Here is a 288,358-nt window from a genome sequence, read left to right as displayed (position 1 = left end):
ACTAACTATAAGAATCTGGACACTTGGAAATCTGAGTCTAAGAGCCTTGCTCAACATGACACAGTGAGTTACTGGCAGAATCTGAAAGAGCCCAGAAGTCTTGATATGCTGTCTGCTGTTCTAAGATGTGCACAACTCTTCCTTACATAAAATTTATTCTGAGGAGGAAGAAAAAAGAGTTGGAAAAATGACGGCTTTCAGCTGAGAACCAAGTTGCTCTACGGACATGGCAGCCACATGTCTGAAGTGTGAAGAGAACCGGGCTTTCCTTTATTACAGCATTTGACAAAGCCAATCAAAATAAACATCTACAAAAATATTAAGGATGAGCTAGCAGACAGCGGAGACAGCAGATGGTTATTTAAAATAACAGCATAATTCTGCATGCTGAATACACATACAAAAGCTCTTGTCATGAAACACAATTGTTAATGGCAAAAGAGGAGGAAGAAACATTCGGGTGTTTAGCAGAGCTGGACAAAAGCAGCATGCTGCAAAAAGGGAATTTTTAGCACTACATAAAATTCATTGCAAAGATCAATGACAGCCTGGCAGAAACAGGCAGAGTAGAAATACACAATGAATAGCTGGAAGGAATATTGGCATGAGTGATGCGAGGCACCGAGGGATGTTACAGACTCTACCCCAAGTGTAGGAATCAGATACTGAGCTAAAATAGAATCTTTGTCTCCCCAGGAAAAGGTTGATTTTAATTTATTTTTACTGTAATTCCAAACCAGGAGAGTAGCAAGTCCTGGCAGGGGTATTGACAAAGGCGGTTGGGAACCATATATCTCATAGACGGTCTCAGTGTTTCTGGCAAACAGGGGCTGGCTAACACTTGGGGCTGCAAATCAGTCTAAATCACTAAGCCAGAAGAAAAAGAGATGCCTGATCCTGCTTCCTGTGAAGATAAAGAAAAACTCTTTGATTTCAATGTGGGAGGCATATTCCCAATGCACGGAGAGAGATCAAGGGTTATGTCACCAGACAGGCTGAGCCTGTTTGCCAGCCAAATTTACACCTACAAAATTTGTACCTGTATATTTGCATCCACAGTCCAACTGCTGAGCCTCTGACTAAAGGCACAAAGGCCTACGGTCAGAGGTCCTACTATTCATATTTGCACTCACAATTCATTCTGCAGATGCAAAAAACAGTGGGGAAATTCCACGCATAAACAGGGAGGTTCGGCTCATATATATGTAGCTGCAAATATCATCAAAAGACACCTGGTACAAAATCCTTTATGAAATTTTTATTACCACCGATTAAAGTGCCTGTACAAAAACTAATCTCTCTGCATGAACTAAACCTCCTGACAACCGAGTGGAAGGTTGGGAGCGAGATGGAAGGGGAGGAGGGTTCAAGACACCCCACAAAATTAGCTCACATTATGAACTCACAGCCTGCAATGGTTTTGCATGAAATATGCTGATTAGCAATATCTTTCCGCATATCACAAACAAAGCCATGGGGCTGCAGTGTTATGCAAATATGATGTTGTCTTGAGACCTTAGACCACCGCTTCAAATCTTGGGAATCTGCTTCTTAGCATATGTCTACACTATGATTAAAACAAACCAGCGGCACTGAGTTTCAGAGCCTGGATCAGCTGACTTGGGCTCATGGGCCCCGGGCTTTGGGGGTAAAAATAGCAGCGCAGATGCTCAGGCTCGGGCTGCGCTCTGAATCCCAAGCCCCAGGCGGGATCTCAAAGCCCAGGCTCCAGCCCAAGCCCAAATGTCTACACTGCAATTTTATAGCCCCTCAAGCTAATCCAGACCAGCTGCCGCCGTGCCATGGGTCTTTTTTGCAGTGTGGACATATCCTTAGAGGTGCTGAAATCAATGGGTACTGCAGGTGGTATGGCCCTCTGAAAATCAGTCCCAATAATGTGTCTGAGATCCGGCACCTAGCTCACTGGGCTGGTTATCATAGGTGCTGATCACCCACAGTTCCCACTGAATGCAACTGGAGCTCTGGGCACACAATGCCTCGGAAAATCAGTCCACTTCTATTTAGGAGCTTCAATACGGATTTCATTGTTGCCAGATCTGGCAATTTTTATTGGGAGTCTTTTGATGTTTTGTCTCCAACCTCCATTCACAGAGTCAGGGGATGACATGAGAATCTTTGCTTTCATAATTTTTAAAGTAAATTCCTCGCCCCTCTGGTTGCAGAGAAAAGCTTGCAAATGTGATTTGAGTGTAACCTAAAAGTTCAAAATCCAGAAGGCAAAGAAAAGAAACCCCAGATTGGCTTAAAAATCATGAGATTTAAAAGAAATAGTCAATCTCATGATTCTGGGATGCTGACTCATTTGTTTTGAACTCCTGGAGTTGGCAATACTGGATTTATATATCCACAATGGGAGGCAGATGGGAAAAGAGGAAATGCTGGCACGAGATTATCCCCTGGACAGCTGAGGGTAATTGTAACCTCTTGTTCTTGAAGGAATTGGGAACTAAGCCTTGCACACCCTTATCATCTTACCTTATCTTAGAGTTTTATACTGCCACACATCCCCATGGTATCTGAGCACCTTCCACATTAAATCATTAGCAATAGCCAAGCCCTTAGCGTACTCCATGGAGTCTCTGACACGTCTTCCTTTTCAGAGATGAGTAGGGTTTTTGGTTTTGATTAATATCCGCCTTTTGGGGGGTTAGTTTGTGGGGGGTTATCGGTAGAAGGGCATGCCAGCATTGTGATTGTCATTCTTTTGGAGGAAAAACTTTTCTGAAGAGGAAGGTTTGGCAGTATTTCCTGAAGATGGTCACATGCTACACCCAACCTCCCTGCTCCAGCCAAAGCATCTTGCCAGATATTATTAGTCTGTTTAATTCAGTTTTGAACATATATTCTGCTTCCCTGTGCTGTATACAGTGATTCAAGAGCTCACTTGAATATGTAACTATAAACCAACTGCAAAAGCAGACAGGCCTTGCTTCACTGTTTGGAACTTTGATGGTGATTAGTGGTGTCTGTTTTGAGAAATTTTCTTCTTTTGTGATATTAAAAATCTTCTTATTTTTTATTTCCCAGAGCTTACATGTCAGTATCACTGATCATAATACTCCACTACTATCTATCTGTCCTCTAGAACAAATCCAGACTTGGGGATAAGCAGGCGAGTGCAACTCCAGCATTTACAGTGGTGGAAAGTACCCGCTTTGAAGATGACATATTACTTCTGGAATTGGGGGGAGGGGAGAAAGTGTTGATCTAAGGTTGCCCAGATAGAGGCCTTTTGGGCTTCCCAGCTAAGCACAAACCATCTAGCAGGATGCAGCAATATAATCAAATTTGCTTTTCATAAACTTCAGAGATCGAAAAGACCTTGAGTGTCTAGGCAATCTCCCTGCCAGTGACAGATTTCCCCCTCTGACACTATTAAAAGCACTTTATTCCATCTAATCTGGAAGGAGGGTTTGTGGGGCTGTGCCTTAGAAACATAGCAGTAGTATGGACAGGATTGAATTTACAGAACATGTGACCTTCACCACACAAACACATGCTCCTCAGCAGTCTGATCAGTAATCCTTCCTCTCCAGAAATCAGGCAGCAACTCGACAAGGTGGGTTGAATGGGCCCTGCTCTGCAGCCTAGAAATTTTCTGCCAGCTGGAGGGCCAGACAAAAAGATGCCTTCCACCGATTTACAGACCGACTTGCCCATTGTCTGGATTAGCTGTGGTGCTTCTTGCTTAATGCCACATCTGTGACTCTCTGGATGAGCCAATAGGATGTCTGCCTTGTTGCCTCTTAGAAGCTGTTAGTGGTGTCTCCTTCCTATGGCTCAGCAGATGTTATTCCGTGACTGCTCTCTAAAGGGTATGTAAGAATGAATAAGGACATCTGACCACTGACATCACCAGCTCTGCAGCTCCCTCTGTAGGAGCCTGATCCAAAACCCACTGAAGTCAAAAGAAAGATTCTCATGGACTTCAATGGGTTTTGAATCAGGTTGTACGTTGCTCTAAAGCTTGGCCTTCTTCCTAAGGCAGGCTGTGCTATTACCCATGACAACGAGCATCATTTAGAGACTGCCAGCTCCTCTAAAACATGTTATTGCCAACTACTCTAAAACATTTGTTTGCTGTTTATTCGCTTGGAGTGTCTCTTTAACAGGCAACATTTGCTGCCTTCTCTGCTTTAGTGCACAGCCATGATGGGAGAGTAAATGCAGATGAAAATCAGGCCAGAAAATAAACCTAACTGACATTAACTTCCCAAAAAGCTTGATGAGAGGCACTCATCTTTCTTAATTAAGGCAACAATTAACTATGTTTGGGTTTGATAGCTTGGTGTAGGTCTCCTGCCAAATGCAGTCCTTTTATGTGAGCTTAACAACTGTTACTGCTCTCAGGGCCAGTGTGCCAGGTCTGTAAGCAGCCTCCTGCTCATGTTTATTTCTGATCCCTTGGATCGGAAGCATCCCTTCCTACTGCTCCCCTCCCACCCACACACACTTGTCACCGATTTACTGCCATTGTTTCTGTCTGGCTGCATTCATTCGAACCATGCTGTGCAGAGAGGCTGGGTGGGAAGATCGGGTGAGGCACACAGAGCTGCTTATATGAATTGCTTTCAGAAGATTTATACCGAGGCAGGGGTGCTGGAGACTGTATGAGCTTGCAGCTCATCAGTCTCGCTCCTCAGTAAGATCCGTTTAGAAACATTAATCCTCAAATGATGGAAATCAAGTGCACTGAAGACAATGGATATAAAAACTGAATTACACCCGTTTAAGATCTGGCCCATGAACCCTATGGGCAATCCTGTTCAGACCCTTTGTAAAGGACTTTGATAATGGACAGATGGTTTCATGAGATAAATGAACAACTGTGACCTGTAGAGGGGATAGGAGTGCAAGTGTCACTAGTGCACTTTTATACTGTGTGCCTGGAAAACCTGAGGTCTGATTATTACATCCTTGGATCCCTAGGGATGGTGGAAGCTGCAGAATTAACGTACAGATACAGTATTTAGATAATAGAGGAGGCATGTGACATTCTGGAAGAAATGCAGTGGGATGACAGCAAGTTTCTATAGACAATGACATGCCTTTAGATTTGTCTATTAGGCTGAACCCAGTAGAAAGCATTTCTATTGAAGTCTTTTATTTTCCTGAAGCATCTTCTCTATATATGAATCATTCTATGAATATTAAACTATTGTTATTTCAGTGCTCTCCTCTGGTTTGATCTGTCTGATTCAGATTAATACCTATCCATAATCTACCATCCAATGGGATAAGACATGCAAGACTACTGTCCATTGAGGCTTTAGAGCCTATAGAGAGACCGGTTTCAGAGTAACAGCCGTGATAGTCTGTATTTGCAAAAAGAAAAGGAGGACTTGTGGCACCTTAGAGACTAACCAATTTATTTGAGCATAAGCTTTCGTGAGCTAAATTTGTTAGTCTCTAAGGTGCCACAAGTCCTCCTTTTCTTTTTATAGAGAGACCATGTTCTCAGCAGAGTAAGAGAAGATAGAAGAATTAAGGTGGGAGTAGAGAGCTCTGGCTTGTGTTCCTGGCTTTGACACTGATTTTCTGTGAGACTTTAGGGAAGTCATTTAATCCTTTTCCTCATCTGTAAAACTGGGATAATAAAATTTGCCTCAGGGACAGTTGTGAGGCTTAATATTTGTAAAATGCTTCAAGCTCCTCAGCCCAGTGCTGTTTGTTAATGGGTGGTGTTTGTTTAATATCCAGAAGTACAGAAACCTAGTGAGAAGGACTAGTTCTGTGGATATGGGATATGCTGGCCTAGCTGCATGAGAACAGGCAGCATTGAGGTTTTCTGCTGCCAGGATTATGATGTTGTCCACCCAGCCCAACAGCTCCAGTAGATAAAATCCATTATGCCTTTCCCCCCAGCGCAGGTATTTTTCAAACCAATGACTCTTCCAAATAGCATAGGAACGACCATGAATTTTGTCACCAGTTCAGGAAGCAATGCACATGAAGCCATGCATTTGGGGAAAGACTTTGCAGCCCAGAGAGACATCAGTCAGCTGACTCTATGATGTCCATCTAGGAAGCAGTGTCCTATAGTAGCAGCTCTTTTAGGAATAACACAGCAACTCTCCCTCATTCCCCTGTTCCATTCAGCATATTTCAGAGAAGGTAGGAAGACGCCTGTCAGAGATCTGAACCGTCACCTCCAAATTTCCAAGCCGTAATTAGCAATCAGCCCCTGAAAAGCAGGGCATATCTCACTAACAGCTGTGAAGAGTAATTCCTGTGGCAGGTGTGACAGAGAGAATGAAAGATCTGCTGGAATGTAAACAATGGTGCTGCCCGGTTCTGTTTTCAAATGAACACTAATGCAACAAAGGGCATTCCATATAAAACAGCAATTCAAGGCAGTGCATGTTAAGTGTTGTGAAACTGAACAATTTCAACTCATGGTTTTCAGTCCATAATTACACTTCCTAATGGCTCTCACTGGGAGTTGATGACAAAGACAAGAAGTGGGTGGGACAAGTCACAGTGGAGGCTGCCCTACGACCAGTGATTGGTATTCTGGCTTGATACAATTCTGCAAATGGTCTGTAGCAACAAGGCATCAGACTAGAGCCTCTTTTTGCTACTTTTCTTGCTCCTACAGTATTCCTTGCCAAATAGTTCAGAATAACACAAGAGTGTTTAGGCCCAGATCCTGCAAAATTTACACCTGTGCTTAACTTTAAGAAGATGGGTAGTCCCATTGGCATTATTGGGACTACTTATATATGAAGAGTTAGGCATATGCATAAGTGTTTGTAGGAACAGGGCCTGAAGGTAGAAAGAAATCCCCAGACAAGCAGGCAAATGATTATGAATCACAGTTGTCATGTTTCGTATGTATTCATTACTTTTTTCTCCTTGCATCGATTATTAGGTTACTATAACTCCAGCACCACAGCCTCTGTCTCCAGATGCTCTGTAGCGCATATTATTTGGCCTATGAACAACTTCTCATAGGTCACCCGCTACTGTATGTTAAGGTGACCATTATTGCACTTTCCAAAAAAATTGCCTCTAATTTGCCATTGTGGCTCTTTTAGTTTGAGAAGAAGAAGAATAAAAATGTTTACAAGTCAAGTCCCAGTGTGGAGGTGCCTTTAAAAATGGCTAATCTTAAACAAATTCGGATGAATAGTTTTCAGAGTATTGATTGGTACATACAGGTGTCCATATGACTTGTTCCAAATACTGTTCAGTTATACAGTATGGGCATCCCCATGCCAGACACTTTTTTTATTTTGCTAGTCATTAGAGATGAATTCAGATGGAAACACTGAAACCAAATCCCTTCAGATTTAAGAGGGGTTTGGATACAGATCCAAAAATCATAGCTGAAATCCATCCCTGTCAACCTCTGATGCAGCAAACTGGAACTGAACTGACTTGAAGTCTGGATTTGGATCTGATTCTGGATCCACATTTCCTGTCTTAGTCTTATATCTGCAAGTCAACGCACAACAACATTTAATGGCAAAGAAAGCATGCAAGGTACATAATAGAGATAAATGACTACAATGTATCAAAATATGCCAAGAACAAATCCTCACTAAGGATTAACTTTGCAGTTTATAATTAGTATAGGGGGAGGGAGAGGCAGAAGAGAGAATAAAGAAAAAGAATAAGAAACAACATTAACTCTGAACCAATTACTCCAAGTCAGTGCAGAGTGAATGAGGCGCCAAAAGAAAAATAAGTTCAGATGTACATGATCAAATTTAGAGGCGCATCCAAACCAGAACAAATTGACTGAGAGGAAAGCAAAGCATTCAAAACTATAGCAGAACCTATTGTAGGAACTTTACCGTGCACTGGGAGTTTCAGAAAGCCAGCTCCTGCATGTCCATCATCTACTAAAGTAGTCTGCCCCCATTCTATCATCACTTGACTACTTTTAGAGGGAAGCCATTCTTGTATCACTGAAATCAGCATACCTTTGATTCCTTCCAATGTTAGCTACAGCTTTGCCAGAAGAATATCCTTGCCTGAGCACATAAAGAAACAAAATAAGCTTTTAACATTAAGATCTCAATTGTACCCATCCCTGTGTGGATGCACAAAGCAGGAAGCGTAGAAGGAGCTCTGCTTCCCGCTTCTGCAGGTCCACTGGGGTCAAGAACAGGGTTCATCCAACTCCCATTGAAATCAATGGGGGTCAGTCCATGGACTTTAATGAGACTTTCCTCAAGCGCAAAGGCTGCTCAGGGCTAATGTTACTGCTTACAGAGGAAATGAAACTTCCTCTGCTCATTCCACATCATGCAGTTACCACACATGCCTTTGGATACTCATCAAGCACTCGCCATGTATATTTTAAAAAAGCACCTACAGTTGCCACTGCCCAAGACTGTAGTTCCTACTAGACACTAAATCCTTGGAACCTGGTAATGAGAAAACTCCCTGTGTCTTCAGTGGGGCCAGGATTTCACCCCAACGTCTTCACCCGCCTCCAGGAAGCCACCCAATCTTTATGCCAAGAGAATAGTAGCCGTTTTCAGGGATTGCTTTCATTTAACAACTTATAAACAGTAAAACAAAGAGTAGAGAAGAAATTAAAGGGGGGAAATGAAATGGAAAGGGGGGGTAAGAGGGGAAAATATTGATTAAAAATAAAAAATGAACTGTAACAGACATATCAGAATTTCAACTTCAAGTCCCAAATTCTCCCATCCTCTCTCACACTGGGTAATACCTTACTCCATGGGGCATCCCAGTGAAACTCCTCCGGTCGTTATGTGCTAGTCTGCAAGAGAAGGGTGCTTGGACATGGTCCCTATTGCTTTGGCTCTCAGAATGGATGTCACACATGCTGACATGCTCATTCAGTTACCCAGAGGAGTTAATGCTCTAGGTCACCTGGGCTCTAAAACCACATTTGATAGCCAGGTCAGGATGTGAGATTATTCTGAGAATGTTCATTTAGAGGCTGCATTGAAATGCACATAAGGCAAACAATCATTTGGAAGAACACATGAGTTTCCAATTGTTGATACCCACTGAGTTTAAGAAGTAGCAAAAAGACAGTTGCTTCCTCCAAACAATATCAGTTAGCAATCTGATGCTTGATCTCACTTGTCTTAATTATAACCTTTCATTAGTCATCTGCAGAAAAGCAATTATAAAATAGGTGATTCCAGCAGAAGACATGAATTCACCAGCAAATTGAAAAAAAAATCAAGGAACAAAATGCAATAATAGTCATAATGAAAAGCTTTCCCCTTCAGCTGCTATCTAATTATAACAGGCCACAAAAACTTTAAAAATCATATTCCCTTAAATAGCAATCTGTGACTTTATGCATTGTACAGCAATTGTTTTGTGCACTGAAAATTAAAATGAAAAGCTAATTTGGGGGTTTGTCACAGAAGGAGTCATTTACAATAGTATGTGTCAAACACCAGTTACAGCTGTTAATATCATATCTTTAAAAGGATTCCATATTCAAACCTTTTTATTATCTGATCTCCTTTGATTTATAAGGAGCTAAAAAACTAAGACTTCAGCCTAGTGACATGGCCTGCAGGCAGTTTCAAAGTCTCAGAGATAGCCAAGTGAGGCCTGATTATTGTGCTGATGTAAATCTCTGTTGAAATCAATGGAGTTTAACACTGGTGTCAGACTGGTACAAGTGAGAGCTTTTCATTCTGCTTTTTACAAAGATTGGGTTCCTCTGCAAAATTCATATTGGATCAGGATTTCAAACTGCCCTAAAGAACAGGAGTGCTTAGGTCTGGAGATTTGGATTAGACCCATCTCTAATTGTATACAATAAAAATACACTGAAATGTAACATAAAAAAAGTATTTACTTTTTAGGTGTTGAAGGTTGGGCTGTAGGCGCCTATGGGTATAGTAACTGATTCTGTTGCCATTTACACCAGCATAAATCAGGAGTAACCCCAGTGAAGCTAATGCAATGACACCAATGTAAAAACAGCGTGAGATCAGAAGCGATCTCACAGTATTTTATTCATAGAACTGGATCCTACCACTTAAAGACCAAAAGGAAATGGCAACATTATACTCAGTGTTCCATTAAGTTTGCAATTCTTCTTCACTAGAATTTTTTTTGTATCAATTGGCTTCATTATAATGAACTTGAAGGGCCTTTTAAAGAGAGTGAAAGAAACACCTAAAAACTGAAGAAATAATTCAGGTCTACCAGGAGCATAATATAACAATCAAGAAATTCAGTCAGTCATTGGCAGAGTTAGTTTTATAAATCCTCATTTAGAAGGTAACTACAAAGAGTGTAAGTAAGCAAGCCTGTCACTAATGAAGCTGATTAGAATATCCCTGTTTTGAATGAATCTACCTTGATCCTGGGAAGAGCAAAGGGACAATGTTCTCAATTCATTGAGCAAATTGGAACACATTCCCATTAGGGAGCAGAAGATAATGTAAAACGTAAAAGAGAATGGAGATGATAAAAAAATAAAATGAAAAATGATTAAGGATCTTTTCTGTAACAATTCAGCTAAGTTTTTATGACCCAGGAAGAGTGATATAAAAGATCCAAAGTGGCAGAAATAGAAGATAAAACCTTTCTGCTCTTGGGTTCCACTTCCATACTTAACTTGAGATGTTAAGGAGGATGTACTTGATGTTCAGAGTCCCTAAGAGCAGTGGCACCTTCATGTCTGTATTGAAGATAATGCACATTCCTATGTGAACATATGCAAAAAGCCACACATGCTTCATTTGAAACTAGTTCATAATAAAAGTGGGAAGGCCTCCCTATCATTCTGACAGACATGCCCTTGGACCAAATAGATTCTTCAGAGGATGTCAGGTAGGCTTTCTCCCAATACAACACCATGCCATAAATCCAGTAGAAAGGAGCTGTTAAAAGTGGCATGCATAAAACAGGGAGCGACTCTCACAGCTTTTGCAGGTATCCACATCGGAAAAGCCATCACAGACAACTAAGAATGAATGTCCACGAGTGGTATAAACCCAGAAAGGGAATTGCCTTTGCCTTGGATGGCACAGAGCTAGAGGTCATGAGATGATCGTTAAATCCAAACCATTTGTGGGGACGAAAATTAAGCAGGGGAGAAACTTATCTGAATGATACATTCCTTCGAGGCATCCAAATGCATCCCTTAGAGGCATCCAAATGCCCTTCCCTTAGAGGGATGTCCCTCATTTTAGTCCAATGCTACCTACATTCAACCCAAATTTGTTGCTTCATCGCTTTCATTGCTGGAAATTATTATCAAAAATAAGTAATCATGGAACTGAGGCTCACAGAGAGTTATTTACACTAAAGGAATAAATCGCATTTCATTCTACATTCCTCACATGAATAATTTTTGGTGCCCCTCATTTTGGGTCCTTTTCCCATTTGTGCCTTGGAGGCTTGAGCGGTGAGAGAGAAGCATGTTATTACACAAGGGAGAAGAAGAGCGGCAAGCACAGGAAAAACTCTCAGACAGCCACAGAGTGACCAGTTTCAGAGGGAGCAGCAGAATTTCTGAGAGAAGATGCAGCTACTTACTAGATGTGGAGGAAGGTTCTCAGGATTACTAAGGCAAGGTTAGCTGCACTATTTTGTCTTCTCTTGGTTTTCTAAAAACCTTCATGGAGCGATGTCAATTTGTCTCATGCAAATTTCTCTAAGGGTAACCAACAGGTGATAGTGAAAGGAAAGGTGGTTGTCAGCGAAACTAGGCTCATATTTCTCAGGAGCTTAGCTATAGTGCCTACTATTTACCAGTTTCATGAGGAAAGGGCCACATGACTTTTCGAAGAACATCTGACTGTTCCCTTAAAAAATGAAGTTGAATGTTATTTTCTAAACTTACTCAGATTGTAAATATTTTCTCATGGAGATTAAATCATTCAATTGGAAAATAGCAGTAATTATGTTTCACATCTCTCTCTCACACACATACACGCACACACACGAGTACAGTCAAGATAATGGCTTCCAGTTAAGGTAAATAAGAGATAAGAAATAAAGCAAAAATCTGCCATCCTTTCATGTCTTAAATATTTACCATTAGATGAGCAACTCAGAATTCTGGTGTGCAACTCTAATAAGAGCTATTATATTCTACTAGAGTCCAACATTTCCAACTGTTGAAGTAACAGAGAAATCCTTTTTTCATTTTATTTATCTAGGAATGCATTATACCTTATTAAATGGCAAGCTGCATAGGGGAAAGCTGATAAGCTTTCATCAGTGTCTGAACGTGACTGAGCAGAAAAATCTTCTGAAAGCCAGAGATATATTGTTGCAGTGTAATTCTTCTCTCTGAATAGTCGACAAACCTAGGGCCTGATTCAACACCCACTGAAGTCGAGGGAAAATTTCCATTGACTTTAATGAGCATTGGATCAAGCCCATGGTAACCATTTGAAAGAGGAGGTAAACAAGCAGAATGCAACTTATATGCTTTGCTAATATCTGGCGGCACTTTTCTGTGGTTAGATCTGGCAGCCTCGGGGACTGCTGTGGTTGTGCTATTGATTTTTTTAACTCGAGAGTCTATGTACAAAGAACTGAAAACAAAAGATCGGTTTTGCAATCCCTTGCATTGCTCCAGCACCACAGGCAGCTGGGAATAGGAATGCGTGCTGTTGAAGACTATGGAATAAGAAGATAACATAAGAATAGCCACACTGGGTCAGACCAATGGTCCATCTAGCCCAATGGTCCTCTCTTCTGACAGGTTTCAGAGTAACAGCCGTGTTAGTCTGTATTCGCAAAAAGAAAAGGAGTACTTGTGGCACCTTAGAGACTAACCAATTTATTTGAGCATGAGCTTTCGTGAGCTACAGCTCACTTCATCAGATGCATGCCGTGGAAAGTGCAGCAGACTTTATATATACACAGAGAATATGAAAAAATACCTCCTCCCACCCCATTGTCCAGCTGGTAATAGCTTATCTAAAGTGATCATCAGGTGGGCCATTTCCAGCACAAACCTGGATTTGTGCTGGAAATGGCCCACCTGATGATCACTTTAGATAAGCTATTACCAGCTGGACAATGGGGTGGGAGGAGGTATTTTTTCATATTCTCTGTGTATATATAAAGTCTGCTGCACTTTCCACGGCATGCATCTGATGAAGTGAGCTGTAGCTCACGAAAGCTCATGCTCAAATAAATTGGTTAGTCTCTAAGGTGCCACAAGTACTCCTTTTCTCTTCTGACAGTAGCCAGTGCAGATACTTCAGAAGGAATGAACCGAGCAGGGCAATTATTGAGTGATCCATCCCCTGTCATCCAGTACGAGCTTCTGGCAATCAGAGATTTAGGGACACTCAGAGTATAGGGTTGAGTCCCTGATCACCTTAGCTCAGTGGTTCCCAAACTCGTTCGGCCCCTTGTGCAGGGAAAGCCCCTGGCGGGCCGGGCCGGTTTGTTTACCTGCTGCATCCGCAGGTTCGGCCCATCATGCCTCCCAGTGGCCGCAGTTCGCTGCTCCAGGCCAATGGTTGCTGCTGGAAGCGGCCCGGGCCAAGGGAACACAAGCAGCAGAACAAGTTTGGGAACCACTGCCTTAGCTAATAGCCATTGATGGACCTATCCTCCAGGAACTTGTCTAATTCTTTTTTGAACCCAGTTATACTTTTGGCCTTCACAACATTTCCTGGCAACAAGCTCCACAGGTAGACTGTGTGTTGTGTGAAGAAGTGCTTCCTTGTGCATTTTAAACATGCTGCCTATTGATTTCCTTGGGTGACCCCTAGTTCTTGGGTTACATAAAGGGACAAATAACTCTTCCCTAGTCACTTTCTCTGTACCTTTCATGATTTCATAGACCTCCACCATATCCCCAGTTAGTTGTCTTTTTTCTAAACTAAACAGTCCCCGTCTTTTTAATCTCTCCTCATATAGAAGCTGTTTCATACCCCTAATTATTTTTGCTGCACTTCTCTGTACCTTTTCTAATTCCAATATATCTTTTTTGAGATGGGGCAACCAGAGTCAGTTCTAATAAACCGTAAATATGTGTTAAATAGATGCAATATTCTGGCCTTAGTACAGTTTTGTTTTAGAAATACAGCTGTGTGGCTCCATAACTGTCAAGGAATGTCATATAGCATCTCCCTCAGCAGAGAGACATCTTTTAGGAAGTGAAAATATCAGATAATAATATCAGCTTTGGAAGAATTCAGGGCCCAGTTATGTCCCTGAGATCAATGTGAAGAGGGAAAGTGGGTCAACAGCCACCCTGGTACCATCCCACCCCAGCTCCCAAACATGAAGGGAGGCCTCTGAAGATCTGGGGACTAGCACATGAGGAGAGATTGGATGGAAGAGGCAGGTATATCATCTCTCTCCACCCGCCCCTGCAGCCAGTAGTGGCATCCCCCTGCACTAAGGACTCCCCATTGCCAGGGGGCCATAGAGGAGAGCATAGGGATTGAGAGCCTGTGCAAGGCCTCTAATGAATCCATGCCCTTTCAGCGGGAAAAGCGTAAATTGTTCCTCCCCATTCCTACAGAACAATCTGAGGAAAATCTGTCCCCCCTCCCCTCCCAACACGGGCACACACAAAGGTCTAATCCAAAGCCCCTGGAAGTCAATAAAAAGACTCCCCGTAACATCACTGGGCTCTGGATCCCTAATGATCAGATGGGGATTCTCTTTACGCAGGATATGTAAAGCCGGTGGAGCTGGCTTTATGCCATCTGCAGCAGCACAGCGAGGATTCTGAGGGCATGTCGGGGGCCAGTGGGGGTGAGCAAAGCGTGTTGTGCTCCAGTGACCCTGGACTAGCACCATGTCCCCTCACTAGCCATTACTGCTGGCTGTTCTATATTATGTTGAGGGTTGAACCACCAGGTTTCTGGGGCTGAAAGCTGGTGAAAAGCCACCTATTCCATCAACTGCCTAAAGTACAGGTGAGGTTCTGGCCCTGTCTCTTTCATCTCTTGTACTGATCCACAGAGAGTTATCCAATGGGCTTTAAAAAACACCTGGCTACGCAATATATTCAAAAATATATACTGTATTATATATTAATATAATGTTGATACTTATACATTATATAATTATGGTAAATTATTGTTATTGTAGTATAGTAATATTAATATATATTATTATACACAATATGTTCTAAAAGTCATGGGGATACATTTTTTAAAGTTACCTTTGTAGCCAAATTATGAAAGAGATCGGGGCATTCCTACCATTTAGAAAATTGTTTGAATTTGATACTTTACCTCTGATATTGTGGCAAAGAGTCTTGCTAAGCCAACAAGCACAAAATCAGCACGAATGACTGCAGCAATTGAGAAATATTGTATGGAACAAAAAGCTCTTTCTCCTTCTATATAGCATTGATAGAGTCACAGTTTGCTGGGAAATTAAATGAAATGTGCTAAGTGGCATTGTGGCTAATGTGATTATGCAAAATGGAATAAAGTAATAGTTCTGTCCTGCCATCTCTTACAATGGCCTCTGTGTTCTTTCAATTGTGCATAATTTCCATAGGACTGAGGCACATCATACTGCCTTGCCACGTACTTCATGTGAAAATTAAATTATTTTTCTAAGTAAATGATAAATTGGGAAGTTACAGAAGGGGTTAGGGGAGGCATGCTTTCTGCAAAGAGAATGCAGATTATTGAAGAGTCGAGAGTGAGACTATCCAAAAAGAACAAGTGTGTAAGTCACAGCTGACCTTGGGACGCTATATGTTATGTGCTAAAATGGGAACTATAAGATGCACATAACTTTGTTTAGTAGCCTGATCCTGCAAAAACCTACCCCAGCACCAATCTGGGTGTGAACTTCAAAGCCCATTTATAGTTAGTTGTTTTTTTTTTAAATGGGCAACTTTTGGATAAAGGACCTTGACCAGAGTGAGATGTCCTGATAATTTTAAGATGGGCACTGGTATTAGCAAAGTAGTGGAATGTATTGGCCAAGTCCTTCTGCAGTCTGCACACATCCTGCCCAATCTGTTCCCTCACCATTATAACTGCACACTGAGGGAGTGCTTCTAGCAGGAGGCAATGCATGAGATAATTAAAATCTTCAGAGTGCAGCAAAGAGATACTGATCCACTATGCAGGTTTATGCAATTAAGTCCCTAATGAAAATAATGTGCATCATTTGCCAGGTTCTTAAGCGATTGCTTTCTTGGTTATTAGTAGCACTAGCTTTGAAAACAATTTATATCACCTTTGTAGAGTTTGTAATATGGCTGGGTCATGGAACATAAGATATTCTGTCTGTGCAAAGGCACCTTGTGCTGAATCAGAAAACAGATAATAACAAAGTTTATAGCCATTCACAATGAAGGTGTTTTTATGTGATTGTCTAATGTTATGGATGCAATTAAAGCCTATGTGTTTAGTATCCCTGCTTCTATGATCATGCAGATTCATCTTTCCCACATTGCCACCAAATCTAGCAATTCTTGATGAATGCAGAGGTATTAAGAATAAAGGACGAGATGAGAAAAGGGGCATATGAAAAATGAGTCTGTGAAGTCCTCAGTTCCAGTCTGTCTTAGATTATAAACACAATGGGTGTGGCACCTTCTCTAAATCTTTCATGGACATGCTGGTCCCTGTCATACCCCTTCTCCTGCACCCCTGTGCAATCTGCTCGTAGATGTCACCATTTCTACGGCTGATCTGTAACTCTGGCCTGCACCGCTTTTTCTACCCACAGGCCCAGGAGATCCAATATCTCCTGTCTACTCCAGGCCGGAGTGTATCTGGATTGTGTAGCCAGCATGATCAGCTAGGCAGTTATGCACAGCAATGGAGAGCTCTAGCCGTGTCCTCACCAAGATGCACCATCAGGAAAAGGCATTTCAGAAATTCATGGGGGAAGAGGTTTCAACTGTATGTGACCCCTGGACAGTGGAGTTAACAATTAAGACCAGAGCAGTCAGTGCTGGGCATTGTGGGACAGTGGCTGGAGGACCGTTAGGGTCAATACGAAGTGAGCTGTAGCTCACGAAAGCTTATGCTCAAATAAATTGGTTAGTCTCTAAGGTACCACAAGTCCTCCTGTTCATTTTATAGGTAACTCAGTATCTACACTCACACTGAGTCAATCTCAGTACGTCAACCGTGACTCAGTGCCACTTGGTGATGTGGAGTTGCTATGTCAGCGTAATGAAGAGCTTACATCTGTAGGAAACAAATTTTAATGTAGACACATGTACAACTAGGTTGACACAAGGCGGTGTACATCGGCCTACCTTTGTAGTGTACAGGGCCGCCCCGATCCATACGCAAAGTACGCAGCTGCGTAGGATCCCGTTTCCCGGTGCCCTGCGCAGCTGCATGCTGCTCCAGCCCCTGCCCTGCCTCTTCCCCATGGCCCCCGCCCCCATTCCACCCCTTCCCCAAAGCCTCCACCCCAGCCCTGCCCCCACGCCCCTGAGTACTGCAGCAGGGCCAGGCTTGCACTCACTGGTGGTGCGAAGTGCAGTGACCTAGCCCCAGCCTTGCCGCCAGTGAGTGCTGGGGGGTGGTCCCCCAAGCCAGCCCCCACCACCCCCGCAGAGGCCTGCCCCTCCCCCCCACAGGGGGGCTGCATAGGGCTCCAGAATAGCTAGGGATGGCCCTGGTAGTATAGACTAGGCCTAATTATCAGTAGATTATTCCCTAGACCCTGTCTGTTTTAGGATTGATTTAGGATTTTTTAGGAAATGGATTAAAAATTACTTGGGAGCAAATCATGTAGCCCTTAGCCGGAACTCCCAGTGAAGCCATTCCTGACTAAGGACTGTAGGATTTCACCCTTAAGGGCAAATCCTGACCCACGGCTACAGTGGCTCTCTTGACATCAGAATCAGTGTGGTTGTGCTGTTCACAGAGGGAGCATAATTCCCAGGGATACTGTAGGAGTGTCGTTGTTTGCTCCCTGTGCTGTGTGGAGCTCAGCTCAATGGGTGCCACATACCTGTCTGTTTGCCGGCAGTGAGTCATAGAGTGGGTCATAGATGGACTGAAGGTAGATATCCACTGCTATGCAGTTTTCCTTCCTCTTCCTACAGAAGCAGCACATTGGAGCTGTTGAGCTCTGAAAACTGCAGCTCTGAACTGCTCTATGGTCTGGGAGAGACAGGTGGGGGGAAAGATTCCAACATCCTGTTTCTCACCCATCCCCAATTAAGCAGAGCAATGCACATTCCACCCAGACCTTGGGCCTCAGGGACTGACTATATTTCTACATTGAAAAATGCTATTAAATAAATGTCAGTGGGACATCGCCAAATGTATTTGAAGCTGTCCTCTCCGAGCAATCAAGATTAATGGTCAACAAATGCTCCAAAAGATATTGTAGGATCCTATCATCATAAATAAATGAGTGTTAGAGAGGTTGCTAAGAAGCTGCTATTATTTACTGCTATCTTGGTCATATTTATTAGTATACTGTTCTGTATGGAGATAAATCTGAAACTGCTCAGTGACTTGACTGTTGAATGTTGATGATAAGTAACCATTTTTTTTTGTTTGTTTGTTTCTGCTTTTTGGTTTTTTACAAGGAAGTAAATTTGTACTCAGTGTGTCTGGTATGATTTCCTTGTTCTATGGTTCTAAACTACAGCAAAAACCAGAATACAGCATTGATTCTTCTCTCACTAACAATGGTGTAAATTAGGTGTAACTGCATGGAGTTATATCAGTGTAAAACCAGCCAAAGTGAGAGGTGAAGGCCCCACATGTTCAGGGCTTGTCTACACTTAAAATGCTACAGCGACACAGCTGCACTACTGTAGCCCTTCAGTGTAGATGCTACCTTCACCAAAGGGAGGAAGTCTCCACTTGGGGTTGGTAATCCCTCTCCCTGAGAGGCGCTAGCTCGGCTGACGGAAGACTTCTTCTGTCAACATAACACTGTCTACATGGGGACTTAGGTCAGCTCAATTACATCTCTCAGGGGTGTGGATTTTTTTGCACCCCTGACTTATGTAGTTAAACAGACCTAATTTTCTAGTGTAGATCAGGCCTAAGTGTTTTTGGCTCCAATCCTGTAAAAACTTATGCATGTGAGTGGGCCCACTGAACTCAGTGGAACTTCTCATGTGTATAGGTGTTTGCAGGTTCAGGGGATTAGTTTTTCATAGAAATTATGTGTTAAATTCAGCCCAGATGTAACTGCATTGAGTTCAGTGGAGATGAACCAGGGCTGACTTTGTCCATATTTAATGTTGTTAATGCTATTTCTTTTATACTTCAAACAAACAGAAAACAAAATATGTACTTTAAAGGAGATACATGAGTGAAATATGAAGAATAAGCATTCCACTACAATTAGTGTGGCACTAGCCAAAACTAGAGAAATGATCAGTTGCTGAGTCCAAGAGCATGATTCTCCTCTGTCTTACAAGGTATTTACTCCCATCTGTGACTCCACTGGCTTCAGTGGGAATGACTTTTGATTTATGCTGGTTTGGACCAGATCAGAATCAGGCCCCAGAAACCCAAGGATAGTGAAAGTGCTGGGAACGTAGTAGGGTTTTTTAAAATAATAGGGGAGACTTCCAGTGAGATTTGTGCTCCTAAATCCCTTGGGTTATTTTGAAATTCTCCTCCTGTGTTTTTCTGTTGTTCTATACCTACACTTGTGATTAACATTTTCTCTGCCTGCTAGGTACAAGTATCTTTAATGTGTCTCATCACCACTTGATTGACTTGTTTATTTCATCTCAGATCATAATCAATGTCATTTGACACCTATTACTAAAAAGCTTGTCGCAGTTTATTGGTTTTGTATTCCCTGACTTGCATAGATGAGATACTTTCAGTTAAAAATCACTGATCTCTGAGTATTTGGCTATTCTAAGGAAGGGATTGCTTTATTGCTGATCTTTTAGACTATGTGAGACAAGAAACTAATGAGGTTGTTTGTTTCAAGGCTGCAGATTCATAGATAGTCTAGCTCAGTTACTCCTAATGAGATTTTTTTCTGTCTACCAGATCTTTGACTGATAAATAGTTCTTAGGACTACTTTGTTCATTGGTTTGGATGCAAAAGGCCATTTTGTCTCGGGGGAAAAAAAAATCTGTTTTTGCTTGGAAAGGAGAGACATTTTGTTCAAAAACTGGCCCATTTCCCCCCACAAGTAAATAAGCTACTATATTCAGATCTGGGAGCCTGAAATTAATGTGGCCTGATTTTCAAAGATACTGAGCATCCACCACTCCCAGTGTAGTGAATGGGAACTGTAGGTGTTTCACAGTCCAAAATCAGGGCATCCTTATTTAGCTACGTACCTTTAGCCTCCCCGGGCCCTGATTCTGCAAAGACTTATGTACATGCTTAATGTTACACACTGTACGTCATTCCTTTCACTTCAATAGGACTACTGAAAAGGAGAAATCCTGGCCCTATTGTAGGTAAAGGGAGTTTTGCTGTTGACTTCAGTGGAGCAAGGATTTCACTCATAGTGTGTCAAGCTAAGCACGTGCATAAGTCCTTGTAGAACTGCAGTCCACATTTGCAAATCTTGCCCTAAGTGCCTTACCAAAATTCTCCACAGAAGTAGGACCAACTTCACATTCAGAGTGGCAAAGCTCAGAAGGGAGGGAGGCAGAGGCCATTCCAGCCATGCAGCAGCAGGGCCACCAGCTCACCACCAAAACCTCCTGTATGCCAGAGTGCAGCATACGTGTTCTGCAGTGCACAGAATGTATGATGATGACTCACTGAGTTCTCATTCAGTGGAATGATATCAATTCCACTTCATTCGGGGTCCTCCACAGTCACAGAAAAGGAAGGCAGTTTTCTCATCAGAGAGAACAAATACCTTACCTTTGGTGAACACCTTTTCTCTCTTTCGAAGACATCTTGTTCTTGTAGCTAACAGTACAGTATTGGATACCATTAGAGCTGGGTGAAACCTTTTTGTGGGGGGTGAAAAAAACAGATTGGGCAACACCAAAACATTTCATGGATTGGTGTCAGTTTAGCTGAATTGTTTTGGGAGGAAAAAAAAATCCCCCCCCCCCAAAAATTTCATTTCAACATTTTTGAAATGCAACATTTATAATTTTTGATGTGAAATGACTTTGTGTTTCAAAATTTTCTTTACATTTATTTTTAAATTTTTTTAAAAAATGTTTAAAAGGTCAAAATCTAAATGAAATGCTTCAATTGAGGTCAACTGAAACATTTTGTTCAACCTGAAATGAATTTTTTTTCAATTTGTTGGAATTGCCAGTGAACCAAAAAATCCATTATTCACCCAGCTCAAGATGCCATCCATCATGATGTCTTTTAAAATCAGTTTGGGTAGCCTTCTTTCTTTTTGTGTGTTTGGTTTGGTTTTTTTGTCTGGTGCATGTTATCTTAATAACACTCTCATTGAAAAGATTTGCACCAATGACTTTCCAATCCCAGCCAGGAGCTTGGTGGCACAATGGTTTACTTCTTCCCCATGTTCACCTTTAGAGACATGAGTTCTAATGTCATTATGGTTACAAATGAAAACACGTTTTGTGGTTTCATGCTTTTCCTTAGTAGATATTTCCTTTAAAAATAGCCTATAAAGTCAGCCTAACTGATAAACTGCATATGTGGGAAGCCCAGGGATGACATAGCAATGGATGCAACAAGACAGGGTTGATATTCTTTTGAAGAGCTCTGTGAGAGATTATTTACATTAAGTCTGAACTGCTGGGTTGTGATATTTTCAGCTTCTCATTTTCATGAGCATCAAAATTCACTAAGGAAACAGTGATTTGGGTTTGTTTGGGGGATTGTACTCTGCTGTGTTTTTCATCTGGTCTGGTGAACTGAACTCAACCCTGGAAATTAAAAACATAATTAAAAGAAGTAAACACATGTCTTCCTCATATTTTCCATGAGCTGCTGATTCCTATATATTCCCATCTATCCGCTTTCTTCTATAATGAATGTGGCATCCTTATCCCTGGCACATTTCAGTTAAACTGCTGATAATGCTAACTCTTAACACCCGTATTCCACACACAACTCCCAAGCAGTACAGTACTTTAGAACAGTAAAGTAATTATTTACAAAAGTTTTCAGCATTTACCCAGCAGTCACTAATTATAGTGCTGTAATAGATCATGAATGTATCGGTTCTCACAACTATTATATCTCAATACTACAATGATTAGACAAAGCTAATAACTTCTTAGGAAGCAATTTATTTGACTGGCTTGAACCTAAAAACAGCACACTTGCTTTGATAGTTTATTTTATCACTCTGCAGTGCTCCAACTACTTCACCTCTCTCATTAAACATAATAGTTCAATTATAACCCATTTGCTGATTATTTTCATTTAACGAATGCAAAATTTTCGGGGATATTTCTGCTTCCATGACTTGAGACTTATAACTGAATTGGTGTTTGGGCTTGTATAGCTTCTGCATGATAATTGGTTGTGATGATTTAGAGAATCTGCACAGCTTATGAATTCTGGATGATGTTTATGAAGTTGTTCTGAAATGTGTCTAAGTGACACAGTCTCTAGCTCATACTCACTAAAGTAGGGACAATGGAGAGTCATGAAATTTAACAACTGTGCTCTGCACTGAACAATGGGTATGCTAAGGAGGGTGTCCAAGTTGAGAAACCAGGTCGACCAAGTGTCTCTGCAAGGGGCTGGTGAAGTGGAGAGAGTGGAAAAGTCCCAAACGGACAAAGACAGAAGTGAGAAAGCAAGAGCTTTAAAAGGGACCCACAGGAGGAAGGCTTTATGAGGGACAGCAAACTTTGGGCAGGAGAGGAGAAGGGGTGAGCATGCTTTTGCAGCAGTGGGGTGAGGGTTGGTTTAGCTGTGGGACCAACCAAGGTCAAAGCAACCCAACTTGGAGGGAGGAGGCTCCATAGTTCAGAAGACAAGCCATGTGCTGCAAGACAAGGATCTTGGATAAGCCAGATGACTCTGTCCCCAATTCAAAGAATACTCCAGAGTGGTGAGTATACTGAGGCAGGGAAATGTGGGTGGAGTTTATTATTTTAGTCTAGATCTGCATATTTCTCATGCTACTAAGAGCAATGGTGTTTTAGAATCCTGTCCAAAGTATGGCTGTGCTTTATGTGTTTCACCTATCACATGTCCCTGAAGAAGTAGACTAGAAACGCAGAACATCCACACACTGGAGTTCTGGGAGAGGATGGGTTTAAGATAGGGGGTTCATCACTTGTCATGGGGGCTCAGCAGTTGGACTGCAAGGTCTCAGTTCTTAGGAGGGAGTGCTAGACAGAGGAGCTGCCTAGAGGCCCCAAACTGGGGGCAGTGTCAGGACTGTGTTCAGACTCTGAGGCTTAAAGCCCATGGGGATTGAGCATGGGGATCTCCTCACAGCACACTGAATGTCCAAGAGGGGAAGCTCAGCTAGATCTGTGACAGCCTGGTATAACTTCTTCATGATGATTGGTTCACCTGAAATATGGATACCTCAAAATATGACTGCAAGGCCAATGCGACGAGTGGCTTTACACCCAAGAACTCAGGTGATGGGATTCCATCTGTGGTTCATCAGGTCTTACTTGTGATAGGGCATTATGATAGTTATATAGTTGGGCAAGCCGATTAATGTGTGGCTCTGGCTTGGTTCTCCAAGTCAAGCACTGGCTGATGACTGAAGCCAAAATAGAAGCATATGAAAAAGAAAATGGGCATCATGACAGAAATATTCCCCATGACCACTAGGAAGTAGAGCCCAAAACATTCTCAATGCTCTTCATTGGTGTTTTCCCTTCTATAGAGTCATTCAAGCTGCAGACATGGTGCTCCATTTCAGCCTGGATCAAGCTTTTCATTGGTCTGTTAACTAGGATGATCTGACGGTTAACTGACAGATGAGTCATCATCTTCTATCTGAAAGAGACACAAGGTGGGGCAGATAATATCTTTTTTTGGACCAACTAATGTTGGTGAGAGAGACAAACTTTTGAGCCACACAGAGCTCTTCCTGAGGTCCAACTGAATGAGTCTACTGAATTATCTTCATTGCCCACTAAATGATCTTTACAATGCCAGATTCTCAGTACTGTTATTGGCATCACCACCACAACCTTCTGCAGCCACAACACTGGCCTTGCTGCTCCAGGTGTTTGTCTCTGATGCATCACCGTTTGACAAAGCAGGGCCCTACTCCATCCCAGGAAGTAACCAGCTTTGCTGTACCTATGTGGCCAGCTATTCAAAAGCAGCCATGCAAATGTGTGCATTCACTTTTAAGCACATCCGGCATAGGCTCACACCTACCCTGATCTGCACACACTCTGTATCAAGGTTTGCAAGTGCCTAAATGAGGTTCATGCATTTGTAAGAAATCTGCCCCACTTTTTACAATGAGGGTTAGTGTGTGAGGTGCTGGCTGTCATTTTGCTGTCACCTACTTCAGGTTTAGTGCCTGCTTCTTGTTCTCCTGTAGTTTGTGATTTGGTTTGGTTTTTTAGGGTGAGTAATAAAGATAATGTTCTGGGGACATCCACACCAGATTCTTGACCGGAACGTTGGAACAACCAAATATGATTGGCCTCCAGAGATTCCACTGCCAGTTTTACGTGGAGCCTGTTGGGTAGACTGGGCTATACAGATACTCATGCAGTGCAGATTTGATCAATAATGACGATCATCAATAAAGCTCAGAACCACCAAGTCTCAGGGCCTTGATTTAGGCGCTCCCACGAATTACTGTAGTGAAACAACACATTTCTCTTGTCCTCCTTTAACTAGATCAACCCAAATGCTCTGACCCTTTTTTCATTATTCTTTTTTGTGGGCGAAAGCAGTAGATTTCCAACAGAGCTCTGAATTCACTGAGACAGTCTTCTTGGCCCCAAGTTCAAAAGTATTTAGTTGCCTAACTATCCTTTATTAATAATCTTTGAGGATCTGGGCCCTCCTGCTCTTTGCTCTCCACCCAGCCAAGTGTTCCTCCCTGGCTAACAAAGCTGGCATACACTGATTATCTTGCTGCTTCCTCTATGAACCTGAACCAAATCCCATTGTAGTCAAGAGGAATTTTTCCAGCGCTTTCACTGAGCTTTGAATAATGCCCTATGAGAGCCTTTCCAACGGAGTGAGATAATGTTTCTCCTTTCTTTATGCTTTTTTGTTAATGGAGAGACAATATATGAGAAAACTGACCAGAGCTATAGTACCTGTGTGACCAACACCTGCAGAGACATAATTCCCTCTGAAGAGACCCCATGGTGAAATAATCAGGACGGCTGCAAGACATCACAATTCACAATTAAAATTCAGTAGCATTTATTTGGTTCATTCTTAGTCACACTCATCTCTGATGTACCCAGACTGTCAGGCTTCTGCTGGGGGGTTGGGAGAAATAACAGGTTTCAAGCTTTGGATACATTCATTTTCTGAAAATGCTAAAATGGTTTCCAGACATTCTCCTTTGAATGGCATCTGTTGTAGTTTTCAAGTTAGAGAGATCAGAACTTAAAAATACAGTGGCAAAATTTGAAGAATTGAAAGCTTCTCTTTGCAGTAGCCTCCATTTTTTGCACACTTAAAATGGCCTGATTCTTTAAAACACTGAGGATATGGCCTGGTCTACACTTAAAACGTACACCACCAGCATAGCTCTCTTGGTCAGGTGAGTGAAAGAAACACATATGCTAGCAACATAGCAAGGCCAGCAAAAAAGGCCTTCTGTCTGCATAGCTAATAGAAAAGGAGTACTTGTGGCACCTTAGAGACTAACCAATTTATTTGAGCATGAGCTTTCGTGAGCTCACAAAAGCTCATGCTCAAATAAATTGGTTAGTCTCTAAGGTGCCACAAGTACTCCTTTTCTTTTTGCGAATACAGACTAACACGGCTGCTACTCTGAAACCTGCATAGCTAATGTCATTCAGGGAGGTGATGTTCCGATACCGTCAGAACTCCTTCTGTCAGCATATGCTGCATCCACACAAGGGGGCGATGGAGTGTGGACATAGGGTATGTCTACACTGAGCTCAGAGGTGTGACCGAAGCATGTGTATACATACCTGAGCTACCTTTGATCTAGCTAACTCAAAGAACAATAGTAACAAAGCTACGGCAGCAGGGGCAGCAGCGCACACTGATCAAGCCCACCTGGGACCCTGGGTATGTACTCTAGTGGCCTTGCTGTAGCCACACTGCTCTGGCCAGGCCAACACTTAAAATGTAGATCAGTGTAGCTACTGTGCTCAGGGGGTGTAACAAATCCAGAACCCTGAATGCCATAGCTATGCCGATCTAACCCCCAGCGTAGACACTGCTATGTCAATGAAAGAATGCGTCTGTCAATCTAGCTACCGCATTTTGGGGAGATGGTGTTCCTCCACTGATGGAAAAAACCCTCTCGTTGCTGTAGGCTGATCTACGTTTAAAATTTAGGTTGACGTAGCTACATTGCTGAGGGGTGTGAAAACACAAACCCTGAGCACCATAGCTACATTGACCTAACCTCCTGTGTAGAGGCAACAAGGGCAATGGAAGAATGCTTCCGTCGATCTAGCTACCGTCACTTGGGGTGGTTGTGTGCCTACACTGACAGAAAAACCCCTTCTTGTTGCTGTAGGCTGCAGCTACACTACAGGGTTATGCCAGCATAGCTCTGGACCCATAGCTATCCCAATATTGTCCCCATAGCGTAGATATGGCCCAAGTGGCATGCTTTAGTTCAAAAGGATGCATGTGACATGCCTTTAATAGTCATTCGCGCAACACATACAAAATTCTTCAGTATTCAAAAACGAAGCTCTTATTTTGTTAAAAGTATGAGCACATGGTGTTCTAAACATGTGACAGAAATAGTTGTAGCCATATTGCTTACCCCAGAAAGCTGATGCTTCTAAAGAGGATGCCAAATGCTAGGCATATTTCTGAGTTTTTCAAACTGAGAACTCTTACGAAATGTCAAACTGCACTGTCCTGTTTCTCCTGAGGAATCTAACCTACTTCTGCAAAATGCGGAGTACACTCAGCTCCCACTAAAGTCAATTGGAATTTTGCTTTCGATTTGATCAGGAGAAAGATTGGGCTCTAAAAAGGTAGGGGGAAATTGTGAGAATTATGGTTGTCCTACATTGCCAATGTCTGTTTAAAAATATTAGATTCAAGACCTCATAGGGGAAGGAGGGGGGGGCACATCTGTCAATAGGGAAAAAAACTGTCCAAAATTAGAAATTCTAAATCTGGTCATAATCAATAAAATGGCTATGCACAATGTTGTTATGGCCTCATAAATGTTTCTCAGAAGCTTTGAAATAGCCCAGAAAGTGTAAATACAAATACAAAGAAATAGAATTATCTTCCATTAAAATAGAAGTAAAGACTTGAATACACAAACCCTTTCTCTCAAATTATATTTTTTTAAAAAAATTGTGTTGTTATACTTTCAGAGGTAGCCACACATTTTTCAAGTACACACAGCTCTGTGTTTCAAATGTCATCAGAACTTAATGACATAAAAATTGCTATCTAGACTGACACAATGATTCCCGCTTCATAATAGTCTTTAAGCAGAAGAACAATTTGACAGATTTAGAAAGCTGAATAGTATCTTAACTGAGCTAGGTATTTCATGAAGATTTTTAAAAATAACAAACCGACTCCTGGAAAACTTTGAAAAACATTCAGTTGCGGAACAATTCTGTTACTCTATAATTTATTTGCCTTTATTTCTTCATTTTTTTACTCCTTGGAACGTATGTATGAAAACAAGACTTTGTTGCTCAGGAACTTATTTGCTTCTGCTGTTTAGTCATCACATGAATTCATAATCCTTTTTGTAGTTCCACTCGACGATTTGGCAGCAGCAAAGATCAAATCGACAGATTAGAACAGATCTGGAGCCAAATTAGTTTAAGGCTCAAGATCAGGGGTGGAGTTTGGATCAGGACAAGAGTACTAAGTTGGGTTCAAGTACATCAAAATCTTGTGAACTGTTGATGCATGATTTTAGATCAAAATGGTGAAATCATTGTGAAATCACAGCTCTCCAGTGGTTGATGCACTATAATAACTATATTGATACAGAGAGGGTGATGGGCGGATTAGATATCTCAGGAGATTTTCACCATCTTAAAGAGTGAAAATCTCATGGGGAAAAATTGTTCTTGCAAGATTTCTGCCATTCTGGGTTGAGAGATCACAGAAATAGGTGTTCTTGAGGGATTTCAATAGCATCTGCAACTGGGAAAATAGGCCCCTTCCATCTTGAAATCCTACCCAGAATCCAAACTGAAATGAGGAACTGGATCCAGGGGTTCAAATCCAAAAACCCCTTCTACCCAATATTCAAAAGAGTGTACATTTGAGGTTCTGGTTTTGACCCACCTCTAAATGTTTTATCTAATCCTTTAATCTTTTTTAGGTTTGTATAGAGTATCAGTCGCCATTGTAACAAAGGTTAGTTGAACTGGACAGTTCTTGACAATCAGACACAGTGAGCACTCATGGAAACGGAAACTTTCTATTGTGGAATACTTTTTATGATAAACTCATAAGTTTTTTCTCCATAGTTTTTATTACTAGGGTAATTTACTAGGGCCTTTGTGCTTGTGAATATCTGCTCCTGCGGTTTATTATTCACATGAAATAGTAATCCTGTGTTTGTGACCACAGTTATTTGCTGTGGAAATTATTTTAATGTCACAAAGAGGATTAAGATTTCAAGAGAGAAATAAGCAGCAGGAAGACCTACCTGATCACCTTAGCAACAGAGAGGCTGTTTCATGCCTGTATACCTAATAATAAAAAGGAGAAAAGACAACACAGAAGGGATGATATATTATCACATTTTCCTGAATGGAATGTTTTGGGTAACAACTGTCTCACGAGGCAACAGTGGCCTCCCCTTTCAGAATTCTCGGCAGCTAAGCAGTTCCTTCATTTTAAGTGTATTTCAAAATGTATCAGCTGCAGCTGTGACACTTCAATTCTATCTGAACTATTATTCTGATACTTTATTCCTTACCTAGTGCTAACAGACCATACCCATCCCTAGTGTAACTTTGGATTTAACTAGTATCTTGTATCAAAAGACATCGGAGTGCTTTAGAAATATTAACTTGCACAATATGGGGAGCTGTGTGATCTAGTTAAAACAGCATTGACCTGTGACTCTGGAGAACTGGGATCTATTCCCACCTCTGCCACTAACCTGCATGGTGATCTTGGAGTAGTCACTTCACTTCTCTGCTTCACCTGCATCCTTTGACTGTCTTGCCTATCTAAAATGTAAGCTCTTTGGTGAAGGGGCGGTCTCTTACTATGTATATGCACAGCACCTAACACCAGCACCTTCAACTGGGGCCTCTCAGTTCTACTGGAATACAAATAATGATAATATTGTACCCCTTATAGAAACATCTGATAAAAATGAATTGGGATGAACATTGTAGGGTTCTATAGAAACTACTCTAAAAAATTGTGGAATTTAATAGAGAATGAGAACCCATCTATAGATATCTTTATACCAGCCTATTGAAGAGAGAGAATTTTGTATAGTAAAATCTTTATGCTGGTTCAAAAAACCTCTAGGAAAGTTATTTTCTATTAAATTAATTAGGACTTCCCATAAGTGGGCTCAGAGGTAGTGAAACTATTAATTATCCCCATCTTAATTTGCAAAATCAGATATAAGATTTGCAATAAAAATAAGATAAAAATAAAAAAATAATAATAAAAAATTAGATTTGCAAAGAGACAGAGAGACTGAGGCCTGGTCTAGGCTTAAAATTAGATCGACCTAGCTACATTGCTTAGGGCTGTGAAAAATTTTGCTTCCTGAGCACCTAGTTAGGTCGACCTAACCCCCACTGTAGATGCAGCTAGGTCGAGGAAGCATTCAGAGTGCAGCCATGCTACTGTATTGTAGACAGGGCGAAAGACCAAGATTCTCAGCTGTGCCCACTGGTCTGAGCTTGGTTTTGGTGCCCAACTTGACATAGCCTGGGGCTGGGTTTCAGAAATCCCAAGGCCTGTGATCAAGAGACAGGCCTGAACCAGACCCCATAGGTCTGATGTGCACCGAGGGCATCGAAGAGAGATGTCCCCCACCCCAATCTCTCCAGTGCCTCAGGAACCCCAGGGCTTGCACCCCAAGAGGGGGCTAGCTCTGAGAAGGCAGCCAGACTGGCCCCCTCACCCTCTCCTGGAGGATCTAAGCTCCCTGGCTGGGACTCAGGCCCATTTATAGACCCCAGGTGTGGAGAGCCCAAGGCAGCCACCAGAAATGAGGGGCAAGAAGAGATGCCAAGGGGAAGCAGCGCTGAGCCCCCATTGCAGGGATCAGAGTAGCCACCAGAGATGAGGGGCAAGGAGTACCTGCCAGGTGGAAGCAGCGCTGAACCCCCCTTGCAGGGATCGGGGCAGCCACCTGGGGGCACCAAGACTGAGAAGCAGGGAGCAGCCGCTGCCCCCCCCATTGCAGGGATCAAGGCGGCCGCCAGGGGGCACCAGAGCTGATGGGCAGGGAGCAGCTGCTGACCCTACCCCTGCCCCCCCATTGCAGGGATTGGGGCAGCTGCCAGGGGGCACTAGGGCTGAGGAGCAAGGAACAGCCAGTGAACTCCCCCATTGCAGGCATCGAGGTGGCCGCCAGGGGGCACCAGATCTGAGGGGCAGGGAGCAGCCGCTGACCCCCCCCCCATTGCAGGGCTCGAGGTGGCCGCCAGGGGGCACCAGGGCTGAAGGGCAGGGAGCAGCCGCTGACCCCCCCCCATTGCAGGGCTCGAGGTGGCCGCCGGGGGCACCAGGGCTGAAGGGCAGGGAGCAGCCGCTGACCCCCCCCCATTGCAGGGCTCGAGGTGGCCGCCGGGGGCACCAGGGCTGAAGGGCAGGGGCAGCCGCCGACCCCCCCCCATTGCAGGGCTCAAGGTGGCCGCCAGGGGGCACCAGGGCTGAAGGGCAGGGAGCAGCCGCCAACCCCCCCCCCATTGCAGGGCTCGAGGTGGCCGCCAGGGGGCACCAGGGCTGAAGGGCAGGGAGCAGCTGCCAACCCCCCCCATTGCAGGGCTCGAGGTGGCCGCCAGGGGGCACCAGGGCTGAAGGGCAGGGAGCAGCCGCCGACCCCCCCCATTGCAGGGCTCGAGGTGGCCGCCAGGGGGCACCAGGGCTGAAGGGCAGGGGGCAGCCGCTGACTCCCCCTCCATTGCAGGGCTCGAGGTGGCCGCCAGGGGGCACCAGGGCTGAAGGGCAGGGAGCAGCCGCCAACCACCCCCCCATTGCAGGGCTCGAGGTGGCCGCCGGGGGCACCAGGGCTGAAGGGCAGGGGCAGCCGCTGACCCCCCTCCATTGCAGGGATCGAGGTGGCCGCCAGGGGGCACAGGGCTGAAGGGCAGGGGCAACCGCTGACCCCTCCTCCATTGCAGGGCTCGAGGTGGCCGCCAGGGGGCACCAGGGCTGAAGGGCAGGGGGCAGCCGCTGACCCCCCGCCATTGCAGGGCTCGAGGTGGCCGCCAGGGGGCACCAGGGCTGAAGGGCAGGGGGCAGCCGCTGACCCCCCGCCATTGCAGGGCTCGAGGTGGCCGCCAGGGGGCACCAGGGCTGAAGGGCAGGGAGCAGCCGCTGACCCCCCCTCCATTGCAGGGATCGGGGCGGCCGCCAGGGGGCGCTGCGGCGCCGTGCAGCCGGGGCCGCGGCGGCGCTTCCGGGGCCGCGCGGGGCGATGGGCGAGGCGGAGGGCGGCTCGGCCGGCGGCGCGGAGAAGCCCCCCGTGCCCGCGGGCGGGGCGGCCCCGGAGCCCGGCGCGCCGGCCGAGGAGGCGGTGGTGTGGAGTCCCGAGGTGGAGGTCTGCCTCTTCCACGCCATGCTGGGCCACAAGCCCGTAGGTGAGAGAAGGCCCCGGCCAGACCCCGGCCTCGAGTAGCGATGCCGGCCGGGGAGGAGAACCGGGGCTGGCGGAGGCCAGGGACCGGCGTGGCTCAGGGCCCCGCGCTGCTGTGCCGCCCCTAGTGGCCTCCCGCGGGCAGCGCCGGGGGAGGAGGGTTCTGTTCATCCCCCGGCTCCCACTCCCGCGCCTGCCCCCGAGCCCCAATCCTCCCCCACGGCGCTTTTCCCCCGGCCACCGCCCCTCCTTTGGGGGGGGGGCCTGTAAGTGGGTGGGGGCCTCCCCTGCGGCTGGCCCCGTGGGGCACTGCCCCCACCTCCAGCCGTGAGCAGTCTTCATGGGGGAGGGAAATCTGCCCTTACAGCAGCAGAGGACAAGCCCCAAGCTTGTCCTTTTATAGGCGGGGCCTGAAACAAGCCCTGCCCCCAGGGGGTAGGGATTTTTACATGCAAAAATATGGGTAGGGCAGGAATTATGAACACAGGGAAAACTTAGCAAGGCAGGGGACTACTGCTGGGGTTTCCTTTCCCTCCCTATCTTTGGCTAGAAAGGAGTGCAAGGAAGTGTGGGAGAAAGGGGTCAGGTCTTCTCCCCATCCGTTGTTCCTTGTCAAGGGGACCTAGAGGCAATGAGGCATCATCTCTGTAGCCTTGGGGGGGTGGGGGTTGTTAGGTGCAAGTGAAAAATCCAGAAAAAAGTTTACTTACTGTTTATCAACCTGTCCTTTCCAAATTACTTGTTTGTAGCTTCCACTGTTCCTTGCCTCTGGCCTACCTGTGCCTGTGCCCTAAGCATGGGAGAAGACCCATACTACACAGCCTGGATTTTAACAACTAGACCTGCACAGATCTGTCGCAGTTACTTATTCTGTGGCGTGATACACGTACATCTTAGTGAATGTTGTTGATGGCGCTTTTTCCTGCCTTCTTTTAGGTGTGAATCGCCACTTTCACATGATCTGTATCCGAGATAAATTCAGTCAGAATATCGGACGTCAGATTTCCTCCAGAGTGATTTGGGATCATTTGAGCACCATGTACGACATGCAAGCACTAGTGAGTATAGAAGATTGGCATTGGGGAATCCTGATTTCCAGTAGATTTCAGCAGCTTTGATATGTCATACTCGTTGGGCCTGATTCTTACATTGGTGTAAATTAGGTGACTCCTCTGAGGTCAGTGGTGTTTCACCTGTGTAAAACTAGTATCGGAGAGAGGAAAATTAAGCCCATTATTTCTTCTATCCTAAGCTCTTGGTTTGATATAAAATTTCTAGTTCTGTAGGCCCTGATCCAGTACATACTTAGGCACATGCTTAACTTTATACATTCAAGTAGTCTTACTGACATGTATAAAGTTAAGAATGCACAAGTGTTTGCAAGATCAGGGCTGAGAAATGCATTGTCACCCTCACATCCTATATCTTGTCCTTCGATAACCCTTACGGAACTCCTGACCTCAGACTCAGATATGCTATTATGAATTATTTGATCTTTTCCTGTGTATGAAATTACTCAGGCGTTTGTTTAGAAAATCTGAGCTGATAGTTCTAACAAAATCATACAAAATAAATTTTTCTTTTCTTTTAAAGCATGAATCTGAGATTCTGCCCTTCCCTAATTCAGAGAAAAACTTCATCCTGCCTGAGGAAATTATCCAAGAAGTGAAAGAAGGTGAGATCTGATACTAGCTTTTACATTGGGATGCTCTAATCAAGTGTAGGTATGATTAGCCAACTTTAACTCCAGAAGAAGGGAAGAAGTAATGATGTACCGACCTGATGCTAGTGTTTCACATCACTGGATTGTGGTAATAATCAGGGGCATGGAAAACAGTAGAAAGTTTAACATAGATGGGATCTTTGATACACAGACATTCTATTTAAATCCAACTCTCCCTTTGATTGAGTACACAGGTCTCCCACCTACTGCAGGGGAGCGGGGGCTGCTATGTGTTGCAAGGAGGTCAAAATTTGGCCCTTTGGAATCATATACAGGTGGTTAAAGGTTTATTCATTTTGGGGGTGGGGCGAAGTTGCATGCTTTAGTAAGACTACCATTAGTAGTAAGCACTATGTCTGACTGTGTTTGCCAGGATAGATCCTTTGTGTTTAAAATGATGGTCACGGAGTTTACATTCAGTTAAACATGTTTAGCTTGTGTAAACAAAGATGTTTAGCTTGTGATCCACTCTGACCCCCAGAGCCCTTTCCGCAGTATTCCTTCCTAGGCAGTCATTTCCCATTTTGTATGTGTGCAGCTGATTGTTCCTTCCTAAGTGGAGTACTTTGCATTTGTCCTTATTGAATTTCATCCTATTTACTTCAGACCATTTCTCCAGTTTGTCCAGATCATTTTGAATTTTAATCCTATCCTTCATTTAATGTTTCTCCATAATTCTTTGACTGCCTAATTTCAAAACTTCTTTATTCTTAGAGCTCCTCTCTGTGTAATCTGATCTAGCAGAAATCTCTACTGATACGTAGCCCACCGACAAAAAAAAATCTGTTTTAAAAAAAAAAAAGACAGTCAAACTTGGAAGATCCAGTTTGTCATCAGGTACCCAGTGCTGTTATCCAAGATAGGAACTTGGAAGTTCAGATGTCTACCTCTGAAAAAGGATAGTAGTGCTTACGAGATTTTAAACTACACCAGAATGCCTCTCAACTACTAGCTGCAATAAATATTCCATTCGGTATTTATAAAAGGCAGCATCAGTCCAAGCCATTGCAACATATTTTGCCCAGTTACTATTATATTTGTTCCTATTAAGAAAAAATTAATTGGAATCTGTGTTTTGGTGACATCTGCCCTGCTAATTGTTTCCATAACTCTACCTTATATTTGATGTCAGCAGTGATTATGGCTCAATTGTTCTTTCCATCCATCTGTTTTTTGGAAACGAGTAACATTTTTACTTGAGTCAGTGTTGACTATTACAGTGACCAGTTTTGAACACTGTGCACTTACAGTTGATCCTGAGGTGCCGAACACAGGAAAAGATCAATTATACTTCTATCAAACAACAATCATTATCTGCTTAATAACTCTTTTTACAGGAAAAGTAATGATTGAAGAAGAGGTGAAAGAAGAAATAAAAGAAGAGTTGGAACCTCATGCAGGCCCCGAAGAAGGTACATCTGTAATTTTTATACTTCATAGCTACACTTATCTGGAAGGCAACAGCAGTTCTGAATGGATTTCATCAAGTGGTGTAGGCCCAAAATTTGACTTACCTTAAACTTAAAATTGGCATGATATGGTACAGAATCATTAAAGAACAAAAGAGCATCAGTCCATTGCCAAGAACTAAAATACTTTTAAAATGCACAGAAACCACTGTCTTTCTGGAAATCAGCAAATTTGAATTCCTCTACTGGTTCTGCAATTATACTGAACAGTGCCAAAGTCCGCAAACAGTTGATTTGAGCTCTGGGAGAGGATAAAGGGCCATAGCTGATTCCTATTAAAGCCAGAGGTAAAACTCCCACTGCAGTAATCCAGCCTCAAGAGGACAAAGAAATAGATCACACTTGCAAGGTCCACATTCAAAAGAAATGGTCACAATCTTCTGGCTAGGTGCAGATGGAAAATATATTCCTTGTGTCTTCTGCTATATGACCCTCTAGCAGTAGCTGTGGATATAACAGGTTTCAGAGTAACAGCCGTGTTAGTCTGTATTCACAAAAAGAAAAGGAGTACTTGTGGCACCTTAGAGACTAACCAATTTATTTGAGCATAGGCTTTCGTGAGCTACAGCTCACTTCAGCTCACGAAAGCCTATGCTCAAATAAATTGGTTAGTCTCTAAGGTGCCACAAGTCCTCCTTTTCTTTTTGTGGATATAACAGTATCCCTAGTTTGTGAAACTGAAACAGATGGCGGGCACTACATCATCAATGGGAGGAATCCTTGCAGTACCAGATTAGTTGGTTCACCTATTTTGGCATCCTGCTTGCAGCAGTTGCCAGTATCTGATATTTCAGAGGAATTACCTTTTGCTCCAACCTTAGTTGTGCAGTGCTGTACAGTGCTGAAGCAGGGGAACTCCATTCTGATCTCTGAAGGTGACCAGCTTCCTCCCAGACATCCGAGATGTGATTTCTCTCATCACTTTATATTGGACCTTGTATTACTGCAAGGATTTTGAGGATTTTTCTGTTCATGTTAATAAGAGCAAGATCAAGCCCATTGTTAGTGCTCATGAAATTATCCAGTTATATCATAATTGTTTAATTTTAAAATCCAGCTACAATATTTACCTCAATGACCTTCAATGACAATGAATTTCACAGGTTGACTAGGTGCCCTGTAAAGTAGAAGTTCATTAGAATAAACAAAAATTATTGCAATATAATCTAGGTTAGTGGATTATACTACTATTTTTATCAGTGTGTGCAGCATTTTAAGGACAAATCATGAAAGGAAGGTATTCATTTTACATAACTTTTTTCTCCGTAAAATGCAGAGAATACCTGCATACTTACAAGGATGTTGTGAGGCTTAATCAGTTTGAAAATTGCTATATAGTATAAAAAAGTTGTTCATATGAGCCCGATTTGGAGTCATTGCTTTGATCCCTTTTCAGTTTATGCACCTTCAGGAAACTTGGGAAAAGCAGCTGAAAAACCAAGCAGCAAAGACAAAGAAAGGAGTTCATCAGATTCTGGGTCCAAAGAAGGAGCTGATAAAAGGAAACGTAACAGAGTCACTGAAAAGGTGTTAAATGCAAACAGCAATCCCTCCAGTCCAAGTGCTGCAAAACGGCGTAGAACATAGAGAATACAGTGAAAGACAGGTGCTTTTAACTATAGAATCAGGGAAGGGAACAGTAGAATGAAATAGGAGAGAAAGAAAGTTGTTATAAAGATTTGTTAGGTGGAGAAAAAAGTATTTGACCCAGATATTAAAAGCTTCAGCACATTGTCATTGTGTGTGGATGTGGGTTTGCATCTCTTCTCTCATAACGAGTTGCTTGCTGGTCGGTATTGCATAGCTAATTGATGGCCACGTTCTCAGGATACTGAAGGAGAGAGTTGGCAGCTTTACAAGCAGCATGTGTGTACTTAAGTCAAGTGGTGGCATTTTAAAATATTGGTAATGTGCGCACACACACACACACAGTTTGTGAAATAAGCTCTTGGCAGAACAAGGAGCCTCAGTTCTTGAAAAGCTTAGGTCATTTATTTAAAGTTTGGATCCCTTTCCTGTCCTGTTTGTATTGCTTTCTTTGGTGACTGTTATGTCCCCTTGGTGGGTTACTGTTCTTAGGACATTTTACTGGTAGCATGTAATAGCAAGAACACCTTTTCCTATTAAATGTCTGGCTTTGTTGGTCCAGTAAAACTGAAAGCTAGCACATTAAATATCGCTCTAAAGTGAAGCATTCTTTGTTACTGTTCTGTTTGACTGAGGGGAAAAGTAAACCCCCTGTCTCTTGGAGACTTAATGTGGTATAATTTATTTTTCAGCCTTTAAGTACATACTGTAAATAAAGGAAGATGTTAAATGTTTCTAGACAGAAGTCCTCATAAGTGGCTTAAACTAACATGTCCAGTAGTGTCACACAGTATGAAAGGGATCCACTGCGCTATGCAAGAACCTGGAGATACTGCCTCATCCAGTTGCACTGTAATAGTGTACATAACAGTTGTTTTCGTATTTCACTATTTAAGTCAATTTTTTTTAAAAAGCTATTTTTACAAAGAGCTGTTAAATTGAAATAATATTGTAAAACCTTAATCTTGTGCTGTTGTTATACTTTCCTGGAGTAGTTTTAGTTCAGACTCCTACTGGGGTATTTTGAAACTTATTTTCAGTCTTATATGCTAGAGTATTGAGAATTGGTAGCAGTTACTATTTTTTGAATTGTCAGAAAATGATCAATTCCCCCATTTTCTCCTTTCCCTCTTCCTGACATACTGATTTTAACAAGTGCATGTTAAACTGCTGAAGGAAGCAGTCTGAAATGTTATTGGGTTATATCTTCACAGTATGAACTTTACTGTTAAATAAAAAAATAGCCCAACACTTTTGTCATGCAGCATTGTCATCTACTTGAAGAAGTGCGACTCTCATAGTTTGGCTTGTGTTTTATTAGTTGATCATTGTGAAAACTAGAAAAAAAAAACAGGCTTAAGACTGTTATTTAAAATATACTTAGGTGCCTAGAGGACTTTCAGAAGTGTCTTTATGTTGGAAATTGTAGATCCTCCTCCCTTTCCCGTTTTAAACAATGGAGAAATGGAAGTGGCTTGTTTTGGTTAAACAGTGGCACCAATAACTGGTATGTGGTCCTGTATCAAAACGTCTTTGCCTTTACTGAGATCCATGGATGAGCCAATTGCAGAGCTCTGGCAATCCGTGTTCATTTGGTATACTGCTGCTAAACAGGCAGCAGAGACAGCACATCACATGCTTTGCCCATCATTTGTGTTTAAGTGACTACATGGTAGATATAAAATCCAGAGCACATGCCTTATTCATGAGGCTATTTTAATCTCTTAGTTTCTAGATCTCTACTCCCAAGTTTCTGCCTTCCTGTCTCAGATTCCTATGCCCAGCCCAGGCAGCTGGACTGAAAAAAACAAATCCTGCTGCTTTTCTTGCTCCAGGTCAATGGAGTTTCCTGCTAGAGCAGTGGTTCTCAACTGTGGTCCACCGCTTGTTCAGGGAAAGCCCCTGGAGGGCCGGGCCGGTTTGTTTACCTGCCACGTCCGCAGGTTTGGTCGATTGCGGCTCCCAGTGGCCTTGGTTCGCTGCTCCAGGCCAATGGGAGCTGCTGGAAGCTGCATGGGCCGAGGGACGTACTGGCCGCTGCTTCCAGCAGCTCCCATTGGCCTGGAACAGCGAACCGCAGCCACTGGGAGCCGCGATCGGCCGAACCTGCAGACGCGGCAGGTAAACAAACCGGCCTGGCACGCCAGAGGCTTTCCCTGAACAAGCAGTGGACCACAGTTGAGAACCAATGTGCTAGAGGGTTTGCTAGAAGCCTGTCTTCTGCTGGCCTTCACTACTCCCCACACTGGCCTCCACAGACAAGAGTAGCAAGAAGAGCCTCAGCTCATCCTGAAGAGGGAGGAGAGGGATCTGGCACAGGAAAAATGGAAGAGCACTCCCACGGTAGGGAGTGACAATAGAGACGGGGGTGAAGAGTGGAAATATGGCCCAGGATGATGCCTGACAAGCCTACTGGTTGCCCCCAGTCAAACCAGATGAGGTATAGCAGGCAGCTAGCTTTCACCATGAGAAAGAAGCTGCAGGAAACTGGGACCTGTTTAAGGGAAGGTGGGGGATGAGTGGGAGAGGGCCTAGTTGGTGTACAGTAACTCCTCACTTAACGTTCTCCTGCTTAACGTTGTTTCAAAGTTACGCTGTTGCTCAGTTAGGGAACATGCTCGTTTAAAGTAGTGCAATGCTCCCTTATAACGTCGTTTGGCTGCTCTGTCCACTGCTTGTAAGATTTGTGGAAGAGCAGGAACTCTACAAGGGAGCATTGCACAAATTCCTCTTCTCCGCCTCCTCCCCCTCCTTCCCAGCACTTCCCCCACCGCCAAACAGCTGTTTGGTGGCACTTAGGACTTTCTGGGAGGGATGGGGAGGAGCAGGGAAACGCTGCATCTCCACTCCTCCCCCTCCCTCCCAGAAAGTCTTAAGTGCTGCCAAACAGCTGTTTGGCGGTGCTTAGGACTTTCTGGGCAGGGGAAGGAGCGAGGATGCAGCATGCTCCGGAGAGGAGGTGGAGTGGGGGTGGGAAGAGGTGGGCCTGAAGCATCCCCTGGCAAAGTCGGCGCCTGTTCTTCTCCAGGGAAGCTGCCGGTGCTGCAGCAAAGGTGCTTCCTAGTGTCCTTGCCTGCAGCGGGCTGGGCCTGTGTGGGGTAAGCCAGGGGCACTTCCTAACCACAGTACAGTACTGTATAGTGTATAATGCCTTTTGTCTGCCCCCAAAAAATGTCCTTGGAACCTAACCCCCTGCATTTACATTAAATCTTATGGGAAAATTGGATTTGTTTAACATCATCTCACTTAAAGTTGCATTTTTCAGTACATAACTACAATGTTAAGTGAGGAGTTACTGTATTCATAGATCAGGGAACCATCCAAACTTTGAGGGATCTCTCACTAGTGTCGTATAATAGGAATAATAATTCATACTTCTACAGTGCTTTCCATCTGAGGATCTCAAACCTCTCTATGAATATGTATTAGTGTTAGGTAGGAAAGTATAATTATTGTCACTGTTCAGGTGGGGAAACAGGAACACAATTTAAATGAAATACCTGATGTGTCTCACACAAGACCAGCTTCAGCCCTGATGCAGAACATGGCAGAGTCCTCAAGGTCAGGCTTCAACTGTGCTTAGATTGTGATGGCACAAAGAAGCAGGGTTTCCCCTCCAGCAGGCAGCATGCACAGCCCAAAGAAGTCTACATTACTTTTTAGGGGAGTGGGTGTTGTCAAGACAACCAGGGGATGCACTGAAGCGCAAAAACCCTGATGGAAGATGATGGTGGCGGCAAAATCTTGTAATCTTGTGGAGAATCCCTTTGGGGTGTTGTCCTGTGCATTAACCACAAGACTATCCTTCCAAAAAAAGGTATTTTTGCTATGTTGATCACAGGGTTTGCCAGCTCTTATGTTTTTGCAAAGCTGCGTGATTGTGACAGGACATCACCACGTGGTGATGCAACATTTCACTGCAATACCTAAGACTGGATGGAGGTGTAAGGTTTGCTGGATTTTCTGATTTTTGCTTGTTTGAGCTGGTAGAATGGATATTTACGAGTAACCTGAAAACTACCCATTTTGAGGTTAATTCAGAATGGAAATCTGCCTTAAAAATACCAAAATATTCTGCAATATTCTTCCCCCCATCTTCATGAAGCTCTGGCTTCTTTGCAACATTGTCCCTTACTTTTATTCCTCCCCCCACCCCCTTCAAACAGGACGATGAGTAGTTGATCAAATTCAAATCTGGGGTCTGGTACCTCCTTACCCCTGATCCTGCAGAGAGGTACTCACGTGTTTACACTTACGCACTATTAAACTCGAACAAACCTTTGCAGGATTGGATTTTACAGCCTCCTATTGACGCGGGCAGCGGGGCCCAGAAAGGTGGTGAGCGCTGGGGCCCTCCTGGCTGGCTGGCTGCTCTCTGCCAGGGCCCCTGCAAGGCATCTTTATGGGAGACCCCCCCCGAGCTGTCAGGCTGACCGGGCTGCGCGCTGAAAAAGGCCTCGCTCTCGCCGCGGGAAGGGTTTTGCAGCCTGCGTGTCTCTCAGTCGTTGACGTTTAACGAGCAGCCTGGCCGCCAGCCGGCGTGGCCAGCACCCCAGCTAGGGGTGGAACGCGGAGACACCGCCGACGTTCCAGCGGCGCTCCTCGGCCAATGGGGTGGGCCGGGCTGCAGAGCAGGGAGGCGGAGCCCGCTGTGCCGCACGCCTCCCGGAAGTCAATAAGGCCACTCACGTGGCTGGCTTTGTAGCCTGCCCCTCCCAGCTGCTAACGCAGCGCCTCTTTCGGTTTCCTTTCCTGTCAGCCGGGGGCCCTGATGGCGGCGTGGATGAGGTTCGGGGGGCTGGAGGATGGCGAGAAGAAAGAGTGGTGCTCCTGGGAGTACGACTCCACCTGGGAAAGCGAGGAGGAGGAGGAAGAAGAAGAAGAAGAGGGGAAGGAGCCGCAGGAGGCCCGAGCCGACAGAGAGGAAGAGGAGTCCTTGCCAGGGTTGTTGAGAGTCTCCCACCAGGCCAGCGGCGTACAGGTGACTCCTCTGACTGGGCTTTCTGTATGTGAAAGAGGTGGGGAGACCTGGTAGGGAGGCTGGGGGTTATTTCGGCAGGGCGGTGGGAGAGGTGTTATTCTTCCAGCGTGCTCGGGGGAGTTGGGGTTAGGGGAGAGCCCCTCAGTATAAGATCTGTGTACGTGGGGGAGAAATATTAATTTGCCTCTCCTTCCAAACTGCCTTTCTCCTGGCCCTGAAAGGTTAGTGGTAAATAATCTCTCCCCCTCCCCCCCACTACACACGCACACTTTTAAGCAAGCTATGGTCTGACTTCAAAATCTCCACCAACTCCCTACTGCAAGGCAAACGTTTTTCTTCAGCTAAGTAGTTTTCTTCGACTTTGCATTACTGTTTGTTAAATGTGTTACGATCTGAGGTTGCATAATTTATTCTGCTGCTTCGAAAGCTACAGCTTCCACACGGTGTAATGTCACACACAAGTTGTTACATGGGTAACTGATCCACAGTGTCTTGGAGCCTCTTCTGCCGAGTTCCTGTGTTTGCAACTAGGGACAGGAGCAGCTTGAAGTAGCTTCAGAGAGTTCCATGTCCCCCTCCTCATGGGATCACTAGCATATTATTTTGCCATGATCTTAATGAACCATATTTCCAGATGCCTCAAAGAAAGGGGACACAAGCTCACTGCTAATGCATTTTGCAATAGGTGGGTATTCGGGGCAGGGGTGTGCTGGTGGGGTTACAGCTCAATGGAAAAATTAAAATAAACATCTGTGGTTTTATGTTCCACTAAAGCTTCATGAAATTGCCACATGCTGTTTCTGAATATCTTTCCCAGCATTCCGGGTAAGCAGGATAATTTTGTTATAAATCAACTTTCCATCTTGTAGACTCAGTTGACTCCACTTTCCTGAGTCTATGATGATGAATTCTGTTTTTTAACATCATAGCTCAGAATTGTTGACACTGAGAATCTTCTGTTGATGTAAATGCTCCAGCCAGTTTCTTTTTTTGGGGGGTGACCTTTTATTGGTATCCCTAAGGGACGTTACTCTTAAGATTATCAAGTACCGTCAAGCAATGTTTCTTCTCTTTTAAGAATGAAATAAAATTTACTAGGTTTTCACAAAGCTACTTAAAGAAGCGGCGATATGGTTCTGCAGTGAACCTGAAAAAGACCACCTGTGAATGGCATACAACACTTTAAAAAATCCTTACGGGGCTGCAAAATGTGATTATTTAACTCTGATGCTGTAAAATGTTAGTGTTGGATAACTCCGTACTTTAAGTCTCTTGTAAAGTTTCTCACTGTCCTCATCAGTGAGTGTTAATAACAATCCCAGAATACTACTTAAACAGATCTTTTGTTTTGCTTTTGTCTTTCTTTTATGAAAGAGAAAATCTTTAAAGCTCATTAGTTTGTTTTTTTTTAATCTAACTCCTCCTATCTTGGGGAAAAGGAAACTAATCCTTGGGTTCAGTTTCACTTTGGTGACTCAGGACAATGCAATTTTAAGGTTAGGAGGCTGCACATCTTAGTTATTCACTTTTTTTTTAAGGGAGGTTATATTTTTAAATTATGTGTAGAAGCTCATTGGGGCTGTTCAGTAAAACAGCTTTTTGATGTTGATTTTAAAGCACAAAATAATGCTTGATTCTTCAAGGGCACAGACTTAGTAATAAGTTTGCAAACAAAACTAAGATATAGATCCTGTAAATGAATCTGCCCATGCCTACCCCAGCAGCACAATGGAGTTCTGTTGTCTTCACTGAGATTCTGCTTGTGCAGATCCATTTGCAGAATCTGGTTCCAGGACTTTAAGTCTCAAGTGCCGGTAGTATTTCATGAAATGCCATGTGCAGAGATAAGGGTGTCCTTGTGGAAGAACTTTGCCGAACTGGTGCTGTACAGTGTATATAGTTTAAATGGAAGCGGAGGCAAAGACAACCAGTTTTCAGCACCAATGAATGGATTTTTCAAGGCCTGCTTTAAAGGGACGTTGAGGCTTCTTACCCCCAAAACATCAGCACCCTGCTTCTAAAAATGTTAACTCTTCCTTTATAAATGTATTCCCATCGCTCTCAAGTAAAGTCTGCAATAGTCTTTGAGGAGAGTGGGAGAACTCTTATACAAAAAAGAAACCAGTTTTCTCACCATTCATATATTACACACATCTACAACTGCAAAGAGCTCTGATCAGTTTGCAAAACAAGTACCTATTTTTGCTCCTATTAAACTAACTTAGATTCCTTTCTCTTCAGTCTAGATGGTATTGTTTATTCAGGACGACCTATATGTTTTTGAGGAAAGTTCTTTCACATCTTAATCTTTCAGATGCCCAGGTTAGAGATTTTTTTTTTAATTTTATTTTAAATAAGTACTTTCGAACAATGGGCTGCAACCAAATCCTAAATCGCATATGTCTTTTGTACATCATTATAAAAACGCTGTTTGTTCATAACTGGAAATAGCCGTGGACATGTTTTCAGATAATTTTTATCACATTTATCTTCCCCTATAAAACAATATGCATTTTTTTTGTAATAAAAATCTTGGGTTTTGTTCTAATTTTTTAAACACCTGCTTATTTTACTGTAGAGTAGCAGGCTTCGTGTTCCGTTGCACCAACTTCCCTCTCTAACAACAAAACTGACCTTGCATTGTCCCATCCTCAAATAATTTTGTGAGGATGAAACCTCTGTTTGCTTAGGCTACTCTTCCTAGAATGCTGGCCACATTCTCTTTACACGAGTCTTGCGGTTATCTGCACCTTCCTTTCTTTCTTGCCACTGGTTGCTAGCTCTTGTTCACATCACTCTACCCTCCTCCAGCTTTGTTCTCTACTTTTCTCACACACTTCATGCAATAGTGTAATGGGTTGGGATGCTGGATGGACACACATGCCAAAAATAGCTTAATAGCAGAAGAGTCTGAAACGCAAATAAGACAGTTGGGGTGAAATCCTGGTCCCAGTGAAATCAATAGCAAAATTCCTATTGACCTCAGAGGAGTCAGGATTTCACTCCTGGATTTCGAACATCATATAGTCAAGATTGTAGATGGATTTCATAGGGCGAAATCCCGATCTCTGTTTATATCCTAAGAAACAACTGTACTGACCTCCCTAGCTAAATGCACATTTCTCTTCCTAACAGAGCCTCTTGCAATATGCAAAACCACTTATGCTTCAGATTAAAACTTCACAGGATTTAAAAACAAATGAAACCCAAATCATTGTATGTATATAAGTCAATATATCATTACATGGCTTAAGACCTTGGTATTGGCTATCCAGGATGGCCAGTTGGAGTGAGCATCAGGAATTTGAGTTCTTATCCTGGTCCTTCCATTGACTGGCCTTGGACAAGTCCCTTCACTTGTCTGTCAGTTTCATCGCCTGTAAAATGGGAATAATGCTTATCTAATTTGCAATCTGTTTATTTTAAATATTTATTTAGCCCCCTTTTCGTTGCATTATGGGGAAGTCTGTGTAAATGTTCAAGATTTTTTTTTTTAATTATTTATGTCTTTATTCTGTGGGAAACCCTTCCTCCAAAGGTGTCTAAGACAGAAGTGTGTACAACACCTGGAAGATAGATACTAAGTGTTTTTATTATTAAAAATCAATGAGACTGGACAGAGAAATCTCTTGACTACAAACCATTTGATACATAATCTTATTCCCCCTAAATAATGTAATGGACGCTGATCAATATTTAACTATTCGCAGGAAAGTCTCTGTTTCCCAGACAGAAGGAGGAAATTATAATGGTCAGATAGTTACAAAAAAAATTGGGAGTTTGTGCTTCTTGAAAGTGCTGAGCACCAGGGGCCAGATCCAGCCAAGCATAGGTTCATAGATATTAAGGTCAGAAGGGACCATTATGATCTTCTAGTCTGATCGCCTGCACAATGCAGGCCACAGAATCTCACCCACCCACTTTGAGGCCTGGTCCCAAATCTGTTGAAGCTGATGGAAAGATTCCCATTAACTTCAGAAATCTTTGGATCAGGCCCTTTCTGCACAAGTAGTCTGGTTGAAATCAGTGGGACTTTCCAGGCACTTAAGGTTAGACCATGTGCTGAAGTGTCTTGATGGATTGCGGCCAGAGTGCCCAGCACCCTGCATGAGTCCTATCTGCGTCTTTCTGCTTCTTGCATATTTTAATGGCAGTTCTGTCAATGAGGTTTGTATAAACACAATCCACGTTTAAAAAATAAAGGATAATTTGCCCCCCTTTTTTTTTAAAGTCAGTTATTTAATGTCACTCTCCTAACTCCCACTTCCATGTGATGCTGGCAAGGAGAAAGTGAAGCTTTAGCCAGTGATTTCTGTCTAAACACTATTAAATTCATAAACACGTCTTAGACTTCTAGGGTCTGATTCTCCTTTCACTTGAGCTGCTTTACCCCAGGGTATAATTTCATTGACTTTAGCAGATTTGCTCCTGATTTTGCATCAGTTTAACGGAGAAAAGAATCAGGTGGCAACTGTCAGTGGGTTTTTTAATACTGATGTGAAGTATAAACAACGTAACTTCATAACTAATAGAACTTGTCACTGAAGTGACTGACTTGAAAGAAGTAAAACGTTATTGGGGTGTCTTAGTTCTTGATGATGAGTGAACGGTATTTTTCTTTTAAAATATAACTGAAGTTTGATTTCAATAATGTCGCCCTAAGTCTCTTGTTAAAGTATTATTTTATTTTGTTTAGGAGCAAAGAAGACCAGCTGCCTCATCAATTGGTTATAGAGGTTTTGAGGTAGGATTAAAACAATGTTTGCCTGTTTGGAAAGATATAGGTGATGGTGATGGGGAATATATTTAAAAAACTCACTTCACTCCTGGCTATGTTATCTTACATAAACCAGCATTGCTGCTTGCTAGATGCACAGCTTCTTCTCTTCCACTCTAAGCTGTGGAAGAGTTCAGTTTAGTATTAATCTAAGGGAGTGACCACCTAAATATTTTGCAGTTGGGTCTAAGTATCCCTTTTGCTCCTGGAAAATGTGCAGAGATGAGTTCTGGACTTCAATTGTGGACCCTGTCTAGGCTACAATAAAAGGTGTCTTTTTTTTTTAAGTGATCTTATGCCTTTTAAAAACTTAACATTAACAAGGAAATTTGTTTTTTATTATGTAGGGCTTCCTTGACCATCTAATGTGGGAAAAATACAACATACCTTTTAAAGTCTTAGTATAGACCAGACTCTAACGTGTCTTTAAGAAACCCCGCACCTTTTATCTTAGCGAAGACTAAGATAATCGATATTTGGGCCTCGTTCCAGTTAGCATTGTCCTTCCTACTGTCCAAGGGTAAGATTTGTGGGGTTTGATCACTTCTCTCCCGAGGGCAGGTAGGAAGATTCCAGTCCCGAGGGTAAAAGACAAATACATACTCTGCAGAAGTTCATACAATCAAACCATCTGACCCTGGTTAATTAGGCCGGGAAGGAAGGAAAAGCTGAGTTAATAAAGGAGATGACGTCAAGCTGTCTTAGCCTGAAGGTACCTTCAGGGATGCAATGAAACAATCAGAATAATAGAATGGGTGCTGAAGCATAAGTGTCTCCTCAGCTGGTCTGCCAGGGGAGATGAGAATTCAGAACGTTGTGGATGATATTAATGGGGGGCAAGGGGAAATATTTGCAGGAGAGGCTGAGGTTAGCCAGACTTTCTCACGTTAGTCAGAACAGCATTTACAGCATCATTAGTCACCAACTCTTCAAGAAGGAACATGGCAAGACAGCGTTTTCTGTTGGGAAGCTTTTTTCTGGATCTCTGATTTGTCTCTTTCCTCTTCCCTTCAGTTCTCGACTGGACGCAACTGGACAGCCGCAAAAGATATGCAGAGATACAGGCATTGTTATCCGGTACAGGCTGGAGATTTATGAACTTCCTGTCTTCCATGTTTTTTTTCTCTTTTCATGCTAGACGCAAGGGGCGCTTGGTTGATGTCATTTGATCACCCTTAAGTTGGTAGATTGATGAGGAATATTAAAATAATGATAAAGTAATTCGCTTCTCCTAACCAATGTAGTGGGTACTGGTATGTACTCACTACATCCTGCTGGCTCAGAAACGAGCTGTTAGCTCCCAACTGCTGGTCTCAGACTTAGTAGCCTTACTACCAACAGTTAAGAACTATGGAGAAGATCATTATGTACGTGTTTTAATTCATTGCTGCTTGTTAATTTGCCTCTCTTCTGAAGGGTTTGAAAGAAAGGGAACCTGATCCTGAAGAGGAGGAGATGTGGAATTTAAGTTTTTACAAAAACGAAATTCACTTTTTGCCTCACGGTACGTATCTGACCTGGACCTCCTGTATGTGCAGTTGTAATGCACGTGAGCTTGCAAGGTGTCCTGGTGAGTGAGTGGAAGGAATAGAATCCAGCTCTCCTGATTCCCAGTCCTGTGTTCAGTCTGCCAGAGCTCTGCCCTGTGCTGTCTTAGCTACAGGATGCACAAATACCTGTAAATCAGGGTTTCCCGTTCAAATTGCAGAATGCGGCCGATTGCTGGCTCATTGTTCTTTCCTTTCCTTCGCTCTGTGGCATGTGTAGTAGTTCTTCACCCTAATTCACTTCAAAGTTTTCGGTTTGTAACTGCAGTTTGAAAGGCTCTTTGCTTTTTAAAAGATTAACTGATTGGGGCAGGCAGAATACCTGGTGGGGCCCCTCTGTAGTAGTTTAGTATATTTGCCGTTCTGGCAACCCAGTTAAAAATGTTTTCCGCTTGGCACTTTCCCACTGCAGCACATTAATGCCTTTAGACCCACACTCGTGCTAACTTCACAGCTTTGGATGAGAATCTGTTGCTGAGCTGTGGGTGTGAACGTTCAGCTCTCTAGATGAGTGTTTAGCCATCCAGCTCTCCCTCATGCCCATTCCCTGTGTGCTGAATTTTCACTCCAAGGGGCCTTCACTTAAGGCATATGCAAAAGTGAAATGACGAGAGCTGCTATCCGAAAGGAAAAGGTAACATTCCATCACTGATCTTAAACTAGGAAGTGAGATGAGTGTTTAAACTGACGTAAGCATCTGTAAAGTCTGGATGCTGTTTTTCTGGGGTCCTTCCAGATCCAGCTATGGTGCTCTCTGGGATATCGGTCTTCGTTCAAGACTATGAGGCTCTCTAACAGTACTAGAAGGCTTCTGTCCCCTTCATAGGGCTTGATCTTGAAAAGTGCTGAGCTTCAGTGTCTTTAGTAGAAGTTGAAGATGTTCACTATCTTGTAGGACATACTTGAGTCATTGCAAGGTCAGGCCTAAAGTAGTGGCAGACCCATTCTGGGGAGACTATCCCTCATCTGTTGTGTGATAGCAGATCACAACACTAGCCTGGCTTTTACTTTTTCTGGGTTTTACAGTGCTTGGCTTGTTAGAAAATAATCTGTCAATATGCAGGTATTTGACTGTGCAAAGAAATGCAGAATTGGACTCTTTCTCAGGAATAGCGTTTCCTTAAAGCCTGCACTCCAGTGTATGCAGAAACCTACGCTGTTCAAAACATAACTCTGTTAGGGCCCCTTGGAAAGGACATTAGGTTGTCATTTTATTGAAAGTGCTCTTTTTATGTAGGTTACCCTGACCTCTTTTGGAGACAGTGAGGCAGATCCTGTTTTCTGTAACTATATCCCATCTCCTGGACAATCGGTTAACTTTACACATGCTAATTTGCTACAGTTTCTTCTCTGACCTCCCACTCTTTTTTCACCTAGGCTTACTTATTGATGAGCTCCTTGAAGCTTGGCAAGAGGATTACGAGACTCTGGAAGAAAATCATTCTTATATACAATGGTAAATAATTATTACAAAAGGAGATGTCTCTTAGAATGATTCTCTTCTGATGTCTGTCTCAAAGAATTCGCTGATTCAGAGCTGCTGTGGCTGGCTTCTCAGAAAACCTTGAGCCCCTCTTGTGTTCTAAATTTGTGAGATTTATTTTAGTCAGTTACTTCCCTGTGAAAGTAACAAGAGGGTTGGGTATATTGAAGGCAAAGATTTCCCTTGCAGCTCTGTCAGTAGTCTTCAATCCCCAGCTGCAATATGTCTAGAAACCAGCTACTGAGCAAAGATATTGTGGTGATGGTTAAGTTAGAAATACCCAGACAGATAAACAATTAAGACTGCTAATAGTACAAGTATGTATAGTGACTTTTCGCAGTGTGATTTAGGCTGTTACAGACTAAACTCCTTCTGTGTTCCATGACGTTATGTCCTCTCGAAGAGGGCTGTATTTGGCATCTACAGCCTTGGAGACCTTTCTGTTAACATATTTTTAAGGAACATGTGTGCTGGGTTGAATGTGATCTCTATTTTATCTAATTGTCAAATCTTCTTTCCCTTCAGGTTGTTTCCTTTGCGTGAACGTGGAATGAACTGGCGTGCAAAGCCTCTCACATGTAAAGAAATTCAGGTGTGACCCTTTTTTTTTTTTATTTCAAACCTTTTATACTTGAAAGTCATTGGGGGTTCAACTAGATAAATTTTTGTCCTATACTTTGTAAGGTTGCTCCATTTCCTTCCCCACCATAATGGAGCCAGCTCCAATGACTGTTAAATGCAGCTTTTGATGATCTTTTTGCTCCTCAAATGTCCTCAGAAATAAATTATAGGTTTGTGGATATAAGCAAGAAATAACCAATGAAGATCCCAAATGTGTCTCTTTACACAATAGCCATTTATAAGCATTGGGTATAACTGAAAGACCTCTTAAATAACTGATGCAGATAGTTTAAAATCTTTTTGAGTTGCCATACGTGCAAATTTGGAGTCTTTTGTGCATTTCAGGCCTTTAAGAAATCCAAGGAAGTTATGCAAAGATTCATTAGAGCTTACAAACTCATGCTGGGTTTTTATGGAATAAACTTGATAGATCAAGGAACAGGAGAAGTGCAAAGAGCAGAAAACTGGTGTCAGAGATTTCGCAACCTTGATCGGTGAGTCCCATTTACATTTTGGCTTTTATTCCTCACTCTTGCGAAAGAAAAATCAAATGAAACCAAAGGAATTAATTGTGTACTGAGATACAAAGGTTTTCTGTGTTACAGAAGTAGAGTGATCTGACCACAGAACTAGGAGCCAACTAGCCAAGAGTTTAGGTGTCCTTATTTTGGCTTCGCCTCTGACTATAGCTTGGGAGGCCTGTCAGCATCTTTCATATTTTAAATTACTTGAACTGCTTAGGCCACAGCTGTCCCACTGTAAGCCACGTGTGTATTGTGTGTTAACTGCTTTGGCATTACTAACCAAAAGGTGGGTGTCCATCTGAGTCTCCGTAAGGCTGTAATACAGGCTTAGAGACTCTGATATTTGCGGCCTTGGAGTTTGTGCCTCACACCAAGTTTACTCTTCAGTGAAATAGGCCTCAAGCAGCTGTAGTCTCTGAAATCCACTGGAACAATTTTCACCAATAGCTCAGTATACGGCAGGGATTACTTCTTTTAAGACATGCTGAGAAGTGTCTAAAGTTCAGTTTTGAAAACAAAATGATCACAGGAATGAAGAGTGAAGATCCCTAGTTACAGCTGGGAACTTGGAGTTCGGACTCCAAGTTCTGTTGTTGGCAGTGAGCATGACTTGCTATGTGTGAGCTTGGACAAGCCACTTAACCTCTGTCATTTACATAGCTATAAAGTAAGAATAATTTCCTATGCTTCCTACAGTGTTTATAAGGCTGCCTCAATGCCTGCGAAATGCTTTCAGGTCCTTGGATAAAAGGTGTTACTTAAAAGCAAAGTAGGGTTGTAGGTATTATTGTCATACATCGATTGGCGATATCAAATCCCTTTTCCAGTACATATCTTTGTAGTTTGAACTGCACATCAGTGATGGCAGTGGGGAAGCCACCCCCTGTTCTGGAATTCGGATATCCTTTAATCTCTGCTACAGCGTTAACTGGAACATCGAGACAAGGATGGGATAACGCTATTGAAAGCCAGAACAGATAGGCTAGATATTACAGCAGTAGGTGCTTTTTAAAATAGGCTGGCTTAAACGTGATCTACCCTTAAAGATTCCAGTAAAGACTTATTTGTAGTTAACAGCATTCAGCATGTTTACTTTTAAGATACCTGTCTGGGTTCGGGTGGGACTCTGAACTGTACTGCTTTCATGTAACGATGTCCTTTTCCCGTTTCACTGTCTTCAGTTCTTTTTTTTTTTTTCCTGTCTGTGTCTCAGGTTTAGTCACAACAATTTGCGGATAACTCGTATTTTGAAGTGTCTGGGAGAGATGGGGTATGAACACTATCAAGTATGCCTGGTTAAGTTTTTCCTAACAGAGACGCTTGTTTACCAAACACTCCCAAACGTTAAGAGAAGTGCCTTGGATTACTTCATCTTCACCATCAGAAACAAGCAGAAGCGAAGGGAACTGATACACTATGCATGGATGCACTTTAAACCTCAGAATAGGTTTGCATGGGGGCCTCATAAGAAACTCCAGAAATATAAACCTCCTTTAAAGTCTCAGCACTGCCAAAAGGCTGAGGAAGAGAGGGAATCCATCCAAGATAAAGAAGCAGTGGGAAAGAATGAAACCAATCCTCCAAACAGGGAGGAGAAAGTTGGAGATGCTGCATACTCCAAAACTAACAAGATGACTGATGAATGTACCTCAGAGGAGCAAAGTAAGCGTGGTGCCATGTACGTTGCAGAACGAGGAGACAACGTAGAAGAGAAAGAACCCTCACTTCCCCAGCTAGAAGAGAAGGTTCTGAGTGAGGATCTTGTGGGCATGGGGCATGGAGCAGAGAGTGAATGCCTAAAGGAAAGCAAGAAAAGAAAGCTTGAAATGAGCAGATTAACTGGTAAGTGCACAGGGCTATTGAAAAGTCCCACTGATATTGAGAAGATCTCTTATAACCTCGGGGAATTTGCTATCAACCAAGAGACCACGGAGACTCATCCAGCATTGCCAGAAAAGGGTGACCAAGTAACAACTGAAGAAGGCGACGTCAGTAGTGAAGACTTAAAGGCGTCTGAGTCCTCTGATGCACCTGTAAAAAGAAGGAAAGTTGATGAGGTAATGCCAGAAAACAGTACCGTAAATGTGGCAATAAGCCTGGATGCTGACACCACGACCTGCAACGTCCAGGCAACAAAGCCAGGGGCCAGGGGCTGTGGGGCTGAGAAAGGAGAAGTTAGTGAGGAAGACAAGGTTGTGGAAGAAATTAGTGTTAAAACTGAGAATGGTGCTGAAGGTGCAAATGTGAATTCATTGCCTGGTTCTGAGACTAATGAGCCTGGCTTGTCTTCTCTGGCAGGCAGTGGCTCAGTGCTACGTGAAGCAAATTCAGAAATACAAAACGAGGGGCATCAATGTAATGAAGCTCTAACGGTAAGTGAAAGCCAGGTAGATAACAGAGAACAGAAAGAAAGGGCAGACGGTGTCAATGCAAGAGGGGAAACAAAAACCCCAGACAAGAACCAGAGCCAAGAGGGTCTTCAGCAGAGCGTGGTGGCATCTTGTCTTGAAAAAGTCAGTGTTAGGGACATAGCACAAAAAATGGATCACTTTGAGGATTCAGCAGAACTGAATGATCAGCAGACAATGGCAGAGCGTGGAAAAGCCATTGCGATAGCACCAGAGCCAGGGGAGGAGGAAGGACAGTGACGTCCTGAATTCAAGGAGCATGGAACAGCGATTCAGACTCCAAAGGCAGATGGAAAAAGTCTCTCTTTTAAAACAATCCAGAACTAACTCAGTCCCTCCCCTCCCCTCTGATTGTCTTAACTAGAAAAAATCTGCTTGGTCAACTACGTAGGGAAGAGCCCCTGACCTCTTCCTGTTCCCATTTGTATCTGACATGCTGTACTATGTGCAAGAATTTCCCCTCTTCACCTCTTTTTTGGTATGTGTATTAAAGAAGAAAACAAAGCTGCTTTTCTCTTTGAAAGAGTAAAGCTCTTATTTAATAAGTGATTTTAATCCATAGAATACAGATGTTTGTAGAATAAACCAACTGGTTTCTAGTTTTCTTTTTTTTTTTTTTTAACCAGGTAATTCCTCTTCGGCAGTTTGGAAACTGTCACACTAACAACGGGGAGTTTTTACATTTGCTATTTCCCTAGCAAAGGCCAGTGTGAGGCCCTGTTGCTCATCTTGGTGAGGCTCTGTTGAAATCAGTTTTGTAAGGAGACACCAATTTGATTGTGCAGTGGTTGTTCTGCTTGAAGCCTGGTGCTTTTCTGCTCCTTGAGGGCAAAGGTCCCCCATTCTGCTGATATTTGCTTGCAAAAGGGGTGAGGGTAGTGAAATTTCGTGTGTGGGGAAAATGCAAATGCCTTTCCATGGGTAAGCTTAATTTTAAGCATTTAGTTTGGAATATGAGAGTCATTGATTAAACTACGCAGTCAAAATGTTTGACAAATATTAACCTTAACGGGGCTTTTCTCCAATCTATGTGCAGGGCTGTTGAGGGTTTAATTCCATCTAGCCCTAGTCCAAGCCACTCATGCATTTCTTCCAAGGGTTGCTGGGAGACTGGAAACCCACCAGTCTCTAAAAGAAAAAGGGGGGGAAATACAACTCAGGCATTGCTTAAAGAGAATTCTGCCCTCCTGGGAGTCCCTTTTCCTTGCTCTGTGGAGCCCTGATGGTTTTCCAGATGCTACTTTTTTCATTGGTTGTGAGTCCTTTAACGGTCTGTCAATGCACTTTTCATCAGGCTACTCTTCCCTTGTCCCTAGTGTGGATTTTCATCCATGATGATTTTAATTTCCAGTTTGGGCAAGTGCTGTGCCAATAGCATTCTGCCTCCGACTGTCCCAAGTGTGTTCTGCAGCGTGTCATGTGCACTGTCGGGGATCATAGCTCTATAAGTTGTGAAAGAGTTAAACTGTTGTGGGTTTTTGTTTTATTTTTTTAACCAGAGGCATCATAATAATCTCTTGTCAGCCCCTGCCACCTACTGACCAGCACTAATGTGTTTAATATCTCTTGTTACTACTATCTAACTTGCACTTAATGTTCATAATGTGCACATCAGCCTTGTACGGAATTCAGCTGGCATAAAGGAGCATCATACAGTGTAATGCTATATGTAGGAGAAAATATTAAGGTATTTACTGCAGTGGACCTGCTTCACCAAGCAGAAGGAAGAAAGGCAGCTGCTGAAAAGAGTGGACTTGATGTTCACTTAAACTCTGGTTCTATTTTTGTTTTTTAAATACCATTTGGTTTTTGTAGAGCATTGCTGCAGGTTAGGTCAGCCATCCTATCAGAACATGTAGAGGAAAACGCTCTCCAGCTGTTAAGCAAAGAATCTTTAACACTTCTGGAATTTAATCTGTGACGTGCCTGCTCAAAACTTATATGCCCTGATCCAGCCTGGCATTTACACACATGTGTAACTCTAAGCATGCATGTAGTCTTGTTGAAGTCAGGGCTTATATGCTTATAGTAATACACAGTAAAGGCCTTAAAAACCCATTTGTTAAAGTACTTTTTCTCTAGAAGAAAAACAAATTGTGTTTAAATATTCAGTAAAACTAACTAAAGACCTTCAGTGTTTAGAGAACACAGGGAAAAAATTGCTTTTTATGAAAGTCTTTGTAAAGTTTTATAGCTGTCTTTTTATTTAAGTAACAAAGTTCTCACTAGATGTGTTCATACATGGCCCACTTTGCGTATCTTGTATGTATGTAACAAGTTTTAAATGAGATCTCAGTATAATGTATATTAAACTATGATTTTAATGCAAACCAGTTGTGGGTGTTAATTTTTCACATGTAGAGGAGGAGGAAGAAGAGTGTTTTACCAAGTTCTCACTTGTGAGGCTGTTTTGAGGAACTTGCAGGCTGTTGCACATCTGAAAAAGTCTTGATGGGGAGGGATCTGCAGCTTCTTTATGGGTAATCTACTGCATTTTAAACTTGGTTCTGGTCTCGCTGATCCAGTGAGATCTGTCCTAATTCATTCCTTTTCATGGTTCCTTTCCTTATAAACACACACAAACTTTACCCCTCTCTTTCTCATTCAGCTCTCCCAAGCATACAACTTCTGCATCAGCAGTCCTCTCTAACATAACTGTGCATAACTAGGAATCCTCCAGAAGCAACTGTCTATAGGATAGGAAGCCTGGCACCTATGCCTGTCTTCTATAAGTGTTCTTTCTAATGGACTTGAAATTAGTTTTCCTAGTTGCCATGAAGACAGGAATATTATCTCTTTACTTCTCACTTGTGGCATGGTAAATTTAACTTGCAAAATAAGTGTGTGTAATTAATGTATACAAAATTTTTATGCAGATGCTGACTGATGCTGCATAATAATCTTTACTGCTCCATGGGAAGGGAAAAGGAAGGATTGTCTTCTGGTTCAGGAAGACCTGGCTTCATTTCCCAGACTATCACAGGCTTTTGGGGCAGGTTGCTTTTCTCTGTGTGCCTCCGTTCCACACCTGTAAAATGGGGATAATGCTTTCCTCCATCCTGGGTTGTTGTGAAGATAAATGTTTGTGTTTGGAAGGTGCTCACTTATGATAGTGGAAACTGAAGCCATACCTAGATAAATGCCACTTTCTATGGCTGTCGCTCTAGATTATTATAATGTACCATTCCTGTCAATTGACTTTTAAGGTAATTAGCATCAGCTATTACAGGAATGGGCATAATAGAATATATATTTTACACACAGAAACCATTTTAAAAGCAGAAATCAGTTCTGGTTCTGTTCAATATCTTCATCAATGATTTAGATAACAGCGTAGATCAGTGGTGGGCAAGCTGCAGCCCATCAGGGTAATCCACTGGTGGGCCGTGAGACAGTTTGTTTACATTGACCATCCGCAAGCACGGCCACCCGCAGCTCCCAGTGGTCGGGAATGGCGAACTGTCACACGCTAAACACAAGTGAATAGTGTAACACTGCTGCAAAAAAGGGACATTCTGGGATATATTAGCAGGAGTATTGTAAGCAAGACATGAGAAGTAATTCTTCCGCTTTACCCCATGCCGATTGGATCTCAACTGGAGTATTGTGTCCAATTCTGGGTGCCACATTTCAGGAAAGATGTGGACAAATTGGTGGAAGTCCAGAGAAGAGCAACAAAAATTATGAAAGGTCTAGAAAACTTCCTATGAAGGAAGGATGAAAAAATGGTTTGTTTAGTCTGGAGAAGAGAAGACTGAGGGGGGACATATGTTTTCAAGCACATAAAAGGTTACAAGGAAGAGGGAGGTAAATGTTCTCTAACTTCATGGGCTGGGACACGAAGCAATGGGCTTCAGTTGCAGCAATGGCAGTTTAGGTTGGACATTAGGAAAAACTTCCTGTCAAGGTAGTGAAGCCCTGGAATAAATTGCTTATGGAGGTGGTTCAGCATCGGTGCTCGTATAGCTTGGAGGTGTATTAACTCCCTGTGGGTTCCCTCCATAGCTACAAGGTCATTCAGCCCATAGTTGTACCTTAAGCACTATCCCCCCACAAACACCATGGAGCAAGGGGAGAGGTTAGAGTCCTTGGAGCTGTGCAACAGAGGTGACCATCCAGGTGGCCTCTTGACAACTCCAGATGGGCTTATGGCAAGGTGTGTATGAACCACACCTTAAATAAATGCTGAAGCAGGTGTATAGCGTGGCAGCTTACCTAATCAGTGTATTTCACTGGGAGCACAGCCCCTTGCTGCCTATTCATTTCCCAAATGGAGATTATGGTTTGATGGAACAATGAAAACAACATTTTTGCTATAGTTTGTTGGGTTGGGGGGGATACCATCTCTATTTGTAATAATAAGCACAGATTTTTCCCCCCCACCATCCGCACTAGAGCCAAATGTCACTGTATGTTTGTATCTTTCTTTTCTGGGGTAACAGAGCAAGTAGTCATGCTAGGAGACTAGTGCATTCTTATGGGGGGCAGGCGCGGAGAGAAAAGCCATGAATCTACTTTCTGAGATCTGCACGATCGCGGCTTTTGAAGAAGTCTGCATTTCTCCTTCCCCACCTCTAGGTCCCCAGCTCCCTCCTCTGTGCTTTCTACCAACTTTCTGGTAGGCAGATGGAATAAGGAGAGGTGGGCAGGCTCTTGCATTCTGCACCAGGAATACACACACCCTTCTCATTCGAAAAGGGGAAAGAGCTAGAGTGCAGTTGCATCATAATAAGCAACTCTGACCCCTCGATCGCAATGAGTGTCTTTCCCCAGTGCATCTCTACTTCCCGACTTTCACAGACTGTCCCCTTCTTTGGATGAAATCATCTTGAATTAATACGTAAAGGGAAACATGGAGCCGATTGTAAGCCTTGCTAATGTGTTCACATCTCAGATAACCTACTTTTGGATTGTTGTCATCTTCTCAGTGTCACACGCCTGTAGTAAAAATATTTCAAAGGCAAGTTTTATTTTAATCTTTTCAGCTTTCTGTGGCTTTCTCAGGGTTTCTCCTACATTCCTCTTCTTTGCTCTTCTCGTCACTATGCCGGCTCTCTTCAATGTCACATACAGTGCACGCGCACACAAAAATAAACCAGATGCTCTGAGTATCCAAGAAAAAGCACAGGTGGTGAACACAAATCTGGAGCTGATAAAGCATTTCATGAAGCAAAGATACTAGCCCTATTCTCTGCACTGACCTCATGCCTTTATAGTGATCTCTGCATTTATTCCACAGAAATAAAAATCCACAAACATTAAGTCTTCATTTTTGTTACCTTCCATCCATCAAGTACTAAGTTGGTAGTGAATTGTGAACTACTTTTCACTGGCCTAGACGAGACCAAAGTAACGTCTGTGTCTTGGGATGGTGGATTTTAATTTTGTCTCTTTAGGGTTATCTGTCTGAGTGACAATTTAGCTAAGGCAAGTCCAGCCTTTCCTCTCTTAAAAAGGTTCCCTCCCTGTTTGCTGTTGGCTTGAGCTGTCTGTCGGTGTGGTGAATGTGTGCCTCCTTTCATAACTGAATGTGCCACTCTGCAGTTTGGCCCCCCTCCTCCTTTCCCCACCTTCCCCCCCTGAAACCTGGTCTCTCTCTGAGCTCAGCCCCTCTCGCCTGCCTGTGCTTCTGAGCTCTGCCCCCTCCAGCTGGAGACTCAGGTTTATCTGGAGACGGAGGGGCTCATTTGGGAGCTGAGATCTGAGCGGTGAAGGAGAGATCCATTGGAACCAGGAGAAGAGAAGGACTAGTTTCACTAAAGAGCTGAAGAGAGGCAGAGCGTGGAGACCATGGCTGGATTCTCAGCTCTTGGGCTGCTCTTTCTTTTTCAACTAGTAGCCACATCCTCAGCTCAGGTAAGAATGTGCCTTTACTTGTAATGGCCAAAAATCCCAGCTACTGATGGAAAAAATACATAAAGATCAGAGGGTCTCAAAGCAGCAGGATTAAATGTGCACCATATGACAGCAGGCCAGATTATTGCTGTTCATTTAAAATCGAAAGTTTAATGTCTAAAACTGAGAGAGTATATTCCTTGCTAGGTGCCTAGCGGTGAGAGCAGAAGTGTTTACTGTTAGGGGTTTAGTTCATGTCCTGTGATTATGGAAATTGCCACTCTAACTTTTGTGTAAAAGAATTCTCCTAATAGTTTGGTTTATAGCCATGTTGGAAAAGCCTCAGGAAAAGGAGAAGAAAATGGTGATTTGGGAAAAAATATTTTTGTTTTACTAGAAAGGACAAAGTTGCCCACTAAATAAAAATCCCCGATGCTCCACCTCTTCATCCCATTCAGGGTTTTTCTTCCTCCTCCTCCCCCCGCAAGTTGATCTGTTTTTGAGACATGTTTAGGAACAAACACATTTAATCCTTATTCATTCAGGTGAAGCTACATGTATTCGTGGCAAATGTCCCTGTAGTGGTGTTAACTTTCCAATGTGTATTGCTCAGGAAAATTCTCTGGGGGAGGATTTTTCATTGCATTAATGAAGGAATTTTTGCAGCTTGGCTCAGGAATTCTGAGCTGACCCTCAACTGCTGTGAGCAGAACTAGTTCCACAATGAAACCTTTGTTCCCTGAAGCTGCATTGCAGGTACTCTCTGGAGCTCTTTCCACAAAGCAGACCTTTATAGGATCCCCACTTCTCCCACACCCCTAAGAGCTAAACCTCCACACACTGTCTAGCTCAGATGGGCAATTACTCAAGTCTCAGCCCTTTAGCTGTGCCTTCCTTCATACTTTCCCCTGAAGACATTATGTACCTCCATCTCTTCTGCCGACTGCTAGTATACGGAATGTGAATGTCACTTTTAATAGCAACCGCATGCACAGATTACTCTAATTTAGCTTTTCCTTTTCTCTGTGTCTACTCTGAAAGATGAGTTGGGGGGGGGAACCAACTCCTGTTAAGATGACTCAATTCGCTCCCCCGAGGGATTGTGCCTGTTTCTAAACTAAGTGACTAGGACCAGTTTCAGAGCCACTCGTGAAGCATGGGCAGATATGATTCACTGTAAGCTTCCCATTCAATCAACCACCCCTTCTGAACAGGGATGGATTGGGTCTCACGTAAGCACCAAGGATGTGCTCAGATTCTTAGCAAATAAGCCTGGAAAGATCCTTGCTCCCTCTAAGCCTGTCGTGGACAGAGAAGTGGCAGAGCAAGGGGGAGCTGGAGTCGTGCTGTGATCTGTGACCTACTGTGTGTGTTTTTTCTTCCGTTCTCTCTCCCCATCCCTCCCAGAGAGCAGGACCACGAGGCCCTCCTGGACCACGAGGACTCCCTGGACCACCTGGCAAGGAAGGCATAGATGTGAGTGCTGAGCAGCAGGCGGCAGGCTGAGCTGGGGGAGGGAGATGGGGTGGAGCAAGGGGAGGGTACATTTCAGAGAGGAATTCTTCTAGTCCTCCTATTGTCCAGAGAGAAGCTCCAGGCATTTGCGCAGCACTTCAGAGGGACCGAACGAACAGCCCATTTGCCGTAGGCAAGGAAACTGCAGAGGCTGAGTTATGTCTGGAGGTACTGCATGCCTAGGAGTTGCTCAGTGCCTTGCAGGATCAAGCCCTCAGTGCCAAGTGGGAGTTTATGACAAAGCTGGTGTGTACAACAAGGATTTGTTAATCTTCTTGGCATTCTGCAACGCTTTCTCTCTGGTATCTGCAAAGGATGCAGGTTAAAGGGTGGAGGACAGTGGTGGGTTTAGCGCAGCAGTTACTGTACCGGGTGTTCTTATTGCACGCTCAGCGCAATACTGTGTATTTTATACTGTTAGACAATTCTGTGTTTTAAAACGTGTCAAGCACCTGGCTCTCCGGAGAGGCCCTAGAAAGCTGAATTAAATACATCATGCTGGATGGTGATCTCATTCACGCTGGCTTGACACCACTATAGCTACACTGTCTTCAATGGAATTACCCCGGATTTACACCACTCTGATGGAAATCAGAATCTGGCCTATTGATTCCACTTGGAATTTAAATGTCCCTAGTTTGTAGCAAGAGGCAAATTAAATCTATGGGAATACTTCTGTGGTGGTTAATTCCTTATTATTAACCCTTCCCCAAGACTGCAGGGTCAGCATCTCAGCTACTGCAGAATTTAGTGAAGGAAAAAATCTTGTCCTATTTCTTTTAGTTGAAATTTTAGCTGAAATTAAATGAAATTTATACCCACTGGATAAAGACAGTCTTGTCTTCCACATCTATCATAGTGGATTAAAATCATTTCAGGTGATCTCAAGGAGACTATTAATATCTCAAAAACTAAGGATCAGATTCTGATCCCTTCATTCATGTTGACTAGCATCTTACTCCTTGAGCTACTCATGGTGTAATTTTGCTACTGGAGTCAGAGTGTCAGCATGGGGCCTTAAAAGCAGCCTTTCAAAATTATATTCCCCCCCCCATGCAAGTCTGTTTATTTTGGATGAGAGAGCTAAAAAAAAAGGTTTATTCCTTCGCATCCTGTTACGGGTGAACAAGTAGACTTTATGCCTATGATTGTAATTTTTTATGACCATTTTGCAAGGCTGGCCCCAGTGAAAACCTCATTGTTTTGCAGCCATTTCCCTCCAAGTGTTCACTAGACTAAGGGAAACCATTATCCTAAATAATCTTATCCTAGTTTTTAATAATGAATGGTTTAGAGAAGGTAGGTCGGTAGAACTTCTATCTAAAGTTTTGTAATAGAAGAACAAGGGAATTTAAAATGAAAGATAGCAAAGGAAGTTCTTTTCCACACAATTAGCCTGCAGAACCAATTGCCACAAGTTATCATTGCATGCCAGAGCTTAGCAGGATTCAGAAAAGGATTGGATATTTCTATGGGTAACGACAAAATCCAGAGTGATGATAATAAGGATTAAAAGAAGACCAAGAATTTTAGGAGAGGTATAAACCTGCTGCTTCAGTTCATAGACAATCATCTAACTAATGGGGTTCAGACAGAAACTTTTCCTGGAAGCAGGCTGTTCTGTTACTGCTTTCCGCTGGGTTTCTTTCATCTTCCTCTGAAGCAGGTGTTACTGGCTGCTGTCAGAGACCTGATACTGGGCTAGATGGATGACTGGTCTGATCCAGTATGGCAATTCCTACGTTCCAAATACGGGGGGGTTCCCTCTAAACAATTTTCCACATAAACAGAAGTTAGTGTCCTTTGATTTTAATAATCCAAAGATACCATAGAATCATAGAAATATAGGTCTGGAAGGAACATCAGGAGGTCATCTATTCCGGGCCCCCAAAGCTGAGGCAGGAATTCAGTAGATCTAGTCCATCCCTGACAGATATGTTTCCAACCTGCTCTTAAAAACAACCAGCTTCCCTAGATAACCTGTTCCAGTGCTTAAGTCATTATAATTAGAAAGTTTTCTCTAATAGCTAACCTAAATCTTCCTTGCTGAAGATTAAGCCAATTATTTCTTATCCTTCCGCTGGCTGACGTGGAGAACAACTGATAGCCACCTTTAAAACAGCCTTTTACATATTTGAAGAGGGTTATCAGGTCCCCCGACCTCCGTCGTCTTTTCTCTTGACTAAACATGCCCAATTTTTTTTCAACCTTTGTTTTCTAAGTTCTTGTAATTTTTGTGGCTCTTTTCTGGATGCTCTCCAAGTTGTCCACATCATGTCACAATGCAGGCAAATCAGTGTTATCAAAGTGCGGGAGTCTGCTTAGATAGATGTTTTTGAAGATGTCAGTTGTTCTAAAACGAAAAGAAATAAAATGCTGTTCCTCACCCTACATGGACTGGGTTTCCCTTCAAGGAACCAAAGGCCATGCTTTCAAATGTGGCCTGTAATTCTAGGAAACCTCTGTTCTGGGCTCCACCCTGAGACGCCCCTGGCCCGAGTGCTCACAACTCCGACCAAAGTCAGCGGGAGCTGCAGATGGTCAGCACTTCTGAGGCATCGGGTTCAGTGTGTCTCAGGTGGGAGACCCAGAAATGGAGACATCCCCAACTAATGGCCAGTCATGAAAACTGGGCCCTCGTTATCCAACGTGGGCCTGATCCAGCAAAGCTCTGAGCACCAGTTGCACATTTTTAGGGGCTTGTCGAAGGCAATAAACTCGGAGGGCACTTGGCACCTTGCAGGATGAGGCCAGGTAATAATAATGAGTAATTAATCAGCTGAAGCTAGTCTTGATAGATCATAATATTAAACTGAGTTAAATCTAGGGGGAGCCAAACCCTGCGGTCCTAGTTCATGGCTTGCAGAGGGAGGTTGGTGAGAGTTTTGAGCATGTAAGGAATGCAGGATTTCTCTCATAGGCTGCCCTTAACTGAATGAAACAAGGATGCAGCAGGAGCAAAAAGAAGGGAAACATGCTGTCATATATTAATAAATGAGAAATGCTCATCAGTCATTCAGGGTCAGAGCCTCATACCATCCCACCCATTGAGTCTGCCAGGAATCCCATTGACTCAGAGCATCAGGGTCAAGATTTCTGTGGTTAGCATCGAGTGCACCAGCATGGTTTAAGGAGGAGTACCGCTTGCCAGGGTTCTCTTAAAAGACGTTGTGAGGTGTGTAGTCCCACATGGCTGTGCCTTTTTATAGCCCTGAATATAGAGGAACCTATTGAAGGTGTGTCCGAAATCTAGGCTGGTTTTTCTTTCATGAAAGAGTAGCTGTGTAAATGCCAGTACTGTAAAGAAATAATTTCTTATTTTTTTTATACCAGTGAGATCATTTTTAAAGGCATGCTCTGAACTTTTCTTGAGCATTTTAAGATTTCCTCATGTTGTTTTTTCCTGTTGTTTTCTAAAACCATCCTGGCCACGTTCAGTGCATAGATGGCTTTAGAGAGATGACTGTGCAGAATTACTAAAGAGCATTTGTGGCCAGATGTACACTGCAGAAGTGTGCAGCAACTGCTTAACATAGGCCTCAAACAATGAACAGTACATAACATGCAACTAAATTATTCAGGCCACCTCTGGATAAACCTCAAATGAACCCTACGCTCTTGGCACCCTTTCCAAAAGCTCCTTGCTTCACTTCTGCCTCTCACTTTCAATCCCATCGAAGTCTCCTATAATTATCTTCTTTAAAACACTGCATGTTCCATGATCTGTAACAAGGTAATTGCTTAGCTCCCAAGAATACAAAGAGTGTGTTGTGATTGAAGCAGTCACCAAAGAGTGGCTCTGAATTATTTCCAGCATGCAGTTGTTGCAAAGCCATTGTCAGTTCTCTAACAGACATTTCCCCTCTGGTGTGACTTTAATACAGAGTGGCTGAGACTAAGTAAACGGACTTCCATCTCATATAAAACCGGGGAGAACTATTCCGTTACTGACAGCAACTGATTCTAATTCACTAAGAAGGATGACCGCAATTTGCCCCCAGAGGTATAAATGCTGATCACGGTTCTGATTCTGACTGGGTCATGCTAGCACAGACCTCGGTGCTCAGGCAGAATTCCCCTGAAATCAAATAGGGACCCCCAAAGGGGTTCACGGTAGCAGATCCCAACATGTGATCAGGTCATAAGACAGGAGAACTGTTCCTGAGTGGCTTTCTCTAATGCTATGATCTATCTTGCTGCCATGTATCACTATCACAGAGGCCTGTAGGGAAGGGGGCAGGGTGATGGTGATAATCTAGGGGAGCGTATAAAACATTGCTGTTCATTCTGTTATTCAAAACCTGCCATCCCAACATAACTTCCCCCCTCATTTTCATTATAAAAGCTCTTCCCCAGATTGGCTAAGGGCCCCTATCTGTGGCATATTGCTGAGGCCATTCCATTGCAGCCCTTTGCTCAGAAAGTCAGAGCACAGTGACTCTCTCTATCTTCTGACCCTCCAAGCTGTGTGTTCTCGCAACAACCGTGCAACATGCAAATCCCTGCACTCTGACTGACACAGGGCAGCCGGTCCAAGCGTAGGGATTTGCATAGGAACTTTATGGTTGCAGACATAGTAAACATAGAGTCGTTTCTCAAATGCTTCCACCTTGGTTACTGTCTTCACAACTTCCCCTACCCAAAATGCCCACTGTAAAGATGGCCACCGCTAACCCTACTCAGTAGCAACTCCTGTGTCTCCACATCTCCTCCTAAGGAAGATTGCAGCTCTCACCTCCCCCCACAAGTGTAATTAACAAGAAAAATTAATTAAAAAGGCAACGTAAGTTTATTTATTTAATGCCTGCTCCATTCCAGCCATAGGCCCCCTCCCCAGCCATCTCTTTGCCCTGGAACTTACTTTACCCAGGATACACCTAGTACTACTTAAACCTGGAGTATCCTGAAACAATCTCTAGGTAGCCTTCTGGAGGGGAATGACCCACAGGTCTCTTTGATCATGGTCACTGAAAGGTTGTTTAAAAAACAGAAGCAGAAACTTTGTTGGGAAAGTAAATCCTGCCTTAAATTGTTTTCTGAAGAATTTTCCCCAAGTAGACATCACTGGTTTCTAGGCAAAGTTGGGGAGAAAAAGGTTAATATTCTCGCTGCTTCCGGGTGACTGGGGATTCTCTTTCCAAAAGAAAAATTCCTTGGTGGTGTCATAACTGGTTCTATGCCACCCGTTTCTGCCCCCCACTCCAGCGTGGGTGCAGGTGGGACTGTCGCGAGAAATGCTGTGCTCCCGTGACCACAAGGCTGCTCTAACTTTATGCCGGGATGGCTGGCTCCTCTAGTAGAAAAGAGGCAGGTAGCCATCCATGCCCCCTCCCCAGAGCACAGCTCAGGAGATCTGAGACACGTTGAACTCATGGGCATAACAGGCAACACGTTTTCTTAAATTATTAAGAAACATTGCAATATAGATTGTATTATCTCCTGTCACAGATACATAACACTTCCTGCACAGATTACTATAATTAGGCCATCTTCTTTGCAATTTTTTATGTTAAAATAGCTAGTGGGGTGAAGGAAATGCAATAGCAGTTTTTTAGGATAAAGAAAATCTTATTTTTCTCTTCATTTCAGCTACATTAATTAAATGCTAGGCTTGTCTGCAGCAGTTGATGGTTCTGTTTTAGGTACTGAGATGGGCCCCATTGCACCTCGCAATTTGTAATGCATTTATCCTCATAAGAGGGAGGTGCTTTTATCCCCATGTTGCAGACAGAGGCACAGCAAGACCAAGGGTCTGCTCAAGGAAGATGGTGGGAGAGCAGGGGATTGAGCCCTGGGATTCCCAAACCAATGGGTCATCGTATCCTCATGGTGTGTAGAGAAGATGAGCATTCCTCCCAAGGAAATGAAATAAAGCTCAGACAATTCCCATTCCTTCATATTGCTTGGTCCATTGCCTACGCTAATCTTTAAACAATATTTATATGCAGCATAGTGTTGGGTGTGGGGAGGCGTGGTCCAGCAACCGTAGTTGAGGTGACTCCTTTGTTGTACAGGCTATAACTCAAAGTCCAGTTTGGAGATTTTTTGTCACCTTTGTGCCTGGTTGTCAATGCCGTAATTTTAACCTGGCTCACCAGCAACACTGAAAATAGCAGCATTGCCTCATGGTGCAATGTTATCAGTAGGCAGCTACCTTACTTTTGCAATTGAATTGGGAGGGATGGAAATCAGTTGTTTTTCGCTTGTGCCTTCTTCACCCTCCCAAGATTAACCCTAGAAACAGAGCCCTTGAATATATTCCATTCAGACACATGTAGTCTGTCTCACCACTGGTTTATGGTCACATGTTCCCTTGAGAGTGTCACAAATCCTCAGGATGTCCTCTTGTGTCCGGTTTTGCATTTGGATCACCAGCTCAACAGAATGATGTGTAAAAGCTTCCGTGGCCAGACGGCTTCCTCTTTGCTTTACCTCTGAGGAAGCTCAGAGTGTAAATTGTTCCTGGAAGGGTCTGGGATAAATTATGCTGTTTGAGCAGAATTCAGAATCATAGACTCATAGGACTGGAAGGGACCTCAACAAGTCATCCAGTTCAGTCCTCTGCACTCATGGCAGGACTAAGCATTATCTAGACCATCCCTGGCAGGTGTTTGTCTAACCTGCTCTTAAAAATCTCCAATGATGGAGATTCCACAACCTCCCTAGGCAATTTATTCCAGTGCTTAACCACCCTGATAGTTAGGGAGTTTTTCCTAATGTCCAACCTAAACTGTTCTTCCTGCAATTTAAGCCCATTGCTTCTTATCCTATCCTCAGAGGTTAATGAGAACAATTTACCTCCCTCCTCTTCATAACAACCTTCTATGTACTTGAAAACTGTTCATCATGAATTAAAACTGTTAACTGAATCGCCTCTCTCTCCAGAGGTTGCTGGTGAAGAATATGTGGGTTTTGCTAGATAGAATTGCCAACCCTCCAGGATTGTCCTGGAGTCTCCAGGAATTAAAGATTAATCTTTCAGAACATAAGAACAGCCACACTGGGTCAGACCAAAGGTCCATCTAGCCCAGTATCCTGTCTTCTGACAGTGGCCAGTGCCACGTGCTTCAGTGGGAATGAACAGAACAGGTAATCATCAAGTGATCCATCCTCTGTCTCCCATACCCATCTTCTGGCAAACAGAGGCTAGGGACACCATCCCGTAATCTTTAATTAAAGATGTCATGTGATGAAACCTCCAGGATTATGTCAAACCAAAATTGGCAACCCTCAGAGACATGGAAGATTGGATCAGGGAGCTTCCCGCAGCTCGCATTGGCTGGGAATGGCGAACTGCAGCCACTGGGAGCTGCGAGCAGCCATACCTGAAGACACTCCAGGTAAACAAAGCATCTCATGGCCCGCCAGGGTCTTACCCTGAACAAGCCACGAACCAAGTTTGGGAACCACTGTTTTAGAGGATGGCAGGATCAATTGCTTAGCCTATAGAAAGTCACAGGCAGACCCTTTAACATGCAGGTCATCCCAAGTCATGGCAATTCTCCAAGTGGGCCTGGGGAGAAAAATGGACCTCTAATGAGTATGTATGTGGCTGCTGCAAAGAAACTGTGACAGGCAGAGATTTCAGTTTCATTGTCTTTTTCATTCTTGCAGGGAGAACCTGGCCCACCTGGTTTACCTGGCCCACCAGTAAGTATTTGCTGATCAACAACTAATTTACTCTCTCGCTTGTAAATCTGCTGTGAGGAATAATGTATGTGAATCACTAGTTTTTCAGCAGCAAGGGTCACAAACTGCCCTTTCTCCTCTCAGTCTGCAACAGAGCTCCTGTTTGCATGTTTGGTATGCCAAAAGAGAACAACCGGCAGCATGGAGTCAGCACTGACTTAAGAAGAAACATGCTTTCCTGTTTCATAGTTAGGAGAGCCGAGGATCTGGGATAAAGCATGAGAATAATGGCGCTAAAGGGCTTGTACTGTTGTTTGACTTTTTGCAGACATTGTTTTCACAGCTCTTTCAACATGAGGGAGAACGCTAGGTAAATGCAGCGTTTTTATACTGTTACACAGTACACTCGGCTCTGGCCTCCAGTTTGCACACTACTGTCTGGGTGTCCAAACAGTCATTTGTGCATCCTTCTGGTTGCTTGGTTTGCACACGCCAATGCAGCTTTTGCACCTTGAAAATGAGCGTAGGACACTTCTGCAACTGCTTTTAGTTTTACCTGCAAACGTGGACTGTAAAATCAAGCTTGGAAATTTGGCCGATAGTGGAAAAAATATGCAAACAAAAATGTGGAGTAAAGCAGCTTCAGTGACAAAATGAAATATTGTGACAGACTTTGCTATAGGTGGCAAAACATGCGGGACTCAATCCTCCACTCTGGCTCTGTAAAACTGAAGAGGGTGCGTGTGATAATGCTAGCATTATGTCGCCCCCATTCCTGAGATCATCCAGGGTCCTCTTTAGCTCCCTAGGCATCTTAGAGTCGTCCTAGGTCTCCTCAGAACTGTGCCAGCTGCAACCCACCCTGACCCCACTGCGCGCTCAGGGCTGCAATGAGGATCAGTACACGTACATGGAACTGCATGAGAAGAAAGATGTGCCAAACAATTACCAGGTTTATAGAAAAATGAACCAAAGCACATAAGTGTCTGGAGATTTACATACTTGTAGATTAATTATCAAATCCATTTATTTTGAAGACATTTTCCTGCATTGCAGGATATAAAATTAGCACTTTAAGAAATGAGCTGATCATGATCTAGCTTGTATTGGGTCTTAGCATGCTTCTGTAATTATATTAACAGTGACTGTCTATTAATCTGGTTTAGGGGCCGAAAGGTGCACCAGGGAAGCCTGGAAAGGCAGGTGAAGCAGGGTTACCTGGCCTCCCTGGAGTGGATGTGAGTATTTCAGCTTATTCTCTTGGATTGATAAAATATTTTACATTGGCATGAGCCCAAAGCAGCTTGTTACTTGCACTAGCTCTGCCGGAGCAGCAGACGTGGGTGCTGAACTGAGTCTGTGTCTTACGCACCAGGGGAAATCTTATGAGAGAGCAATGCAAACAGCAAATTTTAGTAGTTGTTGGGTTTTGCAGCATGTTTTGATCGGCGCGAAGTCAAAACATAGCGCATCAGTGGTCTATCCTAGGCACTGGCTGTCAGTGACCTGTTTTGATGATGTATATGATCAGCACTGTCTCTCTTCATGGTTACTCCCAGTGGCCCAGAACAGCCTCTGGCTGTTGTAGTTTCAGGAGATTTGAGGTGTAGAGAACATTTAAATCATCAGGTGTTCATTGTGCAAGCCTCAAAATCTTCCTTTTATTTGGGCTGTTTGCACCCACCTGAAGCATCAGTGGCATGAGCCAAGAGTAAACAAACCTACAAGAGTTCAGATTTTCTTCAGGTTCTGTTGCAAGTGGATTCTAGGTTCCCAGTAGGTTCAGAATAAACCTCTTCAGTCCTGTATGGGTGCTTGATGTCTTTTGGTCCTTTCCATCTTGAGATGCCAAATTACTGAAACACTGATACAGCTGCTGTATAATCAAGTATGAAAATAGACACACACATTTCTGATTCAGGAATGAGGAAGCAAAACATCAAACTGATAAAGTTTGGTCGGTTAAATCCTTTCAAAATGCATGAATGTAAACCAATTAATATTTTTGGATTCAGTGGCTCTTCAAGGCTTAATGAATGTGCTTCATTAGTCCATGTACAGCTGGCTTTTAGTGCAAATGAGGCACGGCTGTGATCTGGTGGTAAAGGTGCTACCAAAGGCCAATTACTAGTATGAGATCTAGTGGTTTGAATGCAATGGTAGAGCACTGAAACCATAACTGGCCAGTCTTCCATGGACTTCTTGCAGCCTGGCATTATTCTTTGCTGTCCTGTAGCTCATTGTGCACTGTCCTGCCCTAAAATCAGCACATATCTACCTTCCTGATGAGAGCACAGCAGCTGCATTCAGAGAATTGTGGGTCTCCGAGCCTAGCATACTACGACTGCCTGCCACCAAGCATCTAACCAGATCACGTACAGCTCTCCATCTCTTGATCCAAATGCTGTAGCTTTGTACTATGAGAACCTGGAAGTGAAACTGACTCAAAATACATCATGTCTGCTTTCATTCTGCCAGCTGAGTGAAATTCTGATGGTAAAAACTATATAAACAAGGAAAATAAAAATAGATTATCTGGACAAGTGCAATGCTATGGTGCTTGGTTGCAAACACTACGAGGAAATCTTTAAACATAAATGTAATTGATTTGTTTTTAAAGTGGCTTATAAAAACTTGTCTTGTTACTATTAGTAATTTTTTTTTTTTAAAGATAACCTAAATTTGGTTCTAAACTCCCTGGCAGTGTCCCTTTATCTATACAGTTGCTTCTGTAATTATTGTACATTCCCTTTCCTCAGCAAGGTTCTGGAGATTGTCTTCTCTCACCTCCTACACAACCTGCCGACCTCTTTCATTCTGATCTTTGACCCTTATGTACTAGTGAGGTTTGCCCTTCTGAGTGGTTAATCGCCTGCTTCTGAGCACATATCTCTCTCACTATATCTGATCTTCATAAGGCTTGTTACACTAGCCATCTTTCCACTAGACAATTTCCAATGCCTTGAGAAAAGGCAGTGGGGTAGTCCCTCAGCTGGTATAAATTGTCATAGCTCCACTGATTTTTCATTGAGCTATGACTGTTCATACCCACTGAGAATCTATCCCAATGTCTTCGTCAGTCTCCTTTTATGGTTTTCCTAACTATCCTGTATATTTGCTGGGCTAAACGTTTAACACTTGCTATCCTCCATTATGGAGCACATGCCTCTTCCTAAAAAGAAAAGGAGTACTTGTGGCACCTTAGAGACTAACCAATTTATTTGAGCATAAGCTTTCGTGAGCTACAGTTACGTGAGCTGCATGCATCCGATGAAGTGAGCTGTAGCTCACGAAAGCTTATGCTCAAATAAATGGGTTAGTCTCTAAGGTGCCACAAGTACTCCTTTTCTTTTTGCGAATACAGACTAACACGGCTGCTACTCTGAAACATGCCTCTTCCTGTTTTCCTTTTGTCTCCTTCCTCTGAGTTGTTTCGTTGCTGGCTTGAACACTGCTTCTAGGGGGATGGCAGCCCAGCTCTAGATCTGTTGACATCTGCCTGAGCCCCGTCTCTCCCATTGCTCTCTGGCTCGATCAGGTCCTCGCTACACCGTGACTTCTTAGTACCGAATCTTTCAAAGACTCAAGTTCTTCTCCTAGGTGAAAACACAAACCAACCAAAACCCTGCATTATCTCATCTCTCTGATTTCACTGCACTCTGCTTAACTTTCCTTCCAAGGCCCGAAAACCTGGACTCATCCTTAACCCAAATCGCCTTCTTCACACCACCTCTTCTGTTTCTGTATGCTGTCTGTCACCCTCTCTGGAACTCTCCCTGGATTGGTCCTTACACCAACCCTGACTTTGCTGAAATCCCTTATCCACGTGTTAATCACTTTCCTCCCTGTCCATTACGGTTCTCTTTTATGACCTTAAATTCCCATTCTTGATACTTCAGAGAGGTCAATGCTACAGCCAGGTCACTCTTGGCCTAGGAATTGTGACCAGTAGCAGCCCATCCTCCATCACTTAATCCTGGGTCTGTCTCCAAAACCCAATTCATGTTTGCCTTCCGGGTTTCCTGACATCTCTGTGGACTCATTCCACTCCATCTAACTTTGTCCCAAGCTCAGTCACTCCATGCTCTCCCTTCCCACTCCGGCCATGCTCTCCTTTCCATTCCCCATGGTGGACCCAAACTGTGACCCGATGTTGCATTTCTACTGCCTCATCTGTCTGGCAGTGACTTCCTTCCTCCCTCTAAGATGTTGAACCCCTGCCTATATTTGACTCTGACCTTAAAACTTTCCTTTTCTTTAGTAGCTTTTACAGGGACACCGTAAGCATTTTGAGTCCTACTGAGTCACATCTGCCCATTAAGAGCATTTACTCCAAGAAATAGGTCACTCAAAGCGTAGGGTACTCTTAGAGTAGAGGTGGGCAAACTACGGCCCACGGGCCACATCCAGCCCTTAGGACCATCCTGCCCAGTCCCTGAGCTCCCGGCCGGGGAGGCTAGCCCCCGGACCCTCCCCTGCAGCACAGGGGAGCACAGCTGGCTCCAGCCGGGTGGGGCGCTCCTGCTGCTCTGAGCAGCATGGTAAGGGGGCGGAGGGTCCCGGGGGCAGTCAGGGAGCAGAGGGCAGTTGGATGGGGCGGAGGTTCTGGGGGCAGTCAGGGGCCTGGAAACGGGGAGTGTTGGGAGTGGGAGTCCCTAGTCCCAGGGGGGCCTGTCAGGAGGCAGGGGTGTGGATAGGGGACAGGGAGCAGAGAGCAGTTGGATAGGGGGTGGGAGTCCTGGGGGGCAGTTAGGGGTGGGGGGTCCCGGGAGAGGGCGGTCAGGGGACGAAGAGCAGAGGGTGGTTGGCTAGGGGGTGGGAGTCCCAGTGGGGGCTGTGAGGGGGCGGGGGTGTGGATGGGAGAGGGGCAGTCAGGGGACAGGGAGAAGGAGGGGTTGGATGGGGGTGGGTCCCAGGGGGCGGTTAGGGGCAGGGGTCCCAGGAGGGGGTGGTGAGGGGACAAGGAGCGGGGGGAGTTGGATGGGTTGGGGGTTCTGAGGGGGGGCAGTCAAGGGGCAGGAAGTGGGAGGGGGCGGATAGGGGGTGGGGGCCAGGCTGTTTGGGGCGGCACAGCCTTCCCTACCTGGCCCTCCGTACAGTTTTGCAACCCCAATGCGACCCTCAGGCCAAAACGTTTGCCCACCCCTGACTTAGAGTGAGTATGGGAATCCCTTCATGGTACTGCAGCACATGGAAGACATTTGTGTATAAAGGTATGGTATTATTGCGCTGTCTCATTTATTGTGATCCTAGAAAAGGGATTTGAATTGCTTGCTGGCCCGATCCTGCCAGGACTTACACACCTGAATAACTTCATTCATGTGAGCAGTTCCACTGGAATCTTTGCAGGATCAGGCCTTATAACACTGTTCCTAAACCAAGCTAAGCATTGAAACGGAGTCCCAGAATCTGGAACCTCACAGGTTTCAAGACACAGAAACATACGGCTATCGATTCTTTTTTCTTAACATTCATGACATGTTTTTAAACAGTACACCCCAAATCACAGTTAAAATGATCAGTACTGTAACCATTTTAAAATGAATAACTGATGGAATAACACTTCCTTTTAACAGCCATATGTGTTTTGAACATTTACTTTAGAGGCAAATTAAATGAAGACATTTATTTTTAATATCCGATTAGGGATCTAACCATGAAAGTAGGACAAAACCTTCAAGAGCCAAAAATGTTCAAAAGTAGGTGCAACATATACCCACTGTATGCAAAAACTGGCATTTGCATGGGCACATCAGATAATTGCATGCACAACTCTGGGGTTCTGAGGCCACTGTAGGAGCACACCCTGGGCTGCATGAGCACCCGTTGGCCCTAGCTTTGGAAATTTGGCCCAAATTTTAGCTGTGGTTAAACAGTAACTGACTTGGATGTTTCACCAGACTTGCTGAACGAGCAGAAGAGACCCATGTACTTTCAGTTCCGTCCCTGGTTTCTCATGAAGAGGATGGTGGTCAGGATTTCATGGGATTTGGACACCCATCTCCCTTAGCTCTTCTGTAATAGGGATATTGGTTGGAGTTTCCAACAGGCTCTAGATCTGTCTTCTTCTCTGCTCTTATCTCTGCCTTTCTTTCCGTCCCAGGGTTTAACAGGACCTGATGGCCCGCCCGGCCCAAATGGGCCACCAGGAGAAAGAGTAAGTAATAGAACTTAAATCCTTAGTCTGCTTACATTTATATTCTCACGGTACTGCTCAATGGTGATTTCAAATCTCTTTGTAACTTGGTGACATTTAGGATATTATTTATTATTTGTATAGTCCGAGTACCTAGGAGCCCTAGTCATGGATCATTTCTCCATTGTGCTAGGCCCAGTACACCCCTTGTATGCTTGAAACCAACCCGCTGTTCTCATCTCCCAGAATTTTTTTTTTCCCCATGCAATTATGATCTAGGGTTGTGCACTGGGTCTAATGTTTGTATTTCAGGTGTTTGCGTGTTGACATATTTCACTGGTTTGTTTCTAATTGCCTCAGAGAGCCATGTACGCAACTGGTCTTGGATGTCCTGGATAAGGAAATACCATTAGCAGACCAGATCATGTGATGCTTTTGGTGCATAACTAGCTCCTTGACGCATTCAGAGAGCCTGTGTAAAACATAAATTTAATTAACAGGCTTTCCAGGTTTATCCAAATACCGTTCTTAGGGCTTTATTTGTGGTTTGAGTACAGGGTCCTGGGTTTTGTTTTTTTTCTACTGCTGCTTTTTTTTTTTTTTTTTTTTTATCAGTTGTGTGGACTGGTGTCTTTCATTCATTCCTGGGTCGTGGTCACACTTGACATGGTGACCTCATTAGTTGCATCAGCATGGGTGTCACAGCCTTCACAGCAAGAAGCAAGATGGATTTTCTTTTTTTCCATTTCATGTAATACCTGCTTATAGGAACGCTGCCAAGGGGCACTATGGGAAAGAGAGATGTCTGCCTTAGGTATTACATTGTGTTAGGTTCTCAAGCATGGTCAGTCATGGAGCAAACCTGTGCTCTTGGCTGCTTCCCATCTGTGTTGGCATTCTCCACTTGAGACGCCATCTCTGTTGCAGTCGTCTTCAGTAAAAACAGAAGGTGTGGAAGGGTGTTGTGTACAAAGAGGAGATAATTAGGGGGAGGTTTTCTGATGCACTCACCTTTGGCTGAACTGGGCTCCCATCGCAGTCAGTGAGTGTTTTTATCTTTGACTTCAGTGGGAGCACAGCTAGGCCAACGCTGAACATTTTTGAAAATCCCCACCCACGGGGCCCAAGGGCCTGATCCTGTGAAGTTATGGGTGCTCTCAACTTCCCTTCAAGGGGAATGTTGGGGATGCTTGGCACCTCCTAGGATCTAGCCCTGATTTTCAATACAAAGAAGGCCTGGACCACACAAACAGGAGTGAGTTTGTGCCTCATTTGCACGTTCTGTTACCCATATTTGCACGTGCCCATTTGAGCGCACACACCTGATATCCATGTGCAAACAGGGTATCTGAGTATTTGATGTATGCTCAAAGTAACTCACACTTTAAGCATTTAGCTGAAGCATGCAAATTCATGATTAGCACACACAACGACCTAACTGTATGCTCAGATGAGACATGTTCCCAGGTCTTGAAAACCGGTTTGTCAGCAGGGTGCAAATTTTAGATCTGTTGATATTTAAAGCATCTTTTTAAGGTCAGCGATCCATCTAGGAAGTCTTTTTATAGTCAGTGTAATAAAAGCATGGGAAGAAATTGTTGAATTTGAAAACAGAGCTTTAGCACTGCAGCATTGCTATCCTAACTTCGTTTCCTCTGACCCTTATTCAAGAAAGCACGTAAGAACCGTTGCAGTCAATGCAATACAAGCATGTGCGTACTGTCTTCAATGGGTGTAAGCATGTGCTTAAAGTTAAGCACATACTTAAGTACTTTTCTGAATAAGGATGTTTTCCTAAACTTGGGCCTCTATGTGTAAAAAGGCTCTTCTGGCTGTCACTATGAACAGGTGTGCTTGGCATATGGCAGTGTATTCACAAGAGATTTTTAGCTTCTGTTACCATATTATTGATAAATGTTTCTGTTCTCCCATAAAGGCTCTGCCTCTCTTGGTTTTGCAAAGAGATTCTAAAGCACCCTAATGAAATAGTTCAGTTACTCTGACACTCTAGGTCTGTTCTCCCACTGTCCACAACTCCCATTGACTTTAGTAGTGGGACTGTTCCTATACCAATGGCATTGTCATCCCTGAGAAGTTTTTAAACAAGAAAACAGTTAATTTTGGCTGTGAGATTATCACCTTATTGCTGATGCCAAAGGATTTTAAAGATTTAAAAGATCAAAAGATTTTAAAAGGGCTTGTCAAGGTTCCTTCCCCACTCTGAACTCTAGGGTACAGATGTGGGGACCTGTATGAAAACCTCCTAAGCTTACTTTTACCAGCTTAGGTTAAAACTTCCCCAAGGTACAAACTATTTTACCTTTTGCCCTTGGACTTTATCGCTGCCACCACCAAACGTCTAACAAGTATATAATTGGGAAAGAGCCCGTTTGGAAACGTCTTTCCCCCCAAAATCCTCCCAACCCTTACACCCCCTTTCCTGGGGAAGGCTTGATAAAAATCCTCACCAATTTGCATAGGTGAACACAGACCCAAACCCTTGGATCTTAAGAACAATGAAAAAGCAATCAGATTCTTAAAGGAAGAATTTTAATAGAAGAAAAAGTAAAAAGAATCACCTCCGTAAAATCAGGATGGTAAATACCTTACAGGGTAATTAGATTCAAAACATAGAGAATCCCTCTAGGCAAAACCTTAAGTTACAAAAAGACACAAAAACAGGAATCTACATTCCATTCAGCACAGCTTATTTTCTCAGCCATTTAAAAGAATCAGAATCTAATGCATAACTAGCTAGATTACTTACTAAGTTCTAAGACTCCATTCCTGTTCTGTCCACAGCAAAAGCATCACACAGAGCAAGAGAGAGACTTTGTTTCTCCCTCCCCCCAGCTTTTGAAAGTATCTTGTCTCCTTATTGGTCATTTTGGTCAGGTGCCAGCGAGGTTATCCTAGCTTCTTAACCCTTTACAGGTGAAAGGGTTTTCCTTTGGCCAGGAGGGATTTTAAAGGTGTTTACCCTTCCCTTTATATTTATGACAGGGCTGTTTGAGGTTTAGTGTTTTATACTGTACACAATGTAGAATGGTTTCAGAGTAGCAGCCATGTTAGTCTGTATTCGCAAAAAGAAAAGGAGTACTTGTGGCACCTTAGAGACTAACCAATTTATTTGAGCATCAGCTTTCGTGAGCCTCAGCTCACTTCATCGGATGCATTCAGTGGAAAATACAGTGAGGAGAATTTATTATTCAGTGGAATGCATCCGATGAAGTGAGCTGTAGCTCACGAAAGCGTATGCTCAAATAAATTTGTTCGTCTCTATGGTGCCACAAGTACTCCTTTTCTTTTTACAATGTAGAATGCATCAATAAATTAGTGGATCTCTGAGCAAATACCAAGACTCAACTACTTTCTAGAACTCATAATTCATATTTATGTCTGAATTTAGAATGCCATATTAGGCATGCATTTTATATACTGTATCCATGTATATTCAGAAATAATATTGCCCCACTATAAAAAATTACAGTAAGATCATTTTCCAATCATAAAAGAAAGCACAGTGTTATCAGGAGAATGAGTTGAGTCAGAAAATACATTAACTGATGCACCTCCACTGAACTGTGTCATACCATCTGATTCCAGGACTGCATATTGACCTATAATTGTTGAAAAGTAGAAGGAACCTTCATTGTTATGTATTAAGGACCTGAACTTGCCTTGCTGAAGTCAATGGGAGTTGTGCAATTGATTTCAGTGGGAGCAGAATCCAGGTTTAACTCAGTAGGTGTCAGGAACTTAACATTTTCTTTTTACAGGAGAGGTATCTAGCCTTGTCTTCCGTGGTTGTAAAGGTTTTAGGGTTAAAGATGAAAGCGATCAGAAGAAAACCTGAGTTATATGCAGTAGGACAATGGTGGGGTTGACATTTGCAACAGAGTTGATTTTTATCGGATTACAGCCTGTTCCTAGCAAGACTCTTCTTAATGAGGCACTTGGTGCCTCAGAAATCTGTTTGCTTAACCATCCTCTTTAAATTTAATAAGGGAAAACATTTCTAATCTGGGTTGGTATGCAGACATTTTGGGGTGGAATGGCAGTGCTTCCTGGGATCACCAAGTAGACATTCTGACCAGCAGTTACTGAGTTGTTTTCCAGCTCTATCTGTCCTGTTATCACACTCTGAATTGGATATAATTTCAGACTCTTTTCAAACTCAGAAAATGCCCCTGAAATAGTTCTGAATTAAAATAATGGCTTCCTGGCTGAGCGATTGGGTGCCAAGTTTTAACCATGAGTGAGGGTCCTTTGGCTTCCTTTTAAATCCCTCTGAAAATAAAGGTCCCTTCCATTTCCCAGGCATGTTCTGTGGAACCCAAATACATGGCCATAATATTTAAGTACTTCCACTCCTGACAGCAATCTGGACCAGGACGTGGGAAGGCATGAAAGAGAACATGCAGTGAAAGTTATCATAAATCTTCTGAACTCTAAGACTGGCATGTTTAAAGGATCCAGGAGGATTATGCACCCTTAGGCCCCTTAAAAAATCCTAGCCCATAGAAAAATAACTTCTGGTTCAGTAAGTTTTGGGTGGTGGCATGCGAGAGTTTTATCAGAACTGGTTCATCCCAGCCTAATTTGACAGGCTCTGAAAGATGCTATATTTCTTGACGGACTAGTCTCCAAACACACACAAAATTCCTCAGTAGAAGGTAATGGGGCTGTTAGGGTGCATTTGTGCCAGTGTTGTCTCAGAGACACCTGCAATTTATTGTCTATGCTTCTGCTTTCACTTCCCTCCCCCCCCACCCATTTCTAAACTGTGCATTTAAAAAAATACACCCCCCCACCCAAAAAAAAATCAAAAAAGAATAACAGCCAAGGCAAGTGGAGTGCAAAGGCACCCCTGGCAGCCTGACACACTCCCCAAGACAAGGAGAAAATCCCGCGAAGGCTGCTCTTCAAGTGGGAACCTGACCTTCACGCTCTTTCCCTGGGGAGTTGCTGGGAGGACAAGGGAGCTCTTTTGGCAATTTCACAGGGGTTCCATGCATGCCGCCCGATTCAATATCTGGGCCTACGTATGCAATTATGTGGGTGAAATTCTGAAAACCCGGGGGCTAAGTTCACCATGGCATGTGCGGTGGTTCTAGTTTGTGCTTGCAGTCCCCATGCACAATTACACATACACACTGGCAGAATCGACCGTTTGTGTATGCCCTCATGGGAACTGCATGTGCAAATTGGGCATGGATTTTGGGCAAGCGTTTTGTGACCCTGCGGCAATCGGATCCTGAGGGTCCGCGAATGTAACAGACGAGCACTCCACTCGCATGGGGCTTTCTGTGTAAATGGATGGTGATTTTTACTGGCTGAGCATTAAGTTTAAAATGTCCTATAAATAAATACGTCGCTTCTTGTGTGTCTGAGTCTGTCACCTCCCCGTTTACTGTTCTGAGTTCTGCCTTTTCCCTGGAATCGCAGCGACTGAGAACAATAGTAGCGACGCAGGTAAAGAGCTGTGGGTGCTGGAGAACAAAGCCATTCTATCTCGTGTCGTGAGCATCAACGCAGCATAGAAAAATTCAATGTGAGGCCTGTGTTGGTGCCATTGAACAAAAAATGAGCTCACTATAACTCACGTTGAATAAGAGTGGCACATCTCCTCCTCCTCCTCCTCCTCCCTCATGCTTGTTAAAATGAATAATTAAGTCAACGTGCTGTCTGGCTGTATTTTCCTCACTCCGTCACAGCTAAACCTCCTTCCTTTCTGGTTAAGAATAGGCTAAGAACTTTGAGAACATCAGTCAGCTTAAACTCAAGCAGAAACTCTTCTCAGTAGAAAAGAGGGTCAGGCGTGGGGTCTACTATTTGTGTGTTTACACATTTCATTGACTTTTTCAAGCTTCCTGGAGCCATTGATGGCACTGAAATAACATGAGCTGGTCTCCTGATGCTCTTTCATTTCCCAGGTGGTAGCAATATCGTGGGAAGGCCAGATGGTGTGTTACTTGGACCGATAAATTGTTCTCTAAGACTAACAATGGTGGTGAAAACTTTAAAAAGACTCTGCTACTGAGGTTTTGCCCAAATACCCAGAGATTCACATTGAAGCAGGTTTCTGTGGAACTCCCATGCATTTCCCATGCATGGATTTGTATAAACCTTTAGTTCCTGGGTACCTCGCAGCTTCCTAAGTTATGTTCTGTAGACATCGATCCTGTGTGCGCCAGTCATCTGAGATAAGAAGTAAACTGTTCCATTTTCCCTGGTAGATACAGGTGCATTTAGGGAGTGGAACTCGCTCCCCCAGGAGGTCTGCTTCAGCTTCTCCCCTTCCCATTTTCCCAAAGGCCCCTGAAAATACTGACCCACATCTTTGACTGAGGCTTTGAGCTCCCTTCTGTGCTGCTCAGATCCTGGTCTGGCTGTGCACAGGGCTGGTCCTTGGGTGTACCTTAGAGTGGCCATCAATGTCCCTGCGGGGCTGATACAGCAGCTGGGAATTGCTGAGATGTAGGGAAGCCCCAGCCAAGTTCTGGTTTCCCTGCACGTGCCCCCTACACTGTCTCCAAGGAGGGTCTTGTAGGAGCTGTATTGCTGTAGGATGCCGCTGTAGGGCTGTTTTGGGCAGACAGAGTGGCACAAAGCAGCCCTAAGGCAAGGGAGAAGCTGCCACTGGGGTGTTTTTCAGGTTTAATGTAAATCGGATTGTATATTGGACCCACCCCCTTTTTCATGGTGACACGTTATTTGCCTTTCAATATTATTGTTGGTTTATGATGGTTCTGAAATGGGTTGAGGTCTTCCATTGCTGTGCAGCTTCTTCAGCACGGGTGGCAGGGCTGGCGGATTATACATTCAGCTATTGCTAATACCATTTTTGTTAACTGGTCCTGATCAGCAATACCCCTTAGGCAGTTCGTTTGGGCCTGGTTGCAGGCCCTTTGCTCACATTAATAACAGTGTTGATATCAGTGGGGCTACTTGTCAGGGGGAGGGTGATCTAAAGCACGGAGAGCTTGTATTTAAACCTCATCAGACACAGTAGTAACCAGCACCTGCAATCAAGCATGTGATTCCCTGATCTGTCCCCACCTTCCATGGTGGAAGATAACCTTTGGTTCCTGTAGTTACCTCCTTCTACAACAGCAACGGCTGCTCCACACTAGGGGCTCACAATCTAGCCCTTTAGAAATTAAATTAGGATTTTAGGACCCGATCTTGCAAGGTTTACATCCGTGCCTAAGCATGGGAGAAGTCCCACTCAGGCATTAGTATGCCACGCAGAAACGTCTCTGAATTCTTCATTTGCTAGGAGCATACCATGCTATTTCCTTGGGAATTCTTCATTGTTACTGGTGTCATCAAAAGCATGTCTTGATGAAGGTCATTTTTTTGATATGACAATAGACTGGTAATAGCTAACTAGGTGTGCATTTACTGCATTGTAAGCCCGGGACTATGGGACCCAGGCTGGATGTTTCCAAGCCCTCGCTTAAGCCTCTGCACTGCATTGTGAACCTGGGTTTGCAGTTGCTGAACTTGAGTCTTACAGCCATGCTAACATCCACAGTGCACTATGCAGAACGTCTGACTTGGGTCTGTGGCTTGACCTGTGTCCACTCTGCAAAATGGCAGGGCTTGGACCTGAGTCACAGTGTGATTTGGGCTCTGACCCATCTTCCCCCGCAACCTGGGTCCTGAATACTTGCGGACTGGAGTCAGATTGGGGTGTGTGTGTGTGTGTGTGTGGATGGAAGGGGGGCTTGAGCTCAAACCTGACTTGGAGCCTCGGTTTAGTGTGCAGTGCAAATATTCCCTCAAGCTCCAGGATCTGTTACTGCATTAAGGCTTGTTGCTGACTGTTCCGGTACAGTGTAGATTTTAAGGTAGGTTAATTACACAGTCAAAAGGCTGATCCTGGGCATATTGGCACACCAAAAAATTTTGCAAAACCCGGCCTGCAGGAGTGAAGACTCCAGGGTCACTAAAGATGTCATGGAGTCTTCTCAAAGAAATACAAACCTGTTGCCAGTTTTTAGAAGGTGGGGATGACAACCCTGTTTGACGTTACAGTCCGCTAGGCGTGGCATTAGTATGAATGATCATCTATGCCGTGAGATTTATCGTATTGCTGGCTAATGTTTTATTTATAGTCAGTACTGCACTGTGCTTATAGATAAGCCCTCTGAGTCTCCAGATATTTGTAGGGAAGACATCTGGGGAATTGTATGATTCAGCACCCACCACTGAGCACAGTCCCTTACTCAGAGGGGAATGTGTTTGCCCTCAACACCAATGTGAATAAGCCCAAATCTTTCCTGTCATTTCACATGGCAACAAGGGCAGGGATTAAGTTACAGGAGGCCTGCCATTCTGTAACTCATTGTGTTCAGTGGCTGTAAACATGCAGGGAACAGTGTTTTCTTCATTCATTTTCCATTTCCATTTAGTCTGCTTTGGAGCATTAACCAATGATTAATTTCATATGTTTTTTCCAGAATTGGCACACTCAGAACACAACAAAGGGATTAAAAAAGCCCAGCTGTCTGTCTTATCTGTAATGAGGCAGGAACTTAGCAACTTCAGTGATTTGATTTTAGAGTAAAATTTAAGATTGCAAACATTCTCAGAAAACTGTAAATGAAACTTAAGGTTTGGAATGCAAAAGCAAAAGGGAAATAACACCAGAATAGCCTGCAAAAACAGACAAGTCATGAAATCTAAACATCTTTGCTTAAAGGAGAAATGTATGAATTAATAAAATGCAGTACAGTTGGGTCCCGATCCTGTAAACGATTTCAAATATAGCTCTCGTCCACAGCATGAAGTAAGTATGAAACAGGATGTTTCAAATGAGAGCCAGTGAGATTTGCTATATCTGTAGCAAACTTTAAAGATTCCCAGTGACCAATCTGGGGCCTGTTGTGTGTTGTGGTTCCCCATATTTAGTCTCACTTAGTGGAGTCTCATGTTTTAATCTCGGCTCACAGATTTTCTAAGAGAGTAGGAAAGAGGTTCCTGGGGGCTCTTCTTGAGCATCAAGAATGTTCTTGAATCATTTAACTAATCAGACATGTCAAAGGGTCTTTTACTCAGGTCTGTGAACTGAGTCTCACTTTTCCATGTGTGTGGTGTAAGATGCTATTGAACTTCCCCAGGGGAAGGTGATCCCATGATCTGGTGAGTTCTGGATGGTATGAGCCAGCAGGCTGACATCTGGATTGGAAACTCCCTTTTTACTTCTGTGAAGAGGCCTGACCCGCTAACTCATATTCTGTTGTTTCTAATTCTACAGGGTGCTTTAGGACCTGCAGGGCCACCTGGACCAGCTGTAAGTAACTCTGAGAATGTGCAGACTTGTGCAGTGTAATAAAGGTGCAGAATTCCCCATAGTAAAGTACCAGCAAAGCCCATTTTGATGACAGCTATCTCATTGTGAGGGTCGGATCACAGGGGAAGAAAAGATGTGGGTCTTGTCTTGAACCAAACATAAGGGCTCAGAAATGAAAAGGGATCATGTACTAAGTAGAGATGTTCGGGGGAGGGTGTTATATAAAATATATATATTTAAAATACATAAAACCAGTTTTAGCCTTCAAGGGCTTGATCCAAAGCCCACTGAAGTCAGTGGGAGACTTTCTATTGCTTCAGTGGGCTTTGGCCCAACATTTATAAATTACCCAGTGTGGTTCCTGTCAACAGTGGACATATGCTAACTCATCGGCATTGCACGGGGCAATATAAAGTCTTTTCCAGCTTGTAAAAAGGAGCTGTCAGAACATTCAGCCTGTTGAACCATCCAGCTGGTTAAGCATCCTCAGAGATTTTATAATAATTCTGAAATCCACACAGCTGTGTTAGAAGATCTCTTTATTTACCAGGGAGTCGCATTGAACCGTAGCTATTTGAACAAATGGTATGGAAAAATTTAGAGCTAAATCCACATTGATCAGTACTGATGACTTGGTAACAAAGCCCCGCAAAAAGCCTACCAGGAAGTTAAATGATGGACGTGTGTTTAATTCCGGATATAACCTCTCCACTGAAATACTGCATTTAAAAAACCATGGCTCCTTCATGCTGAAAAATCAAATAGCCTTTTCCAAGGTGGTGACTATTATGGTATTAAAAATCCAGCTTCTCAGCCCAGGGAGCTAACAGGCATGACTAATGCAGTGTGCAACATTATTAGCGCATGCTACAGACACTGCTGGTCCTCTCTTCTTATGACCAGGAGGCAGAATATCAAGGTGCACCAAGAGTCAAGCGTTTCGGTTGCTTGTCAGTTTCAATAGACTGTCCGCTCCCAAGGTCAGAACAGTCGAGATGGGATAACATACCTCACGCACATGTGACATGGCCTATGTTATACTGCAGGTCAGACTAGGTGATCACAGTTGTCCCTTGTGGCCTTGGAATCTATGAGGTCTCGATATCATCTTAAACTCTGTGTTTACGGGCCAGCAGCCGGCCACATAACTCGGTCACATAACATTAACTTGGTCATAGTCCTTATTTTGTCGGGGATGGTATTTTTTTTTCTTCATGTCCCCAGAGAGGTGGTTTTCTTTTAATGTAGCTTTTACCAGGTGCCAAGAGAAGTGGCTTCTCAACAGCAAAAGATTTGTAGAGAAAACTAGGTTAGAAAAAATGGTGGGGAGGCTATACTTCTCCCCTCATATGTGCACATGACCCGTTGATGGGTCCCTGGCTGAATCTTAGAGCAGAGAATAGCCCATGGGCAACAAAGAGGAAAAGTGAACGGAAAATACAGACGACAACTCTAGGATTCAGTAACTGTCTCTGGCTCCACTTTCTGACTAAATTAGAATACTAGGGGCTAGAGGAGTGTTGGGGTGGGGGAAGTGTTTTTTTGATACAATGATCCACTCTTTGTGTGGTCAGTTTCCAAATGATCTTTCTTTGTTTTAAATTTTGTTTTCAGGGCAAGGGACTGCCAGGCCCTCCGGTAAGTAGCAGCCTCTTTCCCAGGGCTGGTCTACACTAGAATGTTGGGAAAATCTAGCTATATTGCTTAGGGGTGTGAAAAATTCACACTGCAGAGCAACGTAGCTAGGTTGACCTAAGTTTTAAGAGTGAACCCCCTTTTTGAGGCCTGGTCTAAATTATTACATTGCTTGTGTTCTACTTTGGTATTTTCACCAAAACCCACCCACAGACCCAGATCCTTGAGTGCTCTGAGCTGTGCTAAGTCCAGTGGGTGTGGAGCCCTGGCTAAGGGTGGCCTGCTGCGACCTTTACACTGCTGGAGGCCGGTTTGGCCACTGATGTGAATTAGAGCAGCCACAGGGTGCAGCAGCTTTGTAACTGGTGAGAACGTTTCATTGCTTTCCCCTGAAAGGGGATCCTTCTTGGCACAGGTAGCCAGGCAGTGTCTGTGTTTGTATAGGGAGCGTCAGGCCAGCGGGGTGTTAAGATTGGACCAGTCCCTGAGTGGGAGGGGTGAGGAGTGTAAAGAGTTTGCTTTTGTACTGTGAGAGGTCTCCTGGGTAACAGCATGTGTAATGTTCTGACTCTATTTTACAGGGGCCTCCAGGAGCCAGTGGACTCCCGGGTGGAAACGGACTTCAGGGGCCACCTGTGAGTTTCCTTTGCTGTTTAATTCCCGTTGATTGACCATCCTGCAGCCACAGAAGAACAAGGTCTATTCCTGGCCTCTTGCTGCACTTGGGAAGGTTAATGAGAGTGTGATGCCACACTTGCTCTGTGAATAGGCCAGCAGGAGGTGCCATTCCCTGCACTGGCTAGTGCAGTGGGTATGTGTCAGCCACCATGCCAGAGCTACTCAAGTGTGTTCAGTCATCTTGCCCTCTAGTGATTGAAGTCTACAGAGTGTGTAAGCTGTAACTGCAAATGGAGGCTTTGTTTCTCATGCCACATGTGTGCAGGTTAGCTGGTGACAATGGTGTCCATTCTTTGTGGCAAGGGATTTCTCACACTTGGAGCTCAAGTGTGTCACTGGCATGAAGCTATTTAATATATTGGGTCAAATCTTCCTTTTGCAGTCCCCCACAAAATTTGCATTCACATTTCGAAGGGCAAGTCCTGAGGACTTATGCCTCTGACTGCAGGAATGAAGGTGCAAATACTCAGATTTGTCCTTGCAATTCCTTTGGCAGGCACAAAAGCATCTGCAGGAAGAGACACCGGGGCTCAGTCCTCTTCTAGACATGTCCCCTTATGCCGCATTAATAAACGTGATATCACTTTAATTTCTTTTCAGATTTTCATTCAAGTTGTTAATATGGTGAAATTGTCCCAAGAAAACCACCTTATCTTCATTCATCTCATATATAGTATTTGGGGCCTGCCCCACTCCCGTTGGATTGAACAGCAAAACGTCTGTTGTTTTGAGTGGGAACAGGATTGGGTCCTTCAGTGAACTCTTCTCCCCCCCCCCCCCCCCCCCCCGAGAGATTCTATAGAGGGTGTATATGGGAATTCTTATTATTTCTCACTCCTTTTAGGGACCATCAGGTCTTCCAGGATTCCCAGGACAGCCTGGACCTCCAGGACCTCCAGTAAGTTGCGATTTTTTCCGTGTAATAAGCACGAAGAAAGTTAAACTTGGTGTGGTTTTTGGAGTCATCTTCTTGTGCCCATGGAAGCAGCTGACAGGACAGTTGCTTTTTTTTTTGCTGTTTTAGGTTCAAACTCCCCCCTTAAGTTGAAGTGTTCTCTACAAGCTAAAAACAATGCATTAGAGCAGTAGTTCTCAAACTTTAGGAATCCAAGGACCCCTATTTTGATTTAAAAAATTTTGCAGACCCCCCCAAACCCGCTGCTCAGCCCCAGGCCCCGCCCCCGCCCGACCTCTTCCCGTCCCACTTCTCCCCTACCCCTCCTCTTCTCACCCCCGAGCACGCCCCATCCCCGCTTCTCCCTCTCCCTCCCAGTGCCTCCTGCAGGCCGCTGACTTGATCAGCGGGGCCAGCGGCCCTGGACATGATTCTGCCTCCCTGCCCCGAGCGCACCTGCTCCTTCCCCTCCCTCCCACACACCACTGAACAGCTGTTCCCCAGTGTGCAGGAGGCGCTGGGAGGGAGAGGTATGGGAGGGAGAGGGAGGCATTGATCAGCAGGGCCCACGGACCCCCCTGGGATACCCTCCTGGACCCTCCTTTGAGAAATGCTGCATTAGAGGGAAAGCAATGACTGTTTATTTCCTGTGTTTGAGTGTTTAATATTCCTGCTGATGCTGGGGGTACGGGGCATGATACAATGCCATGTGGCTTCAGGGCATACACTGATCACTGGCAAGATTTTTCCTCCCGGGTAACCATGGTGTGATTGGCCATATTGTTACGGGATTTTTCTTCGCATTCCTCAAAAACAGCTGGTCTTGGGGCCTGATCGGGTGAGGTGCTGAACACCCTCAGATGATCCTGTGAAGATGTCTAGCTCCCTGTCTGGAGGGATTGCTTACCCTGACAGTGACAAGAGCCTGTATTAGATGGAGCGACAGTCTGATGGACTAGATCAGACCCTGTGTTCTTGTAATGCCATGCCCTTGTATGGGTTGCTGGCTGTTGGGATTTAACTTGTGCATCTAAAAGCATGAGCCTCTACTGTGTGAGCTAAAACAGCCACCTCTGTTAGCTATGGCTGTACTTGGCTTCCCCACCACTGTGCGCACCACCAGCCACCCAAGAGCAGGACGGACGCCATGCTGTGTCAGCGTGGGTTACGTTTCTATCAGACATATCCTAAAACTAGCTTTTGTGTATAGTGGAGTAATTGTGCGGGTAGGGTGGTTGGTAATTACATATAACTGAGGAGATGGGTCTTCTTTAAAGACTTCTGCATTGGACAATGAGTGGAAAGTCCCACCCCTATAAGGGGAAATTCTCATGAAGATACCAATCTTGGGAAAATGGAATTGGGGTTCCCTCTGGAAAATTTACTCCTTGGAAAATGTGGTTCCTCCCCACATCCTGCAGATATAACCACACCTCTATGTCGGTCTGCTTAAGCCACAGCTATTGTGTTAAAAGAAAAGGAGGACTTGTGGCACCTTAGAGACTAACCAATTTATTTGAGCATGAGCTTTCGTGAGCTACAGCTCACTTCATTGGCAGCTGTATGGTCTAGTGGTTAGAGCATGTGACTAGCTGTCAGGGCTCTTGGATTCTGGAGTTCTGTTGCTAACTCTGCCACCGAGGTGAGGTGGGTGACCTTGCTTCATCCTTATCTGGAGGATGTAAGTGGCTCATAGGCCTGGCCCTGGCCATCTTGCCCCTGTGTGACTCAGGCAAGCCATTCAACCTAGTGCTGCTTCCATTTTACCTCTCTGTAAAAGGAGTGTAAATATATTGACCTAGCTAACTCATGAATGTCTGTGAAGTGCTTTGAGGGGAATACAGAAGTGGAAAATATCTGTGTCAATAAAATATGTTTTCTGAGGATAACATTTCCTTTGGTGCTTTGTGTTGATATATTTAAAAGGTCAAATGTTCTGGGTTATAGGGTCTTCCAGGGGTTCTTCCTGATGGCGGCGGGGACCTTCAGGTAGGTTTTTCTTTATATCGTAGAAACAATTTTTTAACTTAACCCCTTAAACAATTTTTTATGTATGGGTCTGGGCGAACATAGGTCTGTTTTAACATACAAGGGCTAGATGGTGCAAACATGCCTGGGAGTAGCCTTATCTATGAGAGTAATCCCATTAAATTAATGGGGCTGTTTGTGTGGATAATGTCTTCCAGGTGCATGAGTATTTGCCGTATCAGGGCCTTGGACTCTTTCAAATATGCAGATATTTTAGTGCTGTTGCAGGCTATTCCTTGTCATTTTACTTCAATTTGATCCTTGCTTCCCTAGTGTTGATTTTGCATATGTTTGATCCCATGCCAGTTTAATAAAAACAAGTTTTAGCACTTCATAAGGGAAGACCATTTTTCATGCAGCTGTTTCAAACAGAAAAGGTCAAATTTGTTTTGCTGTTTATTTCCATGGACAGCGGCACCTTGTTCCCATGGGCATAAGCCTTGTTTGTTCTTTCCTTTTTGAGCAAATGTCTTGATTTCTTTATTTCAAAGGAATGAAACAGACATTAAGGTAATGAGCAATATAAGTGACATTTCAAGATTTCACAGCTGTTGTTATGACAGCTTCTTTGCTTTCCTAATTAGAGTACACCAAAAAAGCTTCTATCTTGTTGACACTGCCTTATGGAAAAGACTTATGGAATATAATAGAAAATAAGGGTTTTTTTGGTAATTTTTTTAGGCCATGCTATAGAATTTAATAGAAAATTATCTCCCTGCTACAGAATTATATACAAAGGTTTAAAAAAAAAACCCGATAGAAAGATCTTATTCTTTATTTTCTATAGATTTTTGAAGTACTAGCTATAGAATCCCCTTAAACTTTTATACAGCTTTTGATTTAATCCCTGTGAAATTCTAGAAGACTCTCCTATGCAGGCCAGACACAGCTTGAGAATCTGATAGTTTGCTTTGTTTTTAAGTAAATTCCCATTCCTATAAACTCTTCTGTGTGAGCCTTTCCTTTGATCAGGTGAGATCAATACAACTTCAAATGGGTGTAAAGCTAAGTGTATTCCTAACTGTTTGCATGACTAAGCCCCAGGTTTTCAGCAGAGCAAGATCAGTGGACATGGTCTGCTGTAAGTAAATATCCTTGTTCTCTTTAGAATAAGGAGGTTTGGGGCCTGATTCAAAGCCCATGGAAGTGAGTATTGATGTCTATAGGCCCTATGTTTTCCAGACTCAGCCAGGGTCACAGACAATATTAGGAAGTCTAGCTAGAAGAGACCATATTACTCTGGATTCAGGTATGCAACTCCCATTGACATGTACAGTAGGTGATTGTCTTGGGTGATGCAAAAGAAGAAGGTTTTCTAATCATCAGAGGTGTGAGGTCAAATAACCTAACTAGTTTTGAGATGGAGCTTGGTAAGTTTATGAACAGGATTCTATGCTGGAGTTGCCTGTGATAGCAGGAGGCTGGACTCATGACCCAGGAGGTCCCTTCCAATCCTGAGTTCCTAGGTATATGTTCATAGGAGATGTCTAAAATTGAGTTGGGGCTTTGCAGCCTGGATTACAGAATCCATTCGTGTGCCCAGTTTTGTTTCATGTTTTGCTCCCAAGCCCCCGAGGCCACCTGCTAAGTTTAGACTTGAGAAAATACTCTCCTGTTGTTCGCAAAAAGAAAAGGAGTACTTGTGGCACCTTAGAGACTAACCAATTTATTTGAGCATGAGCTTTCGTGAGCTAAAGCTCACTTCATCTCCTGTTGTTGAAAAGAGTATGAAGTGACAGCCATTACCTCTTTCGTGTGTTAATCAGACCCGCTAATTAGGCCACAGAACAGATTCCAGCATCACAGGAAGCAAACCTGGAGGTTATTAACTAGAACTGGACTGAACATTTCTAAAATTTTGTTGAAAAATGTAGATTTTTTTTTCATGAAATGTTCAGTTTTTTTGGAGGCAGTGTAGCCTAGTGGATAGAGCACTGGACGGGGACTCAGGAGATCTGGGTTCTATTCCCAGCTCTGACGCTGGCCTGCTGGGTGACCTAGGGCAACTCCCTGTGCCTCAGTAGCCCCATCTGTAAAATGGGATAGTGATCCTGGCCTCCTCTGTAAAGTGTTTGAGTTCTATGGATGAAAAGTGCTATAAGAGCTACAAAGTGGGGGAGTTAATATCTTTTATGGGACCAACTTCTGTTGGTGAGAGAGAGATGAGCTTTGGAGCCACAGAGCTCTTCTTCCGGTCTGGGAAAGGTACTCTGGTCTGGTCTACACTACACTACAGGCCTATATCGGTATAACTACTTCACTCAGGGGTGTGAAAAATCCACACCCCTGAGCAATGTAGTCATACCAGCCTAACCCCCCACGTAGACAGCACTATGTCAGCGGGAGAGTTAATCCTCTCGGGGAGGTGGATTAACGATGCAGACCGGAGAGCTCTCTCCCCTCATCTTAGAGTGTCTTCATGAAAGCATTACAGGAGTGCCCACGCAGTGTTTTAAGTGTAGACTTGCCCTCAGTGTTACACAGCAGAACATTCAAGATGAATCGGGCAGTTAACACACTAAGTGCCTTTCCCAGACCTGAAGAAGAGCTCTGTAGCTCCAAAGCTTGTCTCTCTCGCCAACAGAAGTTGGTGCAATAACAGATATTACTTCCCCCTCCTTGTCTCTCTCATGTCCTGGAATTGACCTGGCTACAGCAATCCTGCAAACAATAAATAAGAGCTAGGTATTAGTGTTAGTATTATTGACCAGCATATTTTCCCCTTCAATAATAATGACACCCACCTTGCTCCATTGTCTGTGCTAGCTAAACCCACGAATGTTTGTTTTGTGTAGTGTCCAGCTCTCTGCCCCCCAGGCCCTCCGGGTCCTCCAGGAATGCCAGGATTCAAGGTAAGAAAAATATCCTCTGTAAACACAAAGAGTTGAGTCCCAGAATGTGTGGCAGCGGGAGGACCTGTGGCTGAGAGCAGGACTCAGGTTCATGCTGTACAAAGTACACAACAGTCCTCCTTTATCTGAGCCTGAGAGTCTTGGGTACTCCAAGTTACCCAGACACAAAATGCCACCAGCTTTTATTTTCAAGAGAGCAAGTGAAGGATACAGGCCCTGTCCCGCTCTCAGCACATGGAATTCCCATTAACATCCATGGGAGTTCCAAACGCACAGGGCATGATCCTGTAAGGTGCCCCGATCCACCAAAGCCCTTAACTCCCCGCCCCCGTCCTTGATTGCAGTGGGAGAATTTGCAGTGTTTAAAGTTAAGTGCTTTGCTAAATCGGGGCTCTGGCTCCTTGCAGGATTGAGCCCAGAGTCTCTCTTTGTTAGCTTTCAGAGTAACAGCCGTGTTAGTCTGTATTCGCAAAAAGAAAAGGAGGACATGTGGCACCTTAGAGACTAACCAATTTATTAGAGCATAAGCTTTCGTGAGCTACAGCTCACTTCTTCAGATGAAGTGAGCTGTAGCTCACGAAAGCTTATGCTCTAATAAATTGGTTAGTCTCTAAGGTGCCACAAGTCCTCCTTTTCTCTTTGTTAGCTGTAATTTTGACTGTCACCACTGCAGCTGGGAGGGTGCTCCCCAGCACACGTAGACAAAAGTACTTGCTCCGTTCCACTAGTGCGCTAAGAATAGCAGTGTGTCTGGGGTAACAAGGGCAGCGGCTCGGGGTAGCTACTTGAGAACAAGCCCACCCGGACCCCCTGGGCATGTCTCAGGCAAGTAGCCCGAGCTGCTGCCCTTGCTACCCTGCTCTTTTTAACATACTAGCTGGAGCACAGCTTGCCCATGCCTGCCTACCCGTGCCCAGCTGCACTGGAGACAGGCCCTTAGAAACACATCCTGGGTTTTTAAAGTACACTTATCACTGTGATGCAGAGATACGGATTGTATTGTGGAGGGCATAACTCACATGACCAAATACCATTTCACCCTATTTCCCACCTACCGTGGAACCCAACTGCTCCCCAGTTTACAATGTGCTGCTGGCAGTATGTAAATTGAAGGCTGCAGGGGGCGTTCAGCCATAGTGAAAGACAATACCCCTCACTTCCCATCCTGCACCTTGCACGGATTGGGTACCGAATATATAGTTCATCTGTCTGGTGGGACTAAACCTCAGCTCAGCTTCTCAGCCAGCTGCTCTGGTGCTGAGCTGGGGGAGCACAGTTTCTCTAATCCTTGCAGAAATATTTAGCAGATGTAGCGGGCCAATCCTGCAGGAGGCTGAGTGTTGCCTGGGAAAATACTGGTGTCCTTCAGCTCCCATTGAATTCAGCCCTCTGTGGGAAATGCTCAACTCCCCAGAGAACTGAGAGATCATTAGAAACCCACACAGTCAACTGTTGTTGGTAAGGGGTGAAATGCAAGGCCCGTAAAATAAGAAAGTCTCCGAATAGGGCTTAAGTAACGGATAGGTCCTGAGCTGATTCTCTGCACAGTGAGGAATTTCACCCCTGCTACCTAGTATTCGTGTGGTCTTTTGCCACAATAGCAGTGGGGATGGAAGGGAATGAAGCAAGGCAGAGTTTTATATCGAGATCATTCTAGTGTATATGGGTTCATTGCCAGCCTGATGGGGTTGCTGTAGCTGTAATAATAAGCTACAGCTTATTAATAATAAGTCCCATTTTCAAAAGTGACATAGGGTGACCTTCTCAAAAGCACTTGAGACCCTTTTTCAAACGTGACTAGGACTTTTGGTTCTCAGTCACTTCGATGCTTTTGAAAATTTTATCCTTAGGCATTTAGGAACTGTAACATGGGCAGCCCCCTCATGGCCAGAGATCACTCTGTGGTGCCCTGCCTCTGTTTCCTCTTCTTCAGAGCCCTTTAAGAATTCACAGTTCAAAGGCCGTTCCTATTTATTTAGTCCTTTGGTACATACTGGCACCAAGCAGTTCAGTGTGTCTTGCCTGACTAATCCCAAGTAACACACACTCTCACAGCCTTCATCCCAGCTGGCCTTTACAGTCTCTTCCCTTGCATGCACAAGGTCTCTCCCAGACCTCCCTGCCTTGACAGCTTTCTCCCACTCTCTCTTGCTTCTTCAGCATTTCCCCTGCTGACTCAGGGCCCTGCAGTCTCCTGGGCTTCCCAACCCCACTGCAACTTCCTGCCCATTTTTTATCCCAGGATCACCTGATTAAACCTAGGTGTGGCTAGTGCTGTAATCGGGGCTGGCTTAACCCTTAGCTCTCCAGCCCCTGGGGTATGTCACCCTGTTACAGGACCCTAACGTCTCATTGGAAGATGCCTTTGAAAATAAAACTTGGGCATTTTTGAAAATGTTACCCATCCTTCACAACTTCAGAATACATTCCAATAGACACGGAAACGTCTTGATCAACTGCTTGTCTATCCTAAATGCAACGCCCATCCAGGAAATGAGGAAGGATGCTACACAGCAGATGTGTAAATTCCTCTCCAATAACTTCAGTCAATTACCCGCCTTGCTTTAAATCCTGTGTCCCCCTTGTATAGCTTAGCCTGCCACAAGGCAATAATGAAGCTCTCAGATCATTCTTGGTTTTATTTTTAGGGGCACACAGGCCACAAAGGAGAACCTGGGGAAACAGGAAAAGATGGTGAGAAGGTAAAACTCTGTTTAAAGAAAAAAAATTAGATTTTTTTTGAAAAAGCATAAGACCAAGGGATTTCTCTCAGCATGATGCCAGGGCGGAATGAGACAATTGGTTGGACAGCAAGGGGAAGCCCATTATTTGATTGTACTTGGCATGTGGACTGAAGATCATTAGCCTCCATCATTTTGTGTGTATGAGAGAGAATATTTCAGCTAAAAAAAAAGAATCCTTGTTATGATCGCAATTTTTCCAGAGTGGACTCTAAATTGGCACCTTCAATTTTGCTGTGCCTACTTTTGCAGCTCATGCAAAAGCTGCTTTGATCACACAAGTTGGCTGGTTAGTTGTTTTAACTAATTGACAACAGACACTATCTGTGTGTGGAAGAAATTGCATAGAGGCAGAACATGAGGCCATAGTTTTGGTGAGGGAGGGTCCGGGGAGGAGAATGGGGAGAGGGCTAGCATGAAGAAGATTCTTGAGAAGAGGGTTACCAGGATCCCGGGTGAGATTTATCATCGCATCTTGTCTAACTCTGGTTTTCTATCCCCAGGGAGATGCAGGCCCTCCAGGTCCTCCGGGGATTCCAGGCAGCGTCGGCCTGCAGGTAAAATCCGCCTCTCAAACCAGAGCAGTCCCCTGATGCTCCCCCCCCCACCCCCCCAGTCATGCAGGGTTTCAGGGTGAAATGCGAACGGTTGGGGTCTGTCCATGTGGCTCTGGGATTAAGCCCCATGCCAGCCCCTCTCAGCCATTGTGGACACAGCAGTGCGCTGCTGGTAACAGCCTCTACTGAGGGCCTGATCCAAAGCCACTGACGTCCATGAAAAGACTCCCTTGGACTTGCATGGGCCTTGCTATGGGCCTGGTAGTGGGGCCATCCTGTGGATGAAACATTACAGTGAGTACCCATCTCCTGGGCCCAGGTGGAGGCTGAAGAGCCCGTGCCACGTTTGAATGGTAATGGGACTGAGCTCTGCACTAGGTCGGATGGATCTCCATGGTAAAAGTGTGGCTGCCTCAGAATGCCCTCTGGTGGCCTCAATGCAGCCCTGCACTCAGCACCTCAGCTCAGTTTCCCTCCTTGGATCCCCAAATGAACCCCACGCAGGGCTTTTCCAGTGTGATCACAGCAGCTCTCCTTAGGGTCTGATTTATTAACTTAAAGTTCAAAGCCAAACACAAAAGTTTTCCCTCCAGCCTTCAGCTCGGTACAGCCCAACAGCCCCCTCCCCGCCCCACCACGGTCTGGTCAGAGTCCTTCCTGCCTAGCAGGCTGCTCCTAGCACTTCCTAGCTGTAGCAAGTCCCCTGGTCTCAGGGTTTTCCTGGCAGGAGCCTCTCACTACAGCCTCCTGAGCATCCCCCATATTGTCGCCTCTGTCTGCTATAAATAGAAAATTGCCTGGTTCCCCTCTGTAATCAGGGTTGGCTTGGTCTCAGGCTCCCCAGCCCAAGGGCCCCCCAGCCCCCCCGTTAAAACCCCTTCTCTGAATCTATTTCCCCCTCCCCCCCAAAAAAAAACAAAACAAAAAAAAACCAGAAGAACCAGACTCTGTTGTCTCAGTCTGAGACCTCTCTGCTTTGGGAAGAGGTTCCTGGGGACAGGGTTTGTCATCTCCCCTCCCCCCTGCCAAATCCCTCTGCTCATCACTGTTTCTTAAGGCTTCTTTGCCTTGGTTTTTAGGTTTTCAGTTCCCCGTCTTTATCTCTTTCTGTTTCACTGTTTTATATTTGAACAATTGGCTTTTAGCGGGTTGTTTTTCTCATCTAGGGGCCAAGAGGGTTAAGAGGCCTCATTGGGCCAGAGGGCCCAGTCGGGGACAGGGTAAGTAACTATCATCTTCTCCAGACTTTCCCCTGGATTTTTCCCTCATTAAACCCATGCAGAATAAAATCTAATGGCGCTGTTAGAGATAACTGCCTCTAGTTAATTTCCTGTCCACGTCCTGCAAGAGCAACACTCTTGGCAGCTATTAGACACTGTGTCAGTAAAGTTACATGTGGCATTACTTCCCGTTGCCCTATTCCCTGGACAAGGGAAGCCCCATGAAGATGCAAACTGTTGGCCTAATCCTGCAAGCTCTCCATGCAGGGGACTCACCTTGAAGACAGCGGGAGTTCTGTGAAGATTTTTAGAACATGGGGGCGGGGAAATCATGAACACTGATGTCCTACAGTGTCCAATCCTGTGCCACTGACTTCAGTGACAGTAGGATCAAGCCCTTACTGAACAATGGTGACTGACCAGCATGGTCTTCTTCAGGTGTGCCTGGACATTAGCTCAGGGGTTGACGAGCTGAGCTTGAGGATGCCATGCCCTTCTGTAGGGGCCAAGTATGTTACCAAGGCTTCACAGCCGTGAGTGTTATGAGTCTGGTGAGGAGATAACAGCAAGGAGACCCAGAGTGAAAACCCTGCTGTTTTAGACCAAGATCCTCTGCTGGAGTCTATTAAGGTCCTAACAGTTATTAAAGAACATGTTGTCTTTCCATTGACATGTATGTGCTTTCTTGCTTTGTAATAATAATCCAGCTAGGGGTGTGGCTAGGCTGTGGGATCCAGAAGAGTCCTGATGGCCGCATTTTAATGCTGTCTTCTTGGTTTTTAGGGACCTTTTGGTTTCAGAGGGCCACCGGGACTCCCAGGACCTCCAGGGAAAGCAGTATGTATCCGTTCTTTCTTTTGTAGAGTTTTCTTTGAATCCTCATGGCCACGGCCTCTAACGTCACTATTGATGCCTACTGCTTGCTTTCACGTGGCTAAACTGTCCACTGCCAGTGAACAACAGAACCCACCCAGTTCCCTCACCAGAAGTAATGCACATGTTGGATCAGCACAGTACTCACTGAGTGAGACGTGCATACACAATTGTATTTCCATAAAGACTTTCCTGGTTCCCACTGGTACCTCTCCCATCTTCCTAAGCCCCTTAACCCCACAACTAAGAGCTACATCATCTCATGCTCTCCTCCCCCAACCACCTACAAGTTCTCATTCTGGCCCTCGTAGGTTCAACACCTCCCATAGTTTTTCATTGTCCACCTTTCCCACACACACACACTTCAGCAGATTTGGGCTCCCCTTTTATGTGTTTTGTTCACGCCTTCTATATGGGTAGATGTTCCGCTTGGTAAGAGGAGGTTGAGCAAGCTCCACTTCTGCTCTCCTGCGGTTCCCTCCTCTTGGACAGATCCATGGTTAGATCCCAGCCCAGAAGACCATTTTTCCCCAAGGTAAAATATTCTGTTCTGTGCCCAGGATGCAATTACACATCCTTTTGCACAAATCCTAAGTGAATGGGATTTGTGCAGGAGAACTGTGATGGGCTTGGGGGGGAGACAGAATCCACACACCCACCTGTGGGCAGATCTCCAGTCTCTCTAGACCGCCCAATGATAGGTCCCTGTTTTAAGACTTAGGGACACTTGAGCCTTGGGAGTGTGGACTCAGTAACCACACCATCCACCCTGCCACCAAGCCTCTCCTACGCTGTGGTTTATATGGAGCCCACTGCTATGTTGTATGGTGGATGCAGAGTCCCTTAGCCCATTTGCTTTGCAACGATCCACCCCCCACACCTCTAATGGTGGAACTGCAGCAGGTCCACTGGTCCACTACACTGAGGAAATTCACCCGAAGTGAACTAAATTCAGATCTTGTCACTTTCCCACACAGCAGGCATTGAACTACTGCAATCAGGATCCAAGTGGTAACAGCTGAAGTTTCCCTCCTACCTCACCACTGTATTTAACAAACAGGGTACTTCAGATGAACGTGGGAAAGAGCATCCCTACCCTGTGGGATCACAGTCTGAGCCCCAGTTGCAATCCATCCATGTGCACAGTATTAGAGATTGTAACTGTGAAAGCATAGCAGCACTCCTAAGGAAATGTGGGCATCCCTCATGCCTGGCATGGCCTATTTCTGGGAACAGCATGGAGACCATCTGAGTGTTGGTCATCAAGATGGAGATGGTTAATGGGTTTTCTTTTATCATTACAGGGAGGCCGAGGAGACAAAGGACCTCAAGGGTTCAGAGGGCCCAAAGGTGATACTGTAAGTACAATAAAACACTTGCCTACTAAAACATTGCACATGAAGTCTAGTTTACAGTTGTATTAAGGCTTGCCTCTTTCATTCTGTTTGTGTTGCTTTGCTGGCAGAAGGAAAAATTCTCAAGGTAGGTTAGAAACTGACAACCTTGATGCCTCTGGATGAGAGGCACTTCTGGGTGGGAGACACATAGATGGGTTCAAGGAGAATCCTTGGATCTGTTTAACTCAACCCTGTGCTCCAAAGGGGTCTAAGTACTGCATTTACCTTCCAGTGTGAGATGTTATGGCTCTGATTCAGGTCCCATGTCAACTTAATATTGCAAGAAATGCTTCTGAAATGTCTTTATGTAGCAACTGCTACTGATCAGGAGATGGAAGATAGTTCTGTTTCCAGTTCTTTTGTCAATTCTCTGGGTGGCCTTGGGCAAGTTACTTAATTGCTCTGTGCCTCAGTTTCCCAATATGTAAAATGGGGAGGATGATCCCTATTAATCCTTATAAATCACTTCCGGGTCTGTGAATGAAGATCACTGGATAAATGCTAAGTAGTGGGAGTTATTATTTCTGTGAATCAGAGTGTTTAAAATATTACTGCTGCTCTTAAAACAAATCTAGAAAAGATCTTTAGAAACAAACTTTTCTTCATGGAAAATAGTGCACTTGTGCATCTATTATATCCAGTCATAGGTCAGAGCTTTCGACAGGATGTTTCCTCGTACACAGTTTAATCATTTGTCGTATTTTTTTTTCTGAAGTTCGGGTTGGAAGAGGAGTAGAGTTTAGCAAGATTTCTATACTCCTCCTAATCCTTTTTCTTGCTCTGCTCCATTGGTCAAACTAGTTATTTAATCCTTGATATTTCCCATCAAGCAGGGCTCTGGTGAGTGGGAGGAAAGCAGGGATATTTTCCCAGCCATTCTGGGAAAGCTGAGCTTTAAGGCTCAGATTTGTGATGGTGTCTAGGCATTCTGCTGCCAAGTACTGCAAGGTCTAAATGACCTACTCAGCTACATTCCATTTTCAAAAGTGATTAAGGAACCCGTATCTCACTGAAAATCAATTGGACTTAGGCCCCTAAATGCCTAGCCATCTAAGAAACTTAGGCCTTAGAACACTCGGGGCATGGCTACACTTGCAGATGTAGAGCGCTTTGAGTTAAACCAGCCTTCGGAGAGTGCACTAGGGAAAGCGCTGCAGTCTGTCCACGCTGACAGCTACAAGCGCACGGCATGGCCCCATTAGCAGCTCTTGCAACAGCCACAGAGAGCAGTGAATTGTGGTAGCTATCCCAGCATGCAGGTGTCTGCAACGTGCTTTTCAAATGCGGGGGGAGGGCGTGTGACAGGGAGTATGTTGTATTGTATGTGGGGGGAGAGAGAGTGGGTTTTCGGGGGCGCTGAGAGCATGTCAGCATGCTGTCTTGTAAGTTCGGACAACAGCAGACACCCCCACCCCCTCCCGCCTCTCTCTTTCACGCACAGCATTCCAAAGTAATGGTTACTTTGTCTTGGAGCAGATAAGCAGCCGGCTGTCAGAAACGCAGCTTTCAAAAGGCATATCCGTATTCCTGCAGCGATTCCAAAACAATGAGAAGAGTGGCACATGACTTAAGGGGATTATGGGACATTTCCGGAGGCTGATCAGAGCGCAGTAATGCAATGCCTCCTTCACACTGGCACCTGGGCATTTCAGCCAAGGCACAACAAGTGTTAATCTTCTCACCGAGGTGGAGTACCCGGAGCGCTCTAGCCGCGGAGTCAGAGCACTCTGTGCCTTGTCAGTGTGGATGGGTAATGAGCTAGGGCACCCGGGGCTGCTTTAATGAGCTCTAATTCGCAAGTGTAGCCAAGCCCTAAGTGAAGTAACACATAAATACCTGTAAAAGTGTGGGCTTATGGGCTCGCAGCTTGATTCAGCAGCCATTGATGTCAATGGGAGTTGGCTCGTTTGGGTCAGGCTGCTGATGCTGAGACATGATGAGCACACACCTTCTGCTGGTCTTGTGCTCTAAATGAGCTAGCTATCCATCTGTGGATAGCTCAAGGTCAAACACAAACTGAATGAAATGAACCTATACTGTTAAAATTTGAATGTTGAATTTATTTAACGCTTTTGCCTAAAGGCTGTTTCTCTGGATATTTTCAGCACTGGATGATAAATGACTTGTGTGTTTCTAGGGTAGACCTGGACCAAAAGGATCGCCAGGGACCGGTGGACCCATAGGAGAACCTGTAAGTCAGATTTTAAAATGACAAGTCTCTCTGTTCCCTGGTTCATGACTTTACAATACAGCAAATGTCAGAAGAGCTTATGTTGTTTCTGTTTGATGTAGTCTCCACATCAAGGGCTACGTTTTCAAAGTCGTCCGAATCTGATCACTGAGGGTCAGTTTATGAAACCCATCCTCATGTTCAAGCCCAGAGGTGGTTCTGTGGAATTCAATGGCAAATTTCCCTTTGACCTCAGTAAGTTTGGCCCAATGGTTAATTTGGCCCATTGCAGTTGGTGGGACTATTTACCTGACTGCTCCCTAACAGGAGTGAAGGCTGCACAATCTGACTGTACAGTTACAGTTTAATGGCGAAGCAGCATTTCCACAGTCAGCTGTCTAAATGGGAAGGTCTGCAAACTTAAAACCTCGCAGGGCTAAATTTTAGAGGATGCATTTGAAAATGTAACCCTGAAATGTAATATAATCAAATCACTTACTGGTTCTGGCTTAAAATTTAAAATATAATGGACAGTAATGATGACATTGGGTAACTGAAGTGTACGTGTTTGTGGAATTTGTTACTGCTGCGTTATCTGGAATTAGAATCTCTGGGCTGTATTTTTATGATCTAGAATTTATATTGTGGTTAAGAATAGATGACCTGCAACATCATATCCAAAGTTAGTGAAACCTATAACCAATGGTGGAACTTATTGCTCATTAAGGCTATGTCTACATACTGTGGTAAATCAACCTAAGTTACGCAGTTGACGTAGCTTAGGTTGACTTACTGCGGTGTTTATACCGCACTGTCTCCCGTCAATTTACCTTACTCTTCTCATTCTGAGTGGAGTACTGGGGTCGACCGGAGAGCGCTCTGCCATCGATTTAGCGGGTCTTCATTAGACCTGCTAAATCCACCCCCGGTGCATCGATTGCCAGAGGGTCTATCCGGCGGTAATGTAGACATAGCCTAATACTTTTGGAGGACTTTGTAATTCAACACTAAAGGACTGACCAATTCTAATATGTTTCTGAACCTTTACATGAGACTTTGCAATCGATGGTGCCTGTGTCACAATCTTATTCTGCATTATGTGCTTATTCAGGGCATGCCTGGCAAAGATGGACGAGATGGAACACCTGGACTCGATGGTGAGAAGGTTTGTGAAATTCTATTTCAACACCACACAAAAAGATTTCAATTGCTGTCATCCACCGTGCCCGGGTATAGGCTTTCCTGGAGAAAAAGCAATGTTTGAAAGACTTTGGCTCAAGAGAGAGAATTCCTGTAGTGTCACTGAGGCAGAAGCGGAAGATAGTTCACACTGATCACCCTGGGAAAATCCCAACAAGAAATTAAACCCAAAGATTGTGTGATATAATGAACAGAATTAACTGATATTACCAGGGTTAAGTGACAGATCCTGATTACACAATGACTAATTCTAAAGCCACTTATTTGTGGCGAAACCTGCAGTATAAGGGGTCTCCTTACAATAAATGGTTAATGTCTTTTCAGAGCTGTTGGTGGAGACATCCTTTTGTTCTCATCACTTACAAGGAAAGTGCTGTTAAGTGATAGAGAGTTAGACGTGTAACTGTGAAGTTCAGATTTCTGAAGGAGACCCTGGCAGGTGATCTCATGGAACTGTACCTGTTGGTCCTGGGGAAAAGAGACAGCCTTCACATGTGAGAAATTAGCAACTGTGGGTAGGGTTTTCAAAAACACCTAAAACAGTCAATGGGGAGTTGGTGCCTACCTCCTCTAGGTGCTTTTGGAATCTCATCCTTTGTGTGCACACAGGCATTACTCTGTGCAATTACCTATTTTGCACCTTCAGATGCCAATTTGTGCCTGCATGTGGGTTTTGCAGACACAACAGGAGTACCCGTATTTTGACAGGTGCACTCCCCTTAGAATTGTTCAGGAATGAACACAAAGGTCTGGTTCTGATCTCGCTGACACTCACTTTGCATCAATGTAACCTTATTGATTTCAGGGGAGTTATTTTTCTTTATTTACACCAGTATGACTTAGACCATTCGTAGGCCCTATAAAAGTTTAAGGCCTGATTCTGATCTCGCTAACAGCCATGTAAATCAGGAGTAATTCACTGAAATCAGTGGAGATGCACTGGCTTGAAGCTGGCTAGTGAACAGAGAATCTGATCCAAAAAGTCCAACTTTGAACATTGAACTTAAATGTTGGAAGGTTTAGGCAACTCACTGTGTGGTATAATAATAAAAATGGGCACAGATTTTCCGAGGGGCTTTTCTAAAATCACCAGATTACAAGCGAGTCTTGGTTCTACAAATACTGGGTGGATGGGAAATAAACCCTACCTGTAAAATGTCTCTTTTCTGAAGAGTTGCCCCTGACTAATGTGAATAGCATCAGATCAGTCGATTGTCCATCTTAACCTACTGCTGTTTACAGGGTGATGCTGCCCGCTTCGGTCCTCCAGGAGAGAAGGGGCCAAATGGACTTCCTGTGAGTATCACAGTATCGTTGCCATAAAAGAGTCGGAACATCTTGTCCAATGTAGGAGTGATACTTCTCTGTCATTTGATGGGGGTGGAGGACACACGACCAGCTATTTCTCACCTTGGGCCAGATTTTGGAAGGCTTTGAGGCATCCAACTCACACTGGGAGGTTCCTAGATGTCTTTCAAAATCTGGCCTCTTGTCTCACCGTGTCTCTCAAACCTCTAAGCCCATGAATAAGACTTTCTCCCCATGGTGCAATGTGAGAATGCCAGGTGTGCGTGCACAGTATATTATACAGACTGGAAACAATCTGGGATATTTGCACAGTAAATCATGGCAATAAAGCTAGAAACATGGTTAAAGAGAAATTATCTGATCCAATCCAGCTGCAGCCAAAAGACCTTTGTTGGGGCTTTAGGATAAGATAAAGTGATTCTGTCCCCTGCAGTTGGTGATAATCAACTAGCAACACTCCAGATTCTAGTGTCAGTCACAGCTGTGTCAGTGTGATGTGACTCAGTTGAAAATGGAACACCTCCTGCCCCATTGCCAGCACAGTGGAGTGGCTGAACCCCTAGGCAAATCGGCAGGGTGTTAGTATGTGTCCTAATATTTCAGAAATAAAACACAGAGGAAAAATTTTAGCATCATAATGATATTTATCCCTTAGCCTAAGGGCTAAGGATTGGAAGTCAGGAGACCAGATAGCTACAGTATTCCTAACGCTGACTTACTCTAAGATGTTGTTGGCCAAATTATTTCACGTCTCTGGTCTCCAATTTCTTCATCAGTAAAATGGGGATCAAAATTCTTACCCCTCCCGTGCTTTGTAAAGCTTGTTGAGTATTGTTGAATGAAAGGTGCTAGATCAGTCTCAACTACTATTATTATTATTATTATTATTATTGTGTTTTTCATGTTTGTCTTTCTTTCCCATTATCGTCAGTGGGAAGTGCCTGGGTAGCATGCTGGATAATGAACTAGAGGGTAATTTCTCCCATTGTTTCCACGTGGAAAAATGTCTCTAATAGAAACTTATGTCCTGTGATTCTAAATGCCCATATATGTATAATCAGAGAGTAAATGTTATTTTCTACATACTGCAAAATTTCTGTTGTGATTTTTTTTTTCCAGGGGCTACCTGGAAGACCAGGTCACAAGGGTCCAAAGGGTGAACTAGTAAGTGAAGGATGAGTTTTCACTGGGAAACTATTAAGTGTGTCATTTTAGTGCACTGCAATTTTAGGCCCAATCTGGCAAACACTTACACACATGCTTAATTTTGAGCACCAGAATGGTCTCACTGAACTTAAAGGGCTGAAAACACAGGCATAAATATTTACAGGATTGAGTCCTTGGGGATCAGGGCCTGCATTTCTTTTAAAAACTGACTTGCTTGAATCACCTGTTGAGGTGACACAATGTGGATATTCTGCTCGCTGTGCACATTGTACCTTCTCAGGTGTTTCTCAAAAGGACTTTTGAAGATCTCACTTTGATAGGTATTTCAGGAAATTGAAATGCAAAAGTATAAAATACACAGTTCAGTCTCCAGTGAGTAAATATCCAGTGCTGGGAGTTTAATCATGGAAAGATCCCTCAAGTTTCTTGAGACAGTCTGCTTCAGTTCCAAAGACCGCCAACGGACTTCTGATAATCCTACCAGAGGCAGAATTTTGGAATTTGCCTCTCTGCTGCCAAACTTTCAGCCAGAAGTCACGAGACTTGACATGGCTGCCACACAATATGTGTAAAATAGCACTCAGTAAATCTGCATCAACAGTCCCCTTCAAGATAAGTTACAAGGAATCTTTACAACAATGTATTTAATTCCTATGCTTTGAGACACCAGGCTGGCTCTCAGCAATGTTTGATGAAAGAAAATCTGAAACAGATTGAGGCAACTCATCATAAAATTGCTCATTAAAGTGTATTTGTTCTGACTTTCCCTCCCTTTCAATCTTCTATCTAGCATCAGCCTCATTATTATTGACTATATACAAAGGCTACTAATTCGCATGCTTCAGGGTGTACACTAATCACTGGCTGAGGTCAGGAGGAAATTCCTCCCACTTATGGTGTTCCATAATATATTGGAAGTCCCAGCATGTGCACTTTAGCATAACTGTTCTATAGTTTTATATGCTACAAGAATTCTTCTCTTCTTGGAGTTTTATTGCTGTCTTTTAGCACGTTTTATCATCTCACCTCCCCAGCAAGACTTTAATTTCATCCTTTTCCTTCCAGCTGGTTGGTAGGGAAGTTACAGAAGTGACTGCGAAGTTCTGTCCAGTTGACTGTTTATTTTCCCACTACAGGGTAGTTCTGGAGAGATGGGAGAGGCAGGTCCATCGGGAGAGCCTGGTATCCCTGTAGGTATCTCCACATTTTACATATATCACAAACTCTATTCAGGGTCTCTTAAATTCCACCGCTAAGCTTGAGCTCATATGCTGCTTCTCTGGCACAATTGAGCTTGGCATATCGGTAATAAATGATATGAACCTCTCTCTCTCTCACACACGCATTTTTTAGACAAAGATATCTAAAAACTATGTGTACACAGTGTGGTAATGAGGACTGACAAAACAGTCCTTCACTTGAGGATGTAGAACCATTATGTGTGATTTTATCTGGGGAGTTGGATGTAAGTCAAATGTCAGTTCTTTAGAAACTCAGATACTACTTACCCTACTGCAGTGGGGTCAAAAAGGCCAGTCTAGGGAGGCAGTGTGCCCTAGTGGATAATACACTGGACTGGGACCCAGGAAACCCAGGTTCTATTCGTAGCTCTGCCACTGGCCTGCTGGGTGACCTGGGCAGTCACTTCACGGCTCTCTGTCTCAGTTTCCCATTCTGTAAAATGGGGCTAATGATACTGACCTTTTTAAAGCAGTTTGAGATCTCTGGATGATGAATGCTATATAAGAGCTAGGTATTGTTGTTATAATTTATTAACTAGCTGCTACCCATGAACGGACAGTGATGTGAGACATGAACGATATATTTGTGTAATGGCTTTACAGTGGGTTGGGAAGGGTGGAGTTCCCGCTTGAAGAACAGCACAGGTGACTTTTTGATATTGTTGATAGGGCGATGCCGGTATCCCTGGTGAGAGAGGTGAGCCCGGACCTCGAGGATCATCTGTAAGTAGAACATTGCTTCTTCAAGTATAACCTTTCTGCAGTTAAAACACAGCTCCGTTATCAATCTTCAGAGCCACCATCAAGCTAAAATAAAAGGCTCCATCCTCTACCTGGCGTAACGTCCGTGGATTTACACCGGCAGAGAATTTAGCCCAAAGTAAATGGGCCAAGGTCTCCTCTCTTTTACCCCAGTGTAAATGTGGAGTAACCAAACTGAAGCCACCGTGCTTATTCCACATTTACATTGAGGTAACAGAGAGGAGAATTCGTCCCATGTGATTCATGTGGCTGGTGCCCTTACAAGATAGCAGCTTGGACAATCAGCACCACCTTGATTTGGTAATAATATGGATTATTCTGGAATGCCCGGCCTCCAGCACTCTAAACGGGAAAGCCTTCCCTTTTAGGTGTCATTCAGAGATTCTAGGGCCAGAAGGGACCACTGTGATCATCTAGTCTGACCTCCTGCATAACACAGGCCAGAGAACTGCCCCAAAATAATTCCTGTTTGAACTAGAGCAGATCTGTTAGAAAAAACATCCAATCTTGATTTTAAAATTGCCAGTGATGGAGAATCCACCACAGCCCTTCGTAAATTTTTCCCATGGTTAATGACCCTCACTGTTAAAAATGTATGCTGTGTTTCTATTCTGAACTTGTCTACCTTCAACTTCCGGTCGTTGTCTGCTAGATTTAAAGAGCCCATTTTCAAATCTCATAGCTGTACAAAATGTTTACAACAAAATTTGAAATCCTACAACTCACCTAGGTTAGTTACAGCCTTGAAACTTGGAAGAGGTGTGTCGAAAGGTTTACAAACATGCAGGGAGCCCATTGTACGCTTTTGTGCAAAGTTTTGCCCATTTATGGTTTGCATTAAAATCGCACAAACCTCATGACCGCACAGTTTGATGCAAAAGAAGGTCACGTTTGAGGCTTTTGACAAAATTTCATTTTGGGAGTTCGTTCAGATCCCGACACTGAGACAGCACAAACCTGTGGGGATTTTGAAAAGGAAGCTAACGTTTGTATGAAATGAATCAGTGGGGTTTTGCCCAGGTCTAATCGCCTGGGTTTTTCCCCTCACCTGTAAATTGTAAAGAATTTCTGGTTTGAAGCATCTCGTCCAATCTTGGGTCCAAAACAGGATGCTTCATATCCATTCTCAGCATTGCCACAGAGCACAGGGAATAAAGAGCTATAAGTACTGTAATGAAGGAAGTCTACAAATAATTGCATTGCTGCCCATTGGGTTCCTGCAGAGAATGGTGTAAGATTAAAAAAAACTGGCTTTGTTCACAAAATTAAAAATTCCAGGACACCATTTATTTTCCTGTTACACCAACCAGTGCTGCTCTTGTGGCTGGGCCTGAACTTACAGGGGGTTTTGATCTTCTTTAAGTATTTTTGAAATCAGGAAGCCTACAGGAAGTTTAAGGTTTTTTTTTTTGTAGGTGCCACTTGGACAGAAAATGAGCAGTTTAATAAGTTATTGTTCTAAACAGCTTGCTCTTTAAACTTCTAAGAAAAGGGAAATAAACTTAGAGATACAAAAAATATTTGTTTTATGTCCTAAAATTTCAAAGTAAAATTGGGCAGGGAAAAAAATAGATATTTGGTTGGAAAAGCACCAAAAACAAGGAATGTACTGTGAAAGGGAAAGGGCCAGATTCTCATCTCAGGCCTCATCTATACAAGAAAAGCCCCCTGGTTTAACTACATCAAGTTAAACTGGTGCAAACCTCTAAGTCAGGTACACTAACATCAGCTTAACCCACGCTTATTTCTACGAACGTGTCAGTAAGTAACTTATGCAAAATCTATATGAGAAAGGGTTAAACTGGTGTAAGTGAGTCTACATTAGGAGTTTGTACTGGTTTAACTAAATTGGTTTGTTTAAACCCGTTCACTTTTCAAATATAGACAAGGATTTATTTATACCTGTGTGACTGCAGCATAACTCCACACACCATCAGTGGAGATCAGGATCTGGCTTAGACTATTTAAAAGAGTTGCCACATAATATGTCGTCCTTTTCAATACCATACCATTTTGTAAAGCATCTTACCGAAAACTCTAGTAGAGATGTAAGTAACACAGTTCTAAAGTTAAATGAGAAAATGAAAGCAGAAAGAAGAAATGAGCCATGAAAGTGTCACTGTAGTCCGTGGAGTGGCTGTATAAAAATGGCACGATTTTACTTAATTAGATCTGCTGATTGGTTTATTCTAGATCGTGTCATCTTCCTTTAAAAGATTAAGGCTGGGGAGCCATGCAGAGCCAGCACAGCTATGGGAGACGGATCTAGATTTTAATCAGACTCTCAGTAATAGAGATTCTGTTAATGACGCACAAACCAGAAAGACCCCAACCGGGCATCTAGATTCCAGAGTGAGTGTGTAGGCCTGGCAGCTAGAAAAACGGGCTTTTTCTTTTTTAATTTGTAAACTAGTAAATCTGATACAGTCACTGAGTGAAAATGGCATTGTGAGGGTCCCCACACATTATCTAACAGTCACTTTCATGGCAGAATTTCCCCTACGACATAAATTTTGCTCTCTTTGCTTCTATTGCATAATGGCAAGAGAGGGTTAACAGTGATTCAAATGCTTCTTTACGGAGAAGTTTATCTTGCGATTTGTATTTTTCTGATAAGTACACTGCACCTATCTTGGGAAATCATTACTCAGAAAGAAAAGTTAGACTGTTTAAATGAGAGAGAATTAATAGCATATGTGAAATTCTATTCTTCGGGGCCCTGATTCAGGAAGGTACTAAGCATGTGCCCAGCTTTAAGCATGCACATGAGTCCCATTGACTTCAGATCTTACTGAATAAAATGGTGCCATTTTTACATGGAACTGCTCCTATGCTTAAAGATGGGCACGCGCCCAAGTACTTCACTGAACTAAGGGTCTGATTTTTGATCTCACTGATAGTGGCTTTACTCCAGAGTGCCTGTGATGTCAATTAAGTTTTTATTGATTTAACACTAGTGTGCCATCATGACTTGTATAATATCTTATGTGCTTGGGGCAAAAAAATATGTTGGCGTCTGACAACAAACATAACGAGTTCTCTGTATATTTCCAAAGCTGCAAACAAGGGGTAGCATCTTCAGACTCGCGTAAGTCCCCTTAATTTTACAATGGGATTTTTGGCTCTGAAGTGACTTAGGTCTTGAGAAAGTTGTACCCAATGACCTTGGAGCAGAAATCCCATTTTCAAAAGTGACTTATTGCTTAGTCTTTTTAGGCTCCTAAGTCATTTAGTCACTTTCAAAATTTGACCCAATATCATTTGTGTGTGTTTTATTTTCTCAATAGAATACAGCGTCGACTCTTGTATGCAGCTGTTAATTTTCTATTAGAAATGTTTTTAGCTGGAATAACAGAAAACACAAAGGGCTGCATTTTCAAAACTCCTGATCTAGGTTGCTGGTGCAAAATGCGCCTGCACAAACATACATTTTTGCAATGGATGTGATTGCCAGTTTTGAATGGACCAAGGCATGCACTGGATCAAGCTTTTGTATTTGCATGTGTGTATTTCAAGGGGGCAGGCTGGACACCCAAGTTCCTGACTCCCAGAGGGGCTGCATGCTTTCAGCTCCTATTTGCTTCACTTGTAGTGGTGGACGCTCAACTCGTCTGGAAATCAGGCCCCAGGTTTTTAAATTGCCAACCCACGCAGTCTGTTCCTTTAATTACCAGTCTTCTTCCTAACTTCATCTGACAGTTCAGTAAGAGTTGAAACCTGGTTCAGTGAATTAATTAGCTTAACCTGTATGTAATTAAATATGTGATATATAGTTAGTGCTACAGTTGCTTGGAACTCCATCTACCATTGACCCCCCCCCCCCCCCCCGCAAAAAAAAACCCAACAAAAAAAACCAACCTCTTTCCCAGCAGGCATGCATGTCAACCTACTAAGAACAAAATGATCTGTGAATTGGAAAAGGTGCAAAGGGATTGTCTTGTGTTTTCAGTTCCTGTGACTTAGAATTATATCTCATAAAGATTCTGTTAAGGTATAAAAAGCCTTGGCCACTTATTTGAAGGTCTGCCCCCCATATTAACCCGTAAATCGCAAGGGGATTTATATCCTTCACAAAAGCACCATTTAGCATGTCACGGTCAGAAAGCACCCACTGATTTCAGTGGGATTAGTCACGTGCTTAAAATTACACACCTGCTTCCCTACCTTGCTGAATCAGGCCAATTAACTGTATCCATTTGGAACTGGAGTGGCAGGTCTGTACTGACTTATTTTCAGGGCTGTGTGTCTAGGAGAAATTTGCTCAGCACGTGTCCCACTGTGCCTATCTCTAGCCAGGGTCACTTAGGCCCTGGCATTCATAAGAACCAAATGAATCTAAGCATCAAGTAAAATAGAAATAATCGTGACTGTTAATGGTAATTCTGGGAATAAAGTTCAATAAGCAGCGAGCTGCATTATAATGGCCATCCATCGGCATGGCTGTTAGGAAGACTTCTATACCACAGGACTGGCTGCTTTTTGTTGTTACAACAAAGGCAATTTAATTGTGTTCATGACTCAATTGGTTGTGAATGATCTTTCTTAATCATGCTTATTCTTCTCTTTCTCAGGGCGCACTTGGTCTTCAAGGCCCATTGGGAGCCCCAGGTGTAAGAGGCTTTCAGGTCAGTAAGCTAGAAATTTGGGTAATTTAGTACACACCAGGTTATAGTCATTTGGTGTCCATGCAAACTTTTGGCCAAGAAAATTGGGTGATAGTGACAAATTATTGGAGGGACCTGATATCAATTAATCAGCACATACTTAATGCCTTCATTAACATAACACAGTGAAAAGGGAAGCTAGGGAAGAGTAGTAGCCAAAAGATTACTATATCCACTGCAAGAACAAACACTCTCTTTATTTCACAAATGCAGAGGAAGTCTTTTAGATCTGATCATTTTATATCCTTCTTCACGTGGATATTCCCAACCCACTTGTCTTGAGTGTCCTCTGTGCTAGTCCTGCGGACCCCTCCTCTAATCCCGTCACCCCCACTCCCAAGACACTACATTGCAGCCACTTTCCCCTCTCCAGCCACAAAGTGGCTAGAGCCAGGTCTACACTACAAACTTGTGCCAGCATAGTTACGTCAGTGATGAGCTGGGGTCCCAAACCAACAAAGCCCCAAGTGGAGACGCAGTTATACCGGTTTTGCTAGTATAACTTACTTCACTCGGGGTGGGGCTGGATAGCTATGCTGGCAAAAGTGCACTTTTGCCACTGTAAGCTGCATCCCCAGTAGGAGAGCTTTGCTGATATAGTACCGTGGTATCGTTGTGTCGGCAAAGCCTTCCAAGTGTAGACCTGTCCAAGGATTCTGCACAGAGCCTGAGCAGCAAAACACCTGAATTGTCCAGAGGACCCACTCTGGAGCATCATTAAGTGCTTCCTTATCTGCAGCCATCCAGCTTCTGTTGTCAGGGAGAGCTCAGACCCAAGCCTTTCACATGGCTATGCAATTGTCATGAAGAAGCCAACAGGCCAGCTTTACATGGGTGTTTTTATAAAGCTGCTTTGAATTCAAAGATCTGCAGGTTTTCAGAGAGTTGTCAGTGTACTGATCACACAAAGCAGTAAGGGCTCCATCATCCATGGCCCATGGAGACTCGTTGTACTGAAGCTTCATTGCTTCCTAACTCCCAAATTTGGTTCTGCTGGTGTACCCAGATGGCCTTATCGTGGCAGCTAAGCAACCTATGCTAATGCCATTGATGATCTGCAAGAGATTGGGCTGGTGTACCTCAAAATGCCTTCCCCCAGTAAGAGGGGAAGGGTAGGGCTAGCAACCAAGGACATGAGGAAGGAGAAGAGCGGTACTGGGGTCTGGAAGGACAGGGATAGTGGTTGGGACTCGGGAGAGTAAAGAAGGAAAAGGGGAATCTGGAATTAATTACTTTGTTCAGGAAATCAATATGGAGACTGGTGAACTCTTGGGACATTAAAAGGTGCAAGGACTTTTCTTTCCTTTGTTTTCCCTTCAGGGTCGCAAAGGTGCCAGTGGGGAACCTGGACTCCCTGGCCCTACGGGGATTCGTGGTGAATTTGGTGACAGGGTAAGCAGAGCTGGGCAGGAAACATTTGTACCATCCTACAAAAACTTCTGGGGTCTCAAACAATGTTCCCATACCAAATCATGGTGTAATGGAGCGGGACTCACCTGGCGGCGCCTCCTGCTGCTCGTCTACGGGAATTAGCATGTCAGCCTCTGGGGCACCCTCTGAGTCTGGTGATCCACCTTACCACTGGGCCCGGTCCCTCCTGGACCCTGGTGCCCTTATCTTGGGTGCTGCCCCCTAGCAGTACCCGCACAGTTCTGGGTCTCCCCCTCCCAAGGGAACCCCCACCCAGCCTCAGTCTTAGGCTACTGCTAGTCACCAGCTAGCCCCTGCTCCCTGGGGCAGACTGCAGTATAAGTGCCACTCATCATAGGCAAGGGGGTTTGGACCTGCTGCCTCTGCCTACCCATGGCAGTCCCTGCAACCCCCTGTACCTAATAGGCCTTCCCAGGCCTGCAGCCTGGGGTTTTCCTAGGCCAGAGTTCCCTGGCTCCCTTGGCCTTTCCCCAGCTCTGCTCCAAACTAAGTCCTTGCTTAAGTCCCTGCAGCCAGGCCTTTCTCTCTCTAGCTAGAGAGAGTCTCTGCTGGAACTTCTGGCTCAAAGCCTTTATAGAGCCAGCTGGGCCCTGATTGGGGCATGGCCCCCAGCTGCCGCTACTTCCCCCAGTCAGCTGTGATTTTGCTCCCTTCCCCGCCCCAGCCTTCTACAGGGCTTTTCCAACCCCTTGAGGGCTGGAGCTGGTGCTCACCCCGCTACACATGGTGAAAAGTCAAAATCTTGAAAATGTTCATGAACCAAAAATCTGGAAACTGTTTTGGTTCAAGTCAATTGAAAAGTTTTGTTCCGATTTTGACCTTTTTTTCTTGTTAAAAAACATTTTTTACTTTGCTCCTGAAAGGATGGCCTGAATGAGAGCAGCCCTCACTATACCCCCTCCCGGCCAGTTCCCTCCACTTTGAGTGATATATTGGCCCTTTATGGGGACCCTCTGACAGAGAGAAGATTTCCCACCACCGGGGTCTATGTCCGCAGGGTCTGCCTGTCTCTGCTCGGTTTAATGTATTAGCACTTATTAATTTTTTCCCTAATTGTCAATTAAGCAACAAAGCAATCTGTTTGCTCATCGAGATTTTCCACAGGCCTTTCAAATAGGTGTAACTATTGCCCATAAATCGGATGATGCTAGTGACAAAAAGTAAACCCAGCAGAACTGCACTAGCTTGTGCTCCCTGCCAGACCGATGGTGGAACACAACAAACAAACATCACATGTGGACTTGGCAGTGCCCCTTACAATTTTTAGAGCCTCACTTTGAACCTTCAGTTTTATACAGATAAATAACTGGGCCTGCAACAAACTGCAAGTGGTAGCAGTTAGATACCTAACTTGCTGGCTCGCAAGGGTAAATGTCATTGGATGTCTACATTTTACCATTTGCAATTGCATTCATTGCAAGTGCAAAACTTCTACTGCAAAATTAGGGACGTTGTAGCTGAAAATCAAGCACACAATACCATTCAGCTCATATAAATAAGAGAATAAGAAGGTCTAATGCTTCAGAGACCTGGGTTCAATTCCCTGCTCCACCACAGACTGTGACCTTGGGCAAGTCACTTACCCTCTCTGTGCCTCCATTCCCCTGTAAAATGGGGATAATAGCACTTTACTGCCTCATAAGGATAAATTAAAAACTGTGAGGCACACAGATACTATGGCATAAGGGGCCATATAATATCAAAGATAAAAGAGCCACCTGGATAGGCCAAGTTCTTACGTCTTGATATTTAGGTTCAACTGATTAATAAACTGAACCATTCCTTTATGCTTCCTGATGTCAGCCTCAGCAGGATGATCATGACAAATCAGGCTTTTACTAATCTATTGTTAACAAACAAACAAACTACCCGCAATCATAGGAGTTAGAGCTGGAAAAGGGAAGGAAATCATGAGCTAATCAGCATTTCCAGTGCTGCATCTCCATTCCTCGAAGTCCCATTATGTTTAGACTGAATAGTTTATTTCAACGAGATTTTCCAAATCCCAGCCAGATTGGACTATTTGTTTGCAATGGACACAGAGCCAAAGTGGGTTTACTATACCTGCTCTATATGCAGATTTCATCAAAGTGCAAACTCTCCATGCTCACAGAAGAGCTGCATTTTAGTAATTTAGAATATTTAATTAGGACTTTTAAAAAAAAAAAAACTTTTTTTTTTCTTTACAAACGGAAACATATCTGGGCCCTGCAAGGCCAGAACTTAAAAATAAATTCAGCGGTTGGATTTAAATAGAATTATCCTCACTGAAAAGAAGCCAGGAGGGCAAAGATGAATGTCAGTTGTCCATGGCCTGCAGGAGAACAATAGCTGTGTGTTCCATGGCTTCCTTCACTTCAGCTTTTAGGTAAAGTCTCTCTGTAAATAATCACCCCTGGGCACCAGGGATTTCACAATGGACCTCTGTGTTAGACCTGGAAGACTCATGTGTTGAGATTTATGCTTCTCAGTCACAAGGGGCTCGGAGTCTGGATGCTACAACAGCAGGCGTACTGTAGAAACAAGGATCGCTGCACATGTTCAGAGAATCTCCACAATAAAAAAATGTATTTTTGGAGAGGATGCATCCCTTTAAAACCATGGCCCTGTTAAAAATGAGTGAACCAAGAACAAGTAACTGTTAAAAAAGAAGCAGCCCTGTCACAGGGTTTGGGGAATAAAATTCCATTTGCCACTGGTTCATTTAAAAAGAAAGTTATAAATACCCAGATTCATTTCTGCCTTCTGGCTTGTTACCTCTGAATTATTTTAATAGGGAAATTTTTTTATAGAACTTTCCCTTTTTTAATTTATCTCCAGAGCTTGACTTTAATGAAATGACACCCACTAATTCTATCACGTTGTTCTGCTGGAAGTTTCTAGAGCCAGATATGAAAAAAAATCACATATTTCCCAATTGCCAAATTGATGAATGGGCCATAAAACCGCTGTTCTAAGACTACAATAATTGAACCCCTCCAACAGTGCATTGCAGAAAAGACCAAGGTCCTCAGAACTCGAAATAGCTCCCGGCTGTGTTAGATGGATCCAAAGTCACAGGCCAGGGCTGCAAATGTATTGCTTCGTTCTCCTTTTGAATGCTAACTAGGCATGGTTGTTCTTGGAATGTTTCTTCAGACTGGCTAAATTACCCCTAGGTTTAGTATTACAGCTGCTTGGTTCACTTTTTATTCCTATGGACATCTGACCCTGCCACTTAAAGCAGGATACCAGACGAGGTGGGTCCCTTACCTGCAAGTTCCCAAGTCATGCTTCTCTGTGGATGCTGAAATCAGGAACAGCTAACCCTAAACCCTGGTGAAAATTGACATAGTAATAGAGGTCTTGCAAAAGTGTTATGAACATTAACTAGTCTTGGAACAAAAATCCACTCTCCTAATCTATACCACAATGATAAAAAAAATCTAAGAATATTTTACATGCCCGGGGGAAGGGAGGGAAAGGAACCTTACCGTGGGGTGAGCGAGGAAGGTGAGTCTGATGTAAATGGACAGAATTAAATGCACGTCATTTTAGTTTTGTTCAGTGAATTAACAAGGACAGTATGAATAGAGCGTCCCATAAAGAAAAGCCTTACAATGACCACAATTTACTGTTAGCGGCCACATGGAATGAACAGAAGGCAGGTGGGGAGGGGCTCTCAAACACTGAGACCCGCTTCATATTTTTAATGGCTGGCAGGTTGGATGAGTTATGGGGGAGATGAGGTGGGAGAGCCAATTCAGAGAAGGAGACTGATGTGTCGTCTTGTGGCTTATGAGTACTGTAGCTGTCAAGAAAGAAATCTGGACCACAGTGACCGCAGAATCTTGCTGCAAAACAAACTGAACGCTAAAACCTCTTGTTGATTCTAAGAAATACAAATGAGTTCTGATCCCTGTCTAGCCTCTTTGTTTTAGCTGGCAATTACAGGATTAGTTTCCCACCCCTCACTGTGCAAGTGAGCATCCGACTGTGCTAGGAATGCATGGGGAAAGAACAGTTCCCTGCTCATTCTCCCTTTTTCTTGTTAACAGGGTTCTGGTGGAGTTTCTGGCCCCAAAGGTAACCAGGTGAGCCAAGGGTTGGTCTTTCCTTTTCTGGTTATTTTCCCATTTTATTCAACTAATATGATTTAACTGTAGTTTGATCACAGCTATTCAATAGCATTACCAGCTTTCCTCCCAATTAGAATTAACAGGTTATGCAGCAGACCCAGCCAATGTATTTTTCATCTGGTTCATTTTTGTGTGTGCTCAATGTACTTTATTTCAATAAAGGTATCTTGAAATGCCATGCTCAAGATCCTTTGGGTCTGTCTTCCAGTCACAGGACATGGCAAGTAAACTGCTTGGGGCCACATCTTGCTCACCTAACTCACACAAGTCGGCCTGTAGTCTTCAGGGGGGCTACCCACGTGAGTGGTCAAGCAGGGTTTGCTCCCAATGATTAACTATGTAGGGACGAGGAACATTTAGCCCTTAATAAACTTTTGCTTCTAAACGTTCATGTTTGGATTGAAGCAATTGATGACCTTCCTTGAAATATATAACTTAGACCAGTGGAGGAATGTGATTTATCTCTGCAGAAAATGGAATGCACTCCCAGCAACGGTTTATAAATTGCAATCATGCCTCCTATCCGCTTTTGTTGCTTTCTAAGGGCAGGATCAGTCTAAGTTCAACAGGGTCTGCGAAGCCTAAATCTAAAGAAGACTTTTAGTCCCAATCTGTACCATCAGCACAATGATGATGATTATCAGCTGTAACTGTGTGCAATACCCAAGCCATGTTGTCGTGCTGTTCTGAGTGGCATCTGAAACGAGTAAACCCTGCACATACCAACGGGTAGCTCTGTATGTACTGTATTGTCTCTATTCCTACCTGAATAACAAGCGCCATCTGCTGGCTTAAAGGAAAAGGGATTATATATTGCGGCTTAACATGCCCACACAGAGCTATTCACCGAAATGGCTCTTGGGAGACTTTCGTCCTTGTATGAGTCCAGCTCTGAAATAAAGCTGTAACTTAATAATTAGCCACCTGGTTTCAAACACCATTGGAAACATCCAGGCCCGATTTTGGATAGACCCCAAGTTTGACTGTTGAAGTTTAGATTTTATTTTTGTAAGGGTTTGTGACTAGTTCCCTTGCATGCACTTTATTTCAGAGGCTTGCTGTGATAATTGGACCTACAAATTTACCCAAATGGTGAGCTTAACTGTGAAAAGTAGGTGTAAGTTCATAAGATGTGACAATAACCTAATAACAGATGTTGATGGGAAAAGGTACAAAAGCACAGAGAGACTGAATTAGTCCAAACAAAAAGGCCTCAAGGACTGTGTTGAAATAATGCTTGGAAAATTGGACAGTGAGAGACCAAAAGTCAATGAACCAAAATTGGTGTGTCAGAAATTAGGCCTAATTGATGGGCAAAATAATGAGGGGGTGGACTATTCCACCCATCACTCTCTTTTGGGGTCTTTAAAGAAAGAGAATGTGGAGAGAAAAATTGGCTACTGGAGTGAGCTTCACCATCCTGGCTGCCACCCCCACCATCTCCTGGGACCCTGGACCTTCTTCATCCCAATCCTAAAAGTTGTCTTGACCAAACCAGGCCAAAAAACGGAACCCAAATAACACTGCCACTTCCACCGGCTCCAGCTAAATCCCAAATATCACATGGGACTTGAGACTTTGTCTTTCTCTCTTTTCTCCTCACCCATGTGTCCTTTTCCTTCTCCACCTTTTTCTCCTCTTTCCTATCCCTCTCCTTTTTCCTTTTGTCTAATTAAAGTCTGGTGTAGTTGGCCAGCACTGCTGTAAACCTGTGACCAGAAAGGGGCAACTAAAATCAATGCCCTAAACAGCCCATTGCTGGAATAAGTTTGCCAGCTCTCAGGTGACTAATAAAGCAGTATGCTGTGCTGTTGTTTTTCCAGCGGAGAGGTTGCAAGTGAAAGTCAAACACCAGAGATGGAAGCTGTATTTTCTGTATTTGCTGTTCTTTTCTCTCTTCGTGTTCGTCTGTCTGTCTCGTTTAGTTTTCTTAAGAAATGGGATCAGGCTTTAACAGCAGCAGCAAAGAACGCTCCATCCCATTTCAGCAAACTTCTCTTTCCCCCAAAAAGGACAGTTAATACCATCTTTAATAGCATCTAAAAAACCTGTCAAACAAGGGGTTTAAAAACTAAAAACTCTCTCCAGCTAAAATGAATAAATTAATATATATTGTTAAAATGAAAGCCTTACTTAATACTTTACATTTCAAATGCTTTAATTTTTTCCTTCTTTTCTGTATCTTTAATAAAAGGTTCAAATAACGTTTAATGGTTTGCTAAGTCTCTGTATACCAAACCTTTAATGTTAAACCGTAACAGGGTGGTCTTAACACCTTAACTCTTTAGGCCCATGTATTCCAGCTGAATTAATACAACCAGCTGCTTTGGGGTCACATCCTGGTTTTAAACAAGGAATTTTGTTTGATGAACAGACTTAACATAGAACTCTCTTCCTGGAGCGAAGAGTGTTTGTTAACTGTGGACCGCTGTTTTGGCTGCATTGGCGCTCCCCAGCACTTGCCAGGTCCCTGTCTCCTGTGGGTTCAGCCCTTGCTCAAGTCGCTCTAGAAGTACTTTTTTGCTACAGCGAGTTTGAGGCAAAGAGCTCCTAGCTCTTGCAGAGGGCTGCCTGTTACCTGGTTGCCATTCAGAGCAGCAGAACCGCTATTGTGGAATGTACCAGAATTTTGCCATATCTATTTTCCAAGTCAGAAAACTTGCCCACTGTAACAGCAAGAAGGCCCTGGATCCTCTTTGCTCCCAGTCGGAGTTGAAGTGGCTGAAGTGGGCCCTGACAGAGTAAATCCCACTTGGAGAGCGTAGCGCATGTGTGTGAATAACCATTGCAGACCCACTGGTGAGGTTCTCACGTGTTGTGTCTCATTTTCAGGGCACTCCTGGAGCAGATGGCCTGCCAGGTGACAAAGGGGAACTGGTAGGTGTCATTTAAACAAAACAAAATGAACATCTCAAACAGTGGGAGCCCAGAGATTAATGAACCAGTGACTATTAAAACCTGCCAGCGCCGAATACCCGAGGGCTCCAAAGGCTAGTTACGCTATCGATTGTGAAAAGAGAACTGTGTCCTGTGAACCAAACTGAGTATCCCGTTCTCCCTCAGCACTGTGCCCATTTTGGTTTTACTAGTAAAACTGGAGGAGGGTTTCTCACGTGTAGTCGACAGTCACTTCTGTTCTCGGGCATTTGGACTTTCCACACCTTGGTTCAATGGAGGCTGTCACTGCCAGGGAGCTAAGTTCAGCCCTGATGTATGTGAGTCTCACGATGAATCCCTGTCTATAGAGGTGAGGAATCCTCTAGTTTTACTAGTAAAACTAAACCGATCCGTTAAAGTGCTTCCACCCCTGAACCTGTTTTATCCCCTTACCTTGAGCCCTCCACCCTACCCTTGCAACCACTCTTGCTGCACCCTACCCTCCAGCAGTAAGAGGAATTGCACTGCTGAGCAGATGAACCCAGCACTGTTCTGCAGATCTTCAGGGGTCCAGTGTTTCTCAACCTTTCTGGGCTCAGGATCCGTTTGTACATGTTTATGGCTTGCCGTGACCTGGGGGTGGAGGTGCTGGAGTGGTTTCAGTCGGATCCTGCCCCCTAGTGTGTGTGGGGGTTGGGTCCTGCCTGGCACTCACCCCGCAGTGACGGCTCCTGTGCTGTGGGGCTGGCTGCGCTTGGCTCTCAGCATTGCAGTTGTACGAGTGGAGTTGTGATCTGGCTCATGGGGTGACCAATTTTGGGGCCCGACCCCCCCCCCCGAGTTGAAAGATACCAATGGGGTTATCCTACCCCCTGTCAGTGCCCTTTCGCTTCCTTGGGCTATGTCCCTGTTTGCAGTATTGTTTGCATTGATGTAGGACCCACAGACCCTGTTCAGGAATCCCGTTACGTTAGCTGTGGTACACAGCGGTGGTCCCTGCTTCCAAGGGCTTAAGGATCTGCTTTTAGATGTTTACTTTGCAACTGATTATTGTTCTTTAGAGAAGAATAAAATCAAACTTCCCCTTTTTTTTTTTGGTAGGGTCCTTTTGGCCCCCCGGGACAAAAGGGAGAGGTAAGTGTCATCCATTTCAGACTGAGAGTCACAGAAATGTTAAGGAAACAAAATGTGCTTGTCACATCCCTGTGTAGCTTCTGATCTCATTGGGTTATGCAGCATCAAGGGTGGCATTGTCTTTTATTTGGGGCTCTGGTCCATTAATATAGCCATTAGGTGACCCTTGGTGTTGACCTTTGATTTTTCATGCACACTCTGGGGCCAGTCTTCAAGGATGGGTACCGAAGTTCTGTGTGTAAATCCCACATCTGTCAGTGGGAGTACAAGCTCAGCAATGCAGAGTGGGGGAGTGTGTAATGAGCCCCGTCCAGCAATGCACTTAAGCACAGGCTTAACTTTAACCACAGGGGTAGTCCCCTTGATTATTGCTGAAAATGCCTAATGTGGAAAACCATTTATTCAGAATTCTTAGCATGTCACTTCGTGTTTCCCAACCCTTCTTGATGAGACAGAAATTTGGCCCTGGGAAGGCTAAGATAAGCAGCACCCTCGAGAAGGTATTAATTGCTCTGGCTATAATGCTGACATACCACAAGGCAGGAGCAGTTAGGTCTCCATGCTTGAAATCAAAGGCCCTGTCCACGCTACAGTAGAAAGCAAGCGAGAATCAACACTGTTGGTTCTGACATGGTTTCTCTTCTGAGAACCAGGCTGTAAATCTGCTAGTGTGTGGCCTGTTTATGTCACTAGAATGGTTTGGATACTGTTGCTGCTAGCACTGTTTGAACTACAGCATGGATATGGCCTAAAGCACGCATACGAATCATGATCCACATGTAAACCCATAAATGCAAGATGAGGAACATACATGGTCAGCATAGCTACTATGTCAGTAAGAGAGAAAACAAGGAAGCTGGAAGAAAAGCTTAACTAAGAAATACTGTGGAAGGATAACAATATGCTGAGCCTCCAGTTTTAAGCTTGTTTGTTTCTTCCTCCTTAGTCAGGAATAAGAGGCGAACTGGGTCCTAAAGGTATACAAGGACCTAACGGGACTTCTGGTGTGCAAGGGATTCCAGGTCATCCAGGACCTATGGGCTACCAGGGAGAGCAAGGTATCCCCGGCATTACTGGAAAACCTGGCCCTCCAGTAAGTATCATCTGTTCCTTGAGCACCGTCCTGCATTGGAAATGGATGAATGGGTAATAGGCAGTACCGGTTACGCTGGACTTTGGGTGCAGGGTTGACTCTGTTTAGAATAAGTTTACAAAATAAGTTTTTGCCCCTTTGTTCACTAATGGACAAGTCTTACAGTACTTGCAGCATCAGTAACTGTGATGGGTATTATGAAGCAAATCAGGCTAACGGGCTGAGAGGAAAGATCTCCTTTGCTATAAGTCAGTAAAGAAGAGGTCCTTAATGGCAGAAATAAATAAAAATGCCAGCCTCTGGGAGGCTGGATGGTCAGGGAATTTGTAATAGGATATGTAACTTTGTAACTCTAGGTTGCTGTTCAAATCTGGTGCAGGGGAGAAGTGAATGAAAGTTACCATCTCATGGACATTCAAGGTATGTCTACACTGCAATATAAGCCCAGGGTTCAAACTCAGGCTTAAGCCTAACCCCAATTCTGTCTACATACAAATCACATTAACCCTGGGCTCAGACCCAGGGTCCCAGGACCCCACAGAGATAGTGGGTCTGACTTGAGTCAAGCTGGGACCCAGGGTTCAAGCCCTATTGCTTTGCAGTGTGATGTAGCTCCGCTGGACTTGTGCTCTGGAAGTCTGCCAAAAGTATCCCACAATCCACAGGCCAATTTTCTTTGTCCTCTATATAGTCAAGTTTTGTGGACAGTCCAGTTTTCCCACACTACACTATGAACAAACGGCGAGAGTGGCCACATTCTAGGAGGGCACTAGGAAGTCTGGGATATGGGTGAAAGTGAGCCTGGATAATGCAGCGCCAATGCAGCAGACCCAAGATGAAATCCAAGGTTCAACAATTCCTACCCTAGGATTACAAATGTGTGTAGACCAGAAGTGGGCAAACTACGGCCCGGGGGCCATATCCGCCCTCCAGATGTTTTAATCCAGCCCTCAAGCTCCTGCTGGGAAGCAGGGTCTGGGGCTTGCCCCACTCCAGCTGGGGAGCAGGGTTGGGGTCTTGCCCCACTCCGCACGGCTCCCAGAAGTAATGGCATGTCCCCACTCCAGCTCCTATGCGTAGGGGCAGCCAGGTGGCTTTGCATGCTGCCCCCACCCCAAGCACCGCCCCCGCAGCTCCCATTAGCCGGGAACTGCAGCCAATGGGAGCTGTAGGGGAGGCTCCTGCGCACAGGGCAGCACACAGAGCCGCCTGGCCGTGCCTCTGCATAGGAGCCGAAGTGGGGGACATACCGCTGTTTCTGGGAGCTGCTTGAGGTAAGCGCTGCCCGGAGCCTGCCCCAACCCCCTCCCATGCCCCAACCCTGATCCTCCTCCTGCCCTCTGAACCCCTTGGTTCCAGCCCGGAGCACCCTCCTGTACCCCCAATTCCTCATCCCCAGTCCCACCCCAGAGCCCACACTCCCAGCCGGAGCCCTCCTGCACCCCAACCCTCAATTTCGTGAGTATTCATGGCCTGCCATACAATTTGCATACCCAGATGTGGCCCTTGGGCCAAAAAGTTTGCCCACCCCTGGTGTAGACCCTCAAGTCCTAGATTAACAAACCCAGAGTTTGTTAACTTGAGTTCTACTAACCCTGGGCTTACATTGCAGTGTTGACATACCCTCAGAGGCTTGTGTGAAATGTGTTTGGTGTTCTCAGTCCAGTTTCCAATGGACAAGTGTCCACACCACCAAAACTACATCACAGCTGGTATTAATGGGTTTCCTTGGGCTAGTCCCATCAGAAGGACCAAAGAAATTAATAGGGTATGGAGACTGAACTACCTGCTTGTCCCTCCAGAGTAGGGTTGAGTCACACTGAAATAGTGTTGAAGAAGAATGCACTGACACTACTTATGTTACTCCTGTTCTGTGAATAAAGATAGACTATCTCCAAGGCTGTCAATACAGCACTAAAGTAACAAAAAATGTAAATGGATAATAGGAGCTTGGCCTGCCTTCTATAATTTGTCTTAAGGGTAACACTAAACTCTGTAAGTCTCAATTGCTAAGTGTTCTCAGAGGGCAATTGGTTTCAGTGTGTTAATGTTGGCAACTGTTTGGTCAGATCAGAAAAGAAAAGGCCTAGTCCAGTGGATTTTAACATTTAAACATTATGGGCCAAGGATTAAAGGGACTTTTAACCTGGACTTCAGCTTTGCAGGTGCAAATGACTGTACCCAGAATTGCAAATGAGGGCACAAACATGAACAAATTAAAGGTCACCAGCATTAGACTGGCTTCTCATTTTGCACTTCCACCACTGGCATTTGTGCATGCAAATCAGGTAACTGCACATCTAACGAGCAGATCTGCAGAAGCAGTTTATTTGTACAAACAGGTGCACACACAAAATTTGCGAGCACAGAATTAAGACCCATTTCCAAAAATGTATACCTTTTAAAGATTAGTTTCCTCTCAATGTGATGTGGTGTTAGGAGTTACCTGCATTCATTGGGGTTAGATGTGATGTGTGAAGTCATGTTTGTTCTCCATAACTGTGATAGCACTAAGAAAGTGAATTGATAGCAGTCAATAACTTTAAAATGCAAACCTGTCTCCTGTTGGGTCATTATAGTATTACGCACATTAGGTTATGGTTTATTATTTTCTCCAAGCTTGAGTTTCACTTTTCAATAAAGGCCAAATAAACAACAAATTAAATATATGACTTGGAACATTAGGACCACAACATTCCCACTAACTTTAAAATCAACTTAATTAATATTACCACCACCCCGGGACCTTAAAGCTGAAGATAATATTTTCTGAAGAAACTACTGTTTCTTCTTAATAAAATCTCTTCTGCTTTATTTTGCAGTCCATTAGAAATAAGTGTCTTTCAGGGATCAATAGTTTGATGACAATCAATAATATGATTTTGTGTAAAGCAGGATTCTTTTGTTAATTGCAGGGCAAAGAGGCCAGTGAACAACATATAAGAGAACTCTGTGGGGGAATGATAAATGGTGAGTATAACTGGGAGATAGCTGAACTTTAATTATTGTCTGCATCAGAGTATAGCTACACTTTATAGTCAGAGAGCACTTGTTTCTATTTAGTTTAACTTTGATTGTAATAATCTGAGCCATTAGAAATTCCATTGCAATAGGACTTGTATTACTAACCAATCATTACAAAGTATAGTTTCCATTCACTGAATGGCTCATTGATATAGTTGCTGTGTTATGATGCCAAAGGTCATGGGATTTCAGTCCTGATAGAGCAATAAAGTATTGCTTCAAATAAATTATTTTATCTTTTGTATGTTTTGCATCTTGAAGATTGTGTTTCATTCATTTTTTGTGGTGGAAACTAAAACCTGCAAACCTGTTTTAATTATTTGAGTATTAATTTCCATTAACCTTTGCTTCAAAATTATTTAAAGTGTTTTCATTTAATTTAGAAATAACATGAAAGCAGAAAAAATTCATCAGTTTGCAAAGTGTTTAGAAGTTCCTGAGCAAAAACCCCCCCACAAGTCCAGAGGTTTACTATAATGAAAAACCATTTTTTGTCATCTTATCAAAATGCATTCACCTGGTTCGGCTCAAGGCACCCTCTGGTTATGGGTTACCAGGACAAATTCTAACTTCAGATGTACATGTAGCTTCCACGGAGGCCAGTCCGTGTTGTGAGCATGTGCATCTGAAATAATTCTGCCTGCACTGTGCAATCAGTTTTTTTATTGGTGGAAATCCAGAGCCTATAATCTTCTCCTTTGATTGGATACACTTGGTGGCAAGTGTCACATACCAGAAAAAGGTTTTCAAACTTCAGACACAGGCAGAGGCTAAAAGAACTTAGTTTTGGTTTTGTTATATTTTTTTTTCTCAGAACAAATTGCACAGTTAGCTGCTAATTTGAGAAGGCCCTTGGCTCCTGGACTGATGGGTCGACCTGGCCCAGCGGGTCCCCCAGGTCCACCTGGGGCAATGGGAAGTGTTGGTCATCCCGGTGCTCGTGGTCCACCTGGATATAGAGGGCCAACAGGAGAACTTGGAGACCCTGGTCCCAGAGGTGAGTGAAATGAAATCAGAGGCAACCTAAAGAACCTGTTCCTGCTCCCTTTGAAATCACAGAATATCAGGATTGGAAGGGACCCCAGAAGGTCATCTAGTCCAACCCCCTGCTCAAAGCAGGACCAATTCCCAGTTAAATCATCCCAGCCAGGGCTTTGTCAAGCCTGACCTTAAAAACCTCTAAGGAAGGAGATTCTACCACCTCCCTAGGTAACGCATTCCAGTGTTTCACCACCCTCTTAGTGAAAAAGTTTTTCCTAATATCCAATCTAAACCTCCCCCACTGCAACTTGAGACCATTACTTCTCGTTCTGTCATCTGCTACCATTGAGAACAGTCTAGAGCCATCCTCTTTGGATCCCCCTTTCAGGTAGTTGAAAGCAGCTATCAAATCCCCCCTCATTCTTCTCTTCTGCAGGCTAAACAATCCCAGCTCCCTCAGCCTCTCCTCATAAGTCATGTGTTCCAGTCCCCTAATCATTTTTGTTGCCCTTCGCTGGACTCTCTCCAATTTATCCACATCCTTCTTGTAGTGTGGGGCCCAAATCACTGAGAAAACTTCTACTAACTTCAGTGGTGCAGGAACAGGACCTTGGGAGGTTACCGTAGAGGAAGGGGTCAGGATTTTCTGTATTACAGTGCACTCCATTGATAACAATCACTGATATATGAATCAACTGCATATAGTGATCAAAACCACTGGGATAAAATCATTCCTATACTAAATACTCCACTTGTAAGAATCTACTGCTTATAAGAATCAAATCATCCAGGATGGATACGCACTGCAGCATGTGCAGCTGCTGAAGCTCCAGCCATTAATTGGATGGCCATTCTGCTCTCTCCCAGTTATACGCACCATTAACAAAGTAAATCCTCACCACTGTGATATATTGGGGTCTAATGAGGAATGAGGCTTGTCTTGGGGATTTATGACCACTGTCCCCCTGAACTCCTCCCAGTATTTCCCCCTCCTGTTCCTGTGCCATCGTCCATGCCATTGCATTTGTCTGCAATAGCTTCCTCAGTAACACAGTAGAACTTCAGAGTTACGAACTGACAGGTCAACCACCCCTGATTTGGAACCGGAAGTACGCAGTCAGGCAGCAGCAGAGACCTTTTTAAAAAAAAAAAAAAAAAAAAAAGGCAAATCCAGTACAGTGCTGTGTTAAACGTAAACTTTCCTTGTGCCTCTAGTGAGAGAATCATCCAGCCATGATGGCCAGTGCAAGGCTGCAGAGTGGTTCACTACAGCACTGAGGTCTGCCCGTGTTTCTCAAATCCATAAAAACCCAGTCACCTAGGGTTTGAGGGGAAATCCTGAATTTTACCCATAAATAGCAAACTTTTAGGACAAAAGACCTTTAGCACCAGCCTAACTTCTACTGCAAAGTGACATATACCTTTAAGACTAAGTATAACTGTGTGTTTCTTAGAAGCAAGTGTGTTTGTTGTTTTCCTTAAACAATTAATTAAGATGGCAAGTTTAGACAAAGTCGGGGGGGGGGGGGGCGGACAAAGGCAGAGTGTGCTGCATCTCAAGGCTACTTAGACCTGAGCCGACAGACCTTATTCACATGAGAAAATACTGCAAGATTGGGCCTTTGTTAGCTATTTACACCTTACAATTAATGTGCAAACATTGCAAATTGGTAACAGTTGCTGAAAGCAAATCCAGCATTTGAAGATGTTCAAACTCCTATATGTAATGTATAGATCCTCTGTGATACATGAGATAAAACACTAGGAGGCAGCACACTAAAGAACTTGGTTGTGCAGAAATTTAACTTTTGCTTTTGGGAAGTCACTAGGGTTTGGGAAGTCATTTAGGGTTGCCAGCTTTTCAATCTCACAAAACCAAACGCTCTTGTTCCACCCATTCTCAGAGGCCCCGCCCCCACTCACTCCATTCCCCCTCCTTCCATTGCTCGCTCTCCTCTACCCTCATTCACTTTCACCAGACTGGGGCAGGGGGTTGGAGTGTGGGCTCTGGGGTGGGACTGGGGATGAGGGTTTTGGGAGCGTGGGAGGGGGCTCAGAGCTGGGGCAGCGGGTTGGGGAGTGCGAGTGGGTGCAGGTTCTGGGGTGGGGCTGGGGATGAGGGGTTTGGGGTACAGCGGGGCTCAGGGCTGGAGTTGGGATGTGGGCTTTTGGAGGGAGTTTGGGTGCTGGAGGGGCCTTAGGGCTGGAGCAGGGGGTTGTGGTGCAGGAGAGGGTGAAGAGTGCAGGCTCTGGGAGGGAGTTAGTATGCAAGAGGGGGTTCTGACCTGGGGCAGGGGTTGGGGTGCAGGAGGGGATTTGCAGTGCGGGCTTACCTCAGGTGGCTCCCGGAAGTGGCTGGCATGTCCAGCTTCTTGGAGGAGGGGCCGGGGGCTTTGCGTGCTGCCTGCAAGCACTGCCTTCAGGCGCCGCCCCCACAGCTCCCATTGACCATGGTTCCCGGCCAATGGGAGCTGCGGAGCCAGTGTGCTGAGCAGGGGCAGCACACAGAGCCCCTGTGGCTGCCCCTGCACCTAACAGCCAGACAAGCCAGCCCCTTCCAGGAGCCGGGCCGAGCCAGGACAGGCAGGGAGCCTGCCAGGAGCCTGCTGCACCGTCGACCGGACTTTTAGCAGCCTGGTCAGAGGTGCCAACCAGGATCCCTTTTCGACTGGACACCTGACAACCCTAGTCTCATTATGATGTAATTTTGGAATGTACACAGATATGACCATTATAATTTAAAAGGTTTCATATACAAGCAGCTATACCAGCAATCCCCAAACTTTTTACCTCATGCCCCCGTAACCCGTCTGCCCACCCCCCCCCCCGAGCCAGGGCCGAGAGGGGGAGACGTGGACAGGGTAAGGGGGTCAAGGCTGGGGCCACAGCTGGGGTCCTGGGGGCAGGGCTGGCAGCCAGGTCACTGGGCATGGAGCCCAAGGCATGGTGCAGTGCCCCTGGCGTGGGGCAGGGAGCAGAGCTGGGTGGCACTCCCTCCCCATCAGGGCTAGCAGCAACGCCCCCCTAAATGTTCCTCCACGCCCCACAGTTTCAGCTATACTAATTAGGGTAGTTGATTATTGCTGCCAAATTTATGGATTCTGGACCAGATTTTCAAAGGTGCAGGTAAGTGCCTAATGGGATTTTCAGATGTGTCTAGGCCCTAACTCCCATTGATTTAAATTAAAGTTAGACATCTTTGGTGCTTTTGGAAATCCCATTTAGGTGCCTAAACATCTTTGAAAATCCGGCCCTTTATCCTTACTATAAAACGATGGACAATAGTAAAGAGATCTGATTGGCTAATAAAAGTTCCAATAGTGAGAGTATGTGATATTCATATGCAGTCAATTATAATAAAAATGTAACTTTTAAATAAAAAAATAAAAGTAGTAAATTCCAAGAAATGCAGAAACTGCAAAATGTGCACACCTGGGGCTCAAATCTGGCAACTGAATCCATGCAGGCAGCTTCTTGGCACTAAGTTTTGCATTACCCTTTATGCTGACAGGATTTTCCCCTCCACATATAAGGGCTAACTTGGCTGTTCTCTGTAAATTATTATTTACATTTAAATGTCTGTACATCATTACAGGTGATACAGGTGAAAAGGGAGACAAAGGAGCCACTGGCATAGGTATTGATGGGCCTGATGGAGATCAAGGACTTCAAGGTAAGCTGATGCAGTATTTAGTATGATAGGAAAGTAACCAAATGACAGCAATATGGACTATACCTGTTTGTTCAGGAATATACTTTTACTTTTATGATAAATCTCCTCCTAGATGGACCTTTTCATAGTATAATTGGGACGATGTATTTTATGGGGACATTTTTACTGCATCTACAAATTCAGTAGAGGGACACAAGGCTAGAATAAAGGCTGTTAGAGGGCCTGCATTGCATGTGGTTTGTGCTATGACTGAATTCCTTTCTCCCTACAGTTACCATGCTGATCTGGGTTATGTGGTAGTAGAGAGATGACTCTCACTGAGAAGCCAGTTTTGAAATGGGCAACCACAGCAAAGTATGGTAGTCCCAAAAACAAGCAGACATATATGTAGGAACAACTATGAATTGGCAAACTTCTGCTGTCAGCTATAACAGTGTAAATCCAAAGTAACTCCACTAAATCCAGTTCAGTTATTTCAGGGTTAGACCATTGTAACAGAGCAGATTTTAGCCTGTGGCTCAAACCATTAGCATATTTACTACAGATCTCTTATACTCCAGAGAGCCATAATACAGCACTATATATAACCCTCTTACAGCTTACAAATACCTACCTAATATTTTAAATTTTACATGCAAATAAAAGCCAGTATTTCACCCTAAACCGTTTTTCTTTTCTCTTCTTTAAGGTCCACCAGGTGTAACTGGAATTAGTAAAGATGGTCGAGATGGTGCTCATGGTGAACCTGGTCTGCCAGGTGATCCTGGTGTACCTGGTGCAATGGGGGCTCAGGGAACTCCAGGAATCTGTGATACGTCAGCCTGCATGGGTGCTGTTGGAGGAGGATCCAAAAAATCATCAGCACTGAAACTGCAGAAGTGACTGAATATTTAAGTAAACAGTGAATTGTATGAAAAGAGTCAGGATCCTCCTAGTGATAAATGGACAAATATTCCTTTTATTAAAATGAATAAAATGGAGACTTTGACACAGTAATTCAGTTCCATGACACAGGAAAGCATCTGATGAAAACCTTTACTAAAAAGATGCTTAAAATTGTTTCCCCACCCCTTATTTTCCAGAATTTTTACTGCAAATCAGTCTCACTTTCCCTTCCTCCCCACTTTGTTGAAGAGACCTACAGGAGGAAGCGCTGCTCCTTTTACTGTCATCTCCCTAACTGTACAAAAGCTTGTGGCTATTTTGCATAAAGGCTTGACTCTATGCTCACTGAATTCAGTAGTGATTCAGGCACTAATTGAACATCATTGACCATGTATATTTGTTGTCCACCATGAATTATCAGACTGTACCTCAAACATTTGCCATGGCTAGTAAATGTTAAACCCTTTGCATTCTTGCAATCTAACTCTGCAAAGGGTGTAATGTATATATTATAATTTACAGGGGAGAGTTTTTGTATATTTCCATGTTATAACAAAGAATATTCAATAACAGCATCTTCACGCCATCTACTTCAGCTATTTGCACAGAATTTGTGAAAAAAATCCCAAGTCAGAAAGGATGCTCTTCTCAACACCAGCCAAAATTACTGTATGAACTATTGTAAAAATAAAATGAGATTTTTTTAACCTTTTTTTTGTGATGTTGTAACTGTCATTATACACATCAAAGCTTGTTCTGCTAAACTCCATCTTCCCCCAATTGTTTTATTAGAATTATTTCGAAATAAACTGCTGCAAAATTGTGAATATCCGTGATTTAAAACAGTATTTATTTTGGGGTGACTTTTTTGTACTATGAAACCTGTCAGCATCATCTGTTTTAAGAAATTAATAAAGCCACTTTTTCAGTTCATAAAATATACTATTTCTGTCCTGAACACTGCATCTTATTAACAAGTAGAACCATTACTACTCTTTTAATATGAAAATATTTTGTGCACGTAAATAATTCACTGTTTACAATATACCACTTTTGGACTAAAGCAACAATACAGGAAAACTGTTGGACAGTTTGTGCAAAAGTATTTAAAATACTACTGTATTTTAAAAGCAATGCCAACAGCACTGTATGATTCTTTAGTCCTATGGGGATGTACGGTTCAATATGAACTTCAAATCTGAATTCCAATGCATATAATATTGTTTGTAAGATGTGTGCTTATTATACAAGCACTAACCAATTTAATTTTCTCACTGTTCCAATTGCGAAATGGGCACTATAATGGCATATTTATTTATTTATTTTACATTTAATAGGAATGTACATTCATGACTGACTAAATACAATAGGACAGGTTGACTGTCTATAACAATTTCTAACTATGTTATATCAAGTTAAAATGGATTTTGGTAGCTATTGGGGGGCGGGGAGATTTAGTGGCTGTCATGACATTTTCTTGTTGCCTCTGGTCCCAAAGCTCTCTAAGAGGACACTGATCAATTAATATTGTTGGTAATTCATTTATCTTTCCATTTTGAATAAAGAATGTTTTCTTTACGGTTCTATTTATGTATTTTTACAAATTATATTTTGCAAGTCACTCTCGGATCCTTCAATTTCAAAGTAGTCACAGGAGATGAAGTCCAGTATGTGGATATAAAATAATTGCTATGGAGCATCATTAGGTATCAATACTTTCCATAAAACGCTGGGTATTTAGTTCAAATTACTTGATCTCCATTGGTGTGCTATTCTGTATGTTTTCCTGCATTGGACATGTTACTAATGGGTCAGCTCTTGTTAGTTTTAGTCTCCTGCCTGTTTTACCACAGAACACAGTCTCAAATTCCTAAAATCAAAAATACAAAGTAATTATTATCATGCTTAATGCAATACATATTTAAGTAAAATATTATTAAACTACTAAGGGGTGGGCAAATCCTGCACCTAGTAAACTTTAGAGGGAATGATGGTCCAGTGATTAGGATGCTAGCCTGGGTGATGAGAGACCTGGTTTCGAAGTCCTGCTCTGCCTCAGACTGCCTGACTGACCCTGGGCAAATCACTTAGGCCCAACTCCTCAAAGGTACCTAAGCAGAGTTAAGTGCCTAAATTCTTTAAGGATCTGGGCCTTAACCCCTCTGTGCCTCAGTTCCCCATCTGTAAAATTGGGATAATAGTGTTTCATTACCTAACAGGCATGCTGGGAGGCTAAATACATTAACAATTGTGAAGTGTTTAGAAAACAATTTAACTGGGCAGGAAAAAAAAAATTGCCTGTTACTACTGACTAAATACTGTGAGCGCTTTCCAGCTAATGTGACCCTTTATAACTCCCACAACAGTTCTGATCGTGAATGTTTGCACTTGTGCCTCCAGCACAACTGCATCCCCAAAACCCATCTTCATAGTAGAACATAAGGAACCCCTGCAATGTGGCATTAAATGAACATGGATCTCTAAGTTGGCTCCCAGCATAGTGCTCCCTTCTGCTTGGAATCTTATTGATTTTGCTGCAATCAGAACCTGTCACAACTACTAGGGAAAGACAGAATTTGTTCCTCCATTTATATGAATTTTTGTGTGTCAAATCAGTTAACATTTTAGGAGAAAATTCTACTTTCAACTTGTCACATTCATCCCATTAGTCAATGGTACTGTTTGTATGTATCTGAAGGCAGAACTTTTATTTTTGACTACATTTCTGCAATTTAAGACTTAATTTTATGACCAGTTGGGCAGCTTTTTCAGCGGACAAAACTTTGGAGACACAAATGCTCCAACCCCAAAGACTTCTGCATACCAATGCTAGTTTTCATAGTGCTTGCCCTAAGATGTCATTTTGAAAAGAGACTAAGGAACAAATCAGTTCTTGAAGTGCTTTACGCTGCCACCACCTCCAGGGAAGGACCATATACTAAAAAAGACACCACTGAAGGCTACTGCTACATGGCCATTGTGCATGGGTGTCAAAATCACCTCAGTTGGAAGTCATCATTGGATAAAATAATATGCATACAGAGAGATTATGGACTGTCAAATTATTAAAAAAATGAATCTTGAAAATGAATCACACTATTCATAATAGAATACCATTTTTAAATATTTTTGGATGTTTTCTACATTTTCAAATATATTGATTTCAATTACAACACAATACAAAATGTACAGTGCTCACTTTATATTTATTTTTGATTACTGGTATTTGCCCTGTAAAAAAAAAACAAAATAAATAGTATTTTTTCAATTCACCTAATACAAGTAATGTAGTGCAATCTCTTTATTATGAAAGTTGAACTTAAAAATGTAGAATTATGTTAAAAAAACAAACCCTGTATTCAAAAATTAAACAATGTACAATTTTATACCCTGCCCAAGTCCACTCAGTCCTGCTTCTTGTTCAGCCAATTGCTCAGACAAACAAGTTTGTTTACATTTGCAGGAGATAATGCTGCCCGCTTCTGGTTTACAATGTTACCTGAAAGTGAGAACAGGTGTTCTCATGGCACGGTTGTAGCCAGTGTCACAAGATATTTATGTGCCAGATGTGCTAAAGATTGATATGTCCCTTCATGCTTCAATCACCATTCCAGGGGACATGCGTCCATGCTGATGATGGTTTCTGCTCGATAACAATCCAAAGCAGTGCAGACTGACGTATGTTCATTTTCATTATCTGAGTCAGATGCCACCAGCAGAAGGTTGATTTTCTTTTTTGGTGGTTCGGGTTCTGTAGTTTCTGCATTGGAGTATTGCTCTTTTCAGACTTCTGAAATCATGCTCCACACCTTGTCCCTCTCAGATTTTGGAAGGCACTTCAGATTCTTAAATCTTGGATAGAGTGCTGTAGCTATCTTTAGAAATCTCACATTGGTACCTTCTTTGCATTTTGTCAAATCTGCAGTGAAAGTGTTCTTAAAATGAACAACATGTGCCGGGATCATCATCCAAGACTGCTATAACATGAAATATATTGCAGAAGGCAGGTAAAACAGAGCATGGGACATACAATACTCCCCCAAGAAGTTCAATCACAAATTTAATTAACACTTTTTTTTTTAAACAGGTGTCATCAGCATGGAAGCATGTCCTCTGGAAAGGCGTCCAAAGCATGATGGGGCATACAAATGTTTAGCTTATCTGGCATGTAAATACCTTCCTATGCTGGCTACAAAGTTTCCATGCAAATACCTGTTCTCACTTTCAGGTGACATTGCAAACAAGAAGCAGGCAGCATTATCTCCTGTAAATGTAAACAAACTTGTTTGAGCAACTGGCTGAACAAGAAGTAGGACTGAGTGGACTTGTAGGCTCTGAAGTTTTACATTGTTTTGTGCTTGAGTGCAGTTATGTAACAAAAAAAATCTACATTTGTAAGTTGCACTTTCAGGATAAAGAGATTGCACTTCAGTACTTGTATGAGGTGAGCTGAAAAATACTATTTCTTTAGTTTATCATTTTTACAGTGCAAATATTTGTCATAAAAAATACTATACACTTTGATTTCAACCACAACAAAGAATACTATATATATATAAAATCCAAAATATTTAGTAAATTTCAATGGGTATTCTATTGTTTAACAATACAATTAAAACTGCAATTAATTGCGATTAATTTTTTGAGATTAATTATTTAACTGTGATTAATCAACAGCCCTAATATACATATATATTATATGTTACTGAACTCTCTAATAAAATAAAGCACAAGACAAATAAATTCACTTATAAAACCAAGGAGACTGGAATAGGAAGCAGAAGATGGAATGGGAAAAACAGCTCCGTGTGTATGAATGAGCAGGATAGGTATGGATAAAAAGTGGAATGTTTAGAGAAGGCTTCAAACCAACAGCCTGTTCTGGTTCCCCGAATTCCTGAGTGTAGCTCTAATTGATCAAATTAAACTTTACTTAGCTTGTGAGATCTGATACAACACAGACTATGAGCTCAACTGAAACCATTCTAATCAAAAATGTGGCTGAAGGATACAAAGCCAATGAACTGGATGTTCTTTTAACAGACAAAGTAAATGTTCAACACAGGTGCCTCGTGTCTGTCATGATGCAATACAGATTTAGTTCAAATGTTTAACCATTTTAAGATCATTATTAGAAAAATTTTTAAAGGTGGATTGTATGAGATTTATTAACCTTTTTCAGGGAATCCCCGTGCCTTTCCTGAATATATTTCAAGAATGCTGTTGTCCACTGTAATGTTGTTGCCTTATCAGTATCAGCAGTGCAGAACGGAACCAGAAGATTCAATTCATCACAACAAATCCGGATTCTGCGCCTATAGTCAATGCAAAATAACAATTTTTAGCAGCCAATTAACCCAGATAGCTGACCTAGATATATGGTTTTATAGCTGTTTAGATGTTGATATTTGTTTTGCATTTTGAGGGGACCAACACTGGATAGGTATGAATAGGAATAAACGCAAATATTTGGAAGATGCACCAAAGCTAGCCCAGGTCAGTGTAAATTACATTGCTGTGTGCCAGCTAATTTGCCTCCATTCAAAAGAGTTGCAGTCACCCTCAGACAATATTGCCAGTGCAACCTTCCTCCGAGTTTTTACTGAGGCCAGGAAGAGGACACCAGCTTTAGTTTTTAGCCAGGGCTTGACTACTAGTAAAGGCGTCAAGTTCTGAGGATCTGTGCTGAATCACTGCACAATGGAGAGAATCCATTGCAGCCTAATACATGGGCGCTAAACCTTAGACAGAAATTTTAATAGTTCTATTTAGTTGGTTGTATTTTTGCTTTTGTGGTCATTCTTTAACATTTACAGTGCAATAGTGTCTAAAGACCACATCAGGTTGAGCCCTATTGTGCTTGGCACTGTACGAATATATAATAATAAATGCCAATTCCTGCCCAAAGACCTTTCAGTTTATGGCTGCTCTACAGTATTAGCAATCACTCATTTCAATATTATTCATTTCTACTAGCGTAACTCTTTCTTAAAACTGCCTTTAAGACACAAAAAGCTTGTATCAAATTAGGATCTATACTCAGTCATATCCTGTGCAAAGACCTGTGAATGTAGGAGCGAAAAGCAAATGACATTTTTTTCCATGGTGTTCAATTGTGCCCTGTTAGCACTGTGAGTTGGCACAGAACCTTGGAAGTGGTGGGAAGGTGACTTAAAGCCACCTCTTTGCTTGCCTGATCCTGAAGATGGCTGAGAGCTGAAATGGCCCCCACTGTAATTTGGAGCAGCCTACAGGCTAAATTAGATCAGAGCGGTTCTCAATCAACCACTCTGCTAGCTGAGGTTCACCAGAGCACATTATGTTCTGAACCTGCCACTTCATGTCCAATGAGGTGGGAGAGTAGGTGAAGTCAAGTCAACTATGTCAGCTTTATTTATAGTATAGTATATTTATTTATAGTTGTACTAGTCTTAGAATAATTCCAACTATATTTCAATCACAATTAGAAAACATTGTATTTTCATTAATCAGCTGCAAAAGAGAAAGAGCCAGTTACAGTTACTTTGAAATCATTGTCATATGTCGGTCATGATTATTCATCTTTTGTTACCTATGTACCTAAAGTTTGCATACTTCCTCTGTTATTATAAAATAACCATGTTTTGAAAGAATCTGTTAAAGCATTTTGGTGTATCTTAGAGAGTCAATAATAATTTTAAAAAATCCTAAACACCTAAACCAGAATTGTATTTGCCTTCAGCAGACTCCCACTTCCTTTTCTACGTGAGAAGCAGGGTGGATAAAAAATCATTGATTTAAAAAAAAAATTAATATTTTTTTAATTTAAATCAGTTTTTGATAAAATGCTTTTTGAGGGGAAAAAACCTATCTAAAGATAGTTTTAATTAAGATACATTACAGCTCAAAGATATCTCATCATGGAATAGGGATTATACATTCTAATTCTATAGTATGAGACAATATATTCATGTAATGTTTACGAAAAGTTTTGTAAATGAGTTCCAATAGTTCATAGATTAGGGACCCAATTTTATGGAGTTTCAGGGGATTCTGTATAGATTATTTAGGTTAATCTTTCTATCTACCCAATGGGACTCCGTGCTAAATCTAGAAAAATACCATCAGAGATGCTTACTTTCGCAGTTCTCAAACTGTGGATTTGTGACTCCTGCAAAAATGTTTTTAAATAAAATAAAATAAAATAAAATAAAAAAATATATAGAGGCAGAGGTGAAAGTAAGCCGGTACAGTCCAGTACAGTATACCAGCAAGAGCCGGTACACTGCTGACCGTACCAGCTTCCCCAGGCCAGCGATTTAAAGATCCCTTTAAATCACCTCCAGAGCCCTGTGCTGCCGCCACTACACCAAGGCTCGAGCAGTGGGGCTCTGGAGGCAATTTAAAGGGCTTGGGGCTCCGCTGCGGTAGCAGCGGCCAGAGCCCTGGGCCCTTTAAATTGCCATCGGAGCCCTGGGGCTCCCGGCTGCCTCTGCAGCTGGTAGCTCTGGCGGCAATTTAAAGGGCCCAGGGATTTAAAGGCCCCGCCTCTTCTGGTTGAGGCCCTGCCCCACTGCTCAGGATTCCAGCGTACCGGTAAGTCCTTTAAAGTTATTTTCACCCCTGTATAGAGGTGAGAAATAACAGACCTCAACCCTATGGTCCCTCTGCTAATTTGTGTACACAGATTTAATCCCTTACCTCTCTCTAAAAGTGCAAAGTTTCAAAAAGTTTAATGAATAGAAGATTATTGGAGGCGGAATAGATCTGGACAAGGAGAAGAAGTCTGGAGATAAATGTGAGAAGGGACGGACAGGCAGTAGAAACAAAACTGAAACTGTTTGAGCAGCATATTCCAGAAGTCTTGAGGTCTTTCTAAGTGTAGCCTTCATTGATTTGAGATCTACCATACTCTTCTCTCACTGGAAGGGAAAACCTATAATGGCAGCAGGCCATAAAAGAGACCCAGTTTGGGTCTCATCTATCTCTGAGCTGTGAAAAATATGTATTAAGATTATAACAACCAACAAGAATGCACTTTTATGTAGAAATCCATGATTAAATCGAGTCTTCCTGACTAGTGATTTAAATCAAATCTATCCTGATGAGAATGCCGCTTTCTGCAGCTGACAAAGTAAGCAAAACATGTCCAATAATCTATTCTAAATTAGATAATTAGTATACTGTAGTTAATTTATGCTTTAAGAATGTTTTTTTGCTGGAACTCTTCACAGAGCAACAGAAATTACCTTCTGTCTCTTTCCATGCGGTTATGCCTCTCCCTGCGCTGAGAGATTCCTCCCTGAGTTCCACTCTGTGCCTGCATACTTGAATTTACCTGTGTTGACTGCCAAGTACCTTGTGCAGATGCAGTATTTTGGCTATCACATATATTTTGAATTTCACTAAGAGGTTTGCGGTCTACATTTGTATCCAACTGGCGTATTCTGCCGCGACTTCTTTTGTTTATTGCTTGTTTACATAAAGCTTCTTCTTTGCAAAACAAGGGAAAAAAGCAGTACTTTATTTTTCATTCTCCCACTCCATCATTATTTAATAAATATTAAGCTTCACTGAAACTTTATGATTTTGTAAGTTTTCATTTTGATGGACTAATCCGTAACTAATATAAAAAAGTTAGACCTCTGTAATTGTAACTCTTCTTATTTTCAAATGAGTTCGTTCTGTCATCTGAAAATTAAGTGGTTAATTCTACTAAAACACTTCGAAAATATAAAGTGCTGTAAATATATTGCTTTTTTATTATACATATGAAATTCACATTTTCAAGATAATTACTGCTGCACTACTAAAAGTAAACTAGTATTGACGCCATCAACTTTTTCATCCTACTATTCAAAGGAAAAAATGTCAATCAATAAATGAGCAATATCAATTTAATAAATAAGGATCAGATGCTCCCATAAAGGGGAAAGTCCTGCATACGGATCATAGGTCTCAGTGAATTTCAGCTTGTGGTATTTCCTCCTAATTGTTCCCTGTTGCAGTAGCACAACTATTGTCACTATGTGGGGCATGAGGAAGAGAGAGAACCATCACATGCACCAATTTTCCAGGATGCCCTGCAGATCTGTCCAGCTGGGGAGGGCAAGGGCAGCCACACAGAGGCCCGTGCCTGACAAACTGCTACTGACAGACTGACTATAGCAACTCATTTTTATAGGAGCCCTGCTGCCATGGCCTGCCCTGTGCTCACTGCTCTGAAATCCCCCTGATGCCCCTCAGGTGGAGACTTACTACAAGGAGGGAACCTGAAGAAATAATGATAATTTAGGTTTCAAAATTCCCATGGATGCGCTGGGGTGCTGATTATTTTGGCTCCCTCATAAAGTGGATTGCCACACCAGCACTTAGGGGCAAACACTATCGTCAGAAACCAGCGTGGATGTTGATCATTTCTCAAAGTCTGTCAGATACCTACTGATTCTGTAGATTATTTGTAGAGTTCAAATTGCATATATGGAACCAGTAAAAGCACATTCATCCTTGCAAACAAACTGACTAAGTAAGTCAGAAGAAATATAATTTGAGGTTGAGTGGCACAGAAAACAAAGTGAGCAGAAGCTAAATCATTTACCTCCTACTTTAATCCAAACTTGTTCAGGTAAAGCTTTATTCCTAGTGCCTACTGTTTGTTTAGTGGATTCAATTTCCTGATGATAACAGAAAGAGAATGCTCTAGGTAATCCAAGGTCTTGATGTTTGGCAGCTTCCAGAATAGTACATGATGTGCCAGAGTTCTGAAAAGGAAATTAGGGAGTGTTAAGTGAAAAGAAGAAGATAATACTTTTGATATGTATTTTAACATTAGTCCCATCCTATAATGAGTTGTACTGCTAAATCAAATGCCAATTGTGATTTTTTTTCTGTACCACAGTCATGTGATTTCAACATCCAGACCATTTGTGTAGTTTTATTGTTGTACCTCTGGCAGTTTCTGCGTGCCAGTTTTGGTTATTATTCTTGGCTTATAGTAACTGTGAGAAAATGAAATTTCATGAGTTTTTGTCAAAAGAAAATGGAAAGAAGGAACCAAGAGAAAACACCTACTTGCAGCTAGCTATGTCTTTGTGAATGAAACTGATGTAGCGGTGAATTGAGTGACTTAAACAAAAGTACCTTTCTGGAAAGAAATCTAATAGACTGTTGGTCCTGGCCGTTGGGTACATATTCATGTAAGAGATATAAGGACTTAATCAAAATGACTGAGAACTATATTTCATCTTTAAGAATATTGAAAAGACACATAAATGATAAATCCCTCTGAACGTGCCTACGTAAGTTGCTTTTAAACAAAACCCTATAAAATAACTTCGAATGTGATCAATTAAAATTAAATTGTATTTCAGTTAAATCTTGCAGCATTTTTACAAATTTAGACTATTGTTAAAGTTTCAAAGGAGAAGGCTACAACTAATAATAGAAAACAAAAAATCTACCTGTGCTTGTGAAGGGTTAGGACTTCCAGAAGTAGAACAGGCATTCATCGTAAATAATGGATATGTGAACTGTAAAGCAGTAGCTGCAGCAGCAGTCTTATTTTTCACTAATGTAGTACATTTATTCTGCTGCTGGTGAACAGGCATACCCATTAGTTCTGCTGGTTGACGAATTAGTGTTACTAAACTACAAAAAAGATAAAATAAAACAAGACTAGTTACTTGAAAATGACAACTAGAAACCTTTTCAGCTATCTACTCTTCTAGTGACAATCACTAAAAAAAAATCACGTCCATTTACTATAAATACACATTGCCATTAAGGCCCACTATTTACCTCACTAACTTCAATAGCAAAAAGGATCTGTTTAATACATTATTTTATTCTGTACAGTGAAATTACACTGTTGGACTTCATAAAAGTAACTTCCTTCAGCTAAGTTTGTCACTAAAAAAGTATATATAATAAAAACCATAGGCTCAGTAACAAAAATATTCAGATAAATGGCAGCGTGTGTAAGTCTTAGGTTCATATCTTGCTGCAAGCGGATTTGTGTAGACAAGCTCCTGCACCATCATGGAGCTCCTTCCACATTACAACATTAACCAGAGTCCTCTGATTAGTCTGTTAATAGGGTGTGAAATCTGCATTACTTTTTGCAAAGTAAGAAGGATGTAACATCTAAATAAAGCTCTGGTTTATATATTTTGCTTACATTTGATGTTGATGTCCAAAATAAAGTTGAAAATTAATAAATTTACACAACTATATGGTGTATTGTGTTAATAACTGACCAAGTTCAGACCTAGTGTAAGTAAGCACAATTTGAAGTTAATGGTAATTGGGCCCTCACTTCCTCAAGATCTTAATTTTGTGCCAAAGCACACAGCTAGTCATTTTGAGTATTAAAAACATAGCAAAAAGAAAAGGAGTACTTGTGGCACCTTAGAGACTAACCAATTTATTTGAGCATAAGCTTTCGTGAGCTACAGCTGATAGATGCATCTGATGAAGTGAGCTGTAGCTCACGAAAGCTTATGCTCAAATAAATTGGTTAGTCTCTAAGGTGCCACAAGTACTCCTTTTCTTTTTGCGAATACAGACTATCACGGCTGTTACTCTGAAAAAAAAAACCATTACACTGTTCATAAATTTGAATCCGCCTAAATTAACACTGAACTACATGAAAATATATAATTTAACTGTAAACTTTAAACTAAAGTTAATGACAACACACTTGTTAAGAGTCACTCCAGATTCTTGGGGCTCTTGACATCGGGGATTTTCTGTCTGGATGCTGTTGAATCTGTCTTCCAAACGAACACGAACTGCAGATTTAGATCTAGGCTCAGGAGCTGGTGCTGAATTTTCAACAAGTACAGTTTCTTTATTTGTCCCACCAAAATTTTCACCATGTTTAACTCTTACTAAACTGTGCCCTGTGACTTCTACAGAGTTACTATTAGGTGTTTTATCTACTTCATTAGAAGGGAGATTAGATTCACTAAGTAGCATCATTCTGAGCTCTTGAAAGTCAATGTGACCCAGACATTGGTTTGAACCCATTAAATTGCTGTCAGAAGACAGACCTGACTGACAGATAACTGGGTAAACTGACTGGTTCCCAGAGTACGATGAATAGCCAGTTTGATTGGTGTTCACTGAGGACTGCTGCTGAGGTTGATCTGCAGGATTACTAGCTGAGAAGAAAGCAGAATTGAGCCTAGCTTCCATTTCGCTTTCGTTTGCTTGTGCCTCCATGTGTGAATAGAGTATGTGCTGAAGCTGGGTGTACTCTATTTCCGTCATTTCCACCAGGTTGAGGTCTGTGGTGGTGAAGCTAAGGTTTTGCTCACCAAAGGAGCTGTCAGTTGGGCCTTCAGGTCCAGCAGGAGCAGGGTCCGGAACACCAGCAACTGTCTGCGGGCTGGAGGTCTGTTTTGGAGTTGATCCTGACATGACTTCAAACTAGAAACTGAATCAATCACTAATAAATCCTTCAACAACTAAGTGTGCTTCCAGCAAATGCTATCATAACCACTCCCTCAAAAAAAAAAAAAAAAAAAAAGTAAACGTAGTACTCCCCTGTAACAACAGCTCCAAGAGAGCAATGAACAGCACCCTGTAAAAAAAATGAGACATCCAACCCAAGAGAGAGAGTACAACCCCTACTCCAGTCAGTAATATTTCTTCCAAAGAGAGGGCATCACATCCCCACCTGGTGAGCCCCCCACAGAGGACTGTCTCGCCCCCACCCCCAGTATGGTCCCCTCCAAAAAGAGAGGGAATAACACACCAAAAACACCACCTCCAAAACAGGGTGTAATGCCCCAACACCGGGCCCCTCAGAATGGCAGCTGGAGCCCCCAATAATGTCCCCAGAGAAGGCACTACCCACCCAATGATGCTGTCAAGTAGAGGGGGGAGGGGCCCGGCCCCGATGATAATGGATCCCACCCCCACAAAAAATGGAGAGGGGGGTCAGCACCTCCAAAAAACAGTAACACCAAGCAGGGGGAGGAATAAATTCAACCCATCCCACTAACACCCCAAAATAGGGTGGGGGAAGGGGTAAACTTGGCCCTAGCGCAGCCTGCCCCCTCCCTAGTGCTCAGTGAGGAGCAACTGTAGCCCCCACCCCTCAAAAGCCTGCCCCACAGGGATCGGCCAGGTGCGAAGTCTGCCTAGCAACAGGCAGGAGATGGGGGGTGGGGAGGGAGTCTGCGAAGTACAGTTCTGCCTAGGGGGAAGGGTGGACGGCCTACCCGTGCGCGTGCGCCGCCGCTTTTTAACCGCCGCGAGCCTTCCTCTTCCCGCCCCTCCCCCCAGCGACCGAGGGCGGCTCGCGCGGACGCCACCCGCTGTGTCCTCGCCTCGCGCCGCAACTGCAGACGCGGCAGGCCGTGATTCCCGCCGAAGGCGGCTGCACGGTCACGTGTCCGCCCCGACATGCGCGCACTAGCGCGGGGGCAAAGAGGGCCGCTGCGCACGCGTCAGCAGGCTGCGGTGTGCCGCCTTCCTTCGCCACCGGCCCAGCCGCTTCGCTTCCGCTGTACCCACAACACCGCACCCCCTCCCCCCCAGTACACACACACACACGTTTCCTCAGGAACGCACCACACACCGTTACCGTTCCCCCTCCCGCAGAACCCCTCAACCACGTCCGATCGGCTTCCCCCAGTCCGGCCAGGCACACCCACCTCACAGCGCCCCGAACCGTCTCCGCGCCCCCGTCAGGACCACCACCAGGGACCACCTCCTTTCGCAGCGCCGGATTTACACCGGACGCGCCCCTCCCCCCACCTACAGCTGCCCTTGGTGTTGTCCCTAAAACCATGAAACTTTTAACCCACTTCGAAGTTCCGCGCCCCCTGAGGACGTGCCTGATTGGAAGTCCGGCCCTGACCCCTCAGCGCCACCCACGCACCGCCAGGGTCCACCTCCCCTCCCGCCCTTTAGCGCTTTGGATAAAAACACTACCTCGCAAACAAACTTTTTTTGTTATACAAATAAAAGCACACAACTCATTTTAATATCAGTAGTTTCACCTTTGGAATGAGATGGATGTGCCCTTCCCCCCTGCAGCCCTGGGGCTGGGAAGGGGGGGGTCTCTCTCTCCCCCCCCCCCCCCGCCATAGCCCCCGCAGTGTGTGTGTGTGTGGGGGGGTCCTCTCCACCGCCACAGAGCTGAAGCTGGGAAGGAGGACCATCTCTCCTCAGCAGCCGGAGGCCTGGAACTGGGGAAGGTCACCTTTCTCTGGCCCCTGCCCCACAGCCCTGCACATCCCAAATTCCTCCCACCCCCAATTCTCGCCCCACTGCAGCCTCCCACCTACCCCCATTCCCTCCAAGGCCATCACCTCACCTTCCATGGGCGCCTTCCTCAGGGTCCAGCACCTAATTAGTGGAGCCACACCTGTGAGGTTCCACTAATTAGGTAGGTGGCCCTTCAGTCTCTTGGGTGCAGCCGGCCTGGAATGCACCTTAGCAGGAACCATCCATGGATGATCTGAATGGAGCTTGCGGACTACTGGTGGTCCATGGACCAGAGTTTGAGAACCTCTGGTCTAGATAATACTTTTCTGCCTCAGTAACATACCTATTGAGGTCGCTTCCAGTCCTACAGTTATATGATAAAAATTCAGTATTGTTTCTAGAGTTTATCTGAATCAGGCTAAATATTGTCATTCTTTCAGGCCCAGATTTTGAAATCTAGGCAACATATCTTGCAGCAGAATTCAAGTCTGGCTCACCATCAGAGTGAACAAGGCCATGCTTATGAAATGGAACCAGCACCAATTTTGTCAATGCCACTGCTGCTGTTTCCTAGCTCTTGGAAGTACAGACCTACTAGACCCTAGCTTGACCAAATCCCAGCATGAACATTTGCAGCAGCCTATTTGACATTGCTATAGAGACCACCATCCTAGCACATGGGAAGCAAACAAGTCCCTTGTAGAGTCACTGCACCTGCTTCCAAATCACAGAAGGCCTTGTTCTTCACCAATGGGATGAATTTTCCCCCTTCCACCTATGCAAAGGCTGAGAGCAGCTGAGCTGTTCATCAAAGAAATTTCTCATTTGTTCTGCTGATGTACGCTCTGCAAAAGACAACCTCATAATTCAAATAAAAAATCTGGAACATACTAGAAAATGTTTTTGAATGGCTAATTTAAAAAATCAAACAAGCCCAACAAAGATAGCACTTGCCTTTCAGAACCGTTACAGTTAATGTCAGTTGTTAAATAAATTGTTTTGTTTTGAAAGCACCATCCTTGTTCAGAATGGTAGAGAAACTGAGCAATCATATTGGCAAAACATCCACCAGTGCTCAGTAACTGTTTCTTATGCCACTCTTCTTCTCTGAAGCCTCTCAAATTGTAATACTGTTTGTCTTGTTAAAAAGTAGTAATGATAACTAAAATATGTACATGGTTTTAAGAAAAAGACAACAAATCTCTGTAGATGTTTATTCTACTTACAGTAACAAAAACCTGTGAAGTCCCACATTTTAATGTACAGTGATATATTTTGCAATATAAAATACAATTTACAGAAATTTCTATCAAGTAAACCTAAACAAACACACTTGATTTTTGCATACTTTTATGTATGTCTTTAAATTAGAAACATCCCAGTAAAAAGAAAAAGAAAAAAAAATCTTACATCATAGATGTTTGCATTTAATACCATCTCTTTCTGCGTTTTATCATTTTGACTACCGGTTTCGAATACTGCCCATCATTTAAATCAGCCGAGTCCTTGATATTTAAGGAATTCAAAGATGCACCAATATAAAGTGTAATATCTGTAGTGATGTATATGGAATAGTGCTACTTATAATGTAGACTTCAAGATGCAAATGTTAGTAGGAATCTAATTTTACATTTGCAAAACTATTTGATAAAAATATCAAAATATTTACCCAACTGTAAATTTACAGGTTCAAATAAATTAGCAGGGTTTTCTCTGTTTCACACTTCAGAATTATGTACTTGAAGAATACATGAAAAGTAGCAGTATGCTGTATTGCACAGTGAAACACTTTCCCTCAAGCTACTGCATTAAACTAATATCACCTTTTCCATTTCAAGCTTTATGCAAATGTTTATTTTCAGTGGCCAACATTTAAATACACCATCAGCATTATTATGGATTGCCAAAAAGCACTGACATTTTAGTTTGGGAGCAAAATACTTCTTGTCAATAAATTACAGAAAAAGTGGAGAAAATCCTTAAACCTCTAAATAGAAACATTCTGCAAACAAAATGCTTTGCAAGAATCAGCATAACCAAAAAAATAGCTTTAGTAGTATATTTAACCAGCTTATTTTCCATCCCTTTGGTTTACCAGTTTATTCATTTATAAATTTTAATCATTTGCCAATGTATGTTATTTTTAAAACTTCAGAGTTCCACTGGATACAGAGGTGTTATATTTTCTTTAATTATATTTTTGTAAAAATGCAACATTTAAAACCTTGCAGCCTCATGAAAAAAAAGTTATTTATGTAGAAGCCTGTGTTTCTTGGTTGAACTCTCAGCAGCTAGATTCCATAACTCAAAATACCTTTATATAAAAAGGAAGATAGTGCACTTTTAAACTTGTCATTTCATATTCAAATACTCTGTCAGTTACAAATAAGGAATAACACTGTTCTTTTGCAGCCATTTCTTAAATACACACAACCCATCCATTGTAAGATCACAAGACAACAATATCAGACTTCTCTTGTAAAGCATGTGCTGTAGAAACAACTTTTTACACCGAAATACTACATAAATGAGATGTAAAGATATGGCTCCTAAGGTCTTGATTAGATTCTCTTATAAAATTACAATTCAAGTTACTGGAAAACATAACTTTGTAATCTTAAAAAGCAATATGCTCTTTGTAGACTTTTCCCATTCCTGTATTCATTGTAAATGGAAATTTTAAGATAAAGGTGTAAGTAGAAAAAAAAGAAAATCTCATAACTCTTAACGCTGTGAATTTTTGTAAGAAAAACATTATGCACAAAATTCTGCAAGGTAAAGTCCAGTATGTTCTTGCTTCTTATCTGTTTGAATATTCTCATTCACAGTTGTTAAAAAACTGTTTTGTCAACACATTTTGTAAGGCTTGTTTTACAAGGGCATTCTTGTAAAGATGAGAATATACAGTATATACACAGGAGATCTCGAGTGAGTTCTTGCTTTTTTTTTTGAAAAATCAATCATTTATTGAGTACAATTAATTATGAATTGTTTCTATGTCTGATTAGTGGAAGATGAAGCAACTTCTGTTTCTGCTGGATTTTGAGTTTCCTGCTGTGGTTCGGGCTTCAAATCTTTACCACTTTCCTTACTTTTACTTCGGGCTTTACGATCTTTTCCTCTGTCTCTGTCCCGGTCTCTGTCCCTCTCTCGGTCTCTTTCTTTCTCCCTGCTTCGATCTCGGTCTTTATCTCTGTCACGATCCCTGTCCCTGCTTCTTGATCTGTCCCTATCACGTCTTCTGTGGGAATCTCTCTCTCTGGTTCTGGCTCTCTCTCGGTCTCTGTTTCTTTCCCATTCTTTTGCCCGCTCCAAATCTTTCTCCCTATCTTTGTTTTGGTTTCTCTCTCTGTTTTTATCCCAGTCTTTGTCTCTGTGTCTCTCCCAGTCCCTTTCCCTGTCTCTATTCCAGTTTCTGCCATGATCTCTTTCCCAAGGTCTGCCATATTCCCGATCCCTTCGTCTTTCTTCAAACCCTCTGCCTTGTCGATTCTCTGACTGCTGACCTTCTGGCTGATCTAGTACCTTTTCTTTATTTCCTCCTTCATACCTCTCCCTCTGCCTCCCTTCAAAAGTCTGACCTCTAAATTCAATATTTTTGCCCTCTCGGAAATCGGACACCGGCCATTGCGCTTCTGACTCAGGTCCTTGCCCTGAAAGATTAGGAAGAGAGGTAGATGGCCCTGCTTCATCCCACATCTCCTTCCTGTGTGGCGGTGGATGACTTGGAAGTTCCAGGAGTGGTCTAGGGCTTGGTTTCATACCTTGTGGAGGTTGCCCTTGAAAATGAAACCTAGAAGGGGGAGGTTCATTTTGTTCTGGAAATAATGCAGGTGTAGTTCCTCTTGGTCCTCCAAAATGAGGTGGTGCTGGCCCTCTCTGGTTTGCAAATCTGGGTGGTGGACTCCCTCTCCGTTCTTCAAAAGGCGGTGGCAAAAGTCCCCTGGGCCCTGGTATGTGACTTGGAGCTGGACCTCTTTGCCCTTCAAATTGATTTGGATGAGGGCCTCTTGATCCTCCAAAATGACAAGGTGGTGGACATCTTGGCCCTCCAAACTGAGGTGGTGGAGGGCCTCCTCTCTGTCCTTTAAACTGAGATGGTGGTGGTCTTCTTTGACCTCCAAAATGAAAAGGTGAAGGCCCCCTATTTCCCATAAACTGGGGTGGTTCTGGTCCTTCAAATTGTCCAGGAGGCCTAATCATTTCATTATATTGGGAATCTGGGAAGTCTCTTTGTTCCATGTGAGGTTCCCTACGATCTTCAAACTGAGATGGCGACATTCCTCTTGGACCACCAAGATAGGAAGGTGAAGGGCCCCTATTATCACCAAAAAGAGGAGGTGGTCCATGTTGTGTAGAAAATAATGAAGGAATAGGTCCTTTTTGTCCTCCAAATCTGCCAGGTGGAGGTCCTCTCTCTCCATCATTATTTGGAGACGAACCATGCTCTTCTGAAAACTGTGGTGCTGGTCCTCTCTGCCCAAGAAAATTGGGTCCATGAGGTCCCCCAGATGCACCAAACATCAGGGGTGGAAGCCCTCCTTTTTGCCCAGACAAAGGAAATGGAGGCCCGCCTCGGTTTTCTTCTAAGTGTTGAGGGAGAGGTCCTTTTTCTCCCTCACTTTGAACAGCTGGAGATTCAGTTTGTTCTGCAAACTGACGGGACTGAGAATTTCTTTGATCTTCATACTGTACTGAAGAGAGATTTCTTTCTGGTTCAAAGTGACCAGCTATCTTTTCCTGGGGTGTGAAGATTGGATTTGAAAAAGAATCTCTTCCTACTGATGGAGAATTAGCATCCTGTGACTCATTTGACCAAGGTACTTTATGCAAATCTTGCAAAGACTGACCATCATTTGGTGTTGGGAAATTGGGCTGAAAAGATGTACTGGGAGGTGTTGGAAGCAGTACTTTACGTAAAGGCTTGGATGTGGAAGTTTCTCCAGAAGCTGTTTGATTCACACTTTCCGGATGAAGTTTAGCAGTGTTTTCAAACTTGACATTAGGTGCATCTTGTTCAGATAGGGTAGCCACTTTTTCACCTGGAACCCACTTCTCCTCACTATACCCAGCCGAGGTAGCAGAAATTAATGTTTTATCTTCCTTGTCAAGTGAAGTCTGTAATGAACCTGGATAATTGGCTGGAAAAACTTCTTTTGTAGGTGTCTCATTGTGTACTATTTGTGGCTTTATCCGAGAATCAGCACTATCATTATTCTCTGTTACCATTCTTCTAGCCTGTCGAGGATCTCTACTTTGCCTCAGATCAGAGCCCTGGTTTAGCACTTGTGCTTGGTGATTTGAGGATGAAGGTAAATCAGATTTTTCTGTAATTTGTTGTTCCTGCTGGAATAAGTCAGTCTTTGTTATGGATGACTTTGGTGGCGGTGACATTAAAGCATCAGACACTGAAAAGTGAGCCATTGAAACGCCAACAGCTGCTCTTTGTTGTCTGAGGGCTTCTTCTTGTTCTTCCAGTTGTCTTTTCTGTTCTTCTATTTGTTTGTTTAATTCTTCCAACATTTTTTGCTGTTCTACCAAGGATGACGGAGCAGACAGATCAGGCACATATGGGGCGGATGATTCCACAGCATTGCTTTTCACATCTGCATACATTTTATTAGGTAAATCATCAACTGTAACTTTTGCTTCTTCTAAGATAGTTTCATCTTCTGGATCATAGGCCTCATCCTCTAGTTCAGATGTTTCACAAGGCTTTTCAAGATCATACAGTTTTTCACTTTCACCAGTCTGTATTTCAAAAGCTCTCTCTGGCTCATACTCTTCTTCAGGATCATATGGTCTATCATCTTCCTCCTCTTCTATAACTTTATCTTTGGACATCTGCCCAAACTGCTGTACAATTGGATCTAATAAAGGAGCAGCTGACACTCCATCTATTGTAACTTGAGCTTCCTGGTTTGAAGACTGAACAGTTTCAGAGTCCTTAGTAACAGACTCAAAAGCTTTCTTTTTTCCAAAAAGAGTCTGCAGGATGTGCTCAAGAGGTGTGGCTGTTTTTGAAGAACATGAAGTTGTGGAAGATGAATTTGTTATGCCAGTGACTGTTGCTGTTGCTGAAGTTGGAACTGGCAGTGTCATGGTTGCTGTGGTTCCTGTTTTAATCGATGACAGTATTTTTAACACTGATGGTGTTATTGTAGATGGTTCTTGAATGGGAAGAGATGGTGGTGGCGGCGGTGGTGGTGGTGGAGGAGATACAGGTGGCGTTGTACTTACAGCTGTTTCTCCAGAATAATGTGTGTATTTTGAAGGTTTCTTTTCTTGCTGGGAAGCATTAGGGCCTTTAGGGTACACTGATACTTCAGTTTCTTCCTGTATTTGAATTCTGCTTCGCTTTTCTTCCATCTTGTCCGACTCCAGAACAGTTGCAGGACGTTTACCTTTTTGACAAATCACTAATCCAAGAATTAAATTTGGACGTGATGATTCAAGACCTGGAAGACAAAAAAGACTTTGTTATAAGTCAGTTATTTATCCTTAAAGCAGTAACCGATTGATCTGCAACAGCAATGAAAGCACACAACAGAGAAAATACATAAGATCAATACAGATAGTGTGCACCTTTTGTTTGAATTGCACTATATGTAATTATGTCAGATTTTTCACTAGCCTTTTTTTTAAAAAAGGAAGAACACTATAGGATATTTCAGTTAAAAATATGTTCTCTGATGCTTTTCTTGTGAAATATTTTTAACTGAACAAACTAGCACTAGGTGGCGGTACTAAAATAGTGACTTCCTTATTAATATAAAAAAATCAGATCAGATCTCTGCATTGGAAACATACTTCATTAAACATTCTTTTTTCACTTGTTCACTTCTCAAAGCTAACATGCTTTTGATAAAAAAATCAAATTATTTATCAGTAAATATACTGTAACTAATGGAGATAAAATGGGGAAAGCCTGCTACAACAATACATGCATTCAGTACATCTAAGTAACAATAAAAAAATGCAAAGAATTATTATTAAAACATTAGTCTCATGCCATTTGAATATTTCCAACTGTTTTCTATAGTACATTGAGAATATGGTAACTTTGTCTATAACAGCACATTTTTCAAAAGAGGTCAAAATTGTGTTTAGCTTCAAAGGAAAATGCTTAATAAAAAGACTCATATAACTAGCATAGTAAATTATCAAAGAGAAAGAGGGACTATATAAATATTAAGATACGTCCACATTTTTTTTTTTACTCTAAATGATAATCATACGCTTAAAGCTGTTTATTCTTGTTAACAGCGTACTGGTATTAGATTAGCTTCAAAACCTTAGTTGAGATGTGTTTAATAAGTAAATAGTAACAGTACTAAATCATTTCCTCGTTGAAAATTCTTTGGTAATTTCAGCTCATTTTAAGGATGAAGCTATTTTTTAAAAAGAGAAGCATAATAAAAGCAAGGAAGCTGGAGGCTCACTAGCATATTATACCAAGCCCTACCAAGCAAGTTAAGGGTAAAGTAGAGATGAAGTTTGGTATTCATGGAGGTATAAAAGAAAATACTTTAAAAACTGATGTGAAAATTCTACCAGAAATATGATCTGTACTGTGGAACAGCCCTTTGGACATTTTACAATAAGACACCAATTATCTGGATCACTGAGCCAACTCCAGATATGTTTAAATAATTAGAACACAATTAGGAACATAAGTTCACAGTTTATTAGATGAAGACTTTCAGACAGAGGGTAGGTATGGATAATCTGGAGCCTATACATTGTACATATATGTTTCAGTCATGAATGTCTGGATTATTATCATTTTAGCTGTATTATGACAGTACCTATTGGGACTGGGATTCCATTATGCTGGTGTTGTACAAACACATCGCAAGACAAAGTCATTGTCCCAAAGGGTTTACAATTTAATTTAAGAGACACAAGTGAATGCAGAACACACTAAAAAGGGGATAGGAGAGGCAGGACAAAGAGTATCAGAAAATCATGCGTGTACATAAATTAGCTATTGCACAATTTGATTCCAAGTAATTTTAATAAATATATGTAAATATTAGTAAACTCCAATGGGCTTCTTTGTAGCATTACCTGTGGGCAATTTCCTGTAGTCTTCATAGTAAAAACAGATCTTGAGGAGAGGATAAGTGGCAATATGGATCAGTTTGGAGAGGGCATTCCAAGATGGGGTGACATGGAAGAAAGCTTTAAGATGCTTGTGAGATAAATGGACAAACAGGAGTATGGGTCTGGCAGAACAGAGGACAATGTGATGTACAACCCTTCCGTAATTGAACATTAACCATTTAGGGCACGGTGCTCCAGCTCTTACATAGGTGAGTAGTCTCATTTAGGTGAGTAATCCTATTAGTAAAGGCTTCAGGATCAGGTCATTAGGAAAGCACATGCTAGATTGACAGGAAGATTTTATGATATAAAGACTTCTTTTTCTTCTGCTTCACACTATCTTATTTAATTCTATTCTCCCCTCCCTATGCACACAACTTCAATTGATACTTGGGGAGGTTAATCAAATGAACACAGGATAGAGGGCAATGAAAAAGACTTATTAACATGCCTCTGGTTATAAATGTAATCTATACAAGCATTCGGATTTTTGTGTGTGTACTGTAAAACTGAAAAGTACTTCCTTAAGTAACATAATGGCGTAAAAATCTAGAAAGCTCTGTGATTATATTTGAAGTCTTTCTAGAACACTTGTGAGCGTGTATAATAGCACATTGTGAGGACTAATGTAATCTAGTATATTTAAAACAGTTTTTTATGATGGTACTACTGTTTTAAATTTCTAATTTTGTTCTTCAAATGTAGCAGGGGAACAGTTTTCTTCAAACTCTTGCCTCTTTTTCTTGGGCTGATGAGTCTCCTTTAAGTCTTCTACTGAGGTGGATGTCGCATATTTCAGTTAACTAATACTGTTGTCCACATCACACCCACACATGGAAAAATTTATATTTTGCTTTCAGTATTTTCAAAATTATCCTGTGTGATATTCCTAGGCTTCAGACTAACAACCCATTTTGTCAAACATTCATCCTTCAGCAACAACTGAGGCTCTTGTGCTTATCGTAACTATATGGAGGCAGGCATTCCTCAAAGGACATCACTGCTAAAATTAACAAATTAAAGCAAGAGAATTTAAAATCTTATGAGTCTGCTGTCAATTGTGGGAGAAACAGCACTAATCTAAAAACTCTGAATACTTCTGACGGCAACTGGTAAATGTACAGTGAATCTGTTTTAAGTAAATACCCAAGCAACCTGCAAAAATTGGTTGCACACTAAAAGTGGTTTTTATAGAAAAAAATTGTAATGAAAATCTTGAGGCTACTCTACAGTGATTGTTTAAAAGAACTGGTTAGCTACTGGAAGTGGTTCTTAGCATAGGGTTAAGTGTATTGAAAAACACAGTGTTCTCTTCTAATAGAATTTAAATGAAAGTTTTATCGAATTCAGACAAACCTACATGCCTTGATTCGTGAACTCACCCAGTTTTCTCAAGTATTGCTGCTTGTATGGTATGTAACCCCTCTTGTTTTGTGAGAACATGGCTCGGCACAATACCAGTTTGCATGAGCTACATCAACCCAATTGCTTGTAAAATGTGGAGAGTTAAAGTCCCACAGTTTAGATTTTTTTTTTTTAAACCGGGGATTTTGTTTGACCCATTATATTATTATAAACATTCCTTTATTTTGATTTTGTAATAAATACTGCGCTCCATTTATGTGAATTCAGTGTCATAGGAATATTACTCAGACATAAATTTAGGGTTTCACAAACACTATGTTTTCTTCCCCGTCTTCCATAAATTTATTTTAAATGAGATAAACTTAAAATAAACTTAAATCAGTCATAGGAAAGGAGAGGCACGCTGCACTGGAAGACACTGGGACTTGCAGATAATCTGAATTTTCTAGTTGAAAAAAAGATCACATGGGTATTGAGGTGGGATGGGATCAGGTAGGTTAGAAACTAAACGTACAGCATTCTCTTGGGGAAAGATCTTAGAAATCTTTGGTCAGTCCAAAAACAACCTATCTTGCACTCAACAGCTGACTTTAAGCAGCAGCAGTTCTGATGAGTCTGGGTATCAGGAATGTAGCAAGAGACCATTTTAGCCCCATTTAAAATTAATTACAAAATTTATTAGATAAACTCAGGGATTTGCTTGGTTAAGGATTCCCTCTATTTTATTATCTCCTATAACTGCATCGTTCAAAAGTAGAGCTAGTGAAATAGGAAAATACCCCTGATTTGTGAATGTTTGTGGATATAAATGTTGAGTTTGGTTCACTATGAATTGAGGGGTCAATTTCTTATTTGCAAGTATTCGGATGACCATTATGTAGTCATGTAAATGTTGACAAATCCTGAAACTTTCACCAACTTTTATTTGTCCAAAAATCCTTATTAGGAGTTTGCTCTTTTTTTGTCTTTAAAGTTTCAGTTATCTAATCAGGACCAGAGACAATGCCTTGTGACTTAAGTGACCAGTCACAACACAAATTAAAAACACTGAATAATCTACTCGTTTAAAAAAAAAAAAACCCTCCTAGGATGGAAAATATCCAGTATAACTACCTGGTGAAGCAGAAATTAAGATCTGTTTGCAAACTAGTGATTAACTAAAAAGGGGTCAAAAACTGTAATGAAATATTTGATACAAATATTTCAACCAGCTCTAGTCAAAAAACTAATAGCATTCAAAAACTTCATAAAATGTATTTTAAATACTTACCTCAATAAATCAGAGCTGTCTACAGCTTGATAATAGTCCTAATCCATGATTATCTACTTTGATATTGTAACTTAACAATAGTTCATATCAAATTGTACATAACCCTTGCCTTTCAATTATCGTATATTCCAAATTTCAGCAAAATAGAAATTTTTTAAGTTTGTAATCAAAACTATGCTAGCATCTCATTTACATAAATTTTCATGAACCCAGGCCAAAAAGTTACTCTTGTATCCAGAAGTGGTCTGATTTTGAAAGGTGCTACGCACTTACAGCAACTGTTGAATTCAAAGGGATTTGGGAGTGACCAGCACTTCTAAAGATCAGACAACTTCTATGTAGATGTCCAAATATTGCTTTAAGTGTCTAATTTGAGGAACCAAGTTTTGAAAATGTTGACCCCCCATTCTCAAACTAATCCCTAACAGCTGGTTTTCATGTGGTAAGGCATTTTAAAAGTGCTGTAAACATAACAAAATGAATTTAGTAGGTATATTTTAATGATTAATTAATTTTATATATATATATAAAGGTGTTTATCCCACTACATGTTTGAAGCCCAGCTGCTGATTTTGTTAAACTGTGGCCATAGAAATACAGGATATGCTAAATGCTCATTTCCCCACATGCTTGCCTTTCTACTCCTTACGTACATCTTTTACAACACATTTTTTAAAATTTGTTTAGACCACAAGATATGTTACTCTTACTTGCAAATTAAACTCTCACTTGTAGCATGTTAGATAATTCAAAACTGCCACTGGAGTTTTGTTCTCAGTTTTAAAGTACGCACTGACACAGTAGGTTAAAATATACTTGCTGAATGGAATAGTCTTCTTTTTCTATGATGAATATTTGTGCCATCTTCCTCTACTGTCTTTAATATATCTGCTGGGATGAAAGAGTCTACTTCTACATAAAGATACACCTAATGATATTATTCCAACTATTGTAAAGATTTATCTTTTTAGAAGTCTGATATTCAGGTATTTCAGTGCACTATAAGTGGAAAGATTTAGCAGAGAAATTATCTGTATTCTTCCACATTTTCAGAAAAAATATTTACCATTGTAATTGATCAAATCGATATGCCAACATTTATGCAGTGTTTTCTACGGGGACAGAATACATTGTTTTTTCATTAAAGTGAATCTACTTTAAATTAATAAGGATTTCATGTCACATTCTCCCAGGAAAACTATAGAACTTTGAATCAGAGATGTAGAAGTGGATAAAAACTGTATCAATCAGCAATTATTCATCCTTTGATAGCAGGAGTTTCAGTGTCAGGTTTGGAGAAGGTTCGGAGTGGAGTTCCACTGATGTTCATTCTGGTTCCATTACTATTTGCTGTTTTCATTATCAACATGACAGATGGATGTGTGAATACATTAATATTTACAGACAATACAAAAAAAGACAGGAGAGTTAAAAAATACTATATTATAAAAGAAATCAAAATGAAGCAAGTTTAGTGCGGCAAGAACAAAATTACATATAGGGTGGGAGAAAACTGAGGCCAAGTCGTAGGGGCACAGAGAAGAATTTGTGGGGAGTATTATAATGAAGTCAACACAACATAGTTGCTACACAGGGTTGTATTGTGGCCGTTAGCATGTAGATAGAAAAAAAAATCAGAAGAGTCATTTCAGTTCCACTCAGAACTCAGCACGAGCCTTGTGTCAGCTTTAGACACTAGATTTTAAGAAAAACCACAAATTGGATAGAGTACACAGAACAACTGAAGTGAGACTTTTGAAGAAAGTAACTACATTCAGTCCACAGTAAAATGTAAAAAAACCTGAAGGGAGACACAGTATCGTAATTATGTAAAAGGGGTGATATGACAAAGCCAAGGAGTAATTTTCCCCCCCATCAATTAAGGAGGACCAAAAAAAAAAAAAGGAGTAATGGGGTTATGTTGCAGCAAAACTTATGTTTATAAATTCAAAAAGACCAATAAAATAAGCATCTAGCACACTGGGATCTTGGTCCATGAGTAGGGCCCCTTTGACACTAAAATAATTTTAAAAATATTGTGTAATCACAGTCACTACAGATTCAAGGTCAAATCTGTCACCAATCTTGGATGATTCAAGGATAATTAAATCAATCCTGCCACACTGCAGCAGGTCGGACTAAGTGATCCAGCTGATGTCCCTCTTTCCAAAAAAGAGAAAAAACAAAAAAACAAAAACAAAAATCCATGAATAAGTCACCAAAAAAGTGAACAATCATACAGAAAAAATGCAAGTGTTTCCACTGAACACAGTGTTCTGACATGTCATTATTAATTGATGATTTGTTTTCCTCCTTTAGATTTGTGCACTTGGTGAACTAAAATGTAATGGAAAGGAAGCATGTTATGTGACAGCATAGTCCAGCAGATAGGGTGTAGGAGTCAGGAGACCTACGCTCTATTCCAGCTCAGCCACTAAACTCAGTGTGTGACCTTAGATAAGTCATATATCTTCTTTGTGCTTTTCCCATCTGTAAAATAGGGATGATTGTACTTACCCTACTTGGAAAACTGCTTTGAGATCTACAGATGAAAAGTGCTAATTTGTGTGCGAGAGTCATTCAGACTATATTTAGGGATGATACAGTGAAAGACAGTAAATTCCTACTGGAATAACCTGGAACTGCCAGCTGATAATACTTCAGATACTATAGTATTTTGATGAATATATCTAATGGACATATCCCCATTTTCCCTCAATTTTTAAATCCCAATTAAATGCAAGAAAATGGATGTGAAAGTTTTTCATGAAGCAATAGGTACAATTGTAGTTTAGAAGTCATCAGTTTCATTTTGTCAGTCCACCACAAACAGAAGAGAAATGTATATTTCTACTTGTATAATGAAACTCTTCGGCACAGTTCTAATATCTTCTAGCTAGGATTTTTGAAACGGTGGTAGAAAAAGGTTTTATGTTTACTATATCATCTACTTATTGCTTGCTCACTTATATTTGTATTTTGCTTAACAGATTTCTGATATGTTCTGGTTTCTTGTTAAACTGTAATTGAAGGTACAGTGAGACCGTTACGCAACATCTACGAAAACAGTTATATTTAAAGAGACAATGACCACTTTCCATAAAATACTTTTATTGACTATGAAGAAAAAGAAAGCAGTAAATTCCATCTGATATTACTTGAAAATGTGGATTACAATGTTTTATGCAGTGGTATTGATACATATACACATACACAGAAGAACAGAGAAAAAGCGATTGCCTGAAAAAATTAAATATTCCTTTACTGTATTTTAGTTTTAAAATATTAATGCAATTAAGCACGGTTATGAAACAAACACTGAACTATCAGTTCACACTTGCTAGGGATGTCTGGTAGCAGGAGTCTAAGTTGGAGGTTCTTTTATTTAAACCATATGCCCTCCCTATCATTCAGACCTAAAAGTGGGATCTGCACTTAACATCTCTTTTCATCTAAAGCATATAATATTTTCAGATTCTCTATAGCAGAGGTGGCCAAACTGTGGCTCGCGAGCCACATGTGGCTCTTTTACCATTAAAGTGCTGCTCACGGAGCCCTTGGCCTGCCCCACACCCAATCTCCACCTACCAGACTTGGGGGAGGAGAGAAGCTCAGGACCTTTACCTTTCAGCGGGGCAGTGGGGTAGGGGTGTCTGCCCAGTGCGGAGGGAGGGGTCTCAGGGCTTCAGCCCCATGAGAAACACCTGCCGGGGCTCGGGCTTTAGCGGGAGCAGGGCTGACGCCCTGATCCCATCATGTGCCTCCCGCAGAGCTGAAGCCTCAAGCCCCAGCAGGTGCACCCTTGCTCTCGAACTTCTGAAGATTGTCGTATGCGGCTCGGAGGATCAGTAAGTTTAGCCACCCCGATCTATAGTTTTGATTCCGGTAATTCTAGGTTTAAAGCCATGCTGTAAATAATGAGCTAAAAATGTTGGACTAACATAGTTAGCAATGCCAATTAATTTAGTCTGATACCCCCCAAAAAAGTTTTAATTTTACACATAAAGTAGAAGAGCAATGATACTTCAAAGAAACAATTAGAAAATCCTTTCTGACCTGCAGAAGTTAGGTGGTTAGTAGAGTAAGAGCTTCATGAGTGTCAAACTGATATAATTCCCTTCCTAACACTTCTTTTTTAATAAACTGAGGCCACAAAGCATATTGGCCCACTAAAGCAGAAAAGGGAAAGTCAAAACTCTTCCAATGCAGTTATCATGGACTATTTAAAAGAGGGAAAATGGCTGAAATAGTATAGTTTGCATTTGCAAAATTGTTATATTACTTCCAATTAAGGCATAACCATCCATTAGCAAGAAAATGCATGTCACTGTATATACTTCAAGAGAGAAGCACATACAGGGCAGGAAACAGAAATACGTACATACAAGTGAAAAATCTTTTAAACCAGTAATATGTTGTATGCTATGAAAACAAAGCCAATCCTTTCAAAGTAGTTGATACTGGTCATTTGGACACTCCCAGGTATAGAATCTGATACAATCTTTTGGCCAGTAGCGATATGCAGTCAGGATCATTGGCTATGGAATTCTTTTGCTTACAGTTACTATCTTTGCCCATTTTCAAGTACATTTCTTTTGCTGAAGAGAGGTCATTCTAAGATTCCCTCATTTCACCCCTTACTTCACCACCACCAAATGAAGGCCCTGGTGGCAGATGCAATTCCCTCTGGAGTCCAACACCATCATGTTAGATTCGTACACTTGAAATCACAAAAAGTACACCCCTTCCTCAAGAAACTGTGTATTGTTTTTTATAACACTCCAACCTTTGCTGGCATGGAAAAATCAGCAGAAACATCTGTACCATATAAAAATTCAAATGATTAACAAAAGTAAAAGGCCCAGATTTTCAAAATTAACTAGTGATTTTGGATGCCCAACATCAGACACCTTAAAGGGCCTGATTTTCAGAAAGTGGTGTTAAAATTAGGCCCCTTGAGTGTCTAGTTCAGAAACCTAAACTGAGGTACTCAAATAATTCATCACTTTTGAAAAATCTTGGTCAACTCTTCCCCCACTCACACACAAAAAAAATAGCCAACCAACCTCTTAATACGATATTTGTGAAGGGACAGATGTTCTAGAAAAATAATGTTGATTTTAAAAATCAATAGCTGGTTGCAATTTTCCATGTATTTTATCCACGGTATGCCTTAATTCTAGTATTTGAGAAAGATTTAATTTTAGAATTTAGAAATGTAACCTTTGTCCGACTAGAGCCTAATCAATTTGTGAACTTGTCTTGGGTATAATTCACTCCAGTGCAGAAGGCCAGCAGAAGGCCCATATGTGATATCTGCAAGTTCCTACTAAGAAGATTTAAAAGCATTGATTTATCCACATTTGCCAGATTCTCAAGAGCAGGGACAACTAACTAAAATTAACTGAAAAAGGAAACTTACAAAGCTAGACAAAAATCAAAAGTCAAACAAAGCAGGTACTAGGCGTAGATTATTTAAGTGCTCCCCTAAGATATGTTTAAATGCACTACAAAAGACTGTGAGCTCCTTCGGGCTGACTGATGGGCCAGTCCTATTCCTCTTGTTCATCATGGTCCCCAGTGGAAGTGTAGGAATTTTTTTTGTGCTAAGAAGAATGGTCAAATGGTTAGGTTGACAGCCTGGGACTCCAGAGATCCAGATTCAGTTCCCTGATTCAGAGATTTTGTGTGTGACCTTGGGCACATGACTTGGTGCCTCTGTTACTCAGTTCCCCAACTGTAAAATAGGGACAACAGTGCTTCCCCTACCTCACAGAGGCCTAGTGAGGATAAATACATTAAACGTTGTGAGGTGTTCAAATACTACAATAATGGGGACCACATAAGTACCTGATAGGTAGGAACAGACAGTGCCCCTTCAGCTGCAGTCCAAGAATGGGGACCAGCAGTATGTCCCCTTCATGGATGGTTACACAGCTAGCACTTCTTCCCCACTCTCTTAAGGCTGGGAATCTTCAGAACAGGCTTAAGATGGTGTGGGAGAGACAGGAAGGGAGTGACACCAAATTTTTTTTTTTTTTTTTTACACTTGGCACAAACAGCTCGCCCAAATATGAAATACTACATTATTTGTGTTTAATGAGGTTTGTTTGAGAACATTTTATTGTTTAGTTGGGTCCTAATCCTATGAGCATATGGAAGTTGAGGACATTCAGCTTTTCAAGAAAGGAGCTCAGCACACTGCAGGATCTGGTCTTGGATGCTCATTCTTTAAAGCATTTTTTAAAAACACCAGAACAACAACTGAGTGTTGCCTGGATCTCAACTCACACTCTTTTAGCCTCTTGATCTGCTACCTTGTGTCAAAAACAAATTTTTGTTTAGAGACTGAATTTATGCTCCTCCTTCATCCTCAGTTTTAGAAGACATCAAATTCAAGTCAGTACAAAAAGCGCTATCTGAAGGATGAATTCACACACCCCTCATTCTTACTTCTTCACTCAGTCATCAGGCCTACCACACAGGCAGAGGAGCAAACTGAAGCTGAACTTTACTCTCCCCTCCTCCCCCATTTTATTTTATAAAATGGAATGAAAGAAAATGTATATGAGAATGATCAGGATTGTGATAATGTAATCTTCCTACACCCAATTATAACTATCCATTGTGCAGCTAAACTACATTCCTATGGAGTGGGAAAATGGCTTTTTTTTTTAAACCAAGCTAGTCTTCAACATTTTGTGATTTAGCTGGAGTTTCCTATACCCATTAGAACACAAGCACGCAGGAAAAAAGTCATAGTTAGAGTGAGATGATGATGCTGTGAAGTTGTAGCAAACGTTACCTTTCATCTGAGTAGATATCTTGATTCCTGTGCTTTCCAAAGTTGGAATTTCCTGCTGGCTTTGTGCTGATGTGTTGGCAGTGGTGTTTTTATAGAATGATTGATCTATATACCAAGTTTTATGGATAAATTCATGCTCATAATAATGGGTAAGCCAACCCTACTGCAGAAAGGACTGTATTGATTACAAGTTATTTAATCTTTGGGGCAAAGAGTTTACTTATTGCTACTCCCAAATTACAGGTTTCATTTTTACAACTATTTTTACATAATGAACTATTTTTCCATTGGAACTTACTTGAGGGCATGTATTGCACCTAAAATCAGTAATATCATTTGTCTTGGTTAGAATGTTTGAAATTATGATTTAATTTTGGGTACCATTTAGCCCCCCACAAAGTATGTGCTTACCTGGTCCCTCAAAGGGCAAGAGTTTGGATGGAATTGGGTCCTTAGCACTCAGCGGGATCAGGTAGAGGTCCTTGACGTGTCTGTTGTTATTAGCTACAACACCAAAACGACCACGACTGCTAAAATAGGAGTAGAGAGAAATATAGGCAACTTCCTCTTCTTCTGTTGCAGGGTGGAAACGAATCAAGCACAGTTCCTACAATACAAAAGTACAAGGGGAAATTGTTGATCTGGTGCTAAACTGGCAAATGAAGTGCTAAATGGGATGTTACCACATTGGAAAGTACTTCACTTTTCATTTAAAAAACCCAATATTCTATAAATTGTGGCAATAATCAACACCAATTGTTTACATTAGGGCAATACTATAATTGAAAGGAATATCACTGTGCCTAAAACTATTATTTTAAATTAAAAATAGAATTAGTTTTAAGCCCTACACAATTTTGAAAACAAACATTAGTTGTGTATCTTGCATCTAAATATTGCCTCTTAACAAATTAGTAGTCTGAGCATTCCAGCAATACTGAAGAAGGGAATACTCTTACTGTGATGCATCATGACAGATATTAATATTATAATGCATGGATTTTCCATTTCCATCAGTGTTTTTAATAGTAAAGCCTCTTGCCTACATTACATAATCACTTTGTCCCCTTTTAAAATTGTATATAAATATTTAACACTAAAGAATTAAATTCTCTTGGTTCACTTGGTACACTCATTTACTCACAAAAGAGCAGTAAGTAAGGCATTTGAGCCATTCAACATTGTAGAGGATCAAAATGGTTAATATGCTCAAAATACACAAATTTACATTTTTCTTCAGTAAATCCAATTTAAAAATTTTAACTTTTAAATGTTTTCACTGGATTCCTGGGCATCATCTCAGATAATATTGGAGGTTTAGCAATTAAAACTATACCAGAATTGTCAATAAAGACAAGTGCAAAGTACTACATTTAGGAAGGAAAAATCAAATATGCAATGGGGAACAACAGACTAGGTGGTAGTAGTGCTGAAAAAGGATCTGGGAATATAGTGGATTACAAATTGAATAGGAGTCAACAATGTAATGCAGTTGCGAAAACGGCCACTATAATTATGGCATGTATTAACAGGACTTGTCGTAAGCACGTCATGGGAGGTAACTGTCCTGCTCTAGTCAGCACTGCTGAGGCCTCAGCTGGAGTACTGTGCTGAATTCTGGACACCACTCTTTAGGAAAGATGTGGACAAATTGGAGAGACTTCAGAGAAAAGCAACAAAAATGATAAAAGGTTTAGAACCTCTGACCTATGGGGAAAGCTTAAAAAACATGGGCATGGGGGGGGGCCTGATAACGGTCTTCAAATATGTTACTGGTTGTTATAAAGAGGATGATGATCAACTCTCCATGTCCACGTAAGAAGTAATGGGCTTAATCTGCAGCATGGGAGATTTAGGTTAGATATTAGAAAAAACTTTATAAGGGTAGTTAAGCACTAGAATAGGCTTCCAAGAGAGGTTGTAGAATCCCCATCACTGGAGGTTTTTACGAACAGAGTGGGCAAACACCTGTCAAGTATGGTCTACATCAATTTGGTTCTGCCTCAGTACAGGGGGATGGACTTGATAACTTCTTAAGGTCTCTTCCAGACCTACATTTCTAGGATTACGTTTTATAAGATTAGTTTTCTTCTTCACTGCTATACAGAGGATTTTAAGTGAGTACCTTAGAAAGGGAAGATTTGAGTTTGCCAACATAATCCCAGACTGTCTTCGGTGAGATCCTCCCACCAATATGAATTGTATCTGGTAAATCCTAAACAAGAAGTATTACACGGTAATATGAGAAAGCATCATAAACACACAATATGTTGTTAAAAAGCAATGCAGATTTCCCTATCCCAATAGCCTATTGGAGGCTACACTCCAGGAAGAGGAGGCTATAACATTATCATATTTATTTCTTAACTGCAAGGTGAGTGTAGTTATTGAACATTACTGGGAGGGTGACAGTATATTACAAGGAAAAAGGCAGTCCAGAATGACTGTGAAAGTTGAAGGACTTCCACATGCACCATTAGCTAAATCTGCTCATTTGCTTTGCTTCGGGCAGGTAAGCACCAATTTTTATACACAAGTGAATTTTTTAACACCCTAATTCCCAGTATAGCAGTATAAATTATTTTCCTTACTTGCAATTTAACAGAATGTTATGCCCCATGAATACGAGCCATGTGTGTTTAGTTAGGTTCTCTCAGTCAGAATGCTACAGGAAATTTTAGCAGTACAAATACTGTAAGTGATTACCACTATGGCTCCCATATTACAACTAAAAATAATAAAGTCATGACCTAAAACACACATTTATATTCATATATAAAATATAATATAAATACCCTCATAAAATGTGCTTTAAAAAGGGAGAAAGTTTCCAATCTGTTTTTATATTAACAAATGTACACTTTTTTGTAACATCAGGTCACTCAAATCTGCATACTCCCAGAAATAAAATATCCCTCCACCATTTGTTTTTAATCAATATAAAATAATAAAAAGTGCAATATCCCACTTCTCAGAGGCCCATATAAATTGCCAAAGAGGATCAGACCAGTGGTCCATCTAATCTAACACCAGAAGATCATACTTCTCAAACCTGGCCTGAAAAATATTTTTTCTTAAATTATGTCTCTAAGAAAGTTTTAAGCAGAGTCCATTTTTTAAACTGCTGCTTTTTTCTTGCCAAGAGTGTCTTAAGACAGTCACAGATACCCAATTCAGGTACTGAAGCCAAAACAAGGCCATTTTTAGCTCTTAGAGGACCCTAAGGATTCTGAAGCCTTTTAATAACTAAGTAATTCTTAAGGTTTTTAAAATGGGCTTCTTGTTTTAGAACTACAGAACTTGTTCCAAAAAGAATTACCATAAAAAAATGTTATATTTTTTTTTAAATGTGAAGTCTCTATTTTGAGTGGAACAACAGTTTGTCTGAACATATGCACACATTGCCATATACTTAGGGTTTCGGATTTGAGGTATTTGGTGATGATAACCAATAAAATCCATCCAATGCAAAAGAGAACAAATTTATACATAAATAAAAAAATGAAAGTAGTGTTTATCGAATAAACACCAGAAAAACACTGGATAGGATTCCTGAGTACTAAGGGCTTGTCTACTCAAAGCAGTGATGTGAACTATGGGGGGATTATTTTTAAAGTGCACTGTGTTGCACATTAAGTGGTCTATGTAGACCTTGTGGGTGCGCACTATCGTTTCCCTGGTGCACTTTAAAATAGTGCTATTTGAAACAGTACTACCTTACAATACACTAGGAAACATTCCAAAGTATATGTTATTGTAATGAGTAATTTATATATTCATTACTCAATACCGTGTATCCAACAGACAACATGGAAAAAACCCTGATTTTGGACAGATACATAAAACTAAAGAATTGTTAAAAATAACTCCCCAAAATGACATCTCTAAACCCTGAAAAACAGAAGCCCTACATATATTATATATTTAAAAGTCTGACTGCCAAGAGTCAGAAAGATAAAAAACAACACTGAAAGCTGGACTTACTGGATCTACAACAGAAATTTTCCAACTTTAGTGGGAGCCACATAGACAGCTGAGACTTAATCCAATGTTCACTGAAGTCAGTGAGTGTCTTTCTGTTGACTTCAGTGAGCACTGGATCCAGTCCCAGTGGCCTGATTTCTAGGTGCAGGGTGGGATTTTCAAAAGTTTCCAAAATTGGCCTAACTCTGTTCCCAAGGAATTCAATAGTAAAACTCCCACTGACTTCAGTGGGAGCAGAGTTAGGCCAATGCCAAGTGTTTTTGAAAATCCTACCCATATGGTTTGATATTACAGGTGCAAAGGAAAGCAGGTTTAAGACATCAGTCTTAACTTTACAGTTTTTGTTGTCCCCTAGAAAGGGGAGATTATAATGCGGGGAAAAAAACTGGTTTCTTAACAGAAAACAGCTAGTTTTTGTTCAGTGCAGTACACGAAAATATTTTTAAAAGGTAAAAGATGCATTGCTTCACATTATAATTGCTATTCTAAAAGTATTATGTAAGTATTTTGTTTATGTATTCAAATATAAAGCTATTTTTATACCTGCTACCAGTATTTAAAAAGCTCAGAAATGGTTTTGCACAAAGTGCCCATAGTGCCAATATTCTAATGTTAAGTTCAGTATTAGAGCGAGGTGAATAATTTAAAAGTAAATTGTTGAATAAACTGTTCAAAAATATTGCTTAATAATTTTGACAATTTTTGCAAATATTATTTGACCATCTGTAGTCAGTATCAGAACTGTCTGCTTGTTTTATACCAAATAGATACCCACCATATGCTCAGCAGTGACAGTTGTGTTGTAAAATATCAACTACTTTATTCATGGTTAAAATGCTTCCTACCTCCAAAACTTTCACACTGGCATACTGAGCCAACAGATAGTTTTTCCTTTTAGTAAACTGATGCCATTTAGTGTTGTTATAATTTCAGTGTAGCAATATTTAACAAGTGACCTGAACCTTCGTAACAAGCGAAAAATATAGATATATTCTATACATACAAACATCTGTTCTAACCTCACTAAGATATTCAAAACACCCAGAGACAGGATATGCTTTAGTGACAAACTTGGCCACACTTTGCATGTTAATAAATCCTTTCCAAATGGTACTGAGACGAGAGAGAAAGAGGGAAGTATCTCCATCCTGAGGGGATCGTGACTCTGTGATGCTGCAAAACAAAATCGGGGGAGAGAAAAAGGTTAGAAATGACACTTTCCCTTCTTTCTTCTGCCTCCCCCCACTCCTCAAATATTTAGGCATTTTAAACAAGTGAATAGATATTCTGAGAAAATTTAAACATCTAATTGCTACTCAGAATCCAAATAAGTGACAAATTGACCATATTATAAATTATCTAAATTATGCTTGGAAATTAACTGAATCCTGGTGAAAGAATGCAAGGAGCTACTGAAAATAAAAGCATATATGCAGAGACAGGGAATGAAGGGTACTGTGAGAGACATATTTTGTAGAGTCAGGCTAGCAATGTGATTATATTATCTCAGACTCTATAGTAAATTTAAGCATCTTCCACTAAGTGAGTGAATGATACTGTATGTATGAAAACATCCTCATGGTAAAGAACTAAATATGACTATAAATTATAACTGACTTTGAAAAAAACAAAAACAAAAAAATTTCATCCAAATTATAGTTTGTTTTCCCTGTTATGCATATTGAATGTAAGTGACCCTTGTCCTTTTACTAAATGGATCAATTAGTGAGACAATTTCCAACCACCCCCAAAATGAAGTCTAAGAACGTTTTAATTTTAGGATGAAATTCTGCTCTTAGCTATACCAATGTAAATTTGGAGTAATTCCACTGGTTTTCTCTATTTATACTAAAGTTTATATACCCATTATCTCACATTCATAACACCCTTTACTTTTAATGTAGGCAGAGTATGACATTTGGAGAGGAAAAATGAGGGGATGATAAATCAAAAGATTTTCTGCGTGAGGACATATTTTAAAATCTGAACTGCCTTTCTTCTTAATATAGAAAAAATCATATTATTGGTAGAAAATAGTAATGTCAAAGGCTCAGGAGATTGGTTTACTATAAAATGTACGCACTTGATATTTGGTGACGGTGGAACTGTCAAATATCTTGGATCTGGTGAGGATGATGGTTTTGTTAATATTGATTTAGGAGCTGTTAAAACAGGTTTTGATGTTTCCTGTCTGGATTCCACCATGGAAACTTTGTCAGGTGCAGGGCTGGAATGCAATGCTGAGGTCACAGTACCAGATGAACTGCTCATTGCCGTTCTGGGGTCCCTGCCAGATACAGTTACTGTTGTGACAACTCCTGCAATGCAAGAGGTAGGATAAATGGAGACCTCTTCAGGCAAAGTAGATTCTGCATTATGCCCCTGTGCTGTAGGAAAGTATGTTGTTTCCAAGACTGACTGAGAGACTGTTTCTGTTACAGAGCCAAGAGTTTCTGTTGCGTTTTCAGATACTGCCTCTGTTTCAGGTGCTGCAGTTGGTGTAGAACTTTCATATTTTGGCTTTACTTCTGGCTTTGATTGCGTCTCCATCTTTTTAGCAGAAGTCGTAGACAATTTTGATTTCTTTGGTGCCGGTTCATCATCAGATGCTGAAATCTGACCTTTAAATTAGACAAACAAAAGTTTTATTTATTGTTACTCATATAATAAATCACGCTGGAAAGAAAAACCAAATAATTTATATAACATCTGCAGTGGAGCATTCTTCTCTCTCTCAAAACAGAAAATAAAGTTTACTACCTATACTAAATAAGCAACTAAATAGAGCTAAGGTGGTCTAAATAAAAAAAGATAATTATATCAATTAACTCTACACAACTACAAAAAGGACCAGTTTATTCAATTAACAAGTACTATCAAACGACATGGGCTTTGTCCTAGACTACCGAAGTCAATAGACATCTTCCCACTGACTTCAGTGAATGTTGGACTGGCCCTTTATACATAAGATTTCTTATGTGCAACACTAATTTGACAAAAAGAAAAGAAGTACTTGTGGCACCTTAGAGACTAACAAATTTATTTGAGCATAAGCTTTCGTGAGCTACAGCTCACTTCATTGGATGCATTCAGTGGAAAATACAGTGGGGAGATTTATATACACAGAGAAAATACAGTGGGGAGATTTATATTCACAGAGAACATGTGTTCTCTCCCCACTGTATTTTCCACTCATGCATCCGATGAAGTGAGCTGTAGCTCACGAAAGCTTATGCTCAAATAAATTTGTTAGTCTCTAAGGTGCCACAAGTACTCCTTTTCTTTTTGCGGATACAGACTAACATGGCTGCTAACAGTCTCTCAGTCTGAAACTAATTTGACACTATCTCTAAACTGAACATTATGTATACCTGTACAGATTTTGCAGTTCAGGTCAAAAAGATGGGCTCGATGCTGACTTGTTGTGTCCTTTAACATACTACTGAAAATATCCAGAAGGGGAGCACTACTTTTCTCTGGTGCATCTCGGGTTGATTCTTGCTGCTCCTAAAAATGAACAAATGCAAAAACAAATATTACTGGTTGTTCATTAATTTCAAATATATCAAAGCCTTTGGAATCCATAATTTGAATTTTAGTTGTTTTAACAACAAAAACCTTAAAAAGTCATTTGATCTCATTAGCACCTTTGCAAAGGCATGGCATTTTGAAAACATTTTTCATACATGATCACTTTACCTGTGTTTCTTTTTTCCCCCTCCGTCTTTAGTAAGGACATATCACAGGAAATCAAGAGCTCTCTTTTTTAAGAGTTATTCTGCTCTCATTCCCCATCTGATGTCAAAAATATGTCCTATCAAATCAGAAGTTTTCCCAGCAACCAAACTGTGATATTATCCATTGTGTTTTCATTTGGAAAGTTTGCAGAAAGCATAGATTAACCCTTCAAAAACAAAGATCACTTCTAAAAATTACTCTCTTTTTAAAATGAGCATCAAAAGGTAAATATATAGTGTCTGATTTTAAAGAACGTCTGCAGTAGTATGCCCATCATTAAGCTTGGTGCACTCCTAAAATTAAAACGCAAATCCTTGTAAAACACAAATGGTTATTTTACATATTTAGAAACTTTCATTTTTTGGTGAATGGTATGCAGAACTAGTTGACATATTTTCCTCAGTGGTTCAGCACTTAAACAACTGTTTATACCTACATCTGAGTCAGACACTGGTGGAGAATCTTCCATATTTACATCTGGTATATTTTCCTGTTTTATGGCTGACTTCTTGCTTTCATGAGATTTACTTCTTGACTCTGTTATCTAAGAAAAGCATAAAATTATATTCTAACATCAAAAAGCCACATATGTACTTGTATCACTACTTTATACCCTATTACCTATTCTTTCAGTAACCACTGATGGCTACAAAATGTATTGGTCTGCCAAAATTCTCACCCTCAGCAAATCTTAAACTTTTGTGCATGTGACTCTAGAAAGTAGTTTAACAACATCACAAACCCATCAATAATTCCTATGTGAATACATGGTAAACAGAATTACATTACTTACTGATTTGATTGGTTTCTCTTTCCACACAGACAGCTCTTTGGAGAGAAGTTCTTCTGGCTTCATTCTCACTAGCTTTGACAAAGAAATCTCTTCACGAAGAACACGATGGAAAAGTCCCTGAAACAAAAACCTACTTTACTGACATGTTGAAGAATACTAATAGAGTTAGATAACTAGTAAAGGAGATTCTTGCAGAAGAATGAAGTTTATTCCTTAATTTATGAACTCCCTATTAAAAGATACTAACTAGGTATAAGCAAAATTGAAAAGGCTTAGTACGATCAGATACTAAGGATGAATGGGCATCCAGATGAACAATTTTCTGATCACTAAAAGTAATCCTCCAGTGTAAGGTGAACTGCATTTCCACTACCACTGCCCATGCTAGACCTGTTCTGAGAATAAAAAGGACCTCAGCTTACTCTGCTCTCAACTCTACATTTTCACAAGCATTCAATTCGTGTTTTAAAAAAATCATCACTCTGGTCATCTCCAGTGAATTTGTGGATCCACTCTGGCTGAAGTCATCCAACGTGTCACACAATGCCAGAAAGGTAGAGAGAGTTGGAATTTCTTGCCACCTTTGCCCAGTATATCATTATAAGCAGTATTGTATTCTGAATCAAAGTAACCAAGCTTTCTAGGAATTAATGAGCCACACACAAAGACATTTTGGATAACTGTATGATAAAATCACTTCTTTTCAGTCAAGATGTGAATAATTTTGGAATAACTTCGGGTAAGTTCTACAGCCTCAAAATTTAGAGCTAGTAGAGTTTTGGAGATGGAAATTAAAACTGTTAGTATCAAAGAGGTTTCATATATTTTAGCATATACCCAGTGTTTAAGAACACAAACCTGATTTTTTGGGTCCTTAAGATTGAACATGATACTGCGATATTTACTCTTATATCGGTTGTCTGTAACTTGAAACAAGTTAAACATTTCCTTTTCAATATTCAGTGCTATCTTGCCCACTTCACTCTCTGTCATGACCAGATCGTCACTATCATTGACTCTGTACAAAATAAAATAAATAAATTATTATACTTCCTCTAAAAACAGCATTGATATTAAATAAGTTTGGCAATTTTAATTGTGAGTAACATCTCAAAAAAAAAAATTGTGAATTCAGTGAGGCTACTCATGCATGAAGTTAATCACATACTTAAATGTTTGCTGGTTCAAGGCCTTAGAGGCAATATTCTCCACACAAGTTATTTTTGTTTTCACTTTTGAAGGGAACTACAATTAGTTTCCCTACCACTAATTAGGAAAAGTTAAGATGACATTGTACTTGTTTGTGTAACCTGCTCTGATTTTGTTTTGTTTTTTACTTTAAAATTAATTAGCAATCGTTTGAAATTATGTGGTGCTTTAGTGTTTGTCAATAACTGATTTATTTTTAAATGGTGTGATTACTACTATGGCACAGAACATTTTTTTCTTGGAGGGGGATAGGGGAAGGGGTAAACCTATCCGTCACGCACTTCTATCCTTTGGCAACAGGAAAGTATATTAACCATACTGTATTCTGTATATTTTCTTTAGATTTTAACTTAGTAACAACTGCATTATAAAAGTTTCTATGTTGTGATTTAAGACTTCATATTAAAATTGCCATCATAATACTTCAGGTTTTTTTCCCTGCCCTTTAAGAACATTAACATTCAACTCTGATTCTGTGCATTTGGAATTTTTACCTCTGAATGTGAGATATTACCAAACTTTCTTTACTTCACTTTAATGTTAAGCTTATGTCAACTGTTTCACTTGAAGAATGAAGTCACTGCCTCCTTATCACTGTTAAAGAGCAGTGCAGTCTAAACATTTATTTCAAAGTTTGTTAATGCCTTTACAAAGTAAGTGTGTTGAATTCCCACCTTTTCCATAAAATTTCTTTGAGGGATCGTCGTATATTTTGTCGAATTTGAGAGTTGGGTTGTGATTGAGTGGGGTTAGCTGCTCCTTTTGCTTGTGTGATTGTAGACGTAGCTGAAGTGGAAGACACTGCTGTTTTTCTAAGCCCTCCAGGTAAACTGGAAGACACAACTGATTTTTTGGAAACTGATGGTGAACCGTGAGAAAGAGGTGACTGTTTTGAAGAGGAAACATTGCCTGATGAAAGCCAAGATTTCTTAGGAATTACACCTTTGAAGCTCGCAGCAGAATATTTAGTTGGGTGTTTAGTTAGGGAAGTGCTAGTAAATGATGGGGACTTCTTTGGACCAAGGTTTTTGGACATGGAAGACGTCTGTTTCTCAACTGTAGAAGCTGAAGCAACCCCTTTCTTTGACACTGTAGTAGGTTCTATTTGTTTATCCTCACTCTTCTTCTCTTCCTTCTGAGCTGTTAAAACAAACAGAAAAACAATAAAGATATGGCTATAAAATAATGGCTATGTACAGTAATACCTAACTATACCAAAGAAGCTTTACAAATATATAAAAAAAATTATATTACACTTAGTATCTTCATTCTGCAACAGATTTGATAATTGTATTATTACTTTTGACATTCATTTAGATGGGAGACATCCTCCTAGTAATGAAAACCAGCTATTCATTCAGAAAGAACAGTCTCCAGGAAACAATGCTTCCAGTCTAATTTTCAAACAGGCATCAACTTCAATTTGTCATACAACCTATTACAAGCTCACAATTTCTTTAACTTTCACTGGCTTTATTAAAATAGGAAAAAATGAGCATTGGTATATCTTAGCTTGGTTTGGAATAAATTGAGTATTTAAACACTGGACAGAATATATTCCACACAAAGAGGAGGCTTAATATGGAGATTGAGATTACTTCATTTCAGACAAACTCCTTTAAGATTCTCAAAGAAAAATTATAAGGATACATCACAATGTATACAAAATATTTAAAAAGCTATACCACCCTCAAAGAGTCCAGACATGGGTTTCATTAACAATCAGATATTAATATTCAACTTGCATGACAATGAAAAGACTTCACTGGTGTTTTCTGAACATTTAAATGTACCACATATTACTATTTGAATTAAATAATCAAGCTATAACAATTTACTTAACGCTTATTCCAGTACATATAGTTATTGTCTAGATTTTGTAAATTTGAAAGAACGAATTCACAGTGGCGAAATCATTTCCAAGAGCTTGACTGAATTCTACTAAACTAAACATTGTTTTAAAAAAATCAATTACTTTTCCTTTACACAAACATGATTTAAGGACTGAGTTGTGCACTGTTTGCTGCACTGAGCTTCCATACAGTCTCTCATTCTAATTGCTCCAGTTGAAAGTAAGTGAAATAATCTGACATCTCTAACAAGTTATTAGTAAGTTTTTCTAATTACCAACCTCTCCCTCTGCCACTGCAAAGCTGTAAGATATTAGACAGGCAACTTGATGTCAGGAAAAGGTATAAGATTATGCAAATGAAGGCCCCAATTCTCAACTGTGCTACAACTCCACTTGGGGACATAAGGTGGTGAGAAAGGTGCCCATGCTATAATTCCTGGACCTGATAGGGAAAGATTCTGCACAGCAGGATCAGTAAAATCAGCAAAAGCAGGTAGGGACAGTTTCACATTGGGGTATTACATACAGAAACATCATTTACAGATAACAATTCTAATAGCTACACCACCATCCTGGATCTTTTATGATATATTGAATAGTCCCTTATGTGAAGGACTGAGGATGCGGGAAATTACTCAGGAACAACTCCTGAAATGTCATTCTATTACTTCCTTCTGAAGGAATGCTGGGAAGACCAAGTTGTGGCTTTGTGCTTCCCCTCTCAGACTAGAAGTAGCTAGACTGGTTAATGTAGACCCTTCTAATGACACAGAACACTTTAAACAAGTAGGACTTCTAAATATAAGATTTAATCAAAGAAGTCAAGTTTACCATAGAGCATTTGGTACACTTCCTGGACCTCTCCCATAGAATGCCCTCAAGACAAGTTATCAGGAGACCCAACACATGTTTTGTTCTTCACCCTTCACACCCAACGCAATAGAATCAGAAAGCAGTGGCAAATTCAGACTCTTAGGATAAATGTTTCCATCTCTTTTGAAATGGACTCCAAGATGTGTAACCTCCTAGGTGAGATAGACTTTTGGACTTGTTTGACACTATGTTGAAAAAGTTCCATTATCTTTAGAGACACAGAGACAGGGCCACACTTTCTTTCGATGGTCTGTTATTACAAAACATCAGAACTCAGGGAACTGATGTTCTAATGAACCAGATGACACAATATTGTAGTTGGAAGTAGCTATTGGCACATGAATGTAAGCATCTTGAAGATCCACAGGCGCCAGATTAGTTACACTTGCTCAGTCAATAATCACATTCCAAGTGACTCCTTCCTGACTCTTGTGGGGCAAAATGTAACCATTTCCAGTCCAGGATGAAACAACTTCCTTTTGACATCTTGAGTGTGATCAAGTGGAATGAATGACTGAATTTCTTCACTGAGTGAACTAGAGTAATTTTTTGTCCTGAAAATGATTCACTGTAACTATTGCTGTCCCATCTTTCAGTGTACTAGGACAATATTAGCCAAAGTGAGGATGTACAGGAACTATGAAATAATAGTAATACGTAATGCTTATATAGACTGGGAGGTGAGGAAAAGGGCCCAACAGTCTAATGTGATGAGCCTTCATTGATGTTGCAATGTAATAAGCTTGCGCCTAACTCTCAAAATTTAGTTCCTTCATTGGTAAAGATTATCTATCTTAGAGGTTTCCATAGTACCTTCTTTGTGGTACGTAAGCACTTCAATAGTACCGAAACATATCTCCAGCCTAGAAACTAGACAGAGAAGGGTTTCCTACCATTTCAGTTTGGCCAAAACAGGTTCATCAGAATTACCGGAAGCAGAAAGCCCAGATACTTTATTCAACGGTCAGGAGTGTTGGGAACAGGAGAGGCAAATATACCCAAGAGCCATGTATTGATGTAGCTGCAGAAACTAACAATTCCAGCCCTTCTTTCTTTGTTTATTGAACTTCCTGCTCATTTTGAGTACATATCTTTTCTTATTTCTTTCAGTAAAAAGGGACAGAAGCATGTTTTTTTGGTCAGTACAAAGTAAGGCAGAGCACATCTGGGATTTGAAAACAAACTGGGTGAAACCTTGAGTCCTCCTCAGTGCCAAGACTTTTGGGAAATCTGAGCAGTGTTACTATATTACTCATGTGATAACAGTGAATGACTCAGCACTTCCTAACTAGTATATTAGAGTTGTAGAAATAAAATAAAAGACTATTCTGGAGAGAGGTTTGTTTGTATTTGTTATATTTGTAAGTGTTGTGTAGAATATTTAAAAAAAAGGAAGAAGTCATATTTACCAACAGGAGTCTTTTGTATGCAGTTATAAATGGTTCATATTTAGCAACTTTATGCAGGTCTCCCAACGTCGCACTGATTTGTGTAAGGATTTTCAGAATACATATGAAATTCAGTTATGTGTGTCAGCCCAAAAGCATTTTACCCAACAGAAAATTATGGAAGATTTTATATACTTCTATATCTCAAATATGATTTTTGATCCTGTTGTAGCTTAATATATACTCGTGACCTCATGAATATAAAACATACACAAATACTTTTGCCACCATCATCCTCCCAACCCCCTCTAGTACCATTAGCTTATCATGCTTTGCTTTATGTCTAACTTAGATTGTAAACTTCTTCAGGTAGGGATAAGTGATCTGGCTAAACAGTGTGATATGCAAATTATCCAGCTTTATAAAACAAATGAAACAATTCTGACATATGAATGCTGAAGGGATTAATTTTATAGAAATGCCCTACATATTCAAGGTAAAAATGCACGTAATCCTAACTCAAAGCAGGAAGTTGAACTCAAAATCTTCAACTGCAGTTTTTCTAGGATCCGAGGGGAAAACCTGGAGGAAAGCATCATTCTGTAGTATAACTAGAGTTATCTTCCCCCTTTAAAATATTTTATATTGCAGTTGATCCTATTTTTACACTTCATTTAAAAAATGAACAATCTAAAACCTGATCGTATCAGAAAAATGGCAATTTTATGGGAAATTACGTATTTATTAATAAGACATTACATTTAAAGAAAAATGGCCTCTATCTGCACAGAAATGAAATCCTACAAATCTCAGCCCAAGCAGAGATTAAGTAACTACAGCAATTAGCTCAAAATGGTGAGAAATCTTCTAGTTGTAAAAGAAAGCAATTAAAATAAAGGGCAAAATCCCCCACTGCATCAGTTCAAGCATTCGGACATTATTGAAAGCTTAAGAAGTGTTAAAATTTTTGTCTTCTACTTATAAAGACAGGCGTGGTTAGCTGTTTTTCTAGATTTTGCCCTTTCTGTGGTTCACCTTTTTTTTTTTTTTAAATCTGTTTTTGCTGAGGAAGATACTGCCTCCACAGAACAATGGAGATAACACATTTTTAAGTATTGATGATATTCTAGAACCATCCATATTTCCCTTAAGAAGTGCCTTTTTGACCTAGTTGTTATAACATTCACAACAATTAAGCAAAGCAGCTGCTTTGAAAATGTTAGTCTTTTGCCCAACAGACATTTTAAATTATGTAATAGTGCTTGACAAATGAAGTGAGATGTGATAAGCCTCAACGTGCACCATAAGGTAGGCTCATACATTCCTATTTTGGTCCAAATACCTAGTGGTCGTAGTATAGTAATTCCATTGAAATATCTGAGCAGACTCAAAACTGAATAAAATCCTATTATAATCAACATCCACAAAAGCATAGCTATTTAATCATCCCATATAAAACTCTATGTTGACTAGAATTTTCAGGGGGGTCTGAAAGCAATATGTGATATTATTGTGTGTATGTATGTACTGCAAATATTTTGCCACAACCGCTATTAAAGAACTGATTGAGAAATCTGAGCTTCCCTGGCTTTTGTGTATCAAAGTCAGGTATTTAAACACACACACTCCCCCATAAAATATTGTCAACCTATACATCAAACTCAGGGTTCATAAATAGTAAATGTTTCCTAGCTTTCATGGAAGAATTTTAAATGAAACGTTTTAATCGTTTTTTTCAAAGTAAATATTTCAAACACTAATCTCTGGAAGCTTAGAAGTGTTTTCCCCTTCCCTACTATGAAAACTTTACAAGTCTGATATCAAGAATCATGATTTTGATATAAAAATCATGATCTGGTGTAAAGCTGCAATGACTTTGTATTTCTCCCATTTAAGTGACAGCTGCTTTGTTTGGGAAGAATTTCGTATCTGATAGTAACAAAGGATTTTTTTTCTGCTGGTGCTGGAGGAATTTAACACTGAATGGTAGATAATCAAACTGTAAAGAGTTACACAGCAATAATTATGACAGTTCATTCAACAGAAAAAAAATGTACCTTATTGCAAATTTTCCATCGAGTACTGTCATTTGGCTCAAAAATATTTATGCAAATTTAGGAGTGATCGTATGCATACATAAGATGTATACGCAAATTTAGCAGTATTCATTTGTTGGTTACTCTTATAGCTAAAAAATATTCATGTGTTATAAATGTATAAATGTACCATGATGTGTTATAAATGTACCAGGTTCAAAATGAGCCAAACTGAATTAAGGAGTCAGTTTTAAGTTATAATAAGTGAAGTCAGTGATGGTTTATCATATTTTAAGTAAGTATGCTGTCAAATTCTTTTTAAAATACACTTCATACTAAAGTTAAAAATTATTCTCTGAACAGCATTCAGTATGGCTAGATTATATATTAATATATATATATTAATTACACACACGCACACTCATCTGAGTTGTACTATGGGTGACTTTCTCCATTATTGTGGAAGTGATAATGAAGGCATCTCCATCTACCCTATATATTAACAGGAAGGGAGCTAAAAACATAAGTTTTTTTCTCCTGCTAATAATAGCTCATCTTAATTAGCCTCTGACAGTTTGTATGGCAACTTCCACCTTCTCTGTGTGTGTGTGTGTGTGTGTGTACATCTATATATCTTCTTACTATATGTTTCATTCTATGCAGCCGATAAAGCGAGCTGTAGCTCAGGAAAGCTTATGCTCTAATAAATTTGTTAGTCTCTAAGGTGCTACAAGTCCTCCTGTTCTTTTTGCGGATACAGACTAACACGGCTGCTACTCTGAAACTTGTTCATCAGCACTTTAACAGAAAAAAGGAAACAGAGCTTACAGAGCTTGAAAATTAATACTGTGCTCAATCCTTTGCTTCCCATATTTAGTCTAACATCAGGCTACTTAGTTCGTTGCAGACTGCCTTGGCATTCTGCCAAAGCAAAAAAAAAAAAAAAAAAAAACAACCCGACAACCCTAAAGTAAAACATTGTCAAATATAAAACTTCAGCTTCTGAAATTGTTCAACAGATGCACTGTTGTGAAAAAGATGCTGTAGCATCTTTTATTCTGTGGCACTGGCATTACTACTGAAGTCGTAAAAATTTCCTCAGTCAAATGATATAATTCTCCAGATCAGCAGACACCAGAAAATGAGGAAATAAACTTTAGAAATTTCACAATACTTAATAATTCAGTCTACATCTTAAATTGTGGTAATTAAAAATTTCTATCTAAGGGGACTTCTTGATTATAGAACTTGGAAGTTAACAGGATTTCTCAAGCACAAACTTGTGTTTACTTTCTAATTCAATTTTATAGATTGCTGAGTGACTTAAAAATACCTACTGAATATTACCTTAAATACTTATTAAAGAACACTGCACTAAACCATTTAAAGAAAAATATTAATCAAAATGTGATTCACTACAACAATCACCCACTAACTCCGCCCCCACCCCCCACCCCCCCCAGCTTACTTCCCTCCCTTTTCTTCCTATGACTGGCTACTTCACCTTGAACAGGCCCTTGAAATATGTTGTATGCAGTGTAATTGTAGCTGTGTTGATCCCAGGATATTAGAGAGACAACGCTGGTACAATAAAATATATTACCTCACCCACTGTGCCCCTTGAAATGTGTTAACCATTTAAGGAACAGTTTGTTTCACCTTGTATTTATCTGTTACGCTCTTGAGTCAATTCCCAGACCTGACAAAGACCTTTGTGTGAGCTTGAAAGCCTCTCTCTCACCAACAGAGCCTGGTCCCATCAAATATATTATCTCACCCACCTTGCCTCTAATATCCTGGGACCAACACAGCTATCACAACACTGCAGACAAGTTTTTCCACTGTTGTTTCATTTCCTTCCATTGAAGTCTGGCCTTAGAAACCCACATCTTCTGAAAATCCTCTGCATTTCTGTTTAGTCAGTTAGGTCTGTGTGATCACCATTCATGGTCTTTCATTTAATAATCCCTATGATTTTAGTTTAGTAAGCTGTGTGCAACTATCTAGTTACTACAAGCTTTTAACACTAAAAAATAAAATTCACTTCAGCTTACCGGGGTGGGGTGGGGTGGGGGGGCTATCTGAATTATAGTTCCATCAAATATTCAATTTCTTGCTATAGGTCACACTGACAGTTTTAAACTGTATGGCCATATAACAATACACAGTTAGATACAGTGGTGAAGAGTCTATCATGCATATATCTCTGTGAAAATGGGGAGGTTTTTGCAGGTCTTCACAAAATTTGTATTAACCCCTCCCCCAGATCTATAACAGTACAATACATTACTTGAAAGAATATTTACAAATAATCTTTTTGTGGTTGTGGAAGGTAAGTTTAGTAACTATTCACTGTGAGAAGTGCTGGGGGAAAATCATTGGAACAGGGTAATATTGCTGAATGTAGAACCCAGAATGTAGAACTCGCTATTACTTTCTACTGCTGATCTTATCTATTCACTAGTTATGACACCCACCACACTTAGGGATGTCGATCACTTTACAGGAGCAAGTTAAAAAGCAAAAGAAAAGTCCCAGGCATAGTCTACCCTTAAAAGTTGTATAAGCATAGCTACATTGGTCAGGGGTATGAAAATATCCACACCCCTGAGTAGCACAGCTACATCAATGGAAGAGTACTGCTGTCGACATAGCTAACATTGTTCAGGAAGGTGGTATTCCTACACCGACAGAAAACCTTCTCTGGCAGCACAAGCTGCATGTACTACAGTAGGAATTTAAGCTGTCCTAGCTGTCCCAAAAAACTATGCCGGCATAGGTTCTGTAGTTAGACATTGCCCAAGTATAGGAAGTAAAACCACTGCATGCCATTGCCCCATAGCGACTTTAAAAAACAAAGATTGAAAATTCCTTGCCAGCAGGTTTACTTTTGGGTACCACAGCCAGCAGTTTGTGAACAGGTTGGATGGAGCTGTGCTTTTTGAACATGGCCAGACTGGAATGCAGATGTATTTCTGGCAGAAGTAAATTTCTAAGGAGAGGGCCTAACATTGGAAATGCCATGTGTCCCTGATTCCCTTTAGCCTCTCCCTTAGACTCGGTAGGTTAAGGATTCTGGATGAGTGCAAGTAGCGTGGCAGGTCATAACAGGGTGCACCAACCTCCAAGCCTACATAGGGGTATGTAGATTGTATCCAGTATCTTGATTTCACCCAAATGTTAATTGGCATCCTGTGCAGAGAACAAGTGTAGTATGTTTTTGCTGATCCATCTTGCTCAGAGGCAGGTAGCTGCATTATAAGTTTCCAAATGAACTTTACTATTATGTGCTGCAGTAGTCTAGCCTAAACTGGTAGGAAAAGGCTCTCTCAGTCAAAGTTGGAAAAGGCATCCCTGACCACTTAGCTGAGAATCCAGGGCAGCAATCAGTCTAGTAAAACTGAGATTGTTAACTGCTTTACCAATGGATGGGCAGGCTCCCTCAGTTTTGAATGTTCCTATATTTTGCCATTTCCACTTTCCTTTGCCACTCAGCATCACCGACATCTGATCTGGACTGATGGTAAGCCAAGCAGGTTTCAGGCAGCTGTGGTGCGCACATCTTCTTGCAGGAATGACTAATTATGGGAATAACTGTCCAAACTAAATTATACTTTTTAAAAAAGCCATCTCTTTGCAGAGCAAGGGCTACTGAATTCTCAGGCAAGCTTGCTTTTTTTTTTTTTTTTTAAAAAAAAAAAGAAAATAAAAGTGAAACCCTTCAATTCATTCACATACAACTGAAAACTGAAATATGTTGCTCAGCTGGTGCTTTAGAGGTCAGTTCTAAAGCACTCCACAAAGAGAAGTTACTTACCAGTAACTGTAGTTCTTCAAGTGTTGTCTGTGCATAGTCTCACAGTTAGGATGCACACCTGGCACCTCAGAACTTCAGAAACTTCTAGAAGAGACATGCTTGTAAGGTGCCACTCAACCACCTTCCTGGGCACTGAACATTTAGTGCCCAAGGCCATAAAAGAAGGTGCAGCCAACAAGCGTCTCAATTCCTTCTTTTCCGTGGTCAGAGGAACAACTCCTATGCCTGAAGTCAGCTTTTGTCAGACTTCTTGCCATTTCTCTCAAAAAATAGTTGTATACCGTTAGCTTTTACTTATTGTACAATATGCTATCATTTTTAGGCAATTTTAGTATTTATGTGCCATTGTGCACTAGGGGATTTGGGCTAGTTCCTACTATCAAAACTGAGTCAGATGCTAATAAATCCAGATTTTAAAGGTACACCTCTCGCCCCCCTATTTTTCTCAAGTCGGATGTCCGTATCAGGTGTCTGGTCTGCTGCAATATGTCAATGCCTAAACTGGTGCTGTGTGCCAGGCCTTTACAACCCAGGTACTGAAAGACTAGGTAACAGTCTCCATTCTCACTTGATTGAGGAAACACTGGAGCTAGGCCGTGTCTACACTGATGATTTGTCATGCTGCAAGCCAACATAGCTATACGAATGCAGTTCTCTAGTGTAGACAGGCAAAGCTACCATGTGCACTTACAACTTGCTCCCTGATTGAGATTACCTTATAGTAGTTCACCCTGTCTACACTAGGGGATTAGACCTGTGCAACTGGCCTCCCTAGTTGAAATGGGGGCAATACCTGCTGTAGACAAGGCCTTAGTTTTTCAGAACCACTTCTGTATTCAAAGGACTTTACAGGCCATCTTCAGCTCCAAAGCCTTCTGCACCCAGATCAACACAATCATCAGAATCCAACAGTGGAAATACAAAAGAGACCACCTCAAAGAACCCCTTTTATTTGGTGGAGGGGAAGGGGGGGAGGACTTCCCATTGGTTATACAACCAAGTGAACAATATTAGTAAAAAAAAAAATGCAAACAGCAATATAGGGTGGTGAGTTTTTTAATCAAATTTCCATCTGTATCGACGAACAAGTAGAAAAGAACCACCCTACGAGCCAGATTGTGCCCAACACTTGTGTCAAGCCTCCTCCTTCACTCTTGTGGCTCCTCACGCAGGAGCCAGACACACAGTGTGATTGTGGAGTGCTGGCCTTCTGCCCTCCAAGAGTCCCCAGGGTGACAACTGCTTGAAAGGGGGAGTAGGATGCATGCACCCTCCTCCCCAAAGGTGGCAGAGCTCCAGTATGTATTTCCCCAAAGTTCTGACAGAGTCCTCTCAGGTACTCTGGATGCAAGATTTGCCCTCTGAACCCCCCTCAATAGTTTTTACTAATGAAGGGCCCTAGTCCTCAATCAATAATGTATCATGGGCAATTTGCACAGTGATAGCCCTGTACCATACCTTCTATTTCTTAGGCACTATTCTACAATGCTAGGGACTCTTGGTGGACAAGTAATAACAGATCCCATGGAATGAGATAGGTTTGAATCAGGAGACTGGACAATCTCAATTATTCACTTGTGAGGACAAATAATGACAAGGTGGATCTTCGCTATCTGCCTAGACAAAATGCCTCTGCCACTAGCTCTTAAGCCTTGGTGACATACAAACTTGTACTCATTTAACGAAAGGTATGTTTTAAAACTGGTTTAGTTAAACTAGTGCAAGTTTGTACAAAGACATTCTTGTTTCAGTTTGACTGTGGCTTATTTTTGTTTAAATTAAACCTGTAGAACAAGATTAAGCTAAACCAAACTAAGCCACTCAAACTGAAATAAGCATCTACACACAAACTCATGCTAGTTTAACTACATGGTGCAAATCCCTTTGTGAACACTGCTACGGCAATTTAAGAGTAGCTTGTTTCAGTTTACTTTAAACCTGTTCCTAATAGTTTAAGCTAAGCCAAAACAAGGGTCCATACAACCTTCTGCACTGGTTTAAACTAAATTTGTTTAAAAATCACATCTTAAGTTGAACTAGTGCAACTATGTGTGTAGACATGCTCTTAGTTAAAATGGCACACGTCTGTGTGTAGATAAGGACTTATTCTTTTCCCTCTGCAGGGGTATTACAGGCTTTCATTCCACCTTATTACCCTCCACTCCCATTATGTGTACATTGCTCTTCTCTTCCATCCTTCCCTCTTTTTTACATTGTACGATATATTTTCCTTTTCCTCCATACCCATGCTACCTTCTACATTTAAAAAATAATAAAATAAAAATACAAGGGAATGTTGCGGAAGAACAATCATCACATGCACATCAGACTTTTTGATTTTGGGCTCTCATCTCACTTCTGACCTTTGACAATGTCTCTTCATTTTGTTACTTTCTGTAGGAACAGAACCAACCCAAAAGCCCTTTGTATCTGGAATCCTTTGATGACAACTCATGTGAGTAAGCACTACTCAGCCCGTGGATAAGGCTCAGATCTAGACAAAGGCAATGATTAACCTAAGCCATAGAGGAGGCAAAGAAAAATGGAGGCAGGTAGTTAAAAGGAGGCTAATGTAATCAAGGGCAGAGTTTCACAAATGTTGTCCCCTTGCTTCCCGCTAGGAGGCACCATAAAGTTGTCTGTCCCCTAATCCACTGTTGTAGGATGGCAGGAGAGATGTATGGCAAATTTTAGCCTGACAGAGCCCCTTTCAATGAACTATTTCTGCTTTAAAGTCCAATTCATTAATAATTTATAAGAAATACTACTATCAAATAGAATACAGACGCCTCCCTCCCCCTCCCCCCCCCCCGACTTACGCAATCGTTTCGTTCTGGAAAGCCTTGCGTAACTTGAATTTTGCGTAAGTCGGAAATGTATACCATACGTTAAGCAAAAATTTCAGCAATTCAAAAATCCTATTTCTGGCTTATGGAACTTTTTCCAAAAGCGTGAATTTGTGTAAGTCAGGTCTTGCGTAACCCGGGGAGCGTCTGTATTGCAATTAAGGGCTATGAATTCATACTAAATTAGTAGTTATAGCTAAGTTGAAGCTAAGTCAATAAATAGTTTATTGGCTTTGTGACAGAAAACTTAACTCAGTGACTTACATCGCAAGATCCAGCATATGAATTTAAAATAGTTTAGGTTTAGTGTACACAATGGTTCATCTAATAAAATATATTTACTATGTCTGGGAAGCTCTCCTCCTCTTACTACCAAATGGAGTTATGATTTTATATAACTTATGTTTGCTGTGACTCAGTTGATAAGTGACTAATCAGCTCAAATAACTTTTAATGCCTAATAAAAGTAGCCTGACAAGCTTAAATGAGAAATTAAAAAACTGTCTGTGAATATCAATTTAGATCTGTCTGGGTACTTTAAAATTAGGATACGGCAGACCTTTACCTTCAGTTTTCTCCTCCTTGTGATCAATCTTCCAGCTTGAAAATGACGAAAGATTTGCAGCCGATTTCCACTTAAGTAAAAATGGCAAAAATTCATTTTCTCTTCCAAATGTTCTTCTACTATCAAAGAATCTGCACTGAAGTCTTTAGATATGTGCATGTTGACATGCTACTAAATGAACTTTGGCATCAGTAAGTGGCCCAGCCACTACCCCCATTGTTATAACCAAAATATTTGATATTTCCTCAAGTCTTCCTTTACCCACATAGAAACATAGGAGGTTTCTTCTGTAATTAGTGACCTTTACAAAAGATGTTAAATACCAATGAAGCAATTTAATTTTTTTCCCTCCAGTGGAAGGGTTAATTATCACTTCATATACTGAATTAAAAATCTAACAGTTGGCTAATTTGTCAGAATAATTTGTCCTCTTATTTACTACAGTACCAATAATGAGAGAATTACTATTTATCATTGACATTCTTTAGATCCGTTCTGAGTCATTCTCTACTTTAAATCTTCATTTGACAATATTTCTCTGAAATTTTTGTTGTAGATATTAACTTGTTCAGCTAAAAAAAGTAAAGCTTTATAAACCTTTCAGAATGTTGCTCAACTAAATATTATACAAGCAAAACTGAAAAATAAAACTGCACTCCTAGCCCACCTGACATATGAGGATATCAAAAGGCTCAAATGACTAAAAGAAAAAGAAAAAAACAAAACCATCAATTCAGTACCGGTATTAAATCCGTGTGGTAGACTTTAAAAGTAGTCTAGAACATTTGACAGGACCACAGCTTTAACATAATATGCAGACTTTCCTTATTAAATATAAATCTGGATCCAGACATCTTTCAGATGTGTTTCTTCTGGGATCCGTCATTTTTCATTTTACTGTGATCATCTATTTTGTACAAGTTTTCAAATACACTGGGCAAACAAGGGGCAGATCACACTTTAAAAATATACATATAATTTACAATTCACTGTTAAGTTGAATGACAACCAGATATATCAGTGCCATATGATCCGGAGCTCCATCTTCCATCTGGAGAGGTTTTTTTTATGAAGTGCACTGACAATTGACTTATTCCATATATAAGAGCCTCACGCCTTGCCCCGCTATTAATTCTTATGAACTCAATGCATGACATATTAAAAATGAGAAAAAATAAGGACAATAGCTCTTTTGTAGAGCCAAGCAAGCAATGAATATGATCTTCCTTTGCGGTCCCATATTTTTGATAAAAACCTTATGAATGAAATATCAAGCTAGTAGACTAAACTCCCTGCCTCAACATATGCATTAAAAATTAACTCTTTTTAGAAATGCACTGTTATTATAAAACATGGCAGATGATTTTTAAAAGGCCATAACTTTATCAGGTTATTTTAGAAATCATTTTGTTGGGGCTGTGTTTTTCCTGCTTGAAAGATAATCTGCTGGATAGACATTTATACTGTCTATTTTGCTACTTTATTTTACTTCTATTTTGACAAGCCCTGAGGACTTTAACACCCATTTGATATAAACTGAAGTTTAAAGGTACAGTCAAGAAACATGTCCTGGCAAAAGCATTAAAATACTACAGATTCTCTCCTCCACTCCGAACCTGCATCTTTGAAAGCCCTTGTTTCACCTTCCCCAATCTCAATGGCCCTTATCCTTGTAGCAATTAAAAATTATTTTTGAAATACATTTTCTATATATGTGGTGCACTGGATGCTATGAGTAAAAGCAGATCAGCTACTAAAATAAACAGGCCTAATTTCTGAAAAAGAAAAAATATGATGTGTATATTTACTTTCCCATAGCTGTACAGCCTAAATACTGCCCACATCTTCAACACAAATAAATAAAATGTATTATTATTCATGTGGCATCATATGTGCATGATGCTTCCCAGTTAATTAGTACAGCTGAACCAATAAAGCCAATGATTTCCATTCAGACTATTAAGATGTTAGACAGTGTAAACCAATATTCAGCCTGTATGTTTTGATGGATTTAATAAAAAAAAGCCACTTGCAATTAGGGCCTAATTTCTCACCACAAAATAGTATGAATCTGAAAATCCAAGGGAATCTTGAAGCAGCCATTGCAGTGGGGATTGGAAGGAGGAGGAGAAATCTTTAGAACTGTGTGTTGCGTGCTTCAAATAACCATGTTACAAGCGTTTCTGTGTATGAACCAATTTCAAAGGAAGAGATCATTTTTATCATACAAGTGTACTGAATTGCACTCCTACCCAGATTATTTGTCAACATTTAACAGAGGACTAAAAGGGTTTGGGCTCTCTCCGTCCTGCCACCCAATAAAATCACTGTTATGTTAAAGTGTACTGAAATCTTACATCCACCACCTAGTGCAACAATATTTAGCATACAGAATAGCTGCATTTTATGCATGTGCTATATTGACTGAGGAAAGACTAATTTAGGGTCTGAATAGGGGACTGATCCTTCAACCCTCAGTCACTAAATTTACTCATTTGACTCCTATGGGACAATGTGGGCAATTAAGGTTTCTTTGCATGAATAAGGATTTGCAGGATCAGGTCCTTAGCTTGAGGGTAGAGAGCACCTGTTTAGGACAATTTCCATTTCAGTTCAGTACAATGTAAATATATATATAACTATGTACACTGAATAGAATACACTACCTTATTTTTAAATTTTAACAATTTGTAGAATCTCCCTAAGCAAAGAAGTTGTGATTGATGTTTTTAAGGAGACACTATGGATCACTTAAATCACGAATCATACTACCAGAGTTATCAACCAAAAACGAAAGGATCTTTTCCACAGAAAAAAAAATTATATTTGGTAGTTTAGTAATGGTAAAAACAGAATCCAAAACATTTGTAGAACTTACCTTAATTAGAGCAATCTGAAATTCCATCCCTATTGGCTGACTAGAGAACTCTTCATCTGGTATTTACTGAATTGTTTTGTATTCATTAATAAGGCCTGGTCTACATACACATTTTTTACTGATTTAACTTTCAGTTAGGGGTGTGCTATTCTGCCAAAACAGTTAAATCGGTGTAACCCCTAGTGTGAATGCAGTTATATACGTATAAAGGTACCTTATACCAATACAGCTTTTTTCCCTTACAGAAATAAGCTATACTGATACAAGCAAATTTATACTAGTGTAACTGCATCCGCATTAATGGAGTTGTACCACATGCAATTATAGTAGTATATTATTATTTGTATTACTGATAAAGCAGATTTTTGTGTGTAGACAAGACATAAGAGTTCATAACGGGCCCCTTTTTACCTTTAATTTTAGACAGAAAAAAATACTGCTCTTTGAAACCTACAATGCTAATTTAAAATGCAACTCTGTAGTTGTTATGGGATATAAAGTACCAAAATCTATTAATTTAAATCAAGTAGGGAAAAAAGTAATCTCCAGAACACTATAAATAGCATGTACTAAGGCTGCATTTCTAAAAGAAGTGCAGTAAAACAGAGGGGGAAGTTTAAATTTAAATGCAATATACTACAGTATTCCTGAGACAGTCTAAAGAGTTGTGTATAATAATAAAGTAATTTTTCAGGGGAAATACTTCTGTTTCCTTTATGTTCAAAAGTTCTTTCACCTGAACAATCTAGGTCTCAAGATGAATTTCAAAATGAAAAGTATTCACTTGTTCTAAATGTATATTTGTCAAGTTAATATATAATTAATGTTTTTAATAACCAGATCTACTTCTGAAAATAAAAATTAAACCCCGATAAAAGGTGGTTAATAAAAGCTGGGAGAAAAAGTAACATTTGCATTCATTAAATTTCAAATTGAGAAAATGTCAGACACTAGACACCTATTTATCGTGTGTTTTGTAAATGTGAATGGTATGATTTCACTTAAATTCCAATTACATTATAACACTATTTCACTGGAGTCAATCAAAAATGTGATAAAGTACAAAATCTATTTCACATTACAAATCAGTATTTACTTACCTTCATATGAGCTAACAAGAAGTTATGGATGCTATTCAATACCTGCAAAATTATAATATGTAAGGCAAAATCTCTGCCTAACTTCCCTTTAGATGTTTCCTTGTGTGCGGATAGTGTGTGAAATATGAGTAACACAGAGATAACAAGGAAACAAAGGCCACCCGCTCACTTAAGTAAAAGTTGATCCTTAAAATATTTAACGTAAGTAAATAAAACACCAGGAATCATAGACTTATAGGACTGGGACCTCAAGAAGTCATCTAGTCCAGTCCCCTGCATTCATGGCAGGACTAAGGAGGAGAACTTGGATATATTTGACAGTTAAAATCTGTCTGCAAAAATATAAAAGCTCTGTAACAAACCCTGTTGAAAAATCCCATCTTGGCACTAGCAATGCAAATGCAAAACTTGAGAAGCAAGTGCCAAGGCTAGACGTATTATAATAAAATTTAAGTTAGTACAGTGAATTGTTGATAACAGGGGCACCTCGTGTAACTTACAATATTTTGAATTTAAGAAGTGTATATTGATACTTACCTCCTCTGAGAACAGAAATGGTTATTGCCTTTGGAAAACATTTGGTAACTTACTCAGCAAGTTTACATTCAGAAACCAGTTGCGTACAGACTAATATCAAAATTATAAAGGAACCTTATAAAATTTCCCTGATATGAGTGTGTGTGAATCTTTGAAGGTGGAGAGAAAAACTGTGTGTCATATTAAGAAAAAGATACCAATTTTCCTAATCTTACAGAGCCAAGAATGGATGGGTATTCAAATAAAATGTAAATGGATTACTCAGGAATATCCCTATGCGATACATACATTTGAATAACAGTGAAGATGAAATGGCAGCAGTCTTTTCTGGCTTTACTGCATTGTAATTATGATCGCTTGCCCAGGATGGTGTGCTGTTGTCTGACGCCGGCTCTTTAGCAACTGGTTGGGTGTTTGCTTCAGTTTTAGGGGCTGTCACCACACTTTTCTTCATGTTAATCTCTTTTTTCTCAGGAGTTGGTTTCTTCTGGGTGGACAAAGGCTTAGTACCTGCCTGTATAATTAGTAGATCCTTAATTACTAATAATAGTAATGACAGAAAGAGTTATCATGATGCATGTATTTAGTGACAAAATGTGTCTTCATATATTGTGAATAATTACTAATGCATTTCAAATTACATAGTTACAATACAAAATGGGTTTCTGACAAGTCTATAAAGCTAGGAGAAATACATTAGCCTAGCAGGAGAGAGTGTTGAGTGCTCTACTCATGAGCAGACCCTACCAGCAAACTGAACACAGTTGTATTTATTATCAAATATAAGTAAATCTGCACATCCAGTACCTGCCACATTAAAGTGGTTTCACAGAGCTAGGTAATATGGATTTAAAAGGGCTTTTAAGAAATTCTCTTTCATTTCCTTACATGTGACACAAATCCCCCTTATCTGCATAGCCTGTCTCCCCATTAAAAAATAAACCTAAAAACTTTTAACCCAGGAAAATATTAATAATTTTAACTTATGAATTAGCTTTAAAATATTCAGTACTAGGGAAATTATTTCAGAAAAGATGTACTGAAGTGCAGATACTTAATTTAATAGCACCTATGCAAAGGAGACTATATTGTATTTTAACAACCTTTTCCTGTTTTCTTTTTTTATTATAAAGATTTAACTGAATTATCTTATTCTTAAATGTAGTTTTAGATCATTAAAATGGCAAAAACAAACAAGAGAGTGAATATCTAACGTTAAATCTTGCAAACTTAATATATTTATGTCTGAAAACTGTACAGCAACAAGCTATTATGCTTCAGGAAAAATGCTGCGTTTTTTATTCAGGAACATGATCTTACCTGTAGTTGAGACTTTAGAATTGTGGGTCTCTCAGATTTTGATTTGATCTTCTCTTTTGGCTTTGGTTCTTTTCCTGCACTGAGAAATTTCATGGTGGCTGCAGCATGTTTGAGAATGCAGTCGTTACTGCAGTACACAGAATCAGGCTGAGCCACATTAGAACAGCCAGGACCAATGCATTTTGATGCACCAGGAGCTTCGATTACCTAAAGATTGAAGCACAGCAAGTTCAATTTTTTAACTAAAAAACTGTATATAACCGGTTGTGAGGACTTATGTAACTGAATATAACTAGTGCATCTTAAAAGCATAACATGATTTTTCAATCTTTACTGACGCTATCCCATATCCAACTTTGCTGGCCTAACGAGTTCATGCTTGCAAATTCAACACAAAACCAAAATATTTATAAAATCATTAAAATATAAATAAGCCATAAGAAGGTCCATTTCATCTATATTTATTAAACAGAAGAGTACCCCAGGCTTTAACACCTATTTCTCCTGGAGTTATTGATATCTAAAATGGAAAAGACCTACTGCATTAACCAGGCTGTCTCCCCTGATAATGCAGAATTGTTTTCTGCAGCACATTTTTCCATAGTTTTATCCAGTCTCATTTAAAAATCCCAAGTGACAGGACTACTCCCACTTCCCTAGGGAAACTCCATCACAGCCTAATACTTACTTCCCACTATCAGGACAGACATTTCCCAGTACTCAGTCTAAATTTTCTCTTCATTTCACCATAGTGTCTTACATGTAAATAAATCCTCTTCCTCCTCAGTGTTAACATATACCAATAACAGGTGCCTCAGAAATATTATAGATAGATCAAGTAACATCCTTAAAAGCCTACAAATATTTGATCATTGTGAGGTCTGAGGCAAGGAATTTAAGTTTTCCTTCCTCTGTTTTCCCATTTGTAAAAATTAGGATAACATCAATTAGCCATGTTTGCAAAGCACTCTTGTATCTAAAGATGAGAAATGATGTGACAAAATGGAAATATCCTGGACAAACCTCATGGAATTAATATAAACTTTACTAAATTACATTAAACCTTGTTAAATTAGGTTTAATATCTTTGGGATCCACTATATTAAAAATGCAACTGTGTATCTGTTATTATGAAATTATATGCAACTCCTCTAGGAGGATGGAGATGCTAATATAATTCCTCTGGTTATCGGTCCTTTTGAAGACATCCCCTAGATAGGTTTTGCATAAATAGTTCAAAATGGTTTCTCCAGTGACTATCCAAAAATCCTTTTTTGTCTGTTAAACAGACTGGGTTTAAACAGGCTCAGGGCCTCTTTCCTGATCCAGCAAACAGACAGGATCCTGGTCCACAGAGGGCCCCAAAGTAAGGGTTGGAAGAACTGGGCCTACTGAAGTCCCATAAGATTGTGTGCTTGTTTTGAGCTGAAGCTGTGATGAATTTGAACCCACAAGGAAACCCTGAGTGGGGTTTTGAAGGACTATTCCTGCCAGAGACCACATTAGGGTTGGGGAGATCTCTGGAGTAAGCTTACTACCATCTCCATAGGTTCATTTGTTGTTTTTAATATTTTTTCAGTAGTGTCTTTACCTTAAGAATAAAATAGGTTTGCATAGGAAGTGCTGTGTGTTGCCTTATAACTGTGGGCAATTACTCAGTTATTGGTCTCTGAAGAAAAGTAAGCAGGCCTGCTTAGGCAGAGTCTTTTGCTGGGATATCACAGTCAGGGGACTGTGCACCTGGAAATACACTGGGGTCAGAAGGGAGTGGGACTAGTCACCCCTCAAGAGAGGTACCAGCTAGGGAGTTGGAAACCTGAGATGGGTGCCCTTGCTGGGCCAGAGGGAAAATACCAGTGCAGCTACCCTGAGCTGACACACTATACTATTAATTTCTGTTGGTTTCTTCTTGCCTCTCCTCAGTTTGTCAAAATGGTTGTTCCCTCTTTCTGGTCATTAGTGAATAATAAATAAGAACTGGCTTAATACCTAATATTGCAATTCTCCATTAGACAGCTCTCCCCAACTCAATATATTGTAGTTTATAATTAATATTTGTTTACAGTATTTCACCAATTTTCAATCCAAATGACAGTGTTGCTACACAGGCCAATTTCAATTAATTTTTCAATTAAGATTTACTGAGATACAAGTAGTGCTGCCTATCTAAAACCCAAATACCATAACATTTATTTTGTAGAAATAAATATTATTCTTCAGGATAATTCTTTACAAATGCCCACTTTCACATCTGATTATCTCTACAAACAGCAGGAGAAAAATATTACAAAATTAATACATAAGTGTTTCCTAGAAGGCATCTTACATTTTAAAGATCTAACAAGTCCAGCTGTAGTGTGTCACAAATAACTTTTAAAGACCCAACCCTTCACCACTGAAGTCAGTGTTAAAAAATCCATTTTTTCAATAGTATAGGATCAGGGTGTAAGCACCAAACTTTCCTGAATGCCATGACATTCTGATTAAAGTATTAATTAGCTGCGATGTTTGTTACAAGAATTTGAATTATTTAAAATAAATAATCTGTAGAATACAGCTCAAAATACAATGCATGAAAAATGCTACGGACAGAATGTTACTCTTCTTAAGTGGTAATGACCATCTTGTTGACATCTTTTCAGTTTTTCTGAAAATTCAACCTTAAAGCATGATTCTACTCTGAAGAGTGCTTATAAGTGATTGTGAGGTTCCAAGTTTATTTCCTACAATTATTTATGTATCAAGTGTGTTCAGTGTACAATTAAATTTCCCTCCCCCTCCTCCCCGGCAAATGCTTGTTTTATAAAACTCTACCTTCACTCAAGTCAAATTGGAGTCATTCCTCTTCACACATCAACAACAGTACTAAAAGCTTTACATGCCAAATTAGACTTTTAGTACAACCCCACTGTTTTCAAATCATGCCCACACTGAAACCTGTGCAACTTATTACACAGGGTTTATTTTGTCATCAAAATTAACAGATCTGACACTAAATGCACAAAAGGATCAGGTCTGTTGAGTAAGAAGGTGCCACTTTTGCATACTTATCCTTTAGAGTAGAGACTAACCTAAAGAAAGTTTGGGGAAAGTGTAGAACCAGAATTTAATAGTATATAAAACTTAGTGGGTGGGTGAAATCCTGGCCCCATTGAAGTCAATGGCAAAACTCCCATTTACTTCAGAGGCTAGTGGGCGAAATCTTGGCTCTACTGTTTGCCAGAAGCTGGGAATGAGCGATAGGGAATTAATCACTTGATGATTACCTCTTCATTCCCTCTGGGGCACCTGGCATTGGTCACTGTCAGAAGATAGGATACTGGGCTAGATGGACCTTTGGTCTGACCCAGTGTGGCCATTCTTATGTTCACTATTTACACTAAAATTATCTGTAAAACGATTTCTAAATTTTACAAAATGTTGGGGTGCCATTAAATGCAATTAAATATCATGGTCCTAAAATTGAGGCACCCCTCAAAATGTATTCACAGGAAAATTTCTACTGAATTTTCTTTGTCATGGTTCACAAACAAAACTATACTTTGAATTAAAAAAAACAAGTTTAAAGAAGATACGAAATGCTGACGTTAAAAAAAATCATCATGTTTTCCATAACTCCCCCCAACTTTTCTAATAGATTAAAAGACAGCACAGGATAACATACACATACTGATTTATAACAATGAAATATAAAATTAAGAATTTTTAATGGTAAGATTAAGAGCTGTGTTAGCTATACTTTTAATGATTTGTAATTATGGATAGTGAATGAGTACAAATGACGTAACACTTAGACCAAGGCCCTACTGCCATACTTGTGGTTTTGCTAATTCTTCTTTTACACAGACTTGCTAATCTGCTTAAAGTGATGTTATTACTGACAGAACCAAAAGTAACATGTCGCACAGGGTTTGGGGCTGAAAATACACAACAAGAAGCCTTTTTTCTGGGAAGCGACAAGTCAGGGTGACACAAAACCATCATGACATTGAAACTGAAAAACCAGCAGAAAAAAATGCAGAAGTTGAGTAACTGAAGCCTGTGTATGCATAATGTATGGGTTACCTAAAACTAGGGCTGTCAAGCAATTAAAAAAAATTAATCATGATTAACCTTGAGATTAAAAAAATAAATTGCAATTAATCGCAGTTTTAATCTCACATTAAACAATATCAGAATACCATTTATTTAAATATTTTGGGGGGTTTCTATATTTTCAAATATAGGGTCAGGGCTTGGGGCTCTGGGCTTCAGCACCTTCCCCTAGGAAGCTGTGGACTGAGGCTTCAGCCCCTCCACTACTGATGCCTCTCAACCCGCCCACAGGTATACAATTAACATGTTAAAAAAAATTAAAGCATTAATTTTGCTTTCAGTTAATCGCAGGTGTTAACTGCAATTAATTGACAGCCCTACCTAAAACCCAAAGGGCTTGTGTGTTAAAAAGTAAATTGGATAAAGATTTAATAATCTGTAACGTAGAAATGTATAGAAGACCCAAGTGAACATAGTCCCCAAAAAGGAGAGACATTGGAAAAGAGACTGAAGGACTAGACCAGGAGATCAGAGAAGGTGACGAGAAGTACATGGAAGAACTTCCTGGTGCCCTGGAATGTGGTAACTTGGGCCAATTAAACAATTCCCTCTTGTCTGTTATTATTTGTCTGGAATAAATGTATGTTCAGACACTATAAATGACAATAATTCCATCTAAAATTGTACAAATAAAGGCAAAAATTGATTAAAGCCGAAATTTGGTTGGACCTGCCACTCTGTTTTATGATTTTTATCCTCAACACAAAATTAAACATCAACATATGGGAAAGGATATATTAAAAGCTTTTTAGTATTTTATGTTAAATCTGCATACATACACTGAGGATAACTGTAGTTTTAAAGTTATAGAATATATCTGAAAAAAGTTTTTCTTTTAAATTTACAAGTATTCTGCTGAAAATGTCAGTGATTTAAAAATTTCACTCCAAAGTCTACAAGCCTCATGCTAATGGCAAGCTTCAATACAACAGCTCTGATGCTAGCTAGAAAATGGTATTCCTGTCCAACCATTAAAATGAACACAAACCCATAAAATAAATTACTGCAGTATGCTGTCAGCAAGTATGTAGGATTTTTTTTTTAAAAAAACTTGCTGAAGAGAAATAAAGTAGAGACGACAGTCAAGGAGGACGCCTGTCCTTGCAAATACTAAAATAGCACCAGCAGCAGAAAGGTCAATTACTATGGCATTAAAAGGTTTTAAACTAGTTTTAAAACTTTTTCACTAGGAGGGTGGTGAAACACTGGAATGCGTTACCTAGGGAGGTGGTAGATTCTCCTTCCTTAGAAGTTTTTTAAGGTCAGGCTTGACAAAGCCCTGGCTGGGATGATTTAATTGGGGATTGGTCCTGCTTTGAGCAGGGGGTTGGACTAGATGACCTCCTGAGGTCCCTTCCAACCCTGATATTCTATGATTCTAGTTTAAATTCAAGTTAAGAGACTTTTTGCCTGCATTTAGAATGGCACACAGACTGGCTAATGGCTAATATAAAGAAAGTTCCTGTAATAATTGTATGTAGAAACTAGCAACAATTTGAAAGGATTTTTTTTTAATTAAATATATTTTCAGAGCCATTTTTAAAAAATAAAGTCCATCAATCCCCTTTTCTGTGTATGAAGAGCTTCAAGAAGTAAGGTCAAAACACAAGGTCAAAGACTGGCTGGAAGTGCACAGCACAGCTTGAATGTGTACAGGCACACAAGTTTGCCAATACTAACTGGACACCTACAGTGAAAATTAAACAATTGATAAGTTATTAGAAAAGGCAATTTTAAAATAAAGACATGCCAATTTCAGAATTTTAAGAGTCTTTATGAAAGAACAGGAATTCAGCCAGTGTCTTGATTACCCAAATAAAAGAACAACAGATGCATACATTATTGGGGTATTTTCCTTATCCGATGTATATGTTTTGTAAATTGCAATCCTTCAAAAATTAAAAAAATATATGCTAATGATTGTGACACTCCACTCATTCAGTTCTGGATCAAAATCTTTACTTATAAATCAGAAAGATACAAACAGCAAATATCTAAAAAAAAAATTTAGCAGCTTTGTTTTATATAAAAGTGTGTTGCAGCCCGTAGATAAGCTAATGCCTCAACACATTCAATAGAACAATAGACAACAACTAAAATACTTACAGGTTGAAATATCTTCAGTTTTTTCTTACCACTTGGATTTGCAGCTTTTTCAATCCTACCCTTGATTCCTTGATCCTCACTGGACTTTTGTTCGACTGTTCCTACACTTGTGAGCTCTGTGCCATCCACGTTTAGTTGTCTTGATTTAGTTTCTTGCCAATCTGTTTCCGAAACTGTCTCATCCTGCCCCTGCAGAATGGTGCAATTTGGACAGATATAGTCCTCCCCATTCCTTTCCAACAGTCGCCCACGAGCCTCAGAAATCCCCACACAGTCACCATGAAACCATTCCTCACACCTATCACAACAAATCATAAACCTGAAAATAAAGAACAAGTGGTTAAAAAATAAAATACTGAAAAATTCAAAAACAAAAAAAGTCCTTGTAATTTTGTCAGGAAGCCAGTTGCTTTGTATAACTTATTAATTTTACAAACTGCATTCAAATTTAGTATTTATTAGCTTACCCTATTACTTACAACCCCATGAAGTTGCAACAGAAAAAAAAAAGTTATATACACCTGGCAATGAAATCTTTAAACAATACTTTGCATATGTATATAGCCCACCTGTTATTATGAGGCTGGTGACAGATACAGTACAGTGTATTTGGGTCATAAATCTCAGACTCAGATTTGCTTTTTGTGAACTCTTCAGATTCTTCATCTTTGATCTCCTTTGTTCCCAGGGCAGGCTTTATTTCCTTCTTAACCTGAAGATCTTCAGTATGTTCCTCAGACACAACTACTTGACTTCCAGTCTCAGTGCTATCGGTAGACTCAGGTTCTTGTTTGACAGGCCGTTCAGTCTTAACTTGATTTCCTGCCTGGACATCAACTGTTTCTGTAGGATTTTGTTCTAGGTGTTTTTTCCTGAGGCGGTTCTGTATCTCTTTCAATGTCAGTTCTGCAGGTTTTTGTTCAATGCGTTTGTTTCTTAGACGATTTTGTAGTTCTTTCAGCGTCAGTCCATCACTATCACTATCAGAGGTATCATCATCATCATCATTTTTTGCACCTTTGCTTTTTAAGACTGGCTGATCCTTATTGTCTTTAGAGTCACTCTTCCGATTGCTAGTTTTTATATCTGGAGTGCTCTCCACACTGCCTTCAGAAGCAGTCTCCACATCTGTAACCGGACAGGATGCTGGTTCACTTGAATCTTCAAGAGCAGTAGGAACATGCTTCCTACCTCTACGTCTTACTGTTGTAAGAAATTCTTCCACTCTTTCAGTACGCTTGGGTTGCCGTCCGCTACGCCGGAGAGACAGGCTTTGTTGCTGCTGCGGTTGTTGTTCACTAGTGTCCACATCAACATCTCCTGCACCTTCTCGTTTGGCAATTGTAGTCCTTCGAAATCCCCATGTTTTCTTGAACTCCTTACTTGTGGGCTTAATAGCTTTTTGTTCCTCCTCATTGCTTTGCTCACCTTTATCATCCAAAACGGATGCTAAAAATAAAAGTAAAATTATGAAACTGATACTTCCTCATTTAGAATCACAGCTGACACTTTTCTTTTGGAACAAATCTTTCAAAATGTCATCATGTTTTCTTTGTGAGAGTAGATATATACACAAGTTAAATGTGGTATGCTAGATAATTACTTAATAGCTCTGAACACAACAAAGAACACACTTTTTCTCAAAGTTCCTATTGACAGGGATCACTAAAGTCACAGCCAATATAATTAAGCAACGTGCGATTCCCCACTTCATTTTTTGATCATGATGAATATTAAGCCACCCTTCCTGTTCACATGACAACTGCACTCCAGTGTTCCACCTCACAGCAGAGGTAGTTTACTGTCCCATCTAACACTAAGTCAACATAATCCAGGAGCTAGGAATTGCTCATGCAGTGCATCTCCTTCTTTCCTAGATGCTTATAATATTCCAAGCTCTTGCTGGCCTGGTATAACACAAGCCAAAAGAGAGAAAGAACAGGTTAAAGAACATAAATTAGATGTATTCAAGTCGGCAGGACCTGATGAAATTCGTCCTAGAATACTTCAGGAACTAGCTCTAGCAAGCTTGGAATGCTAGCAATTATCTTTAAGAACTCTCTCCTCACCTCCCCCCATTTATTTAGGATGTTTTAACAACTTTCCAATCCGTGCCATGTAAGTATCAGGAAAAAAAACAATTATTATAAAAGCTAGCTTTTGTTTAGAGAGATATTATACAGGAATATAGCTATCAGATCTTTCCATTTAACAGAGTGTTACCATATTACAGAGAGAGCATTACAACACCTATAATTTGTTGTTTCCAGTGATTTTATAAAATTGAATGAAATCACTATACACACATTTAACACACCAAGCTTGCGTATCAAATGTTAATATTCAAAAAAAAACTGGACAGGTGTGCTGGTTTATTTGCAGGTCAATGTACTCAGAGTAATGAATAAAAGGTAAGCAAATATTTATCTGTCCTCTATTTTCCTGGGCATGTAATGGGTGTGTTAACTTTTTTATAACCACAACCTTCCATATTTATTTTTAACCATTCCCCTATGATTGGGCTGTTTTTCTTTTTCCAGTGAGAGGCTACCAATATTTGAGCAGCTACTAGCAGACGAGAAATTAATTCATTTCTTCTTGCATGACCATTTCTGCTAGGAAGCCCCCTAGCAGGATTACAATGGGATCATAAATATCCAACCAACTATAGTATTTAGTTACGTACTGCATCCCAATATTCTCTATTGATATGACCACCACATATGCGTAGGGAGGTTGTGGAATCTCAGTCATTGAGGTTTTTTTTAAGTTCAGGTTAGACAAACACCAGTCAGGAATGATCTAGTTATTACTTAGTCTTGCCTTGAGTGCAGGGGACTGGACTAGATGACCTCCCAAGGTCCCTTCCAGTGCTATATTTCTATGATATATGCATAAAATCTTCTCTTTCATCTCAATGTGTATTTTATATATACATATATATATATTTTCTAACCTAACTGGTGCCAGATACTACTGAAACAGTATCTTACAGAAATTTTCTTCTATTGTGCTACAGACTGAGGTTGCTGGACCTCTTTTACTGTGGCGTAATTTGTCTTCCCAGATCCATTGCCCAGGGTGTCATATACAAAAAATGTTTTCCTTAGGAAAGTTGTCTGCAAAGATACATATAAATTATAAAGTTTCGTAATTGACCACATGCCATCACATATATTAACGCGAGCTTTCTATATAAAACAGGCTTTCTAGAAAAATGACAAACATAATTTCTGACTTTAAGTGCTGGTACCAGGGGAGAGTGGGCCAATTAAAGCTAGTTTTGATCTCTAAATAACTTAGAAAAAGTCTGTTTTACTGAATAGCTGGCCAACTGTATGTCGCAAGGCTCTCCCAATCTCTCAAACTCTCTGGTTGGTGATTTGCGTTAAAATCTGGATATTTGCAATGGGTGTCACGGGTGAGGGAAAAGAATTATTCTCTCCCAAACCCATACAATAGCATTTGCTAAAGGATGTGCATACATTTCTGGAAGGAGCGATTTATTATTAATCCATTATTTATTAGTCTAGCAATATTTATAATGCAGCAATTTTCTTGTTCAATAAACCAGCCCTATATTTCTATGATTTTATAACCTAAATCTTTTAAAAACAATTTGTGAAGTCCTGGCCCCATTGAAGTAAAGGGAAAAAACTCCCATTGATTTCAATAGGGTCAGGATTTCACAAAAGGTCTCCCACAGGCCTGGAGGATGCTGCACCACCATGCCTTAAAGCCACTCCAGAAGACTAAAATAATACTTTAATTAATTTTGCTTTTAAAACACGGAGGGTTTCATTTTAATTTAATTTTAATTTGAATCAGTCGTTTTTATTTTCAACAATAAAATGAGAAAAATATATCAGGTGTTTGAGACTTTTAAATTACACTTTAAAATGAATTAGAAAAGGTAAAATAGATTGAATCATTTGATGGCAGTATCGGCACTTCATAGCAGGAACTCCCTCTTCCTATGCATTTGTACAGTGCCTAGCACAACAGACCTCCATCTTAGTTATGGCTTCTAGGTGCTACCATAATAAAAAAAACAGTAATATGCCTTAAGGCAGCAGAAAACCTAAAGCCAAACCCTTGATAAAAACCCTAACTCATGAATGTGATAGCAGCTCCAATCTAGCTTTTTTGTGCATGTGAAATTAATTAAAGACATTGCAGAACGGAGACTTACAACACCATTTACCTGAAGATAAAAGATGAATAACTAGTGATCAGATAAAAAGAAAAGGAGGACTTGTGGCACCTTAGAGACTAACAAATGTATTTGAGCATAAGCTTTTGTGAGCTACAGCTCACTTCATCGGATGCAGTCAGTGGAAAATACAGTGGGGAGATTTATATACACAGAGAACATGAAACAATGGATGTTACCATACACGCTGTAAGGAGAGTGATCAGGTAAGGTGAGCTATTACCAGCAAGTGGGGAGGGAGGGAAGCTTTTGTAGTGACAATCAAGGTGGGCCATTTCCAGCAGTTGACAAGATCATGTGAGGAACAGCGGGGGAGAGAGGGAGGGAAATGGGGAAATAGTCTTACTTTGAGTAATGACCCATCTATTCCCAGTCTTTATTCAAGCCTAAGTTAATTGTATCCAGTTTGCAAATTAATTCCAATTCAGCAGTCTCTTGTTGGAGTCTGTTTTTGAAGTTTTTTTTGTTGAAGAATGGCCACTTTTAGGTCTGTAATCGAGTGACCAAAGAGACTGAAGTGTTCTCCGACTGGTTTTTGAATGTTATAATTCTTGACGTCTGATTTGTGTCCATTTATTCTTTTACGTAGAGACTGTCCAGTTTGGCCAATGTACATGGCAGAGGGGCATTGCTGGCATATATCACATTGGTAGATGAGCAGGTGAACGCGCCTCTGATAGTGTGGCTGATGTGATTAGGCCCTATGATGGTGTCCCCTGAATAGATATGTGGACACAATCCGTCAGGAACAGTATCCCCGATAATGTCACGGCCAACATGGTGGCTGAACTTTGTGACTTTGTCCTCACCCATAACTATTTCACATTTGGGGACAATGTATATCTTCAAATCAGCGGCACTGCTATGGGTACCCACATGGCCCCACAGTGTGCCAACATTTTTATGGCTGACTCAGAACAATGCTTACTCAGCTCTCATCCCCTAATGCCCCTACTCTACTTGTGCTACATTGATGACATCTTCACCATCTGGACCCATGGAAAACAAGCCCTTGAGGAATTCCACCATGATTTCAACAATTTCCATCCCACCATCAACCTCAGCCTGGACCAGTCCACACAAGAGATCCACTTCCTGGACACTACAGTGCTAATAAGCGATGATCACATAAATACAACCCTATACCGGAAACCTACTGACCACTATGCCTACCTACATGCCTCCAGCTTTCATCCAGACCACACCACACGATCCATTGTCTACAGCCAAGCTCTACAATACAACCGCATTTGCTCCAACCCCTCAGACAAACACCTCCAAGATCCCTATCAAGCGTTCTTACAACTACAATACCCACCTGTGAAAGTGAAAAAACAGATTAACAGAGCCAGAAGAGTACCCAGAAGTTACCTACTACAGGACAGGCCTAACAAAGAAAATAACAGAACGCCGCTAGCCATCACCTTCAGCCCCCAACTAAAACCTCTCCAATGCATCATCAAGGATCTACAACCTATCCTGAAGGACGACCCATCACTCTCACAGATCTTGGGAGACAGGCCAGTCCTTGCTTACAGACAGCTCTCCAACCTGAAGCAAATACTCACCAGCAACCACACACCACACAACAGAACCACTAACCCAGGAACCTATCCTTGCAACAAAGCCCGTTGCCAACTGTGTCCACATATCTATTCAGGGGACACCATCATAGGGCCTAATCACATCAGCCACACTATCAGAGGCGCGTTCACCTGCTCATCTACCAATGTGATATATGCCATCGTGTGCCAGCAATGCCCCTCTGCCATGTACATTGGTCAAACTGGACAGTCTCTACGTAAAAGAATAAATGGACACAAATCAGACGTCAAGAATTATAACATTCAAAAACCAGTCGGAGAACACTTCAGTCTCTTTGGTCACTCGATTACAGACCTAAAAGTGGCCATTCTTCAACAAAAAAACTTCAAAAACAGACTCCAACAAGAGACTGCTGAATTGGAATTAATTTGCAAACTGGATACAATTAACTTAAGCTTGAATAAAGACTGGGAGTAGATGGGTCATTACTCAAAGTAAAACTATTTCCCCATTTCCCTCCCTCCCTCCCCCGCTGTTCCTCACATGATCTTGTCAACTGCTGGAAATGGCCCACCTTGATTGTCACTACAAAAGCTTCCCTCCCTCTCTCCCTGCTGGTAATAGCTCACCTTACCTGATCACTCTCCTTACAGCGTGTATGGTAACATCCATTGTTTCATGTTCTCTGTGTATATAAATCTCCCCACTGTATTTTCCACTGACTGCATCCGATGAAGTGAGCTGTAGCTCACGAAAGCTTATGCTCAAATAAATTTGTTAGTCTCTAAGGTGCCACAAGTCCTCCTTTTCTTTTTGCGGATACAGTCTAACACGGCTGCTACTCTGAAACTAGTGATCAGATAATTCTTCATCCCACCTATCTTCACATAGCATCATTCCTTTTAGTGGCTACCCACCAAAGAACATCAACTTTTTCTTAAGCTCCCGACTAACATTCTGGGAACTCTACAAGAAACAACCAGCAAAACACAATAGCTTAAAGAAACAAAACAAACAAACAAAAAAAGCTATAAATCTAGGCAAGCCTAAGAAAACAGTATCATCTAGTAGAATGCTCTGCAGATCCCCAAATCCAGAATCTAGCAGAACAACAGATGATTAAGCTGAAGTCAAGAACTCCTCAAAGGCCCAGCTGCTAACCATCCTCTGTCTGAACCAGGGGATTATTAGGTTCAAGCCTGTCAGCCAATCAATTGCTACAGTATTACATGAGGAAAAAAGCAGTTTCGTAAGCAATTAAATGCAAGCCACAAGTCAATAACATTTAAAAACAAAACAAAACACCTCATCTGTTATGACCAAATCTCTCTCCAATCAACCAGTGAATTACAATTTGGATGTACTTATATGTGTCTGTCTAGTAGCATTATAAATCCCTCAGGGCAGTGACCATGTCTCTCTCTCTCTCTCTCTTTGTTTTGTATAGTTAACATCACATTGATGCATCCCATATCCTTCCTAGAGATAGTATTATGATAAGATTATGGTATAACTATTATGTATTTTATACAAGAGACGTCATGTGAGATATCATTGTAGAGGTTATAATTTACTGAATATGATTATCCTATTTGTACGCATGTTTCGTTTTGGTATTTGAAGTTAGGAATATTGTCTATGTATCTATTACAAACGTGTTTACACCTGGGGAACACCCACTAGGCAAAAGACTGTCAGTCTAGATGGATGGCTGGAAATGGCCCATTCAAGTCAATGGACTCTTAGAAGAACAATAGGTCTTAGAAGAAGCTAATCTCCCACCAGGGAGCCTTCCTGGGAAGGCTTCCTGAGGATAGTACAAACAGCCTCAAGTCATGGCTTCTATGACACTACAGGGGCATGTGACCATATCACTTGGTATTGGACTCCATCTTGGAAGACCAGTGCTTTTCCACTGAAAGACATGGGAACCAAGCTTGGAGACAAAGGGTTCCCGCCATATACAAAAGCTATTTAAGGCAGGAGAGTGACATCATCATGGTTCTTCAATGAAGGGGAGACTCTTGGAAACACCTGACAAACAATGACTGAACTAGGGAGAAGTGTTGGACCCAGGCTAGAGGGGTTTCTGGGCTGTGAAAGGAATATCTGGGGTTCTTAAGCTGCCAGCAAGTGCAGCTTGCCCCTTAAGAGCCTGCAGCCAGCTTAAATCAACATTTAGGGTGAGAGTTTGCTACTCATATCCAATCTCTTTAGTATATTAAGCTTATATTGTGTTTTTGTTTATTTGCTCGGTAACTTGCTTTGTTTACTATCCCTTATAATCACTTAAAATCCATCTTTTGTATTTAATAAATTTGCTTTTGCTTCATCACAGACCAGTGTGTGGGAGTTATAACTTGGGGGAAAAAGCTGTTGTATATTCTCTCTTCACACTGAAGGAGGGGGCGAATTTCATGAGCTTAAACTGTACAGATCACTGTGCAGTGCAGGACGCTATAATTTTGGGTTTACACTCCAGAGGTGTTGTCTTGAGCAGCTGGGCAGTTCCTTAGCTGTAAGCCTCCCCATGCAGAACTGATCACAGCAGCCTGTAAGTTCTGCAGCTAGGTGTGTGTATGCTGGTGAAAGAGCAAGCTTGGAAACTTAACACAGCACCACAGTGTGAGAGGGAGCCCAGGTAGGTGGGTAAGGGGGAGCTCAGAGATACCCCAGTTGCAGCTGGCACCCTGGGGGGAACCCATCACAGGGGGCTCCTAAATAAAAATATTCTTTATATTCTTAAAAGTAAATCTACACATTAACATATTGTACTCCTCCTCAGAGATAGTTTTTACACTATTTGCTCAAGTTATCTTTTGGTTAAGAAACACACAAATTGGATGTGTTAGCAAGATTTCTGCTCAAGAAAAGAAAGAAAATGGACTTACCAGGAGAACGGTTTTCCATGTTGCCAAGACTGGATTCAGATTCAAATGCCACAGACCGTGAATTTACAACTTGTTCCATAATAGGGACACCACCATTCCCCAAGTGCAACTCTAAAAATAAACATAAGACTCAGAATGTAATTGCTTAGACCTGGAGATTCTGTTGCACCTATTAATAACAAGAGATTTAATCTAGAAAAATCTATCACAATGTAAAATTATGAGTATCCAAACATGTAAGTAATCTAATTTTGACCCCAAATGAATACCAGAAACTAAAAGATCTCAAATTTACTCTAACATAAAGTGCTAAATTGTACTGCATATTTTTGGATATAGCACGCACATTCACTACTAACTTGGTTCCGACTTTTTGCAAACTGTTTAGCAACAAAATAAGAATAATAAAAGCTGAGGTATATACTCAACTACTCAAAATAATCTATACTATCAGCTATTTTAAATGTTTCATTTAAAGGGAAACAGTTGATGGTGTTTAATCCTGAACTTCAGATATTACAAAACTAAAGATTTTAGGACTTAAAGTTAAAAAATATATATATGGATCTGAACTTGAAAAGTATATGTCTCAATGCAAAAGTAATTTATTGAATAAGTTAAAAGTGCCAGAATAAGAGTAAAACTAAATGACACTGTACATTTTAACTATAGTATCATTACCATGACACTTTGAAAACTTCCACAAATACATACCAAATAAGTTATAATGGAATGGTTACTCTCAGTGTTGTTAAGACTGCAGAATTTACAAGATGACACGTAGGCCTTGCAAGACAATACACTGGATGTAATTATTACCCCAGTTACAATCAAATCCCAATTATTGTTCCAACAATCTTGTCTAATAATAGTTGTGTATAAAAATATGTGAACGGTGGAACCAGAATATTGAATTATAAACTTATTTCCTTGTTTTTCATACCAAAACCTGACTCTCGTATAAGTATCCAGAGTTGTGAAAATGCAAGTGGATTGTCTAGAAGCCTCCAGCTACCTTAGTCCATAAGCAGCTACGAATATTTTAGAAGATCCTATTAAATTAAAATATAAAAGTAGGAACCATGTCAGCTGAAAAGAAAAATAAATTAATCTCCCAGAAGATTATTCAGATTTGGGGTGAGGAAATGCAGAATGGTAATTTATTTCTAGCATCCCTGGCTTGCACCTATAATTTTATCAATACCTCATGGAGTTCATAAATACGCACAAAATGAAAAGTTTTACTTAAAACATTATTTTCTAAAATGAATTATTTCTCAAGTGAACTATCACTTTCTCTTGAACTCTGAAATCAGGATGAACTGCCTACAAGCTATGCCAACATATGGAACATATTACAAAAAATAAAAAACAAGAAACCAGAAAACAAAAAATATTCATGAACAGATTCTCCATGTTGACAAAGAGGAGAGAGGTGGCTGCTGCAACCTAGTTGTGGCTCCCTGACCCTCATTCTCAGCAGAATTAGAGCAAGAGAAGAGCTACTTAGTTTCTCTAACTTCTGCCACTGCAAAAGGCTCAGGCATAGTTCAGTTCCACCATGCACCTGCCTTGCCTATTACATGCCCTATCACATTCCCTCACATCTTTCTACCAGCAGAGAGCAACTCTCCACAAGGGAAACTGTCACCAGCTATCGCTAGCTATTTTAAAAGCCAATTTAAATTACCATGGCTAACAGAAACTCATGTTGACAAATGGAGTTTCCCTGGGTAAGTTATTGACCCTTAACTTAGTGGTTCTTTTTGGCATGTCATAGAAAAGGGGAGAACGACAATTTCAAAGGTAGAAAAAACATTGTCTCAGAGTTCAGAATGGGGCTGATGCTTTCTTCTGGAAAATTTTGCTCAAAGCAGCAGGCAAGGAAGCACAGAATTGGCCTAATAGCCAATTCTGAGAAATGCTTCAAGGGGCATTGCTGGGTGACATAGAATTGGAAGTAGTATCTTTTTGTCTTGGTATTTTGTTTGCAGAGAGATCCCATCCTGGACTCCAATCTTTCTTATCAACAGGAAGAAAGAGCAGTAGAGACTCCATTCTGCTGGGTCTGCTTCTTGCCTACTTAGCCAATCAGATACTGTATTTAGATTCGACTTGATATGCAGGGCCCAAATCAATTATATATTATTAATTCCCCAGAACAAGAGGGACCTTTCTTCTTGGTGCAAATATGCTGACCTGGTCCTCTGCTCATATAGTGTTGTCTGTCATTATTAGGATATGTTGAAGTTTTGTTTATTTGTGCAGTACAAGGAAAGCTAATCAAATGTCTCAGATCTCTAGCCAGTTGATCTTCCTCATCATTTCTTTCTGAGACCACCTCCCCAAAGATGTGAAAGATGTGCTCCCCCAGCAAAAAGTGTTCTTTCCATCCATAATAAACACAGTTCTATCCAATTCATCATTTGGGGGTCTAGTCACAAATCACCAGGCTAGATGAACATGTCCTTAGGGGCATTCTATTTGCAAAGGGGGTAAAGAGCATCTGATGGAAAGGGTAGCACGAATCTTTGAAGTGGATATATCAGAAACGTTGCCAGCTCAGCAGTTCTAACAAATCGGATTACCTAGTAAACTCAATAATATTTTGAAAGCTAGGGGCTGTTCACAGACATGGCATATAACTTCCTTTATTTTGTTCTCTCCCCCTGGGAAGAAACATCCTTTGAAGTTTGGTATTGAAAGTGACTTCAAAGTTCTGAACGGTTTGAGTTGGATTAAGCTGATTTTTTTCTTAATTCACCATGAGTCCCCTTACTTAGTAGAAATGAACCATAAAACTGATGTCCTGTTCTGCCCTGTGTCTCAAGGATGCTCTTATCAGGATGCAAATCATTTTCTAACAGCTTGTATAGACACACAAATTCTAATAGCATAATTAAAACTGTACAACCCCTGTAATATGGACACAGATATATCAGCATAAAGGTGTCTTAAACCAGTACAGATTATTTCCATAAGGGAAGGACAATATGTTATACCAGTAAGACTTCATCCACATTAGCGCTTATACAGATAGGTAAAACCAACCAACACTGCCCCTCCCTCCCCCAAAATAGTTATATGGTACAAAACCTGCGTGAAGTCCAGGCCTAAAGAGTTTCCATCCAAACAAGTAGTACATTTCTGTGAATACGTTAGAGAGTAATTAAGGTCAAAGCATAGGACCCTCTACTGGAAATGTTTCTGACCACATAAGAACATGTCTTGCCAGAGTGATGGTCTGATCAGGATATGTAGGCAAATCTTCTTGAAACTGATAGAGATTAGGAAACTGACCTGAAAAACAGCTGTCAAAATGGACTTTAGTGTTTTTATTTTGAATTCTGATACTTGTAATGATTTCTGCAAATTCTTCAATACAAGGATAATTTTTAAGCCCCTTAGACGGGGACTAGGAAGGTGAATACATCTCTATAGCTTTGTAGTAGTTTATTATCTGCCATCTTCTGGCTATGCTTTACTAAGCTCTGGGAGCCTGACTGAATATTTCCAACATTTGTCATCCCTCCTGGCTGAGAATCAGAGATGCCTGCTCAAGAGTCCAATCCCCTCAGATGGGAGAAGAGGACAAGTCTACATTATTGTGGTTGGTAGAGGGTTATCTAGAGAAGTTGCTTCTAGACCTTTCACCTCAAGATCTGTTCAACTGCCATCTAATTCAGTCATTTGCAGAATCTGTATGAGAAGAAACCTGGAGAAGACGGTTACTCTCTGAAGAGCTACTTTTCTTCTGGCATTTGGCCAACATTTTCTTGTCCTTGTACTCGGTTTCTAAGATTCCTTTATCGAGAGATTCCTCAAAACAGACAATTTGTACTCTCTTCCTCCCCGCCCTGGTATAATTTGAGGACATTATCAGATGCTAGGACATCTCCCTCAATACCATAGGTCAATAAGTAACTTCATACTATTATTACTGGTCCTGGGATTCTTCTGGATCCAAATCAGATGAAATGTAAGGAGTCTTAATAGAAAGCCTCTTGTATCACGAATGCCAGGATTCTGTACAAAGTGAGATTTCATGAACCTGGATGCAGCCCACACAAGGCCAGGATGGGGCAGAAATATCCTATTTTCTTTTTCATCATGAAGAATCTCTATCAAAAGCAAATAATCTTTCTTCTGGAAAAGACAATGGCCCCTTGGATAAGTTTCACCATGCTGTCCAGAACTGCCTGTCACGTCTTGTGATCCCAATAGGGTGGCAATGAAAAGAAGTTAAGAGGAAGGTATTCCTGAAAATCTGAGGAGGTCAGTCTGAACAATTTTAAGAGTCCAGGAGAAGAAAGTGTCTAATGGACTAGATTAGTTACTTCTGGGGTGCCTTCTCTAGATGATGTTTGGGAAGTATTTTCATTCGCCAGTGGAGCTGAATGGGTGAAGGACTGAAAGGACTGATTGTTTTAGTAATGTTGGTAGTTAGTAATTCAGCAAAAGGTATTACACATTCCCTTTAGAGGAGTCTCACTAATGGGACTGGTTAAGTATAATCTTGTTCAGGTCAGAAGAATTTCTCAAAGCCTTACCAAGAAATTCTCTGAAAAAAAACTCAACACATTGAAAGGAACTCAAATAAGGCTGGTCCTTGATGTGGTCTTTGTGTCAAGGCTTCCAAATTGTATGTTGTGCCAGAGAAGAGTTCTGGCAAATAACCTGGAAATGTACAAGCTGAACTGTAGGGTAAAGCTAGTGTTGATGTGAGGGACACAGCTTCTTAGAATCCCTCTCCAGGTCTGAGAGAACAGCAGGAAGCAAGTGACAGAAACAACATACAAGCATGAGGCAACTTTATGAGGATCCAAAATAAAGAACAATTTGGCATAAGATTATCTCAATCACTAAAGCCAGTAAGCATATGTGCTGCTGCATTTCAAACAAGTTTCATGCAATGTAAGTGCCTTGCTAAGAAGGAAGGAATAATAAATAAGTTTTGTGATCAGTATAATGTGTGTTGCTGTTGTACAGTCATCACAGGATAAATAGGGATTTACTTGCACAAATTGAAACACTATTTTCATACACTTTCCTTGGAAAGGTTATGGAATTTTATCCTGTCTGACTAATGAATTTTACACTATTAACACTCTGAGCCACAACTAAATTTTAAAACCATTATTAAACTGTTCCATACATGGAACCTAAGTCATTTGTCTCTACACTGGGAGCAGCAGCGCCATATGATTTGATTTTGCATTTCTTTCAGAAGTATCTAATGCATTATAACAAAACTGAATCATACACTTTATCCTATTTTCATTTTATGGTGATTCCTGAAGAAACTGAACAAATTTCCAATAGCTTCAGATATATACCCACAATTCCAACTGCTAGTATGTGAGGGGCTTAAGCATGCTAGCATGTTATCTTTTTAAATCTCACTATTTTTACATCTTGCAATGTGCAGTCCTGATGAGATGGCTCCTGTTTCAAGCAGTGTACCAGCATATGCTACACTTGTAACATATCAGGCACGAACGCCTCTAAAGTTAGCCCATGACAAAATGGTGCCATGTTTTTGTCTACTTAAACTAAAAACTGATGGCCTGAGAAGTTCTCTCTTTTTTAAAAAATATGCTACCATTTATAAAGTAATTAATAAAGCTAAAATAGGGAACTTTTCAAATCCACTTAACAGTGTTTGAAAACATAGCACTTACAAGATTCTCTATAAGACAACTTCAATGGGATTGTACTGTTGATATAACCATCAAGCTAGTGCATGCTTGAGCATCACTGAAGTGGGAAATGGCTAAGAAGAATGCTGCAGTAGAATTAAAAGAATAATTAATTTTAAGCTAATAGTAAGGTAATAAAAATGACGAATCACCTTTCTAGCCTAGCTATTGGAGCATTCACAAATTATTTCTAAAACTTGATGGAATTTTGTTAAGCTCTTTAGAAGATAACGTTTAAAAAACACATTACATATTTCTTTTTTAGTTTTAAGCATCTTATGTAGCAACAAGATTATAATTTTAAAATATTAAAAAACTTTAAATGGATATTAATAAGAAATTGAAAATTAAAGCTGTTATGACGCAACAGATCAAACAATATTTTATATATTTGTTTACCTTGGAAGATGAAGAAATGTTAAGAGTACAGCAGAGGAAATCCAAATTCTGAGATTTAAATTCCAGATAAAACTTAAAGAAATAGGAAGATTCTTCAATGTCCTCTATATGCTTTACCTGACACAGCATTAGAGGTTGGGATGGTTTCTCCCTGTAGATCTAAATGAAAGGGAGAGCGAGAAGAGGGCAGCAGTCGTCGATCAGAGTCATTCAGCATAATCCCTAAAGCACATGCTGAATTTGATAATTCAGAAGTGCATGGTTCAGCTTGATGACAATCCAAAGACTCAGATATCAATCCTCCAGTTGTAGGCTCCTGAAAGAAAAAAAAATTAAAAGTTTATATAGTTTTATTAATTTAATTTACCACTCTGTATTACACAATTCCAACAGGTCAGACAACCTGGTATTGCTTTAAATTGCTACAAAGTTCTCATTATTAAAAAATAAGTTTGTAAATTGAGATAGTTTTGGTAAGAAAACAGATAAAATAAAAGGTAACATGCATCTGTAACACTTGAAAGCAACTTCACATTTTGTTTCTTCATCAGTTTTTCCCCAGGAAATGGGCTGAAACAGGAAGAAGTATTATTGTAAACGGGAAAAAACTACCACCAAAACTCCCCTGTTAAGACTCATCATTCAGCTCCATAAGGCATGTATCTTGTATACGGATACATTTGTTTGGAAGCCATTAAGATTTTCATAGCACAACTGCGTCCTAAATAGAAATTTAACAAAATAAGTTAACTCTAATAATCGTATTTAATAGCTCAGCCAGAGTGAAATTAAAAGATATAATCTATATTTAGATGTTTCTAACAGTACTGAAAATATAGAAAAACATTATCCTATTTTAAAGACTTTAGCCAAGTTTAACATCACTAATCGAAGCTAACTATCCTAGATAAACCTGATTAACACCAACTAATTTTCCCTATAGCCAGATACAGATATCTAATTGAGAATTTCCAGTTAGCAGAAGGATAAATTCTCTATTCTTTCACTTTCTCCTGGTCTTGTACTGTGTTTTCAAGACAGAGTTTAAAGAACCAAGCCAACATACCCTAACTGCTAAAAGACCATGTTTTTTTGTGTCGTCATTTATATCAAATATTTTACACTATAAAGTGTTTTAAAACAAGTCAAATGCAATTTTACAGCAAAAAAGTAGGCCTGGTCTAAACTTAAAAAGTTTTACCAGTATAACTATATTGGCAAGGAGTGTGATTTTTTTCATGGTCACAGTTATGCGCGTATAAACCCTAGTTCAGATGCAATTATACTGATATACGTCACTTTTTACCGGTATAATTTATTTCACTTTGCCAAACCAGAATAAGCTATACAGTTTAACTATGCTAACATAGCTAGAGGGGCACAATTTGTAAGTGTGGACACGACCATAGCTTCAAAGATTTAAAAACTAGAAATTAGTTAGTGGTTTAAAAGTAGGGAAGATTAAGAGTTCCAGATGAAGCTCCACAAGTGAGAAATTGTCCCTATGCTCATGTCCACTTTACAAAGACTCCCAAACCTGAACAGTTTTCAAAATCTATCTTTGAATATTTTTCAAGAAATATGATTTTATGAGCAGGTACAGCCTGCGTGAATGGGGCAAAACTTTTTTAAAATGTTTCATGAAAACTAGACTAGGCCAAAGAAGGGCTGACAACCACCATTTGTTAAGAGATCTCCCTCTACCATAGGAGCTAACTCTGCTGGCAAAAACTTTTTCAAGATTATTTCAGAATCAGGAACTTACTTTTCTACAGGAACAAAGCTAACTGTTGTCCAGAGGAAAGTACAGAAAAGCCTAACCCAATTGGAGTACAGCGATCAGGCTTGGAACAGGACGCAGGATAGAACCAATAAAGTCAGTTTTGAATTGAACTTGAACATAAGCCAGTGACAGAGAACAAAGGTAACATGATTCCATTTCTTGGAACAAACAATGATTTAGGAGCAATTGCAAGAAGAACTGCAACAGTAAAGGTAAAAAGTGATTAAAACATAACAAGGATTTCAGGATGATAAGGATGAATTCTGGTACTGTAATGTACCAGAGGTGGAGATAGGCAAATGTAAGGACAAATTAAGGACACGTACAATCCTACATGTCCCAACACATCCTCCCTACAATTTATTTGTTCAAATGAAACTGTCCAAGTTCACAAACCCCAGAGTCTTACAGCATATTTGCTATTTTTAACCACGTGTTACTACTTGGGAAATGATCATCTCCAGTGCCATTACATTTTCCAAATGAAAACAGAAATTTGCCATTCTTCTCAGCTGGTACATGAAATAGTAAAGCAATCCAAATAATTGTTCTATCACTGACAGCAACAGATAAACTAATGCTGCATACGGACAAATTCAGGTTGTTCCCTGCTTTCTGAATACTTCCCAAGTACATTTCAAGTCTTCCAAAAAAGAAACAAATAAAAAACCCAGAGTAGTATAACCTAATTTTAAGAACCCTATTACTGTTTATAAAGGCATTGGGTACCTGCACTAATTTGTACTTTGCTTCATTGTCTGAATCAGTGGCTATATCCAAGGAGTCAGTGGTAGATGGCTGAAGACAGTCTGAATTTAAAGTGCCTTCTTCCACGATGTTGCTCCGTAATAACCGCTCAATCTCCCTGTTCAGAATCTCCAATTCATCACACATCACGCAATTCTAAGAGATATACCTGAAGGAAGAGGGAAAGTCAGCTAATCACTACTTGTTCAATTCTAATAAAATACCCTACTATTATTATACAACATATGCCACTGAATGAAAACTAAAAATTAAATATATGTGCCCTAACATATCTTATTTGAATCTTTCAGCTTGTAACATACTACTGACTTCAGAATGTCCTCTGCTGATTGTGCAAATAAATCCAGTTTAATATTTTTGTGCCATCAACCAGAGTCAAGGCCATATATGGAAAATTATCTTCAATATATTTAATCTTGAGGCACAGATCTGATATTACTAATGCATACCTAATACTGCAGTCAGTATTTTCTCATGTTAGGGAACATTCTGATGTTGAACAGATATGGGGTTCTCAACCTCTTTCTGAGCCCCCCCTCCCCTCCCCATGCTATGAAAACTCCATGGCCTAGAAAAACAACAACTGGTTTTCTGCATATAAAAGCCAGGGCCGGCGTTAGGGTGTACAAGCAGGGCAATTATCTGGGGCTCCATGCCACAGGGGAAACTGCAAAGCGAAGTTGCTCAGGCTTTGGCTTCAGCCCCAGGTGGCGGGGCTCAGGGTCCTGGGCTTCAGCCCCATGCGGTGGGGCTTTGGCTTTCTGCCCTGGGCCCCAGCGAGTCTAACACAGGCCCTGCTTAGAGGACCCCCTGAAACCTGCTCATGGCCCCTCAGGGGGCCCCGACCCCTGGTTGAGAACCACTGGAATAGATCATATTTTGCAATTTGTTAATAATTTTACTCAACCCAGTGGCAAGATTGCAAACTGCATTTTAAACAGTGAGTTTTAATTTAACATGACAGTTTCAAAACACCTTGGGAATGGAGGTTGTTTATAACTCTGAACAAAATGTTATGGTGGTTCTTTCAAAAGTTTATAACTGAACACTAAATTAATACAGCATTGAAACTTTATTATGCAGAAGAAAAATGCTGCTTTCCCTTTATTTTTTTTTAGTTTACATTTAACACAGTACTGTACTGTATTTGCCTCTCTTTTTTTGGCAGTCTCTGCTGCTGCCTGATTGCATACTTCCAGTTCCAAATGAGGTGTGTGGTTGACTGGTCAGTTTGTAACTCCAGTGTTCGTAACTCTGAGGTTCTACTATACATATATTTGTATGCTGTACCAATCACTATGATACCTGACTAACATACATTTTAAAGTGAACACAAGATGATGTCTCTTTTTCTCTTCCCATTCTGTATGGGGGTTAGAGGGTGGGAAGGGTAGTAGCATTTGTTTGTTTGTATAGTTAGGAATTTAGATTTTGATTTATTTTTAAATATTTGATTTGTGGGAAACCTAGGCTGAAGAAGTGAGTTTTATATTTTATTTTGAATACACTGAAGATTATAGTCAATCAAATCTCTTCCAGAAGAGAGATCCAAAGTCATGGACTGGTTAGAGAAAGCTCTGTCTATTGCATACGTAAATCTCACTTTCGAGATCAACCATTCCACTGTATCAGCCAAATGTAGCTGTCATGGGAAACCAAAGTCACCTACGCTGCATCTACACTAGACAGTGTTACAAAAATAAACCCTGCCACCTGTTCTATCATTTGGTAGCTGACCCTACGGGGAGTGTTGGCGTATACACCTATACTGCAAACAAATCCCTACTGCAGCAAGTCTTAGAGCCCTGGTCTACAGAGTCAGATTCAAGGGGTTCATGCTACAGCATGAAAAATAGACGAGAGAATGTTCTGGCTTGGGCTGGAGCTCCAGCTCTGAAATCCATCTCCCTTCCCGGGCTTCAGAGCCCAAGCCAGAACTTCTACATGGCCCTTTTTAGCACCGTAGCGTGAGCCTGAGTCTGTACACCTGGACTCAGACTCATTACTGCATGAAGGTCTTTTTTTTTCCAGTGTAGACATACCTAGTGTAAACAAGGCTCCCGCACTGGACCCGTTTTTACATTAGTTAAACCTGCTAAAAAGCAAGCTGAATTAGCACAGTAATAAAAACGTGTCCAGCTATAAGATTTATCTACTATAGGTCTCTCAGCAGTTCAGCTGAGTAAAAGAACATTTTTGTAGATGCCATAAATCCTTGCATCCCTGACCTATTTAGATACTTATTAAAAATCAGCAACTTAAAGAATATTTTTGCGGTATCAAACTAAATCATTTTATAATTGCTCTTTTTAACAATATATTACCCTAAACAATGAATTGTCAAGCTCCCACTGGCACTTATAATTATAGCACCTTCTATATTAGATAACCCCTATAGTCATCATTATTCCTCTTTATTGTCATAACACTTTTAGAGGTTCTTTGAGTACATATACAAAAAAATAAATGTACAGAATCTCACTGATAGACAGCTGTATAAAAGCTTCTTCAAAAGCTTTTCTGATTTGCTCAATGCAAAGAGCTCCCATGATACCAATGACAAAAGTGACAGCGTCAAAAAGTTCAATGACCAACTGTAATTAAAATGTCTTTGAAATACAAGCCACAGTTTTAATAAATGTAGGCAAAAATCTCTCCACAGGGTTGAAAATAACTTCAAAACAAATCCTAAATTACTGGGCTATATGAAGGTGGAGCATGGAAGGGATTGTGGCAAGAGATACAGAGCTGCAATGTAGCACCTCCACCGCCACTACTCCAGTGTATGGTCGGGAAGTGCACGTTACAGCTCCTTTGTGTTACTTGGGCTCTTAGAGTCACTAGACCCACTTAACCATGAAGTCTGCGGCCCTTCCCCGGTCCACTTCTGAACCTCAATTTACATCTCAGCGTAGAAGGAACTATTACAGAGACATCCCTCAGTAACATGCAGGAGAAGGATCCCCTTCCAGACCTGTCCTGGCTTCTCCTAACCAACCACACTGCAAGTTTAATTTGTGCAATGGGCCTTAACAAGGTTTTCATCCTTTCTCAATTTCACACTGATGCACTGAACAAAGTCTCCTTTAAACAATTAAGCATGGTATCACTACATCTGTAGTCTACTGGAAGGTACCTCCAACAAATAACTGCTCCTACAATGCCTCGTTTTGCTTTTTCAAAATGGTAATGTGATCATATCCAAAAAATAAAAAATTGTATATAGCTCAGGTATTTTCTTATCACAAACTTGTATATAAAACACAGGATATCATAAATAAGATCATAACTATTTCTAGATTCTCTTATTACATCACAAAGTGTTCTAGTTTTATTCTCATGGTTACCATGTCATTAGAACATCTCTATAAATCAGAAGTCTAGTTGTTCCTCATGCTTCAGTTGAAAGCAATACTTGGAACCACACAAATTCTGCCGACAAACAACAAAAAATAACTTTAATATGAACATGTACGTTGTAATTGAAACGGAGTACAGAAAATCTACAACAAAAAGGTCTCTGGACTGGTACACACTAAGAAAGAAAAAAATTTTTTTTTCTTTTTGATCTTCTGTACCAGTCCAGACCCCTAACTTCTCCCAAAACACTTCAAGCACCTGAGTTAGGGAAGCATAGTATCTCACAGGCAGCTGCAACACCCTTCTGCCAAAAACCACTTCTGCAGGCACCTGTACATTAATCTATAATGTCTAATGAAGTTTTACATGCCTTACAAATCTTTAACATCTTAAAAATTTCTTGGCTCAGATACCACTTTCTAAATGGCACTTTACTCCATGCTGAGATCCATTATGTAATCCTGTGGTGCCCTATGTATGTCTAACAACTGAATTTTACTCTGCTTTAGCAATTCTGGACAGAAAACGGGCAAAGCAATTTTCTGCTTCAAATGGAAGGTACATGTAATCTTTGTTCTGAATTCTGAAAGGGTCTAAACACAAATGTAGCCAGATGCAGAAATGATGGAAGACTCTCTACAAGACACTCTCCTATCCTTCAAATCAGTTTACAATGATGAGAAACAGAATCTTTACTAATAAATATACTTTAGATAAGCTATTACCAGCAGGACAGTGGGGTGGGAATAGGTATTGTTTCATATTCTCTGTGTATATATAAAGCCTGCTGCAGTTTCCACGATATGCATCTGAAGAAGTGAGCTGTAGCTCACGAAAGCTTATGCTCTAATAAATTGGTTAGTCTCTAAGGTGCCACAAGTCCTCCTTTTCTTTTTGCGAATAAATATACTGAAACCCGCTCCTCACGGTCTCTAAAGGGGAGTTGTGAGAGCATACCAATTTTAAGCTCCAAGCATGAATCACAGCTTGTTTTACTGATCTCAGGCTGTCAACAGCCTTCAGAAACATCTGGGTGCCTACCCACAGGAATAGAGTTAACCATTTAACCATTCTTCTGAACCCTACAACTACTCTCCCATTTGCGGTAAAACCAAAAGTCTTCCAGTCAGCAATTTTGAACATATTGTGGGTTCTAGCATCTTAGTGGGTGACCACTCAGTTGATATCGTTAGTGACATCACCCACTTTGGCTCTGTTGTCGATAACATGGGCCGCATCAAGAAAAACTTGAAGCCCTCACTGCAAAACTGTCATCAGTAATGAAGCATCTCATTAAGAACATCTTTCACAACCAAACACCCTGATAAGCAGAGAGATGAAGCTGAGAATACATAATGCTTCAATAGCTGGATGGTGTAAGACACCTGTCCCTCATAGGCATTCTACCCAGTAGTGTGCCAGATTTGGCTAAGGACAGATCATCATGGAGGCACATAGTACATTTGGTGGCCTCTAAGCTGTCCACCCAACAGCATGAAAACTAGCCTACAACTGCTGCAAACTGGACTTTAATGTTGGTAGCAGTCAGGCTCATGTCTACCTGGCTTGAAGAAATTCTAGAATGGCAGCAATATTGCAAGACAATCTTTCCCTCCTCCTGCCAATCACAGAATGACCTCCCAATTCTCTAGTTTTCTAGAAGGTTGATGATCACTAGACTTCAAACACAGTACACCTTTTGTACATTCAGCAACCAACTGAAAGAGAATCTTGTCAGATCCTCATTATGGATTCTTCTGATTAGCAGAAGATCTTGTATCACTAATATTATTATTGACCTAAACAAAGACATACTCATTAACTCTGGCAAGGCTACAATGCACACGAATATGCAACTAGGAATGAATCTCAACCAGTAGAGGTTAATAGCAAAGATTCCTCTTCTCAAAACACTGGCTTTAACAGGGAGAAGAAAACATTCACAAGCAGCTGTAATGGGAACCTCTAATAAATTTCCCAAATAGCTTCAGCATGAAATTGACCTGCTTCTTACCAGTTTCACAGTTGCTCAGGGAACTTAGAAACAGCACTGAAAAGGGACAACATTTGGGCATTTTTCACACTGCAAAGCATAGCATTGGAGTGGTTTTTCTAAAGGCTCAGGAAGACATCATGACCTCAAGTTTGTACACAGTTCACATTTGGATGATTATCTTCATATTCATAAGGGTTAGGTCAGACTGGCTCTTTGGACAATGATTACCTATTGGTAGTTTTATGTGGTTATTTTAAAATAACATTTTAATGTTTCTATATACGTTATAGAGCCTGATAGTTTCTATACCCTGCATGGTCCTCTCACACAGTCCTTGCACAGCTGACAAGCTCCACAGAAAGTCCTGTCACTGAGCAATTCTGAAAATATTCTTTAAAACAAAGGATATTCACAAGCCAAAAAAAAAAAAAAAATCATGTCTAATTGGAATAGCTATCAATTACTTAAGGGGAAACCACTTTAAAATGCTGTCATTTCTTTTCTTTTTTTAAAAAAAACCACGTCAAAAAACCCACATTAAAGCTTGGAATTTCAAAATTATTACTACACTTAAAAGTTATGGGACCACACAGTTAATCTAAGATAAACATTCTTAATTCTGCATTGGTAAAAACAAATAGACAGGTCTATCTTCAAGTCCTATACATCAGTGATTCCAAAGAAATGAAGAAGCCATCTAACAGCAACGCTCCCTCCTGCAAATATACAATACACTCCTATAATATTTAAACCAAAGTATTTTAAACCAGTATTTAAACCATTAAGTATTCCATTATAGCCTGCCTTCTTTAAGACCACAATAAGGTTACATCTCTTCAACAAAAGCCGCTATATTCAGGACAATCACTTGGAATAACCCAGAAAAGCTTCCAATATAAAAATGTTAAACTGTGAAACAGCATAGACACATAGCTATCAAGTCTGAGACTACAATCCTCAAGACATGGACAAAAAAATCGGTAACTGAAATGCCAATGACGCAGTCTTGTGCCTGGGGGGGGCATCACACGCAGGTAAATATTCAAATAAGTCAATCTGCAGATTTCTGTATCCACAGGATACCAACTTTGTGAAGACTTAGTAAAACTTCTCTTCGCAATGTCACCATCTTACATGAATGAAGTAACCATTATGGATAGGTGCATTTACATACTTTCAGTGCTAAATTTGAAGTGCTAGACTAAGGCCCCGATCACGCAAAGCATTTAACTTTAAACATGAGTAATTCCATTAAAGTCCATTTATTAGCCCTAAAGAGGTACTATAAGACTCTTAAGAGGAAGAAAAAGGTGTTTCAACTACCAGGATTGTAGGAGTAACAAAAAAAAAAAAAAGGCAGCCCTGCGATCCACTGTTTTTAATCATTGGAAGATGGGAGGAGTCAGGAGTGAATCTGTTAGCAGATGGCTGCATGTGAGCAAGTGGGTCTTTTTACAAGTAGGTGCATGCGGATACATGCAAGTGTAAATGTGAGTGTAAGTTGATATGTATAGCTTCATCAGTGAATATAAACAGTCTTGTGGAGGTGAAAAACAGAATAAATGGGATAAATTAAAGAACAACAAAGATGTTTATAGAAAAAGGAGGAAGAGTCAAAACATACAAGAGAAAGGAGAGAACATAGTACAAAATAGGAAAAGAATATAAAGGGTGAAAAAGAAAGAGGGAATATTCAAAACAATACAGAAAATATAGAACAATCTACAATAGAAAATAAAAAGTGGAATTAAATCAAAAAGGGGAAACGTGATTATAACAAAAGCACAAAGTTATGTTTGTTCTGGGTATTTTTAAGTTTATTCAATAAAAAATTGATTGCCAATGCTACAGTTAGATACAGTACAAATGGTTCAAAACTGTTTCAATTCCTTTAATTTGCAAGACCATACATAAGAGTCCGTGGCTATTTGGGAACACAGCAGCATTAGTAGGCTTATTCCTTGGGCAGTAAGTCTTGGGGAAAAAATTTCAAAATCGGAGTGCAGTTCTTTCTATAATGATACTGAGCTTAAAGGAAAATTCCATTAATTCATTCTAATACCTTCAAACAGCGAAGTAAAAATTTACCAAAAAATAAATTTAAGTTTTCAGAACAGAACAGTTTTAGAAATACTCGTCACTGTTTCGGTATGTCCAGTCAGTGATTAAAGATGGGTGGAACACAGAAAAATCCCTTAAAATATGTATGGAGTAATACGTTTATTGGCTTTTCTTGAAGAAGTCAAATTTCTACTGCAGCCTATTACAGTCTCCCATTGTCTACTACTTTTGACAATAAGAGGTGCAGTTATTAGTATAATCAAAATGGATATTTTAGGGCCTAGGCCAAGTCAGGGTAGTATATATGTAATCCTATGAAGCACAGACCTATGTGGAAGGCACGGCCCTAGTGGACCCGTGTCTTGATCGTTAGGGGACAATCCCTTTTGCCTTGCCTATCTCTGGAAGTCTGCATTTAACCAGCCTTGCTATGGAAGATTTAGAAACCTTTCTTCCAAAACTTGTGGAGGAACATTAAATATTGCACATTGTTTCCCCAAAGGCTCCTAAATTCTAATACTCATTAATCAAAGTAAGAAGTGCTGAAAATTATCTCTTATAGTAAGTATAAAATATTTTATTTTTGTTAGTATTGCAGTCAGTACAGCCTCCAAACCGTGAAATGGACTTTTATTGTGGTTCATGCAATATCAGCAATGTAACTGAATTCCACCTGTAGAATCAGTATTGAGTGGTGATGTTAAGAGACAGAAAGAACCCAGCTTGACTTACAAATCCAAAAGGAGTTTACAAGTTACAAAAATATACACTTACTTGCAAACTTCACAAATTTGGAGTAGGAGACAATGAACATAAAAACTCCAAATGGCACTTTTTACAGTCGCTTTTCAAAATCTATCTAAACGTACTTTGATGCTTTTTTATGCAGCTTCTGTTAAATCTGGATCTGCCAAAAAAACCTGAATTTTTGGTCCCACTAAACGGTTCTGTTGATCAAGGAAATCCTGAGCTGTTGAGCATAAGGATGACTGTTATACTCCACTATTTGTCAACAGCATTTGGAAGGTCACTGTACTGAAATAGTCCATGAATGACACTGAAGCTGCAAGCAAAAGTCTTCACTCCCTTCCCACTCCAAACAATCCTTTCCCCATCTCAAGGAAGTGTTAACTATTTTAAGTACCTGAAAATATTACTTTGTCAGTTGTTGAGTATCATAAAATAGCAGCTTCAAACTTGGAAAACGGAATCCCTCATGAAGCCTTGTAGAGATGGCTGTAGAACTCTTCCACAAGCTTCTGCAGCTTTTTGCTGCTGAAAACACAAAATCTACTCAAATACTCTGATGAGAAATTTCAGCATTTAACACACACATAAACAAACACCATGATTATCTTCATTCATAACTGTCTCTACATGTAAATACTGCCATGGGGCTCATTGTAATCAATGTTTACCTCTCTTGATGTTTATGTTAGAAGGCTTTAATTTCACCAAGATCTAATGATTTATGTATCAGACTTAAACATGGAGTAATATAGTCTTCGTTAGAACTAGAAGTTTCACTACTCTTATTGATATCATATTGTATAGTTTAGTTTTCCTTTAACTACTACTAGTAGTTATCTTGTAGAAGCAGCATACTTGAAGTAGTATCACGAGCAAGCTTTCTCACAGGTGCCTCATTAAATGGCATTTTTACAACTTCCCTATGATAAATCAACACCATTTGCTTTTTTTTATTTTCCACTCATACAGTTTGATGTGGCTGTCTCAAAGAGTTATTCCAAATCACCTTCAACACAGTGGACTAAGATGTAAATATTCAAATGGGGACATCTACATCAGTATCAAGGTAAGCTGAGTTATCACTAATACAGACAACTTTTTGTAAGATGCATGGGGGGGGGGGGTAGGTTAAACGTGCATTTAAGTAATGACAAAAGTATGATGACAAAAAGACCTCCATACATTTATCCCATTATTAAAAGATAAGGAGCCAGTATAACCGCTCTTTATTACAAATACTGACTGGTTCATCATTTTCAATCTCAATTCAGGGCAAGAAAATTGAATTCATATCAGACCTCACCCCAAATTAGCAATACTTTAAGATTTATCTATAATTCTGTAGTACTCTGAATTGATTACTATAAATACCCAGGCATTAAAAATATCATGAATTCCTGCACAAACAGAAACTGGTCACATCATTAATTGAAACAGCTTTAGATGAAAAAGAAATATATAGATTACAAATTAATGAAGAACAATCTGTGTGAAAACAAATACTTTATTAACTTAAGACAGAACAGTGTCCGCAGTCAGACCTACATTTCTTCTTTTACCCATATCTTTTTTCTATTTTGTTCTTCTTGCTCTTCCTTCTTCTCGATTGCCTTCATATTTATTGAAATACATAGCTGTACAAATATTTTTCATGATTGACTTTTTTGTTTTTTCTTTTCATACCTTTTACATTTTACTGTTATAGGATTTTATAACCTGAAATTTTAATCATACCATCCAGTCGATAGGGACGTTGACTGGGAGTCAGGAGACCTGGGTTGGAGCCTCAGGTCTGCCACCGACACCTTGAATGTCCTTGGTCAACTAACTTGTCTGTGTCTTAGTTTTCGTTTAAAATAGGGCTAATGCTTATCAGCATTAGTGTGACTGTATTCACAAATAAGAATAAAGTAGTGAAAAATATTCCATGTTAGAATAACAGTTCTTTATCATGCTAAAAAGTGCATGTCATTACAAACGCACACAATATTAAGTCACTAAGGCTTCCTTTGTAATTTTGGTCTATGAAGATATTTTGTGTGCTCGTCCATCATGTAGTTATCTTTAAAAGATCTGATGCTTAAAATAAATACTTACATAATAAAAGTATGTTGCAATGTTTGTAATTAACTAAGGATTGTGAAGTCGACGAACATGAAAGCTACTACAGAAAATGTAATACCGTAACTTCCTTTGTAAAGTGCTTTGACACTTACAAATGGAAAATACTACATAAATTCTAAGCATTAGGACACTTAGGAAAACACGCCTACCATATCACTTACTTGCAATACTATCTGGTTTAAAATAAATAAAATCGATCAATCACACAGTCAAATTCCTTCATATTTTCCATATAGCAGAACCTCAGAGTTACGAACTCCTTGGGAATGGAGGTTGTTCATAACTCTGAACAAAATGTTATGGTTGTTCTTTCAAAAGTTTATAACTGAACACTGACTTCATACAAGCTTTGAAACTTTATTATGCAGAAGAAAAAAGGCCGCTTTCCCTTAATCTTTTTAGTAGTTTATGTTTAACACAGTACCTTACTGTATTGGCTTTTTTTCTTTTTTCTCCTTTTTGGTCTTTGCTGCTGCCTGATTGCGTACTTTCAGTTCCAAATGAGGTGTGTGGTTGACTGATCAGCTCATAACGCTGGTGTTGGTAACTCTGAGGTCCTATTGTACCTAATCAACAACTACTTCCCATGAAATAATGTCACACTCTCAAATGCTAATAAATGCTTTACAATTTGCAAGAATAAATGTAGATTTGGCAATGCGTAGCTGAGTTACACAACCATTTTTCTCTGAAACTTCCTCTCTTTTCCAAAAAGAAGCGCCATCAACTTGCAATTATTTCATGTTAGAGCTGAGACACACATGAATGCTAATATAGTGCTCTGTGATTGTTTTTAGGGCTGTGTATCAGTATCTTCATACTCCTGGACATCCTTTATATCCCTGGAAATTGAGATGTATCATTTCAATGAAGAATTTTTTCAACCTGATCAAGTTTTTCATATAAATGCACAAATACATTTACAAGAGTCTGTTCTGTATTAGCACAGTAGAGCCAATTAAAATACATTTATAAGGCATCAAATATAATAGTACAATTCTGATATCAATAATATTTTGGACTAAAAATGCCTGTCTATTTAAATTTAAATAGCTCTTCTATTTCAGGTTTCAGAGCAGCAGCCATGTTAGTCTGTATTCACAAAAAGAAAAGGAGTACTTGTGGCACCTTAGAGACTAACAAATTTATCTGAGCATAAGCTTTAGTGTTCTATTTCAAACAGCTAACTCCATGTCAAATTAAACATGAGTACATTTTACAGCAAAATGAAAGCCAAGCCAACGTGGTAGTTTACTTTAAAGTATAATTTAGATAAAAAGGAAATAACCTTTAGCAGTTAAAAAAAGTTGCCCCTCAAAAAATAATTAATAGCGATACAGACTGAGAGAATGCGTTACAGCATAGTTAAGGAACTGTAAACCATCTCTTCTTATAACTCAAAAGTATATGATGGCACCATTTAGCATAATCTCCCCCTAGTGACTTAGCTGGAGCTAACAAATATTCAGCAGAACCCTTGATAGGACAAGGTCTTCCATATCTCCACTTCCGTTATAGAGGTAAACATTAAACTGCTTCTGGCACTGGGAATTGCATGATCGAAGTATACAGTACTGGGGAATGGTTTTTATTATAATAAAATATATCTTTGCTCTTTCTAAAGCTTTTCTCACAAACTGAAAGTTTCTTCCTCATGTGCTCCAATCAAATGTTCCTCACAACAGCAGTTCTCAACTCAATAGGTTCTCAGCAGTTCTCAACTCAGTGGTTTGAGCATTGGCCTGCTAAACCCAGGGTTCTGAGTTCAATCCTTGAGGGGGCCATTTAGGGATCTGGGCCAAAAACTGGGGATTGGTCCTACTTTGAGCAGGGGGTTGGACAAGATGACCTCCTGAGGTCCTTTTCAACCCTGATATTCTATTATTCAACCAGGGGTCCGGGGCCCCTGGCAGGCTGCAAGCAGGTTTCAGGGGCTCTGCCAAAATAAACCAGAGAGCAGGGCCAGCATTAGACTCTCTGGGGCCCAGGGCAGAAAGCTGAGGCCTGAGGCCCGCCACGTGGGGCTGAAGCCGAAGCCCGTGCAACTTAACTTCGCAGGCCCCCGGGCAACTGCCCTGCCTGCTACTGCCTAATGCCGGCCCTGGCTTTTAATCTACTGGATATGGAGAAAAACAGTTGTTGTGGCACAGGTGGCCCATGGAGTCTTTATAGAATGGGGCGGGGGGGGGGGGGGGGGGCAGGAGAAGGGCTCAGAAAGAAAAAGGTTGACAATCCCTGCCTTACAATATGAATGTCTGAAAAACAGTGGGAAAGCAGTCTAAATCTCAGTAAGAAAGGACTAATGTACAAATTATCATTATAAACAGAAAAAATGGATTCAATTGCCAATAAAAACATGTTATTCCAATAGATACAATATGTTTATGAAAAGCTAATTAAAAAGAAGCAAAGAAATAAAGCTAATTAAAAAGAAGCAAAGAAATAAAATTAGCAAATGCGTTTTTCATGTTAAATGTTACTGTCAGTAAATGATTACCGAATCAGAACCTAAATTTTGTTTGACAATCTAAATGGTAATCCTGGCTGTGGTAAACTGGGTTATCACCATTCTAGCACCCCTTTTACCAAAGCTGCTCTACTGTCTGCCTATGCTGAGGCACATAGATTTCCCAAGCAGCAGAAGAGTGAAACTGACCTGATTTATGTTACTCTGGCTGCTGCTCCAAGGGTTCTGAACAGCAGAAGTAAAACTAATAAAGACTCTAGAGAATTTTCACTGGTCTGCTATTTGGTAAAACCCTGAGCAGCATCAGATACTCCTGAATAATCTGTCTGCAGACTTTGGAAAAGAGTACTGCATCACTTTACACAGAAGAAAAGAGGTGAAATTTTTCTCCCCATTAGGTAAAACCTTTGAATCTACAAAAGTCAAAGATAGTTGTCCAGGAAAACTTCCTACTTGCCCCAGGCAAGTAGCTTTTTCATGTCCTGACCTTAAGAATAGCAAAACAAAACTATAATTTACTAGTTTCATATCAAACTGTCACTGGATATTAATATTACATCGTCAGAATACTGTAGTTTGCAGTCCTGTTGTAGTCGTGCTGGTCTCAGAATATTAGAGACACAAGATGGGTGAGGTAATATCTTTTATTGGAACAACTTACAGACCTCAAGAAGAGCTCTGTGTAAACTCAAAATGCTGTCTCTTTCACCAACAGAAATTGGTTCAATAAAAGATATTACCTCACCCATTTTGTCTCTTTAATATACTGTCGTGTTTAGCATACTTTCTCCAGTATGCTGCAAAAGAGAGCTTGTATACTGCTTATGCAATACAGTTTGTTCACGATTTTTCAAATTTGAATTACTTACCTGCACTATAGTTGAGTTCTGCTATTGAACTTCCTCATTAGCAGTGTTCAAAATATATTTCCAGCAAGTGCCCAGTCAACAAAGTGTTTCAGCAATACTGATTCACAGAACTTGGCACTCTTCCCTTTGAAGTAGTATTAACCAATTCTCCATTATGCCATCTGGGGACACTACACTACTGAATGCCCAGTGGTTGTTTTAGAATAGGGGCAAATCAGTGGTCCTGACATTAAAGACTCTATGGGTGTTTTTGTCGTTTTTTGCACAAGGGTAGGGGTTTTATTACCAGAATTTAGATCAAATTCCCATTTGGATAATTGAATTCTGCCTACCTACAACTCATGTACTAAGCAACAGTGTAAAAAACAGTAAAGAAGGCAGTATAGATCATTAATGAGTGAAATGGGTCCTAAAATGGTAAGCCAGCATAGTTAGCATAAAACTTAATAGCTCAAAGATTGAAATGTGCCATAACCATCCAACTGATAATTTGGGTACTGACATATGCAGAATTGTAGTATGTCCAGAAAACTAACTGGCCTCAGGGTAGGTGCATTAAACACTGCTTTTAATTTCTGTGTCCAGGAGCACAGCTGTCATAAGAAACCAGAAAAAGGTGTATTTAAAGTATTTAAAACAGGCAGGATGCTTAGTGTGAAACATTTTAATAAGACACTAATTTTTAATTTTTAAACCTCCAGAGCACAACTCTAATGTGTCAACAGCCTGGCCTGGTAAACAGAGTTCTGATTATGTCAATGTATAATGTTTCTCAAAACAAAATCTGTAATTATTGTTTTGCCTCAGAAATATACATGGCAAGGATTTGTAAACCTGTTAAAACTTCCCAAATATATAAAACAGTTACAAAAACAAACAAAAAACCATCTCCACAGCACAGTATCACTATAGTGTGAGATGCTATTCTGATCTTATAATGAAATATACAGACACGAGGGAAAATGCTGACCTCATTACAGTCAATGGAAGTTTGGCCATTGACTTCAATGGGGCCAGGATTTCACCCACTACTACAATTGTTTCTAAAGTGGAACATCTTACTTAGTTTGCTCCTGTCTTTAATAAAATTATACTTGGCTCTACAGGAATGTCTTAGACTAATATGAATTATACTGTTGCCATCAAAGTTTTGCATGGAAATAATGCTGATTTTTAAACCTTTATGTTACCATTTAAAAACAAAAAGCTGCATTAATGTAGTATTTGTAACAAACTATCTAAAGTAGGGAAGTCCGAAATGAAAGTTATCAACTTCATTCTTGACTCATCACACTGTGCTTAGCTATTTAAAAATATAATAGTAAAAACAGTGAAATATTTGAATACAACAAAAAACTAACCTCTCTGCTAGGAGTCACAATTGAGTGAAATAACCTGTTCACAAACAAAATCTGTCTCTCAGAATATTGGCTATATTTCTGGATTCAAGTCCTGCTTTGTCACAGTGTTACTGGGTGGCATTGGACAGTTCACCATTAGTAAAGTGAGGACAGTGCTTCCCTATTTCATAATGGCATTATGAGGATACAGTCATTAATGTCTGTGAAGCATTCAAGTACTACAGAGACTGGGTTTACGTAAGTTCCTGGATAGGTAAAATATGTACCCCTCATGCCATATTTGGTACTAGACTACAGCCTCTACTTGTGAGAGTAGAGACCCTCCAAAGCACACTCAAGTAGCTACCCAGATATTCTTATATAGGGAGAGGGACAGGCCTTGTCTACACTAAATTCCTTTCTTTAAATTTCCCACCATTGCTACTACCAGCATTCCTAGCAGCATTGGGAGTATTAGGCCATGTCTATCCGTACATGCAGCTCTACCACTGCAGCGTGTGTGGTGAAGACATTTTATGACAACAGCAGAGAGCTCTTCTGTCAGCATTAAAAAAAAACACCTCCACCAGTGGCATAAGCTGTGTCAGCAGGAGAAGCTCTCCCGCCGACATAGAGCTGTGTACACGAACGCTTATGTCGGTGTAATTTATGTCGTGCAGGGGGGTGAAATATTCACATCCCTAAGCAACAAAAGTTTTGCCCACAGGCTGTAGCATAGACATAGCCATAGGCCATATCTACACTACCACCTATGTCAGCAAAACTTATGTTGCTCAGGGGTGTGAAAAAACACACAGCGAAATAAGTTTTGCCGGCATAAGAGGTAGTGTGCACAGCACTACATCGGTGGGAGAGCTTCTTCCGCCAACACAGTTACCGCCACTCATTGCGGGGTGGTTTAATTATGTCGACAGGAGAGCTCTCTCCTGTCGGCATAGAGAGGCTACGCGAGAGTTCTTACAGCAATGCAGCTGCATCGGTACACCTGCGCTGCTGTAAGGTCTCTAGTATAGACATACCCTTAGTTAAGAAAGGCCACCAGTGATCTATCTACATTAGTTTTGCCAGCACTGGTTGCACCAGTTGGAAACTTGAAGGGGGGAAAAAGGTCTAGTAGTGACAACCAAAAGGAAGGCAAGTCCCAAAATAAGAAAAATGCAGAAGCTGGGCTAATAGCTTATAATGCTCAACTGGAAAAAACTGGGGAGAAGAGGGTGAGAATGCACCACAGTAAAAATGGGAAGTCATCTACCTAGCCTAGCTGAAGTTCATGGCTGAACTGTAGAGTTAGTACAAGTTCAGAATCCAGTTTTACAATAATAAAAAACACAGACTGCTTTTTGGTTGAAGAGCCAAATATAATTTACTTTCTGAAAATGACTAATACTTTTTTTTCTGGGTAAGTCTCTCTCATTATCACCTGGTTATTTAATTAAAGTTGGGTCTTAGGAATTCAGAGTTTTATGTAATATTCTGAAATCAGTTAGTTCTACTTGCATTACTTTTTTAAAAAAATACAACACAACACACAATTGCAGCTAAACTGTCCGTAAAATACTTTGAAGATTAAAAACACTGTGTGAAGAAACTATTAATTGTAGTATTCTAGTCAACAGACCTCGCATATTAACTGAACACCTTAAAAACCTACAGCTCATTGTATACATTCTGAAATATTTAAACTCCATAGTCCAAAACAAGTTTGTTTAACTAGACACAATACTTAACTAGTTTAGTGTCTCACTGTATCTTAAAACCTTAAACACTATTTTAATGATTCAAAACTCTAATCCTGCTCTCACAGAAATCAACAGCAAATATCCCATTCACTTCAAATTGCAGGATTGTGTCCCAAATGACTTAAGTCACATAGCTTCAAATGAAGCTGAACATTAACATAATCCTTTGGTCTTCCTGTAGAGTGGATCTAAACTTCAGTGCAGTCTGTTTCTGAAACCTCCTAGAAAAATCTAACAGCTAACTCTGAAAAGGTAATTTGTGCATGGAAGATACTACTTACTACATTTGTTTTTATGGAAAGATCCAAACGCCAACTATCCATTTCCAGTCTTTAATATGCTAAAAAAATTGACCACAATCTAGAATACATACTTAGGCACGGAAGGATTCTATTTTTATTAATAATGTCAGTAAACGTAGATTTCACCATACACATACAAAGCCAGGAAAAAATATTTCCATTGATAATAATTGATATTTACAGATAAGGAAAGTAAAAAAAAATGCTGCTTGAGAACCTATTAGAGTTTGATTTAAAGACATTTACTTTTAATATTTTGACTTGTGATGTTAACAATTTGTGTTTTAATGTTATAAAACTTAAACTTTTGGAATCTCAACATCTACAGTCATTAAATGACTGTCTGGCCCCCCTCCCCACCATCATTTCCTGCCTTATTTCTCAGTTAAATTAATTAAATTAATAAAATAAGACTTCACATTTTCAGCTGAATTTCATTTATTTCTCCTCAACCGACAATTCAATTGGTTGTATGGTTAATTAAATTGCTAGAAACTAAAAACATACTTAGAGACTAAATTAATTTACATTACCATTTACAAAAATACCACCTGTCACTGAAATAAGCAACAATGAGAACATTCTTTAAAAAAAAAAAAAAATGTTCATCTGATGACCAACTGCTAAATGAATAGGGTCCTACCAAATTCACGTTCATTTTGGTCAATTTCATGGTCACAGGGTTTTAAGAATCATACATTTAATGATTTCAGCTATTTAAATCTGAAATTTCATAGTGTTGCAATTGTAGGGGTGCTGACCCAAAGCGGAGTGGTGGGGGAGTCACAATGTTTTGTAGGAGAGGTTGTGGTAGAGCTACTCTTACCGTCTGTGCTGCTGCTGGTGGTGGCACTGCCTTCAGAGCTGGGCAGCTGGAGAGCGGCAGCTGCTGGCTGGGAGCCCAGCTCTGAAGGCAGTGCCGCCGCCACCAGCACCAGCAGCTCTGAAGTAAGGATGGCCTGGTATGGTATTTCCACCCCTTTCTCTGCGCTGCTGCCTCAGAGCTGGGCCCTCAGTCAGCAGCTGCCATTCTCTGGCCACCCAGCTCTCTATAATATATGGTAAAAACAGACAAAAGCCCAGATTTCATGGCGGAAAGCCCAGATTTCATGGTCCGTGATACATTTTTCATGACCAAGAATTTGGTAGGGCCCTATAAATGAACACTAAATTAAACAGAATTGTGTAAGTTTAAATATTTAAAAAATAACTGTTTCTGAGAAAAAACGAAAGATAGGTTTATCCATCAAGAAAAATACAGCCCTGAAGAATTATGGATTACATCAAACCCTTATGTGATACATAAAATAGGTCAATTTTTTTCCTGAAATTCCTAGAGGGAAGCAGATCCCAGACCCGCACAGCAAAGTAAATAGAGTGTTATACTGTGTTTTAAAAGTGATCATGTAAACTATAGGAAAAATTAAAATATTGTTTTGTATTTTATATGGCAATTTATATCTCAAAAGGATCACAAAGCATTTCACAAGTTCAAACTGACAAACTACAGAAAAAGAATTACTTCACCCATCACTGAAATGCAGCAAACTCTGGGGTGAAGCATGAAACCTATTCTAGCTATTTTTTAATTGGATTGAATCTACAGGGGCAATTTAGGAAGGAAATTCTTGCAAAAAGTAGCACAGGATCCTTAACGGTGCCAGGTAATCACAACGGTAATCGCATCCAAAAAATGGCACCTAGCACCATTAGAACGGGAGAAAGGAAAAATGCAGAGGCTGGGAAGTTACTGAATACTTTATAGGAAGCCAAAAGAGTTTCAATTTCTTGGCTTCTACCTTAAGACTAAATCACCAAAACGAGGTGAAATTCACCTCTTCTACGGAACTCACCAATAGAGACTGAATTTACTTCCAACTCCCCCAGGAAAAAAACACAAAGCACCCGAGCTTGGATGAATTTCATTCCCACCCACCAAAGGACCCCCGCATTAGGACGACTCTGTCTCCCCCCATTTCATCACTCCCATCAAACGACCTCCCAACTCCGGGTCCCCGCCCCCCAGCCATCACACCACCCGACCCCCTCTCATCCGCTTTGCGGGGACGGGGGGAAATAATGGGGCAGACGGATCGTGAGATCACAGAGAAGTGGTCTGACTTCAGCTCGATTATGATGTCGATCCTCTTGTACCTCAACATCTTGTCACCTCGCCTCCATAGCGGAGAAACCGCCCCCGACACCCTGCTCCGCCCGGCGAGGGCGACGTCCCCTCCGCTCCGGCCCGACAGCCCTCACCGCTTACAGGGAGGCTCCTTTCGCTTCTCTCAGGGGCCTTGCATCGAGCGGCCGGCCTCCTCTGGTACCGCGCCAGGCCGCCGACTTGCCCGCAGAACCGGGTCGGGCCGACACTACCCCTGAAAGCAGGGCTCGCTGACCCTCCGGGGGCCCTGACGCCGCCCTGCGGGGCCTGCCCTCCTCCATTTTCTAATCAGGCCCAGCGCCCCCAGGCCCTAGGCGGCGGCCACCCGTTCTCCTCACCCCCTGCCTCAGTGCGGGCGGTGTGCCCGGTGTCCCGGATTCCCCTCAGGCCGCCTCTCTCACTCACCGTCGGGAGGAGGGGACAGATCTCGCCGCCGCCGGGCGCCTCAGCCGAGTCGAGCCGCCATTTCCTCCTCGCAGCAGCTCCTCAGCGCTAGGCGCGGGGCACCACTCCTCCCCAGCTACCATAGAGACTGACATGGCGGCGAGGCGTGGCCCAGAGAGTCAACCGGCCGGCGCTCCCCTCTCTGTTCTACACACTGCTCCCGTGAGGGCTTCTGGGGCGTTGCGGGCAACTACTGTTCGGCCAAGATAGAGCGCGAGGAGGAGGGACGCCTGCGCAGCACTGCGCTGCCTCGGGGGCAGGAGGGGAAGTGCCGCGCGCACTCCCCGGGGGCAGGAGAGCGCGCTGCCAAGGCATCACGTGGGTAGCTCCCTGCAGGGGCGGGCAAAGGGGGAGCAGCAGAGCTCCAGGGCGGCAGGGCCGGGGCTCTGCTGCCAGGGGGGATGAGACAGCGAGTTTCGTAGGGGGGACAGCCAGCGCAGTAACCTCTGAAGTGAGACGTATCCACAGGGGGCAGCTAGGGGAACCCCTCTCTTCCTACTGAAGTGCAAACACCAGCTGGCACCACCACTATGGCACATGCCCTATTCTGATGCAGTGGTGGGAGTCTGGACTTCTGGGTTCTCTTCTTAGCTCTTCCACCGCCTTCCTCTGTGACTTTGAGCAAATTAACCTCTCTGTGCCTCAGTTTTCCCAGCTGTAAAAAGGGGGATAATTCTTACCTCACAGGAGTTAAAGAAGTTTAATTCATGGTTGGCAAGGTGTTTTGAGATCCTAGGCTGAAAGGCACTATAACAAAACTAAATATCTTTACTGTGACTTATCCTGGGGAGTAAACATAGCTTCGTCATATGGTGATTTTACACTTAATAGGGCAGAGAAACTGCATCTGCCTGGAAACAACTGTCCAGACCCAAGACAGGCCCCATTCCCTCCTCCCTCAAAAGCATTTATTGTGTTTGGTTGGATGACTAAAATTGCAAATCAGGAAGTAGCACTCTTTGGTAGACCCAGCTCCCCCTACCAACAACATTTTTCGTATCTGTTTATTCAGTGACAATGTTAATCTTCCTTACTGTTATCTCTTTTCCATTTTGTAACTGCAATTGCACTTGAAGTATCACTTAATCACTACTCAGGTTTCAGAGTGGTAGCCATGTTAGTCTGTATCAGCAAAAACAACAACGAGTCCTTCTGGCACCTTAGAGACTAACAAATTTAAATTTTGGGGAGCCAGTGGGAGCTGCGATAGGCCGAACTTGCGGACGCAGAAGGTAAACAAACCAGCCCAGCCTGCCAGGGGCTTTCCCTGAACAAGCGGCTTTGAGAACCACTGCTCTACACTGAAGATGCCTAATAAACTGTGTTTTATTTTGAAATAATTTATTATTTAATGTATTTTGTAAAAAAAACCCTAAATACTGATAAACTCTGTTATCATAGAGTTTGCAAAACCAGACTAGTTGGGATTTGTCTTGGGGGGGAGAGAGCTGGTGTCAATGACTCTAAAGTTTGATAGACACTCAAGGACCATTGTTCTCCCAAAAAAGTACTTTGCCACATGTAAATATACAATGTATTACAGAACCAGACAGGTGCTATTTTTTGCAGTTGTCTTCTGTAAAACAGTGATCCTCTAAGCTACTTTTGGGGGTGGACCTTTGTGCTTGCGCAGAGCACCGTTCATTTAATTGATTCCAATGGAACTTCATACAATATAAGGACTATGAACATAATCAGAAAATATAGTAAAAATAAAAATGTGCTTAGTACTAATGCTGTAAAACTATTCATTTCTGATAAATTTATATTTTGAAGCTGAATATATAAAAATGATTGAGAGAGTATAGTGGTAAAAACCCTGGATTGAATGTGATGTTAGATAATCTGGGTTCCAATTCCCAGTGCTATTAACTTCCTTTTGTGACATTAGCTAAGTCAGCCTCTTTGCCTCTTTTTCTTCAACCATAAAAGGAGGGTAGTAATGCTTACCTCACTTGTAAGGATGTAGTGAGGCTTAATTCATTATTGGTTGTAAAGCACAGAGATCCCTTGATGAAAGGTGCTACAAAAATACAAAACATGATTATTATTAAAAGTAGACACCACCACCTTAATTTTGTTCTGCAACTACAGAGCTCCAGTGAACTGAATACCTTGACCTATTTGAAAAAAATATTTCAAAGTTTTAACAGACCAAATTCAGCTGTGATATAATCTCTAGAATAATAGGGAATGTAGTGAAAACGCTAGCACTGTGGCATTTCTTGGATAGATAAAACAAGTAATTTACACATCACGCAAATAAAATGTGAATGTGTTCCAGGAAAAAGAATAGGAGTACTTGTGGCACCTTAGAGACTAACAAATTTATTTGAGCATAAGCTTTTGTGAGCTTTCGTGAGCATCGGATGCATCTGTTAGTCTCTAAGGTGCCACAGGTACTCCTTTTTGCGTATACAGACTAACACGGTTGCTACTCTGTTCCAGGAAAGTAACTACCAAACAAGTGTAAAAAATCATGCACCACACTTATCTTCCACACAGGTCCTTGCAGTTGTATTTTTTATTATATGCACCCTCTATTGTTCCCTCCATGTATTAAGTTACTAATTTTGTATCCCCCCAAATGCTAAACTGATGCAAGTTACATTTATGCCCAATATGTAAAAATAACTCATGCTTTATATCTCCTTTTGGCTTAGAGGATTCCATGCTTGCACCACCACTAAAATTGGCCCAGCTAGTTTCTGTGATCAGTTGCCACCATCATCTTTACTGGAGATGTATCTCCAATACTGTATTATCAAGATATGTTGTCCAAACAAGAGGATTCTTCTACCCTATTTACCCTATTAGAAATAATCTATAATCTCATCTGTATTTCAGAACTGCTCAATTTGTATCTCAGAAATTCCCTTTTCCACTGCTGCACCATCCCTCAGCAAACAAATTGATTTCCTTTTCAACAGTCACGTTCTAAAGGATCTTTCTTCATGAGAGAAATTGTTTTTAATTTTTGGCATTTAACTATGTGTAAGCTAGAGTTTTACAGAACATTCATTATGAAACTACACAAAAACGCTTGCTTTTCTGTTTTGTCACAAACTCTAAACTAGTCCAGGTTTGTAGAGGCTCACAAACTTTTTGAGCGAGCCCAAGCTGATTATGCAGGGGACTGGACTAGATGACTTCTCAAGGTCCCTTCCAGTCTTATCTATGAATGAACTTAGGCTGACTTAGGGGGTTGAGTGTTTTGGATGGGAGCGGGGCTTGAACTTAATTTCTTCTTACCTCGAAGTTATAGCATACAAGTCCATGACCAAAGAAAAGGGTTCCCACAAACTCTTACAAAATTAAACTGCTGAGTTTCACACAGCACTAGTATCAGCTTGGCAGCACAACTGAAAATCATGGTAGGCTGGCTAGCTCAGGAAACTGGATAACAGACCATGGAGCCTCTGACCTCTTCTAGGTTACAGTGTGACTCTGAACCAGATTGGTAGTGAAGTAAAGTAACCATTTGACAGTTGTTTGTTTGGTGGTCTGCATGAAATGAGTTTGGTCTCCGTTCAGTCCCAGATTCATATGATAAAAAACACCACCACAATTTGTCTTAATTGAGAACACTGTTGGGAAGTCCTAGCAAAGAAACTTAAAGACTGACTGGCAATTTAAAAAAATGTTCCAACAGACACCTTCATGCTTTCTCCTATGCTGCCCCTTATGCACTGAAGTAGCTTCCCATAAATATCCACAAAACCACATTGTCTTCCTTCATATCCCTCCTTAAAACTCTCTTCTGCTGTGATGCCTACAGAAAACTACAATTGTTAGGCAGTTGGTGTATTGTGACCATTGCTTATGCTCAGGGCCACCCAGAGGATTCAGAGGACCTGGGGTCTTCGGTGGCGGGGGTCCTTCGCACTTCGCCGAAGACCCAGAGCGGAAGGACCCCCCTGCCGCCGAAGTGCCACTGAAAACTCTCCTGGAGGCCCGGGGCCTATTGTCCCATTTGCCCCCCCCTCCCCGGGCAGCCCTGGTTATGCTGATCAGGATTGTCTCATTTCTTCCTTGTGCTCCTTTGTTTGTTGTATCCACCTGTTAGCTTATAAACTCTTGGGAGGAGGAACCATCTCTTCATTATTTTTGTGCAAGGTTTAGCACAATGGGATGTTGGCATCTAGGTGCGCTGCTACTCTACTACTACTGCCTCTCCCACCAACAGGCATGGAAACTTCACTGTCTTCTCATCCCCCTAAAAGATGGTACCTTCCAATCCGGGTTTGGGTGCATTTGTAGGGAAATGGTAAAGTTATCAGATGACTCATGTTTTTCAAGAGACAGGACTGAAGAGCTCTTGAAAGCTTGTCTCTCTCACAAACAGAAGCTGATCCAGTAAAAGATATTATCTTACCCACCTCGTCTTTCTAATATCCCGAGACCGACACGGCTACAACATCATACACGTTTTTTCAAGACAGTCTCATTTTTCAATGGCCCTTAAAATTTGGAGCCCTAGAGTTGGAAAAAAATTTTACATTCTGTACCCCAGCACACTCCTCCTCTCCGCTAGGGGCACTATAGCCGACTCTGCAAAGCCATTTTCAGCAACCAGAAAGAGGCTGAAGATGGTACTACCTCAGAAGGCAAAGGTAGGGAGTATAAATCATGATTGAGCTTCCCCTGGAGTGGGGAGTGACAGCTGGTGCCTTTCTTCATTTTGATAATCCAGACACCTTAAATATGAGGTTGCTGCTGCTTGTGCTCATGCTATACCTGTTGTGCGGATAAAGGCCTTCTCTGTTTCCAGAAGCAATCAATCCAGCACCTCTCACGAACACTAGATGGGGCTGTCACACGGGCATGTCTCTGTAGCACTGGATTCTCCAAGAGTGTTGATTCACCACCTCTCTTGAGCTCTTGATTCACACAGAGATACAAAATACTTAACACTCATTTAAATGCTTTTCATATAAGCAAAACAAAATGTTTAGTAGATGGTTTACAACCAATGGGGAATTTTGGAAAATCTATGCAGAATTTTCCCCATGTTTGGTCTTTCACTGAGATTTTAGCCAAATTCTGGTGGATTTCTGCAGAGATTTCTCACTTTGTTTTTGGCTCTACTGGATTCTATTCCACCTTTTTAATACCAGTCATCATTGTAATATCCAAGGAGGGTTTTTCAAAAATTAACAACAAAGTTAAAAATTAACTGCAGCTGCTGCACCAAATTTACCAAAAAAAAAAAAATGTAAAATTCTCCCAAGCCATCCTGTATGAGTCTAACATTTTATAACTGGTGTAGAAGTCCCTTTTATCCTACTTTTAAAAGTCTTTACAAAGTTGTAGTTAATAAAAGATTTCCCAGAAATGTATTTTGGGATATATCCCATCATCTTGGAAACTCTCCCACTCATGGCAAGCTTGGTTCTCTAGAGCAGTGCTTAATTGTAGCCAAAACAAGTCATGCTGCTGAGATGGAAAAGCAGACTGCCTCCAGAGATAGAAGCTTGGCACAGTGAATTGGCTGACCTGGCTGCTAAATACCTGGTAACATTCCTGAGAAGAGGGACCTTAAACATTTTTGAAAAGATTTGGTCTGACTTTTTATAAATCTTTCATTAGTTCCTAGTGAACAGAAACTGATATGTCATTCCTCCTTTCCTCTCTGTGCCCCCCTTTCTTTCTTTCTCCTCCCTTTCCATTCATTTACTTTTCATTATTTTTTGTTGTTGTTGTTCTTCCCTTATGGGGGGGGATTCAAATATAAATTAAAAAATAATAAAGATTAATGACTGACCTTGCTGTTCTCTAGTTTCTGCAAGACATTGGCACATGGAAGATGTTGCTACTATTATTTGGTCCAATCTCTTGCTTTCCAGGCTGGGAGGATATTGTCACTCTGAAATAATAACCATTAAAAACTGCTTGTTTCTAAGCAATCTCATCCAGCCCTCAAGCCACAGAAGGGCATTTTAAGAGGCTGCCACTTCTATGCAGCTCAGCAAAGTTTTGGCAGATCGGGTGGGGGAAACATGAGGGGTTCATCACTGGGGTACTTGTCCTAAGTTAGTGGAAGCATCTGGGGAGGGGAGAAAGAAATTCAGTGGGGAAAGTTTCCCATTTGCTTTCCAGACACCCTTCCCTCACAGCTTCATAACTTCCAGACTCCTCTCTTCCCCTATTGAGAGCACCTACCTTAATGAAGGACTTAAGGGCCTGTTTCCCACATCACATTTGAAGCCTGTGTACAATATGACTTGGTGCTTCTAAATTCTAGCGCTCCAGATCATACAGTACTAGGAGTCTGAGTGCCCCACTGTGCACACAGTTAATTAGACAGACCAGCAGGCATTACATAGTGAATGATCCAACACTTACTCCACCTGGTATAAGGTAGAGAGAGGAAAATGAGTTAGTTGGCTGGCCATCCAATAATGTATTTATAATACATTGAAACTAGGATAAAGTTTGAGTCACTATAATCAGACACTGATCCTTTAAAATATCCAGGATTTTCTTCATAAACTATGATGTTAGCAGGGAAGAAGGGTTGACAATGCAGACAAAACAAATCAAGACTAATACAGACTTATAAATTATGTGCATCTTTAAAACTTACTTTAAAACTTATATACAATAGCTAGATATTTCTACCAAGAAAGTGAGAGTTAATATAGACATGTGGGTTCAGCGTTAACACCCCATTAAAACAAATAGGAAAATTAACACCTCTCAGAAGTATTCTTTGTTTGCAAACTCATTAAAAAGATACTTGATCAGGTAACTTTCAACACATTTCCTTTGCAACAAAAATTACTAGAAACTCCCCCTGCCCCCCATGAAAGCTTAAACTCTACAGGAAACGTTTAGGCATTACCAAAACTATATGGGGAGACATTAATTCTGAACATGTTTATAACTAGTGCCCCAAATTATTATTTATATATTCATTTTATGTCATTCTATATTTTCAAACCCAAAATAGTGGGGTGGATCAGCAGTGTGTCACTGGCAGCAATAGCTGTAGTCCAGCACCTACTTTTGTCTCAATTTCCTTTTATATTGGCAAACATAAGTCAATGAAGGGAAAATTAATAATCTATTTGTTGTTTGCCTGAAACCGTGAATAAACCAGGAACCAATACCATAGACAGGTGCTCTGCACACACCCAGTCAAACTTTTCCTTGTTTTTTTTAATCAAGAAATTTTCATTTTTCCTGCTGTTATAGCTGCTTTTGTGACTTTTGTTCCTTTTACCTGTAGTTGCAGTTGTGGTATCAGTTACACTGTGCTACAACCTTCTCTCCTTTCCCTGTGTTTGAGGTGTGGTTCTCTGTATAGGAGAATCAGGAAGTGGTCATAGGGACTGGACCTCCCCATCCTCTCCACCTATATAGAAGTCTCCAGATAAACTCCACCTATTAGGGAGGAGTTGGCAAAGACAGATCATTTGAAGTGTTGGGGCGTGTTTGGATAAAAGATATTCTTCAATCTTATTAGCAAAAGAGCATAGGAAATAGAGTTCTATGCTTAAAATGTACTTACTGGTTGGGAGCCAGAAACTTTCTGGGTTTCCATTTTAAGGGCTCGTTTACACATTACATTGTTCCTGATTAATTCCAAAAGCCTGATGCAAAGCCCACTAAAGTAAATAGGAATCTTTCCATTGAATTAAATTGACTTTAGATCATGCCTTCAGAGAGGACCACAGAAGATAAGAATAAGGTGATTAGGGACAAGTGTAGAGAGTTAATGTGTGTTGCACTATATCTGGAGTTACAGACTCAGGGCTTATGTTATTTTTTATTTATATCTCACACTGGTTGTATTTATTACTGCTCTTCAATGGTAACTTTGAAGTGCTTGTGACAATTAATAATATATCTACAGTAGCTCCTTGTTCAAAAATCTCTATTGATTATAAACATTCAGTAGGCTTTTTTTTAATAGAAACAACTCAAATTTAAAATGATTAAATAGTGGTTGTACTATGCTATGACAATTTGACTGAGTTTTGGGGTTATGCTTTTCAGGGGCAACTGCAAAAAAAATAAGTGTGCAAAATGGGTAAATGCAACCTCAAATACCTGTTTTCAATGGGGATAAGGGAAAATGAAGCTCCCAATTTTCCTGGAGGATTTTGCTGGATGTTGTTATGAAAATTTAGGCTTTTTTAATACTGATTTATCTATTTCTTCTAGGGACTGATTTTTTTAAATTATTTTTTAAACTGAAATAGCTAAATTGGTACCACCCATCATTTGGACAGTTAGCATAAAAATGGATCCGCACATTTATACCAGTAAAAAGAAAAGGAGTACTAGTGGCACCTTAGAGACTAACTAATTTATTTGAGCATAAGCTTTCGTGAGCTACAGCTCACTTCATCGGATGCATTCAGTGGAAAATACAGTGAGATTTATTATGCTCAAATAAAATCTCCTCACTGTATTTTCCACTAAATGCATCCGATGAAGTGAGCTCTAGCTCACGAAAGCTTATGCTCAAATAAATTAGTTAGTCTCTAAGGTGCCACTAGTACTCCTTTTCTTTTTGCAAATACAGACTAACATGGTTGCTACTCTGAAACCTGTCATTTATACCAGTATAACTGCATCCACATGATGGGACTTGTCCAACTTGAAATATACCAGCCTAATTTAAAAAAATACGTTTGTGCATAGTGTAGACAAGGAAGTGAACAAGCTGTATTGCATAAGCAGAAGACAAGGCAGGCCAATGCAAAACACATGCAGCATAATCCCTACGGGTCCAGATGGCCTTGGCGTGCAATGGTGACATCAGGGCATCCCACTAATAATCCCGGCACAAGCGGGTTTAATCGGCATTCAGATTTGACCGCAAATCCTACATGCTGAACTCTTTTCAGAGTAACAGCCGTGTTAGTCTGTATTCACAAAAAGAAAAGGAGGACTTGTGGCACCTTAGAGACTAACCAATTTATTTGAGCATGAGCTTTCGTGAGCTACAGCTGATAGATGCATCCGATGAAGTGAGCTGTAGCTCACGAAAGCTTATGCTCAAATAAATTGGTTAGTCTCTAAGGTGCCACAAGTCCTCCTTTTCTTTATGCTGAACTCTGTGCCCGGGATTCATATTCATCCCACTGACTTTCATGGGCCTAATCGCAGGCCTGTGTGAAAGGCCCCGATGCTACAGAACCTGTCAGACAGATCAGTGGCTGGGGAGCCCTGAGCGCGCCCTATAGCGCCGGCCTTGCCTCCTCTACCGCCCTGGGGGTTGGGCAGGGCCCAGGGGAGGGAGGATAGAGGGGATGCGGCCCGCCACATATCCACGCTGATTTTCTCCACCGCGTCCAGGCTGGTTAGCATAGTCGAGGCCTCCCTCCCGCAGTCTCTATGGTACTTCCCCGACCAGCCTCCACGTCTTCCGTAATCTCTATGGTGCTTTCCCCTCTAGGTCTTCTCTGGGTTTCCTCTTCCGCCATCTCAATGGTGCGTGCCACTCCCCGGCTCCGGCCGGTGATTGGCTGGGAGGCCAGTTCTCGCGAGACGAGAGTTGTGCGCAGAGTCCCGGCTGAGCGAGGCGGCGGAGTGGGGTTTGGGTCCGCGCACCGGAGCCGGCAGCAGTGGCTCTTTGGGTAAGATGGCGCCTGTTGACCCTTTCCTCGCCTCGGGCCCTGGCTCGGGGGAAGGGCGCGGAGCCTGGGGGTGGGAGTGTCAGGGCCCGGCCAGGGCAGAGGCTGAGGAGGGGTTTGGGGGCCCTGGGGTGTTAGGTGGCGGCAGAAGCGGCTCTAGTCCCCACAGAGCTCAGGAGGCCGGGCCCGTCCCCTCGTGAGCATCGGGGCTGGGGGAGTCTGGTAGGGCCGAAGGAGCCTTCAGTGTCTTGGAGGTGGTACCGTAAAGCCGCGTACCGAGCCTGCCCCCCCGAGACCCCGGCCGGCTCACGGCCCCTCGTGAGGTGTGGGGGATAAGGCCTGGCCAGCCTGTGTGAGAGACGGGCTGTGTGCCCCCTCGGAGAGGGTGATTCGGTGCATGGTATGGGTATGGAGGGGCGAGTGTGTACGGTGGGGTCTGTTGTATGTATATGGGTTGGGGGGCTGTATGCTGGGTGTGGGTGAGGTAGGGTGGGGGAGATGTGTGAGGGTCGGTTTCTGTTACAGTGGCTGATCTCAAAAAAAAGCGTTCAGTTCTCCATTCGATAACTTTGTTTAGCCAACAATCTTCATTGAACCAGCAAAGAAAGTATTAATAACCAAGCTGGTCCCACAGTTCTTATAGGCAAGTTAGACTTAACTTTTCTTTCACCTGCTGGTATTTGTGCCAAGTAAGATACTTTTCATTCCTTATAGTGAAAGTCCAGCATGAGTTATGCAGAAAAACCTGATGAAATCACAAAAGATGAATGGATGGAAAAACTCAATAACTTGCACATCCAAAGAGCTGATATGAATCGCCTGATCATGAACTATCTTGTTACAGGTAACAATGAGCAATGGATGCTAGTATTACATTTAGTAGGTTGGTCTCTTTTTAGATCATTTGCCATTTATTTTAATCAATAAAATTCATTCTTACTAGAATGAGCTATTAAATGGTTGATACTAATAGACATCACCATTGCCTATATTTTCTGTGATTTCTAGAAAACATTTTCTAGAATTCACAGAAAATATAGTTGATAATTATTTAATAAAAATAGTTTATAAGTTGGGTAAAGGAAAAACTAGTTCAGTACTGCCTTTGTAACGAATCACCCACACACTGTTAGCAACATGTTATTTTTGCTAAGTAAAACATTGGAGAACCAAATTTTGTTGACTTTGATTATATAGCCTCTCCTGATTTTACCCAATATATATCTTCTGTCTGTTTTAATCTTAGCTTTTCTGCTAAAAAGATATTTCCCTTATGGCATTTCTGGTTTGGAACAGCGTTACCTATAACTGCACAGAGCTTAATATCACATCTTTTATTATACTATTTTCTTTAAATTGGAAATGTGTGATGGCTTCTACTAATGTAATCTGGACTGCATTGAACAAGCTGTGTCCACTCTTTTTTCATCACAGAGCAGGAGAAATTATCAGAAAAAAACTTCAACTAATTTAGTTGAAAGATCAGACTAATTATGAGGCAATATATACTCAGAACAGCTCAGGAAGACCAGAATACTTAACGTGCTCGGCATCCAGAAACTGCAATTTAAGAGTCACCAGAAACCCTTCAGAAATTGTCCTTTGGCGATGTACATTAATTTTCATGGCCAGATGCCCCATAGTGGAGATGGTCCTATTCATCAAGCATGCATCTGAGCAATGGGAAACGCATTAGAGTGACCATGTCAAGTCTGTCATAAATTGTTTGTGTATATGTATGAAAGTAGAGTGTCTGTATAGTTCTGTGACTCTTTTTTTTCTGATGAAAAGAGCCTTCATGTGGTATGTAGATGGGAGTTCAGACTCTCTCATGTTTATGCTAATTATAAAATGGGTAAAACTATTTAAACACCAGACGACTGCAATTTTTTGCTATCATCTTTCCTGCAAAAGAATAACCATGTCCAAATATACCAGACAACAGAGTCCCAATCATGGGGTCAGTGGTAAACTTGAATCCTTCCTAGTAAAATTTTGTTTTATATCCTCTTTCACTTTGCATTCAGTTAAATATAGACTTTTATCCTATATTTATCTATATAGGAACTTGATGAATTTAGAGAGAATTAAAAGTGAAGTCTTTCTAGAATTATGCAACTTATTTAAATTAGCCTTTCGGAGAAACTTGTAAGTTCATATATTTTTAATCATGAATTTGTATTTACAAAAATGCCTGCGTCATGGAAAAGATTCCAAATAGGATCGCTTGGACATCTTGGTATATTCTCTTAACGTGGTTTATTAACTAGAAATTCAGAAAACAACATCATGTTCAGAAAGCAAGGGTCCATAGCATGGAATGTCAATATCCACATCATATGGCTTTACTCCAGGTGTCTAAAAGCTCCACAGGGTTATTACTGATCTGGTGCAGCCCAGCCTGTCTATAACCATGCAGTGTCCCCTCCTGACCTCAGATCTGATTTTAAAGGCTCCATGTGCAGGGACTTTTATCTGTGTGACCAAAAAGTGCTGATGATGACTTCAGTCCTCTCCAAGCCAGTTCTCAATAATATATCAAAATTACTGAGAAAAATCAAACCATCTTATGCCCAGGAGTTCCTTTTAGCTACATATATGAAATGTCTCCAGCCTCCTAAGGTCTTGTTTAAGCAACATCTATGTTTCAGATCCATATAAGACAATTGGAAGTATACAAGTTTGATAAATCTGTACTACTGTATATAGCTTATTAAATAGAATTCAGATGTGAAATGTGTTTATATTTCAGAGGGTTTTAAAGAGGCGGCAGAGAAGTTTCGGATGGAGTCTGGAATTGAGCCCAGTGTTGATCTAGAGACTCTGGATGAAAGGATAAAAATTCGAGAAATGATACTGAAAGGACAGATTCAGGAAGCCATTGCATTGATAAATAGTCTCCATCCGGAATTGTTAGATACAAACCGATACCTTTACTTTCACTTGCAGGTAAGACCCAGTGATTAGTTTGTATCTGGAATTGTTTGGAGACTGAAGAAAGGATGTAATTGCAAGCATTCACTGATGTGGTATGGGATGTGATTTTAACTGTCTATTTCTTATGTTATGGCATGGAATGCAGTAGCGTTTTAAAGAGTGTTTTTAGTTTGTATTTATTAATATATACAACATAACCATATTCATCTTACCTATGATTTATAAACTCCCAAATTGCTGATGGTTAGTCATGTCTTCTGGAAGCAGTTACAAAGTTTCTTTAAAACCTATCTTCCAGGTTTTAAATGGCTCCAAAATCAATTGAAAAATAGGATTAAGTATACTACTGTTAGTCCAACAAGAATGTATTTGTGAATTTTAATACTGACAAAATACTGATTTAATACAGCTTTGCAACTTAATTTGTAGGAAAAGAAATGGAATACCTAGAGCCTAACATCAGTTACACCTCTATTGACTAACCTTGCTTTGTTCTTACGTATATAGCAGCAGCATTTGATTGAACTGATTCGGCAGCGTGAGACAGAGGCAGCCCTGGAATTTGCTCAGACTCAACTGGCAGAACAAGGAGAGGAGAGCAGAGAATGCTTGACAGAAATGGAGCGCACGCTGGCATTGCTTGCCTTTGATAATCCTGAAGAATCACCATTTGGAGACTTGCTCAACATGATGCAGAGACAGAAGGTAATGAATGCTCAAATGAAAGCTCTTTCCACTTTTGTTTATCCTTGGGGACAGCTAATATTACAATAGTTTGTACATAATTACTAAATATTTATGAACTGGTATGGAGAACAGAAGTATTTCTAAAGCTGAGACTTCTGTTATAACAGCAATATTTTTAGAACACGCAAGAACTTTTGTAATGTAAAACATCCCCCATTTGTGAAACTATGGGCTTGCTTTGTCCATCTTTTGATACAGTATAACTACTGCAGTTTCTTCTTTTACGCTCCTCAAACTTCAAGGTGTTCAGAATGATGCTGCTAGTGCTGCCGTCTTGCTCTAGGAAAAAGGAGCATATTTCCTTTTCACTGGCTTTCTATCCACTTCTGAGAGCAAATCAGAATTGCTCTTAGTTTTGTTTTTGTTTAATATGACTTGGATTTGCTCATTTTGACCTTTGTTTTTCCACCTGTGTTCCTCAACTGCTGCCACTATCCCTTCTGTTTGTTTTTTAAATCTGGAATTCCTTTTTATAGTTAGATGTAGGTAACACAGCATAACTTTAATTGCTGCTTGATTTTGCTTAGACTAAAACTGTAACAGATTGGGGTAGATCCTAGAAGCATCAGAACAGTGCTTCCTATATGCAAGGGTTTTGAGAAGCTAAAATGGCTTAATTTCATCTTGCTGTTTCTCCTCCCAAGCCCTTCCTTCCTAATTTGGGAGCTGCTAATAGAATATGAAAGGTAAACTTGTGCTTTCTGGTGTTGTGCATTAGAATTGCCTTATGTAGGGAAGGGAAGGCAGTTGTAGACTTCCTTTTGGGACGGATATCAAGGGAACTATGTTCTCTCTTACAGTATTTCTTATAGAATTGTTTAATCTTCTGTTCTGGGGAAAAATGGCTGTTATTGCACAAACTGGTAGTGGAACTTCAGAGCAGAATTTTTATCTTGAACTTTGGAGAGGCAAAAAAAAAAACACAGTGAGGTAACTTTCTATGTGGTTAATTTGCTCTAACTTGTGCTGGTCGCTCCACCATCAGGATCCCTGTGGCACATTGTTTTCTGGTCTTACCTCCTCATCCTCACCCTTGAACTTCCTTTGTGCTGGGTGGGCCAGGAGGGGCTGGCATGGTAGCCTTATGCCAGTTGAGCAATCCTCAGCTGCTGCCTTAAGGCAGATTTAACACCTTGTGGCACTGCTGTAATGGTGTGGGAGAGGGTTTAAAAGGCCAAATCCTCAACTCCTCTTACTTGTTTTCAGTGTAATGTGAGACCAGTCAGGTGTTTAAGCTCTGCTTTTTTCTAACTTGTACTCAGAGGAATTCATAAACTCTGCAAGACATTCTCCTTCAGTTAATATATATGATCACTACTCTAAGTTCAATATTTCTTTTCCAGGTATGGAGCGAAGTTAACCAAGCTGTTCTAGACTATGAAAATCGCGAGTCAACACCCAAATTGGCTAAATTACTGAAACTACTTCTGTGGGCTCAGAATGAACTGGACCAGAAGAAAGTAAAATATCCCAAAATGACAGACCTCAGCAAGGGGACAATTGAGGAACCCAAGTAAATTGTGTGCAGATGGACACCAAGAAATCTTAGTACTGCACAGTATACATTTATATCAGTCTGTGACTGAAATATTTTTACTACAGTACAGAACTCAACAATTCAGATTTTTTTCAACGAACATCTTATTTAAACAGAGAAAAGTCCCTTTTAAATGCTGAGAAAACAGCATTGAAAGGCGCTGCATCTCTTTGAAAGTCTGATTTAGGCTATGCACTATCATACATTTTAAAAAAATCCAATTAGACAGGAAAGAAAATAATGGCATTTTAAAAAGTACAGTGCTCAAGGTTTCTAATTGGCTACTGATGCTTAGTTTAGTGGCCAGTGAGTTAAATGGGGTTAACTATTCAGTTAAGTTTAACTCTCTCTCATTTGAAATGTATATAGATCAGTGAATATTTTCTACCTTATGTTAAGTTATAGCAAAATATGCATTTCCCCTTAAAACTAACAACTGGTCAAGTTTTCATCTAAAAATTTCTTACTGTACGGCCAATCTTTTGCATAGGAAATAGTGTATAAACTTGTAAATCATAATTTAAGGACTTTTTTTCCTTGTTTCTGACTCTGGTGCTTTATTTATATGGTGAGAGCTATGTTCACAGTGGATCAATGACCCATCTTTTCACAAGTAGTATTGCTGGAAATAAAAGTTTCTTTTTAATTTCAAGAATGACTAAATGACCTCCTGAAATAAGACATTAAATCATATATTTAAGTAGGGTTTTGTTTTTGATTATTCAGGGATTTTTTCCTTATATTAAACTTTCACCTCTAGTCACTGCAGTGATGCCAGCTGGTTACTATACCTTTAATGGCCACTTGGCTTGGTTAGCTGAAGTCTCCTCGGTGATACGGGGGAAGGCGAGAATCATAGACCTTTTTTGCGCAAGTGTCCACCCTTACGCAGGGTCTGCCTTTGTGGAATAGCTTGCAGGATTTGGGGGTGGGTGGCATAGTTTGTAGTGTGCTAGTGGTAACCGTTCTTTTGGCATATTATGCCTTGGATGAATCGAGCAGTGACGTTACAAAACCCTTTTCCATAATCCCAGTGACTTCATATCTTTCTGAAGAGATGTGGTTCATCTTCAGAGCTGTACTGTTGTTTGTTAGCTGTTCCACTCATGTTAGAAACATTATAATGCTTACATACGAGGCCCTGATTTTCTTGGTCACTGAATTGTAATTTGGGTGTAGGATGTTTTGCTGGATGTATGACTTAATCTTTCATTACTTCATACTGGTATATCTCATAGTATTATGTACTGACCTTTGCCAAATTGAGATCTAGATCTTTAAAACCCATACACTGAGTTATTACAAAACTGCTGAACAAAGACCAATTTGGTGGAGGAAATAGCATAGTATCACAGTGCACTGGCAATTTACACTCTACCCATCAGATACTGTGGATATCCTAGTCTGGTAGCTATTACCCTGTAAATTGAAACTACTTAATTTTCTGGAATACTTACACATTAAACTGTAAAAGCTTTACAGAAACACGACTTAGAGAATAACAAAACCTGTTACTGATTGCTTTACTATGAACACTGTTTACTTGTGTGTAGCTATTTTCTGGGGGAGACAGTTGTCTCCTAAGAAGCTATAGAGATACCTCAGTGCCAAGATTAGGCTAGGTGATGGATATAAAACACAAGACTGATCTGTCCCATTTTACTACTGATGGTTTTATTTGACATCCTAAGGCTTTCACCATACGCAACTCTTGTAATTCATACAAAACTGTAATGAACTTTCATTGGCCACCACCTGCAATAATGAGCTGGTTTTATTTCACCCTCGTTGGTTATTCTAACAATTTACCTGAACTGAGAAGATAAATACTGTTTTCAGTCAGTTGCTGTTTTTAAAAAAAGTATAATATTTTAATTTGAAATCTATATGGTTAGTGTAATTTTGTTTAATAACAAACTGCAGAAATTAAACTCTGTTTGCTCTGATTCCTTCATGAACAACTGATCAACTTTTCCTCCAGTCTGACTTTTTGTGCTGATCCTCATCTGAAGCTTTTCCAGGAGGAAGTGGAAAGTGGTGCATTTTTGTGGCATGACTAGCATTTTTCTCTGTGAGAAATGCGATATTACAGACCTGGTTGAAGAGTTCACCATACTTTTAGAATGCTGCATTAATTCCATATAGTCTTTGGGCGAAGTGCATAGATTGCTTATTTTTTTTCCATTAAAAATAACGTTTTCTAAGAGGTTGAAATATAACGTTTTAGTAAAGGATTATTTGAGTTTGTTTGTTAATATACCACATTGATAAGCAGCTTTAATCTGTAAAGTCTTTAACTGCAAGAAAATATTCAAAAGCTATGCATTTTACAGAAAGCATAAAGATAGTCATAATGGTACTTTTAGGGATCTTTATATTAGTGTATATAATTTGCATATACAAATATAATATATATACTCTGAAATATTCTTGAATGGTAGGGGCTGTGAAACATAACTTATGGAAATACTGTGCACAGTAAATGCAGACCTGAGAACATGAATGAATTTTTGTCATGCATGAGAAATGTCTTATTTGGTAACTACTAATTATTGGATTTTGTTATATCCATCATTGTTAGATAACCACTTTAACAAGTAACATTAAATACCACTTTGATCAGTTTGCTGTTAGTGTAAATATATTGTTTTGTTCCACTTCACATATCAAAATGGTACGAAGATAGATTTCTTTGCATATGAATGATATGGCAGCACCTAACTATGATCTGTTCTAAGCTCACTGGTGGCAAACAAATATAGTAAATGTTTGCTACGCTATTCATATCCCTACCACATCCTTTCTTTTGTTGAAAGAAGATTTGCTTTATTAGTGATGTGAACACAGTCAGGATGTAAAATATTCTGCTTTGTAAAGATATCTTAACTGTATTTGATTGGATATAAACTTCCCATATTTTCATCATGGTTACCTACTTAATTGTTTCTGCCTCTTGGCTGTTCCCATTATTCCATTTTGCCAATCAAATATGAAAGGTAAACTTTTACTTGCTGCTGCTGTTCAATAGTTTTCTATGATGGAGGAGCAAAGAGTGGATCTACATATGGGTGAAGTACTGAAAAAACTCTTCTACTCCAGAGAATACTGTCTACAGAACTGTTTTTTAATTTTCAATATTACTGGCTGGGAACTGGCTATTACATAAAAACTATTAGATTATAATTTTTATCTGGAATTTTTGGAGACACATGTATGTAGGTAATATGTTTAAGTACAAGGAAGCTACCTGGAAAGCAGATTGAGGTGAAGTTTTTAAAAGTTAAGTACACTCACATTCTACATAACTTTTTTTTTAAACAGGATACCACTGTTGCTGTAAAACCACATAAGGAAACTGCAGCAAGAAGGCAGAACTTTTTTCCGCTGCATGTAAGATAGGCACAAATGTAAAACATGTTAATTACACTATCCCAGGACGGGGTTTTTTGTATTTTGCTTAAGTTGTAAATATCCCTCTGGTTTGCACATTTAAAAGTGCAAGTTAAGAAACATTGCTTGAGTATTAGAGCTGTGTGTTGCTCAGCTTCTTTACAATACCTTAATACCCAACTTTTTTATGAAAGGTTTTAAATTCAGTAGGAGTGTGATCCCAGGATACGTGTATCTAGATCATCGTTGCCTCATGCTTTTAAGAAACAGAATGCTATTTCCAGATCATTGTTGGGAGAAAAATAAAAAATGTGTAATACTGCAATTCATAAGCTTTAAAATGTTACAGTTCTATATACTCTTCTGATATGGACTATATTGGATTGTAAATATAATCTTAAAGTGTACACCTTGTCCTCAAGTATTAATATAAGCTTTCATTTGGTGTAGAGTGGATAGATTTTGTCCTCTTTGACTGCCTTGTATCTACCCTTTGCACTTTTCCTAAGAAGCATAAAAAGAGAAAATACAGTAAGCTGTGTAGTTGTCAAATAGAGCATATTTTTCTGCTCCAGCAGAAGAGGTTCATTGTAGGGATAAGACAGGGAAGAAGAAAACATGGCAGATAAGAAATTAGACATAGTCCTACCCACGATTATTTGCATTCTCAAAAGTGCCCAAAAGGGAAGCTAAGCTGAGATCTTGATCAAAATCAGGCCTGTAAGTGAATGTAATATTTCCAAGTAGTGCTAGATTGAGAGTACCGGGACGTGAAGTCGTATTTATCTAGTACACAGGTACACCATAGCTTAAGTCCAAACCTCTTCCAATATGCCTGACCCCTATTCTGAAAAAACATCTCTAGAAATGACAGTATGCCCAATTGTAATCATTTGTTTCATTAGGGAGACTGCCAGTGGGCAATTATCAGTGAAGAACTAGACTGATTCTACAAACTTTGCATGCTGATCATTGAACAGTTGTAACTTTTTTGATCATTGCAGACCTGGATGGGAACTAATGTAGAGATGGGAAGGCTTCTCATTTTAGTACATCTATTGAAATGCTCCCACCCTCCCATTTATTTGTAAGGCCGTCATACCTCTGAGTTCAGCAAGATGTGCAGGAGTGTAAGGGAGGGTTTCTTACTTCTTCCATGGGTGTGTGACCATAAGTTGGCCTTTAGCTAACCCTGTATTTTCTCTTCCAGCCCTACTACCTTGGGAACACAGGCCCTGCTTACTTTGAAAGCAAAACTGCTTCTCACGTGTCAGCAAGGTTAAAGCAGGCATTCACTGGAAAACACGTACAATTGTGTGTTTAAAAAGGACAGGATAGAATATGTATAATATGAACAAAATGTGTTGCTAATAAGGTTGTTAGAAGAAACTGAACAAAGCAGTAGCTGATGTTTTCTTGTGTATGGGGTAAACTAGATTCTCAGATCCCATAGGGCCGGGGCCATAAAAGTGCCTAAATGAATAGGAGCTAATGGTGTTTTTTTGTTTTTCCCCATCAGTCTTATTTCTGAGGCAATACTTCCCAAGTCCTGCAGAGGTCTGTCCACTTACATGTTTGCACTTTGTTTCTTGTGTAAGTACTTGTCTAGCTCTAACATTTCCCAACCTCCCTGGAACGATTATTGCTTTTGTCACTCTGCCTTACACATGAAGGATTTCCTAAACTCCCTTAGTGTTACTTTCCTATGTTTACTTTATATTCTACATTTTGCATTTGACACTTACAGAATATGTCTGGTGTGTATTTTTCCCCTCCTAGAATTTTATTCTCAGCTATATAGCCTCCAACTACCCTTTTAAAAATTATATATTAAATGCTGTGTTCCTAATACCTTATTGCTATAATTCCTGACATCTTTTTACCAAGTTATGGCTCCCTCTTCTGGAAATGGAAACACGAGTAAGGAGGACTAGGTTTCAAAGTGAAGTAAGTACAGGCAGCTGCATTCTGGCTTATTTGCACAGTTGTTAGCTTTTATTTTGTGGCCAAATAAGCTGTGAAATAAGGTCAATGGTGTGGTGAGGGCTGAACCCAATAGTTGTCACTGCATTCCTTCCCTCCCTTAATTGCCATCTGCTGTTCCCAAGTCAATATTTTTTGTTTGTTTTTTCTCCATCAGTGCCACACCTGTTGACCTAATGTGTGGCACTGTCAGAATCCTTCCTGAAGCTCAAAAGAGTTCATTACTTGTTTCAGTATTGTCACCTCCGAGAATTAAATTTTAAGTATGACTTTGCTTCAGTAAGTTCATGGGAGACCCGCCTTTCATGTGTTGTGTTGTGCCTGAACCCTGACTGCAGAATCTTCCCAGATCTCAAAGTCAGACTCAGCTCCACAATATTGTTAGCTATCTTTTTCCTCTGAACTCTGTGGAGATGGACATCTTGTTGGCTTAACTTCTAATTCCTAGATACAAGAGGCCAAAACTTCCAGATGACAAACCTATTGGAGGTTCATTAGTGTAAGTGAGTGACATGGGGAACAGCACAGTTGCATAGGGGCAAACACAGTGAGGAGTTAGTGTTGCTGGGATTTCTGGGTGTTCTGAAGGGGGACATGAAAGAGGAAGTTGGGCTAATTACTGTCTCTCCCCTGAATAGGAGATGGGAGAGCAGGGACGTGAAATCAGGCGTGAGAGAACCTCCCCCTTTCCCACAGCTCTTTGCATCATGTTCTCTGTTCCTTTTTTAAAAAAAACTGTCCTTTGTGCTGAGGTGTTTATATGTATGTTCATTTGCTGAAAATTAATAAGATTGTCAGTCAGTAAGGGAGAGGCTAGAGCTCTCTCATTACTCTCTGTCCCTTTCTTGCCTCCTTGATAACACTGCTTTCCTCTGCAGCAGGCCTATTTTTAACTTGCAAATGTACAAAATTAGGGGAGCAAGGAAGAAGCAGAGGCAGTTTGGGTGGAGAGAAGGGGAGCTCCACCTCCCTACTCATTACCCCGCCCTCATCTTCCTTGAACTATTTTTTTCTTTAACGTGCACAGAAATGTAATGTTAAATATGCAGGTGTATAATTTAACCATTGTGGAGCTTCTGAGCTCAGTGCAGATCTTGCATTTACCATCCATAGAATCCAATAAGAATACTCTTCAAAGTCTTGATTAGCATGGTGACAGGTTTCAGAGGGGTAGCAGTGTTAGTCTGTATCAGCAAAAAAAATGAGTCCTTATGGCACCTTAGAGACATTTATTTGGGCATAAGTTTTTGTGGGCTAGAACTCACTTCATCAGATGCGTGTATTTTCCACTCCATGCATCTGATGAAGTGGGTTCTAGCCCACGAAAGCTTATGCCCAAGTACATTTGTTAGTCACTAAAGGTGCCACAAGGACTCCTCGTTTTGTTTTGTTTTGATTAGCATGGTGCTTCAACCCCTTTGTCGGTTGCTTGACACCTTTGTCAGTGGTAATCTTTCAATAGCAGCTACCCATCTATAACCAAGATTCCTACATTATTTCTTACTAGAAACAAAACTGTCTGAGCCTAAATAACTGCATATACTATGAGACTGGAAGTTCTGAAAACCTACTAGAGCTGAGTATGTACGTGGCCTGAAAAATTATGGCATGTGAGGAATTAAAATGGGTGTGTCTGGGTTTGTACACATGCTATATTCAAATCAAAAAGCCTCACTTTTATCTGTTTCTACCAAATGCAAAGAATTGCAGGTTTGTAGATCTATAGTAATTGTGGGGCGGGGGGGTACATACCTTTAGGCTCCATAAAATATCTGAAATGGGAAAAGAGAGTCTGAATACTTATCTTCATTATCCTTTGATCCTAATATTTGCTTTTTAGAGTTGAGTGAGCATGACTCAAGCAGGAGTTAAAGGGTCTGTAAGGACATAGGCTTAAATATAGTACTTGTAGAAGGGTTAAGAAAGATTTATGTTCCAACATGCTTTTTGTTTTACAGACAATTCCCTGCCCCCCAGAAGATTACAGTTTGAAGGCCCGATTTTGATACCCTTAAACATCGAGTAATATTAAAATATCTCAAAGCACTGTGCAAGAAGGAGGTGAAATGATTTGCTCAAGGTCACCCAGCATGCCAATGTCAGAATGGCAGAGTAGAATCTATGGCTCTGTGCAATGCCCTATCCACTGGGCTACGCTGCCTCTCCTGAACTAACCAAACTAGCATGCATTTAGCAAACCAGCTTTATCTAAATTGACTTTTCCCACTTTCATGCAGAAAAAAGGGTATCCATATACAGACTTGCACTAAAATAACTTTTTTTATGTGGTGCAAACTTGCTTAGCTCAAGCCTTACTGAATTTCTCTACTCTGAGATTAGTTCTCCACTCACATTTCTGCAGTGAAAGTGTTCAACAGCCTCAATTTTGCATGTGATGGAAACAGTTCATTACCCACGAAGCTTTAGGAAATGTTGCTCTGACTTTTAGGATAAAAAATAATTTGATATACTATTCTGATGAATTTCCAAATTACTTGGCCTAGACCTGGGTGTACAGTGGATGGTGGAAAACTAAATACATAAAATAAATTGCCATGTACAGTTTACTACTCCTGAGGATTTTCTAGTAGTGTAGTGTAGATGTAGCCCCACCCTCTTGAAAATGAGTGTCAGTTTGGGGGTGAGTGCTTCCTGGAAAGACTGCTGGCAACACATAATCTAAAAGGAAACAGACATCAGGTGCCTACAGAAAGGATTGTCTGCATGGGCACTTATGGGCATTCCCCCCTCAGGCAGGATTTTCACATTTTCCCGTTGCTTCCATTTTGTGAGTTAGAGGGAAACTAGTTTCAGGCCCTGCATCCTGGAAAGCATTCTGCATCGCGGACTGCCAGAAAACTGAAAGTAAGGAAAAACTAACACGTGTCTCTCTGCCCCTGTTGCTATACTGATCACAAATGCACCGTGCATTTGTGATCAATATAAAAAACACGCATTACACACAAGCTTGTTAAGTTTTCCATTTTGGCTGGCCCACTTCCACTTACATCTCTGCAGAAGTACAGCCCACATCTATCCTATTCCAACTAATAAAAATAGTTTGTGCCTGGAAGTGCGGTTCTCCCTTTGGCCCCTTCTCCCCACCGCCTGGGAAAGGTTTGAAGCACCTCCACCCTTAGATGCTAAGAGAAAAGGGTCTAGGAATCTATCCTGCCTCTCCCCCCAGCCGCCAACGCCCCTGAGCAATGTAGCTGCAACGTGGTCTGGTATTAACAATGTGCCTTGGTTATCGTTGGTACAAATACAGAGACCCGGTCCACGGGAGGAATCAAACTGTCGGACTCTAATATTAATAGCGAGAATACTTGCACTGATTCAAGTAAGATGCAAAAGTAATTCTTCTGTTGTTATACTACCCTGTACCACGTCATCTCTGGCTGGAAGAGTTGAAGGGGAGGACTGGTTGCAGCTCTGCTTATGATCATCATTCCGAAGTGGATCCATTCAAACTCTGCCGTGGTTCTGTTACCCTGGGGCTAGATCTTTTCACAGGGCGTCCCGGTCCAGTGCACAACGTTGGAAGCTCAATTCAGCTTGTACATTTCCCCCGGGCTGATCGCAGTCTGTAGTAGCCGCTGCCAGACTGACTTCCTGGAAAGGCTCCAACAGGAAGAGAAGTTGAAAACTGACACGTGGACTTTGTATTGCAAAGAGACAAACTCCCCTCTGAATCCCAAACCAGATCAGCTCGGCTTTCGCAAAGTCACAGGCAGGGCTGCGGTGACAGGCAGGCATTCCATTCACTCCCTGTGAATGGGCTGGGCTTTGCAATTTGCATCTTTCCTTTATTTAAGCACCTTCTTGTACAGTAGCGGCCAGCAAGGGAGCTTGGGGAGTAGGAAACGTAACCCTGTCCTGGGGATTTTTCCTGTCATTGCTGCCTGCCCCTTTTGCTGTCATTCCAGCATCCTTGCAATAAGTGCAACAACCGCACGGTCTATCAGTGTCTTTTTACTTTGTGAGTCACCCTTTTCTAAAAAAAACACTGAATGGCCTCAAGCATCGGCAGGAATGGTGTTCAAGTATACAGTTCTGACCTGGTCTCGCTACATCATCATTACCAGCAGCAGCATGTAAAGAATACGTATAAGGAAAGCACGAAAAAAGATGGGACGGTGGATTCCTATTGGTCCAGGTAAGACTATAGAGTCTCAGTCGTTATAAATATTTTTATTCTTCTCCTTGTGCACAAACCCCAGCTATGTAGTTTTAATATGCAGAGTTTTCATTCCAGTTTAATGGCTCTTTAATCTGTAGATAAAAGAGGTGAGGGTGTCTGAATGACAGTGTCATTTTGTCAGGATGGTCCAGTGGTTGGGGATCCATTCTGAGCTGGGACACAGGGAGGGCTGAGTTCAATGCATTGCTTTGCCACAGACTTCCTGTGGCCCCCCTGGCAAATTACTTAATCTCTTTGTGTCTCAGTTTCCCAGCTGTAAAATAGCTATAACAGCACTTCCTGACCTCACAGGGGTGTTGTGAGGATAATTACATTAAGACTATGAAGTGATACAATGGTAATGAGGACCAAAGAAGAACCCACATATAGATAGATACTGTACAAACAGTCTTCCTTGTAAAACTGTGCTATTCCAATCAGGACTGTTTTAATAAGAACAATAGTACAAAAATGCACCCCTGAGAAAGAAAAGGTAACCACTACATAGAATACAAAACACTTTTTTTAAATGCAAGACGACTGAGCTTGTATCTGCCCTGTAGCTGGTTATTCAAACGTGCCATTTGAAACATTAAGAGCTTTTGATCAAAAGGTCTCAGCAGTTATGTTTGCACTGTAGATAATAACTAATTAGGATTAAAGGTAGCTCGACTACTCAGTAATAGTTTTTCCAAGTTAAATGATTGACTTAAAAAACAAACAATTTTTCCAGCCAAAAATGTGCATCCACACTGCTTTATGCTGATTATAGTTGAGGTTACCAATTACAATGTACATTGTGAAAAATCATATTCTAAAATGGTTTAGCTGCCCAGTCTTAGCTATTAGAGGGTGCAGCAGTGTACCTGATTTTATTTTAATCTGAGTTGATCTGGGAAGGATTTCCTAGCTCATTTTGTATTCTCCACTGTGTGTGTAATAGTGAAAACAGGCTCAAACCTTGTGTCTGAAGTTAGTTGTATAAGTCTATGGCACATGCTAAGTGATTGAGTGACACGTGTAAAATTGCTACACTCTTCCCATCTTCATTACACATGAGTACAGTGCTTAGTACGATGGGGCCCCAATTCCTGACTGATGCCTCTTGACGCTACCACAATACAAATAATAATTTTAAAAAATGGATTTTTCTGAGGATAGCAGAGTCTCCAGGTTCTTAAGCCAAAATGTACTGCCTATGACAGTGGTGGCAGGTGTAAATTCTGCGTCGTCTTGTGTTCTGTAGGAACCAAAGAATTACCAATTTTTAATCTCCTCTCTAAAACCGACTCTGGGCAAATCACTTAACCTTTAGGCCTCGGTTTGCAGCCACTCTAATAATGCATAAGGGTGCTGTTGGGAATTAATTGGTTAATGTTGGTGAAATGCTTGGGAGATGGGGATAGATGAGGATGTGACTAATTGGCAGAAGCCTTGCAAAACTAAAAGCTTATCTTGGCGAGAATTCTTATTCTTATTTTAAAATGATGTGTGCTTCATAGCAAATAACCATGACATAGGTGGCTGGTGAGACTGATCTTGATCCTCTAGTCTGCAGAGTGTGGCTGTAACCCAGAACCTCCCATCACCAGCACCACACAGGCGCTATAGAAAGTCTTCTGATCAAATACCCATTGAAGCCAATAAATCCAGTGGATTTTGTGGCCTTTGGTTAAGACCCCCAGAAGAGGTGGTAAGAAAATAGAATCAATCTGTGAAAACTTATTTGATTTTTTTTCTTGATTTGCTTTGAAAACTATGCTGTTGAAAAGTTAGCAGTCATTTTTAACAAATGTTCTTAGTGATCATTTATGTTGTGGCCTGACCCAGACGCTCCAAGCAGAATTGGAGCTGCACAGTACTGTACTCCGTATAAGCAGAGAGTAAAGGCTAGACATGCAGCCCCAAAGAGTTTACAGTCTAATCTGAGAGGTTGCAATCTGTAGAGCTGGTTGTAATTTTTTTTAAAGCAAAAATACAGTTTTTGTATTGGTCAACATTCTTCACTTGTTTGCGGGGAGGGAGAGAGGATAGATGGGCCCACACAAAAATTCTAAATGAAAATTTCATTTTGCTAAAACTTTGTTTCAAACTTATGTCCCCGCACCTGTGCTTCTCTGATTGGTTTACTTTTTCCCATTAGAAAAAGGGTGGGGGAGGGGGAGTTAAAAAAAAAAAAAAAAAGCGAGAGTGCATGAGAATTTGCCCCACTGGTTCAAAGGGACATATTGGCAGGTTTTGAAAATTTTCATTCCAAATTTCTTCCAAAAATATATATATATTGTTGATGAACCCCTAATTTTTGATGAAAATTTAGTTGCTGCCAATCCTGTGCCCAGCTGGCTCTATCAACAAGTGGTTATAACAAACCCTATGAAGGAACAGGGCAGAGGATAATGGAAATGGCAATAAGATTAGCATTTGTACTACTAGTGCACATAGAGGCTCCAGCTACAATCCGAGCCCTATTGTGTTATGCACAGCACATGCAAACAGAGATCAAGTCCCTGCCCCAGTGAACAAGACAGTCAAAGCGTGGGAGGGGAAATACAGGAACAGAAAAGGGTAGTGATTTGCCTAAGGTCATGCAGCAGGCACGTGCATGCAGGTTTATAAGCTAACTATCGGAGCAGATGGATGCTTTCTAATCAATTATACGTTTAAAATAAGACATAAATAAATATCAGTATTTCCAGATGAACTTTACTTTACTCTTCATTCAAGCTAATGAGCTACTGTCACAGAAACAAGGATTCATCAATATGGAGAAATGACATAGAATCCATTTTCGTACTGCAACAAAAGACCCGCCAGGCAGCCTTCCAGATCCTCTGTGCCCCCTTGGTGCAGTGAGACAGATAACCACTTATCATTGCACGTTTGTTTTTCTGTCTTTGTTCTCCCTGGTTCATTCTGCTTCCTCTATTGTTCTCCATTTCTTCACCTCACTTTTCACTTTCCCTTCTATTGTTTTTCTCATACATCTTATCCTATCCTCTCCAGCTGCCATTCCTAAACTTTCGGGGAACTCTCCAGTGGTTCCGTTATCCCATACCATCCCTTCTCTTCCAAGGAACAACACTCAAAACATTCTGATTAGGGTGCTTGAATAGCTGTACAGGAAAAGGATGTTACTTTGAGATCTATGGTTGAAAAGTGCTCTCCAAGTGCTAGGTTTTATTAGTTAATTTATTATTGTTCTTACTCAAAGTGCTTTACAAGCAAGGGCCCCCAGGAGGTATGTAAATATCATCATCCCCAGTTTACAGTTGGGAAACGAAGGCACAGAGAAGTGAAATGCCTTGTCACGTCATGGGCAGATCCAGGCTCAGAAGGTGGAGTCTAGGGGGCAGATTCTGGGCTGTGCCTCTCAGGTGGTGCAGCATAAAAGACTCAGCAGGGATTGAGGGCCTTGTGCCTGATTTGTGTCCATTTATTCTTATGTAGAGACTATCTCTACGTAAAAGAATAAATGGACACAAATCAGACATCAGGAATCAGACAAAAGCCAGTAGGAGAACACTTCAGTCTCCCTGGACATTCTACAACAGATTTAAAAGTAGCCATCCTTCAACAAAAAAGTTAAAAAACAGACTTCAAAGAGAAACTACTGAGCTACAATTCATCTGCAAATTTAACACCATTAATTTGGGCTTGAATAGGGACTGGGAGTGGCTGGCTCACAACAAAAGCAATTTTCCCTCTCTTGGTATTGACACCTCCTCAGTTATTGGGAATGGACCACATCCACCAGGATTGAATTGGCCCTGTCAACACTGGTTCTCCAATTGTAAGGTAACTCCCTTCTCTTCATGTGTCAGTATAATAATGCCCGCATCTGTAATTTTCAGAAGTGGGTTTTTTACCCACGAAAACTTATGCCCAGATAAATCTGTTGCCACTGAACTCCTCATTTCTGTTTCAGTGACCAGCATGTCTGTGTGTGATTACAGTTGCACCTTTCCATCTCCTCCATGCCTATTTAATAGTTTTTTTCTGCTCATACTACTGGCTAGAATCAAATTCTGTCTTTATTCTGCCAAAAGCAAGAAATGAAAAGACGGAATGAACAGAAAATTGCTCTTGCTAAACAGTGCTTGTTGCAATCTGTGGCTCTGCTAAGGAAATCCATGCTCAGGAGGGATGCATGAAGTAAACAAACTTGTCTTCCCAGTGGGGAAAAATCCCTTCCCTCTAGGTCATTCTAGTTGGTCATTAACTGATTGGTTTGAAAAATCAAAGCTACCTTTGATGACTACAGATCATAAGGTGTCAGCTGGTGTATGACACATTGCAATCACTTTAGGGGGGAAAAGGATTCTCTCTCAACAGTTATTAATTATGTTTGTTATGGCAGTGCCTATAGGCCAACCAAGAATGGGGTCCCATTGTGCTTGGCACTGCACAAACAGAGCAGTAGACTGAATAGCCGACAGTCTAATTAGGCAAGGCAGACACAGGGCAGGGAAGGGTATAATAACATAGAGAAGCACTAGGATTTTCAATGGTGGGAGCAATCATTTTTTGAGAAAAAACAAATGCAGGGAAGACAACCATCAAGGTGAGTTAAAAATAACTACTCAACACCCTTGGCAGTATCTCTGATTTCACTTGCTTCCATACAGTGTTATTTGTGTGACTGTGCTGTGTTTACTTCACATCAAAAGTTGCCACAAACATGCTGTAAATTAAAGCAATGGACAGGTAAACTGCAAAAAGTCACAGGAATAGGACAATAAAGCAGGGAGGATTATCAAACACGACTGGAAACAGGGTTATGGCTCTGACGCTTTCAGCAGCCCGTGAAGAAAAAATAAAGTGACCTCTGATACAGGAGAGGGTTAGGTTTTTGAAGTACTTCCTTAATTACTGTTGACTGCAGTCAGAACACCTGATGTTCTGAGACATCAGAGCAGGAATGGGAATTCTCTGGTAAGTCTCTGTGCACTGAAAACCTGCAGCAGCCAGGTCTAATTCTAGGCTAACAACACTCTTGCTCTTTAGTCCTTGTGAAGACATGCATGAGGTGTGTGACAACACTGTGCACACAAGCAGTCACCTGCATCCCAAGAACTCTCAGCACTTTATGAGGGAGGGACCATTCTTGTCCCTTTTTTAAAGAGAAGGAAACTGAGCTACAGAGACACTGGGGCGGATTCGTCAGAAATAGGGAGAAGGCAGCTTGCACCTCTCCTATTCCAGAGCTGCCACAAGGTAGTTCTGAGCACTGCCCTAACTTGCAATCTGTCTGCAGTTGTCCCGATGGACCATTGCCCCAGTGTAGAATCACCAGAGGGCTGGTTCACTGTGGCTACCCGCCCCTGTCTGGAGCCATACAAAGCAGCATTACCAGGGACCAGGATCTGAACCTGTAACTTCTTCCTACCATAGGAAACTCCCTTTAGAAAAGCAACAAACGTTTGGGGCTACTCGCCATGTAGTTGGATGAGACTGTTCTTAGCCTTGCTGTCTGAACTCCTCTCTTATACCTCCTTAAAATACACACATATATGACCATCCTCATTCCAGCCTGAAAGGCAGCATTAAACTAAAATCTAATGATAGCTTGAGCTCCAGCGAATCCATTTGAAAAGTCAGCCGAAATGGCTGTAAACAGACAGAATCACAAATTGAGGGAAAGGGGTAAGACTGAGTCAAGAGAAATGAAGTTGAGCAAATATTTGCTCTGTGGCAGCTACTGGAGAAATTCCTCCAGTGTGAAAACACATTGAAAATAAAGGAACACTATGCTGCTTGCTGGCTTTCCCTAGGCTAGAGTGAGGCTTAGGTTATTTATTTAGTTTGCTTTGGGAGGCTCTGCAGCATCCTAGGAAATTAGTCAAAACCGATCTCAACTGATACAAAATTTTAGAGAGCGATATTTGCTTTCACCTGAGCTATTCAGTTTGTATGAGTAGAGTCCCAGGGGATTGTTACCCAGGGACACTTCAAAGCAGAGCTGCAGTGAACAGCCAGAGAGCTGCGTCTGCTTTGATGGAGACATGGGGCTCAGCGCTGCCGTACAAGAAGAAGAAACAAGCGTCAGATACAGCTGTCTGAGGGTTGTCAGAATAAACAAACCAAACCCAAGCCTCCATGGATTACTGTGCCTCAAACACAGGAGCTGATTATAGGTGTGTCCCAGAGTTGGCTAGTGCTTGATAAAACAAAGGTTACTTTCTAGGTAATGAACTTCCCCCATCCCACACACATGTGTCCCAGCTGCTGTGGGAAAGAGATGGAACCACAGGTTTTTATTTCATCTTTATGATTTCCTGTGGAGCGTTGGGGGTTGTGAAGCTTTTGTGCAGGTAAGAGAAGTGGAAGCATTACTTTGACAGCTGATATGAATTCAGTTCCCTGCAGGGGCAGACGTCCTTCCACTTGTTTTGCTGAGAGATAGCTGCTAGGCTCGGGTCTCAAACTTTTGTATGGGTGACCCCTTTCACATAGCAAGCCTCTGAGTGCTACCCTCTTTATAAATTAAAAACACACTATTTTTATATTATACACTATTATAAATGCTGGAGGCGAAGCGGGGTTTGGGGGTGGAGGCTGACCACTTTCATCCCCCATGTAATAACCTTGCGACCCCCTGAGAGGTCACAACCCCCAGTTTGAGAACCCCTGATTATGGAGATTGACAGCTGAGGAACTGGTCTATTGTCTCTCCAGCACTCCCAGCCCATAGTCAGCAGGACTAGCTCTTACTCTCAAGTCTCCAGGGTAGTGGAGAGCACCTAACAGGCTCCTGAAGAGAGACTGGAACTGAAAACTCAACAACGCATTAGGACTAGACATCAGGAAATTGAGTTCGTTCCCAGCTTGGCCACTGCCATGTGGAATTTTGAGCAAGTCACTTAGACCTCTGTTTTTGTGACTCAGTTTCCATAGTGGTAACAGGCAGATTATGTTTTCTCCCTTGATGAGGGAGGTTATTAGGTTGAAATTTATTAACACCTCATAGACTTTAAGGCCAGAAGGGACTATCGTGGCCATCTAGTCTGACCTCCTGCTCATTGCAGGCCACAGAACCTTACCCAGTGAAGCACGTTGAGCTCAGATTGAGAGTGTTACAGACATGCAAAATATTTTTATTTATTAATATTTAGTACTTGAGATAGGGTCATATATTTCCTACCCTCCTCACCCTTCCCAATGTCTGTAAAGACTTGCCTAATAACCTTGTATGTTGTTGTTTTGAGCTAGGCAGAACAGCGACTCATCGGCAGTTACAATGATAACTATAATTAAGGAAAAATGCTTCCGCAACTGAGGCTCTTTCCTCTGATGTAAGCACATCCATATCCTTCCACAGGATTAATTCTTTCAAGGGTTTGGTGTGGATGTGGGCACCTGGTGCTTATATGGGACATTTAGTGTTGTTTTAGGTGACATTTCCAGCCAGAAAATCCATTAAGAAGCTTGTACTGTTCTGGAGTCTTCATATTTCTCCACTTGGTTTATGCTTATAGCTATAGCTAGACTTTTTTAAAAAAATCAAAACAATAGAACTAAATAGAACAGAACAGACTAGTAATCAAAGAGAATATTCAGGCCACGTGAAATAATCTGCCACCCTTTAAAAAAAAAAAAGGATTAAAAACTAAAGCTCATTGGAAAATTTCCACAGAAATTTTGTCAAAACCCAGGTGGGGAGAAAATCATTTTTCTGTTTTCCAATCACCCTTGTTGTGGTCGTTTCTGTGTATTATTTATTATTTTTATTACAGTAGAGCCTAAAGGCTTCAAGCAAGATTAGGGTAGCATTATGCAAAGCACCATGCAGCCACACAGTAAGAGATAGTCCCTGTCCCAGAATGCTTACCATATAAAGACAAGAAAGACAAAGGAAGGCGTATTATCTCCATAGGAAACAGAGATTAAGGGGCTTGCCAAAAGGGGCATAAAGAGTCCATGACAGAGCTGGGAATTGAAGCAATGGTCTTGAATCCCAGTCTAGTGCTTTAACTACACCACTGTCTTTCCTCTCTTCTTCTACCCATGCTCAATAATGCTGTAGGCCTTGATCCTGCATGGTGTGGGTACAGCATGTTACATGTATATGCACAAGGTAAGAAATTCTGAGCTGGGACAAGGAAGGCAGGTGAACCTGATTCAGTGTTAATGAGAGCACCACCTGTACAGCCACCCGGTTACTTCTGTAGGAATCACACTGAATGGGCGTGTGAGTTAAGCAATTCCTCTGCCTGTTGAGGATCAAACAAACTCCTAGACCCAGCCACTCCCTGTCAACATCCTGGGCCTGACTCTCCCACTGCCTCTTGAAATCATTGACACCAGTGAAAAGTAGATGTAAAAATGTTACTATAGTGATTTGATACAAGGTGTAAGCCCCTTATCTCTGCCGAGGGCCTGATGTAAAGCCCACTGGAGCCAAGGGAGCATATCCATTGACAGCTTTGAGTTTGGGTCAGGCCACTAACACCTAGCCTTACTTGACTCGTGTGCTTTCTGATCACACTTGCATTAGGGCATAAGGACTTTGGCCCAGACACTCAGTACGCTCTCGAATGAATTCACACAGAAAAATGATAAAATACAAAAATCCCCTATCACCCGTGGTCAAACACTTTTCCCAAAGCAAGTCTCTGACCTCTCAGTCCTCATCCTCAAAAGAAACCTGCACACCTCCAAAACACAGGCCTGGGAACTGAAATGCATAACTCTGCAGGACACTAAAAACCATGGACTGGTTTTATGGCTGGTTATAACAATTTGTAACATTTCTGCCTGCTAACCCTTAATAGCCCACTTCATTTAAGTGGTCTCTTACAGCATGCGTGAGCCCTTGATACTTAACAATCTGTCCCAACTTGTATTTAGCTCAGACACTCTGGTGAGCTTCCCCAGACCTGAAGAAGAGCTCTATGAAGCTCCAAAGCTGGTCCCTTCCACCAACAGAAGTTGGTCCAGTAAAATATATTACCTCCCCGGCTTGTCTTGCTCACATCCTGGGACCAACGTGGCTAAAACAACACTGGAAACAGATCCTCCAAGGTATTTAGGCTCCTAAATTTCACTGAAGTCAAGGGCCAGGAGGTAGTATCTTCCTCCAGCAAAAAATATTTACCCTCAGTTGGAGTTTCCTTTTCATTTCCTTTGAGGATCTGGGCCTCTGTGTGCTTGCCGCGGCAAAGACCCGCAGGACCAAGCAGTGCAAGGCAATATTGTAACGAACAATTGAACTAGTGGGCTTGAGTCACTCTTGCTTTGCACCTCCATGCACATATTCACACCCGTATGGGTGCCTCTGCACGCTAGCATCTTACATCCCCTTTGCACAGCCCTAGATGGTAATACAAGATGCCCACCAGAAGGGAATCAGGCCTCTTTCCTGATCACGGAGGTCAAGGATGTCAAGGATTCCATGACTTTCCAGGACCTCCAGGACTTCTGCAGCAGCCGGTGTGGCTGGTGCGGGGGTCCCCTGAGCAGCTCAGGCAGCCCCAGGGCCAGCCACACTGGCCGCTGCTGGGACAGTCGCGGGTGCCCCCAGCAGCAGGAGTTGGGGTGGGGGAAGGCGCTCAGGGCTAGTGGGGTAAGGGCATGGGAGGGGGTTAGGACTCCGGGTGGCGCTTACCTCGGGGGGCTCCCCAGGAGCAGCAACATGTCCCTCCTGCAGCTCCTAGCTTCTTGCGCTGCCTCCACCTGCAGGCACCACCCCAGCAGCTCCCATTGGCCACGGTTCCCAGCCAATGGGAGCTGTGGAGCTGGGACTCGGGGCAGGGGCAGTGTGCGGAGCTATGAGCTGAGGGAGGGATATGTTACCGCTTCCGGGGAGTGCTGCAAGTAGCCAGGTAGGGAGTCTGCCAGGCCCCCCAACCCCTCCGCTCCAGCACCAGCGGTGGACCTGGGCTGCTCCCTTGTGTGTCCCCCCAGAGCACCCACAGCACCTCCCGGCCCCCCCCCCCCCCGTCCTCCCCCAAGATTTAGTCAGGCAGGTTTACTGCCCGTGACCTGTCCATGACTTTTACTAAAAATACCCAAGACTAAAACTTAGCCTTAATCATAAGGAAGAACAGAAACAAATGTGAAGAACAGAAACAAATGTAAAGAACTTTTTACATCACAAATTAAAATAATGTGAGTTAAAAGCATCATGTTCGATAGACCCGGCCTGACTCCCCTTCCCTTCTTAGGTCAGCCCAACAGTTCAGAATTTGCACACCTGCATTTTTAGTTTTACTGGGACCAGTTGACCACATTAAACAAAACTAGGTCAGGGCCATTTCCGGCTGAGAGCTCCCAAGTAACACCAGCGCACTGAGGATGGTGGGGGAGGACGTTTCCATTTGGGGGTAAAAAAAAGGATGATTTTTGGCTTAGGGGTGAATTAAATGTCCACTGCTGAAATGTCTCCTTTTAACATAACCTTTGAAGGGCGTTTTAAGAGCATCTGTCACAGTCGCAGTTTGTTAAATTAGCCAGGCAAGGTGAAATGTGGTTAATTGTTCTTCAGGCGGGATATGTAATTTTTTGAGTTAGTTATTGTGTGTGTGAAGGGAGAGGGAGGGAACCTTCATAGCACAGAATGAAAAGTCCCAATACCTCCTACTAGAACTTGGCATTGAATCCCTTGCCCTTCCATTCAGGATATAGCAGTACATTAATTTCTAATGGGCACAACAGCCTGGCATGTTTTTACCCCTCATTGTGTTTTATCTCAGCCTGTGACAGGGCCCTTTGACAAGTTTGTAAATGGGCTTGTGTTCTATTGGGATAACCGGACTCCGACATCTATCATAATTAATTCTAACGAAGAAAAACAAATATTCATTTTCTGTACAAAAGATGTCCAAACAAGGATGGAAGGTGCAGTGGGTTAGTTCCATGATTCCATGTATTCCGTGATCAGGACTGCTTCTTTGTTATACATTTGTACAGCACCTAGAACATGGGGCCCTGTCCTGTACTGTAAAAATAAATAATACTCAATTCCCCAGTCACCGTGACCCTGATTCTGAAATTTACTGTGCACAGGGGGACGACTACATCCACACTGAGGTCAGCGGGGCTCTACACAGGAACGGGGGTGCACCCACACATGGTACATTGCAGAATCAGGACCCAAATATATGTCAGAACGTTTGTCTTTGCTGCAGAATTGTTCTCCAGAATCGAAGTAGAAGCAGGTGCCGTTCCCTACCTGCTCTCAAACACAGTGTGCATCCTATACACAGTTTACTTCACCTCCTCCCTGGGATTTGGTTTTCTTAATACAAAACTAGCAGTAATATATTAATAAAGTTCAGCTCAAACCTTTCTGGCCTTGCCTTTTCTTAGGGATCCTCCCTCTGGACAGATCAGTCCACACCTCAGATCCTCCCTCTGTAGAGAGCTTCTCCTGATATTTGGGTGGTAACAAATCACCTGCCTTTGAGTCAGGAGAACCCACTTAGCCCTTTCTCAGCCTAATCAACACTTGCTATCAAGACAAGGTGCCTCCGGCAAACACTGCCAACCTGTTACACTAACCTTTCATTTGTTGTTTATATTTTTTAAAAGATTAGTTTCTAATCAGTTTGGTTATAAATACAACAGTAAACAACTCTTCCAAACATGGACCAAGAGTAAGCAATGCGGTGACTTATACCCTAATCTGCAGACAGCATAAATCTGAAACCTAAAGACTGCAATTGGAATATCAGCATTGCTAACTGTTTCACAGCTGGGATCAAAGCAGTGTTTAAGATTAAAGAACAAGCACAGGACATAAAGCCAGGTGGATGAGGCACTCTTTGAATGTGAGTGACAGGATGCAAAGCTGGCATTGCCGTGACATTTAGCTCTTTAAGATAGACTTGTCTGGCTTGCGAAAGCACTTAGGGAAACCTGCCTCACCTGCGTGGCAGCATTGTGTGATCTGAATCACACATTGGCACCTGGATTTGTATCAGTGCTTGTTTGTTCCCTATCTCTTTCTTCATCCTTGCAGGCCTGAATCTCGAATCTGGACTCTGATGTTACTGCTTGGGACTTGTTTACTCTACTGTGCCAGAGTGACCATGCCTATCTGTGCTGTGGCCATGAGCAGTCACTTCGACTGGGACAAGAAACAGTCCGGCATTGTTCTGAGCAGCTTCTTCTGGGGCTACTGCTTAACTCAGATCATCGGCGGATACCTCAGCGATCAGTACTGGAACTTTCTTATATTATCCCTTGCTTAGTTTCTGCAATAAAAAGTCTTGGCAAAGTTACTTTGTATCTAACCTCCATCCCAAGGGGGTGAGGATTGATAAACTATCTGTGAAGTACATCGATATCTCTGGAGGAAAAGCACCATAGGCCTGATCCAAAGTCCATTGAAGTCAATGGGAGTCTTTCCATTGACTTCAGTAAGTTTTGGATCAGGCCCTGTGGCTCTGATCCAGCAAAGCACTTACGCACGTGCCCAACCTTAAGTATGTGAGTAGTCCCCATTGGTTTCTAAGTTGGTACTGATCTTAAAGTTACACAAGTACTGAGGTGCTTTGCTGGAGTTTGGCCCATGTGCAGTTTAGGAATTACCTACATGCAAAAGTTGTCGTGCTTTAAACTATGCCGGTATAGTTCAAGCTGTACAACCCCCACTAGTGTGGACACAGTTACATCAATTGGCATTTGTACTAGTACCACTTACCCCCATATAGGAAGAGGAATAAGCTAGACAAGTATACGGCACCTCTATAATTGCATCCACGCTAGAGGTTGTACTGTAGAACTATTGCCATAAAGAATCACACCCCTAACCAAAATAGTTATGCCAGGACAAAACTTGTGTGTAGACCACACCTTATTATTATGGGATGGTGACCATTGCAATGCCCTTCCAATAGCCAGCATTAGCCAGCTGCTCACGTCAAGCACAATCTATTTATTAACAAAAGCTAAACACCATCCTCGTGTGGATGGCAACTTTCAGACGGGTTATTCAACTGATGAACAACCAGCGAGGGGCAACATTCCCTGGTCTGCAGGGAAATCAACTCTTTGTTTCTACGTCTCATCCGCGGAATCTGTTTTCTCTCTCTTCTTTCCATGCCCACGTTTCTGTGCTGTTCCTCCCGAGTTTATTCCCCTTTGCAGCCCCCAGTCGTGCTTGGGAAACACATATGCTGCACAGTTTGATTGTATTAATTAAAAAACAACCAAAACACCCAGTCAGCTGTTTTGTGGAAACCCCAGTAATTACCTGCTTGAGTTCATCCCCCAGACTGCGGTGTCCTCAGGGGGCACGGCTTTCCTGTAAAATCTTGTGTAAGAAACACAGTCTCGGAGTCACACATTGTCTGTGCAGTGGCCTGTGCCATCGCATTGTGGTCTTTAATAGACTCTGCAAGCAAAGTACACACAAGACACGAAAGGTTACAGGCTAATGCTAAAGAGCGGATGCAACAGAAAATGCCATCGTCCTTTGAGAAAAAGAGTACAGTGCTAACTACTTGTTAAAACTTCCCCTGCATCAGGGATGATTCTCTCAGCTCTGAGCTTGTGACCAGCCTGCCCCTCCACATTGCTGATTGGGAAGGGGATCCTGGCTATTTGGGATGGAGTATAGAAAAGGGGATCCCAGTACTGAGCAGGCTGAGAACGACTGCTCCCTCTCTGTTGTTTGTAAAACTCTCTCTGTTGCTTTAAAATCAGGTTTCCCTCCCTGCTGATGTCGCCCTCTTTTATCTGTGTTCACCTTGTGTTTCTAAGGTGGGCTTGTAATTAACACACTCCTCCTTTTGCTTGCTTCCCCGTGGGTGCCCACTTGTCACTGAAGATGTAACTGTATGGACAGGTGGAATGGACAGTCACTTTCCATCCCAAACAGGGTGAATGTGGCTGGGATTCAGGCACTCATCCCCGCTCTCTGCACCTCTTGGGGAGCAAGTGGGGATTTCCCCTGGGTACCCCTTCACCCCACAGTGCATTCGAGGGCCTCTCAGATGTGCAGTGAAATGGTAGGGATGATGCCGTGTCCTGCGGCTACAGGATGGTACAGGACACGTGCAGTTCTGGAGATGACTCCAGTTGCGATGGGGAAGGGTCTGCTGTGCTGTGCACCTCACTGAAGGAAGCAGGTGAAGGGAGCAGGTCAGCTGGACATTCCTGAAAACATTTGTGGGATGGGAAGGTCAGGTGGAGAGGCCTGGCTGATGTTCATTATTAAACAGCTAGGAAGAGAAGCCTGAAGTCCTGATTCCTAGTCCGTACACCAACCCCATACCCTACCCACAGTTCCCCCTTTACATAATGCATGCTTATCTTTCAGGATTGGAGGAGAAAAAGTCCTCCTCCTCTCTGCATCTGCCTGGGGTTTCATCACCGTGATCACTCCGCTGCTCACCTATATCAGTTCTGCCCACCTGATTTTCATGACACTTGCTCGATTCCTCATGGGACTATTGCAAGGTGAGACAAAAACCCCTGTGCGTGTGTTTGTTCCACCCATGCTCATACAGCAACTCCAGATATGACGGATTCAAATGCAAGTCATAACAGCAATGTGTAAGTTGCAATGCTGGGTAGAGCAAACTGTTTCTGAGCTGCCCCCCACGGCTAGAACTCCTGGGCGTAAAAAACCAGCTGTGGCTGGGTGCAGAATGTCCACCAAATTGGGCCAATTGAGAAATTTGTCTCTGAGAAAGGTGCTGTCACTTTAAAAAGCTTTAATCTCTGTGTCTGCCTCTCAGACGGTAAAGGTGCTTCAAAGCACCTGCAATCTGAGAGGCTATTTGACCTTTTGTCTGAGCTTTGATACTTTGGGATGATTTTCTCTTCCACTTGCTGAACTAGGTCTTGGAACTGTGGAAGCCTGGCAAGAGCTACCCAAAAGTTGGCTGGGTGACTTTTTCTTGTTAACCGATAAGAAACTCGGGGTTATTTTCACCGTTTTGTTTCTGGGCTGCTGCCTCCACAGACTGGGTGCCTGATACATCATTATAAATAACTACATTTTTGTAGGTTTCAGAGTAGCAGCCGTGTTATCTGTATTCGCAAAAAGAACAGGAGGACTTGTGGCACCTTAGAGACTAACCAATTTATTTGAGCATCAGCTTTCGTGAGCTACAGCTCACTTCGTCGGATGCATGCAGTACAACATAGCTTCTCAGTGAGGGCCTTTTCTCCTGCTTACTCCTTTTTTCCCCGTCTTTCGTTGTACTCCTCCTTCTCTATGTAAGTGTTTATTATTTTGGGACCACATGTCTACCAAGGACTAGATAAACACTAGGTAGCATCCATTCCAATTTTAACCATATACAAATTAGCCCTTATGTTAACCATTGCAACAGCTGACCCATCCTAGAATTCACCTCTTTCTCCCCCTCCCCCGCGGGAGTTTCACATCCTCTCCACATCTGTCTCCGTAGTATCATGAATGCCAGCCCCCGCATTGAAACCATCTGGTGCCATTATTGTACAAAGTCTTGGGATGCTATCCCATGAGACCCTGCCACTCAGCAGAGCACATGATGTTGTCGTCACCAGAACCAGGATGAATCACCCACTTCATCATAAGGAAAAGCTGGCAAATGTTTAATAAGGATTAAAAGTTACTTTTTCAACCCTGGGGGAGAAAAAGGATCAGTTTTGGTGTGGCTCAGCTACTGTGTAGCGGTGGAGTGCTGACCTGGTGGTTAAGGTTCCCTGGCCTGGGAATCAAGAGAGCTGGGGTCAGTTCCCAGCTCTGCTCAGACTCCTGGTGTAATTTTTAGTAAGACACTGAATTTGTCTGTGCCTCAGTTCCCCAGCTGTAAAATGGGGATAACGACCCTGCCCTATGTCATGGGAATGTTGTGAGGATAAATGCATTCACACTTAGGAGGGGCTCAAATATTACAGTAAGGGGGGGCCATGGCAGCAGATACAGAGAAGGCACAAATGAGCTTCCAAGTGGCCATGTGGTATATATCAAGAGGAGCGGTGGGCTGCCATAAGACATACTGGTGTGTGACACAGTGAGGTCATTGCTTTGGATACCGCAAAGAGCTCGTTGACTCGTTTTGGCATTTATCTATTGTTGGATTTGATTTGAACATGCTCACCCATGAGCGCAAGTTTGAATGATGTGTACCCTGACTGGCAATGGCTGACACTTTCATTTCCACTGTTGTTAGGAGTGTACTTCCCTGCCTTGGCCAGCCTCTTTTCTCAGAAGGTCCGTGAAAGTGAGCGAGCTTTCACATGCAGCACAGTAGGGACTGGCTCTCAGTTCGGGTAAGTTCCCCTTGGCTTTGGGCAGTGAGTGACAGAGGCTCCGGGGGATGCCATAGTTAGATAAAGTGCCATTAAACGGCTGCAGGCAAAAACACCAACCCACAAAGTACATCTGGATCCTGGAGAGTATCCGTTCCAGTTGAAGAAGGCTCTGACAGTTGCTATAGAATATACACACTCGTTACTGAAGTCTTTGAGTCCTTTACAATGTATTGTTCTCAAGTGTATTGAGGATTTTATCTTTTCTTTTGAGCAAGTGGCTTGAAGGAGCTGCTGTTACATTTGGTTTCCAACAGGAGGTGGCATGGTCCAGCAGGAAGAGCAAGACAGACCATCTAGGGTCCTGAGTTCTGTTTCTGACCCTTCCACTGACTTGCTGCATGACCCTGGGCAAATCACTTAACCGCCCCGTGCCTCAGTTTCTGTCTCTGTGAAATGGGGATTAATAATACTTTCCCACCTTTGTAAAGGTCTTGGAGAACCTCTGATAGAAAGGGCTAATGAGCTGCAAAGCAGCGGTAGTATTTTATGCACCATATGTATGTATGACTCCGTTCCATCCTGTGACTTTCTTTTGCTGACAGATGTATTCTGGGATGTAAATGGTGATCTTGCTGGAAGGACTAAGGGTATGTCTACACAACAATTAAACGCCCACGGCTGGCCCCAGTCAGCTGACTCAGGCTTATGGAGCGCAGGCTGCGGGGCTATAAAATTGCGTTGTAGACATCCAGGCTTGGACTGGAGCTTGAGCTCTAGGACTCTGCGAGGTGAGAAGCATCCCAGAGCCCAGGCACCAGCCTGAGCCTAAATGTCTACACGGCAGTTTTACAGACCCAGAGCCCGAGCCCCGCAAGCCCGAGTCAGCTGACACGAGCCGGCCACAGCTGCTTAACTGCTGTGTAGACATACCTAAGTGGACTAAGGGGTCTTTCCATGCTAAAATGTCCCTATCTCAGTGCCTGTCATCAGAGTGTACATCAGCGTGCTCTGTGGCATCCTTTCATTGGCAGGTATTTCAGACATCAGGAGGAAACAGAGGCCTAGATTTGTGACCGGTGTAAATTGACCATGTTCCAACAACTTCAGTAGAACTATGCTGACTTGCACCAGCTGCGGATTTGAAATACCCAAAGTGTCAAACTAGGAAATAGAGCAGGTTCTTCTCCAGTGCAGTCGCAATAGAATGGTCTATAGTACAGTGGAATGGTTTTTCATCACCAGGCAACCTCTCCTCTCAGCATTATTGAGGTAGGAAAGATTAGCCAATGAAAATGTTTGATAAGATGAACAGCTCCTGAGGGCTGGATAAATAACATCCAATACACCATCGTGTTAACTCAGTAACGCTGATGCATGGATTGTGAGTTTGCCCAAAGAACACTCTTATCAGTCTCATGATCTCTCTGGCCTTTCCTTCCAGGACGCTGGTGATCGGTGGGGCAGGGTCCCTCCTTCTGGACTGGTATGGCTGGGAGAGTGTCTTCTATTTCTCTGGTTTACTCACTTTGCTCTGGGTTTACTGCATGTTCAAATACCTCCTGAATGAAAAAGGTAACCCCCCACCCTATTCATTCATACTGGCAATAGCTGTTCACTAGGCTGTGCTGTGGAAGTGACAGGAACGTGATGTATGGCAATTGTTAACCCTGGCACTTCCACCTCCTCCTTTGGCTGGATTCTGAGTGGCACCCGACCTGCTAGGCCACCTCTGAGCAAACCTACTGGATCAGCCCCACATGTGACTTAGGTGTCCAAAAGGCTGGCTCTTCCTGGTTTGTGAATCTCTCGGGGGCTTAGGAAGAAACTTAGGTGCTTAGAGAACTTTTACTGCAAAAACTTAGGAGCTAAGTGAGCTTAGGCGCCCAGAGGGTTTGGCAGGAGATTCATGGATGGTGGTGGATCCAGAACTGGGACTTAGATCCTTAAGCGTAAGACATGGGCATCTGAGTCCGGGCTTTAGGCACCTAAGTACCTTCATGGATTGCAGCCTAGCAGTTGTTAATTTCTTTGTAGGCTTTACAGAAAATGAGAGTTTTAAGGAGGAATTTGAAGGAGAATAATTAGGTGGCTTTTTGGATGTTTACGGGGAGCCAGGAGCACCAAAAGCTCCCTAGAAGTTGGGGGGCACCAACACCAGAACCATGATCCTACCCCTGCTCCACCTCTTCCCCTGAGGCCCTGCCCTTGTTCCACCTCTTCCTCTGAGGCCCCGCCCTCAATCCGCTTCTTCCCCCTAGGCCCCACCCTTGCTCTGCCTCTTCCCCCCAGGCTCCACCCCCACTTGCTCCTCTTCACCCTCTCCTGCCTGTCACTTGCCCTTAAGGCAGGTAAAAAGTGATGGGGCCATGGCCCCCAAGCCCCGCTGTTCCAGTGCCCCGGTGGGGAGCATCTCCTAAGTGTAAGGGGCAGCATGGGAGAAGCACAGAGGTGCTTGTTTGAAAATGTATCAACTGAGCAATGGAGGCAGGCAGGAGGCGGCAGTGAATGGGAGATGATAGCTAGGGTGGGGGATAGGCCATTAAGGGCCTTGAAAGTGAAGACAAGGAGCCTATGTTTGATGCAGCAGAGAAGGGGAACCAGTGGAGGGATGCAAAGAGAAACGTGATGTGGGCAAAGTGATGGGCTACGAAAATGATCTTTGCAACGGCCTTCTGCGTGGATGTGAGCAGGGTAAGATTGCATTGGTGAAGGCCAGTGGTAGTAATTGAGACTGCACCAGAGTCCTTTCCGGACAGAGGTTCAGCATTAACTCTTGATTTGCTGTGTCTGGAGGCATGTGTGTGTGCATGGGGTGGGTGTTTGGAGGAAGTTCAGTAAGACATCATGGCTACTTGAATGTAGTTTTTATTGCTTAATGCATAGATGTTCCAGGGTTATCTTTTTGAGTGCACATTTTAAGCAGTTCTTAAACCATGTGGTTAAGCCCTAGGATAAAACAGATCCACCCTGTCTGTACAGACTCTTGGAAAACATAGCTTTGATTTGATATATTTCTTCCCTGCAGAACTCATCATTTGCTTAGAACATTTTTCAAAGGGCCTCTCGTTATCCAAACAGACCAAAGTTCCCTGGAAGCAGTTATTTAAAAAGGCCCCTATCTGGTAAGTAAATGTCACAGCCATGTGTGTTGTGGATGTCAGCCCCTCTCTCGTGCAGAATTTGGTTTTGTTGTTGCTCCATCTTCCTTCCATTCTGAAGCCTTTGTGTCCTGCTCCTGGAGTTAACTACCACCATGCATTGCCAAACTAGGCCAGCCGGGGGCAGAATGGTGGGTCTTTCCAAGGTTGCTATTTTTATTTGATAGCTATTTATTTATTCATTCAGGAAGTTTTAACAGGTTTACGAATCATTGCCATGTAAATATCCGAATCAAAACAATAATCATTACACCAATGAGCTTATCACTAGGCAGTAAATTAAACATCATCATTTAGCACGGTATGACCATATTACAGAGTGAGTTTCTTTACACCATCCAATCCCCTGTGAATTATATTTGTCTGTTTTACAAGCAGTGCTTCAAACAGTCCAGGGCATAATGCCACATTCTGTATTTAGAGAGACAAGGTGGGGGCAGTAATATCGTTTATTGGACCAACTTCTGCTGGTGAGAGAGACAAGCTTTCGAACTACACAGAGCTCTTCTTCAGGTTTTTCCAAGACCTGTGGCTCGAAAGCTTGTCGTTGTCACCAACAGATGGTTCAATAAAAGATATTACCTCCCGCACCTTGTCTGGCGTTGCATACACTCTGCATTTGCTGCTCAGAGGACACTGGGTGCTGTCATCTTTGCTCTCGTTGCAGAGAGTGATAACCAAAAAATGCTCTTTTAATTGTCATTTTGACTTAATAAACTATCTCAGGAGACATTACATCCTCCTAGTTTAGGGTTCTGGATTTAACACTGTCCAGCCCAGAGCAGGGGAATGATTTTGCGTTGCTCTACACATCTGCCTTGTGGCCATTTAATGAAAGACAGTGACAGGATCTGAGGGAAAATGGCCATGGCTTTAAAGATAGTAAGGGGATAAGCAGGGAAATGGGCAATACCCCAGTACTCTGGAAAGGGTGTAGAGGATGCACTGGTAAGAATGAAGCTATATTAATAATGTGAGCTTAACATGAAGCTAGTAATTCTCCCTGGTACGCTTGCATTGAAGTGTCCTCTCAGATATGGTTCTGTTCAAAACCACCTGTGTTATTGTTTAAATGTCAACACCACCCCAGCTAGTATACTAGATTAAATCAGTAGCTTATTATCGTTAATATCTGGGCTTGAATGGACATGTTTGCCTGACAGTCCTAAACAAAATCCCAAGGAAGGGCACAAGTCCTGCTCTAAGTCAGGAGCTGATGGGATCTTTCATAGTGAGACGCACTCCATGAGTATGACGGTTATCAGTACTGATTGTATCATAAGTTATCAAGATATCAAGGCCCCATTCAGAGCTGCCTATGGTGAAAGCATCATGGGAATAAGCGGGTGCATTGCTCTATCCTCTTGCTCTGGCAGTCAGCTGGGGTTAGTTATCTCCAATAAATCACAGGAAGCGGCTTCAGCACTACAGAGGGTTTATTTATATGCCTGACACCACTGCCTTGAAGGAGCGGGTAGCTAGAATCCCCTTTCTTTATCCAATGTGATCTGTCGTCTTGACGGATTCTTTTTCCCATTGTATATTTACAGGGCTGTCATAGTCGCTCAGCTTGCTACGGGCAGTACATTTTTCACCCTTCTCTCCTGGTTGCCAACTTTCTTTAAAGACACTTTTCCCGAGTCTAAGGTAGGCTGACACCACAGCAAAGGGGAGACTCTGAAAGCTCAGTATGAACAAAGAGATGTAGTATTCTCCATGTGTTTACATAGCTCCCGTTAACATTGGGAATCTTTGCATTGACTTCAGCGGGCTCTGGGTCAGGCCTGAAGAGAATGGCCCTTTCGGTATCTGAGCCAATGACACTAGTAGGTTGACTTTAGTCCCCTTCGCCCCTACATTTGATTGTGATTGGTCTAGTCCTTCTGCATTGTTCTGACAGGTTCACTCACATTTTGTCGCTTGCCCTGTCTTGCCACAGGGTTCCCCCGGAGAATATGTCAGGGAGTAACACTCTCGGTCAAGCTCTCAAGGAGAAATCGCTCCTGCACTGTCCAAGGCTTCCTTTGTAGCCCATGAGATCTAATGCAACTCCCCCAAAACACACAGCTGGTAACTGGGCCACAGATTTTGGATGAGACAGGAAGACAGTGTCAATATAGGAGAAAAGCTTTTTCTTGGGATCAAGCATTGCCGAGAGGGAGAGAAGGGGGAAGAAGAAGGAGGAATGATTTCTGCCCCATATGGATGTGCTGTAACCTTAAATACATGGTGGTTGCCTGTTGCCTTTACCCCTGATTCTTATGTTAAGGTGTTGGCAAGCAGGGAGTATATGCTTGATATATGCAGCTATTTAATAATAGGAGAATAGAAACTTGTACCTCCCACACGTCCCTTCTAAAACAAAGTTACAAATGTAGGCCCTGATCCATGCCATCAAATCCCCCCACTTGCACCTGCATGGGATCTGATTGCAGGATCTGGCCATATTGTTTAACTATCCAAATGCACCAGCAGTGCCAAGAAATAGCATTGCCTGCTCTGACCCTTTCCAGTAGCGTCAACATGCTGCTTTTCCCCCGCATCAGCAGCTCTCCATCATGGATCCCTTTCTCACAGAGTTTTGTGTGGTCTCTAGGCTGCCCTGTTATGGGTGGGGATGGCACAGAGCTCATAGCTGCAAGCAATTTCAGACAACCACCACGGGGCTTTGTTACTGGACTGGCATAGCTGAGCTCAGAGGCGTGGTGTTGTTAGTTGTTACAATGATGACAATTTTCATTACTAATTAATACACATTTTTTATTTGCAAAGCTCTGAAAAAAGGCCTCTCTCAGCTCTGCACAAATAAATCTCCTGTTTTTCTGAAACTTGGTTAAAGTTCTGCCGGGCTGAGATCTCGTATTTTTACAATTCATTCTGCCCACAGAACTCCCGAGATTGTCTTTTCGATGGTGGCTCTGTCGTGTGTTTCTGAAATTTCCCAGGGCCCCTTACATTTATCACATTAACCAGGGGCTTTATGACATACTTGATATTTGTATTAAAATCATGTATTAAACCAGAAAACATATTATTATAACAAGATTTGTAGCACTTCTTGTAATACGCTTGGGTAGCAGTGATTTGGTAATTTAGCCATCTGTTACATCTGTTTAATTCCTGTGCCCTTATGTAAGATGCTCTATATAATATTCCTGCATCTGGCCGTCACTTCATAAATATTAACAACACATGGATTCACTCAATGTAAATGTAAAGGGTTGACAATAATCCTTACTGTGGTAAAACTATGTCACCTACTGGCCAAACATACATGCTGCAGGTGAGCTGTTTTTCTCCCTCTGCTAATGTCCAGTTCAGTTAAAAGAATCCTGCACCTTTGGCCCATGCCATGAAGTGTGCTATGATTTGAAAAGGGACCCTATAAAATAACAATGTGGCACTGTTATATGTCCTTATGTTCTTCTTGTATACTTTGGGCCACAAGCTTAGAGGTGCTGAGCGAGAACAGCTCCAGCTGGCATCATTGGGAGCTGCAGGTGTTCAGCGCTTCTGAAACTCAGGCTCCCATTTTGCAAACTGCCAACGCAATTTAGGAGCCTAAGTTCCATTTTCAAACGTGACTAAGGGCTATATTTCAAAGGTATTTAGGTGCCTAATGATAAAGATATGTGTCTACTGAGGTTGACAAAAGCATCTGAACAGGTTAGGTTCCTAACTCCCATTGAAGTAGGTTAGGGGCTTAACCTCTTTTGGTGCTTTGGAAAATCCCACTGGACACCTAAATACCTCTGAAAATCTGACTCTGTCTCACTGAAAGCCAGTGGGATATAGGCTCCTACATTACTTAGGTGCTTTTGAAAATGTTTCCGTTAGTCATCTTCAGTTACATCCATAATACACTTTCTCAGTTGAAAAGACAAAGCAAGATTTTCCTTTTTACCAGTCTTGAAAACTCAACCCTGGCATCAGAAAACCCAGCTGTGTTCCCTCAGCTGCATAGCAATGCTAGTTAGTAATAGAGCGTCTGAAGTCTGAATGTAGCCTGCAGTTTTGCTGGTGGCCCATGAGGCTGGATAGAATACACAGTTTGCATATTGGCTCTGTGCTGCAGAATCTTGTTTGCCAGTAAACTCTGCTACTTTTAATCCTTTTCTTATGGTTGTAGAGAGAAATTTCTGCCTCTCTGTCATGGGTGTAAAGCCAGTCAGACTTTATGGTCATTAACAATTCACTTATTTATATAGCAGCATGTGTGCACATACATTACAGACCTCAGGCCCCATCCTGGAGTGCACCAGAACGCTATAGAGCATTGGGCAGAGTGTTGTGAGAAAGTGGCTTAAAGCTCCTATGTTAGGTGAGCAAAAGCACCAGAAAAGGGTAAACCCTAATCTCCCATGCCCCCCCGTTCTCCCCCGCAGTATAAAACCCATTAGCTGCAAACAAACTCTGGTCCACTAGCAGGATGTGAACCTTGCTTCTCTTCACTTTTTCTGTGAGGATTTTTCTCCCTTTCAGGGCTGGGTGTTTAACGTAGTGCCGTGGCTGGTTGCAATCCCAACAAGTTTGTTTAGCGGATTCCTGTCTGATCACCTGATCAATCAGGGTAAGAGATCCTTGGGTTGTTCATCAGCTCTGTCTTTTCATAAGGCAAAGAAAAGACTGGATGGGCGGAGATGGGTTTGATGAGAGAAAGGGGAAGCTGAGCTTCTGGCCTGCAACTTGGATAATTACTGTCCTCTACACAGCCTCTACGTATTTGTAACGCCCTTTGGCTTTGTCTACACTGGCAGTTCATCAGCAAAACTTTTGTCATTTTGTCAACAAAAGTTTTACCGACAAAAAGCCCTGGTGTGAAGATCGCTTTGTCGGCAGGAGTGCTCTCCTGCCGACAAATATGCTGCCGCTCATGAGGGATGGAAGCTCACTGTGCACATTTTAGCCTCGTAGTGTAGCCATACCCTTTGTCTTGTATGGGAGTTGTAAGCACCTAGCTGAGAACAGAATCTGACCCTGTGTGTTAAGTTTGCCTTACACTCGCTCTCCTGGCATGAGCCCAAAGCTATGGGTGTTGAACTCGTCTAGTCTGAAACATTAGTCCCAGCTTCATTGAGACGGGTCTAGTTTAAATCCCTCCAATCGTCTTCCTTTTCCCTTTCAGGCTATAAAACGATCACCGTTCGTAAGTTCATGCAGGTAAGAAAACGAAAGCCTGTGAGTGACACATCAGTTATCTGTTAGCACCGATTTTGCATGTCAGTCTAACAGTGGAAATCAGATTCGAGCTCTTGGGAAACTGGACTCATGAACTTGGTTACAAAAAAAGAGCTTTTATAGATGTGCAGATAGCTGGCAACCAGCATCCATGGGAAGGGAAACAGAGAGAAAGGCCATGACCTTTTCACTGGGCTTTGACAAACCATTACATTTTAACAGTTTGCCTGGGAGTGGCAATTTTGTGAGCAATATGGAGGGTTTTTGCAGAGCAAGCGTGTTCTTTCACACTGAATGACTCTTCAGATTTTAGATTAAGGGAAACAGCAAAAGAATGAACAAGAATAAAATCCCTGTGCTCAAGCAGTGCATCCCTTCTGTAAAACAGTGGTTCACAAACTTTTTACTAAGGCGGCCCCCCAACTGCATTTGGTCTCTTATGGGGAGCCCTCGTCATATAGAGATGTACAGAAACAACTATTTTTTAAATCCTGGGCATGTACGACAGCAATTGTGAGTTTGTTCTCAGCCTTCTGCTCCTCATTCCCCTTCTCAGACCCTGCTCTCCCCTCACCAGCCTGGCCAAAACCCCTGCTCAGCTCCCCTCAACCCCTCAGGTGTCACACATCACCTCCATTTCGGTGCACATAACAAAATTCATTCCGCACATGGACGTCAAAAATGAGAGGGAACACTGGTCAGGACCCATCGCTCGGGAAACACTGCTCTATAACATGCTCCATGGCCTCTGCCTCGCGAAAGGGCACTTGTCTGGGCAGATAGGCTGTCGCCTTCGGAATGTGCAGGTGCCATACAGAGGAAAGCAAGTCGTAAGAACCACCCAGCTCTGTGTTCAGAACCGTAGTGAGCCCTTCGGATTTCAAAAAGGGACAGCCCGTCTGCGATAGGAGCTACTTTTTTCACTGCAACTCACTGTGAATCCACTGCGGACACATCTTTAATTTTCTTTTTCCTTCAGGTCATTGGCTCAGGCGTATCAAGCATCTTCGCCTTGTGCATGGGTCAGGCATCCAGTTTTTGCAAAGCTATAGTATTTGCATCTGTCTCAATTGGACTTCAGACCTTTAACCACAGGTAATAATCATCATAGGACTAACGCGTAGCTCTGACAGACTACTTTTCATCTGTGGTTCTCAAAGCCCTTTACGTAGGAGGCCATTATCATTATCCCCACGGGGGAAACTGAGGCACAAAGCGATGAAGTGATTTTCCCAATGTCACAGCCAAGAATAGAACCCAGGTCTTCGGAGGCTCAGCCTAGTGCCCTGTTCAATAGGCCACGCTGCTTTTATAGAGGAAGTTTATGCCAAACACCTGGCAGACAAATTGAATCAGTGTTTTATTTGTTACATGTGAAGAGATCTATTGGCCATCTAATCTAAGATCAAAGGCTTGAGGATTTATGCAGGCTTTACTGAGCTATGACTGTACATAAAGATGAAGTGTCCAGAACACGAGCACTGTAAGTGTCAGTAACTCAAGACAGCCAGCTAAATCCTTGTAAATACCCACTGCTGGGAAATATTAAATATATGACGCAATTCAAATTCAAGGATTTCTCTCACCGCTTTCCCACTATCTCTGCTTAGTTCTGAAACAGCCCAGCATAGGGACAGACTGGGGGTAATGGATGAAAACGCTGCTTACCAGATGGGGCAGCCAGGTTGCTGCAGATCAGGTCTGAGCTGCATTATGAGGTTTGTATGGGCGTAGCTTCCACAGCACTTTCCTACATATGCCAGCCTCTAGCAAAGTCAATGGCAAATTCACCCCATGGTTTTTAAACTGTTATTTACTTCAGTCCACTTAGAACTGGGAATTTCCCCCCAACTTTAGCACAACTGTTTGTTTGGTTTTCTTTCTGCCTCTAGCTTTGTGTTATTATAGAAGCAAAGAAAGGCAGAAGAAGAACCAATGGCTAGAAGTTAGAGCCAGACAAATTCAAATAAGAAATAAGGCACTTTTTTTTTTTAACAGCAGGGGCTGTTAACCTTTGGAACTAACGACCCAGCTCTTTGCTTCTTTTGTTCTGAAGCCTTTCCGTTCAGTTATTTTCCCATCTTGGTCCAATTTCAACCATATTTAGGTTCTCAGTTCCCTCCTTCTTCTCCCCACTGGGTTGGTTCAGACTGGTTCCCTTCATTGAGCAACAGCGTTCTTATCTTGTGTAAATTCTGAAAAACAATCAAAACCTGTTTAAAAATAAAAAGCCTTTACTTTCTCTTCTTTTTGTGAATAGTGGCATTTCAGTCAACGTACAGGATCTGGCTCCTTCGTGTGCTGGCTTGTTGTTTGGTAAGGTGGCGTTTTTAATTATTTTTATTTGCACAGAAAATATACCCATATATGGGGGATAATTCCGAGGAAACTACATGTAAACACATGTAACTGAGGGCAGAACGTGGCTCAATCCAGGTAGCCTTTTGACTTTATTAGGGTTGCAGAAATATAACAGAAGGTAGAGATTGTTAATATCCACGACCCAGCTCTGCATGTCGGAGAGAAATTAACAAAGGACTAGATTGCGCCCTACCAAATTCATGGTCCAGTTTGGTCAATTTCACGGTCATAGGATTTTAAAAATCGTAAATTTCATCATTCCAGCATTTAAATCTGAAATGTCACGGTGGTGTAATCGTTGTAGGGGTCCTGACCCAAAAAATGAGTGGGGGGGAGGGGGAAGGTCACAATGTTATTGTAGCGGGGGTTGCGTTACTGCTGTTGTCACTTCTGCGCTGCTGCTGGCGGGGCGCTGCCTTCAGAGCTAGGTGCCTGGCCAACAGCCGCTGCTCTTTGGCTGCCCAGCTCTGAATTGCAGCACTGCTGCCAGCAGCCGTGCAGAAGTAAGGGTAGCAAGGGCAGCAATGCTGCGACCCCCCTAAAATAATTTTGACACCCCCCCCGCAACTCCCTTTTGGGTCAGGACCCCCAATTTGAGAAGCGCTGGTCTCCCCTGTGAAATCTGTATCGTGTAGGGTACAAGCACACAAAAGACCAGATTTCACAGTCTGACACATTTTTCATGGCCGTGAATGTGGTAGGGCCCTACTTATGAAACTGAGTGGCTTTATGGGTGCGTAGGGAGAGTGCAAGGAGTCCTCTCCCCACACAGCAGCCAGACTCACGTGCAGTCTCTGCATCCCCCTGGGAGAGCAAGGCATCCTGAAAGCAATGGGGAGGAGGTGGACCCTGCCCTCTACACACTGGACAGCTGAGCTATTACAGAAAGTATATGCTAAATGTGTGCTCACGGATTCCTAGCAAGTATCTTATGGTTAGAAGCACTGTGCGCAAATTGATGTGATGCAGTGTTTTCCTTCTCTTTACAGGTGTTGGAAATACAGGTGGAGCCCTATTAGGTAAGGGATTTTCCTGGAATTATCCCTCATTTGGGGGATCCTCTGGCTGAGCTGACATTACAGGGCAAGGACCTGGCCTATTTCTATTTGATTCATTTCTGCTCTCTTTCTGTACACAGGTGTCATTTGTGTGTATTTAGCTGGACATCTGATTGAAACCACTGGTTCCTGGGTTTCTGTTTTCAACCTTGTGGCTACAGTTAATGCCCTGGGGCTCTGTACGTTCCTGATCTTTGGAGAGGCCCAAAGGATGGACACAGACTCTGCGTACATAGATCTATAGTTGCTGTAAAGATGGGTTCAGCAAATGAAATCTGCTGAAAGGTTCAGGACTGTCATGTCTGTTGATAGCTGTTGTGCAAATGGTTGTTTGCAGAAGAGAATATTATTATTTTGTAGAATTTAAATAGAAAAAAATCTATTGAGAGAATATTATGGGCCGGAACTAAACCCAGAGGAGGGAGGAAATCCAGAGTTAAAACTTAGCTCAGGGGATGGCTGATGGTTATGGAGCCTTTCAGCTCTAGGTCACAAGTTTGAATTTGAATTCACTAGTGCCTGAACGAAGCAGCTCCTGGCCTATGTGAAATCAGTTGGTAGCTCTAGTCAGTTCCTAGTGCAGGAAATGCCATTCCAGTTGACACTAAGTGGTCCCTTAGCTGGGAGTCTCAGCAGAGATGTCAAGGACTGAACCGCTCATTGAGAGCGAACTCCACTTTTATCCTGAGAGATGCTCCCTCCAGGACAGAGACGAGGCATCTGAGCAGTGCGGGAATCATGCATTGCAGGTGTCCATGTTCTACCTTTTCTGTGGCTGAGAAGATCACTCCTATCTCCAGGGCTGTCAATCATTTCCTTTCATCAACACTAAATGAACTTAATACTACCAAGGACTGTCCTTAACTCACCCTTGTGTGCCTCAGTATTGCCATCCATATAACAGGTACAATCAGGGTGTACAAAGGAATGGGTTCAGAGTTGTTTTGCCATATGCTGTGAATGTATATGATGGGTGGCTCACATTCTGGACCATGGGTCCATAATATCAAGTGCTTTCTGCTTCACTAGGTCTGTTCCCAGTGTGCATTGAAAGGAATGCAGGAGACATTCCAAAGAGCCCGAAAAGTGCATGTTATGTATTTACATTAATTGTAGGGCTTGTTTCTGTGTTATGGATCCATACTGCTTAATGCTCACCAAAGGGGTTACCATGCCGCTGCAGTACATGCTTTTGAGTCTGATTGTGTTAAGTTATTTATAATTTTTGTCTTTAAATACCAAAAAGCCTTTGTCCACTTTATGCTCGAAAGAGGTGATTCTGCAAGCTGTCGCGTGTGGACCTCTTGCTGCAATCAATGAGAGTTCTGTGAAAGGAAGGATTTAACAGCCTGCAATTTTATTTTGTTAGGGCTTATTTTAAATACGGAGGTTCATGTAAAATCATAACATGTCTTCTCCCCGCTCCCATGCTTAGAGCTTTTGCAAAACCTATTTGGTTCTGTTTAGCATCTGTGTTTTAAAAAATTGTACTTGTGGAGTGAATGAGCAAGGGACAAAATTTCAAAGGGGCCACAACCCGGCATCTTGGTTTTAAGTTTCAGTTCTGTTCTCCAGTCCGTGGCAAGGACTGTCGCTCGGGAATTGGCCTTTTTAGCGACTCGTGATGCTGCCTCACGACACCTAGCAACTGATCTGCTTTAACACTTATGCCATCATCTGTTGAGGCAGACAGTTGCCACGGCATATGAATCAGTTTCGAGCATGGCTTAGGGCATTTCAGGGCCAGGACCTAAACTGGTGTAAATTATTGTTGCTACATAATGAAGACATAACAATTTACACCTGCTGCCAAACCTGCACCACCAAAACGTTGTGGATGTGAAATTTACAGGCTCAGATTTAATGCCCAGATTCTTTGAAAATTTGTCCCTCCCACCCCCCCTTTTTGTGTGTGTGTGTGTGTGCGCTAAATTTCAGCTCAGAACATATTTACAACCAAGTCATAAACTTCTGAGTGCACAGGTTCATAATGAAAATATTGATGGATCTTTTAACTGCGCGGGTGCTAATGAGCTCTACTAATATGCACTGAACTTTAATGCATACTGAGATATTAATAGATCATGGTGATCCTGTCCAATGGCTTGACAACAGTTTACAGCGTACGTGTGGTCTGGGACCAGAGAGAGGAGCCGAACCCTCCTCCTTGTGTGCTTTTTCTCCAGTAGTAGCCAGCGGTGGACTTGCAGTTACATCTCACTGCCCTGCATCCTGACACCAGATGACACTGCTGGTAGGTGTTTTAAAACTGTCAGGAAACTGCAAGCATAGTTGCTATAAAGAGGACTTACAGGAGAGAATGCAAGGCTATGTCTTTGGCTTCACA

General features: G+C 41.5%; 7 protein-coding genes and 1 long non-coding RNA gene across 16 annotated transcripts; 5 read left to right on the top strand and 3 right to left on the bottom strand.

Moving 5' to 3' along the window:
* Positions 1-21,006: 21,006 nt before the first annotated feature.
* LOC140896934 (uncharacterized) lies at positions 21,007-41,135 on the bottom strand. 2 transcript variants are annotated; one of them, XR_012154645.1, is made up of 6 exons: positions 40,808-41,135; positions 36,013-36,059; positions 35,746-35,908; positions 32,461-32,953; positions 25,089-25,157; positions 21,007-23,796 (listed from the first exon to the last, which is right to left on the bottom strand). It is a non-coding gene; the product is annotated as an uncharacterized LOC140896934 (long non-coding RNA). The 2 variants fall into 2 exon arrangements; XR_012154646.1 differs by lacking the exon at positions 32,461-32,953.
* Positions 31,577-37,785, top strand: MRGBP (MRG domain binding protein). Its single transcript, XM_073309111.2, has 5 exons — positions 31,577-31,754; positions 32,687-32,808; positions 33,344-33,425; positions 34,811-34,885; positions 36,339-37,785. The coding sequence occupies exons 1-5, from the start codon at positions 31,592-31,594 to the stop codon at positions 36,527-36,529; spliced, it is 633 nt and encodes a 210-aa protein (XP_073165212.1). The 5' UTR covers positions 31,577-31,591; the 3' UTR covers positions 36,530-37,785.
* An 86-nt stretch (positions 41,136-41,221) lies between the features above and the next one.
* OGFR (opioid growth factor receptor) lies at positions 41,222-53,469 on the top strand. 2 transcript variants are annotated; one of them, XM_073309109.2, is made up of 9 exons: positions 41,222-41,510; positions 43,752-43,832; positions 46,207-46,254; positions 47,302-47,364; positions 47,704-47,791; positions 49,212-49,290; positions 49,843-49,909; positions 50,284-50,432; positions 51,676-53,469. In XM_073309109.2, the coding sequence occupies exons 1-9, from the start codon at positions 41,301-41,303 to the stop codon at positions 53,108-53,110; spliced, it is 2,220 nt and encodes a 739-aa protein (XP_073165210.1). In that variant the 5' UTR covers positions 41,222-41,300; the 3' UTR covers positions 53,111-53,469. The 2 variants fall into 2 exon arrangements, with proteins under 2 accessions (XP_073165210.1, XP_073165211.1); XM_073309110.2 differs by lacking the exon at positions 43,752-43,832 and having other exon boundaries at positions 41,224-41,510.
* Positions 53,470-58,428: 4,959 nt separating this feature from the next.
* On the top strand, positions 58,429-130,805 carry COL9A3 (collagen type IX alpha 3 chain). Its single transcript, XM_073309113.2, has 32 exons — positions 58,429-58,726; positions 60,113-60,181; positions 67,835-67,870; positions 69,016-69,087; positions 73,953-74,006; positions 83,251-83,286; positions 84,901-84,924; positions 85,503-85,556; positions 86,444-86,497; positions 88,442-88,483; positions 91,318-91,374; positions 94,023-94,076; positions 94,619-94,672; positions 95,839-95,892; positions 96,676-96,729; positions 98,070-98,123; positions 100,300-100,353; positions 101,444-101,497; positions 102,775-102,828; positions 103,960-104,004; positions 105,144-105,197; positions 105,918-105,971; positions 110,582-110,635; positions 111,995-112,066; positions 116,143-116,178; positions 119,056-119,100; positions 120,202-120,234; positions 121,181-121,327; positions 124,243-124,297; positions 125,166-125,348; positions 128,928-129,005; positions 129,694-130,805. Exons 1-32 carry the CDS (start codon positions 58,661-58,663, stop codon positions 129,885-129,887), a joined length of 2,046 nt encoding a protein of 681 aa, XP_073165214.1. The 5' UTR covers positions 58,429-58,660; the 3' UTR covers positions 129,888-130,805.
* TCFL5 (transcription factor like 5) lies at positions 129,793-143,277 on the bottom strand. Its single transcript, XM_073309114.1, has 7 exons — positions 143,096-143,277; positions 141,568-142,374; positions 140,330-140,516; positions 139,468-139,630; positions 138,119-138,362; positions 135,064-135,205; positions 129,793-131,760 (listed from the first exon to the last, which is right to left on the bottom strand). The coding sequence occupies exons 2-7, from the start codon at positions 142,287-142,289 to the stop codon at positions 131,638-131,640; spliced, it is 1,581 nt and encodes a 526-aa protein (XP_073165215.1). The 5' UTR covers positions 142,290-142,374; positions 143,096-143,277; the 3' UTR covers positions 129,793-131,637.
* Positions 143,278-145,169: 1,892 nt separating this feature from the next.
* Positions 145,170-233,791, bottom strand: DIDO1 (death inducer-obliterator 1). 7 transcript variants are annotated; one of them, XM_073309101.2, is made up of 19 exons: positions 233,666-233,791; positions 222,629-222,759; positions 214,029-214,215; positions 211,634-211,832; positions 205,419-205,529; positions 197,339-198,218; positions 196,770-197,088; positions 190,569-190,775; positions 189,537-189,762; positions 172,031-172,496; positions 171,006-171,165; positions 170,148-170,264; positions 169,791-169,898; positions 168,988-169,123; positions 167,700-168,237; positions 166,636-166,789; positions 163,758-163,847; positions 162,044-162,239; positions 145,170-150,544 (listed from the first exon to the last, which is right to left on the bottom strand). In XM_073309101.2, exons 3-19 carry the CDS (start codon positions 214,191-214,193, stop codon positions 147,081-147,083), a joined length of 7,536 nt encoding a protein of 2,511 aa, XP_073165202.2. In that variant the 5' UTR covers positions 214,194-214,215; positions 222,629-222,759; positions 233,666-233,791; the 3' UTR covers positions 145,170-147,080. The 7 variants fall into 7 exon arrangements, with proteins under 7 accessions (XP_073165202.2, XP_073165201.2, XP_073165204.2 ...); XM_073309107.2 differs by lacking the exons at positions 145,170-150,544; positions 222,629-222,759 and adding exons at positions 155,723-160,433; positions 161,633-161,737; XM_073309100.2 differs by lacking the exon at positions 222,629-222,759.
* A 9,395-nt stretch (positions 233,792-243,186) lies between these two features.
* GID8 (GID complex subunit 8 homolog) lies at positions 243,187-249,051 on the top strand. The gene is made up of 5 exons (XM_073309099.2): positions 243,187-243,294; positions 244,006-244,135; positions 246,044-246,240; positions 246,736-246,933; positions 248,319-249,051. The coding sequence occupies exons 2-5, from the start codon at positions 244,018-244,020 to the stop codon at positions 248,490-248,492; spliced, it is 687 nt and encodes a 228-aa protein (XP_073165200.1). The 5' UTR covers positions 243,187-243,294; positions 244,006-244,017; the 3' UTR covers positions 248,493-249,051.
* Positions 249,052-257,707: 8,656 nt separating this feature from the next.
* Positions 257,708-287,666, top strand: SLC17A9 (solute carrier family 17 member 9). The gene is made up of 13 exons (XM_073308935.2): positions 257,708-258,041; positions 270,025-270,222; positions 272,329-272,468; positions 274,175-274,274; positions 275,698-275,828; positions 277,282-277,378; positions 278,965-279,061; positions 281,897-281,984; positions 282,540-282,574; positions 283,572-283,687; positions 284,853-284,908; positions 285,943-285,972; positions 286,092-287,666. The coding sequence occupies exons 1-13, from the start codon at positions 257,896-257,898 to the stop codon at positions 286,253-286,255; spliced, it is 1,398 nt and encodes a 465-aa protein (XP_073165036.1). The 5' UTR covers positions 257,708-257,895; the 3' UTR covers positions 286,256-287,666.
* Positions 287,667-288,358: the final 692 nt, after the last annotated feature.

This window comes from Lepidochelys kempii, chromosome 13 (genome assembly GCF_965140285.1).
Source record: "Lepidochelys kempii isolate rLepKem1 chromosome 13, rLepKem1.hap1, whole genome shotgun sequence".
NCBI classification, from domain to species: domain Eukaryota; kingdom Metazoa; phylum Chordata; order Testudines; family Cheloniidae; genus Lepidochelys; species Lepidochelys kempii.
The sequence above is the reverse complement of the archived record's forward strand: the minus strand, read 5'-3'. Positions and strand labels throughout refer to the sequence as shown.

Excerpts from the sequence above, each read along its gene's own strand:
- MRGBP (XM_073309111.2), top strand. The coding sequence starts at position 31,592 with ATGGGCGAGGCGGAGGGCGGCTCGGCCGGCGGCGCGGAGAAGCCCCCC. Across the intron at positions 32,809-33,343 it reads TGTACGACATGCAAGCACTA|CATGAATCTGAGATTCTGCC; the intron begins GTGAGTATAGAA and ends TTTCTTTTAAAG. Across the intron at positions 33,426-34,810 it reads TATCCAAGAAGTGAAAGAAG|GAAAAGTAATGATTGAAGAA; the intron begins GTGAGATCTGAT and ends CTCTTTTTACAG.
- OGFR (XM_073309109.2), top strand. The coding sequence starts at position 41,301 with ATGGCGGCGTGGATGAGGTTCGGGGGGCTGGAGGATGGCGAGAAGAAA. Across the intron at positions 43,833-46,206 it reads TTAATCTTTCAGATGCCCAG|GAGCAAAGAAGACCAGCTGC; the intron begins GTTAGAGATTTT and ends TATTTTGTTTAG. Across the intron at positions 49,291-49,842 it reads AATCATTCTTATATACAATG|GTTGTTTCCTTTGCGTGAAC; the intron begins GTAAATAATTAT and ends CTTTCCCTTCAG.
- COL9A3 (XM_073309113.2), top strand. The coding sequence starts at position 58,661 with ATGGCTGGATTCTCAGCTCTTGGGCTGCTCTTTCTTTTTCAACTAGTA. Across the intron at positions 94,077-94,618 it reads CAGGAAAAGATGGTGAGAAG|GGAGATGCAGGCCCTCCAGG; the intron begins GTAAAACTCTGT and ends TTCTATCCCCAG. Across the intron at positions 119,101-120,201 it reads CAGGTGACAAAGGGGAACTG|GGTCCTTTTGGCCCCCCGGG; the intron begins GTAGGTGTCATT and ends TTTTTTTGGTAG.
- TCFL5 (XM_073309114.1), bottom strand. The coding sequence starts at position 142,289 with ATGTCAGGATCAACTCCAAAACAGACCTCCAGCCCGCAGACAGTTGCT. Across the intron at positions 139,631-140,329 it reads CTAACCCTTCACAAGCACAG|AACTCTGGCACATCATGTAC; the intron begins GTAGATTTTTTG and ends TTTCCTTTTCAG. Across the intron at positions 138,363-139,467 it reads AGTTTGGATTAAAGTAGGAG|AAGAAGCTTTATGTAAACAA; the intron begins GTAAATGATTTA and ends TGTTTTGCAAAG.
- DIDO1 (XM_073309101.2), bottom strand. The coding sequence starts at position 214,193 with ATGTGTGATGAATTGGAGATTCTGAACAGGGAGATTGAGCGGTTATTA. Across the intron at positions 190,776-196,769 it reads AACTGAAGATATTTCAACCT|GTAATCGAAGCTCCTGGTGC; the intron begins GTAAGTATTTTA and ends TTCAATCTTTAG. Across the intron at positions 163,848-166,635 it reads GTTTTGAATATCTTAGTGAG|GATTTACCAGATACAATTCA; the intron begins GTTAGAACAGAT and ends CTTCTTGTTTAG.
- GID8 (XM_073309099.2), top strand. The coding sequence starts at position 244,018 with ATGAGTTATGCAGAAAAACCTGATGAAATCACAAAAGATGAATGGATG. Across the intron at positions 244,136-246,043 it reads CATGAACTATCTTGTTACAG|AGGGTTTTAAAGAGGCGGCA; the intron begins GTAACAATGAGC and ends TTTATATTTCAG. Across the intron at positions 246,241-246,735 it reads ACCTTTACTTTCACTTGCAG|CAGCAGCATTTGATTGAACT; the intron begins GTAAGACCCAGT and ends TTACGTATATAG.
- SLC17A9 (XM_073308935.2), top strand. The coding sequence starts at position 257,896 with ATGGCCTCAAGCATCGGCAGGAATGGTGTTCAAGTATACAGTTCTGAC. Across the intron at positions 275,829-277,281 it reads ATACCTCCTGAATGAAAAAG|AACTCATCATTTGCTTAGAA; the intron begins GTAACCCCCCAC and ends TCTTCCCTGCAG. Across the intron at positions 279,062-281,896 it reads ACACTTTTCCCGAGTCTAAG|GGCTGGGTGTTTAACGTAGT; the intron begins GTAGGCTGACAC and ends TCTCCCTTTCAG.